We start from the raw sequence: 288,358 nt of genomic DNA, 5'->3' as shown, positions 1-288,358 counted from the left end.
AAAATAGTTTTAATGCAAGCTAACAATATTACCCCCAACAACTGTACAGGCGAGCTTTTTGGACGTTTTTCTTATCTATTTTGAGGTCAAAGGGTCAAAGTCTCTTTTTCTCTATATACTGTAGATTTGAGCTTGCCTCTAACTTTTATACATGTACATGCTGGTGCATGTTTATCAGACTTCAAATCCTGATGACATTCAAGATTCATGTTGCTTTTGAAATCCAAAGACCAAAGTTCAAGGTCATTATCACACTAAATACCTATTGCGGCTATTCAAAGCTTCATACTTATAAACTATATAAAATACGTGCATGTTTTTACTTCGTGAATGCAAGTGTGCATAATTTTCCAAACTGCAACTCGGCCATACGCATCTTTGATGCTTAATATTTTGAAATTATATAATTTACAGCTCTTTATGTTATATTCTTTAAAAAAAAAGATGCCTGGCTTGTGGATTTGTATATACAGTGGAGCCTCGGTAATCCGGACGCCATTAATCCGGACGCTTCACCTTCCGGACGATTTTTCTAGGGAACAGAATTTTTATACATTATTTTGCATCATTAATCCGGAAATTCGCGTTCCGGATCCGGACGGTCACTTTTTACTACAAACCGTTATAATGCAATGAAAATTGTATCGTTAATCCGGACGGTAATTATGTTTAGGGAAGGTCTGTGTCGGACAATTTTAGCAAGGCGTAAAATATAAAGAAAACAAGCCAAACTGTCTAATTGAAGCGATTACCTGTACCCTGTCAACACATCCTTCTAATTAGGTGGTGTGTGATGATAAGTCCGTTTGATAGCACGTGCCGATCGAGACATTGTATTGCCAATTTTCGCACATAAGATCTTTATTGCGTGTAGTGTTGAATTTTGTAAATAAATCTGTAGCATATTATTTTATAGTCTTGATCAATACCCTAATAGTATTAATAAATTAAACATCATGCCGTAATGATATTTTTTTAACTGCTACACATATCAGTTGTACTGATTCGTAAATTGATATCGGCTTATTCAAATCTAAAGAGTGTAGATTATACTTCTAGATTCTGGATTTTATACTGTTGATTGGCGTGAAATATACATGTATGTTCATGCACATGTATATGTAGTAAGTTTTTAATGTTTAGAATGTCACGCATGTAGAATGTACCTGTGTACGATTGATTCTTGTTACGATGTTGAAGAGCTTTATTGCTTTCGAATTTTTAAACTCTGGGTAGAAGTGAGAAAATTACCATTTTAAGGAAAATGACAATTAAATTCTGTATGTACCTGTAATGTTGGTTTCACCCGAGTTTTGTTCCGTTATTATCGCATCATGAAAATAATAGGTGCGCGTGACTAGATCAAAGCAGTAGTGGGTCTTGATATTACGAGCTTAAATGATTTTGTTCTCCCGATATTGTCTTCGATAATTATAGAATAAGAAATATAAACTCTGGCAGATTGAATTTTGGTTAAAGAATGTTGTCAACTGACATGATAATCACGAAATTCTTATATCAACTTTCGATGATGAAGATTGTTTTAACAGACCGCCGAACCCGTGAATCGTGACAGATGGAAATTACCGGCCACTTTAAAATGTTTGAAGTGTAAATGATTATGTTAGTTACTAATGATTTATTTACTTATAGTTACATAAAGTGCTTCATTATTTGTTTTAGTGCATACGGTACACAGTTTTGTATATTTACTTGTAGGGATCATATGTGTGTACAATGTAAGCACAGGCAAATACACTGAACACGTACATTAAATTTTAGTGCTTTGAAATACATGTAAATGTTACGATTATCATAATTTATTTACTAATGCAAATGGTGAAATCCAATGATAGAATGTGTTTAATTCACTATGCATCAATAAAGTAGGCACATATCGGTTACTTATGTAAAGCTAGAAAATATGCGATTCAATTATCCGGACGCTTCATTTATCCGGACGATTTTCTGGGAACCAAAATGTCCGGATTAACGAGGCTCCACTGTACATGTATATGATTGACTATCACATGTGTATATCTGGTATTTTTATGACAAGACCTTTCCATGGGTATCAACATTTTTTACCCTGTGACCTCCACTTTGGAGTTTGGCCTACTTTTTAAAATTTTTAACCTTGCCAATGACTTTTGAACAGTAAGAGCTAGAGCTTTGATATTTCACATGAGTATTTCTTGTGACAAGTCCGTTTTGTGGGTACCAAAATTTTTTACCCTGCGACCTTGACCTTGGGGTGTGACCTACTTTTTGAAAACTTTAACCTTGCTAATAACTTTTGAACAGTAAGTGATAGAGCTTTGAGTATTCCTTATGACAAGATCCTTCCGTTTGTACTAAACCTTTTGACCTTGACATTTGACCTACTTTTAAAAAGATTGACATTGTTCTTAACTTCTAAATGGTAAATATTAGAATTTTTATATTGCACTTGAGCATTTCTTGTGACGAGATCTTTCTACTGGTACCAGGATATTTGTCTTTGTGACTTTGGCCATCTTCGGAATTGACCATTATCGGTGGCATTTTGTGTTTCACAAACACATCTTGTTTTATTCAAGTTTGGAGTGTTTATGTGTCCATCTCATTATAACCTTTTCTGTGATACTGAAAATAGCGATGGAAACCCAGCATTGCAATTTATTTAACCCTGATCAGGCATCAGTCTGTATTATTAACTCAAAATCTTACATTGCAACAGTATCATATTCTTTACACAATCATAGTTCACTGTTCTATATCGATGTTATTACTATTCAACAGTAATGCTTTTACAATTGTTAATTGTCCAGATACTGGTATATGCATAATATTCTAAAATGCATGAATTTGCAGTGCTTCATGTCATATTGTTTCACGTGAGAAGACAGTTGTCTGGCTTGTGGACTTGTTTATTTATGTTGAATTGTAACAAGTATATATTTTTCATTGCATAGGAAACTTCTAGCCCAAAAGTGTGTCAAAAAATTTGAAATTACTATGTTACCAATTTTGTTACAATGTTTACAATTCACATGTTCGTGTTTACAGTTTTAGTAGTTTAGAAAAGTTTCTTTACTAAAGAAGGAATTGGAGTGTTTACATATCCACTTGATTTTAACCTTTCATTTGTTATTGACTGGTTGTATTGTGCAATTTCAAAGTATGCCATTATCAATTTTATCTTTAACATTTGGTTTCATGGTTTCATTATGTTGGTCCATAAAAAATAAGCTATTAAACATATACTGTCATATGTCAACCTATCCTATGTTATCTTTCTGTACTGTTGACATATTAAACTTTGTTCCATACCTTTATCTATATTTCTTTTCATTTATTTTACAATAGCATTCATGCTTTTTCACAAGAGTTCAGCACCTGATTTAGCTATGAATAGCTGAAGAGCTAAGTTAAAATGGTGACCCTCACTATAAGATACAAACCAAGAATATTGAGGTTTAATAAGGAAGAAACTATCTCGGCGAAATGATAACCAAGAATATCGAGTTCTGGATCATATTGATTAAACAAAACTGGCCACAAGACTAGGAGGTCACAATACAAGCATTTCTTTAGATAATCGTTTTGGCCTCAAAACCATAAAAAAAGGAACATACTTCAAGGAAATTTCGATTTTGAACACTTCTTTTCTTATATCAAAAACACGAATAGGAAGTTGTACGTAAATCTGCAATTCAAGACCTGTGTCTGATTAAAGTATTTGTCTGGAGAGTTTTCATATGAATTGTCATATTAACATAACTGCACCATTTCTGAAAATTATGTATTGAATAATTTGACCCCGTTTTTCAGGACTTTGATCAGGTTTTGATACGAGATGATGCGAGTTAATCCATTCTTATACGATTTGTTGCGCTTTGATTTCCAAAGTTTTCGGCCAACATTTGTCGAATTTCAGAATTTACTGAGGATAGGATGGCCAGTTTGATGTCATATGGAGACTAATATATTTCATTCCCTAACGTCCTTGTTGACAAAACGGTTGTATAAAAACCTTGCGAACTATCGGTAGATGTACTTGCATGTATCCGCGAGATCTTTTGGGGGGCGGTGACTTGTTTGTTGGTCATGGATCGTTGACTTAGTTTACCTTTTACCCGTTCATAAAAAATCTTGCCAAAATATGTTATCAATTGTATATGATTTATCGCCAGGGTAAGGCTTGTCTAAGTTCAAAGACAAAACATTTGTGGAATCACGCCTTTCTTTAGTGTATTGCACCTTCGGCGTTCATGTCATATATGCACAGACCACCGGGCTTGTCCGAAAACATATAAAAATCAATCCGTATTGAACATTTAGGCAGAAAAAATAAACTTTCCCTACTTTGAGCACTTTGTTCTCAACTGATCCTGATACCCAAGATGCACTGCTTTGTGATTGCTCTTATGGTTTTGATAGTTTCTATCGAGGGTGCGACTTACAAGAAAAGAGAGAGTCTTGATGCACACAAAACGGTAAGAACCCATTTTTCTATTGTTTCAACAGGTTAAATCATTTGATGATATACATGTAAATGACTTTTGGTATGCATTTGGGTCTTTTTTTCTTTTTTTATAAATCCGGCTGCTGAATACGTTTTTGTCTAATAAATCTATGTTAAAATCCATCTTCGAAGAAAAGTTAAACGGCTTTGCTATAAGAGCTTCCATTGACGAATACATGTGGTATTGGTGACGACCTGAATACATCGGTACTAGAACCAGAGCTGTTTAAATGACACATATGGGAATTATCTATGATTTTTTTTGTCCATCAGCTATTAAAATGTTCGTCAAAGCAACATGAGATCATCCATGCCAATATATATACTTGTGTATATATGTATACGGATACCAAATAAGTGTTTACAACGGGAATTATCGTGTCCGCTCTAACATATCATATGATTGGGGGGTGGGGTGGATTACTATATTCACAATAATAAAGTTAGATCGGCTACTTTGAACGTAAAAGAAATCACCTGTCAATTTCTGTAAATACAATTAAGAATGATAGAGGGTTTATCAATAAACGCGAAATGAATTTCAAAATGATGAAACTCCAACATATTTCTACAGAAAAAAATAGAGAAAATTAAATTTCGTTGCACTACATGTAGTAATTTTGTCACATTAGTTTTTTTTTTTTTTGTTTTTTTTTACGAGGTGATGTATTTATTTAATACACAATGTAAAATATTTAATACAGTTTTTACGAGCATTTATGACATAAATAAAACAAACTATTTACATAAATAGCCCCATCAGTAAACTAATGATATTGAGCAACGGTATGATTACATAGGTTTGTACATTACATATACCTGTAGTGTACTGCTGTGACGTAAAGGGGTTGTACAACAGTCAGGAAGGCGGAAAGTTCAGGGTGTCGAAGCTGACCCGTAGAAAACATACAGTTATAAGATACCTTTGTGTGTAGAAAAATCACATCCAGGTCATCATCGATGCGCGCTAATTTCACAAAAATATAAGCAATAATCATAGTTAAAACCGCATATAAGCATACATTTTCTCGTTATCACAGTGTGAATTAAAAATTAATCATTTACCGCACATATTTTAGTAGAGTAGAATTTTCCTCTTTTTTCCGAGGGTGGATAACTCTTCCAAAAAGTCTCGAGTGCCAAAAACTCTGCTTCTAATTATTTACCAGTCGTGTGAATTTGATCTACTTCACTGCAATCACTATACAACAATATAGACATTCATTTTAATTAAAATCATTTAAAATTGTTCAATCTCCTTTCTTTATACATTGAATACCTTATAGTGTGTACGGTACAATTTCCCCTGGGATTTTAGGGCACCGTACATGTCAGAGGCTACAGGCAACGGCTTTTACATTCATACCTGTATAACATACGGACATCGTGTCAATGCAGCCCGGAGGACCGGGGCTGTTCTATATATAGATTGTGGTGGGGAATTCGACAGGAGAAGTTATCATGAGTGTGATAATTCATGATTGAATAATCAACCTATTTCTAAAACTAAAAAGTCAATGTTTCGTGGTCAGGAAAGGAATGTATTCTATATGATAAATACATATCACCTTTACATCAAGGATAATAACTCGAGCTATTTGAGGAACTCATAACAAATTTGATAACAATGTATCTCTTTTTAAAGACTTTTAAACTTTGGTATCATTTTGTTTTTTAAATACAAAAGATGTATATGTTGCGATAATTTATCACTTTCACTTTACCATTTGTTGTGATTGAATTGATAAGCTGTTTTAATTAAAGTACTAATCCATTAAAATAAGTTGAACACGAGGTGTTGTAGTTACACTGTATATGCCGTATTTTGATGTTCGATTTTGATCAAATCATATCTAAATATTTGTTCTCGGAACTCCTTTGCACGTGCAATTTCCGATAACATTCGGCGGCAAAGTATATACATTGTATGATCCCAAAGAAAGATAAGAAAACTTATTGACGCTAGATCAAGATCCAGACTATTTTATAAGCATTAAAAGTGACTATTCAATTTAAAAATACCATGTAATGCACACCATTTAGAATTCTTCACGTTTTTAGAACCACGCAATTAATTTTCCCTATAGACAGTCCTTCATTGTAATTCATTCCGGAAGATTAAGGTCATTGTAACATTTTAAATGATATTCCATTGCTATTAAGTAGACTTTCATTTCCAAATAGCTCATCTGTAGAATATATTCTATTACATGTACATACATGATATAGCCATCTACATGTTTCCTATTTTCAAAAATGAAATTTAAAATGAGCACATAGTTATCAATATTTTATGTCTATACTATTGTTCTATCAATATTTTATGTATATACATGTACTATCCACTTATGTAATAGCTATATATATTGACACAGAACAGAATCTTTCAAAATGTACATTACTTGCTTGCAATGTGCTTTTTAAAAAAAAATATTATTCGTAAGCTATTATTTACAGGGATAGCATTCTATAAATCAAAATATACGTACGGTAGGTGTAATCAATTGTAACTCATAATTTACGAAGCGTAAACAAGGTTTCACTAATGAATCTATATTACATGTATAGTCCACGGTCAGTTCTATGTCTATGCTGTTGTATTTCTTAAGTTTCCCCATACGTTGGGCTGAGCGGCGCCATATTGAGTATTTATATGACCCGTAAACATACTCCGTTCTTGGAATTCTTGCTTAAAATGACGAATACATATTGTAGAACCGCATAGTGAGAGGCACAAAGGGTAGCACAGAATCTGATGTCCTTGACCTGATGTTCCAGTTCGGGGACAGCAATAAGGACAACAGGCTGGACGAGAGAGAGGTCCGGAAGTTGTTTTGTGGGAAAGAGTTCGCTGCCTCTATCAACGACATCATCATTGCCATAATGTCACGTGACTCTAACAAAAGCAATGGCATAGACCTGCAAGGTAAAAATTCTTCCTGTTTTACGCTAAATGTTGACATTTGAAAAACGTAATAATTGATTAGAACATTGTCTTCTGATTAATGAATTGACATTCAGAGTTACAGCGATATTACAGAGAATCTTTATTTCAGAATGGCGATCCATCCAGTTCTCCAAGACTGAATTAGAGACGTTTCAAGCTTCTCCTTACATCACCATCCTTGCCTAAGTCTTCTGATTTATATCGCAATAGTCTGAGTAGAAGTGTGTTATTTGTTCAAAGATTTTAACAGTTTAACAACACACTATTGAAGACTTGATTACGTGATATGTCAGGTTTTTCTTCTTTGTCAACATATGACTGAAAAACATGATTTAATAACTCTACTAAATGGATGTATATTTTATTGTTACTGAAATAAATAATTTTGGAATAATTCTACAGTATAATTATGACTCTGCAGGACTTCCTTGAGATTCGTTCTAAGATGTATCGTAACAAATACATGTATCACAGGGCAGATCTTAGGACTATCCTCAGATCTTCTTATGTGTGTTTACACTAAGGTAAATTTGCCGAATAATAAAAAAGATCTCCATCTAGCCTAGAAAACGCCACACTGTAACATTACGAATACGAATATTTTCTATTTCTGTCAACATATCTGATCTTAAGGCGTCCCTATATTTACATAACTAGTAAATATAGAATGCGATTAATAAGGTATTTTAAGGGACTCACTGGTGGACTACCCCGCACATGGCAGTATGAAATGATTCTTCGTGCTAGAACAAATTAACTTAATGACCATTATCAGGTATGTTTCAGAATCATTGTCGTTATAATAGCTCAAACATAATTATACCCACAATTTCTAAAGAAAGTTAAGGTATATTGTTGTTAGGCTGGTTCGTCTGTCACACTCTCTTCTTCCTCCAACTCCTCTTTTATTTTAAGAAGCAACCAATTAATCATTTGAAATATGATAGGTGATGTCTTGTAGATATGCAATAGTTTTGGAATTTTCAGTTTTGCCCTAGAAGCAAAGTGGGGGTCAAAAAACGACGTTTCTCTACAAAATCCTGATTCGAAGAGCCCCTCCTTCAATTAACGCAGTGACCAAAATCATATGTCAGAAGATGATTGATGGTGTCATGTAGATGTACGATAAGTTTTCGGAATTTTCATTTTTTTTTTTTCCATTTTCACCTGGGGGTTAAAAACGACTTATTTTCGGAATTTTCTTTTTCATCTTGAGCGTCAAACTGGGTGGAAAAATGACGAACAAAAACCGGTGCTCAGTGCATCGTGTCGTGCGCAACAAGAATATATTTACTTTAAGAGTTGGAATCTCAACCATTTTCAAGATATTTGAACAATAAAAAATGATGGTGGTTGGGATGACCCCGTAGCACTTGCCCATCGGAATACTCAATGCATCTTGATATGTACAGCAGGGATATAATTGGTTTAGGGATCATCTCAGTTGTTTTATTAAATATATCACCAATTAATATGTTTTACGGCGTGACCGTGCTTGAGGGCGAAGCAAAAAAGTTTTGACATTAGTATCTATATCCAAAACAGGACAAAAACAACCCGAAGTTAGCACGCGGACGGAGCTGTATCAAAGCATCCTAATTTTTGGACATTTGATCCACCTATATATTAAACGCGGGAAATATAACGCAATTGATGTAAACAGTATATTGTGACGTCATATGCAGCGTCGTTATTTAGCAAATTACAAACAAAGCGTTTGAACCACAACAAAAAACATGGCGTTAATGGTGGAGTGATTATATATGATTAAGAAAATAAGATTTACATGCTTTTACGGATTTTATGTATAACATCTCAGAACGACGTGAACTAGGGTAGACGAGATTCAAAATGGAGGAATACGTGTCCACGCGCTAATATTCGAATCGACGCCATTGGTACCAAACTTTTCAAGTTCCATAGGTATGGTTTAATTTTTCATTATTTTCCTATATTTTCCTTTTAAACATGTATATACGTGTTACCTATAGGGAGAGCTCCGCTCTCACGGCCCTTCGGGCCGTGAGAGGGCTTCGCCCTCTATGAACTAAGGTTTTGGATGGCTCCAAGGCACTTGCCTAACAGGCCTGGATTTCCCGAAAAAATCTCAAACTTTTTTTCTGTTATTTGAGCAGTCAAAATTTGAGCAAAATCTCAGACTTAACTTTTGACTTGAGTTTCTTTCGAGAAATTCAGACCAGAACACTTTATGTATCTTAATATATACAGCAAAGACAAACACTTGCGTGTGGGTCTTACTGTCTTGTGACAGCATCTTGTTTGATATACATGTATTACCCAAAGACAAGTTTTATAATAGGTATTAGATGATCACCCCTCGGGAATTTGGTCCCCACATTCTGCATACTGATCTCATACTGATCAATGTCAGCGCTATCCTCAATGTGTGTTTGTAAACCATTGTCATGTAAGTCAAATTGAATAGATCACATCACTTACAGTACTCATTTCACATACGTAGATGTTTAAGGGGTTTCAACAATCTCGTTTAAAGTCAGCAGTTTGCAAATTCTATGGTTGCTAACTTATGTAATAGTGATCTGATCAGCAAATGCAGCCTGTCATTAGGTCGGATGCTGCCTGACGTCCTTCTAATCAATTGCACGCCGTTCTTTGCATACTGAGTTTGACTAGTATGTTTACCTAATAAAGATATATGACTCGCGGCGGATATGACCAGTCAATAGAGGCTGCTTACACCTCCTAGGCACCTAATCCCATATCTCGTGTGTCCAGATATCACCTATTCAAACGCAGTCTCGCTCAACAAGACGCTCTTGAAACTTCCCGTAAATCCTAACGAGCGAGCTGGAATCAACGGAGTGTTTGGTTGAACGAGACTAATAGTATTTGTAACAAGCTTCTGAATGGTAGAGACTATTTTATAATTATTTTTAATATTCTTGTCTTAATTTGAAAATCAATCTGAATGATTTCCTCTGTTTTCCCGCATTAAAAGTAATTGTAAACTGTTTCCATAATATTTTATTTTCATTGACAGAAAACAACACTACGAAAATACAACTGTTCTTTGGATGCTTTTGAGATTTCAATTTTTGCTTCAACGGCAGCCATATTTCTTTTTAAGATACTTTTTCTTAAAGAAGGGGTCATTTTTTATTTCATGTAGCTAGAAATGTATATAAGTGAAATCACCCATACGAAAAGATAAATACGAAAATGAAAGGGATTGCCACCTTTAGCCACCCTAGTAAGCGAGAAGGACAACTTTCAGTAATATGCTGTTATTGTGTAGATCACATATACTTTCAAAACAATTGATATGGTGTTGATAGGATTTTTATTGACTGAGGAAGTGCCAGGCTGGAGAAAATATCAATTATCAAAAGTTCATGGATTGTGATCGAATGGTAAACGACCTTCAATGTATTCAGCACATGTACCAGGTGTACAGGTATCCTTGTTTATGAGTAGGTCGTTAAAATTGTAATTTTATACATTATATATATTTTGATATTATGAATGCCTCAACTGGTTGCGATAGCTCAATGGTTGCGCGTTCGCTTTGTAAGTTCGAGCCCTGCTTGTGCTATGGTCGCTTCAAACATCAGACGCAAATATAGGTAGTGATTACTTCTTTGTCAAACGTTCGGCATGTAGAAGTGTGAATCACGGGTCTTTCGGACTTGACCTTAAAAACAGAGGTCCCACTGTTGGCACGAACCCGCACTGCTACGGCACTGAGCGCTAAACATAGGTCTAATTTGTGGTATTTCACCTGGTGACGTCTCAATATGAGTGAAAAATGTTTGACGGAACGTAAAATAAATAAAGAACAAATGAATGTCTGAAGTTGTTCAACTTAGCAAGATTTAGTATGTGGGACAGTTCGGGTTGGGGGGCAGTAATCGGAGTTCGAAATGTCTCAGCATACTTTCAATTAATATATCCATTGCTTCAAAGGCTTGAAAAAGCCCACTTCAAATCGTATTAAAATTTTCTGATAACAAACTTGTGTCATTTCCGAAAGTGCATGCAGAATAAAGGAATGAATATTACTGCCAAGTAGGTGTGAGGTGGTCAAGCCGAATCCATATTGTTGAACATTCTTTGACTATAACTTGACGTAAAATAATAATGAATAGTTCAAACTGTCTCTCGGTTAGAATATGTATGGGAGTGATAAAACAGAAGGAGTACATATATCTCTCACCCTAACTTGCTCTTTTCTATCCAATTTTTCTGAGTGTCAATTTTAAAAATCTTGACAAATAATTCTAAAAGCTGTTACAATGTCAATCCTTTTTGCGAGACTCAAACATAAGTGATCTGCATTACACAAAATAACAGAGTAAACATGGATAGATTAAATACATGTCTCTGTGAGAGCTTCCATCGAAACTCAAGGTCGATAGTAGCAATAGTTACACTTCTGGGCTTTATCAGTTCGAAAACTCTCACGACCAGTTCTGCAAATTTTTTTTATTTAGACCTTTTATTTCGAGAGGGAGGGAGGGAGAATGAAAGACCAAACACTTAGATGATATAACGGATATAAATAAGCTAACAGAAGGACTTCGGAAGGGAATGTTGTAACCATCACACAAACTATCTGCAAATGTGGAAATGTCTGCAAGAATCTCGGGGTGTTGAAGATTCACGTGCACCAGAAAACCAAGTGTGGAACTAGCGAGAAGCAAGAGGAACACGCAGTGGCTGCTGGTCAGACGGAGAAGAAGGATAATGTAACCACCAATGGTCAGCAGGGAATGGGAAAAGTTTGATGAAGATATGAACAGACTCCTCACTGGACCGACAGGAAAACAATGGAGAGCATGACGAGAATTACAAAGTACAAAGGAGATGCATATGCAGATAACAAACATCCACAGGGACCTCTGAACTCTTGCAAATAAATACATGTGGCAAAAAATGGGCACAGCAAAGTCAGCGAAGAGTCGACCTCATCAGAAGATTAAATGAGCTGAGGAAGACAGAGAGGATGAGAAAGAACAAGCGCGAAAAAGAGGAAAGAGCGCGAATTTCACCAGGAACACTTACACATTTGCAGCAAGTTTTCTGGAGGTGAAAATATCTGTAAGACATAAAAGAGAGGTGGAATATTGATTAAATATACCAGAAGAAAATGTACCCTGATGCAATGATTAGAGATGGACAATTTGTAGAAACAAAAGTAACATTACCACGCCATAAACCTCGATATCAAGGAACCATCTCTGAAGAAAGTCAGAGAAGTGGTGACGAAAGCGAGGGCAGGATTAGTACCAGGACCAAATGGTATTTCAAGCAAGGTCTACAAAAATGCCCGAAACTTCTCAACAGATTTTGTAGACGTAGTAGAATCATTATGTAGACGTATTAGAGTCATCTGGATGAAAGTCTCCACCTTTAACTTTTCTGGCAAGTAGCAAATGGATGCTTTGTGTCAAAGGAGTAGAATTCAGAAATCATGAATTTTAGGAACATATAACTCCGCAGTATAGAAGGCAAGATCTTCGCAAGAAGGGGGACGTCCTTCACAGGGAAGAATGAATACATCGATTCAGAAAGAGAGAATTTTCGGATTCAGTGTACTTAGAGTGTCACATTAAATGTCTGTTATTTTCATTATGTATTATAGATACATATGTTCTTTTTTAACACACTCCGTTTCCTGTTTGTAGCTTCATTTCACTGAGGGGGTAAAGTAAGGTTTCATTTCACTGTGACCTAATTGGAACTTCAGTTCACTGAACTTTAAACCGCCAGTCTGTGCCGAATTCAGTCAAGGAGGAAGGACACTTTTTTTACCTCTCTGCATGATATTAGTTTATACATTGTATTACTCAGCAAAATTTATCCAGGTCTATACATGGCATAGCCGTAATGCTTCATATGATCCAGCTTTTCTGGGTTAAGGTGTTTTATTTACTACTCAGGAATATGTCTATTGTTTTATTCTATTTAACAATCCTAAAACACCCAGTTACAGAGTTCCTTATTGTTAACTTACATATATAATGTCATACATGTGATTTTCATTCTTATCAAAATGGAACTGACAGAGTGTTCAGTGTATGGTGCAGTATTATAGTCATAAAGTAGACTTTGTCCGTTGCGTGAAAATACATAGCAATGCAATGTAAAACTTCGATGTATCTGTGTAGTCTTTCTAGAAGCATTAAGTGAATTAATGTTTTATATGCGTCAGTCATCCAAACATCTACTTTCTTAAACACCACTCTGATTCCACGCACAAGTACTCTGAAGTTGAAATAAAAGATATGCTGGAGTTCCTCATTGACAATATCTTCATAGTCTTTGGTGATCAGGTCTTCCAACAGTCAGATGAAATTGTCATGGGCACGAATTGTGCTCCTTTGTTAGCTGACCTGCGTTTACAGTATGAAGCAGAGTTTATTCAAAACGTTCTACATGAGAAGAAAAAAATCTCTTGCTGTGGCCTTCAACTCGACATTTAGATATATCGACGACATTTCATCTACTAAAAATCATCATTTTCATTCATGAAAAGTGAAGATAACGAACAGTAATCAATCTCATAACTCTTATAAGCAATACAAAATAGATAGTTGGGCAAACACGGACCCCTGGACACACCAGAGATGGGATCAGGTGCCTAGGAGGAATAAGCATCACCTGTCGACCGGTATGTCGATTCGAATCGACATACCGGTCGACAGGGGATATCCCTGTGAACTTGAGATAAAAGACACCACGGAGTCCTCCACATCTGCGTCGTACTTGGGTAATTTATTGAGGATGGATGTTGATGGCAAATTAACAACTCAACTTTATAACAAACGGGATGATTTCAGCTTCTCCATCGTCAACTTCCCATATTTATGTAGCAATATTCCATTTTAACCTGAATATGGTGTTTATATCTCTCAATTGATTCGATACGCAAGATCTTAGTCTGTGTATGGTCAGTTTTTAAATCGATGCAGGCTACTGCCAAACAAGTTGATGTTACAGGGGTTTCAACAGTCTCGTTTAGAGTAGGCATTTCGCAAAGTCTATGGTCTTTATACAATGATCTAGTTTGCCAATACAACCTATCATTGGGTCAAATGCTGTCTAACGTGTTTCATATCTATTAGGCCTTTCATGGCACACTGATTTTGACTACGGGTTACTTCGTTTACCTGATCAAGAAATAGGGTTCGCGGCGGGTGTGACCGGTCGACTGAAGATTCTTGCTCCTCTTGGACACCTGGTCCCACCTCTGGTGTGTCCAGGGCTCCGTGTTTGCCCAACTGTTTTTTTTGGTATTCCTTGTGGGAGTTATGAGATTGATCGCTGTTCGTTGTCTTCACCTTTATGCAAATAAGATACCGTAATATTGTGTGTGTATTTATGTGTTGTGCTTACAAATAATATCATATTACATATTATGTATGTGTGTCAAAACAGGCCCCCTCCCTCTGGTTCTACAGTTATCCTGATCCAGTGTATGTATGTATGCAGAAGTGGAGAGAGAGAGAGAGAGAGAGAGAGAGTACGTGTAGCACAAGGCAATCAAGCACCATTAACGGGTACATCGGTCAAGGGAACCCACAGAGGTCTATACCAATAAGTCAAGACAACGGATAACAGTGGCACTTGGATCATATTAATCATTAGATATTGTATATAATAAACTCTTTGCTATCTACATTGTGACATTTTAATGAATTGGTCTACTGTCAGGTTGTTATGGTTGCAGTCAGCTCGTCCATCTGTGACATAGAGCACAGTCATTTCTTTACTAATGAAGGAGACGAAAGAGGGTCTCATTATTGTCTGCTAGAGCTAGAAAACGCAAATGGTAACAATTCCAAATAAGTTCATACAAACACGCACTTCAGCACTACCATATACCAGAGATGATCACAACATTCATAAAGGATTATCTCAAATATTTTTCTAAGATTCGGTTACCGCCACGTGGCCGAGAAGTTAGAGTCTTCGCCTCGCATGCGGAAGGTCAGGGTTCGATTCCCTGCCGCGACAGACCTAAGTCGTTAAAACAGATAGTGACAGTTCCATCGCCAAATGCTCGGCATCAGGTGGAATGTAACAACCGATGTCCCGTGTCACAATAGGTATGGCACTGCTCAATGGCCGCAAACGCCGAGCATAGGCCTAAATTTGAAGCCCTTCACCGGTCTTGTTGACGTCTCCATATGAGAGAAAAGGTCTCGAAAGAGACGTTCTACGATTCAGTTGATTGATTGTAGATCATTTAATGTTCTTCTTGAGAATATTTTAGTCATATAGAGACGTCACCATTGCCGGTGAAGGGCTGAAAAATTTAGGCCTATGCTCGGCGCTTACGGCCTTTGAACATGAAGGGATCTTTATTGTCCTACAGCTGCTGTGACATGGGAGCTCGTTTTTTTGGTTCTCATCTGAAGGACCGTCCCATTTAGTCTCCTCTTACGATAAGCAAGGGATACGAGTACCTATTCTAACCCGCATCCCCACGGGAGCTCTAAGATTCAGAGCTGAAGACTTCATAACAGCTAGAGAAAGGGATAGTGACGTGATGGTATTCTATTTGTCATGGCGATAAATCTACTAATAAAGGCGGGACAAAGAGAGGCCAAAGGCCCAAAACCCAGGCACTTTCAGACAAGCAGGAAGTAAGGACTACATGGAAAGTGAAGATAACGAACAGTGATCAATCTCATAAATCCCATAAAGAATACAGAATTCAGAGCCGGGAAAAGATGGACACTCCAGAGGTGATATCAGATGCCTAGAAGGAGTAAGCATTACATATTGACCGGTCATATCCACCATGAACCCGCTGTGCTTTTCAGTTAAACGGATCCGGAGTAAGTAGGCTACCTCGATTTAAAAACTGATTATACACAGATCATGCTCGTGGGTATCGAATCAGTTGGGAGATATACACACCGTATGCATGTATTAACGGCAAACTAGCAACTCAAGTTTATGACAAATTTAAATACTTCTTTTAGGCACCTTATCCCACCTCTAGTCCGTGTTCGCCCTATTCCTTTATGGGAATTATGAGATTGATCACTGTTCGTTATCTTCACGTTTACATAGGAGACAATAATACAGGAAGAAGACGCGATGTACATCTAGGCAGTGGATAAGAGGAGCCAAAGAAATTGGACCAGAGGGGAAACGGAACAGCTGAGTGAGATATTGAAAACACCAGTTCCTGCAAAGATCGGTGTATGATATGCTGTCAATACCAATGTACCTGGGAATCTGGGGACTTACAGAAGACCTGTGTGTCCACTTTACCACTAGTTAGTAAAACTCTTTAGTACATCTACAGGGCACTACCAATTATCTTCCAAAAGATGATTTGGCTACTGCATAAAATGTATGAGAAGTTCTGAGAACCAGGTGTTTTTTTTTAGAAAGAACATTTTTTGTACCTCCATTTGGCCACAAGGGCAATATTGAGAATTTCAAAACCTCATTGCACATATACAGGACACCACCTCCTAAAATTTTCAAATTTAAGGTAAATCGTGGTATCTTGTTTAGAAAAATGTACAAAACGATAAAAGAAGCAATAATGTCTTCCACTCCCGGAGAAATGAATAACAAAATCTTTTGATTTCTTGAAATATTTTATTGGGAGAACTTAATTCTTTTCCAAAAACCCTTAAACATTTTCGTCATTTTTATTAATTTCACCTTATAAAAAATTATAGAAAATAGTACAAATGACTAAATAGGAGACATATTTCAAGCTCTATAAAACCTGCAAAATCCAGGAGCGTCAGGGGCCCCCACCAGGGCTTCGCCCTGGACCCACTGGGGGCCTTAAGGCGGCCCCCAGACCCCCTGCCTCATAAAGTGGTGCCCCCGTAACCACAATTCCTGGATCCGCCCCTGTCCCTACCCAGTGGTCAAGCCATTTAATAACCACCGTCAACACATCAATAACAATAAAACATTCATGTGTAACGTCCCGGACACTCGGGAATTTTTCACTCACATGGAGACATCACCAGTGCCAATGAAGGGCTGCAAGATGTTGGCCTATATATGCTCGGCGCTTATGTACACGACCTTTGAGCAGGGAGGGATCTTTATCGTGCCCACCTACTATGACACGGGGCCACGGTTTCGCAGTCTCATCCGACAGGCAAAGGGTACTCACGGGACAAACATTCAAAATAATATATATATGAAATGTCAATCACATATGATTTGTGAAGTTTTAGCAAGCCAATGATCTGCATGTGTATATACAAATTCTCAATTCTGACTGAAGTACAGTCTATATTCTCAGTTTATAAATGATAATGGAACCAGTTCTGATTGCGAAAACGTAGCATTGTTAGGTGGGTTTGATCGGCGGTGACGGTATACCCGTAGCTCAGATGATATTAGGTAAAGCAATTGTCTGAAACCCGACCAGATACACGTGGCCTAGTTCAGTGCAAATTAACACCTGGTGGGGACCACAATTAAATTTAAGCGGTCCAATGTTTGAATTCCGGTCTGATCTATTGCATTTCCATATTTTTTTTATTTTATTTTTTTTTTTTTTTTGCAGAAAGAAAATGTTCAGTCAATTTTGTAATTCAAAATGGATGATTTGTAATTGTGAATTGGTAGTGTAATTAATGTACGAGGTATCAATTTTAAATTGCAGATTATTACATTATCAATTTGTTTACGTAGTATTTGACATTGAAGACTTTATCATTTTGAAATATCTTTGAAAACCAATATAGTGTGTATACTCATGACGGGTACGTTGAATATTGATAAAGTTGAAGAAAAGGACAACTCTCATGAGCTTTCTGCAGGTATGCTTTACACTCTTCGTCCCTAATTCTAAAGTTGTCTTTATTTGGTCAGAAACGTAAGGATTTGTTTAAATATGACTCATAGTGACATTTGTTTTATTTAATCATTTTGAAAAGTTTGGCAACAGGTTGCTTCACCATATATGGAAACAAGGAAGTCCCTTGGCTGACAGCGCATGTGTGAAGTTGGGTTATTTCCGGATTGATAGGCCGGTGTGTAGATCTCTATAAATTCTATTGAGTTGATATTATTTGCAAATTTTCTGAAAATGGGGAGCTATGAACAAAGTAAGTAACTTTCAAATAGTATAGAAATATTCAAGAGGAATAAGCGTTTGCATCTATAGGTCCAGATGCTGAGTAGGCGGTTAAAAAAAATCAGTTCGAATTTTCTCCGTGCGGAAGCTAAACTAGGCCTGTATAACTATGTACAGGACAATAATATACTAAGTAACACAACAACATATTTTCTCAGGCGTGACATAAGTGTTATTGTTGTATGCTAGCTAAGGAAAACATTTGAAGCTCCTTTGATATTTAAAAGTAGAGCATTTCGGTGTTTATTGAATCATTGGCCCCTCCCCTAAGAAAAAACAATTCTCCTAGCCCCAAGTTTCACATGTCAGCGCAAATATTGAATGTAGTTAGGAGATGTCATTGTTTATTATAGCAAGTTATGCTGTTTACTCATTATTTTCTGGTTCGTTTGTGGAGAGCTACCGTTAGAACGAGCGTAGATCGATCTGTACGATGTACATGAGCGGATCCAGAAATTTTTCTTAGGGAAGTGGGTTGCACACCATGCAATATCGGGGTAGGAGGTGTCTTATCTAAAACAATAGACTAAATTTTAGTGTTTTACAAGTGGAAGTGCATAAATATATTATAGGCCTTCGTATTTTCTCCTAAGCTCAATGGTGGTTGATTTGGTCCGTAATACCCAATAGTGTTATGAAAATTGCACTTTCTCTTTGTACATGTAATTAGGAAGTCTACTGTGATTATCCTGATAATTATCTCATCATCCCCATGAGGTAATGGTTTTATTTTTTAATTAACAAAGTGATTTAACAGTTCAACATTCCCATAAGAAGAACTAAACTGCTGCATGTTTGCCCCCTTTTGTTGTTGAGGTAAGGATACACTGTACCTTGAGATCCATTCACAAGTTCCAAATTAATTAAGTTGATCACGATCATTTGATGTAAAGCTTACAGTTACGTGTTTTCATAAGGAGGCCTACAATAATGAATTTCTCTGTCATGGTAAATGGCATGCTTGATTTTCATAGTCATGCACCTGCATCAAAAACTGAGGATGCCAAAGATTTGATATTGGTATATGAGCAGTTGCTATTTTCACATGTGGAAAAAACCGAGCTATGTGTTTTCTGTTCCACAATACAAACTCCTAATTTAAATTGGCCACTGCTACAGTTGTGTTAAGGTAGAGATTGATAGGTTGATGCTAAAAAAAATAACCATTGAATTTTTTTTATTTTGATATATGTTTATAATGAAGCTTCGATATAAAACATAATAAAAAATCAATGTAGGTAATCGACCTTGTTTTTGAGAAATATGGCGATTTTAACAACACCTTCTTTAGTCCTTGTAAAGCGTAAAAAGTGAAGAAAAATAAGTAGAGAGCAATATACAAATAGAGCTATAACATTTTTATTGTAAAAAGGATAATATATGGTTCCAAACAACCTTTCACATAATTGTATATTACACTTCAATTTCAAGTTCAGCAATCATTATTAACATGCAACAACATTACTTCAACAGAGCTACATTGGCCAATTACCTTAAAACAGTGCACAATATTTGCACACAGGGTCATACCTTTGCTTGCGCTGCAAAAAAATTACCCATCAAATTTCTTATTTTATTTCATTAAGTGGTCAGTCTATTAGTAAGTAAAATATATGAAAAAAAGTATACACCATAATGGGGCTCAATATGGAAGTAGCAAAAAATTCCTAACCCCACCCCCTTTTAACAAACTACACATTTTCGTAAGAAAAAGGGTTATTAAAAGATGTTGTAAACAATCCATCAAAAACAGCTTGCTGAAATTCGAAGATTCTTTGTAATACCTTTTTTAAATTAATAAATATAATACAGAAAGTATGTATTTCAAATTTTAGCTTATATTTTGTTGTAGTTCTCGTTGTTGACCTTTGTGCACTTACACTCAGAATATAGATTTATCATACGTCATCATATTTGATGATTAATATCAAGAGTTTTCCCAAATAAAAATCCCCACAAAAAATTGAAATACAATTTATATTTGTTAAAACAAATGTCTCCATTACATCCCAACCCCTTTAATATACTGCATGGTATGGAGGAGAAAGAATGAGCAGGAACATAGACGTCATGAATTGCACTCGGTGCATTGAGAAGAAAGATTCAGCCAGCAGAGATAAACTACTGACCTTTTTATAACTTAGAATGTTTAAGCATTCCCAAATTACCTCTTTGAAAATTGAACATGACAATAAGAAGGATTCTATAAGCTATTTCAGGGGCGGATCAGGAATTGAAGTTGGGAGGGGGGGTACAACTGTATGAGGCAGGGGTCTGGGGGCCGCCTTGAAGGGGGGGGGGGGGGGGGCGATTCCCCAGAAACTCCTGGATTTTACAGATTTTTTAGGGCTTAAAATATGTCTCCTATGTAGTAATTTTTATTATTTTCTGTCATTTTTAATAAGGTGAAATTAATAAAATAACGCAAATTTTAAGGGTTTTTGGAAAAAGTAGCAGTTCTCCCACTAAAAGTAATTCAATAAATCAAAAGATTTTGTCAGACATTTATTTCTCTGAGAGTGGAGGAAATTATGGCTTTTATCGTATATATTTCTCTAAACAAGAGACCATGATTTACTTTAAACTTGAAAATTTTAGGGGGGCTCGCGTCGGTTGCCCCCCCCCCCCCCCCCCCCCCCACATATCCGCCAATGCATTTATGTATGTGCTCTTGCGATTGACCTTTTTGCACTCACAATGATTGCATTAATATTTAGTTATTTTTCATACATTTTTTTATAATAACCAGACACGATTACCTATTATAAGAAATTGATATGATTATACAGCATAGTGCACCAAATATGTTTAAATAACAACTTTATATTTAATATCAATGGAAAGATTTCTACCCAATCGACCCATGGATTGATTGATTGTATCTTGTTTAACGTCTCTCTCGAGAATTTTCTCTGTAACCTGTAAAGTTGTGGGGTCCAGGGGATATGACATCATCAATGTAAATGAAGTACCTGTTATAAAAAATATATTCTGTATATTCAAATATTGAAAAAGAGATGAATATCTAATATACTAAGAATTGTCTTTATAAATGTCTGGTGTTAAAATGAAAAATTCTATCTTACTAAGATAGAAAATATTGTACCTTTCTTGCTGATTTTCATGGCAAATTGCTGTTGAAGTTGTTGGCTGGAAGCCCATTTCAACTTGCACTGGTCCTTAGGATGATGCTTAGAAAAAAATCATCATAATTAATATTTGCACAGTCAGTATTAATCATTAATTATACTGTGTCAGACAATGTCAATTTTAAAATTGTGTGTCTCAATGCATGTTTAGTGAACTTTAAAATGCTGATATATTGAAAATTACACACATAACATGTATTTTATTATGTTAATTTTTAAAATCTTGTCTGAAATCAGTATTACATATGTAACACTACATGTATGTTAAATGTGTGCAGTGCAGCAATGTGAACTCTTGCAGTAGTAGTACATCTGCATGATTGTTATTTATTTCATATTGTTATAGTTACCTTCTATTTAAACTGTACATACCCTCCCACCCCCGGGTCCTTAATGAGGTGAATAAACATCATAATTATCATATTACAATATGAGATGACAGATATGTTTTCATAAACTGCCAGTTCATTCTAATAATATCAAAGTGTGGGTCAAGAGAAGGACATACATATCTTATTTTCATACAATACATTTATTTGCCTATGAGGGGGGCTTGTGATTTTACAAATATTTTAAATAAAGTTTTGTAGACCTACATGCTTGCATGAAACATGAAACCCCAGATTTGAAATATCTCTTAGGTCAATGAAATTTCAAGATACTATAAGTACTATCATTTATACCAAATAGAATTTAAGTGCAACACTCTCCCCCCCCCCCCCCCCCCCCCCCCCCCCCCCCCCCCTCAAACTTGTGAGAGCCCTATTTTTTTTCCAAATCTGGCATATACATGACATCCATTTACAATTACATGCACATGTAGGAGTTATATTTTGGGCACATATGGAATACATAAATGCACAAAAAATGAAACAGCTCCAAATTGTGCGTTTATAGATGTTATTATAAAATCGCGTTGTGAAATAGCAGAGGAAAAGTGGGTTGAATACAAATTCAATTTGCCATTTTTTTCACTTACCAAACGAAATTATGATTTCGTTGTCCACGTTGAATGCATCCATCGAATTCCTCTTCTCAGAAGAAACTTTGTTTAAACTCTCAATGACTACATAAACAGTATTGAAACTCGCAGCACTCGGACATCACGATCACGCTACATCAACAACTTTGTTTACGTAGCGCAGCTATGCATGGTGGTGAATTTCGTGAGGTAAAAAGTGCCATTCTGCACGGACGAAACATTTAGTCCACTATTATTACATTGACGTATTCCTAATCTAAACTATGGCCAAATTTCTATATCTTTCGTCGAGACGACCCTCTCAATCATCGATTCAGTCACAGCAACAACTTGTACTTTCGGAACCCCTTCTTGTTTTTCAACTACTCTATGGCGATGTACGGAATTCCGAAAAATAATTTCACGTGAAAATACACGATTTTTACTGATCACGTGGTTGCTATCGGTCTCTACCTTAAGACATTAAAACATAGACCATGATATTCTTCATGAATCATCGTCTTGATTTGGTATTACATTAGACCTGATGTGTAGCGCTGCATTTTGTCAGTGACCATAAGTCAAGAATGAAATTGAGATAGTCTCTGTAGATTCGTAATTTGAGATAAGGAACGATGACTCTGTTTAGATCACCACCTTTTTTTCTTAAGGGTTTCTCGAATTGTGTCAAAGAATATTTGTTGATGAATGTACATCTTCAGCTCCGACTTTTTCATTTGGTCATTAGAGCTTGCAGTGTAAACCAGTGCTTCTTCCTGGCTCGCTATGATTTACTTTAATGTCGCATAGTTTAAAGTTATATAGAATTGCTTATGAAATTTGTACGACTGTGTCTAGAATGCGAAGTTTGCAATGATGATATGACTGTCAGGATGCCATACTTTTAATAATTTTAAATATGTTCTTCCTGCAGTTAAGTGCTTCGCAAGTTTACCCAGGACAACAAGAGGTAAAGCACTGGTCCTCAATGGAGACCCCAAGGGAAAAAACATGCTGTACACAAATGGGAACAGTGTAATAATTCGGGAGATAGAGGTAGGTGTTTTGTTTAACAGTGCTTGCTTGTCATCACTCACATGTGAATATTCTCCAGTCTGCTAACATTTCACGATGAACAATTTGTTTTCTTCACTTTCAGAATCCAGCCATGTCTGATATCTACACTGAGCATTCAACTCAGACAACATGTGCTGCCTACTCGCCCAGTGGATTCTACATAGCATCAGGAGGTATGATTCAAACTTTTTTTTATCCCTGTTGAGCATAAATGGAATAACTCTATAATTTTTCATCTGACAGGCTGGTACATAATAGGGCTGTCATGGTTCCAATTAAGGATTTCTTAATTCAGGTCTATATACAGACATGATTTTTCTCCGCTTTAAAGCGGAATTCCACTTTCAGGAAAAATCCATTCTCTATATAACAATCCCGCTTCCAGAAATTTCAAGATTCAATAAATTTCACCATTTACGAATTATATTTTACAGAATATCCGGTCAGTATTTCCTCATTGTATTCTTATTGATTGGTTGAATCATTATGATATCACCCAAACAGCAGAGTGTACACTGATTGTAAACACGCAGGCCTTACAAAAATGTCTGCAAAAGTAGTACAGAGATGACAGCAATGTTAAAGCCATTGATAATGTCCAGCTTTTAAAGAACGTTTTAGTCGAGTGTTGGTAGATTGTGAAGGACCTGTACCTAAGAGACTAAGTTAGGGAAACAATATTTACTTAGTTACTCTCATTTTCTGGGAAAGCTTCTTAAAGTCAAAATATCCATTTTCGGCCAGGGCAGACCTTCAAACCTTCCTTCTGCTTTTTCTACCTTTCTGCAGAATCATGTCAGTATGTAGTTGTTTTAAAAAAATATATACAAGTTTATAAAATCAAAAACCTTTATTTGTATTTTGCTACAATAATGACTTGCGGACGTGGACTCTGGTCTAGGCTTGACATCCATGGTGATAAAAACAACACTGTCACTTCTACTTGTTTCCATTCCATGCTTTCGGTATAAGTATTTGTCGTTGACGATGTTGATCATGTGGCCTATTTTAACTGTGTCTGAAATATCTAACATGCTGTCATTGTGATCTACAATGCCAGCATTGGACAATAAATCAAAATACAACCACATTTTAGACTTTGACAGCATGTTGTTTAAAGAGATTTCTAATCATGATTCTATCATAAGAAATGGACCTGAACCAAACAGAAAAATGAAATCAAATCCAATCCAAACAACACGACTCGCGATTTCGGTTATTTTGGGCACCTGTTGCATCCCTGGTACATAAATAATGAATGAGTTTTACAGAGGGTGCTTTCCATTAACTCAATAGAACTGATAAAGGAGCATCATTTTTGTTATATTTTCATCAGTAATCTGTTTTTCCTGTAGCAGAAAAATTACTCCCCTTTACCTGTTTCAGATATGGCGGGTAAAGTTCGAGTTTGGGATACTATTAATAAGGAGCACATTTTGAAAAATGAATACCAGCCATTTGCAGGAGAGATAAAGGATATAGCTTGGTCAGGTGATAGTCAAAGGCTTGCTGCAGGTGGACATGGAAACCAAAAGTAACCAATCAAATCAGTCATTACAATCAGTGTTCAATTTCAGATTTAAAGACCCAGGAAAGAAAGGCAGTATCAGTTAGATTGCTATCGTAGATATGATATATTATGCAATGTTGGTTCAAATTAATTGACAGTGCCAAAATGATCAAATATGGATATAGTGCTGACTTATTACTGGTAACATATACAAATTTTTCATTAATTTTTTATTGGATTTATGTACTCTCCATGTTACATGTAAAGAAATTACCATTTTGTCTTTTCAGGTATTCTCATGTCTTCACCGCTGACAGTGGGAATTCCTTAGGTGAATTGATTGGTCACAGTGCTGATGTCAATAACATTAGTTTCCGCCCAGAACGACCTTTCAGATTGGTCAGCGCTAGCGAAGACAACAGTTTGTGCTTTTATGAAGGTCCACCATTTAAATTCAAAGTCGCATTAAAGGTGAAGAATAGTGTATGCATAGCTCAGACAATCAGGCTGTGGAAATGGTCAAGATATAGATAGATATTAAAATCCTATACATATGTTACAAACCTAATGCTTTTAATATTTCACTGTGTTTACATTAGAAATCTCTGTTAGTATTATGAAAAACCATGAAAGTTTACAATAATATCGATTGCCATTATTATTAATGTTTTCATCTACAGGACCACACCAACTTTGTAAATGTTGTCCGTTATTCCCCAAAAGGAGAAGTATTCATCAGTGGTAGTGCTGACAAAAAGGTACGTAGAATTAAATCTGTAGTCCATAGCAACGATTCAGAAGTACATAAAAGTAAATCTGTAGTCCATAGCAATGATTCAGAAGTAGGCAACAGTAAATCTGTAGTCCATAACAACAATTCAGAAGTATGTAACAGTAAATCTGTAGTCCATAGCAACGATTCAGAAGTATGCAACAGTAAATCTGTAGTCCATAGCAACGATTCAGAAGTACATAATGTAATACTGTAGTCCTTAACAGCTATTCAGAAGGAAGTGATCTGTGTGACTGGCCACGCCCTTTCAAAAACTGATTCACCATATTCTGTCAAATCTATTTTCCTATCCAATAGTTTCAATTGACTATTTTAGAAATACTTTTTCAGTTATGTTCATGAATGAGGAAAATGTTCACTTGAGCAAAGAAATATTTTAGTATTTTTGATGATGGGCATTTTTATACAGTCCAGTAAAAAAACTTATTGTTACAGTAAAACTTATTTAAATGGGATATTGTGCAAACCAAAATGTTTATAAATCGTACACATATATTTCGGCATCAGACTTTGAATTTTATGTTTGATTATTTTCTGTATTATGGATGTTGTCTAATTGAGAGACTTTTTATAGTATCCAGGCCTGGAGGTTATAAAACTTTTACTGAACTCAGCCATTTTTCTTTAGTACAACTCTGAGCAAGCTCTAAAGCATACTTAAAAAATCTTGAGCATATACTCCATTTGAGTATGAGAATGATTTTATAAAAGTTTCATAGCCTTTACTTTTGAGTATGAGTGTGATGTAGAGCACAGAGTTCTAGTTTGAGTATGAAAACGTGCTCAAAAAAGTGTTATAACTTCCAGGCCAAATCAAATGAACCAATCAAAATTACAAAATTTAAAGCACAAAAAAGTATAATGTGCATATGCGAGGTTTGCTTGCATGCTTAATCACAACTTTTAATGTCAAAACTTCTTTTGCTTTCACATCAGTGTTACATATATGATGGAAAAACTGCTGAAAAAATCGGAGAATTGGGGTCACCTACAGCACACAATGGTGGAGTTTATGCTGTGAGTAACATGCTTTATATACATGTGTACACTAGGTACAAATTTTAATCAATATAATCTTTTTATACCCCAGTCTTAAATGAGCTGTAGTAAGACATTGACTCTCCTGTTTATTATAGGATTAAACATTCTTTTTTGAAGAATTTATCGATGTGTAAACTCTGGTCATTTTACTCACAAACTGAATAAAAGAAGCACTTTTTTTTGTGAGTAAAATGTCCGGAGTTTACACATCGATAAATTCTTGAAAAAGAATGTTTGATTTTTATAATCCCAATTCGTTCCCTGTATTATCAATTTCAATAATTTGAATAGTTTCCCCGCACTTTTATTTGTTTTCAGGAGCATATGTGTACATAGCGTTTTGGGATTTATTGATGTGTAAATTCCCATTTAGCTTATTTTTGTCCAATCAAAATGATTGTAATAAATAACATTGGAATTATCTGTCTGTGAGCTTATTTTATCTCTTGGTTATGTCTTTCACACTGTGAAGCCTAGGACTATCAAACCTGGCCAGCTGATGCATCTTGTGGGGGGGGGGGGGGGGGGGGTTGGGGGGGGGAGGTTGACATAACCTAAAAATAGGTCACCACTACTTACTATTCATTTAAAGCATGCCCATGTCTCTTTCTTTCTCTCCCTCCTCACTCTTTTCCATCTCCCATCTACACATAATGATACATACATATATCATATACCTAGTAGTGTATCAGCCCTGATACACCTATCTTGGCTAGGGTGAGACAACTGCAAGTAGGTAGGGCTGTCTCGCCCTAAGGGCCGAGATATCTCTGTCTCGGCCCGTTGTCAAGGGGCTGTCTCGCCCTCAAATTTCAAATGGCTATTTCTTCTTTAATCTTTTGAAACCTAACATAATTACATTAAAAACTGATGTTAATAGACACAATTTTTTTCAAATATAATACTTACTTCCACGACAAAATTTAAATTTAAGCAGAAAAATTAAATAAAAACGTTTTCAAAAACAGTGCTAAATTGTAGCGAGTATCTAAGCAAAGGGGGGTAACCCAAGTAACAATTGTTTATTTAGAACAATAACATGTTTAACTTCATTTCAAAACAATCAACATTCTATGCAACAGATAACAGTAGGAGGATTATGGAGGGTGATACTGAAGCATTTTCAGAAATCCCCGGTCCTAATGGAGATAAAATGTTAATTTACAGCAATTTTGATGTAGAAAACTGTTTTAAAACGATTTCTGAAATCTAAAATCCCGAGGAATTGGCAATAAAACGAGAAAAGCAGAACCAATATCTTCCGACGTTTTTCAACGACTTATAGATGCTAAACAGATGGGAAGCGGTAAAAAAAAAACTTACTTCAGTATAAGGTAACATTCCCTAAGCAAATAAATAGCAGCATCAGATCTGTAAACATTCCCGTTCATACGATGACGCCACGTAAACAAAGTTCTACAACTCTTACAAATTATATGAAATAATGAAAACGGGCGAGAAGGGTAAATCCGAAAAAAGAAATAAAAATAATTCACTTATTTCCAATTTTAGTATTCATTAGCAAGCCCCTAGGAGCTGCTTAATAGTATATACATGTACATGAACAGCACAGCGATAGATATGACGAGTTTCTCAGCCATGCAGTTCAGTTAATTGAAACGTCCAGATTTTAGACCACATGAGGGGATGTCCATGATTGATCATCCAATTATTGTGACCAGCAATGGAATAAAGCTACAAAACCCAGACTTTAGCATGTTTCACAATGCCAATGGTACTGGAAACATAACCATTAAAGTAAACTCACTGAAGGAATGAAATAGTCAAATATCGTTGTACAGTACACCATGTATTTATGTTTGGGTCAATACCCCCCCCCCCCCATTTAAAAAAAAATGTTTATCAACTTGTGTTTTAGGTATATGATATAAACAATATCACACTCTAATGTTGATCTCGGACCTGGGATTGCCCCTCGAGTGATCTCGGCCCTCGCCCTACGGGCTCGGGCCGAGATCAACTCTCGGGGCCAATCCCAGGTCCGAGATCAACATTAGAGTGTGATATTCTATATGTATAAGACTTGATTGTATTCATTTGCTTTATTGTGTGTACAAAACACCAATAAAGAAGAAACAAAAAATAGGTCACTGTGACGTTCCCGTGGAATTCTATGACTATTGATACTCAAGTCATGTCGGGATCATATCTTATTCTATGACTATTGATACTCAAGTCATGTCGGGATCATATCTTATTCTATGACTATTGATACTCAAGTCATGTCGGGATCATATCTTATTCTATGACTATTGATACTCAAGTCATGTCGGGATCATATCTTATTCTATGACTATTGATACTCAAGTCATGTCGGGATCATAATTAATTCTATGACTATTGATACTCAAGTCATGTCGGGATCATATCTTATTCTATGACTATTGATACTCAAGTCATGTCGGGATCATAATTAATTCTATGACTATTGATACTCAAGTCCTGTCGGGATCATATCTTGCACATTTAAGGGCTAGATAGAGAACTTCAGGTATATTATTTCTATATAGTTACAAAGATGTCATCACAGGTTGTGACTTCAAGTATGAAACACAGTTATGCATCATGTACATGTAATTATAGACAGGTTACAGGTGCATCATGTGCCTTAGCAGTGCTTTGTTTTGTACCTTACATTTTAGAATGTGTAATAGTTTTCAATACACAGAAGGAAGTTAAGATAGTGATAAAAAAGAATTCACTAAAGAATATTGTTTATATTGAAAATAACGTTATTTTGTTATTTTGAAATCTACATCAATGGATTGTTTCCCTTTTCCAGCTAAGTTTTAACAGTGATGGCTCGCAAGTTCTGACGGTGTCAGGAGACAAAACTGCCAGGATTTTCAAAGTTCCAAGTGGAGAATTAGTTCAGTATGTTACCCTGATTCCTATTAGTTATCAAATGTAGTAAAAAGTTCATAATGAATCTATAAGAAAAGCTATACATAGATATGTAAAAATTAAAAAAAAACCACATGTACAGACCATTCAGGAAATAATGAAAAGTCATATTTTAATGACAGGGGAATATGCTTGATTTATTTGAAATTAAAGCTAAAAATAAAGGAGTATGTCTTTGATTGTTCTTCCCCTCTGTAGGACATTTGAGATGGGTAAAGCAGTGGAAGACATGCAGGTGGGATGTCTGTGGCAGGGAGATAATATCCTCACTGTGTCCCTGTCAGGCTTCATTAACTACCTAGACCTCAACAATCCCTCAACTCCACGACGCATACTTAAGGTGAGAGATTATTACTGTACAAAACAGGCAACAATCCCTCAACTCCACAACACATACTTAAGGTGAGAGATTATTACTGTACAAAACAGGTGAGGACATGTTATTGTACATACAGCTGAGGGAGACTTCCTTATTTTTCATGGCTTGGAGGATTCTAAAATATTTATGCATGTTTTCTGTCTGGATGGAATCAAACATTTGGAATAAATCACCTACAGTTGAATTACTCTGTGTGGCGTCTGTTGGGAGGATGACAGTTTTAGACTGATCACCTACAGTTGAATTACTCTGTGTGGCGTCTGTCGGGAGGATGACAGTTTTAGACTGATCACCTACAGTTGAATTACTCTGTGTGGCATCTGTTGGGAGGATGACAGTTTTAGACTGATCGCCTACGGTTGAATTACTCTGTGTGGCGTCTGTCGGGAGGATGACAGTTTTAGACAGATCACCTACAGTTGAATTACTCTGTATGGCGTCTGTCGGGAGGATAACAGTTTTAGACTGATCACCAACAGTTGAATTACTCTGTGGCATCTGTCGGGAGGATGACAGTTTTAGACTGATCGCCTACAGTTGAATTACTCTGTGTGGCGTCTGTTGGGAGGATGACAGTTTTAGACTGATCGCCTACAGTTGAATTACTCTGTGTGGCGTCTGTTGGGAGGATGACAGTTTTAGACTGATCACCAACATTTGAATTACTCTGTGGTGTCTGTCGGGAGGATGACAGTTTTAGACTGATCACCAACAGTTGAATTACTCTGTGGCATCTGTCGGGAGGATGACAGTTTTAGACTGATCGCCTACAGTTGAATTACTCTGTGTGGCGTCTGTTGGGAGGATGACAGTTTTAGACTGATCGCCTACAGTTGAATTACTCTGTGTGGCGTCTGTTGGGAGGATGACAGTTTTAGACTGATCACCTACAGTTGAATTACTCTGTGGTGTCTGTCGGGAGGATGACAGTTTTAGACTGATCACCAACAGTTGAATTACTCTGTGGCGTCTGTCGGGAGGATGACAGTTTTAGACTGATCAGCTACGGTTGAATTACTCTGTGTGGCATCTGTTGGGAGGATGACAGTTTTAGACTGATCGCCTACGGTTGAATTACTCTGTGTGGCATCTGTCGGGAGGATGACAGTTTTAGACTGATCACCTACAGTTGAATTACTCTGTATGGCGTCTGTCGGGAGGATAACAGTTTTAGACTGATCACCTACAGTTGAATTACTCTGTATGGCGTCTGTCGGGAGGATAACAGTTTTAGACTGATCACCAACAGTTGAATTACTCTGTGGCATCTGTCGGGAGGATGACAGTTTTAGACTGATCGCCTACAGTTGAATTACTCTGTGTGGCGTCTGTTGGGAGGATGACAGTTTTAGACTGATCGCCTACAGTTGAATTACTCTGTGTGGCGTCTGTTGGGAGGATGACAGTTTTAGACTGATCACCAACAGTTGAATTACTCTGTGGTGTCTGTCGGGAGGATGACAGTTTTAGACTGATCACCAACAGTTGAATTACTCTGTGGCGTCTGTCGGGAGGATGACAGTTTTAGACTGATCAGCTACGGTTGAATTACTCTGTGTGGCGTCTGTTGGGAGGATGACAGTTTTAGACTGATCACCTACAGTTGAATTACTCTGTGTGGCGTCTGTTGGGAGGATGACAGTTTTAGACCGATCACTTACAGTTGAATTACTCTGTGTGGCGTCTGTTGGGAGGATGACAGTTTTAGACCGATCACTTACAGTTGAATTACTCTGTGTGGCGTCTGTCGGGAGGATGACAGTTTTAGGAAACATGGTGAAGGAGACCTTAGAACATTCTACTTATAGATTCATACACACATTATTTGTAGTCTGATAACAACTTATAAGCTTAAAACTTTAATTGAAAATGAATATTTGTAGATAAATGATAAGTAATTGATAAACTTATTCATATTCCATCTTTCCCAGGGTCACAACAAACCAATCACAGCCTTAGCTCTGTCTGACGGGACAATCTACTCAGCCGCAGGGGCCCAGGATTCTCATGTCAGTATCCTCCATACCGCCGAGTAAATAGTTGTTCAGCAACAACTCAACGTACAGCTAGCTAATTCTATATAATTAAATATTCAGTATCAACTGAACTTACAGCTAACTAATTCTATATAATTAATTATACAGCATCAACTGAACTTACAGCTAACTAATTCTATATAATTAATTATACAGCATCAACTGAACTTACAGCTAACTAATTCTATATAATTAATTATACAGCATCAACTGAACTTACAGCTAACTAATTCTATATAATTAATTATACAGCAACAACTGAATTTAACAGCTAGCTAATTCTATATAATTAATTATTCAGCATCAACTGAACTTACAGCTAACTAATTCTATATAATTAATTATACAGCAACAACTGAACTTAACAGCTAGCTAATTCTATATAATTAATTATACAGCAACATCTGAACTTACAGCTAACTAATTCTGTATAATTAATTATTCAGCAACAACTGAACTTACAGCTAACTAATTCTGTATAATTAATTATACAGCAACAACTGAACTTAACAGCTAACTAATTCTGTATAATTAATTATACAGCAACATCTGAACTTAACAACTAGCTAATTCTGTAGAATTAATTATTCAGCAACAACTGAACTTACAGCTAACTAATTCTATATAATTAAATATTCAGCAACAGCTTAACTTAACAGCTAGCTAATTCTATATAATTAATTATACAGCAACAACTGAACTTAACAGCTAACTAATTCTGTAGAATTAATTATTCAGCAACAACTGAACTTACAGCTAACTAATTCTGTATAATTAATTATTCAGCAACAACTGAACTTACAGCTAACTAATTCTGTATAATTAATTATTCAGCAACATCTGAACATACTGTTAACTAATTCTCTATAATTAAATATTCAGCATCAACTGAACATACAGCTTACTGAATAATTAATTATATACATGTAGAATGGGTTTAGAAATGAAGAGCACTTTTGAGCTGAACTTACAGCTAGCTAATTCTATATAATTAAATATTCAGCATCAACTGTACATACAGCTTACTGAATAATTAATTATATACATGTACATGTAGAATTGGTTAAGAAATGAAGAGCACTTTTGAGCTGAACTTACAGCTGGCTAATTCTATATAATTAAATATTCAGCATCAACTGAACATACAGCTTACTGAATAATTAATTATATACATGTAGAATGGATTAAGAAATGAAGAGCACTTTTGAGCTGAACTTACAGCTAGCGGTAGCTGATTCTATACAACTTGATTCACAGCTACTGTTGCTGTTTATCTGCAAATAATCTGTAGTTACCATGGTTACTAGAAATGCTGCAGAAAGAAGTTGGTGATACAACTTATATCAAAATACAAGAAAATTTCTTTATAGATGGGACACTGAAAGAAAAATTATATCGTACAGGATCGCTTTATTCAAACATAATATGTTGTATAATGAGTAGAATAATTTATCCACATATATATATATATATATATATATATGCAAGAACAAATTTGTTTGGATAACAATATGCCTGGATCATATTGAGAGAGTGATTTCAGTTACATAATATATATCAGAAATACTAGATAAGAGTGTAATTTCCTGAGCCTTGATAAGATCACTGGGATGCTGAAACGGGAGAGAATGATCGGTTCACGGGAACCAGCCACAAGAACCAGATTCAGGACATGGTTATCGCCAATGGAGAATTAGTAACAGTTGGTATGGATGATATCATAATGTTCTCTAATGTCGGCAGTAAGCAGTTTGGGTAAGTCTTTAAAATTTACCTATCCCTTTACACGTCTAGTGTTGCTGTTAATACTATAAACAGCCTTAGTTTCTCTGCAGTTTTAATTTCATTGTTGGCACAATCAAGCTGTTACAGTTGTATAGAATTGACATTAAAATTGTGAATTTGACACGGACCTTTAAATATAAACCGGGTGAATTTAAAGCCGTATATGCCACCAATATCATCATTGAAGTGAGGCTTACTTTTTCATTTCAGAGTTTCTCAAGGTTTGGAGTCTATGCCAAAGGCAGTGTCAGCAAGTTCTAAATTTGTGGTGGTGGCATGTATCAAACATGTGAGTATGTCACAACAAACTGATCACATTTCTTAAGATTTATACCAATAATAAATGTTGTACACACTCATATATATTTATGAGAGGGATTAATTGAATCCTTTTTCATTGTATGACATTCAAGGGAGATAAGTATATACGTTGTAAAGTATAAAAGAAAATAAAACAAAGGTTCGCAAACATGTTTTTGTACATTTATTTTTCATTACATGTCAATTCCTTCTTGAGTATTTAATTCTGATTTTAGGTTGCAGTTTTCCAGAATAAGACAAAATGTTTCTCTCAGGCGGTGCCATACGAGCCATGCAGCGTGGCTATCCATCCCAGTCAGCCATTGGTGGCAATCTGTGGTGCTGCGGTAAGATACATTAATGAATCTCTACATCAATCTAGAATCTGACAGAGTTACTGCCCATTAAATTGCACCAATAGTTTAAAGATTTTATGACTTTAATGTATGTATTGGTTGTTGTTTTATGTCCAATTCTAGAATTTTTCACTCATTTAGAGATGTCACCAATTTTAGGTGAAGTGCCACAAATTGCAAATTTTTACCTACACATGGTGCTAATGGCCATGGCGATGAGGGTTCTTTATTATGCTAATACCTTCCACAACATGGGACCTCCATTTTTAAGTTCATATTTGGAAAACCTGTCAATTTCAGTTTAATGTGGGGCACTTGGTGAAGAAATAATCAACAATGCTTACATATGTAGTAAACATCTTAGGTTTGACACAGTATCAGGATTGGGAATTAAACCAGGGTCTCCTCGTTGTAAAGCAACTACCCACCAACAAGGTTGCCTCTATATTCAGTTATGCTGATCCCGTGGGGGTCCGGATTAGAATAGGTCATCAGTACCCCTTGCTTGTCATAAGAGGACTTGATATTGATTTGTGATATATTTATGTCCAGGAATTTGGCTAAATGATGATGACAATGTAACCATGACTGCAGTAACTTGTAAGTACAAATTCTAATCTGTTTTGTTTATGGATGTAATGTTCTTTTGGTTAACAGGATAAAAAGATCCACTTGTACTCTATCAATGAAGGCAATGGATCCCTCCAGGAGACACAGGCCATTGACAACACAGGGATGGCTTGTGATGTAATGTTCTCCCCCAATGGGGAGTATTTAGCAACAGCCGGGGCTGATAGATATGTCAGATGCTTCAAACTCCCGGACTATCAGGTGAGTGCTTGCAAAAATGTCATTGCTTTATGCAAAATGTATGTGTACCTTTAACAGATTTTTCAAGAGTTTGGAGCACAAAGCCTTTGTCTTCTCCATATGTCTGTCTGTGTTAAAAATATATCATTGGTGAAATCTTTTGAACTATAGAAGAGATGTTTTTGGTATTGGAAGTTGTAATCCTTATAACAAAGTCTTTTGTGATAGTATATTCACATATACTATGAATTCAATTTACTATCTTGCGGGCTTTGTTACCACAAAGGCTAATTTTTTTCTTATATGATTATTTGAATGCCGTGTAAGGATTCTTCACAAAATCTTATATTTCTTTGTAAAGATTATCATGATCAGAAGCTTATGATTAGTGCAATAATCTTTTGTGTACAGTTGGTGTTTAGTGATCCGACCCATACTGCGAGAGTGAACTGTATTGACTGGTCCCCCGATTCATCATTGTTTGCAACTGGTTCCCTCGATCAAAGCATTGGAGTGTGGAAACCCACAGGTTCCCATAGTGACCGCAGTCTGGTGATTAAAGGTAGGTACCGTAATGTCACATGTCTATATTTTCTAACTGAAAACTAGTACGCTAGCATTCTGTAGATTCCTTATATTACACGAGTACTTAATATGGCGAAATTACTCGTATGTGTTAAATCGTGTGGTTATAAATTCATGTGCTGTCTGTTACATGAGAGTTCTTACATGTATTTTAGCAACAGGAAATTAAAAGCGAGTAATTTTATTTTGCCAGTGTTGCCGCTCATGAAGTTACGTGCGAATAAATTCCTCGCGTATATTTAGGAATCCACAGCAGTGTAGGCGATAACATGAATATGATTGGAAATAGATTACGTTAGAATTATAGATTGATATTGTGGTACATGTAACTCAGAAGTTGTTATTTTGTTTTATAGCTGCACACAAGCTGAGTCATCCGACAAGGGTTCGCTGGTTGAACAATAACACCATTGTATCAGCAGGACATGACAGTAATATTAAACAATGGCGGGTGCAGTTTTGATCAGACACGTATAAACCTATTGATTTATAAGGACTGTGGCAATTTTTGTGAAAGTGTTCATGCCATCAAAAAGCAACGACTTACAATTTATATTTTCAGATTAAATTTCATGAAGAATTTACGGCAATTTCGTAGTAAATGCTACACAGTTAAGCCATAGAAATATGTTTGCATTAATTGTAAATTTCAATTGCATCATTATACATGTATGTTAATTCTCTGTTATCTTTCTTATGGTGACTTTTGTATTTAATATGTATAATTTTTTTTTTGTATTACTGTATGTCTTGAATTAAAAGTGCTAAAACATTTGAGGAAAAGGTTTACTTAAAGCCAAAAAATGTTAATTCTGAATGGTTAGCTGCAATATACATGAACATGTGTTGGAGTGCCTATAAATGTGCAATTTATAAAGTCTCGTAAACGTGTCAACAATATTCAGATAATGAAAGTTTCAGACAACGCATTGTGCATGATTGGAGGTGTGATATTTTCTGTAAGTTGCGGGTTATTCTTACCAGCTTGTACTAACATTTTTGTTTCAATGTTGTGGATTGTGTCGGTTAGTTATAATTCTATAACATGTAAATATTTACCATGTATCATCCTTCTATTCATTGAGTGATGCCATAATATAAATCTACATCTAGTTTATAATCTTCATGGAATCCAGACATTTTATACCTACACAGATACAGAGGGTAAAGAAGTTGGGTTATTAATGTAGTTTATTATCTTCCTGTAAAGGAGAATTTGATATGTGAAAAATTATTATCATAAACCATGCACAGAAGGTTATTTAACACTTTCCATTTGGCTTGTATAAGGATCAAGAGTTTCGAGATCCACTGCACTGATCAAGATTAGAGTAGCTGTTTAGAACCCTTGGCTAGTGAAGATGAACTAAAAGAAATATGAATTAATGAGACTGCAGATGTTATTTTAAATATTCGTTTATGCATTGGTATTTACGTTTAGATGGGGAACAGGATGATGTGATAGATACGTGCCAGATTGTCTCGAGCTTTCTAATGCTGAACAATGTATTGTTTGATTTATAGATGTATGTTGATTTGTAGATACTGATCATTGTATTGAATGCATTGAATCTACATATCATCAAATTCATACCCTATATTAATTCTTCAAAAATAAAATAATTTATATTTGCTATAGTTTTATAATTGTGCGGTTGTATTTAACAGTTGGAATGGTTACTCTGTTTAGAGGAAATGGATATGAGGTCAGTGAGAATAATTATATAAAGTACATTCTTGTCAGACAAGATAAGAGAGAGAGATAGAGAGATGGTATGTAGTAGAGAGAGATAGAGAGATGGTATGTAGTAGAGAGAGATAGAGAGATGGTATGTAGTAGAGAGAGATAGAGAGATGGTATGTAGTAGAGAGAGATAGAGAGATGGTATGTAGTAGAGAGAGATAGAGAGATGGTATGTAGTAGAGAGAGATAGAGAGATGGTATGTAGTAGAGAGAGATAGAGAGATGGTATGTAGTAGAGAGAGATAGAGAGATGGTATGTAGTAGAGAGAGATAGAGAGATGGTATGTAGTAGAGAGAGATAGAGAGATGGTATGTAGTAGAGAGAGATAGAGAGATGGTATGTAGTAGAGAGAGATAGAGAGATGGTATGTAGTAGAGAGAGATAGAGAGATGGTATGTAGTACAAATGTACATGTAGAGAGAGATGGCATGTAGTAGAAGCAAAGAACGTCAGCAACCCTTGCAAGTTTCATTATCATTTATATACTGGTAGGATTTAAGCTTCAGATAAGTTTTGACTGAAAGTGCCCATTATGAGAACGTCTTCAGATGAGTGAAAAGTTCTCCAGTGGGACATTAAACAATCTACAACCAACCAACCTTTCTGAGAATTAAGTGAAATATAGATGGGTGGTTGTGTAGTGTTTGTAGAGATTTATTTTAAATTTCCCAAATTACATTTTTTTTTTTAAAAACTTCATTATAAGGATGCAGTTGTAATATGATATGATACACTAAAAATGTGAACTTGGCCTATCATAAATATTATAATCGGATCTATTTAAACCTACATTATTGATTCAAACGTAGCATGTATAATGTGAATCTGACCTTATTTAAATCATATGAACTTGACATAGCTATGAATCTGACCTAATTTAAATCATATGAACCTGGCATAACCGTGTTGAATCTGACCTAATTTAAATCATGAATCTGACGCGTAGCCTAATTAATTAATGTGAATCTGACCTAGGTTAGATAGATCTGTTTTGTCATAGATTCTTATAAACGGACGTACACTGTACATGTGTGCCTTGGATGCCAAAATAGATTTAGAAATATGTTCTTTGTTCGAGCCCTTCTCATGCCATGGCGGCGTCAAATCGAAGACGTTAACATGGGTAGTGATTGCTCCTCCAAACGCTCGGCATTTGGAAGTGAGAATCACGGGTCTTTCGGATATGACCTTAAAACGAAGGTCCGGTATCGCGACAGGCGTTGACTAAAGAATCCTCATTAGCCTTAAGTGCTATGCAGAAGTCTAAATTTGTGGTACTTCACTTATAGCTGGTGACGTCACAGTACATTGTATGAGTAAAAAATACTCGACGGGACGTAAAACAAACCATCGTTTCATGCCACACAGCAGGTGTAGCACGATGAAGACCTCTCCCTGCACCATGGCCATAAGCACCGAGCATAGGCCTAAACTTTGCCAGCCAATACTAGTAATATCTGCTGACAAGCAGCCTTAGATATTGTAAATACATTGCTAGTTTGATGTCCCCAGTCATAAAATCGAGAAATTGAAGTGTTGTAGTGCATTTTATGCATCCGATTTCGTTATTTTTATATATCGTCATATACTCTATCTTTGTGTGAATTCATAGAAGTGTGCAAGTATGATAATTCCCTGCGGCTTGTCCTGAAAATTATGTGCAAAGCGTTGTCCCTCATCAGATCAATGTCCTTCTTGTTACACAAACAGAAATACAAGCAATAGAAATATGCATGATCCAAATGATATTCTAAAACTTTCCCCAGCATAATTTTTATTTTCATTGTGCTGCAGAAAACACGTGGTTCCAAATGTAAATACAGTAAAATATCTCTATCTCGAAGTCCGAGGGACCTCGAAAAAACTTCGAGATATCCAGGGGTTCGAGATATCCAAAATCGATCTTGGATATATTTTTGAAGGAGGATATTTGATGCATAGTATGGGATTTGCTTTATAAACAACAACCCCGTTGCCGTTTCTTATAGTTTAATACAAGTTGATAAATTAATATAGTGGAATTTCAAGACAAACATTTCCGGGGTTTTTTTTAAATACATGTATATATAAACTTCCAATTGAATTGACATTGTGTTTCAAAATTAAGATGATCGTGCCTGTATGCTTACTTTAAGATGTCCAGGCTGGACTGAGATGCAGTTATTGCATTGTAATGAAAGAACCTATCACGTAAGAAACAAAAAAAGAAAAGACAGATTTTTAAAAAAAACGTTTAGATGTTTATTAAATAAATTTTCGTGTTTTCTCTGTACTAGTTATTAAATGGTGAAGCGTGTTATTAAATGCATAATCGTTATTAAGAGCATTACCTTCAAGCGTACTTTGCCGATTTTGTGCGTTTATCTAACCCACATGTTAATGATAGAGCGTGTGTCATTCACAACACCATCCCTAGAATCGGGTGTTAGTTCATAATTGGCGGTGAACGTTAGCCGTATTGTTGGAAGGCTTCACTAATCACCTAAGCTGTTGAACCATTCATCGCGACCTGGTTCTACTCGGAAAAGGCGAGCGTGGATTAGCGGTCATTGATTATAATTGACGTAGCTGCGGGTGTGAATGTGTGACTTAATGATGCCAGGTATGGTAAGCAGAGCAGACAATCGACTGCACTTCGAGATAAACCAGGTGAATTTAGAGTATTGGACCTTGAAAATACTTCGACATAAGCGGGGTGTTCGAGATTACCGTGTTCGAAACATCAGAAGTTTTTAAAATTATTTATATAGGGAAAACAGCCGGGACCGGCGGTCGACTTCGACTCAAGCGGGGTATTCAAGATAAACCATATTCGAAATACAGATATTTTACTGTAATAAAAAAGGCGACCGTAGAGAGTATGATGTAGGAGTAGAAAATAAATGAGTCATTTTTGTTACATTGAAGAAAAAAAGTGAAGATAATGAATTGTGATAAATTTCATAAATCCTTTAAACATACAAAATTAAGAGTTGGGGGAAACACCAGAGGTGGGATAAGGTGCATAGGAGGAGAAAATAGCCACCATGCGCACTATCTTATCGATTAAACGGAGTAATCCGTAGTCAAAATCAGTATGCAAAGAATGGCTTAACAATTGGTAAGAAATACGTCAGACCCACAGTGTAATGACGGGTTGAATTTGCAAATTAGACCATTTTAACGATCATAGAAGTTGTTCAATAAAATATATCCAAATATATATACGAAGCAGATATGGAACACTATGTGGTTCACTGAGATAACCATAATCGACATATGAATGAATACGAGTATTTGTGATAGATAAAATGTGGTCCATATCTCTAGAGGTCGAGGTGAAGGCCACAGCAAGAAATTTAGTCTTCTCATGTAGAAGCGTTTGAATAAACTCTGCCTCATAAGAATACAAAAATAGTGCAATATGTATGTCAAACACATTTAATTTGCACTGCAAAGTAGTTTGTTTTAAACTTTTAGTATCATATCTTAGTAGAGGGAGAACTGTAAGGGAAATTAACTTAGTTTCACGCGAGAGTTATCTCTCCTGCTGCTGTCTCTCCTGCTGTATCACTTTGTGGTCCTGAAAACATATACACAGACAGCAGTATTATACAGATACAATATAAAATAGTATATGATGGTATGTTGTATACATACATGTACGCTATCTACATATTTAAAACTGAAAATAAAACAAAATAAGTAAACAAATAAAAATAAAACTGAAAATAATCAAAAACAAACCTAGATGGTTTTAATTTCCCGAATGAAAACAATTTCTAAGATAAGCGGATTTAAAAGTTTCCAATGTTGGGTAATATTTTAAAAATTCTTGCATATTATTCCATAACTGCGAACCGTAAATTGTAAAAAGATCTTTTAAAATATTGTATCTTTGCTCTCTGGATATATAATGAATTACTTTGACTTAATCTGGTAGATCTACTGCTAATTTCATGAACATACTGAAAAACATCTAAATAATCGGGGGTTAGACCACGTAAAACTTTGAGGACAAGAATGATAGTTCTATATACAAAATAGTCTGACAGAGGCATCCATCTAAGTTGTTGCATCTGTAAATCATTAAATTATAAAGAGTTGCTAATTTCGTTACAACAGGGTCAGGGTTTAGCAACAAGACATACATAATTACTTTGAAGTAAGCATATGTATTCTCATCCGATTTTTACTCAAAAAACTATTGCGGAATCATATCAATCACATTTTCATAATTCTGATCTCTTCATTATAAAATTAAATAATTAGTTGAATTTGTCAAAACATGACAGAATGAACATGATTTGATGCAGAGCATCATAGACATCAAAACATCTACAGCTTTGTTCCAAAAACAAAGAATCAACACAGTTAAAGAGTTAAATTGATACACAGTAAACACCAATATTTTTAAAATACCCTAAATGTTGCAATCTTAATGTAAGATCAAACTTCCACCGCATTATTTTGCGAAAAAAGTATCAAACAATTTTATGAACATCAATCAGATATTACATTACACCTATAAAGTCGATGCCAAATCACTTTGCATCCGTTGTATTCATTGAAGCATGAAAAAGTTAAAGATAGCAAACAATGATAATTGTTTTAAAATCCTATAAAGAATATAAAAAAAAAACCAAAAAGGGTGAATACGGACCCTTGAAAATACCAGAAGTGGTTTCAGGTGCCTAGGAGAAGCAAACATCCCTTGTTGAGAGATCTATTGAAAGAACTTATGCAAATGAAAAACAGATTAAAGATGGCATAAACGGCAATAAAATGGTTGCAGAACGTGATGATGACGAACAAGTGATCAATCTTATAGTCCTATTGAGAATACAAAATTAAGTTAAGGGCAATGGACCCCAACTGGACATACTACAAGTGAGATCAGATGCCTAGGACGACTAAACATCCCTTGTTGACCGGTGACACCCGTCATGAGATTAATATCTCGAGTAGGCAAACGGAGCAATCCGCAGTCAAAATCAGTATTCAAAGAACAATATGTTATGATGAAAAAGAACGGTAAATGATGATGAAAGAAGACAAAACCATCAGAAAGGAAACAATTGATAAAAGCAGGCAACAGGAAATCACTGGAACAGAACAAGAGATAATGAAAGATGAAGATGAAGAACAAAGGGAAAAATAAGACTTGGTGAAGGGGGAGGGGGAGGTTAATATTAGATGACAAGGAGAGTTATAGTTGATGGATGATCGAAATGGGGAATTCAAACGAGGACAAGAAAATTACAAACACAACGGAATTTCCAGATGATTCAGAAACATACGTAGGGAAAGTAAGCTATAGTACAATATGATGGAAGACTACATTCAAATCTGGTGAAGGGCATTGGATATGAGGATATTTATGTTATTTGCAAGCGCAGGTTAGGGGGAAACCGACAGTCATTTCTGGTCAAAGAAAATCATAAATGAGTGTTCATCATTTGCTGTACGCTATCTGACCCAGGGTAATATGTTTGTGACATAAATCATTATATCTCTCTATGGAAAGATTTCTTTGAGTACATCAAATGATATTTTGACATTTTAAAAATATTTTATACGTGTTAATAAACACTCCAAAGGTTAGCGTTTGCAAAAGTTCTTATTCTAATATATTTAACATAAAAAACTTCATTTATTAAAGCTGACCATTCTGCAACAAAACAACAGAAAATCTTTGATTTCTTTAATTTTCTTCATTGTGAAAATGCAAATGGTGCAGCATTATCAAAAGTGTGGTAATAATAAATCTAAAGAGAAAATATTGTCCTTGCTTAGTACCAAATTCACTACCAGTTTACTGATATATTTATTTCATGAAAGAAAACGTTTGGCTTTTATCTTGCAATTTCAGTTCCAACATTTATGTGTTTTTAAAATTTTTAACTTCTTTGTTACTTTTGTAATAGTTATAGACAAGAGAATTGATTAATAATTATAAATGTATGAAAAGTCACTGCCTTTTATCTTATAAATATGTCTCTTCTGTTACACACAACACAATCAGCTATAAGTAGGTTAACTTTTCTAATTTAATGTTATTTTATACACCAAAGTCTTTAAAATATTTACAAGTTCTTCCTAACAATTGGAAATCTTTGTTTTCCAGCTCTTCTTACATTGGTAAATAAGTGAATCATTTTGGCATTGTACAAAACACCTTGCAAACTAAGAAGTTGTCACGATAAGTATTGTTCAAAGGCATGCATTGCTGTTTTGAAAAGTGTTTGTAATTCATTTCTACATTACACTTTTCCACCTTCATATTAGTATGTAGTTTGCAACATTTTTAACTATGAAATAAATACTAATGTTTATTTATAGTTTTTAATATTTGTAACAGGAAGGACATATTATGAATCATGATAAGCGGTCTCTCTATTATATCATCCAAAATTCCAAAATATGCTGTTTCTAGAAAGATTTGTATTTTCTATGTACAATATAATATATTTTAATTCATTTAACTTGAAAGGCACATAATAATAACACTAACTAGAGCCAAGCACGTTGCAAAGCAACGAGAGGTCTTCCGTCGGAGCTATGTGACATAAAAACCTTAAACTTGACCATATGTCCTTGGGTCAGGTCCTAATGCAGCCTAGTTAACGTGAAAATACAGGAACCGTACATGAGTATGTGTGTGTGGGATCTAACTTTCGCCTTCTTTCCCTCTTGATATGTTATACGTAACATCACCCCGGGAAAAATTATTTGAAATACTTATCCAGTGATTTTACAAAAGACGAATACAAGTTAAGTTTTTAGAAAGAAAATAATCAACTGCACTGTGACAGGAAGATAAGTACTGTAACGATATAAGTAGTTTGGCTACGCTGGCGATTCTGACTTCTCGTATGTACTTATGAAATAGTTTGAGAATTTAATATATATCATTGAAATGAAGCTATAAAGGTGTACTATAAATTTTTATCGTTAGGTGTTTAATAAATTTATACTACTTAAGTACATGCGTGTATGATCTCATTACACGAATCAGTCTTTTGAGGCGCGCGTGTACGTGGGATTAAATTCTTTCAGCATTTAACTTTTCAGTCCCAATAATGAACAAAAAATTACTATTTAAATTTATGAAATTTATGGCTCAGGACATACAATAAAGGTTTATAGCTGTTACCAATATTTTATCATACAACAAAATTATGATAGCATAATATTCAGACTGAAGAGAATAATTCATCGAGTTTGAATTATTTATACATACAAATCAAATAAATTGCTCTCAAATCTTGAATATTTTATTAAACTTTAATATCTATCTGCGTAAATACATGTAGGTATATTATGTACACAGTGCGCACAGAAGTCGCGTATGAATTTCACGCCAGGGGCACGTGCCGAAGTAAGTTATACACATATTTTTCCCCCTTCACCTACCTAATGATACGGTTACCTGTTTGCGGGTCAAGCATTTTACTCATATATAACACAATACTCGAGCAAAATATTATGTTTATGAGATCAATAAGATGTTAAGGAACAACTTTTCCAGCGAAAGCCATATCGAAATATTTACCGTTTTTGAGTTATAAAGCGAAAACTTTGAAGATCCCCAGATCCCTCATTTAAGGGGCCAGCCCCTTTTTAGGGATATCAAAAGAAAGCTCTTAACATTTTGCACAACTTTTGTTCTACACGTTCTAACAAAATATTTTTAGTTTAAAAGATACAAAGGAAAATATGTGTAATTTTTTGCTCCTTTAGGCGTCCTAATTTTTTAACCCTTACAACCACCATTTCGAACGCTGTAATCAAAAAACAAAAAACGATGTGCACAACTACAATGCTCCTACTTTTCATTTTCAATGCATTTTCTGCTCAAGCTTATACAGTCTCGGAGCCTTTGTCTGGAAACCAAAGCCCCTAAAATTTCATTCAAAGGGGAATAACTCGTGAACAGAAGGGAATTTCTGAAATGTAGTACATTATTTTCAAATCGTTCTGTAAAGTTTATAAACCCTGAAAATTTGAGCAAAATCCATGCAAAAATGAACGAGATATGAAGCTTCAAAGTTAGCGTCTGGGAAAAAGAAGAAAAAAAGAATAATAAGAACTAGATGCGATCTCGTTGCCAGCAACGAGTGGGTCTTCCGTCCAATTTTAGATGTGATGAGATAAGAATTTGACCGAGATTTTCGTTCATAAATAATGATACAAATATATTGTCTAGACGTACAATTTAGCTTCGGTAATGTTTTACAAATATTGATCATTTAAGTGCTATAAATTAAAGAATCTCTGCCGCTCTCGGCTACTAATTAAAGGGGTCAGCCTTTTTTTCGACAAAAAAGTTAATAATGTTATTTACTGCGATACAAATTCGAGACTGATCAGGCGAGTCATGTCGCCCGGAGGCCTATTTTGTTTAATATCATTCTAGATATATCTCGCAAAACTGAACAAATTTTGTTCTACATGTCCTATTAAAATGTTCTTGAGAAAAAAGTTATTGATTGCGACATTTATCAGACTGTTAAGGCGAGTCATAAGGCCCGTGGGCCTTTTTCTTGATATCGTTTGAAAAATCTTGCAAAACTGAACAACTTTTGTTCTACATGTCTTATCAAAAGTTTCTCGAAAAAAAAGTTATTGATTGTGACACTAATCAAACTGTTCAGGCAAGCCATGAGGCCCGTTCGCATTTTTCATGATGTTGTTCGAAAGATCTTGCAAAACTGAACAACTTTTGTTCTAGATGTCTTATTAAAAGTTTCTTGACAAAAATGTTATAGATTGCAACAATAACCCAACTGTTCAGGTGAACCATGAGACCTGCAGGCCTATTTATATACATCGTTAGTTAACGCTTGCGAAACTGAACAACTTTTGTTCTACATGTCTTGTAAAAAGTTTCTCGAGAAAAAAGTTATTAATGTTATTAATTGTGATACAAATTCGACTGTTCAGGCGAGCCATGACGCCCTGAGGCCTATTTTTTTTTTTTTATATATATCATTAGATAGATCTTTCAAAACTGAACAACTTTTATTCTACATGTCTTATCAAAAGTTTCGTGAGAAAAAAGTTAATCATTGTAACAGAAATTCAATGGTTCAGGCGAGCCATGAGGCCTATGGGCCCATTTCTTGATATGACACAAAAGATCTCAATAAACTGTACAACTTTTGTTATATATGTCTAAGCAAAATATTTACGAGTAAAAAGTTATGATTTAAAACGTGGAAAAAAATTGGACACTTTTTAAAACTCCATTTTCGACCCCTACCGAGCTTCCATACTAGGCACTTCCGGAAATTTTTAAAACCCATGTGCACAACTACAACATGTCGTCTAACATCACTGAAAATTTCAGCACTCTAGCTTTTATCGTTTTTGAGATTTTGGCCGGACAAAATGGTCATCTGAAAATCGATAAAAGGGGGATAACTTCCAACCGGAAGTAAAATTTTCAAAAATCCAAAAAGAGATATAAACTTCAGATAGCAATGCATCAACCCTAAAAATTTGAAGTAAATCGATCAAGCCATCTCTGAGAAATCCTCTGCACAAAATCGGTAAGGGAAAAAAAAGAATAAAAATCAACAATAGAATGAATAGAAGGTTCTTCCACTGAAGACGGAAGACCCTAATAATCTTAACCAGCACAATCAGACCTTAGTAATATTTTTGTTTCCAAACTAATATGGTCGATATTATATAAATATTGCATGTAGTTGAGGGTAACATTGAAAATGTTCACCACGAGAAAACCATTGTCAGCCGAGACGTAGCCGTAGGCGTAGCTACACCTCGGTTGACAATGGTTTTCTCGGGGTGAAAAATTTCAATGTTACCCTCAGCTACATGCAGTATTTATATAATGGCGATATCATATAACTTAGACAACGTAAACTATTCTATTTCATCCTAGGTGAAAGGAATAGGTGGATATCTTAAAGGGGCATTGGCACGATTTGGGCTGAAAATTTTCAAATTTTATTTTTCCATTTTTAATGTTTAGAATTTCTAATTTAGGTATTTCTAATGGTCAGCAAAAACTTGAATGTCAGTTGTCGAGGTACATGGGAGTTACAGCACTCACAATTCTTTGTTATGTAAACAAGACTCGTGCCATGTTTTTTTTTTATGTTTACATATGTTAGATATGCTAGTAAAAGTTCGTTTAAAGCAGATTTTTCAATTCACAAGTTAATTCTGAACACAATTAAACAGTTTTTAGAGTTTAAAACATATCATTTTGTTTTACATATGCTATTTTCTATTAAACAACAACATGTAAACAAAAACATGGCACGAACCTTGTGTACATAACAAAGAATTGTGAGTGCTGTATCTCACTTGTAACTCGAAAATTGATATAAAAAGTTTGGTTGACCATTAGAAATACTTTAGCATTGTAAATAATAAAAATGGAAAAATAAAATAAGATTTTCAGCCCAGTCGTGTCCATGCCCCTTAATTAAAGTTCCTCAATCACTAATTCAATCGAGCTCATCGACTGTATGAAAAAGAAATAAGGACCTATCAGACTACATTTATTATAATCGATCATGTGTAAAACAATAAAGAGTCGTTCGATATTCAAACATTCATGAATTACGGGGAAAAAGCACGTGGTATGCTAACAACAAGTCAGGTTGCCAGCACTCAGATTGTTTCGCAAAGAACGTGTGCAAAAATAAAAATGTACATAATGTATTTTGAAAGTAAGTCCATTTATATCGTTTTTTGTATGCATATTTTTTTATTTCATTCTTAGAATATCGTAGTATAGATGTCTAAATTAAATTCTAACATAAATCTTCATTTCATTTCCTGTTTGTGACTCACAGACAGGAAATGAAATGAAGATAGATCATAAGTCATTATTAAAATCGGTAATTTTTTAAACCTTTGAAAAACAATAATTTCCATATTTCCCCCGAGTCGATCGTGTAGCGTGTTTTCCGAATAAAGTATTTTAAAACCTAACTAACTGATTAGAACCGATCGCAGCACTTAGCTAAGTGGTTTGGGTTTTCACTTCGTAACTGACGTTTGAATCTCAATCCCGGTGCCGCGTCTTGATCGTCACAAGCCACGGCTGAAACGTGCGCTCCAGTGGCGTAGCTTCCATTGAGGCAACCGAGGCAGCTGCCTCGGTAAAAAAAAAACCAAAAAAAACACCACCTTTTACGTTGTTTTAAAAATGTCGATAGCTTCTGGGGGGGCTGCGCCCCCCAGACCCCCTGCCTCGGTAATATTCGAACCCAAGCTACGCCTATGCGCTCCTCTCTCCTTTCACCGCTGTGTCAAGCCCAAGATGTTTGTTTACCATAGGTACATGTAGCTATAGTGACTGTTCATGTTCCTTCGTCAATCACCCGGGATTAGATGTGAAAATCACAGGTCCTTAAAAACAGGTCACTTATCAAAGTAGGCGTTTCACGATAAAGAACTCTCGCTTCTATGACCGTAAGCGCCATGCATAGGTCAACATTTGAGACACTTCACCTAAAACTGATGACTTCTGTCCATGAGTGAAAAAATCTCGAATGGGACCCAATACAAAAAAACAAACAACTGATGTTGAGCTACGCGTAGTACAATACAAAAAAACAAACAACTGATGTTGAGCTACGCGTAATACAATACAAAAAACAAACAACTGATGTTGAGCTACGCGTAGTACAATACAAAAAACAAACAACTGATGTTGAACTACGCGTAATACAATACAAAAAACAAACAACTGATGTTGAGCTACGCGTAGTACAATACAAAAAACAAACAACTGATGTTGAACTACGCGTAATACAATACAAAAAACAAACAACTGATGTTGAGCTACGCGTAGTACAATACAAAAAAACAAACAACTGATGTTGAGCTACTCGTAGTACAATACAAAAAAACAAACAACTGATGTTGAGCTACGCGTAGTGACCAGTCGACCGGATAACATTTTGATCGTCTACTTTTCCAAAATGTGCTAAATTGTTTGCTATACCCTTTAACATATATTTTGAATTTAGGTAAGAAAACTTGTGTGTGCAATGGGAATTTGTGCACATGATATTACATGTCGAGAAAAATATATAGCCTGTATCAATCTTACAACTATCCTTTGAATAAGAAACACGCATAAATATATATGTAAAAGGGAAAAAAGTTTAAGAATACTTAACATTTCATTAGTAATTTCATATGATAATGTGTATCAAACGTTAATTAGTAGCACAAATATTGTAGATTGTATTGCAACATAGCACACTTGTGAAGCGCTATTTTTAGCTGATAAATTTTGAAGCTGTGTTTTTTTTTTTTTTTTTTTTTTTTTTTTTTTTTTTTTATCTTTTATTCAATTCAATATCAACAAATATATAAATCATTCATCAACATTATTTCAATGTTCTACATATTCAAATATATGTTATATATCAATGAATTTGTAGTGCAATATATAATACAATTTTATGCAATAAAGTTTACAATAGTAAGATTGAATTGTCAAGTCATACCCAAAAACAAAGCTATTGTTTACCACATGAAAGGCTACCTTCGTTTACCTGTAAGGCACACAACCACATACACCAAGAGTACAACTGCCTCCAGGTAAACAAAATGTGAAGGAGCCGTCTCCCTCCACAACGGGCCTATATACAAAATTGAAATCAAGAAGTATCAAAAGTTGTACAAACTTTCGTAAATATATTTTTAATCCATATATTTGAATACGATTTTTCTGCAATGTATTGATATGTATTTAAAGCCCGTTTCACTGAGATATATACATTTTCACTGTTACAAGAGGTTTCAGTTAGTCTACATTTCATTTTATATTTATAAATCTTCAGTGCAATGAAAGAAATAAAAATATTAAGAGCCTCTGATAGATTTGTTTCATTATAAAAGCCTATGACGATATGTTTCCAAGAAATATCAAGATTTAGTACATTATTAATCCTTTTCCATATTCTTTTAGACGTTCCACAGGCATATATAAGGTGTTCTATGTGTTTAATTTCACCGCAGTTTTCACAATATTTTTGTATATTTGGATTCCATTTGCTAACATTCAGATTATTATTCAAAAGTTTATGTAACAATTTATAGTTAACTTTTATTGTTTATCTGTTAATTGTTTATCTGAAATTTTTTGCGACTTTTAAGAGATAAATTGTTTTCCATAAAGCTTTCGGAATGTCAAACTTTTCCGTCCAAATGTTTTCTGTGATTGGCTTCATGAACATGTTATATCAACTAATATGTTATAGAAGAAATATGATTTGATATTCAATATATCAATAAAGTTATTTCCTTTAAATAATACGTGCATGTTGTCTTTGATATCAATATAGGGAGCTTTTTTGCAGTCACGTATACGAGTAAAGAGGTTGAACATTGGTTTTAAAATATAGTCTTCACAGATAATATTGTTTCTATGAGAGATTAAATCTTGAAAATATTTTAAATCTCTAAATACACCATTGTTATCATATAAATCTTTAGTGTATATCACTCCTGACTTGACCCAATTTGGAAAATAAATTGGATGGTTTTTGAACTGAAATAGGTTATTTTTCCAAATTGGTAAAGATAAGAATTCATCCTAAGTAGTCATAGAGATATCTTTAATCATTTTGGTTTTGTTAAAAGCGCAAATTACTTCATAGAACAACGGCAGAAATGTCATATCTTTATATTCTTTTACATCTCTTAAGTTTGTTTTAGTCATATACCTCAGCGATAGATTTTCTTTTTGAAATTTATGTTCAAGAAATGCTAAGAGACTGGATTTAGTACATAGCAGACGTGTAATCCAAGACGCTTTTAATGAGAAAAACTTGGATTCAACATCAATAATATTTATTCCACCTTTTAATTCCTTTCCAATAAGTGTATTTCTTTTGATTCTTTCCCTGCTATTACATACGAAATCAAATATCTTTCTGTTCAGTTGCTTAAATATTTCATCAGACGGACTGGGAATTATCGACGCATTGTATTGCAATTTGGAAATGATGCAGTCTGACTAAAGTACAGACCTATATTATTATAATAATATAGGTCTGTACTTTAGTCAGATTGGAAATAATGAGATTATTGATTATTTCTTTTTTACCAAAAATTGTTAAATATCTTTTCCCCCAGTTATCGAATATGCTAATAATTTGATTAATTTTTCCTATCCAATTTTTTTCTTGACACAACATTTTGTTATGTCCTATAAATATACCAAGTGTTTTAACTGGATTATTTGTTGTAATTACATTTTAAATCTTTTCACATTTTGTTATGTCCTATAAATATACCAAGTGTTTTAACTGGATTATTTGTTGTAATTACATTTTAAATCTTTTCACATGTGTTTTTTAAAAAACCTAGCAATATACATTCTGATTTCCTTAGATTAAGCTTTGGACCTGCGACTCCAGATAATTGTTTTACTGGTTTAATTACTTGTTTTACTGATTGCACGTCCTTTAGGGGACTTGTGGAATCATCTGCATGTTGTATAATTTTCATCTCTTTGTTAATTCCAATTTCAAAACCATGTATTGTGTCAGAAGATCTAATTCTTGTACCTAACATCTCTACTGTGATGATGAACAGTAATGATGATATTGGACATCCTTGATGAATACCTCTAGTCATTTACAAGTTTTAGATATGTAACCGTTATTTTTTACTCAAAATAAAGGTTTATTGTATAAGGTTCTAATCCAGTTGATAAAATTTGTTTGCTTTTTAAGCTCTGTGTTTTAGCTGATAAGATTTGAAGCGCTCCGATTTAGCTGATAAGATTTGAAGCGCTCTGTTTTAGCTGGTGAAATGCTGAGTTCACGTACTTCATTGCGTTTGTCCCATCGATGAATCTGTTCTTGAAGTAATTCAGGAATTGGTGGATTCAGCGGTGTCTGACTTCCCTATGGCGTTGATTGGTTTTTGTTGCTGTCTGCAATACCTCTACCGGTACTTTGTTGTTGGCTTTCGGACTCTGTAGTTTGGCAATGGGTCTGTAGATATTTGCCTGGGCAGAGTGTTATTGAGCTATTTGTTGATTTCGGAAATTCATCTCAATAAGATGGTGTTGGTCTTTGGGACATCAGTGTGGAAGTGGTCCCTGAACTTCCGCTCCATATCCTCAGTCCACTCTTCTGTCACGTCAGCCATTCTGACAACAGTGTCTGTGTTCTTTTCCTCCAAGGCGTTGAATGTTCTCTATGATCTTTCAAACTGTAACGTTAACATGAGTTGTGAAGTTAATGTTAGTGTTGTGTCGGACAGTCCGTTAGTACATAATTCCAGTTGATCTGTCAACAACATAAAATCTTTATCAATTGCATTCATTTACAGCCTTCAATATTTTATACAAAATATCAATGACCTTACCTTTATTTGATAATGTATTCAAAACTCGTTCGAGATAAAAAATACATTGAAAACAATTAATCAGTTATCTGTATGTAGGTTTTCTCTTCTATTTTTGTTTGTTTGTTTGAATCAATTCCCTGAATAAAACACAACGTGCAATACATTGAAACACGTTACACTCCAGACGAAAGCAATATATTCATTCATTGTCATTACACTATCGAAAGACCGGTCATGGGTTCAGTTGTAGAACGTTCGCGTCGTAACCAGGATGTAGTGATCATGAGTCCCAACCTGCTCGTGTGTCAATAATAAACCTACATGAAAAGTGAAGATAACGAACAGTGATCAATCTCATAACTCGTATAAGCAATACAAAACAGAGAGTTGGGCAAACACGGGCCCCTGGACACACCAGAGGTGGGAACAGGTGCCTAGGAGGAGTAAGCATCCCCTGTCGACCGGTTACACCCGCCGTGAGCCCTATATCTGGATCAGGTAAACGGGGTAATCTTGTGAGACGTAATATAGGTCGTGATTGCTCCTTAGTGAAACGCTCGGCATTTAGAAGTGAGAATCCTGGGACTTTCAGATGTGATCTTAAAACGGAGGTCCCGTGTCGCGGCAGGCGTTGGCGCTTTAAAAACAAAGGAAACTAGATTTAATTATTTCAATGCCTTCTAAAACAAATTCCATTTATCGATATGAATAAAAATGCGCCACTAATTTTTCTTTCTCGCGTTGGAACACGAACAGACATCTATTTTAGAAACCAAAATAAACAAAACACCTACACGGACATATTTACTACATGTCACTTTCTGTATGTATATATATATATATATATATATATATATATATATATATATATATATATATAAAGTCAAAAAATAAAATCCAGTACTCAAACTTTTATTTATAGCGCTTTCGCACTGCGGGCTCGTCAGTAGATTTTTAAAGAATTTATTGAATATATATATAAAGCACAGAAAATTTCACTTTATTTGGATACCCACTTCCGCCCCTACCCGGGGTTGAACTCACGACCTCCAGAACCAAATCTCATAGCAGCTATTTCTGTGCTTTATATATATATATATATATACTTGGTATATATTGTGTAGAACCCTGATGATATTCAGCATTCAGTGAAAATAAATACACGGTATCCCGATTTAAACTGACAATGATGAAAATATACATATAAGGAAATATCTTATGTTTTAATCCTAGTAAACAACTAAACATGTACGCAATCGGAAATGCATGGTTCTATAACGATAGAATGACGATTTTCACGGCTGTTGTTACATCATCAAATTCATCTGTACTTTGAAGCCAATTCTTGTAATTTCCCTCCGACCGTTTCCTCAATTGATTTCGATGTAAATAGTTTCCCTTTCAATTCCAGTAGTATTTAGTTTAGTCGGGGCAAAAATAGAATCGTATGTGATCATTGTGATGACCTTCAACCACGAACAAAAGGACAAGAACCCATAAGTGAAAATAATAAAATTTAATGTTTACTTGTCAAGCAGAATCCTGGTCACATCAATATCTATTTTGACATTCATCTCTTATCTTGGGCAAATCAAATATTGTACTGATCCCCAAAATAAATCTTACATTGATTTAGTAAATCAAGACTTCGGACCGCATTTTTAGGCATTCGGAATTCGTTTACTATCATCAATAAATGTATGTACGCTTCTCATTGTCATACACCGCGTACGTCGTAGAAATTCATAATTCTGCCATTGGTTGCTGTTGGTATATAGTGCTAGTTACCAATGGTAAACCATTGGTACCAACATTTATTGGTAACTAATTCTGCAGGTCAACCACATTTGCCAGTAGAATTACCAATGCGGGTTTTCCATTTAATAGTGTGGCCGACAAGATTCGGAATTTTGCCCTCGAGTGTTAACAAAATCTCATCAAAAATCATTCCTTTACAATAAAGGGGAAATCACTGAAATCATTTAAAGTGTAAGTGTGAGACAAGAATGCGCACGTGGTACTAATTGACGCTTCCTTGGCAAAAGAATATTACCGGATGACATGAATGAAAAGGTGAACATAACGAACACATCTCATAACCTATAAGGAATTTAAAATAGAGAGTTGGGCATACATAGACCCCTTGATACACCAAAGGTGAGATCAGGTGCCTAGGAGGAGTACTAGTAAGCATCCCCTGTCGACCAGTTACACCCGCCATGAGCCCTATATCTGGGTTAGATACTTGGAGTAATCCATAGTCAAAATCAGTGAGTAAAGAAGGGCCTAACATTTGGTATGAAACATGTCAGACAGCATTTGACACAATACAAGGTTGTATTGGCAAAGTAGGTCTTTATAACGACCACAGAATTTGCGAAATGCTGACTTTAAACGAGGCTGTTGAAACCCCTGTAACATCAACTTGTTTGTCAGTAGCCTTCTGCGATTTAAAAATATATATGCATCATGTCCAAGAAATTTGCCTGAATTTGCTTTAACAAAGCAACATCTAAAAGAGTTTTTGTTGAGTTTGTCATGTCATAAAATGACCAAAAGACACATTTACCGATTCTAATCATTGACGACCACTGGTAACCGTTCCTTACCAGAGGTACCAATGGTCGTCTGCAGCAATCGTTGGCAGAGATTTTGCCAACAGTTCATCATCTCATATAAATTTTAAGATAGCCAACATTACCATTGTGTAACATTGGCACCAATATCAAAACTCAAGATTTGTACCAAATTAAGGGAAAATTGTGAATGCGCCCACTGTCTTGCAAGAAAGAAATTATTTCATTTCTAAAACACTACGGTATGTTGCAAGGACTTTGGAATTCAATCCTCACTGTCAATCTACACTTGCAAAACTGCCTTCGACTACATATCGTATTCCTATAACATGGATTCAATTTCTAATGTAGACGGCTAATTGGCTTTCATTCCGGAATGAGGCAAATAAAACAAGATTGAATTATATAAAACATTTTATTATCAAATGTAAAAACATGGAAGACATCATAGCAATAAAAACAACAAAATGTAAATATTTATATACATTTGTATATTGCAATGTATATAATAAACAATAATTTGATATGTATGTAACTAACCAATCTTTGTTTTAAAAATATACGTATGTATATATTGTAAATATCATAAGGTAGATCACATCTGGCAAGTTTGTAATGGTACAGGACTGCTCGGATGAAGAGGGAGCTTCCCATAGCATTCCGGTAATTGTTTGCCTGCAGACACTTACTACTGAACCTAAATACAAACATTTTTTAAAAATCAAACAATGTGTAATTGTACAAATTTAAATATTCATAAAAACATTTAAAACTTCGGAAAGTCAAGAACTAAACTCACTTATAAATGTGTGTGCAACTGATACAATACATTGTATCATATAAATTGCAATTGTATAAATTGTGCATAAATTAAAATACAATGCCATAAAGTCGCAATCCAAAACTCCATATACTGCGAATGATACAGAATGGAGGTGTGAATGTTGAACTGACTAGATTATAATCGTGATATATAGGTTTTCATTATGCGCGGTCGACTTCATTGAATAATATACATGTGTACTAAAAAGACGATTTCAGAAAGTGGGAATTAAAACCCAACCCAAGTTGAGTATACGCACTTTGAATGTGCTTGAAAATCAAGTTTTTGTAAGGAAATGACTTATTTAAAATAAAACAATTGTACACAACACAGAACAACTGTTTAGTCTAAAATTAATTGCACAGAATATTGTGTAGTTGTACTGCAAATGATAAAATTGCATGGAATGATGCGGCTATTACATGAGCATTACACCACTCCCATCACATGACACATGGTGCCTGTATAACACACTTACACATTCTAGAACTCTCTCTTTCTAACAATAATCACTTACATATCATTTAATACATTTTTAATGCCAAGTTTTATGAGGTAAAATAGTTAACTTTACCATTTTTAGATTTACATAATTATAATAAGGTAATGCAGAATTTGTGAAAAGTTTAAGAGTTACTATTAACGATTTCGTCCTCAAGTGCAGTACTGTATTGTCGATTCTAATGATGCGATTTTGTGTATAATAGCACAGCTAGATAAAACTCTCACTCACTCTCTCTATTTCTCTCTCTCCACTTTCAATATATTAGTTACATATTAATGTACGATTTTAAAAAGCAAAACTAATACACCAAAAATCCCAAAGCTATATGTTATAATGAATTGTAAAAGCTGTGCATAGTTTAATGCATTGTTACAATGTGCCCATGTTAATCTAGTGAAAAAATCACCTTATAGATGTTGGCAAATGTTATCTGTGGATCAGAAATACAAATATATAATTTCACTGGAAAAGGATTCTAAGCACAACAAAGTAATGTTATACAGATTACGTGAAACACGGAAACATATACCGTCCCGGTAACAACAATTATCTATGACTTTTTTGATATGTTAAAAAACAGATTTGCTAATGTTTCGTGTAATTTTGCACCGTTCTGTATCGCCTCGACTTGGTCATTTTGTTTGATTTCCTTTTCTTTGTCTTTCTGTTTCGTTTTTGGCATTTGCCCTTCCGATTTCTTTTCATTTTCTTGGAACAGTTTCCCCTTAGTTTACTCCCCTTACATTTTTGCTTCCTCACAACTAACTTACCGTTTCTGGAGTTGTCTTTGACACAGGAATCCCAGAATCTTAAAGTATATTCTATGATTGTTTGTACATTTCCCAAAGCTTTTAAAGTCCAGAGTGGTCGATACCCACATGGGAAAACGTTTCTTCGTTCACATACTTTGGTCACGTCAAAGCTTTTCATTTGTTGGGATGGTTTCTGGCGATTCTTTCTGCAGTGAATTTTGCGATTGACACTAACCATTTTGCACATTACTTTTGTAAGTTTGCCTTTTAGTATCCAGCGCTCCCCTTCGAAATTGTAAGAGGCCTTTTCTAATACATCGTAAGCATATGACAAAGTGGCATATGTTTCGTGAATAAAGCGGTCCTGTAAAATAGTAAAAGTAGAATAGTAAAAGTAGAATTTTAAAATCGGCGGCACAAATATGTTTTTAATATTGAAATGAGATTTATGATAGACAGAACCATAAAACACTTAGTCTTTTTGAAGTTGGGATGTTTAAACATGCAAAAATAATTCACAGTTTGGGAGGACTGTCCAGTACCTTGTGAGTTTTTGGCAGGTGTTTCTTGATAGTATCGGTTAGAGGGTCCTCAACACATGTTGTGGAAAATGTGGAAATGTCAAAACCTTGTATGATGTTGTATTGCGTCTCCTTTGAAATTGACATATATGTGATTATTCAATGGACATCAAAATAATGATGAAATTGTAAAGAAATAGACATGTATAATGATTACGTATAAAATACTGCTAATCCCGTCTCACCATTTCTCTTTTGAATGACCTAAACGTTTCGTTAAGCGACTTCAGTGAATTGAGAACGCTTTCTTTTGTCACATGGTGGTTGCAGGTATTCAATTTGTCAGCATAACTCGATGACGAGCCATCACATGGGCGACATCTAGCAGCTTGTAAACCAGCCACAAGGGAGAGAACTAAGATAATGGTAATTCTGATATCTACCAACAAGAATAAACCAAATATTGTTACATGGAAGTAAACTTAATCATATATTGAATTATAAAACGCATAGCACATATTTTTATTTTTAAAAATTGTTAATCAGGAATTTTATTAAAATTGCAACCCTTAAAAACTTTACGTGAGATATGTTATATAAATTATATACCGTTTCCATGCTAAACAACTTGAAAATGTTTAATAACGTTGTGCCTTTAATATTGATTACTAGATATAACAATTTTTCTACAAACCTTCCATTCTTATCGAAGATTCTGATTGACAATTTGGTTCAAAGACTGTGCTTATATAGACCAATTTTGGAATTTTGGAATTGATCATTGTGAGGAAAAGTGAAACTTATCATTTTCCTCGTGGGGTAATCTAAATTTGAAAGTTTAGCTTACTTCTGATCTATATTATTATCCGCGAGAGAGAATTTCTAGGAATTGCACTATTGAATTATATTTACAGGTACCAGGAACCAAATGTCTATTATGTGCGGAGATAGTGGGAGATATACTGTGTTCCGGTGACGCGTCATACGCTGTCATTCAGAATCCGATTTAAATAATTATGTTAACTCGCAGCCCTTCCTGTTCCAACTATTGGCCAAATGTATATTTACATGGCGTTTTGTTAATTTTTAGCAGTATTGCAACATGTAAAAGAAGGCGTCGATTGTGTTCTATTAACAGACATTTTTCATGAAAGTTATGTAACAGATTCTAGCGGAAATATATAAATTTGCAAGACCTGCATATTTATGTTAGTTTTCATATTAAATCCTATACATTCGTTGTAAAATTGTTTGATGTTTCTTGATTAGGTTTGTGCAGATGAAGAATCTCCTGGGTTTTTTTTTCTCCTGGTCACTGACAGGTGCGTAAAGAAACACGAAAAAGTTGAAAACTTATTAAGAGCAGAGCTTAATGGGAGAAAACTACTATGAAGCCCAGTCTTTTCCCACCGATCACACCAATTATTCTAATTCACTAATGATACATACGTGCGGATGAAAGTCTAAACCACACGCCACAAAGAATATTGACGGAAATATTTTTTTATATAAGGTATTGAGATTGAAATTATAGTACCATGATAAATTATAACTCACTTAAATTTCAATACATTTTACACAGGTACAGATGCAAGCCATATTAATTTCTGTAAACATACTACTTTCCAAGTTAAGTCGTGTCTAACAAATTGCAAAGACTGGATATGTACTGGTTTTAATATATGAAACTAGTAAATGTGTCTGTTTATAAGTACATGTTTTGTTTAAGTTGATTTCAAAATGGAAATGTGATTGTTAAAACTAAAACATATTTGATTTTCCTTTGCCTGCAGCCAAGATTAATGAAATTAATTAATGGCCAACTACATGTGTAGCTAGTACTACACCTTTTAAGACACTCCTAAAAGAAAACAATTCACTGTACATGTAGCATATAATATACGTCCAATTGTCTTAAAAAATTCCTATCTAATATTAAATGGATATAGACGATTAATGGGATTTGAAATTCTATATTTATTCTAATATTGCGATACTTTCAGTCCCTTCGCTTCTGTTTGGTATCATTATTGGGTGGCCTTTTCCGGTAATATATTTTACAGACGCAGTATGTACTGTATAGCGAGTTAAATGAAGAAAAGTACAATTCATTTCCTGTACAAAAATGCAATTCTCTGATTGTTGAATGACGGAAAATTCAATTGAATATATTTGTAAATACCGTACTTCATGAATGAGTCTTTGATGAACGTTTTACACCTGATTGGAGCTTAGAAATTCCCTCTTATTGGACAGAGACATTTAACGTAATTTACACACTCCTTATATTTGTATATCAAAAGACTGGATATTAGTCACCTATCTACTCAATATATCAATGAAGAATAGGCGGAAGAAATAACAAAGATCAGCAATTTTCATGGATCTACCTCTTTCAAAGACGGGACAGCAAGTTGATTTGGTACAATGTGAAAGTGATAGAAACACATTTTAAATGCCAATCTAAGCTAAAGGTTATTTTAGGTCGGGGTTTTGCCACCAGTTCAGTTAAGAACATGGTCGCCATATGTTACGGGTGTGTATTCGGGCTAAATGGCATTATTTGATTGGTTGTTTGGAATTCAATGTCCGGAACTTAGTGCATGGGGATAAACATACCCTTTACAAGATTTTACACTTATATAAACTTCTATATTTATATAACTTTATGAAATGTCTTTTCATTTAGATTAAAGAATTCAATAAGGTTTTGTAACAAATTCTGTATAGAAAAAAGTAATTACAATCTCTTGTATATTGAATCCTTCTAAAATCTTACAATGGAATATTTTTTAGCACATTTGTATTGCTTCATATATGTTTCAGTTGGAATTTGGACTAAATTTGAAAATGGTTCAATTTTAAAGGTATCTATATACGGTAACGTACATGTACATGTAAATCAACATTAGGAACATCTTGTTAGAATTGAATAAAGCCTTAACTAAGACCTTAATCAATTGTTTTAAACTGAAAACAATAAATGTATAAATCATATTTTATGTTGTAGTTTGGCCACACTGGAATAGAGGACCCCCCCCCCCCCCCCCCCCCGTCTCTCATTAAAGAAAACCAAGTAACACATCAGTGAAAAGTCCAAGAGTACTATTTTCTACTAGTTATATGATTGATTGGTTGTATTTTGTTTAACGTTCCTCTCGAGAATGTTTAACTCATATGGATACGTCACCATTGCCGGTGAAGGACTGCAAAATTTAGACCTATGCTCGGCACTTACGGCCCTTGAGCAGGGAGGGATCTTTATCGTGCCACACCTGCTGTGACACGGGACCTCAGTTTTTGCGGTCTCATCAGGAGAACCGCCCCATTTAGTTGCCTCTTACGACAAGCAAGGGGTACTGAGGACCTATTCTAACACGGATCCCCACGACCGAATAGTAGGTATTCGAAAACGAATGTTATCATTTATTTGCAACCAACGTTCCGCCGAAGTATCATTCGTCTGGTTATAATTTCACCACATATACCTTACGCGTGATGCCTGATAGATCAATTGCAAATGCTGTTGTATGATAATAGTGTATACAATCTTTCCTTGACATAGTTAATACATCGGTTGTAAGAATTTGTATTTATCAAAATCACACGATGAAATATGTTCCTATCAATGTTGTTGATAACTTAGAAATTAATTTTATAAGAGATTTCTGTTCTAGCTTAGACCTAAATGATGTAAGTTTGTTTATACTAATCCACACAGATGACAAGATGAGTTTTTTGTTCTGAAACTCGGGAGTTTGTAACACATGCTGATTACAGTACTAGTATTCTGTTGAATTTAAAGGTTCATACATCTAAAACAAATATTACAGTGTTTAGAAATAAGAGGTGAAATACACGGAGAAGACGCGTGGCTGTAGAACAACAAGGTATTAGGTATTAATGATGAATTTAACTCTCTCGGTTTATTGATGAATTATAACGGTAAATTTTCAAAAACACAAAAACATGCTGCAGATCTAGACAGAAAGGCTTATATTCTGTAAGTGTATGTATCTAAGAAATCATGTTTTTAATGTACAATGTAGAAACACGATCGTCCTGTTTTAGATACCTGTGTCACTAGAGTACTTTTATATGCATAAGAAATTTGGGGTTGTCATAAAGCTTGCGATGAAAATAAAAAAAAAAAGTTCGAGTTGAATTTTTAAGGAAAGTTTTAGGTTTAGGACCCAAGGCTACAACAAATTACCGGTATGTATTGTAAAGGAAGACTATCTCTTTTTGTTAAAATGAAATTAAGAATTTTCAAATACTGGTTGAAGTTAAGTAGAATTGATAATTGTGTTTTGATCGCGTGTGATGAGGATATAATTTCACAAAATGCAAGATATATTTTAAATATTAAGGAAGAGTTGTCAAAGTCAGGATTCTATTACATAATGTGGTATTATTGAACAAAGTAATTCTCTATACACAATATTACACAACAAAGGATATGTAATGTCCAGGTGCAAAACACCCTTTCCATGTTATCACTTTCTTCTCAATGACAGCTTGTGCAATGTATTGTTTATGGTTTGCAGTCATGGTTGAGAAAAGCAATTGATTTCAAGCATAGGTTAAATGTCGAAATTTGTCATTACAGGGATATCATAAGGCCCTAGAGAGCCTGTACGCTATGTGCTCATGTAATGACGAAAGAGATGAGTGCCATTTTATTTTGAAAAGTTCATTTTACTCAGATACCAAACAAAAAAGTATACACAATTTGTTTATCACCATATTCCTGTGCATGTTTGAATTAGTCAATTTACTTAGTGCAAAAATAGTGAAAGAATTATGTAACCTAAGGGAAGTTTTAGCTAAAGCCACTTGCTACATTATATAGTGCTACGCATGATCGAATTGATTGAATATAACTGTTAACTTGCATTATTTGCATAATCTACACAATATGGTAATGTTGTACAAATGAACATTTATGACATCAATCTGATGAATCTTTTGGTTTAAAGAATAAATAGAATGAATCAATAAAATAATTATTCTTAAATGACTTCAGCTCATGTCTCTGTTCAGTCAGGGTTAACACCACGCTGATTGTGATGGATTCTGTGTTGATAAACATGTAGAAAAATCTCCCCTATTATATCCTTTAATTGCTTCTATCTTGTCAAACATTCAAACAAATTGGAAGAGTTTTAAATACTTAATGTAAGAAATATTTAAAAACCAAGCCCTGCTGTCCTTTCAAATCAGTTTTCAATATTCAGTCATAATCGTTTAGGTGTATAGGAGTAAATAGCTCTGTTACGCCACGGCACCTTACGCATATTTAGATACAGATCTATATTTCCCTGGGAAAATATTGTGACAAAAATTAGAGAACTGCAGATCCACCACTTATAAAAAAAACACCTTCCATTTATGGCGCAGAAAAGAATGAGCACGGTTGAGGACTTATATTGCCGTATTCTTGCATCGCCGTCTTAAAAGATTACTAGCATATTTCCCCACTATACTCGTGTCCAAACATACTTTCAACTATTCATTAGAGCTCCATATGACCGTAAACTCGCAGCTTTAAATGGTTTCCTTTGAGGTATGTTTGAACAAAAGTGTAGTGGTGAAATATGGTTGGAGTTTTAAAAAAATAATGTTTTAGATTGCGATGGAAGTATACAACTATATTAGACCTCAACTGTGCACATATTTTTTTTTCTGCGCCGTATATCGAAGGTATATTATTTTTTATAAGGGATGTATCTGTAGCTCTCCGGCCTGCCCCAATATTCCCAATTTCTTAAGGGTGCAGATGTGCAGTTAGCTCATAATACCAGTCCATAACATGCGGAATGCACTATTAATCTTATACTGTACTATATCTGGTATATCTCACAATGCTACCCTACCCTATATGTGGATTTTTTTTAGCGAGACACAAATTTAGCGATTTCGCCATAAAATGGTGTACATATTTAGCGAGAACTAATTCTATCCATTTTATATTTCCAGGAAAGATAACTATTACCTCCGGAATAAATTGTTAGCGACATAAAATTTTAGCAATCTCATTCACTCTCGCTAGTAATGCCAAAATGAAATCCTCGCTAAAATTCTGCTTATACGGTATTACCGTGTATTTCAATTTTGCAGTAAACTTTATTTTGGCACAATATTATGCACACATCATTTTACTTATGACAAACGGGATTATTTCAGCTTTTCCATCGTCCACTTCCCATATTTATGTAGCAATATTCCATTATCACCTGAATGGAATGTAAAGATAACGAACGGTGATCAATCTCATAACTCCTTTGAGCAAAATTGTGTTTATATCTCTCGACTGATTCGATACGCAAGTTAGTTTGTTCTGTGTATGATCTGTTTTTAAATCGAGGCAGGCTACTGACAAACAAGTTGATGTTACAGGTGTTTCAACATTCTCGTTTAAAGTCAGCATTTCTCAAACTCTATGGTCGTTATAACGATCTAGTTTGCCAATACAACCTACGTGTATGCTGTCTGACGTGTTCCATACCGATTGTTAAGCCTTTCATGGCATACTGATTTTGACTACAGATTACTCCGTTTACCTAATTAAGAGATAGGACTCATGGCAGGTGTGACCGGTCAACAGCGGGTGTTTACTCTTACATCTGCTATATCCAGAGGCCCGTGTTTGCCCAACTCTCTATTTGTATTTTGTTAACGGCAAACTCACAACTCAACTGTATGACAAACGGGATGATTTCAGCTTCTCCACAGTCAACTTCCCATATTTATGTAGCAATATTCCATTATCACCTGTATATGATGTTTATATCTCTTAACTGATTCGATACGAAAGAACTTATTCTGCGTATGGTCAGTTTTTAAATCGTGACAAGCTACCGACAAACAAGTTGATGGTACAGGGGTTTCAACAGTCTCGATTGAAGTCAGCATTTCGCAAATTCTATGATCGTTATAGCGATCTAGTTCGTCAATACAACATATCATTGGGTCAAATGTTGTCTGACGTGTTTCATACCGATTGTTAGGCAGTTCTTGGCACACTGATTTTGACTACGGATAACTTCGTTTACCTGATCAGGATATAGGGCTCACGTCAGGTGTGACCGGTCGACGCTTACTCCTCTTATGCACCTGATCCCACCTCTGGTGTGTCCAGGGGTCCGTGTTTGCCCAGCTATCTGTTTTGTATTGCTTGTGGGAAATGTGAGATTGATCACTGTTCGTAATCTTCACCTTTTACTATGCATGTATTGCGTATTTCGCTGCCCTTTGGAGATCGACTTTGAAGTCACTCATCTCCGACAGATTGAGAAAATACGGGAAATTGCATTGTTTAGGCCTAGCCAAAGTAAGACTTCAAATATCTGAAAATGCAATAATTTGCGGCTTTTAATTAACTCTATGAAAATTTCTACTACAGGAAAACTTACCGTTGCATGCAACATTGTCGCTAATAGTAAATCCAATACAAGAAAATACAATGTATGTGTATGGAAGTAACAAACCACGATCCACGTGTCAATGTGACTTACGTCATATGATAAAATGTGACGTGTGACCTTTTTGTTTGCTTTGTTGAAAGGCGGATCAAGTAAGGAAACAGCCTCCAACACCCCTTTTCCCCAGCGAGAAATGTATTTCAAAATAAATAGGGCAATGCTTACTTGGTAAATCAATAATTCGAATAATATCTTTGTTTTAATCTATTATTCGACCAACATACCGAGAAAGATGATTTACAACAGTGATTTGCGTACAACTAGATGCTACATGTAGGCTAATACACGTATCAACACTTCGCGCAAGTTACGTCCCTTGTCCGCCATCTCCCGGATAAAAATACGTTGGCCGTTGCAATTTTCCTATCTGTAGCTTTGACATTTGTTATTTTTCCATCATAGTCAACTACAACAATGCCCCAGATTTGGGCAACCCATTAACTTATATGAAAACTTGGTAATTGGCTAAAATTCACAGTAATAACATCTTACATTTGGTAAGGTAAAGAAGGAAAACTTGGTTTTTCACCGATTGACCTTTGGCTGACCCCACAAAGGGACGTAACTCGCGGCGAAGTGTTCATACGTGCAACAACGAGAAAACTGTATGTGCATCTTATTGTACATGACTTTCTATTCCATACAATACTGAAAACAGTGCTGTGATGTAAATTTAGAGAGAAAGAAAAAAACTCCCCGGTGTAGAGGCAAATTTTGACTCCCATAGATAATGACCGGGGGTCATTTTTCGACGTCGAAAAATGACCCCCTAGTTGGGAGTCAAAATTTGCCTCTTCACCGGCTTCTGGTTGTCAGGTTACACAAAAATAACCTACGGTCCTCAATTGGAATATGGCCAATCAGAGACAAGGATACAATAAGAATTAAATTATAAATGTATATTCCTATCCAGTATTTGTACATTTTTAGATTTTTGTCATTCGATAAGCTATTTATTATCTGTTCTAGTCTGGTTCTAATAATGAAGTAAAAAAGGCGAAGTCGAGATAATTTGGCCCATTGGGAATTTGAAGAATTTCTTATAATTTACAACAGACGAATATATTCGCGTGACAGTGTCGCAGTGGACAGCGAATTAACACCTATATGGGACTGCGAGTGACATCTAAGAGTGGTTATCATTCACATCATATGACAAGGCAATGGTTATTGCGCCCAGGAGTAAATGTTAGCCTTGTAAGGGCGCGGAGGGACGCCGGAAATGACTACCAGATTGATGGACTGGTTGGAACGCTGGCAAACGTTCATCAATTCTTCATTTCATAATAGATAATTGATAATGAAGTTCTGCTCTTTTTCAACAATAAGTATTCATAATGCGAACATTGTAGCTTGTGACCGAACATAACAAAATTCTATTTATTAGGCGAGGCTGTGATCCATAAACTAGACGCTTGGCGTCAAAGGTCAAACATACACATGTATACCAGCCAAGGCATGTACTAATTATCATAATTTGATAACAAGTAAGTATTATGTATGATTGTCAATATTTCGCTGCAGTTATACATGTACAAGGAATTATAGAAAATCATGTATTAATGATAATTTTAAAAAGTCGTACATAGGCCGCCCAAATCCATGCCCTCTTAAAGAATTGACATATGATTTGTTCAAAATTATTTTTGCTAGCTACTTTTTGCATTTGGACTGAAAACAAAATGTTCAAGATGGTAAAAGGATTGTTGAGTAATTTGAATACTTCTTCTGATTTATTTTGAAATTGAACCATTGCCATCGCGAGAAAGTGAAACTCTGAACTATGTTCGAAGTACACAATCTACAGCAACTACTAACATGTGGTCAGGAGAATTGTTTTCCCACGCCTTTGAATCTCAACCTCTTCTCCGAGTTGTCGTTCCTTGCTCCGGTTACACCACCTCTTTAGATTTCTTGAACACATTTTATTGGTTATAAAAGGGGAAAATAAATATCTTTGTAAAATGAAAAGGATAATAAATTTAGGTCGATCGAGTGCCCGTGCGTTTAGTGGCTATCAACATACCTAGTATGAAGCCTCCGTCGAACAAAATGTGGTCGACCGACAGACATGTATAAAGCAATATGCCCCTCCTTCGAAGGGGGTGGGGTGGGGGGTGGTCATCCAATACAGAGTGAATGGTTTTAAAGCCATGCGAGACTTGATATAGACGTCAATCAAGTATCGGGTAGATACTGTTCGATGGTTTTCTACACGCAGTAGGAGATATACAATGTACTACGTTAGGTTCGCAAATCCAGGATAGCGCAATCCATCTGGAGAGAGAGAAAAAAAAAAACAGCAACGCATTACAAAACACTGGCAACAACCACATTTTCGCCCATTGTTACTTGATGTCTAGATTCCGTGTAACTTACTTAGGGCTAGAGACACGTTTAACGTATTAAAAGGAAACACTACGTTGATCTCAGTAATTGAATGAGTAGGCATTTGGCTGGGCAACAAACGCGAATAGCACGCCATTTATTGTTCCTTAGTTGGATTAAGATTATCAGGATGAAAATATTATTAATTCCATTCCAAACCACATAGACGACAGTGCTCGTCCACTTCCTTGTAAAGGAATACCTGGAGAGTGATACTGTAGGAATATGGAGGGATTAAACCTAACCTTTTATAATATACTACAATATCATTATGCGATGTATTTCCATCCCTCCATCGTCCCTTCAGAACATTTGAAGCTCATGTTAATGGCAAAGGGAACCTCAGACGGGCATTGCACACAAGCTGAGAACAGACAATGCAGTTCTGCGTTTGATCAAGCCTTCTGAGAGTATATATGCTTTGTATCGCCATATTGAATTGCTTAATTATAAATGCGTGTCATCGGTCGCGGTAGCCCAGTGATAAAGCTTCTGGGCCTTTAGTGCGCATGTTTAACATTTTGTAATGTGCATTGACATCCCTTCCGTCTGGACCAAATGCAGTTCGATTGTACTTTGGTTCAACTCTAATTACTAAAATTGATGATAGAACAAGGCCATAGGTAGTGATTGCCCCTTCGCCAAATGCTCGGCAATTAGAAGTGAGAATCACGGGTCTTTCGGATATGACCTTTATAACGGCAGGCGTTGGCACGATAGATAACTCTCACTGGTACTTCACCTACAGCTATATATGTAATCTCGGCTGAGATTCGGCTTGGCTGAATAGTTAGAATGACGGCTTCGAATCTCGGAGCAGTCCTTCATAATTCATGTCTGGAAATTTACTTTCAGCTTCGATCGGTTCTAGCAATTAATGTGCACTTAGGTGACACTGCTGTTTGACGCTTCAAATAAGTTACTTGACTATTAAACCAAATCTGTATCACTATCAATGTTGCATTACTTACCGCCTAAGTATGTAAATTCCATAAAATAAACTATTACTAGATTTTCCATTCAAATGATTACTTTCATGGCGCAATATTTTATCTCCCGAAATTGAAAAGTTCCAATAGTTTTTTTTTTAAATTAGCGATATACAAAACGGTAAGTGGAGATACAATGTATCAGTAACTAGATAATACAGACTATAGGAACTGACTGGCAGACAAAGGGACGGGTGGACAGACAGAGTGACAGACTGACTGACAGAGCGACAGACAGAATGACGGGTGGACAGACTGACTGATAGACAGAGGGACGGGTGGACAGACGAACTAACAGACGAGGGGTGAGTTGACAGAGACGTGGGTGGACAGACGACGAAGTGGAAACCTATAATCCCCTTTGGTTTTACCGGTAGAGTAATAATAAAGTACTTACAAATGTGAAAAGAAATGGAATGTTCTAAGACTTACTTTGTTTAGAGAAAAGAGTTAAAGTGTTGCATGTATTTGTATGTTAAATCATTTCTAGGAGATATCGATATTGTTTTAATTAGGTATATTAATTTCATTCATTTAAAAGTTGACTGTTGTTATATTTTCATATTGAAATAAAATTGTTGCAGAGAGTCGGAAAACTGGGAGTCTGACATTAATGATCTTTAAAAAAAAAAAAGGAAAAAAAAAAAAAAAAAAAAAAACAACAACCAAAAAACAGTGACAAGAAATTATATGTTTAGAGGAATATTTAGAATTTAGATCCATGAATATTTTATAGGTGCAATTTTACCGCCCATCATTTGGTTCTTCAGCGACACTCTGAACGAAGTTTTAGTGTTTCTTTGCACATAGTATACGAACAAAATACAAATGAAAAATTGTCTGATGAAAACTTAACAATATATTGTCACATCAAGACTATCTAGAAAAACAATGGTTCGATATTTTAATAATTTCTGTGAAGCAGTATATTATTATGTATTGAAATATATGATGATACTGACATACAAAGAGAGATAACTTCTTTGATATGAAGCAGATCTGGAAGAATCTGCGGTAGGTTTTACATGTATTTCGAGTTCACTGGAATATATCGAATCAATATATGAATGAAAATGATTATTAATAGATAAAACGTCTTAGATATATCGATTGGTAGATTGATTGTTTTACGTCACGTCGAGAATTTTTCACTCATATTGAGACGTCACCACTGTGGATGAAGTACCACAAATTTAGACCTATGCTTTGCACTCAGAGCCGTAGCAGTGAGAGATCTTTATCAATCACAACCTATTTTAACACGGTCATGGCACAAGCGGGGCTCGAAGTCATGACCTCCTAGTTACGAAGCAGACGCTCTATCACTGACCTACCGCGGTCGATAGATCGAAATGACTTCAAGGTCACGGTAAGGGGTTCTTTATTCTTATGTAGAAGCTTTGGAATTAATTCTGCCTTATACGAAGATAAAATTAAATAGGTCAGCTAATAAAAGAACACAATTCATGCCAATAGGAATTTTAATAGACTGTTGGAAGACTTTATCTCCAAAGACGAGGAACCCCAGCATCTTTTCATATCTACTTTCAACAGAGTACATGTGCGCAGAATCAGAGTGGTGTTTAACAAAGTTGTTTTTTTAGGATGATTGATCACAAGATTTGAACATTTCCGTGTTTTATTTTTCATTGAAGAAGCAGTTGCCTATGATATCAACCCAAAAAGCATTGTCTCTGGTCTATCGTGAGGAATAGTCATGTAAAGCGTTTTAAAATCATACGTTTTGATGTTGTTGAAAAACGTTTTGTGATTGAAAATTTATTAAAAGATTTTTGAAATGTTTAAGAATCCACATTTGATATAGGGATGGCGTGGTGTAGATCGATATCGTGTTGCAGTGAAAAACAACGTACACACTGTTTCGGGATCGTGGCAGTTAAAAGAGCGACGCCGATTAATTTTAGATGAACATGACCTACTTCATATTAAGTAACGCATCTAACATTTGAAATACCAAGCATCGTTATCATTTAAAATAAGCAAACACAGTACAAGTGTTTTAACAGAATTATGTCTATGCATTATATCAATGTGATTAACAAAGTGGACATGTACAATATCGATAAACATGCCACATGTACAATAACGATAACCATGTTGACATGTACAATGTTGATAACCATGTTGACATGTACAATATTGATAACCATGTTGTCATGTACAATATTGATAGCCATGCAGGGCTCGAAATTAGCGAGAAATACTCGCAAATTGCGAGTACATTTAGAAAATAGCGAGTAAAAATAGTGGGCACTCGAAAATCTTAGCGAGTGGTGATTTACATACCATGATCGTATCGTATTCGTTTTATACGGTGATGCGCTATTCGCTTTTCTTTAACTTGCACTGAGAATCATACAAACACTTACGTAAACGACCGATCTCAATAAGCGTTTCTATCCGGATTTTTCTTTTATGATTCTTTTTTTTAGAAACTCGGCATCACACAAATGCTCTAGAGGTCGGACATCGCGTTACCTATGATGAAAAATATAGACATGTGTAGCATATAGGGGAAGTTAAATTGAATTCCAAATATGAGGTTTTTGTTATTCATTTATCTAAAAAGAAATCGGAGTCTAATAGTATGTTTTACAAAGTCTTCCGGTAGTCAGTTTTATCAGAATGTCCTATCTACATGAATTCATTCTCTGGTTGTAGTGATGACACGAGTGCACTGCTCACCGTGTAGACGATTATCAAAAAAGTTCATGAGACTCGTGATCGTGCATCTTATAAACCATGAGTCCGGAATTCGCTTTGAAAAATCACTAGTGACACCCCTGATGTGGCGTGAAATTGGAAGACTTTGGATTTAGACAGGTCTGCGTTAAAATGCAGGTTGTGGATTAGAGGAGCGATGGTCAAGAGACCTAAACATTGCACCATATGACTTACGTAATTTAGTGCCTTGTCCAAACGATGCCTGTTGACCCACTAAGCTCAGTAATGATAGGGAAAATGTTAATTACATGTATGAGGAAACTAAATGGAACATATTTATGTATACATAACTTGGTTTTATGAAAATTCATGTATATCACGAATATTCACTTTTGAGTACAGTACATCATCAGTTGATGTATTCGGCTGACTATTACTGAATCTTAATAAATATGGATAGGGATACTGCAATCCATTTAGACGGTTCACAGCCCGCGTAAATATGATACCTCACAGGTTCTTATGGTACATCTAAGTTCGTTAATTTGGCAGTTTTTATGTATAATGATGAATGACTTACTTCCTTTTTATATAAAAATAAAATGGAATGTCGACAATACAATGCAGTTGGTGAATTACAAAATAAGTTCCGTATTAGAACCGAGCGTCAAGGAGGAAGTGGACAGAATTAATGGACGCTTGGAGGTGATTACCAAAGCAGTTCTCCACGTGGAATGTGCTTAAGTACCTCGTTATGAAAGCGTGGTTCACAAATCATCATTAAATCTTGGGAGTTTTACCATGGAAAAAATCAGATGAAAGCGATTAGTGGGCGGTTTGTGGTGTTTTGTAAATAAAAATCTTCATCGTTAACACTTTGTTCACTCTCTTGCGCTAGATGTCGTATCGTTTTCTAATACCATCGAAAACTTCTATATAACATAACGCACTGATCGACTTGTTTCTAATCGGGGAAAATGCCATGTATCTGCATAAATTCATTTTATCGATAAATATGACCGTGTATTTTTATCATTATAGTGTGGTTTTATGACAGATAGGGTTATCATATTTATTTTCAAAATGTTTGACATTAATGGTGGCATATTTGTGCCATCACTTGTTATTTAAGCAGGTCGACTGGTCAGATACAGTGTATTATATGTCGATGATTTTATCCACTTGTCAAATCATAAAAAGTTGGGGGGGGGGGGTTGAAAGCGGGAAAATGTTTCACGCTTAAATTGTACCATCCACCTATCAACATAATGATTTGACAAGTTGACATGATGTTCTGACAAGGCGACATGATGAACTGACAAGCCTAATCCTAGCTAAAATGATTATGTCGACTTGTCAGATATTAAGACGATACATGTAGATGTTAGGAAATGACATTATTTCAGAATTCAAAGATGATACGAAACTATGAATAAGGATTTTTCTCTACAATTCGACATAATCATCTCACAAGAAGACATTATCATCTGACATGTCGACATAAATTAACTCGCAAGTCGACATGACTGTCTGATAAGTCAACACAATTAGGTGACATATTGATTGATTGTATATTGTTTAACGTCCCTCTCGCGAATATTTCACTCATATGGAGACACTGCCGGTGAAGGGCTGCACAATTTAGGCCTATGCTCGGCGCTTATGGCCATTGAGCAGGGAGGGATCTTTATCGTGCCACACCTGCTGTGACACGGGACCTCGGTTTTTGTGGTTTCATCCGAAGGACCGCCCCATTTAGTCGCCTCTTACGACAAGCAAGGGGTACCGAGGACCTATTCTTACCCAGGTCCCCACGGGAGTTGGTAGAAATATACATAAACCACCAAAGACATGCAAATGATTTTGTGCAAGGTTTAATACTGATCACTCAAAATGTTTTTAAAATAAGCAGCAAGCTATTTTTAACAGTATTAGTCAAATTGTGTACTTAAAATGTTGAAATCTTAAACAAAATTAAAAATAAACTGTAAATGTATTTCACTACACATCATTTTTGATGGTATCATATGAACAAGTCAAGATAACGAATAGTGATTAATGTCATAAATCCTATAAAGAATGAAAAATGAAGAGGACAAACACGAATCCCTGGATACACCAGAGGTGAGGTCAGGTGTCTAGAAGGAGTAAGCAGCCCTTGATGACCCGTCACATCCGTCGTGAACCCTCCTATATCTTAATCAGGTCAATGAAGTAATCTGTAGTCAAAATCAGTATGTAAAGAACGGGGTAACGATTGGTAGTGTTACGGAGGAATGTTCAGCGGAAAACTTCTTATTTGTCACGTCTTGTTTTCACCACCAATCAAACATAAACATTAACAATTGATATTACTCATTACGAGATCACTATTCGTTGTGTTTACCTTTTCCACCCAGTCAATCAGTAGAGTTAGTATTTTGTAAATGAGAAACTTACCAAGAGATCACGTATAATCTCCATAGAGATATAAAAATATTTCCATTCATTTTGTGAAATCACGTCACTTTCCTTGAATATTTGGAATTTTATCTATATGCTTCAACCACACTAATTAGAAAATCCTATAACAACTTTGGAAAGAAAACTCCAAGATATATTCAAGTGCAACATTTAATGTCGTTGGTTCACCATCTCCTTGTGCTTTGCTCATCAAACATGTTTATTAAGTCAGAAAATAATACTGATTATATTTTGGTTCTAATACAATTTACTGTTAACAATTTAATTGCATTGATAATTCCTGTACTAAATATAATCATATACAAGGATGTATACTATAGTAAATATTCATCTGCTGTCCTTTTTCACTTTCTTTGTTTCAAAATAACAACTCTCTTTGTACAATTTAAATTGATAATGACCTAAACAACATTTTAGTGATAAGATATTTATAAATCGGATGAGAGGAAAAACAATGAAAATATCAATTTCATATCATTCATTTTTATGTGCTTGAATTGTTCGTAATATTCCGAACTCATAATAAATGACACAACAGTCTTCCACATTTGCTTTATACCTAGATATTGTATTGATCATAGATGTTAACGACAATCTAACAGCTCAACCTTATCACAAACGGAGTTCACCTTCTTCATCGTCAACTTCTCATATTTTTGTAGAGATATACCATTATCAACTTGCACATTTTTCAACTGATTCGATACGTACGGGCATGTTCTGCGTATGATCAGTTTTTAAATCCATCGTAACATTTATGTAGAATATTCCATCACCTCGTAAGTGATTCAATACGCAAGAGCTTGTTAATTCCAGACAGGCTACTGACAAACAAGTTGATGGTACTGTGGTTTCAACAGTCTCGTTTAAAGTCAGCATTCCGCAAATTCTATGGTCGTCATAATGATCTAGTTTGCCAATACAACCTATCATTAGGTCAAATACTGTATGACGTGTTTCATACCGATTGTTAAGCCGTTCTTGGCACACTGATTTTAAATACAGATTACTTCGTTTAACTGTTCAAGACATGGGGGCTCCACGTTGGGTGTGACAGGTCGACAGGGCATGCTTACTCCTCCTAGGCACCTGATCCCACCTCTGCTATGTTCAGGGGTCCGTGTTTCCCCAACTTTCTATTTTATATTGCTTATAGGGGTTATGAGATTGATCACTGTTCGTTATCTTCACCTTCCATTGGTAACTCCCTTATCTTCACATTTTCATCAAAGCAAGCATACGAAAGTTGAAATTAGAATGATATTAAAATTGTTTTTGCAAAAATAATGAATTATTTTCCGTCAGTATCATGTATCATCAATAGAGATAGCTGGAGGTCCGGTTTTGATTCCTGTCTTTGACTGACACGAGTTGTTGAAATATGTGACCTCCGTTCCCTTACAATATGGAAAGTTTCGGTATTGGTTAAGACCCAAATTATCGACTCCCATAATTCGAACGAATTATTAATATAATGGTTCGTCAATATTAAACAGTACAGGACTCCAACGTCAAAAGAAGAAGAATCAATGTGGGATTCGGCTTGTTTGTGATAATTCGTCTAAACCATACATCGATTCTCAGGACAGTTCTCTCTCATAATTTTGGGAATTATCTGTTGGAATCCAGTCGGTGTTCCGTTCGGACGTTTTCCATTGTCTCATCCGCCTCAACTTTAAAGCTTTCTCATCCTTCAGCAGAGTTATTTATGATTAACAATTCACTTCTCACCTTTGAATAATATACATGTATTCCAGCTGACATGCTTTCTGCTAAACTGATTCTCTTTAAACCCCTCTATGATGATATTGGCCATGTAGTTAACTTTGGTTTATTATGCAAAATAAATCAAACCAACGAAGCATACATTATTCTACAATATTGCATATGCATGCAACAACATTAATTTGAATTTGAAATGGGCACCAGAAAAAACTTCACTTATCACAAAACTCTTTTGTATCCTTTACAGATAAATGTTTTAACAACCAACAATGCATATTTCTTATGAGTGAAATTAAAAACTATATGTCATATACCATAACATAATTTAACAATACCTGGCATGCTTTGATGTAAACGAACTAAATCAAATGAATAGTTACGTTTTAATCCCCACTCTACTTAAATGTATGGGACGAACCAAAGACGTTGTGACAACCAGAAGACATCAATCGAACAAAGAAAGGATTGGCAAAAGCAGCACTCCAACAGTTGTAGGTACATATACATCCGGGTAACCAGTGACTTCCGAGAAAAACTGGATGGCAACCAAGGAAGAATTATGGTACCAGAAAGACAGTTGACTACTAAGAAAATCTCGATCTCAGCACAGTGGGAAAGCAACCCAAAACATAGTATTCATGAGTAGTATTTCTTTATTTTCTACAACACAACATCCCCAGAGAACAGAGAGAACGAATCCAATAACCCAAAGCAAGTGACAAAGATGCACCTAGAAGTTTTGAAGATAGCTTTGGCATAATATTCGGGGTCAAGAGTCTTCCGCGAAAGTTGGCTACTAGGAAAATCTTGATCTGAACACAGTGGGAAAGCAACCCAAAACACAGTCTTCAAGAGAGGTGACAATTTATTTTCTACAAAACAACACCCATACAGCCTCCCGTATAAGAGTAGGATTAGGGAATACTGGGTTCACTTTAATGGACTCGCTAACAACAATGACTGGAGATATGTGGCGAAATCTGCTGAGGGCTTAAAATCCTTTTGTCAAGATCGAATTTCTGAGTGTGGGGATAATGGCACATCGCACAGCTACATCGGCTTGTGAGACCGAGGAGAAGCACAGTTAGGACTCAATCCACAGCATCTTAGACCACTCCATCTCCTCTACACCAAATGACAACCTCCAGCCAACACATATTGGTGAACAGAAAGAACGAATCCCAATAACCATAAGGATGTGGCAAAGACGCACAATTTTTTTAAGATAGCCTTGACATACGTTTGGGGGTCAAGAGCCACAGTCTTGGGGACTGAACGGATCGATGTAATGAAAAGAAGAGAAAATAAGAGCACTGAGACTTGAAAAGTCTTCCAAAGCATTTTAAAACAACAAGAGTTGAGGAAAGGGAACAATTTAGCAGTTCGATCGAGAGGATGGGTTCCAAACTTATCACATAAGAAGAGAAGAACAAATAAAGAATGCAAGAAAGAAAAGGACAAAAGCTAGATTTCAGTTCGTGGAGGAGTAATTAAAGTTCATAAAGACATTTCAGTAGAAGTACAGAGAAGACAAATTAGAAAAGCCAGCAGATTAAAGTGAAAAAGTTTAAACCACATATTCAGATCCAGAATGAAGTGAAAATATCAGCAGTAGAGGAACCGTTTTTCTCAGATTGACACCAGTGAAACTGGTGAGAAAAGTCAGAGACAGTGTTCAGAGGGCTGAAGCAGTATCAGCACCATAATTTAAAGAGATGTCTAACATTTTAAACCAGGACTATCCTAAGATATTAATAGTTTATGGAGGATCATACGATTGGCCTGGAAGAAATGCACTATACCAAATAGGTAAAAAAAAAAAGAAAAAAAAGCAAAGGGATGTTTTGCACCAAAAGAGAAAAAACAATAGAGATTATGTAAAACGTATACAGTACCAATTTTGATGCACCAGATGCGCATTTCGACAAATAATGTCTCTGCAGTGATGCTCAACCGAAATGTGTGAAATCCGAAATAACAATGAAGTTTTAGAGCTATTATAGGGAAAAACAGTGTGCCAAAAAAGTGGAATCAAATTCGTCTAAGGATAAGAGCTATGCGTGAGGGAGATAATCCTTAATTTTTAAATGAATTTTCTAAATTTTATCACGGCAATTAAATATACATCCGTATTTTCAAGCTAGTAAAGAAGTACTTAAGCTACTGGGTTGTAGAGACCCTCGGGGACTAACAGTCCACCAGCAGAGGCTTCGACCCAGGAGTCATAATGGAAAACTTATGAGGTATCCAGTTTCTTATAATTTTACTTTTGAGTGTAAAATAAAATAAAAGAAATTCTTTTCCATTTCTGATGCGTAACAGTTTCCTTTAGTCAACTATGTAGAAATGTCAACACAGAAAGAAAGTATCTGACTCAGATGACACAAGAAGCAAAGTATGGCACGGTTTGGTTTGATCTGGAAACTGCGGATGGATCCATCCCATATTAACTGATATAGAACAATACCAGTTCCTTATAACACTAGAAAGTTACATAACAAGATGGTAATATCTGGAAATGTGAATAATAATAAGCTCTACCATCATAGCAATACTGTCGGTAACAGAAATGAACTTAAGGATAAAAACTGAAACTGAGGTTCCGCGCCATGATGTGTAACACTTGTACTGTGAGACAAAGTCTTGGGATATTAAAAAAACCACTTAGACGTCATAGGCAAACAGCTGTATAGTCATCACGACAATCCAAGTTTGTGGAAATGGGTCAGCAGGGATCATGGACCAGGTGGGATATGGAACCATTCAAATTCTCCCTCTAGCTGTGTTCAGGATATGGCGTTCTACCACTTCAGATGGGTTTAAGGTCCTCTAGCTGTGTTCAGGATATGGCGTTCTACCACTTCAGATGGGGGTTAAGGCCCTCTAGCTGTGTTCAGGATATGGCGTTCTACCACTTCAGATGGGGGTTAAGGCCCTCTAGCTGTGTTCAGGATATGGCGTTCTACCACTTCAGATGGGGGTTAAAGCCCTCTAGCTGTGTTCAGGATATGACGTTCTACCACTTCAGGCCCTCTAGCTGTGTTCAGGATATGGCGTTCTACCACTCCAATTGGGGTTAAGTGCAGAAAAAATAAAGACAGAAGGGATGCGCTTCTATGTTATATCTGGATGTCGAGGGTTTCTAACAAAGTCATTGGGAAGACTACTGAAAGCCATTGGTGTAGTGAATAAACAAAGATATAAAACTGCGAGAGATAGGAGTGTCACTAATTTCAACCAGTGTATCGCTCCAAGGTCGTAACGCAGTGCGAGGTCTTTACCCTGCCAACGCCTACTGTGAAAGGTACCTCCGTTTAAAGGTAACATTCAAAAGACCCATGTGACCTTGAGAACTAATGATGGACGCAAAGGAACTGTTGCCAACAAATCAAATATTATATGTTCCAGGCGGAGCCAGGTTCAAAAAGTTCGTACCAGGGATTTTCAAGTTGCAAAGCGAGGGTCCAAAACACTAGACTACTGTGATTAGTAGAACATATTAGATACCATTGCAATAACACATTCATAATCAATAACCTAGTAAAAACCTGAACAATTATGAACTGCCTTTTTGTTTTCCGTTTAAGCTTCCCAATACAGGAAACTTGGTATTTCCGAATTTTATCCATCTTATGAACCATATGATAGCTGCTAACGAGTACGAAAAGCCCTGGAATATCCTAAACTGTGGGGGGACGCATGGTAGAATTCATGTGGATTTATAGAAACATGAACTCACATTGTTGGACAAAAGATTAAGAAATCATGGGGTTAAATACGAATACTATTAGATTGGATTAGTAACTAGATTTATGCCGCCATTTAAGCGGTATAAAATTTTAGTGTATGTTAGACTTTCTGTTACTACGTAAACGTGTTATTCATCACGATGCGATAGCGCCCACCAATGAACGCCTATGACCATTAACGACATTTTCAACCCTTTGTTTATCAGTAATATGAAGACCGGACATGACGTGAAAATATGTTACGGAAGTTTCAGATATTTCAATTTTGATTTTAAAAACGAAAAATATACCTTTGTTATTCAAAACTACACACGCATCGATTGAAATAGCATCAACCCCTTTCACTGTTTCACATTAATTGAAGATCTAGATCTTAATTAAAGTTCTACACACAATTCGGCGATGACCTTCTCCGTGAGATATTGGCACATTCCGGAGGGATGTTTTGCCATTCATTATATTTACACCACATCATTAAATTTTCATCACATTCTTTCTCTATTGATAAACACTAAATATCAATTACATTCAAAACTTTCCGGATTTGATTCTTTGGAGATTTGTTGTGTGCTCTTCTGTTAGGTGCATGTCCGTTATAATGATACATATCAGTATAAAAGATGATATTGATATTCCCTCAAGAATCTCGATGGTGAGGCGTTTTATTGGATTATAGTCCTCTATACACACGTAGTATCTGTATAATGCTGACAGAATAATCATGTTTGTGATGAGACTGTGTGGTTTATACATTATATTCCACTATACACACGTAGTATCTGTATAATGTTGACAGAATAATCATGTTTGTGATGAGACTGTGTGGTTTATACATTATATTTCACTATACACACGTAGTATCTGTATAATGCTGACAGGGTAATCATGTTTGTGATGAGACTGTGTGGTTTATACATTATATTCCACTATACACACGTAGTATCTGTATAATGCTGACAGAATAATCATGTTTGTGATGAGACTGTGTGGTTTATACATTATATTCCACTATACACACGTAGTATCTGTATAATGCTGACAGGGTAATCATGTTCGTGATGAGACTGTGTGGTTTATACATTATTGTGCAATAAATTGTACAGTTACTAAATTCAATATATTTACACAGTTGTCTAGGCGCTCCCTTCGCAATCCCAAGGTCCCGGGTTTGATTCTGGATCACAGCGCCGCGTGAGATCTTAGCGAGATTAGAAATGAAAGTTACGGGTCTTTCGGACATGATCTTAATAATGAAGGTTGTGTGCAACAGTAGGCGTTGACATAATAACGAACCCTTAATGCTAAGGCCTTTGGTATCATGGATTGTTCTCTTTGACCCATAGATGTTATATTCCGAAATTGGTTGAAATTAGTTCAGGCCTTGCAGAGAAGAATTTATATTATGATATTTCACATACATCTAGATAAGTGAGATATTCTTGAATGGGACGGAAAAAACGCGCGCGTGCGTGCGTATACATGTATGTGATTAACTATACTTTGCTTTTGTTTATACAACCTTGTTTTGTTATGCATATATATGTATTTGCTGTTTAATATATTTGTTGTTGTATTTGTGTTCTGTTTACATAGAAGGTCCTCAGAGGTGATGTTGTACTTTTGTATATAATGTTCACAAAATAAAGTGTATAGCTTATAACTTTATACATGTATGGTCTTCTGCTGGCGTTAAAATCCTTTATCAATGAAAGTGTAGGATGTGACAACATGACAAGAATTCATCATCGAAAGCATGTTAATCTTGGTTTTCTATTTGCCTATATGGTTGAGCAGTCTTTTTGGTCACGTGGTGCTCGGAGGTTTGGTTTCACTGGTCATGAGTGCAACACCAGGATGGGCTGAAGTAGGTATAATAATAATAATACATTAACGGCAAACTGACAACTCAACTGTATGACAAACGGGATGATTTCAGCTTCTCCATCGTCAACTTCCCACATTTATGTAGCAATATTCCATTTTCACCTGCATATGGTGTTTATATATCTCAACTGATTCGATATGCAAGAGCTTGTTCTGGGTATAGTCAGTTTTTAAATCGAGGTAAGCTACTGACAAACAAGTTGATGGTACAGGGATTTCAACAGTCTCGATTGAAGTCAGCATTTCGCAAATTCTATGGTCGTTATAACGATCTAGTTCGTCAATACAACCTCGCATTGGGTCAAATGCTGTCTGACGTGTTTCATACCGATTGTTAAGCCGTTCTTGGCAAACTGATTTGACTGCGGATAACTCCGTTTACCTGATCAGGATATGGGGCTCACGGCGGGTGTGACCGGTCAACAGGGGATGCTTACTCCTCCTAGGCACCTGATCCCACCTCTGGTGTGTCCAGGGGTCCGTGTTTGCCCAACTATCTATTTTGTATTGCTTGTAGGAGTTATGAGATTGATCACTGTTCGTTATCTTCACCTTGCATTAGGCATTTCAATGTTGTAACATGTTGATTTTTCAATATTGTTTCTAAAGTTTTCAGTTTGAAAAATACTATTTCAACGTGAAAAAAAATTGTGTTGCAAGTGTAACATTGTGTGAATACATTTATTTTTGAGGATTCAATTTTAGAATATGATGTGGCATCTTCAGCTTGGGACTACTTTTGATTTGTCAACATTGAAACCATTATTTCACTTTTTCTCAAAGTTGAAACACTTTGCATGACTTCTATCATAAAAATTCTCACGATCAGCTCAATTCAGCTGTAGCAATAAACACGCTAACGCTTCTACATATTTTAATAGTTTTATTTCAATATTTTGGCGCAACAAATATTTATTCATTAAATGCATTTGTTTTGTACAAAAGCACTCACATCTTATAGTTCAGCACAATGAACGACTGCGGGAGAATCAAGTGAATCAATTAATGTGGAAATCAATGAAATAATTTCATAAGACACAAAAAGACCAGTTTCAGTAGTTGCCTCATAGTAGACATGGTGACAAATCTAAGCAACAAGTAAAATGGACTGAATATTAGATATAAAGAGAATAGTATTTTCGATACCGAATTATTAAACATTAATTGAAGGTAATAACTTATTTGAACATCTGAAATCAAAGACAATTTAAATAAAGATTATTTATAAAACATAACGTGATAGTTTGGACCTTATAAAAGGAAGATTTTTAATGTCGCTAAACACATTTTTAAAATGCATGTGAGTATTTTGGGCATTGGATTCAGTCCTGGCACTGCCTAAATTTAAGGTACATATATTTCTAACACGTGTTACAACCAAAACATTCGATAACAATGCTTACTAAACATAGCAAGCACTGAAGTTGGAACGCACAACAAAAATGGAATACTTCATTTTATGAATACGGAACGACGGATTTCAGGATCATCTCCAATCGCAACAACATAAATATAAATACTATGTACAATATTTACAATAAAATATATTATGCTTGGGGGGAAAATGTTTTCTACAAATAGAATATAAATAATCAATAAATAATGAGCTTTCTCGAATTTGACAATGGAACAAGAAATATTGATGTGATTGACTATGAATATCTCAGCAGTTTAAAACTCATGTGATAGCAGTGGACCAAGATATACGTATCTGCTATACTATTGCTACCATCATCTTATTGTGTGTAGCAGCCATGATATTGCTATAATGCATTTAAAAAACATTAAAAACAAACACTTGAGCATTATGTTTAATAACCACTGACACCCCCCCCCCCCAGGATTTCTACAAATTCATCCCTACTTTAAAAAGCCATCGTTACTCATCCCATCCTTTACTGCGATGCAGTCTTAAAGTAATTAATCTTATATACTGTTGGCTCGACAGAATTGAACATGGTTAACCTTACACAAGAATTTTTCATCAATTGAAATCTGGTAGTCAGACGTTGTTAAAAGACTCGCTAAATTTGGAAGAAAATCCGCTTAAAAGAAATAGCAAGGGATTTTGGGATACCCCATTAAGATATCACCACCGCGTCCCCCTCTCTGCTAGCAGGATTCAATTTGGCCTAATTTTGGTTTAAATAATTCTTCTATTATTCAAGTCACATGAATGAAACTGGGTGACAAAAAAAACTGAGGTAAAATAAATTATTACTAAAATATTTGTAAATCATTATTTGTATTGTTGTTCATTGTAGACTAAATTAACTTTAAATAGCCAAATCCTGTCGGGATTGTAAAAGATAAAGTTGCCTTGAAAAGACTTTATTGCTACGAAATCTAATCCCTTAATCTACTGGCGTCGTTCTTTAACAACAGACTAGGACCAATTCTATGACTATATAGGAAGGTTATGGTCTTAATTTACTTGTTTTATTTAAGTAGTAAATACCTCGAGTGCAAATTGAAACAGTAGCACTCCTTAAGTGGCTTAAACAGATTTTTGAATATTACTTTTATGTGTTCGAGGTTATATTCTTGTTTTGAAGATGTGAAAACAAGAGAATTTTTTTTTGGTTAAATGGCTTTACACCACAGATGTATTTCAAAAGAGGTTTTAATGGAAGAACGCCAGCCCTATCCAGACAAATTACAGCTTTCTACTAATTAAGACTTAAAACTATTTAACATGTAATGGACTCTAAACCTTCAGTGAAGACACCGCATGCCAGAAAAATCACTTACTTTCATACCAACATATATATTTCCTCAATAAGAAATGATAAATATTGCAAAAATATCAATGTCTGTGTATTTCGAATGTAAAATGATTCGTAATATAAATGCACTCCAAGTTTCTAATGGCAAATCTCTTGTCATGGTTAATCTCAAATGTCGAGGAAACTTCTTACTCAACATTTAACAACTCGTACATATATCTGCAATTTGGCAAGTTCACGTAACAACTACTTATATCACAGATATCAAAGAGAGGTTACTCTGCAGGAGAATTCCAATCTTACACACTGTCAGTAAATAACAACAGCTCTCGCTACCCAACCACTGCTTCGGCAAATGCATTGTGGACGTAAATTGAACTCCAATATATAAACATGTCCTATTTATACGGTATAATGAACTGTTAACCATTATTAAACAACGCTCTCCCTGTCTTTATCGCAATTATCGGCACTGCCATTTCCGATATACACGTTCGTTACCCCTTGGCTATCATATCGCACAACAGTGTCTGTGACAGGTTTTAGACTGTCCCGAAATGTTGTGTCTCGTAACGTTGTAGGTTCACCGTACTGTTCGGCGTAACTTTCCGATCGGATCCGAATATTAATTTTACGACATCTGCAACAGAGGATTTCTATGAATGGAGTTCGGAACTCTCTGTTGAATCGGGCATAAATCAAAGGGTTCAAAAATGAATTAAAATAACCTAACCAGTTAAAAATGCTCATTAAACTTCCTGGAATGGAACAGTTCTCCTCATGAATACCACAAACTGGTCGGATGACGGCAAGAATAAAAAATGGCAACCAACAGGCGGTGAAACCACCCATAATGACCCCTAACGTTTTTATTGCCCGTCTCTCCTTATGAGAAGAGTGTTTGCTACTGCGACTTAACAATGACTTCACAGTGAATCTCCTACGGTTATTGTTCCTATGGTTGGCTATCATATCTAACATGCTTTCCTCTTCCTCCTTTGAACTTTTCTTACTAGAGTTATCACCACAACCACCATTTTTGAGAATACCGTTTGGATGTGTTCCATAGTCACTTTCCTTGCTATGCCGTGGGGTACGGTAAGACGGTAGATAGAGAATTTCAGCGCCTCTGTCAATACTACCAGGCTGAGATTTAATTTCCTTTTTTGCAAGACGCGAAGATACCCGCCAAATGCGAAAGTACACAAATATCATCGCCATCAACGGAATATAAAAGGACAGAAGAGTTGCATAGATTTGGTATCCTATTTCTTGACTTATTAAGCAAGCGTAAGGCGGCCTTTCTGACTTCCATCCCAATAAGGGTGGAATTGAAATCACAACGGATAAAATCCACACACTAGCAATCATAACAGCCATCCTTCGAGGTGTACGCTTCATTGCATACTTAAACGGCCGCGTTATCACGAGGTATCTGTCGACACTTATCATGCACAGATTCAAAATAGAAGCGGTACACAAAATCACATCCAGTGACGTAAAAATATCACACACAATATCTCCTAGAGGCCAGTGACCCGCTGCTTCACCCGTGGCGGCAAATGGCATGACTAAAACAGCTACCAACAGGTCAGATACGGCTAAGGATAAAATCAGAAGATTAGATGGAGTCTGAAGTCGTTTCACCAAAGCTACGGCCATGCATACCAAAGAATTTCCTATGATGGTACCAATCATCATTAATATGAGAAAGAATAACATAATCGCCTGTTCCCATGGTGTGTACGGGGATTCGGGTCTTCCTGCTGTTGTTTCCTGTGGTGGAGGAAATTCGGTAGTACTAAAATTTGCAACAGATAAATTTGAGACAGAATACACAATGGACGTGTTGGTATCGATAGAAGGAAAAGTATTCTCTTCCATTCTCTGCGTTCTTAATTCTTAAGATAACCTAAAATTGCACGGTATCAAATGCTTGTGATTGCATTTTCATTGACTGCCATTATATCACAGTATGTTTCGCTTCCATTTGACACTTCATACAGTTTGAGAAGTTACATGATTGACGGACAATTTCATCTGTAACCAGGCACTGTAATAGTGTCCAATGGGACTCGGTCGCTGATGATGACAACGTATGCAATCTCCTGTGAATGCGAATTTCCTCGAAAATCAATACAAAGAAGAAAATTTAATCCTTATATCTGCTCCTTTAGGTGATAAAATTTACGGTATATCCATGCAAATATCACTCATAATGGGCTGCAAATGCATCGGGGTGAACACTCCATCTTAACATAAACTATCCCTTTTCTCTAAAGGACATCTTTTTTGGAATTGTTTCCTCACATAAGGTCTCTTTCGGAATTATGTTTGAGAAGATTTACCTAAATCCATATACTGAGGACACGTTTTCGAAAACATTTTTGAGCATACAGTCCACATGCCCGGTGCAATCCACACCAAATGGTCTGCAATACAATACCGCTATCTTCATTCCTTGTCCAGTATATCTTCACTTTGTATCGGTATGTTATTTGCGAGTTGTATTTCACAGGAAAAAATCATGAGATCTAGCGAGTAATCTGGTCTATAACGGCTAATCTTTGTAGGAATTGAACTTTCCAACCTTGGCAATAGTTGCCATAATTCTTGTTTATTGTGAACCTTTCTTAAATTCCATTAATCCACTTGAACTTTCTCAGTTGACAGACCGCTGGGTTTTTATGAATTATAAGTCTTAAATATACCGTAAATCTTGTACTTAAAAGATATTTTTTCTCTTCTACTGAAGGCCGCTGGAAGACACTTTTGTATGATGAAAAATCCAATATATTTCTTTATATATCGCCACGGAGCACGGTGAATGTAATTTAATATCGCAAGAAATAAGTTCAGTTCAATAAAATCAAACGTGAAGACATATCCTCGCTATTTGATTGGTTGGTATGTTGATTTGATTAATTATCTGCGCCAATGACATCATCTTCTCATCATCTGAAAATACAAAATGGAAATGTCGTTACGATATAGAGTAATCAAATCTAATAGACACTGATGAATAAATAAAAGCATCGTTGGGAACCCAATGCAACAAATTATTGCTTATGTCATTAACATCTGCTTGACCCTTTGTTACGACTTTTGTTGCCCAAAGATACTTCTTCATTTTTTTTTTTACATGCCTGTGACAGATGTCCGCGAATATGTTATTTGCCACGTGATTAAGAAGCCTTTCTCTATGCAAGAACGGTCACTCTATTAGCGTGATATTATATAGTGCTGTCATTTCGAGGCCATTACACAAAGATTTTAAGGATTATACCTGTCTTTATTTCACACCTTTTAAAAGTATGTATAGTTGTTCAAACAGACATTGTCATTGTTGCACGTGTACAATATACACGGGTGTGCCAGTATTATTTCTGATTCAATGAATTAATGTACCCCTTCTATGTGATAAATATACTTCTAATTGTTTAATAAAAGAATTTACCCAAAATGTATTCTCTTTAGAGAAGTCGAAAGGCATAGCCATCATCGACTTCTCTTCGCAAGCATTCATGTTTTGATTCTGGAAAACGTGTAAATGCCGGAGTCGGTGACGGGTTATGCTTTGACCGACTTTTCGACTCAGATGTGCCTGGATTTACGCAATAGACAAGTTGTTTTCAAACATTTAACAGCAATGCATAAAACCGTCACAAGGAAATCAAAATTTATTTGCTATTAATCCATTTTCTACATGTCCCCTGTCCCGGGTTTACGTTAACTGGTCTTGGGAGCTGTCACAATAGGGGACCAGTTAAGAGAAAAGCAGGCTGACGTAATCATAGTTGTGATTTAAACCCAGGACAGGGACATGTTGAAAATGGATTAAAAGCAAGTAAATTTTGATTTCCTTGTGACGGTTTTGTGCATTGCTGTTAAATGTTTGAAAACAACTTGTCTATTGCGTAAATCCGGGCACATCTGAATCGAAAAGTCGGTCGAAGCATAAACTGTCACCGACTCCGGCATTTACACGTTTTCCAGAATGAAAACATGAATGCTTGCGAAGAGAAGTCGATGAAGGCTATGCCTCTCGACTTCTCTAAAGAGAATACCCAAAATGCAATATGTAACTACGAAATGTTACGACGTATGAAGGTTTGATTGATTGATTTTTGCTGTTTTTCGCCACACACAACAATTTTTCAGTTATATGGTGGCGCCCAGTTTTTATTGGTGGAAGAGAGAACCCAGATACAATGCACCTGGGAAGAGACCACCGACCGAGTTAACTGGGAAACTTTCTCACTTACCGGCGCGAGCGTGATTCGAACCCGCGCCAACCAGAGGTGAGAGGCCGTGTGAGTTTGAGCTCGATGCTCTAACCACTCCGCCACGGAGGCCCTCTGTATGAAGGTTTGAAAAAAAACAACCCCAAAAAAACCCCGATATTTCTTTTCCCATGTAAAAACCAATATTTCTTTTCCACATAACGCATTGTATGGTTTAAATATAGAATTTCATATTTTAAGTCAACTGAGTACAATCAAATAAATCACATTGTATCGTAATTGGGCATCGTCCGCCGTCTCGATAACACCAATTCTTTTCAAATTTGGTATGATGCATCTATGATGCATCTTTGGAACAATGAAGCGCATAAATTGTAAATTTCACGACCCCTGGGCCTTATGGGTGGGGGTACAAACTACTACAAATTGAGTAATTTTCAAAAATCGTCTTTACAACCGCACATATGTACAAAAAATTAAATGCATAGTGATATAGTGCTGGAAGGCCTTCTACCAAAATTGTAAATTTCATGATCCTCGTGGTAGAGGGCAGGGTCGAACTTGTGTATAGTATGTGTAAATGATTTAAAAGACATCTTTAATGCTATTGACACTAAATTGCAACTAAATGGGTATTTAGAATCGGCTGGTATTCCTTGACCAAAATCATAAGTTTCATGGTCCCAGGGGTAGGGGTTTTGGTAACACGATGGGGTATTTGTTAACAATTGAACAATTTTAACTTCTTTTCTCGATAACTACCCTTCCAATTCTTTTCAAATTTAGCATGAGGCATATTTATGATCAAGGTGAAATAAATTGTACATTTCAGGACTCCAGCACCCCAGCTTTAGGGACGGGGCAAAATCTGCCATATATTTCTTAATTTTTAAAAGTCATCTTCTGTAAAATCGCACATCTGTAAGAAAAACTAAATGCATAGTGATGTAGAGCAGGAAAACCTTTAAAAAGATTGTAAATTTCATGATCCACGGGGTAGAGATTCTGACAGCAGGGCGGAGCCAAACTTGGTGTATAATGTTTATGTGTAAAACATTTTAGAAAACATCCGCTTTAATGTTATTGATACTAAATTGCAACTAAATGTATATTTTGAATGAGCAGACAGTCCTTTACCAAACTTGCTTAAGTTTCATGATCCCAGGGGTAGGGGGTTTGGTATCAGTTTGGGGCTATAAATAATGGTCAGTGATTGAACATTTTGAACTTCTTGATAACTAACATTCCATTCTTGTTTTCAAATTTGGTATGAAGCATCGGTGGGACAAGGATGACATAAGATGTACATTTTAGGGCTTCTGCACCTCTGGGTCTGTAGGGGCGAGGTGAAAACTGACAAACATTGACCAATATTCAAAATTCTTTTCTACAAAAACTACATCCCAGTTGTAGGGGATTTGGTTCCGGGAGAGGGGCCAAAATACCATAGCGATTATTGTCTATATCTTTTGAAAGACTTGTTTTGCTGATACGGTATAAAAACTAAATGCAATAAAGTATGTTCCAAAATTGTGAATTTCGCAATCCCAGAAATTTGACTCTATCATGGGTCCAATTTAGTCATATCGTGTTAATGTTACATATATTAAGTTATGAAAAGCCTTTCATCAGTAAAAGCACTATCGAGGCATCGAAGTTTTAAGAACGCATCTTGTTTTATACTGTTGCTGAATATTAGAATTGGATTAGGTACGCAGAACAGGAATTTCCCTCCTAGATTTCTTAGTCCTTGGGTTTATTGGTACAGGTATCTGATAAGGCCTGTGGGCCCCTTGTTTGGTGCGTAGTGCTCATATTCATATATAATTTTACTTGTGTTTTTCCCCGTTGAAAATGAAGAATTATGTTAATATTCACATCTAATATTCACATCAAAATTGGTACCGTATAAGTTTTACATCTTGATACGATTTGCAGGGGTGACAATTTAACTTATGTTTAATAAATCATTTTCTCGATTCAATTGTTAATTTTTAATATAAAAAACTGACACCTTCAATATCACTGATATATATATATATATATATATATATATATATATATATATATATATATATATATATATATATATATAGAAGGCAATACATATATCAAAGTAATGGGAAGCTATAAGCATTCAGTTAATGTAAATAAATTCAAACAGCACGAATTAATATCAACATATAAATATCTCTACAACTAATTTGGTCAAATATTTATTTGTTCAAATTAAAAACCCCTGTAATGTATAAAGCTGGGATTTATATTTTAAATACCTCGTTACTCAAGACAAATCATACGGAAACTGGTTAAACCGAAGCAGCAATATCACGTCCGAGTGCGTCTTTATATAGGCATGTATTAAAAATAAATATCGGTGTTATTATACCCCCCGCAACTTGGGTATACTGGAATCAGGTTGTCCGTCTGTCTGTCCGTCCGTCCGTCCGTCCGTCTGTAGACGCAATGGTTTCCGGACTCTAAAGCATTATCCTTTCCACCTACCGTCACCATATCATATATATGGACTACCCATGGGATGAAGATGTTCCCTATCGATTTTGGGGTCAAAAGGTCAAAGGTCAAGCGCACTGGACATCGAAGTAGCAATATGGTTTCCGGGCTCTAAAGCGTTATCCTTTCCACCTACAGTCACCATATCATACATATGGACTACCCATGGGATGAAGATGTTCCCTATCGATTTTGGGGTCAAAAGGTCAAAGGTCAAGCGCACTGGATATCGAAGTAGCAATATGGTTTCCGGGCTCTAAAACGTTATCCTTTCCACCTACAGTCACCATATCATACATATGGACTACCCATGGGATGAAGATGTTCCCTATTGATTTTGGGGTCAAAAGATCAAAGGTCAAGCGCACTGGACATCGAAGTAGCAATATGGTTTCTGGGCTCTAAAGCGTTATCCTTTCCACCTACAGTCACCATATCATACATATGGACTACCCATGGGATGAAGATGTTCCCTATCGATTTTGGGGTCAAAAGGTCAAAGGTCACGCGCACTGGATATCGAAGTAGCAATATGGTTTCCGGGCTCTAAAGCGTTATCCTTTCCACCTACAGTCACCATATCTTACATATGGACTACCCATGGGATGAAGGTGTTCCCTATCGATTTTGGGGTCAAAAGGTCAAAGGTCACGCGCACTGGACATCGAAGTAGCAATATGGTTCGGTTTGTCATGCCATTTGTTTTTTACACTCAGAAAAGAGGTAGTTTATACCTATTACTAACACCCTTTGGGAGATTGGGGTAAGCGGGGGGTATTCTTAGTGAGCATTGCTCACAGTACCTCTTGTTATCATCTAGTGCAAAAGAGGTCAATGAAATTAGTACAAGAAACACTTAAATTTGCAGAATGCTGTTTGGTATTATATATACATCATTAATAGTCAATCTCCCATATAAAGCGCATTACTGTGTAATAGACAACATTGGTTTACTATAGCAAATCAACATGTTCACTATAGTTCACCAGAGTATCAAAAGTGTGAATAAAAGTTTTACTACAGTAACTTATACCAGATTTAGTCTAATTATCAGGTTTTCTATGATACACTGTACATTCCCGTGGGGATTCGGGTTAAAAGTCGTAAGAGACGACTAAATGGGGCGGTCCTTCGGATGAGACCGCAGAAACCGAAGTCCCGTGTCACAGCAGATGTGTCAAAATAAAGATCCCTCCCTGCTGAAAGGCCGTAAGCGTCGAGCATAGGTCTAAATTTTGCAGCTCTTTACCGGCATTGGTAACGTCTCCATGAGTGAAATATTGAAACAATATTCAATCAATCTATAATACATGTTGTTGTAGTTTACGTGAGTGGTTGTTGAGAGGCCAACTACAGCAGGTCTGTTCACAGTCTAGCTGTAATCAAATAAACAACTGATAACTGTACCAGATTAATTAAATATAGATATTGAACATTGTGATGCTTGACTGTAAAAATGTCAAGAATATGCCAAACTAGAAAACAAAATGTATATAAAAACAAATAATGTTCGCTTGAAACATATTGTTTATGGATAGGCTAGTCAATAACGCCTCACGAACAGCCGGAGAAACCGTCCATGTCGTTATCAAAACGTGTCACCAGACTTCACAAATCTCATTGTTTTCTTACAGAAATCATATACAATATGTTAGTTAATATGGTAATGTATTGAGATAAGAACTCTCACCAAAGAGAACTTGGAGTTTCACCTTGAACTACATACTATTGACAGCTATTGAACGTCTCAACAGATGGTACATGTACCATATATTACCTAATGAAATCATTAAATTAATGTCAGATAAGCAGCACTGAAAGACGTCTAGGGCATCGGGGAGAGTGATCACTTACATCTTCTCCGCATTAAGACATCATCTACTCTGTTTAAAATGCACATGGGGGGAAACTGTTCTTTTGATATATATACTCAGATATGATATCTTAGACTGTATATCGTCAAATTTTGTAAAGAGCAAAAACACTTCAAAGAGAAAAAAGACTTAAATATGCGTGTGTCTTGACGAAAAAGATGTAGATAATTTGATAAATTCTACATATTTTACACATCATACAGCACAATTTTATATGCTATTATTAGTATTACAATTGCTTTTCTTCATTTTATGGCGGTGTTTGTCTTGGACTAGTTTGCCTCAGATTAGAATGTTTTAGGTATTTTCCTCGGATTAAAATCTCTCAGGTTTTCGTTCCAGATTACACGGAGCATGTTCTTGTCGCGGTATTTGACTCGGATTAGAACGTTCGTCTCAGATCACAATCTATCTGCGGGAGGGGGGGGGGGGGTTGCCTCAGATTAGAATGTTTCATATTAGATTGTTTTTGTGGCGGTGCTTGCCTCAGATTAAATCTTTCAGGTTTTTGTCTTGGATTAGAGTTTCTTTTGGGGATGTTTTTCTCGGATAAGAATTTTTAGGTACATACATGTATTTGTGTCGCATAGCATAATGTGTGTAAGGTTTTCACCTCAGATTATACATGATCAGTGCTTCTGGGAGATGTTTTCCTCAGATTAGAATGTTTCTATTTTACCTAGGATTAGAATATTTCTGTGGCGGTGTGTACTTCGCGGGTGTGACCGGTCGACAGAGGATGCTTACTCCTCCTAGGCACCTGATCCCACCTCTGGTGTGTGTCCAGGGGTCCGTGTTTGCCCAACTGTCTACTTTGTATTGCTTGTAGGAGTTATGAGCTTGATTATTGTTCGTTATCTTCATCTTTCTGTACAATATTTTAGAACTTTGTCTCGGATTAGAATGATAGTGGATTTTCTCTCGGATTAGAATGTTTCAGGTTTCAGCTTCGGATTATAGAATATTTCTGAATTTTGTCTCGGATTAAAATGTTGGTGGATTTTGTCTCGGATTAGAATGTTTGTGGATTTTGCCTTGGATGAGAATGTTTTTGTGGCAATCCAAGCAAAACCCTAGACATACCCTCTAGACCTGATAAAATTTATAAAAGTGACTGTCATAAATATGTCGTAGTTAATAAATCATAGCACGGTTTCTTGTCAGCAGCCGACTTATCAATAAAGCGACGATTTATTAAATAGAATGCCTTGTGAGAAAAGAACGCACGTGTATCGTATTGATGAAGCTTCTACCGAAGACAAAAGGGATAATTTTATGCTTAATAACACATAAATATACATATTGTATATCTTATACTTCGAAGTTAATCTATCTTTAACGTACCCGCACTAGAGAAAATATAATCCAATGCATGATTTATATTACCTATGTTAAATGAAAGATTATCTTAGGTTGTGAATGTCGAATAATGGAAAGCGACGGAGATAGAATGAAGAATAATGCACTTTGCATACTAAGGTTCCTGCAAAACACTAGGAAACAATTACAAGAGTCCTCTTAAACACTGTATAACCCTCTATCTGCACACACCACTAAACTGTGTACAGACCATTGGTATTTACATGTATATCAATGATAACAAGCATATAGCAGCCACTGATCTACTTCAATTAGTGTGGCATTACAAGCAATGTCGTACTTAGATAATGATACAGTAGACCTGATGAAATCACACTGCCGATATATACGGAGATATGTAAAGATAAAAACCCCTACCTTATTCCTAGGACTTAATGCTGTCACTTTACTGAAACACAACACCATTTAAAAATAAAGATCTCTCCAAAATCCATACTAAAAACAGCGTGTTATTCCTATTTCGCCGGTGACCATGCAAGGCGTTATGAATGAGCATACCTGGTCGAGCGCCCTACACCTGACCCGAAGAGTAAAACCGTAGCGTACTTAAGAATTATAAGAAAGACACACATTTTATCATAATACACATCTATCATATTACACTCAAGAGGGCACTGACTTTTGTAGAAAGTAAACAAAACTATTTTGTTTGTTTTGAATAAAAATGTATTTTAATTGATATCTGATAATAAGTCATCCATACGGATGTTAAATACTAAACGATATGCACTACTCCCAACACAGCATATGTAATCACGTGTTCTTGAAAATATGTCTTCTGTTCAAAAATGGGAATGGATCGCACAATCGTAACCTTATCAGTCGAATAACGCTACAATGCGTTTGTAGTTGTCGGTACGTGACCATCCATGAATATCGATCATCCGGTCATTTAGCTTCGCGATTTTTTTTAAAACGGTAAAATAAAAATCCTAACTCCAGAAAAGGATCATCAGTATTGATATCGGGTAAGGTCTTAAATTCCTTCTGTAGAGTCAAGGATTTCTTGGGAAATTTCAATTGGAGCAGCTTTTCTGATAACCGCGACTCAAATGATCATAAAAAGAAAACCTTGCTGCTTTTAAATACTTATATAAACAAACGGACAATGACAACAAGATGACAAACACCAACACCTATATAAACTACTAAGACATTTCAATGTGAGCTATGGATCAGCAGGCGTGTTCACTTTCCTAAGATATGTCTTAAAAGATATGACTTAGGAAAAAAGTAACACCCTGAGATGATATTGGGACATAATTTGGTGTAATTTGATTGTATCTTACGGGCATAGTAAGTCAGGATATCTCAAGTACTTCGGAGCATTATCATTTATACATACATTTATAAAGTTTGTGACATATTTGCAGTAGAGGAATTAAAATCTACGTACATTCACACCTAGGAAAAATAAATACATATACAAACATATATTATATAGGGTTATTGGACTTATATTGGTGAATATTGGCATGAGTTGGCTGTGAAATTGCACGAGCTTGCGAGTGCATTTTGACAGCTAGCGACTGCCAATATTCACCAATATAAGTTCAATAACCCTTTTATTATATAGCTGAAGTATTTAGTTGTTAAATTATATCCCTTTTCACTCAAAATACTCCAAACTAGACGAAAATTCATTAATATTGGCATCTAAGGTGAAAGTGTGCAATATCAGCATGCATTTCTTAACTGCGTCATTTTGGCTTCTTTACGTCGTTACGGTAAGGTCAATATTGAACGCTCATACTCGGAATGTTTCGGGCGCACACAATTTACGCAATGCAAAGTTAGCGTTCAATAAATTCTCAGGTTATTGAAAGCTAACATTCTCTAGATTTTACGCAGATTTTATAATAGACTATATATTAGCTATATACTAATATGCATTTTTATTATTATTACATGTACTCTATCTTAAAACATGACATAAACTAAACGATTATCAGGTTATCTACTACTTCAATTGAAACGAGAAATGATAAAATTTAGATGGATATTGTGGACCACGCGAACCCATGCAATAATATGTTTACCCAAATTTGAAAACAATGTGCCAGTCACAAAATTGGCTACACTCAAAGGTTGCCAGCCCTGTTCAAAATTTGTCACTCCCGATTTTTAGTTTTGTGAGGTTTATTGTTTTTTAAAAAGATTAAGCGGGCTGTACTTTCCATCCCTGTAAAATGTACCCTAAACACAAAATATTTCACTCATATGGAGACGTCACCATTGTCGGTGAAGTGCTGCAAAATTTAGGCCTATGCTCGGCGTTTACGGCCTTTGAGCAGGGAGGAATCTTTATTGTGCTACACCTGCTGTGACACGGGAACTCGGTTTTTGCGGTCTCATCCGAAGGACTGCTCCATTTAGTCGGAGCCAGATAATTTCTAGTCCCCATAGTGACATGTTCATAACACAGTGGGTCTGTGCCGTAGCTGAACACCCAGCATATCCCAATGAAAGGTGAAGATAACGAACAGTGATCAATCTCATAACTCCTATAAGCAATACAAAATAGAGAGTTGGGCAAACACGAACCCCTGGATATAACAGAGGTGAGATCAGGTACCTAGGAGGAGTAAGCACCCCCTGTCGACCGGTCAAACCCGCCGTGAACCCTATTTCTTGATCACGTAACCGGGGTTATCCGTATAGTGAAAATCAGTAGCAATAGATGACCGAAAATGCAATACTTATTATGATACCTATTCCCTGCATCTTAACCATACATACATAACTTGCAAAGAGTTAAGACGTGGTCTATAAATGCATTTGATTACAACACAAGTGCTTGTACACTGCATATGATGGCCATAGTCTGTAACTGACGACAGACCTGACAGTTATGTGATTTTAGTTAATGAATCGGTATTTAATATTCTATCAATAACAAATGAGTGATTACTCCCGAAACATATAAATTAAATACGTTTTAGATGATTCAATGATTTCGAGTCCTTGACACTGAGCTTTTGGGGGTGGGGGTGAGGGGCCCTTCACACGCACTGCGAGCCTTCAGATCGTGCAGCGCCAGTGAAACGCCTCAAATGATTTACAGTACCAATTCTCTAAACAAGCAAAATACACATGTATTTCATAATTCAAAATAAAGGAAACAACTACTGCTGACATGATCGTAAATACGTACATACACTTTATATTTATCTTGGTAGCATATTCTTAGTATATACCGTACTACTGTTGAGGCGGTTTGTATCATATTGTTAATCCTGTCCAATGTTAGCGTAGACCTCAAATTCAAACCAATATTCTGCTTTATTTTACAATTCATTATTGCGTTCATTATTTTTAAAAATAATTATTAAAAACTTCTGTCCTAGGAGTTCACACCACGTGACAAAATCCGTATAGTATGTATGACAAATAGTGAATGAACCCAGAACCTGGGTGGTTAAGAAGCATTCATTTTTTCATTGTTATTGCTGAACGTTGGCATTGGCGGTGCAAATACACATAAAAATGTAGTGTGCATATCATGAACTTTGAACTTACCTAACTCGTTGCAATGCTTTCCATGTGCATGGGGGCTGTGATACGTTTGATTCCCATGAAATGATTTTTAATTCAGAAAAAATCCATTACTTTTATGGCTTCTGTTGGAAATAGACATTGCACTGACGGGTTGTACGTGTGGTAATTGGGGACAAAATCGGGCGTTCGTTTTAAACTAAAGCCGATTGGTGGTGGATTACGGGTTCACATTCAATGATCAGGCTTAAAAATATTATTCCTAAAAAGATCGGGGTATATTAAAGTCTGAGGGAAAGTTTGGAACAGTAAACCGACCGTGAATGATTACTTTTCAGTTTACGAAATAGGCAGTAATAAACGAGTTCGGTAGGCTGCATACTGATACATTATGGACTGCTCTTGAAGCAAATCATAATTTATTGTCAATTCCATAATCTGATTTTAGACAGGTTATTCCCAGATTACCTGTCCATCGCTTGTAGGTTAATGATAATCGTGGTGGGTCTGTACGTATAATACATACTTCCCTCATTCATGAATGTCATTGGTTTAGAAAGGTCAATGTTATAGTAGGAATCAGTCATAGGTTAAAGGTCAAAATCACTAGCATATTTCGGTAATAAAAGTTCTCAACTGTATGGCATGGAGTCCCTGGCGACACATAATGAACCTACTGTTATTCATGCACCACAGGGACGTTGTGCTAACTATGGGATGTGGGTAAGGGAACAGAGCAGACGTGAGAATACATACATGTATTTTTCGTAAAGCAAATGTTACCCCCTTTTTTTTCTTTTTTCTTTAACAAAACTTTAATTGTTTCAAAATGATAATTTAATTGGGGATTTTATTTGGGTACTTGGTTTACACGGTCGGAAGAAGATAATGTAATATTAAGACTTTCGTTTCTAGACAATAGAATTTATTAGTCAAATCGGATGGGCCGGATCGACATGGAGTAAAGTTTCATAATTTGTTATCTAAAATCCTTTAGTATAAAACGGACTGTCACTGATGTTCAACATGTGACCGGTCAACAGGGGATGCTTACTCCTCCTAGTCACCTGATCCCACCCCTGGTGTGTCCAGGGGTCCGTGTTTGCCCAACTATCTATTTTGTATTGCATATAGGAGTTATGAGATTGATCACTGTTCGTTATCTTCACCTTGCATCTAGAAGAAATGGTTGTTATTGAACCTATGAGGTTGAACGAAAGTTATCATTGATATCAATGATTCAGAAGGATTGTAATATATTGCAAGTTTTCAACATATTTATTCAAATTGCTATTAAGGTATTACAGTTGCAGTTATACAGTTAAACGTTCCGCTCAATAATTTTTTACTCATATGGAGACGCCACCATTGCCGCCGATGGGCTGCATTTAGGCCTATGCTCGGCGCGTATGGCCTTTGAGCAGGGAGGGATCTTTATCGTGCTACACCTGTTGTGACACGGGCCTCGGTTTTTTACGGTCTCATCCGAAGGACCGCTCCATTTAGTCACCTTTTACGACAAGGGGTACTGAGGACATATTCCAAGTTTCTAACCTGGATTCCCACGGGTGATATTACAGTTGCAAGCTCTTAAGTAAAGCGTTATGATAACTGATAGATCAAAATGTTAATATGACCCCAAAAAATGTCACCTTTTCGAATGCATAAATGCTAAAATTAAGATTGCTTGTTAATGCACCGTACATATTTTCATTCGGCAACCATCAATGAAATGTTTATTAAAGTTTCAAATGAAGGGCATGATATGAATTTGCTTTCACGATTTCCTGTGGTTTTATGCAATGAAAATATTATTTTAATCTAATAATATGCTCTTAAGATTTCAAGCGAATAATTCCTTTTCTAAACATTATATATTTACCCATTAGACAATAGAGCGACGGATCACCCAGGCATGCTCAACTGGTATAACAGGTAATGAACAAATCACCTGTATTTTAACACGAACATTATAACCCAAACCTTACCATGCTAAGAGTACACGTGCAGTAAATAGACCCAACAATGCATGTCCTGTAACATATATAATTACAACTTTTTAACATTTGCGTGCTGTTGGGTTTTTTTTCTTATCAGTAACATTTAACTATATCATCGAATTTTACCAAAATGAACTCTTATTGTGATATACATGTACATGTATACAGACTTACTAATCGAGACATCGCTTTTCTAAAACTGTTGATTTTTTTAGCGTTATTATTTGGGGGGGGGGGGGGCTTCTTAGAAAAATGCATATAAAGTAAAACAAAAAATTTCCCTTTCCACACGCTGTATTCGTGATCTTTTTTTAAAACATTTAAATCTATTGACTTCCAATACCAGACAGCTGACACGCCATACATACTTTGTGTTTTATTGGAGAATCGTAAATCGTACACACAAAATAAATCAAATGTTACATAAATTACATGCATACTATTTTCTCTATCAGCATTTCACTTATATACATTTTATTTTGAACGCATGCAAAATCTTACATATATTTTTTTACTTACACAAACAGGATTGTAGATCTAGGTTGTTAAATATTTTCATACAAAGCTTGTCTTATTTCGAAATCGTGATCTATGGTTTTGTTAGAAGCATTGATATGTCTCGGATAAACATCCTGAATGACGAAGTTTGCGATTATTCACATCCACATAAAACCTCAATTAATAGCAAAATACATTTATATACTGTGCAAAACAACAGGCATACATCCTGTATGTAAAATAATGAACTTACTTTTTGTAAAATGGCCTACATACACTCCATATATGTGTGGGGAGAAATCAATATCAGACACACCAAATGTAGATATTCAGTAAAAATTTATGCTACATTGACTCGGACCATGTACACGGTGAAATCCATGCTACAATGACCTAGCTGGATATCTATGAGTGTATACAATGGGACTAAGGCCCGTTTCCTGTACATCACGGCCATATGCTTTAGGGACAGGTCAATGGAATATCCTGATCTGCTTTAGAAACATAAATATACAATCTTGCGGTAGGATGATTAAAAAATATGTCTGTTTAAAAGAAACACAATTATGGCAATTCTTAAGATGACGGGGACACGTATTGTGAGAGAGTTGAATAATGAATGGATGACATCTAACAAGCGGCCAGTGGCGCAGCACATGTTTCTCTTTTTTCACAAGTCACGTATACCCTACCCATAGGCACATATCGAGGAGATGCTTTTCCTAACGTATATTCAAATAATCAGAAATGAAAATCGTCATGATATCTCCGTCCCATATCGTAGCCATTTGTATACAGGGGTGACCTGTCTATGGAACGGGGATTGAATTTATTTACAGTGATTGATAAATTGTCCCTTGATTTAATAAATGATAGTGAGTGCTCAATTAAGTGTAGGACAGAGACAATATTTTTATCTTAGTCGTGATCTTTTTTGTGAAAATGGCCAGTTCTTGTAGCCCTTACTTGTAGCGGTATTGAACATCAACATAATTTATTCACTTAGAATACCAATTTTTCGAATACAGTTATAACGATATATATATATATATATATATATATATATATATATATATATGTATATATATATATATGAGTGTATATTATGTGTATATGTATGCATTATTATATATACATGTAACACGAGTATATGTACATGTACTGTATCATATACTGTACTTATATACATATATATCTATATTCATATGCACTGTATTTTAAATACGTCGATACATGCTAAATTTTACAATACTGATTTTATTTTTGTATATTTGATGCAGGACTATAATGAAAACTGATTTGTGCTTTGATAAATAAAGATCATTATAAAAATCATAATTATCCCTGCGATGAATGCATATTATACATGTCGAAAGAATTTTCGTTTAGAATGTGTGTTGCGGTGATTCTGTCTCTGGCCAAGGCATGAAACAGAGTTTATATACGTTCGACATGTCGGATATCGAATCAGGTTCATGTTATGTAATATCGTACAATGTGTGTAGATGGAGATAGGGGTGGAATGACAAGATGTTAGAGGTTACAGGAAGTCTGCGCTCTTTGTTTGCTAAAAAGATTCAATTTTAGATTAATGTGTTCTTATAATTGGACGTTATTGTTTTGGTTTGTACAAGGCTGTCGCGAGAAGACAAGCCTGAAGTTACAGTACATACGCACTAACAGTCGTGTTAGGAGATGATGGTGCACTACAGTACGATAGTAATGCATTGTTTGACCTTGTTTACCGAAGATGAATGATTCTGACCCAAACACAATCTGGTCTTAGTCCAAATTATCCCACTTAACTAAACCAACAACAGGTGCTGTTTGCCAAAGAGTTGATGTACATGATTGTATCTAAGCCTATTGTTCCATGTCTACTGTCCTTGATTTCATCGTCATATAACAGGTGCCCAATAAAAACAATGCACATTCAAGTTTAGACGAAAGTAATATGTTGTAACGTAGAACGATGCGGAAATATTGAAGTGGTTTGTTTCAGATTTAAGAAGTTGACGGATCTTGTCGAACGTTAAAGAGTATTTACGCACTTTACCAGGTTTTTTTTTAATCAAGCAAAGACCATATTGAGCTATATTAAAAAAATTCAACACATATTAAGTGGTGATAATGAATGACAAAAGAAAAAGAAAAAAAATATTTAATTGATTTTATAATTGTAAAATTCATTTAACGATAATATATTTTTAAAGGAATAAAGAAATGCCCCATGTTTAAAGTAAAAAGTCATAGTATTAAAGGATACCAGTACTTTTGAAAGAAATTCAGTTGCTACAGACACAAAAATGGGATATTGAATTTATAAATTATATTTCTTATGGAAAGCATTAAATCCACACACTCATGTAATATCATTTGATAAATATTTGCAATCACAATACACTCATTGCGTTTATATTAAGAGTTTTTTTTTTTTTTTTTTTTTTTTTTTTTGTTGTTTTTTTTTTTTTTTTTTACATTATTTTCATTTTGTATTTTTGAATTGGGAAGTGTAAAATTTTAAGGAATGTATTCGTATTTGATTAAATTATATAGTATACAAATAGTTTATGTAAATCAAAGTATATTATATCCATCGCTATTATGGTGCAACGTGCATGATATATTTGAAATTAATGGTAATTTTTGATTGAACACAAATCTCTCTCTCTCTCTCTCTCTCTCCATAGACTGCTTGTCAAAATGTCTCCGATTAAACCCGGAAGTCCGCCGTTTTAAGAATGATGTAATAACGAAAATATTGAGTAGACAGCGTAAATAAATAATACTGAATTACACAAATACCCCGGACATCATGACCCCCAAATTATTTCTATGCAATATCACAGTAACTAATTGTACATGTAATTGTTTATATCCGACCAAATTCTGGTGTCATAAACTTTTTAAAAATATGACATACACCACCTCTAGCACTTCCGTAATTTTACACCCAGCAAATAACCCCGTGTCAAATAACCCCGTGTCAAATGCAAAGAAATAACAATTCGGTATAGTGAGTTATGGAACTTTAAATAATGTCAGAACGCAGACAAAGTCTCATCCATTTGTCTGAGCGTTGCCTTGGGTGGGTACATGCATTTTATACTCGTACATCGTTTTCTAGCATATCGGGTTAGAAAATTCATTAAGCATATGTAAAAATTAATCATTTTTAACATCCCCAATTTCAGTCTGTGGATACAGAGAGGTACATGTACACGGAAATCTACGTTCGTGAACCCAGTTGATGGCAGTTTAGTGCATTGCATGATTGGATTGGTAACCGAGGTCAAAATTAACAAGTACATGTACTAACAATTGATTCAAAGTAAAACTCCATTATTAAAACCAAAGTCCCGTTCTAGCATTAAAGCAGTTAGTCGGCAATACAAAGATGAAATTAATATTGACACGGCCTGCGTATTTATTTTGGTATCAATGTTTTTCCTCCGATTTGCTCTGTTTTTATTCCAGTGTGACCTCAACACCGATATTTAATAATAGAAACGTACATTTGTTGTTAAATCAAACTGATATATTGCGATAGAACTTTCCTGTTCCAAGTAGTTAAATATTTTTCATTTAAGTTAAACTGTTAGAATTCATTTAATTATTTGCATAAACAGAAAGAAAACGAATTGTTTTTTAAATCTAAAACAAACTTACAGACTTTCTTCCTAGCCATTACATGTGTAATATGACTGAAGAAAATGTTAGAAATATCTTTATAAATATCTCTATGATTAACATATTTACGTTGGCAAACATGTAAAAAGAAACAGTGAAGCACACGTAGCGTAGGACAAGGCCCCGGGCCGTCTGAGCCCCCCCCCCCCCCCCCCATTTCTACTATATTTTCATTACTGAAAGACATTTAAAATTTAATTCAAACTGTTATTCCGTATTTCATAAATTATAAGTTCATTCAAAGCAGAATATTTGTTAATAGAAATAGATTCATGCACATATAACACATTAATTATATACAATACCTCTATGCGGACCAAAATACCATCATGTCTGATTCAAATCGCTGAAAACTACTGCAATATAACCGAAGTCAGGTAAACTACAACAAGCAATTATACCTTCAAAGGGGTTTTGCCTCCTTAGCCCTACGATGAAATTTCCCTGCACCCTCCGGGACATCAAGGTAACCCCTAATATACCCACAACTTAATTATCCCCATTTGGAATCCCCCTGGCTACTTTCATTTTCCATTTGACGTCTAGGAATACAGAAACAGGACCGCATAGAATGTGGTGTACTGTCATCCTTTGACTGCGCGTCACTGTAATAATAGCTCAATAAATAAACCCCTAGGAAATTCACATCCTTTATTCTCAAAGTTCCAATATTGTTATTTTCTCTGTACCTGTTGATTTCTATATCTGTGTTAAGGTCAATAAAACAGGCAATGCACGGAGAACACGATCATAGATTCAAGCTTTAATTTGTATCTGTGAAGAAAGATTCCAATTTTATGACCAGGAATGATATATTTTCCAATTTATCGCTTTCAACAAAAAAGAAATGCAAATTAATTGCTTGCCAAATTAATTTATAAACAAATCAATTTCGATCCATCAAAAAGATTTTTGGCATGCCAAACGTACGGCCATTTCAGTGTGTCGGCGAGGCCGTGCTTTTTTTCCCCGGAGATAAGACAACGCTGTAAGGGGAAACAACGAGAGAAAATCGTTTTAATGGCGTCATTAGGTTTGAAATAGTATTTCGACAAAACAAGGAAAACAATAAAGATATCTTCTAACAATTTTGTAATCCACGACCTGAGACAGTAAGACAAGCGAACGTAGTAATGGTGTAACCTCAGAAAACCCAGTGTTATACACAGCAGACGACAGAGATTTCACTTGCATCCTACAAATTACCAGATTTGTTTTAGAGTTAGCACATTTACATAGTTCTGGTTGCTTTTGTAGCAAGTAAAATTGTATTACTACAGGTTGCCAATATGGAAATCACTACGCTATTGTAGCAAAGGGGATACTTTTTTTTGCCTTAATCAGAGATTGGATCCTTGCATTAATATTACATGTAGGTGATCTGACCCCTAAGTTGATCGGGAAGTATAGTAGTATTATTACAATATAAACTTTAAAACTATTTGAGAAATCATACAAGAATCATATAGAGATGACAAAGTAGTTTTAGAGAAACATTTCATAATCTTTCCATATGACCTTAAAGGGACTGGTGCACGTTTTTCGTAAGAAATATTTTTCATTTTTGATGTTAAAATTCAAAAATATAATTCATTTAATGTTGACAACCAAAATTTGGACTGTCTGAATGCAAGGATAAGAGCACTATTCTAGCCTTGATTCTGTGTTAAGTAAACAAAGACTCGAGTCTTTTTATGTAAACAAACAAACCAGTGAAACGTTAATTTTATAATTTAAAGCATTGTCATTTAGTGCAATCACAAATTTTAACTTTTAAATGACACATTTTATCTAAAGTATACTTGAGATGTGATATATATAATAAAGTTAGATCAATATCCATTTATTTTGAAAACTTCGTATACAATAACACACCTCAATCTTTGTTTTCAAAACAAATAATAAACTCTCTATTATGAGCTCCTGTCATGATGAATAACCTCATTTTTATATTATATTTGTTGTTCATTAATTTAAGGAAGAATATCACATCGTCATAAAGGCATATGTAAATCGCGAGTTTGAATCAAGCAAGGTGAGTCTCCAATACAACTCCAAATCAGGAAGAAAAAAAAGAGGTTTATCAAATCAGTATGCTATGTGTTTTCCGCTTCCATCGAAAACTTTTCTGTTTCTGTTTCATTCATTCTTGATTGATTTCTCGATACAAACTGTTTTTGTTAAATGTCGTATTGAATTAGGATATCAAATTGTATCCTTGGATTAAATTGAAACTTTTTAAATCGATTCAGAATTTTTTCCCCTTATTTAAATTTTAAACCCCGTCACAGACCATACCTAGTTAACGATATTCACTAGATCAGAGAACATTCTAAGACCCAGGGTTAAATCCTGAAGAAGTGTAACGCTCGAAATATAAATTAAATATAAACCAAATTATCTGAATTTTTGTTATTAACTGTTATTCAATACACAATATAAAGCAAGTCATAAAACGTCCACTATTCACTCTTTAATTGCATGATGTAACCCAACAATTATCTAAATATGTAAATTAATCTTCACGTCTAGACTACCTGCACTCAAATATCTTTAGAGTCATCCAATGACCGGTCGTTTTTTTCTTTTATCTTTAGGGAGGTGTATATCACATATTATCAAATGTGCCGCGATATTCATAATATCACATACAAATGCATGCGATATCCAACTACCCACTGTTCACAAAGAAGGTAGGAGGAGTCATGCAAATGAGACAAAGACAAGATTCAACATCTGATCAAGATAGAATTTGCAAAAAAATTTCATAAGACAAACAAATATAAATAAAATCACTAACTCAACGCTTTACGAATAGAACGACCATGTAGCGTGTAGCTCAAAGATAACAAAATAATACGACGGAGGAAACGAGGACTTAGACGACATTTTTCGAAAGCCACCAATAAAATCAGGCTACATGGATGACGATTTCAATCAAGTTTGTTAAAATCATTCTAACACTAGAGCGTCTCCTTGTCCGTGGTTGTACTTTGACTGACTCTATTAATGAATGACTTAATCAGTCGGAAATTGACTGCAAGTCTAGACGTTCGGTAGGAATTCTGTTAGGACTTAAAGTGGATATAACAGAGCGGTCTGGTCTACAATGGTCACCCTCAATTACCCAATTAGAAAATTACTAGCAAGTTATTATTCGTGATACTGGTAGAATGTTCTATCCGAAATAAGAGGTGAAATTAAAATAAGTAGGGGACAAGGAAAAGGCATGTCTACTTGGGAAAATATATATGAACAACCAAGTATCAATAAGTCCTGAAATTGATTTACAGAATTGCAAAACTTCACGTTTATTTACTCCATATAAACCTCTTGGGGAAAGTGTTGACTAGACAGAAAGTATAACCTGACGACGATACATGTAAGTACAATTCTTCCGGGACCACCATTAAACAGATGTTGATTTCTGCATGGTTTTCACGTTGCTTAGCAGCCGCTAGTCACAGACCCCAGGGTACCAGTCCATCGCAGGTTATTCAGTTTCCAACTGACCACTGGATGGACTGAGACAAACACACCAAGTAGCTTACCCACGGATACAACACGCACGATCAAGTAGCTTACCCACGGACACAACACGCACGATCAAGTAGCTTACCCACGGACACAGCACGCAAGATCAATTACCTTACCCACGGACACAACACGCACGATCAAGTAGCTTACCCACGGACACAACACGCACGATCAAGTAGCTTACCCACGGATACAGCACGCACGATCAAGTAGCTTACCCACGGACACAGCACGCACGATCAATTACCTTACCCACGGACACAACACGCACGATCAAGTAGCTTACCCACGGACACAACACTCACGATCAAGTAGCTTACCCACGGACACAACACGCACGATCAAGTAGCTTACCCACGGACACAACACGCACGATCAAGTACCCAGGCTGGGGTTCTAACCAGCAATAATTTGAATTGTATAGCGTGCTTCATAAGTCGTAAAATTGTCCTGAATATGGAAACATTTCAACTTAATCGGAAATTGGGTATGAAGGTTGGCCCGGTAGCTCAGTTGGTAAATCTTCCGCATGATTTGTGAAAATCATTAACTCGACTGTGCTGCACATAGGGACTAATACAAAATAAGAACAATTGATACTAGTAAACAGGACCTAATTTGAGCTAAATATGACAACAGAACACCATAACTGTTTGATTGATTGTATATTTCTAACGTCCCTCTCGAAAATATTTGACTCATATTGAGACCTCAACGTTGCTGGTGAAGGGCTGCAAAATTTAGGCCTATCTTCGGTGCGTACGGCCTTTGAGCAAGGAGGGATCTTTGATGTGCCACATCTGCGGGACCTCGGGTTTTGCTGTCTCATCCAAAGGACCACTCCATTTAGTCGCCTCTTACGATACGCAAGGGATACTGAGGACCTATTCCAACCCGAATCCCCACGGAATCAGCATAACTGAATATAGATTGATAAATCGCTGATTGGCTTATACACATGTACATGTAGATCCTTAGTCTGACTCTGCATAGATGAAGTCTTTGGTAAAGAAAAGTGAGAAGCGAAGTGCGGACACCTCTTTAAAAGAACATTGTATACCCGAAAACTATTGCTATGAAATTTTGTAAATTTATTTGTCTTTATATTGCTAGAAAACTCGTATTTACAACAAAATGTTCTTATGAAACCGTCTTCGTTTTTGCATTAGTCACAAATCATGAATGGGAAAAACATTACTCATAAAATTTAAATTCTTTAAACACATTTTTTTTATAGGTGCATTTCATGTGTTAAATTGTTGTTTAATCAACTGATAGAAAATCGCATGTAAACACAGTGAAATCCTATTTCATTTGCTGCGTCTGTGGGTACCCATGACCGTTAACCTGGGAGTAGTACTTATTGTTATACGCGTTATATATCATAAGGAGACTCCCGAGGGGATCCGGGTTAGAATAGGTCCTCAGTACCCCCTTGCTTGTCGTAAGAGACGACTAAATGGGGCGGTTCTTCGGATGAGACCGCAAAAACCTAGGTCCTGTGTCACAGCAGGTGTGGCACGATATAGATCCCTCACTGCTCAATGGCCATAAGCGCCGAGCATATAGGCCTAAATTTTGCAGCCCTTTGAACACCGGCAGTGGTGACGTCTGCATATGAGTGAAATATTCTCGAGAGGGACGTAAAACAATATTCAATCAATCATAAGGAGACATCCCTTGCTCTTTCCTTTCTAACAAAAATATGAAATAGACAAAAATTATTTCGACATCTTATTCGATTCGTTTTGCAATTTTCTCAAAGCCAAATTCAGAGCATCTCGAAATATGCCAGCCATTAAGATCGATTATCAATTACTGTCTGATTCTGATGACTAAAATGTCTGAAAAGTGTATACCTTGGGCATAGTATCTCTTAATTATAACAAAAATACGGGTGTGTTTCCTGCATTGGAACTATGATCACAAAGTTAAAGAGAATTTGTTTCACCATACTATTATTTTCACGAACTGTCGGTAAAATATCTTAGCATGGTGCAAAATGTTCCGATAGCGTTTCCCTGAATACACATGTAAAGACACATGCTATTGCGAGCTGCATGATTCTATCCTTACCTGCTCAATGGTATATCTATACTTAAAAAAAACCTTTATGACAAGAGAGTTAATTTGGTCTCGGGGTAACTGCTACAGTTCCTTAAATCGTAACAGTTTAAAAAAAAATCAAGCTACTGTGAATACTGATGAGAGACGGGGGCGTGAAGACTGTTGATGGCATTGGTCGTTCTGTCAATTCAAGGAAGCATTCTGAACATTGCATTTAGAGTACATTTCTCATATTTACACCCAATTGGAGAAATATCATACTCTCTACAGCATGGCAGTTGGTTCAAAATTAAATAAATCTGTGACTAGAATTCTGTCATATTCTTAATGCTATATCAGTGGTCTGAGTGTTAAATAATACCATAACAACAAAAAGTAACAAAATTTCCAGCGCTTGAACTTTAGTCGAGTTTTAATTACCTTCATTGAATTCAAACCAGCTCGATAACATTATTTGATTTTTATAGTGAATATGTACATGTTTTGTATTGTACAAGGTGATCTATATGAAAGGTAAAGATAACGAACAGTGATCAATCTCAGAACTTCTATAAGCAATACAAAATAGATAGTTGGGCAAACACGGACCCCTAGATATACCAGAGATGGGATCAGGTGCCTGGGAGGAGTAAGCATCCCCTGTCTAACGGTCACACCCGCAAACATTTGTTCATTGCAAACTTCGTTCAATATATTTCAGCTTCAATGAACTTCATATCATTTTAATAAAGTACGTTAAATATTTTGGAATGAGATTTAACATGTACATGTAACCTTGATTGATTGATTTTATATTGCTTAACATCCCTCTGGAAAAAATTTCACTCATATGGAGACGTCACCATTGCCGGTGAAGGGCTGAAAAATTTATGCCTATGCTCGGCGCTTATGACCTTTGAGCAGGGAGGGATCTTTATCTTGCCACACCTGCTGTGACACGGGGCCTCGGTTTTTGCGGTCTCATCCGAAGGTCCGCTCCATTTAGCAAGGGGTACTGAGGACCCATTCTAATCCCGAGTCACCCGGGATCTGGTGCGCTAATGTATAATCAAGAAACTGTGAACGAGAATTCATCATCCTTTACTTATTTCCTTAAGAGAGAGAGAGAGAGAGAGAGAGAGAGAGAGAGAGAGAGAGAGAGAGTACTAACAGATACAGGTAAATAGGCATACATACAGACTGACTTCAACACAGACAGACCAAGCGTATTTTAATACAAAGATATTTAGTATATCAACATCACCGATTATAACGATGGATTTTGTCTATCCTAATATACCCACAAACAAATCTTTTTTCATTTGAATCTTCATTTGATTGTATTTCTTTAAAAACTAAAATAGTCTTAAAATCAATTTAAATTCTACGTACCTCAACAATAAAAAATACAGCAAGGTTTTGTGTGGGGTAATATGGTAGTTGTTTACATACAGCTAATATTTAACTGGGAAATGTATAAAAACATGCACTAGGGAAACTAAATCTTCCTAAAAATAAAGTTTTATGTTCTGTAACATACATGTAGCCATGTACGGATTAATATTGAAACTCTTTACACCTTTTTATTTGACATTGTTGTCTCTTCATGTTGTAAAAGTTTAATTTTTCAGTGACGTTAGATAAATGAGAAACACCGCTTGTCAACGGAATTTTGGGACAACCCTCGTATATTGCTTTTCTATTGAAATCGATTAAATCAAATTGATTGAAACTGGGATAACTTAAGATTTTGTCTCAATATTTCATTTAAGCTTTAAAGGCTAAGAACGTTTTAATTACAATATGTACATACTATGAACAAAATTAATGTACGTTACAGGCACAGTTTTAAAAGATGCAAAATTTATAAATTGATTGATTGGATTGTGGTTTCCAATCTGTTAGATCTTTCCTCAGGAATCTTCTGCTGACAATATCGATCACATTGATTTAATTATTATTTTTTATTTTTTTTTTTAGAAATATTTCATAATTATAGGACTTCATTATATCCCTGATGTTTAGTAAATAATACGTTTTAATTACAATATGTACATACTCTGAACATCAGAAATACTGCGTTACAGGCACACTTTTAAAAGATGCAAATTTTTAAAATTTTGATTGATTGGTTTGTAGTTTCCAATCTGTTAGATCTTTCCGTCAGATCAAAATACCATCATATTGACTAACAATTATTATTAATCAAGGAATCAAAAGTATTCTTGTATACATTTTGCTCATATTTCATCAAATTCAATATGGAAAAAAAAATACGATCAATCGTAATGGACGGGAATTTGTTCCTGTTAAGTGATAAAAATTCAAAAAAGCAGAAACAATCGAATGCAGTGTCACTCATTTGTAACCCATGTATGTAAGTACAGCCTCCAGGGGAAAAAATACGAGAAAAGGATTATATCCTCACCCTTGGAACTTACATGTACTATCGATCAAATTTCAGAAAATATTCTCCCATGAATCCTCTGTTGCCGATATCGATCACATTGATTTAATAATTTGTTTAAATACTTCATAAATATACGACTTCATTATATTCTTGATATTCAGTATAAAATATGTACATGTACCTTCAATCATAAATATTACAAATCAATTACCAGTACACTGCATTAATTAAATCTGTGGACACTTATTCATATTGTCCGCTTAGAATGTCACCGGTTAGTGTAAATTAGGAAAATATGTTTATCAGTGTTCCAATAGAAGAACATAAACGTTGATAAGATTTTAGAGGTTATGTACATTATTATGAATGCTACTGTCACACAACCAATCCTGTTTTGTATCTATGTAAGTAATATGTATATCATGTTACGTTAGATATACGTAATCATTGTACGAGCATGAATATACTTCAGACCTATGTGCGTAATTAAATAATACAATTATGTAATATTGTTTAATACACAAACATGTCACTGTCAATGGAGATTAGTGACGCTTCAGCGACTCGCCGAGCCTAATACAGCGGTTTATTTAGTGCTGTTCGATATAATGTGTTCTTTTTCAAGACGGACGAAAAACATTAATCTGCATATGTATTTGAAATCCATGAGATTATATAGAAGAGTTCTACAATAAGACGTGTAAAGATTTCTAACAAGGTTCATAAGAGTTATTATTTGAGGTACTTTGAGGTTTGGGGATACTAGTTTAATGGATGCATGGGTTTTTTGTTGCTTATTTTGGGTGTCATAAGTACAAATATGAAGTTCGTTTTGAAAAGAAGGGGCGCAAATCTGTCGGATATATCTTTTGTTTCTACTTGGTTTTTTGTTGTTTTTTTGTTTGTTTTTTTCGTTTTATTTTTTTATTTTTTTTTTTTATATTAAATGAAAATTCATTTGGTAATATATTAATGCATAGAAATCACACCAGATGGCAGACCCAGCAACATTTTGCTTGTGACGTGGAGTTTCCATGGTTTGTAAAACAGCCCACTAGAGATCTGCCTCTAAGTAGATTCGTGATACCCGCCCCTATATAGATTTACGATTTGGAAGACTTCAGGAAAGCCGTATCAGTATATCGGTAGGCAATAGAACCTCCCTCTGTAAAGTATAATTTCCAGTATATAATAGATGTTAGATAGTAGAACATTGGTTTGCTTGCTGGTGTCTAAAAGTTGTGAGTGTTATAATTGCAAAAACGTCTTGAACACGTTTGAGGTAACTCAGCATTTTAAGCCGAAGGCTATCAATTTTATTCTACTAAAGCTATATGTTTCGACATTTTGTCAATTTGAAAATGTTGTTAACTTGTCACAATTATGATGGTATGCAACTTTCCTTACATCATTCCAACTTACCGGTCGCGGAAGTGTAGTGGTTCGCTTCGTAACCGGGACGTCGTGAGTCGATAAATACATGTATTTTATTACACGCATGTATTATTTACTAAATGTATATATAAAAAACTTCTTATTTTTATATCTCTGTATACCATTGCACAATGGTGATGAGATCCAATAAAATGATCATGAGTTCGAGCCCCACTCATGCCATGGTCGCGTCAAGCCGGAGACGTAAGCATAGGTAGTGATTAATCCTTTGCCAAACGCTCTGCATTTGGAAGTGAGAATCACGGTTCTTTCGGATAAGACCTTATAAACGGAAGTTCCGTGTTGTGGCACGCGTTGAACGATAAAGACGGCCCTGAGCACAAATTACCGGTACAGGTCTAAATTTGTGTTACTTCACCTACAGCTGGTGACATCTCAGTATGAATGGAAAATTCCCGACGGGACGTAAAACAAACACACACACACAACTATTACAACTGTTTTGATCATAATTGGTGTTTACAAACAGTACGTGGCACTCGGCTCTCAGTGACGCTCATTTCAAACGTCAACAAAAATGGATACTGAAATATTTACACGAGACTGCACACACTTGTAGAACATGCTATTTGGTGCTTTAATCCGTCAACTTGGATGGCTGCAACTTTCTTTTTCGTGACCCCATCCTTCATTATTTACATCGAAATGATACGCATGCGCGCGCAGTAGTTTCCAACATTTACGAGCATTTAATCTATAAATAATCTTTCCATCATCTTCTATCAAAAAGGTTCGATTATGAGTTTTATAGTATCGTATATATTTCTACATTGCAGAGGAATCATGAACAACATAAATCAATCATTATATTGAATTTAAAATACAAACTCGTGTCTTCTACAGTATAGATATGAAAACGGTTTCATGCCAGTAAATTGCCAGGAAATATATAATGACCTTCCTGCACTTGCAATGAATAATACGCAAATAATCACATGTAGAAATTGAAAATTTAAAACAATCAACTAGGAATTTTGTCAGTTTTCAAAATTGCATGTAAGTTACAATATCTTACTTCAAAAGTAAGGACGAAACTTAAAACGTGGGGGTTATGGATCAAAATTTGAATTAATGGCCAAGAAAATAACTCTTCACACCAAAGATTTAGACGTTTTTAAGAAATGGTGTGTTAGGAAAATATATCAATCAAATCAATAAATTTACAACAGTTGAATTAATTCCAAGTCTCACTACTTGTATTATAAATTACGAAATTGAAATACACGTCTAGACGAACAAAGAAGTAAATATTCATGCAGATTTATAGCATTCATTCCGCCAGAAAATATATTACTTCCTTTCCAAACCCATTTCAAAATTTAAATTGATACATTTCATTTTTTTTTTTTTTTTAGCTGGATAGGTGATGAAAACGAAAAGTGATCAATCTCAGATTCTTTAAAAGAATGTGAAATTAGAGTTGAACTAACACGGATCCCTGGACAGAGGCGGGATCAGGTGCCTTGGCGAAGTAAACATCCCCACCCCCACCCCCACTGACCGGTCACACCCGCCGTGAGCCCTATATCTTGATCAAGTAAAATCAAAAAATGAGTAATCGGAGTAATCCGTAGTCAATATCAGTATGAGAAGCTAGGACGGTCCGGTCTAACAAAAGATATGAAACATGTCAGGAAAAAACAACTAAACTAATGGCAGGTTACTGTATAATATATTTAGGCCAATAAGATGTGTATTGCATCATACCTAAATAGTTATAGCATCGTACACTGTTGCGCTCAAAATTTAAGGTGCTAACGTCCTTAAATACAAATGTTTTCTGGCATAGAATTCAGGGATTTTAAACCAATTCAGCTGCAATGAAATAGATCTTTATGCTATGGAGGGAAAATAACAGGCCATACAACTTTACCAAGTAAAATGTTAGAGATGTGTGACAAAGTCTACTGCTCTCTGTTTAACAACAAATGACATTCATAGTAGGATAACATCTTTAATGTAGGAGTGAAAAGGATGCTATATTTCTTTGATCCTTATCACTTGTACTTCCGGGCAAAGTTTTAAACTGCATTTATAAATCTACTTTGATGCACGACATCTTCTAAAGACCACGTTGGCGTGTTGAAGAAAGGCTTGAATCTGCACCGGTTCGACGGATATTAGATTCTGCATCGCCTTGTTTACAATCGTATTGTTAAGTGATAAATGTATCTATTTTCCTTGTCATTGGACAAAATTTCATTATGTTATCTGTGATTAATGGTGTCCCTATCGGTGGGGTAACCCTTGGACGATATCTTTTTTATTGTTTCCTTGAAATTCAAAACAAACATCAGCGGAAGCATTTTTAGTGTTTTTTACAATACAGTCCACTTTTTGCTCACTCGCGATCTGTAACATGTCAGGCTATAATAGACAGAGTTGCAAACTACCGCAATTTACAGACATAACAATTATGTAATGAAGATTTACTACAAATTGTTATGTCAATCAAACTATGTATCACATCTAATGATATTGGAAAAGTCGGTTACATAAGGCTGTATGTCAGATTCATGATTAATAATTATTTTACAATTAATGGATCTGATCAATTGCTTCACTTGGAAATCTGAAGACTACAAATGCGAGATGACAAGAGCTACACTATCATTTCAATTTACTTCTTTGCTTTACTAAAGATAAATGATCTTATAGCTGTAGTGGTTAGGACCATAAGTTACATTCTATAGTGGCTTTTGACATGAAAATCAGATTTTTCATTTACAATCCTTCTTGACAAAGGTTGCTTCTAAACAACATTCTCTGAAATTCAATTTCATAAAATTCTATCAATTTTATACCGGCATCTGTCAAAGTGACACCACTATAAAGTCTTCCTCCGTCTCCTCCAATTCATTGTTTTCAATGTGAATAAGTTTATTTATGATCGAATACATTCTTATATGTATAAACCGGAAATGAATTTTTAACTATGATTTAGTGGTCACAACCAACAAAATGCGAAGTTCTGTGAATTTTACTCTTAAACGAAATTTTTATATTTATGGATACCATAAATATAAAAATTTCGTTTAAGAGTAAAATTCAATATCTTCACAGTCGTTTATGTAATTATAATTTGTTTGAGAAGAAATGCATATGATTTCTTGCAAATGTATGAATTATTTTTAAAGGCAGCTTATTTGCATGTTGTAGCCCCCATGATTATATGATGTAGTAAGGAAATGTGTAAAGCATAACAATGGGTAAATAAGATTTTGGAAGTCATTGAATGAAATTGGTAGGTGAAGGGATGACGGGAAACGTGTTTATTGAATCGGGTTCGGAAATCATTAAAGCAGTGTAATTGTTTCCAGGTTATCGACATATTGCTGACCCTTTATTATATTGTAGAACTATTCTCTCAATTAGTTCAGTGATTAGTGTTCTATAATGATAAATTTCCCTTTATTTGGCACAATAGTATGCTGATGAGCACCTAAGGGTGATTATTACAGGTAATGGAGTCTCTCTAGCAAATATTATACAGGGTGGGCTTTTGTTCAACAGACGTACATACACTTTCATACTAAAAATATTTCCGTTTAAATGCAGGGTAATAGTTAATATTTCGTGTCAATAGTTTTGCTGATATCATCTTAACATAATTAGCCAGAGTGTAAATTAAAAAGAATGGGGGGCAAAAATAGAAAAAAGAAGATGCATATCTGTAGATGTGCATTTCATATACAAAATTTTGCAAAAATTCATATGCATGGGCGGCATAGGTTGTTCTTTCACTTAAACATTGTGCAAACAAAGGGGGACCTTGTTTAAACAATGGTGAAATGTACACTAAAAGTTTGAAAGATTTTTTTTTAAATTCTACCCCGCCCCCTTATATCGTATACAAATGAAAGAGCCATTTTCTAAGTAGACAGTTATTACATGTATGTTTATAGGATACGAAATATTATAATATAAAAAATCATCAAAAGAAATGATGCATTACCTTGTATCCGTAAGTCTGCGATGTCCCCAGTCAGTTCCAAAGTAATTCCGTAATAAATCTCAAGATTAAGGTAAAAGAAATGCATCGAAATCAATACGTGGGATATTCTACAAAAGAGAAAGAAAAAAATTAAAGCTATTTGTCCAGGATCGTCAGAGTCACGTTATATGGTTGATGGGTTCCGACTTTACTCTATTCATCCAGCCCTGCATGCGACACTTTACCAATGCTGATTGATCAATTGACAAAATATCAGATAACTAGTCCCCAATTCTTTTATATGAAAAACGCACATGCTGAGATGGTGAAAGGCATCCATTCTCATATTTTAAATTTAACTTGCTATTTCTCTCGAAACACTGTTGGAATGTCGCATTTACTTTTGCGTTTTGCCAATATGACTTTCATTTTAAGTATATTAGTTGTGTTGATATTCATATTTATAGTTTGTTAACCAACTAGAAACATAATTTTGCATTCGGTCATACACGTCAATGCGGGATCTTGATTTTCAGATTCATGCCCATTGAACGCTTTACAAAAAGCGTTAATGAATGTTAAAATGCCATTACGTTCTCATAATAGCAAATTAAAAATGAATGCATACCGCACAAGCTGAAACAAATAATACAACATATATTTTCCCCTGCATTACATGTATGCTATAGCTAGCAGTAGCATCATTCTTGTTCAAGTTATTGGTTCCCCCCCCCCCCCACATTTATTATTTCTTCTATCCCAAAATAACATGGGAAAACTCATCTCAATTTTAATTCCAGAAAAAAGTAATGATTTTAAAGCTATCATTATCCACTTCCAAGGCATGGTTTACATTGATTCAAAGGACATAATTCTTCATAAATTGATAGTTAATTCTACCAGGAATTGTTGCGGTCAATTGTGATGCATTGTTTCTATTACTACAAATCATGCAACAGTGTGTCTATCTAGATGGTTATTACGATAAAGATTGTAGGCTTTCATCATATTTAATTCTAATCTTTACTACACAAAATGTCAAAATAAAAAGGTGGAAAAATTTATAGTTTGAGGCTTTTTGATAAAGATGGAATGTAAAAACATACAGCTTGCTTGAAACTCTGAGATTTGATATCACTTTAGGTGTTTGAAGTCAACAGTCGGTTTTTATGAAAACTTCCACCTACTTTATAGCACAGGTTTTGCAACTGAAGATGCGAGATCAGACACAATTCTCTGACCGCTTGACTGCGTCAATTGGCTGGCTAGCCAACTATGATAATGTTATTGAACATACATTCTTTTCTATTACACTCAACTGATATATACACGTAAGTATACATTTCCTGAAACTAACATATTTAGAACCAACCAATTACCGGCTCATAACAAGCAAAATCTCAGTACCCCTTGCGTGTCGTAAGAGGCGACTATAAAATAGGGCGGTCTTTGGGATGAGACCGCAAAAACCGAGGTGTGACACGATAAAGATTCCCCCTGTTCAAAAGGTCGTACCCGCCGAACATGGGCCTGAATTTTGCGGCCCTTCACCGGAAATGGTGACATTTCCATATGAGGGGGAACAGTAGGCGTTGGCACGATGAAGAATCCATACTGCTATGGTCTTAACCCCCATACTTAACGTGCGACACTTCACTGAGACTGGTGACGTCTCAGCATGAGGACAAATTCTCAAATGGGACGTAAAATAACATAAACAAACAATTATTTTTAAGCATTACCGAAAATCAATAAAGATACTGAAAAATCGATAAAATGATGACGTTAATATACCAGCGCACTTTAGTTCGTTTATCATTTGTGTACGGTTCAGTGCTATTCAGGAAGATTTATAAATTCGTTTGAATGTCAAAATAAACTAAATACTGACGAATTCCCTTTTTTAAATTGAAAAACACATACCATGTTGATCCATTTTCCCGGTGCATAGCGTTAATTTAATTCACTGAATGTATGCGAAGGTTTAATTCTTCAAAAATGTAATGATCCCAAGATGCATCAAGATAATATATATATCTTCTTTAAAAATATGTTTTCAATCTTCATAATTGGGTAATAGTATTTCAGCATTGGACAACATACATTGTACTTGCTTTCAGCATGAACAAGTCTGCACAACAGTACCGTATACCCAGGGTTATCTTTTCCTTAATTAACTCCCCTGTGAACAAAACACATGCCACATTGCAATTAACAAATGTATTATACGGTGTTTCACAGTAAACGTTGATACAGATGTTCGCACTGAAAAGTTTTGATCGCTCCAACATAATTCAACATTTATACATGTATATAAATTTGTCAGTCGATATCATTTTCTGATGGGCCATTGCAAGGAATTCGATACGTAGGTCAAAAGATCAGCTAGTTCCCCTTAAGCACTAATGAGAAAAATACATTTTGTAGCAACGTGTTAATATGATCCAAAACAGACACCAAAAGGCGGCGGTACAAATATTTCGTTAATCCTTATTTCCTTCTATTCGTTACATTCCACATAGCTAGAGCAAAGTATACTTCATTAACTCATTGGAGCGTCGTCCTTTTCACTCCATACATCCATTTAAAGTAAATTTCATTCAAGGCACACATAGTGTAAGATTGTGTGTAGGGGTACATATATGTGAAAGAGAGATGTATCATTTAGCACTGAGAAAGGTTAGTGGGAGCGGTGCAGGTTCTAGTGGGAGCAGTGCAGGTTCTAGTGGGAGCAGTGCAGGTTCTAGTGGGAGCAGTGCAGGTTCTAGTGGGAGCAGTGCAGGTTCTAGTGGGAGCAGTGCAGCTTCTAGTGGAAGCGGTGCAGGTTCTAGTGGGAGCAGTGCAGCTTCTAGTGGGAGCGGTGCAGGTTCTAGTGGGAGCAGTGCAGGTTCTAGTGGGAGCAGTGCAGCTTCTAGTGGGAGCGGTGCAGGTTCTAGTGGGAGCAGTGCAGCTTCTAGTGGGAGCAGTGCAGGTTCTAGTGGGAGCAGTGCAGGTTCTAGTGGGAGCAGTGCAGCTTCTAGTGGGAGCGGTGCAGGTTCTAGTGGGAGCAGTGCAGGTTCTAGTGGGAGCGGTGCAGGTTCTAGTGGGAGCAGTGCAGCTTCTAGTGACTGCAGGTTCTAGTGGGAGTAGTGCAGCTTCTAGTGGGAGCGGTGCAGGTTCTAGTGGGAGCAGTGCAGGTTCTAGTGGGAGCAGTGCAGGTTCTAGTGGGAGCAATGCAGCTTCTAGTGGGAGCAGTGCAGGTTCTAGTGGGAGCAGTGCAGCTTCTAGTGGGAGCAGTGCAGGTTCTAGTGGGAGCAGTGCAAAGCAATAGACGAAAGGAAAACTAACACACTCTTTTGGGACAGAAATGTTTCAGTAAAGCAAGAAAAATGAAATGCGAGTTCTGGTCAATGCTGACCGATGAATGAAGAAGAAAACTGGGACCAGGGGGAAAATGCGCTAAGAGATTCTAGTTACAAAGAGAAAAAAGGGCTGACATTGAATCAACTTATTGTAGCCAATTTGACATTTATATACAGTGTATGACTTTGATAGTCAATAGTAACGTAGTGTTGACTATTCGTTATACTAAGTGTGGACACATTATACTAAGTGTAGACACATGTATGTTGAATTATGATCTTTATAGACGCAATATTGTTGATTCTCCATTATGTTCCTGTGGCAAGCTTGAAGACGCATATCACTTTTTCTTTATTTGTAAGAAATATTCAATTTCTAGATACAAATTAATGGATAGATTGCTAAGGTTAAATGATTTGGTTATTATTGATACACATCTACTACTTTGGGATGATAATGTCTTATCTACTGAATTGAATGATTGTATTTGCTCTTATGTTCAGACGTATATTCAGGAAACCAAAAGATTTAGCTGATGATCATATCATATTCCATTGTTTATCTATAGAACACTTACCATTTATGTATTCTCTGTATATTATTTTTAAAGACAATTGTGTGTTGTAACATGTATTAAATTATAAGGAGAAGAAATCATAAGTTGTACGAACTTGCTTCTGATCCTTTTGTATATATTGCATACAATAAAATATGTTCAAATCAAGTGTGAAGTCTCTATCTATTGTAGTTCTAAGAACTGACCAAAACAAATTATTCTGCGATCTCGGGGAGCGGGTGGGGGAGGTGGACATACATGGTTAACGATGGACGGGGATTCATTTCACATGGGGATGTTGGTAAAGTTTTCTAAAACTTATTAGATAATTGTCAGCAAAATCTAAAGAATGTCATCTCACCTACAGAGAAAGGTAGATATCGTCACAAGATAACTAAAAATAGAAACAAACACACCCCTCTGATGGACGTAACATGAATAAAGATGTAAACAGACAGATGAAATGTCTTAAGCGATGTCATACCGTGAGGACCTCAAAGCAGGCACAGTATATCTCATCTCAGTGAGTGACAGTAAACCAGCAATTGGCGGACTGCACCGACTGATGGAGTAAAAAACGAAAAGGACTTGTCACAAAAGACAAGGCAAGTAACCAACAAAGCTTAAGCGTGTCAGGAAATATTTTCTGCATGATGGTGCAAGCGAAGTTCTGCAATGTATCCGTAACAGCTATAGGTACTAACAGGCACACAGGACTTGTATCAGTAACAGCTATAGGTACTAACAAACACACAGGAAATGGTTGTATTGACCATGTATTCATTATTCATACTGTAACGTCCCTACGGCAGTAGTGTATACTGTACCAGGAAGTATAATTTTGATACTTATTACAATGCATGAGGCATAAACGATGTCGGCTAACAGATGATTTAATTATGCCGATGGTATAGGTGCAATGTCTAGCACTAGGCTTTCTTGTTCTTACATGTATGGCAAAGAATTATGTTAAAATATGCAGCGGGCAAAGAAAGGCAGTTTCGATCTCCTTTTGTCTGGCAGTGATATATATTCTATTGATTAGTGACCGAAATACCAAAGAGTCCGCCCCAGCTGATGATACACTGTACTTTGACGTGGTTGTCTAGATGATACTGTAACATGGATTAGACAGATAATTTGAGAGCCATTTTGAAGCATTTCTAATTAATGACCATCTTTGGTATAAAACACTTTCTGTTATAGACTTGGGAAAAATTTACCGATAGGTTATTATTACCCCCTTCTGTGACCACCACTTCTGAAACACCCCTACCCTTTACTGAATATTACTGGAACTACCTCTGTATATCACAATGTTTTAAAGGATGATGTAACAATATAAAATGCAAGTACATGTACATATTTGCTGCCAACAGCAGGATCTTGTCAGAGTAGTTGGACTGTAAATGGCATGCACAGATGGCGAGACCAAGAATCAGTAACATGGTGCTACATAAGATGAAGATCATCAATGACCCAGACTATAAATCTCTACAGTATAGTATGTGTTATTTTTATTTCTGTACTTGATTATCTTACTGCATAATATGAATTACAATTGGACATGGCACTCAAACCAAACTTTGATAAAACTACACATTCCTTCAAGCAGCATACAATTTCTAATCGTACTTTACATTTGTGTCATTAATTTCGAATTCACTTTATTACTTATCTACGAACAACCAAATTAGGATATCATCTAATATCTTTATGTGAAGCGGCGCTACGATTTCCCCATAGCATTACCATAATCCTGCTCGCGACTGTACCATTTGAAATTATACTTTGGACATAAAAAAAATCCTGTACTTTGTCCCGTAAATGATAGTGATTGAGGTCTATTTGTAGAGCAGCGGTAAGGCTGGTAAATTGGTTTATGATACATTCTGCATTTAGATACGACTAGTAATTGAGAGATAACGAGAATGAATGATACTAGTGCTATGTGTCTTTGTGCTTTTTACCAACCTTTGTTGTTTCCATATCTAGACTGTAAGTCACTCTCAATATCTGGTAAACAAATATTAACTATGTAAACGGTATACCTATAATATTGTATTGATTGTATATTGTTTAACGTCCCGCTCGAGAATTTTTCACTCATACGGAGACGTCACCATTGCCGGTAAAGGGCTGCAAAATTGAGGTCTCTGCTCGTCGCCTACAGGCCTTTGAGCAGGGAGGGATCTTTATCGTGCCACACCTGATGTGACACGGGGCCTCGGTTTTTGCAGTCTCTTCCGAAGGACCGCCCCATTTAGTCGCCTCTTACGACATGCAAGGGGTACAGAGGACCTATATATTCTAACGCCGTTAGAAGGCATGTATAGTCAAAATTAGGTTTCAGTATATTTATTTAAAATAAAATTAGCATGAAGTATCATAACCCTGCAATTATACTAATGATGAAATTATAAGCCATAAATTCACTTACATGTTTTGTATCATTTGCATTGCCAGTTGCCTTATCCAATATTAATTATCCGAAATTACGCAGTTAATAAACTGCATTTCCGCGTGCAGAAAAATCTCGCCAATTAAAATTAAAATAACGTCAACCGGTTTGGATTATACACGTGCTGTTTGTTTATATATAAAGCTGTGACCAACTTGGCATCACAAACCTGTTTTGTTAGATATTTTACAAGTATATACCACAGAGAAGCTTTGGGAAATTAGCTGCATTATACACAGTTAATGTCTCTCTTTTTACTCTCAGTAGTGAAACAGTGTAAATCCATTTAATGAATTTTATATATTAAATGTCATATAAATTTTGCGTCCATTTTTGTTATTCTTTTCCTGGAATTAAATAAATCACACAAAACTGCATTAATACTACGACAATTACTCAAATAGGGAAAATCTGATAAAGAGCAAAATCACCGTTATGTTGCTGGAAATAGAATAAATTACTATAAAAATATAACTAGAGAACGTTGAATATCCTTTATTTATTTTTGCCTTCAACCCAAAGACAAATGTAAACAAACAAGGCAAACACTCCTCATACATCTAGTAGTAACCAGCGTAGAATACAAGTACACCACAAAACACTCCTCATACATCTAGTAGTGACCAGCGTAGAATACAAGTACACCACAAAACACTCCTCATACATCTAGTAGTAACCAGCGTAGAATAAAAGTACACCACAAAACACTCCTCGTACTTCTAGTAGTAACCAGCGTAGAATAAAAGTACACCACAAAACACTCCTCATACTTCTAGTAGTAACCAGCGTAGAATAAAAGTACACCACAAAACACTCCTCATACTTCTAGTAGTAACCAGCGTAGAATACAAGTACACCACAAAACACTCCTCATCCTTCTAGTAGTAACCAGCGTAGAATAAAAGTACACCACAAAACACTCCTCATACATCTAGTAGTAACCAGCGTAGAAGACATCAAGTACACCACAAAACACTCCTCATACATCTAGTAGTAACCAGCGTAGAATAAAAGTACACCACGAATTCGAGGAGATTCTACTACATCCACATTTCACAAATATAATTTTCTTTTTTTAATTTTTGCAATATTTTGTTTTATATCAGGGGAGATCACCACGCATATTTATTAAGTACCGATGTATGAGATATGGAGATTTCCCCTTTTTACATTTCCATCTCAATAAATGACAATACAAACAACCGATGGTGTCTGTGATAATTTGTGTTAGGAGTAAATGAGTTTCGGGTCCTGTTAATCAGCACCCACTGAACTTGTATTACATAAATACATATTGTGTATTTCAGTTTAATTAAATAACCCATTATTTGTCAGTTTAAAACAATAAATACGAAAGAGGCAAGGTGTACAATATTTAACAATGAAGAATTAAATCAAAATTTAAAAATTTGTAGTGGTTCACTCCCCTTAGCTGTTGAAACTGGGAGTCACATGTACGTCTCGTCGCCAAGTATAATGTGCATTTTTTTTATTTGGATTAGATCAACGATGAGTGTCACTCTTGTTTATAATGTGAAATATATAATGATCTTAAATATAAACTTTTTGATTATATTTTGTCTTTTAATACACAGTTCACTGTTTATAGCGACCATGAAAATGCATACAGACTGGGTTCAAAGAAAGTTAGCCAATGTTTTATACATGCATGACATGTGCACGCGTTGGAAAAGGTTTATATAGACCAGTCAATATGATTTTATAAAGAAGTAATTTCATATCTTATATGTGTATTTTTAAGGTAGGATGTTATAAACAATACTGAGGTTTTCGTTTAAGTATATGCCTTTTTACCGTGATGAGCATTTAGCACGTGACACATTAATAGATAGATTACGTACTCGCTTTACCATTAGTCAGTGTAATTATCAACTCTTAATATCACGAGAATCACCTATAAATCTTAATTCTGAATATAGCAATGAATATGGGAAAAAATATGCTGTAAATTCATGACCAAATAAGAAGCAAGTCTGTCTTTTTTACATGGTATTACAACTTGGTAATTCTCCATTCTTGTTATGAATCGATCGCACAAACTAATCCTCATTTACTGCCTTAATGTCACATTTTTTCCTAATATGCAGCAATGCTACGTGTAAGTGTTGTAGTTCCACTCAATATAAATGTGACGAAAGATTTATCTTCGGCTCAAATAATGATACACGAGAATGAAAATTAAGATGGAAATCACACATGGTTGACTGCCAGAAAATCATATCAACTTGTAGTCTTTATTATATTACTTCGTTTTTCGAGCAAATTACGAATCACCAGCGGTCGTCGTTGGAAGAGGTTCTGTATTGATGTTATCAAAACAGAAAATTTCTTTCCATTCATGATATATAATTAGATAAAATCCCTAAGAATTAAAGATGGGTAACAGATTGATGGAATTATATTGATGGAAGTTTAATATTGGTATCGTAGGTTGCATTCAAACTATACTGGGTATCAAGGATGCTTAACATGTTCAACTTTCACAATATTTCAACACGTGTTTGGTAAGTGGTTGCCTTGTTGAATGCACAGGTTTTCTGGGTGTAAATGGCCATGATCCCAGATCAAAACAAATTCTTTGTGCTTACTGCTTAAAGTATACTGCAACATTTCAGATTGTGTTAGACACAGCCTGTTCATCCAGGTTGCAGCAAACAGTACAAGACAACACAAAGTCTGATGAAGACTCCCCTGGCAGATCGAGATGTGATAAGGCGAAAAAAGTCATCGAATAATCTCACAAGCAATCGGAGTTGAGATGTTCCAGCTGGATTCCTTAATACCGATGTTAAAGATCAGTGAACACAGGCAGGGTCTATCAAACACTCCTGTTCATCCTCCCTATTTGGATGATGTAACATCGTGAATGTTCCTCTCTTTGTATGGGTAATTCAATGCATGCTGGCATAATGTCGGGCCGCTGGAGCAAACTGAATGCTACGTACGGTTCGTGTTTACTTGCTGTGCAGTAGAACACGCTCTGGTTGTATCGTGTTCATGTGGTGGTGGAAGCCTCGTTCCGGTGCCTACTCAAGAACGTAGTTCGGAACCGTCGTCGTTAAGGGTTTGAATTGCAGTCGCTCTGAGGCAGTGTGTGGTGTAATTTTGAGAACAACTGAATTTCTGCAAATGTCAGAGATAAATTTCGAAAACTGGTACGCTTTGACTGGCTTTGCTGTGAACCACACGTTTTCTGACTGGGGACGCCAGAACAGCTTTCGAGAAGAGACTAAATAGCGATGTGGCATTAAGTATTGTGAATTTTAAAAAAATATTTTGTATAATGAATTGTTTATTTATCATTTGTTTTTTATATTTATATATTTTTATTGAATAAATTAATTTCGATCGATAGCATTGTTAAGGATTCTCAATCTATAAATAGGTTTGTAAATACATCATTCAGGGGAATCCCCATCATTCCAATAGAAAGTTGTTTCGGCTATTTTTTTTTTTTTTTTTTGATACGATATACCACCATTTATTCAACAAATGAAAATGCGTGGTACATTTAGAATTAAATCATTTGGTAATGATTATGCCGATTCTGCATTACGCGATACGGGTGACGTCACAACAGCCGATATCAATCGCTGGTCCGAAATCTCGTATCATACATCTGACCGGTGTGCAAAAATGCTTATCAATCCGGAAATTATGTATTCGCTCGTAACAATCAATGTATCAAAGTTTTCACAATGGTACATTTGTATTAATGCATGAGGGTTTCTACTGTAGTAAATCATTGTATCAAAGTGTTTTTCTACCATAGTTAATCAATGAATCAAATTTAAAAGTGTTTACTGTTGTTATTCAATTTATCAAAGTTTTAACATTAAAATAAATCAATGTGTCAAAGTTTTCTCCATAGTAAATTAATGCATCAAGGTTTTTACCTTAGGCAATGCATCAAATACTCCTTGATCTACCTTAAAAATGCAATAAATTAACCCGCATGTGATAAAAAGAATATCATTCTCTAAAATCAGCCCTCAGACCTAAAATCAGATTTTTAAGAATCTGTATGTATTCAATATTTATCAAAAGTGATAAAAAGAATATTACATGCTAAAATCCATAGCATATGTCATATCTGCCCTCGGGACCCATATCGAATGCATGGGTTGATATTATATTTTTGACTTAGTTTAGTTAGTAACTAGATCTATACATAAAACTTGCAAATTTGCTATGGTGTTCAAAAGTTGAAATATATTCCCCCCTCCCCAATATAAATTTTCTTCACTGTACTGAATTGAGAAATCATGGGAATAAATTACATTCCATACCGTAAATTGTATTCATTTTTCTTATAGAAACATAAATTTAGCTTTCATCTCAGCACTATTTTAAAGGATGTTTATAGCAAGTGTCGTTAAGCACGCAATATTCTCTATAATTATACCCACTTAGTGGGTTCATAACTTGATATGTTGATATATCCATTCCATGGGTTCATATATCTACTACACTGGGTTGATATGTTAGTATGTCCATTTCATTCAGTTGATGTTTGTATATCCATTCAGTGGGTTGATACATGTATGCTGATATATCCACCCAGTGGGTTGATACAGTGTTTGTATATCCACTCAATGGGTTGATACAGTGTTTTTATATCCACTCAGTGGGTTGATACAGTGTTTGTATATCCACTCAGTGGGTTGATACAGTGTTTGTATATCCACTCAGTGGGTTGATACAGTGTTTGTATATCCACTCAGTGGGTTGATACAGTGTTTGTACATGTATATCCACTCAGTGGGTTGATACAGTGTTTGTATATCTACTCAGTGGGTTGATACAGTGTTTGTATATCCACTCAGTGGGTTGATACAGTGTTTGTATATCCACTCAGTGGGTTGATACAGTGTACATGTATATCCACTCAGTGGGTTGATACAGTGTTTGTATATCCACTCAGTGGGTTGATACAGTGTTTGTACATGTATATCCACTCAGTGGGTTGATACAGTGTTTGTATATCCACTCAGTGGGTTGATATAATGTTTGTATATCCACTCAGTGGTATCCACTCAGTGGGTTGATACAGTGTTTGTATAATCACTCCGTGGGTTGATATAATGTATGTATATCCACTCAGTGGGTTGATATAATGTTTGTATATCCACTCAGTGGTATCCACTCAGTGGGTTGATACAGTGTTTGCACATGTATATCCACTCAGTGGGTTGATACAGTGTTTGTATATCCACTCAATGGGTTGATACAGTGTTTGTATATTCACTCCGTGGGTTGATATAATGTCTGTATATCCACTCAGTGGGTTGATACAGTGTTTGTATATCCACTCAGTGGGTTGATACAGTGTTTGTACATGTATATCCACTCAGTGGGTTGATACAGTGTTTGTATATCCACTCAGTGGGTTGATACAGTGTTTGTATATCCACTCAGTGGATTGATATGTTGATAAATCCATTCATTGGATTGTTATATTTCTATATCCACCCACTGGGTTACACTGTTTCGTGAGCTTCATTTGATACTTTTTCTACTCAAGCTGAAGTTCATAAATAAAAGCATTGATATCTGTCGAAATGATATTAAATACAGTTTACGATGATGTACCGCAACTATTTATAACGAAAGAAGCAATTCCTTCGTCTTGGGGTTGCCTACTGCAATCAAAAAAAGGTTTGCTACTTAAAGCGGTCCCGAAGGAGCACTTAGACTGTCGCAAATTTAAAAGATAACGAAAACATAAATGCATGTAACGGTCCATTTTGACAAGTAATAGGACCATGTGGATACATATAATACAATATACGTTGTATCAACAATTTACGAAGTTGGGTTTGTAGTAACTTCGTCGTTTTCGTTTGCTATACTATGACGAGATACATGTATGTTATAGATATAATACAATGTATGTTATAGATATAAAACAATGTATGTTATAGATATAAAACAATGTATGTTATAGATATAAAACAATGTATGTTATAGATATAAAACAATGTATGTTATAGATATAATACAATGTATGTTATAGATATAAAACAATGTATGTTATAGATATAAAACAATGTATGTTATAGATATAAAACAAAAGGTACTGTGAGCAATGCTCACTAAGAATACCCCCCGCTTACCCCAATCTCCCAAAGGGTGTTGGTAATAGGTATAAACTACCCCTTTTCTGAGAGTAAAAAACAAATGGCATGACAAACCGAACCATATTGCTACTTCGATGTCCAGTGTGTGTGACCTTTGACCTTTTGACCCCAAAATCGATAGGGAACATCTTCATCCCATGGGTAGTCCATATGTATGATATGGTGACTGTAGGTGGAAAGGATAACGCTTTAGAGCCCGGAAACCATATTGCTACTTCGATGTCCAGTGCGCGTGACCTTTGACCTTTTGACCCCAAAATCGATAGGGAACATCTTCATCCCATGGGTAGTCCATATGTATGATATGGTGACTGTAGGTGGAAAGGATAACGCTTTAGAGCCCGGAAACCATATTGCTACTTCGATGTCCAGTGCGCGTGACCTTTGACCTTTTGACCCCAAAATCGATAGGGAACATCTTCATCCCATGGGTAGTCCATATGTATGATATGGTGACTGTAGGTGGAAAGGATAACGCTTTAGAGCCCGGAAACCATATTGCTACTTCAATGTCCAGTGTGCTTGACCTTTGACCTTTTGACCCCAAAATCGATAGGGAACATCTTCATCCCATGGGTAGTCCATATATATGATATGGTGACGGTAGGTGGAAAGGATAACGCTTTAGAGCCCGGAAACCATTGCGTCTACAGACGGACGGACGGACAGACAGACGGACAACCCGATTCCAGTATACCCCACACAACTTGTTGCGGGGGGTATAACAATGTATGTTATAGATATAAAACAATGTGTCACATGTTTTCCGTCAGACCTAAAAAATTAAAACTTCTCAGAAAAACGATCTGTATCATTTAAATGTATTGTTAACTTCCAAACTTCTCAGAAAACAAACTCTGTATCATTTAAAGGTATTGTTGACTTCCAAAGTTCTCAGAAAACAAACTCTGTATCATTTAAATGTATTGTTAACTTCCAAAGTTCTCAGAAAACAAAATCTGTATCATTTAAATGTATTGTTAACTTCCAAAGTTCTCAGAAAACAAACTCTGTATCATTTAAATGTATTGTTAACTTCCAAAGTTCTCAGAAACAATAGTACACTCATTCACTTTATGTGCGGACTTCACTGTCGTGATAATCTTGTAGATGAAACAGAAAAAAATATGTTCCTCATATCATTTAGATCTAGAGCAAAACTGTTTCAGCAGAGATAAAATATACAGATCCCGCATACAAGTTCAATACCACCACTTACATTATCGAATAATCATATGCAAGATCCATGACTGTACGCACCAGACCCGTAGTATGCCCACAGGGTGACCAATAATGGGGACAGCTAGCTTTTAATTGTATTACTTCGACCACTAGCTGGATTGACAATTATTTGTGTTTTAATATGGACTTTTTGTGCTCTTAATTCTTGCCAGCAGCCAAAGAGCATGTCTATTGGAGATTGACGTGTGATTTATCCGAATGCCATACACGGTTTGCACGCTTTCGCTCTGTTGTATATATGTGACGGGTTGTGTATGGTTGGGAAGCAAATATTGTATGGCATCTATTGAGCACTGAAATGAATAGCTTTTATGCAGACGCTTTTATTGGAAACTATCTCACTGATAAATTGTTTTCGAATGATGCTTCTGAATTGAAAGATGTTTTAGAAGTTTCATACATTGAAGCCAAACAATTGCCTGCCTAAAATAAACCACACAGCCACTTCCGTATGATCTTTTTCTTCTTTTGGAGCTGCGTATCATTTCCCCAGCCATATTTTGTACGCTATGTCCAGTTTTGTTCCCGAGATGTTTTTCGCAGTTGCTATAACTGAATCTAAATATGTAGATATATATAAAGGCCTACAGTCAATTCTACAGCGGCCGTCTTTAGTGTGATTTTAACTAGCTATCAGTTCTGATGCCTATAGTTGTTTGCTTGGAGTTTAACATCCCTTGGGGAAAATGTCAATCATAAAGTCACCAGCTTTAAGTTTCAGTATTTCCGTGAGCCATATGGTGAAGTGAAGTGCCACAAAATTTTGACCTACACTAGATATCCTATGCTATCTAGTAAATAGGGATCTTTACCATGAGGAGAATGAACTTGGTCTGTTACAGCATTAAATCGAACCTGCTATTCTCGTTCACGAAGCGAGCGATCTACCAACTGATGTACGGTGGCGGTTTTACAAGATAGATGAATTCAATACTCGTTGTTAAATCCTTGTATATGTAAAAATTAAAACCTTACGCCCGTAAATTAGCATATTATTGTTTTTGATGTTGTGTATATAATCGATTAACTGTGATACAAGATATTCGAATTCTTGATTTCAGTCAGCAATTGATTTTAGACACGATTAATGAGGAAAGGTATAGCCTTGAAATAACATAGACTATGGGTCTAAGATCATGCCTTTGCATCCCCCATCAAATAACACTCGGAGTCTAATCAGCACTCGGTTTGCTAAGCGGTTAATTTGCTTGGATATTCAACACAATATTTTTTCTAAAGATCTCTAATATATTTTTTTTCTTCAGAGTACATGTAAAAGCAAATCCTTTCATTGTTTACCTATCTCACTAGAACCTGACTTTTGTTGTGAATAGCAATTATCCGATACGAAACTGATGACCAATTAAGTCCGGAAACTTTCAAGTCACCTCCATTGACATTATCATTGGGTGTGCATTGATAATTTAGTAGAAGATAAATATTTACCACTTGGTGTATATTTCCCCCACAACTGGTTAAGGACATGCGTAATACAAATTGATATTGAGGGGAGCGACATAATAAAATTATGAACTTCTCCCACTGAATAAAGGAATGTGACGAAACCAGGGGGTCAGTTTCATTGTAGGTTTCAGCAAGTAATAAACATTTCCGCGAACTAATATCATGGGGAGGAAATGAAATCGATTCCTTCCATTCAGATGCCAATCAGGGGAGACTTACAGATTAGCCAAGAGACGTGGACCTTGATGCTGAAAAGAAATCTACGGAGACTTCTGCCCAGGACCTGGGATAATGGACTTTTTCTGTACAAATACGGGTACCAAGCGAATTGATGTATATAAAGAGCGATCCAAACAGTTCAACATATCTTAATAACTCAATTTATTGATTCCTGATGTACGTTCGCGAGTTTCAGGTTTTTTGTTATATTATATTGACTTGAAAGGATAAAAAAATATGGAAAGACGTTTACAAAAACAGAAATATCTATATACTTCCATTGGGAATAAATGAATGGTATCAATATCTTCTTTTTTTATTACCGAAGTATGTGTTTTGCAAAAAAAAAAATATGATTAAAAAAATCTCTGGTTGACAGGGCATTTACAAAGACTTTCATCAGCCTACATACAGATAATCCCAGTGAAAGCGTGTCCCTGCCTAATTATTGGAGAAAGAATCAATGTTTCATCCTGTCTAAAGCGCAAGCTGTGAAGGACAACGAATTTTACTTCTGATAAAAAATGCAGCAAAAAATCAAATAAATTAGCATGAATTTCAAAGGTTTTTTTCTCGCACTTGCATTGTTTTTCTATATCTCATATCAAGACATTGGGTTCTGGGCACGGTCAACTACTGCATCAAAAATACGTTATACCATTTCAATTTCAACTGAAGGAAATAGACAAGCTTCTATATAGAGAATAATACACTCTTAGTTTTATCTGTAAATCTCGGTAATTTTATTTCTGATAATGGTGGTGGGCTGATACTGGGTGTAATATGGAAAAGGGTATGTACCACCATATATATAACATACTTAGTAATAAAATACAGAAGACATTTTTATTGAATCTAAAGAAAAAAATAACTTCCATCAAACACCAAAACTTTGATATAAAGGTCACAGAAATACAGTAACAATTTAACATTATATAACGACAATGGATTTAACATTCTTACATGTACATTTATCAAAGTTATTGTTTTGCATTGATCACAAATAAAATTCAACAATAATATATGCAATTAACATTGTAGTCTTTGACAAATAAATGAATTTGGGTATCGGTGCATTCTTTGCGGGGTTGATACAGGCCCTGCAAAATCTGTATCAGCCCTTGACTGATAATGCTGTTACAAAACTAGTTTTATTGCATATGCAAAAAAAATGTATTTATTACTAAGTATGTACTAAATGTATTTGAATATTAGATATTAAATATCTTGAACAATTCTTGTGAATGAACTGCTCCAGTCGTTTGTTTGCCGGTATTCCTATGATTTTTGCCTTATTTAGTAAATATATAACCATGTTTTTATCAAACACTTTCAAGATATTGGCTTGAATTTACATATTCATTAATTCCATCCATAGAAAAGCACCACCGGGTTCTCTTGCGTCCAGTAATGTGTTTCTATGAAATATAGCATCTTATCTGGGATAAAAGCATCATATATATGGATAAGAAAATCTAGACTAAATTACAAAAATGCATAACTCTTTAAGGTTTTTTGTCTCCAACTCAACTTTAAGGGATTACCCACAATCTGCATGGTAATATGGAAAATCTGGCAGATAATTACCTACGAGTCTCTACTTGTTTTGTTGCGCGACACACATTACAACCGAACAGACTCGGAACCAGAATTGGAACAATTGTATTCGCCTGACTGAAACATTAAGCAAATATTACTTCACTGGTTCTTGCTTAATATCCATTATGTAAACAGCATATCTAGGTTATCTACCGTGTATTAGCCTTTTATCATGCGACAATTCCTCGAAAATTAAAATGAAACAGCGGGTTGTGATGGCGTAAAACCCCTTTAGAACTTGGCATTGTTAACCTTCCAATATATTAGGAAAGACAAAATGAATGAATTATACATAGTGTATATTGCATTTTCTCTTCTGTCAGTTCAAATTGCCTCTCAACACAGGCGTTGAGTCTGAACAGCCATCAGAACGCGGTTAGATATTGTCGACAAGTTCAATATTCCAAAGGCATGCAAAGTGGAGTGAAATGAACAGCAGATGACACGTAGAAAGCGAAAAAAGATGACTTTATTTATCAACAGTGAAATCAGGACAGCAGGGATGTATAATAACGTGTCATCAGCACGTAATGAGGTTCAGGCGGAGGGGCTGAAGAAATCCCTCGGCCCTAAAGTGTTTTCGTTGCTGAACATATATCAAACGGCCCAACTTTCTTAGATGATTATCGACAAGACTTCAGAACATTCCTATATTGCCATGAATTCAGACAGTCCAAGAGCAAATTTTGAGGGAGATCAATGCAATATGCTTAGTATCGAAAGGTTGTGTTCAACTCCAGATTGACATCACCCTATCCCTCGCGCTGGAGTTCCTTCTGAATGGTGAAACTGAAGCAGTGTTTGCTTATAACGGCGTTTCTGTAAACAGTAGTGGAAAAACAAACTCACAATAACAGAAAAAGAAAGTTGTTGGCTGATGCAATGCAGCAAAGATTGAGCGTTTATAAGGCTACATTTGTAGAGCGCTTATAATAATGTAAATATAGGTGTGCATGTAATCCACGGGCTAAGCCCGTTTTGGGCTCGAACCCTTTTATGGTATCACAGAGTTCGGACCCAAAAGGGGATTAGCCACTGTTCTTGTAATTAAATGTACATTTAGCAGTTGCAATGCATGTAATGGTGCTTGTTTTCATTTAGGCGCTACGACTTTTCGATCATAATGACTGTGTACATGTAAAGTTTATGATTGATATCAGTAAAAGTTAAAATTGTAAACCATTCTTACACCCGTTGATAACACGTAGAACCAGTGGGACCGTCGTCTGAATCACGATCTAGGGCTCCGATTTGAAAAGCTTAAATACGTTTGCAAAAATTGTTGGAACCAAGTGAGCTCCCTTCCGGAATCCAGAAAGACATGAATGATATACTAGCACAGGGGCACGGTATTTGTTATTAATATCTTTAGAAGTGCTTACCTCATTTCCTTTATAAAATGTACTGGTTGAGCAGCGCTTTCTATTTACGTAATGCATGTAATCCAAATAGACCCAGAAAAGGAAGAAAAACAACTCGAGAGTTGGCGCATTGATAAAATTAGAACACGTAGTATTAATACGTCGCTTTACCCAGCACAGATGATTTCTAGTATTTTAGGAATGTTATGTTATTATTTAAGGAGTGAGAGTGATAATTTATGAAGAGCAACATATATTCGGAGATATTTTCAATTATCACTTATCGTTGCGGAAATTTAAAATCTATTTATAGTTGTTAAATAGGAAATAATATAGTTAAACCTCTATATTTGTAAATATAACGTTTCAATGAAGTAATAATCATTATTTCCGTTAAATGGAAACAAGAGAGACTTGACCTACAATGTGTCTAATATTAATCTTACGGACGAACCTATCATAGTTAGATTTTTTAAAAGTCCAATTCCAGCACATAAATTGTGGTAAACGCATGCTCTTAAGGCAATCATCTGGTATCACGCATCAAACAGCTAAATAAAAGGTTACACGCTGACTCAGACTTGTGTGAAAATCAAATGGTGTGATAATGTAACTTTAGGATATTTACTTACACACAAGAAAGAACTCCATTTATAAGATTTTCAATAAAGAAACTTAAAATTGTTGCGAGGATGACATAGATTCAGAAAAATATATGTACTAATTTGCTGTTGTTATTGAAAGTACGGTGAAACACAAATTTCATTTGCTGAAAATATATATTATATATTGCAAACTAACGTGTGAATTTCATGCATATGAATGCTAGATATGCATGAACCGAATGTAAAATTAAATTTCCGCAAATTTCTTAGGTAGTCCATTTCTGATGTACGAATGGGTCCACTCCAGATATTTGTGTACAGACGGCATGTATATATAAAGGCCTTTACGCCAATATTTCACTAATAAGTACTAGAAATGTTGGCCCATGCATGTCATTCGTGGCTGTAGCAGTGAGGGTTCTTTATCGTACCATAACACGGTACCTCCATTTTTGGGTCATATCTGGAAGATCCGTTACTTTCACTGGTAATACAGGATACTTGGCGAGGAAGCAGTCACTATCAATACTATTAAACAATGGAGGTGTGATACAGCGCCAAGTTCGAGAATCGAACCCGGCTCCTCCCAGTTGTGACACCCCCTAACCACTAGATTACCATGATAGATCCATGTACATATACCCACGCCGTCTTTACAAAGAGTCATATATAAGTAATAGTTATTTAACATATATATGACCCAAAAAAATCCACAAGCAAGGGTACTAAATATTTCATAAACAGAATTTTGGAAAACAAATGCTGTTCGGAAACATGTACAATGAATCATTTCAAACCATCTATATAATGTGATATATAAATCGATTTGGGGAGTGTTGTACAATGTATCATTTCCATCGCACAACAGGTCCATCCCATACATGTAGTTTTAGCAAAAACATGCTTTATACTGTAAACTCTATCAATATTTGTGAAATTAAACTTCCCTTTTCACAAAATTGAAATGAAATGTTAATCACACGTGGTTCCACTGAATATTGAGTTTGATAACTTTATCATAACCCTTAGAAAATATAAATATACCACTCGATTATATAGCTTACGTCATACAATCCATGGAGTTGTCGGCCTTACTGCTGTACCTTTTTTGCAGACCGATCAATAAATATATACATTTATACTAGTATATGATATAATACTTTCCCAGTTAAAACTGCCCCGTTTTATACTCGTGATTTGTCTTTTTTCCAATTGGAAAGGATGTACAGTTTACTTCCTATGTACATACATCGACATCTTGATACGGTTTTTTGTTTTGTATTAAACGTGTCTGCAAACAAGGATGGAATAGATACTGTTCTTAATTTCATTTCGTCTTTCATGTCGAGCACGTATTTTATCACACACATATCTACTATAGTGTCATCATTCCCTGACTGCAGTACATGTCACAGAAGACAAGGGAACCCGTGGAAGTGTGTTAAAAGCCGGGTACAACTTCGAAAGAACATCATTTTCTATTTTTACCCCGTTTTACTTCCACACACTCCGGTGATATATAATTATTTTAAGCTTCGCTGATCTAAGTTCATTTCTAAATAGAAATAACCTCATCTTATCATGATGACGTAACGAACATTGTATTATGTAAAATAAGAACTTGAAAAACTTGGTTTGAGGGCTACCATTGGCTGATATTCAGGTTAGAAGCTGACGTGCTAGCCTCTGTTGTCCGTAGACATATCTTAAGATAAAAGGCATGTCAGCTCATCTGATGAAGCGAGCGCACGATAATCATCTTAGAATGTTGTCTTGTCGCTTTGATATCTTCGGTAGTATTGGTTTAATCGGTTGGAAACCTTTCTAGTGCTTGTTTAATGTTACTGAGAGAGAGAGAGAGAGAGAGAGAGAGAGAGGGAGGACAACTGACTAATCTCACTCGTATTAAATTCATACGTATCATACTGCAATTACTTCAATACGAATAAAAATGTAGTATAGAATATATACATGTACTTTTCTAACGTAAAACAAAAAACAATGTTTACTCAGGCTCACATAGTTACACATCTTAATGAAAGAAAACTTTAATAGCTGATGACCTGATTTCATTATAAACTAAGGGCAGTTTTAAATAGTACTATAGAATATATTGTTTAAAGTTTGTCTATCAAAATTTATTTGCTATTTCAATGTGTTTTTATGCAATAGTAAATAGTTTTCACCTTTCCTCCCATGAGTTACTGGTTTATAAAACTTTATACTCTTTTTAGGTTTAATAATGGTGTGTTATAGTAATCTCATATTGCGAGAACAGGGGGATAAAAATATCATGGATTACTATGGTTGTCCTAAAAGAATTTCTCATTAATGTAAAGAGGGATCTTACTGGAGACAAAAAGACCAAGCTTTGATAAAATATTCTATATTGCAAATAATGCCTTGAGTGCGAGTATAAATACTAAATTATGGATAGAAATGTTGCATAATGTGTCTCTTCAGATCTCACACAAGACAGTTCGACAGAACTATTGCATTTTATGCACATTTCACTCCTATTAGGTCGCCAAATTACTGCAATGTGAAATTGCATTATATTCCATTTGTTGAAATACACTAATTGTCGTAAATCAATTCTAAACATGAATTAAGAATGATATAATCTTATCAAAAATGTATTTTTTTAAAAATCTGTAATCTAGAATAGATCAAATCTGTTAAGCTTCAACTATCTAACAAAATTAAGGCTAATGCATTTATATTAAAAAATCGAGAATATTTAAAAACCATTGCATTTTATTGAAATCATTGATATATTAAATTTATTTTAATGCTTTCTGATTGAAAGGCTTTGAATTAACTTTTCTGTTCCATAATTTTATCTATTCATTCAAATTTAGACACTGAAAATTACATATTTAACAATTGTATGCAAAGGGAGTACTCGTAAACATGCTTTGAAAAAAAAAAAAGACAGTAAAGTGTTACAAGGCTTGTTAATTTTGTATGAAAAATGAAAACTACTCACCGGTCCACGAAGTAGTTTTAATCCTTTAGTAGCTCAAATTGCAACTGTAAAAAAAGGATAATATCAATTACTTTGCCACACAAGCACAAAATGCATTGAATACTCTCTCAAATCACACACAAATCAAGCCTTTGTTTCGCAAAAAATAAAAGGAAAATTTCACGGAAAACTAAGAGCCAGGGGGCAGAACTGAACAGGATACATATAAAATCAAACTAAAACCCACTTCTTCTGAAGAGCTGTGATTTCGTTAATATTCAAAACCGGTGATGCTATAGTGTTTGGTTAGAATCGATAGCGAAAAGAAATTGATCATCGGGGCAAATGACATTGAATGAAACTTACACTCCAGCATGAACCAACCATCCAGACAATGCAAAGAAAACGTATTCGTTTGCTTTTTTGGATTTTATATATAAAAAATAAAGGGTGTATATAATAAAATTTCATTGTAATTATCCACGGCGGATGGGAGCCTACAACTATCGCTTCATGGCGTCAATTAGATCCGTCATTTTATAAATCGCATGGAAGTAGCTTCACATGAAGAAGACTATTTCCTCTGCTGGCAGTGAGAGTATTTGGTCAGAGATCGATTTCGAATTTCCGGAAGACTTCATCTTTAGGATATTGACTTTAGTATGCAATGATAATAGGAATTAGGAATCAAGAACAAGAAAAAAACTAGCAAACTCAATTAAAAGATAATAATTTGATTGGTAATTGTTAAATATCTACATAAATATGCATACAATTGCCGTGAATTTTGTATTGTCAGGTGTACGAATAGATTTATGATATGTCGAACGTTTTTGTTTCAAGATGAGGTTCCAGTGCTTCCCTTTTTCTACCTGATATTTTATAAATCTGGTTTATGATGTTAAAGCCTTGGTCGGAATAATCAATCCCGGTCTGCTATTTAGTTTAACTATTTATGGAACATTATTGTTTCATTTATATTCAAGACCCAAACACCCTTTAATAACGCTTCTACAGCACAGTCATCGTATATCTGATACAGTATCTTGGGAAATCTATTTTCTCTTTAAAACTGAAATTTCACTTTGCCATTTGATAAGGGTTTTTGCATACATGAAAAATAAATGGTTTCTTGAAAATTTGTCTCCTGGTGTACTGTATATGTAAAATCAATAATTGACGAATTACAGGTTTTTCGTGGTGCATGTGATGACGTATTCTTAAATAGTTCCCTTGGTCATAGCGGTGCAAAAGATGTTCCTCTTCAACCTTATGATCCATAAAACATACGAGATTGATCACTGTTATCTTCCCCTTTCATTTGGAAAATGAGCATCGATTACAATTTCAATATATAAGCATACCAGTTTAGACGGCATTTGCTATGTTTTCCTCTTCCATTTTTTTGACTTAGGTCTAAGTTGATTTCACTAATACATTTACGTTCTTACCATGGTCAGTATGATTTATCAATTAATGCGATATCAAATTTTAATAAAAGTCGAACACCAATAGAATATACTTTGAACTGTTCTACATCCAAGCTTTATAACACACAGCTAGAACGTTGCCATGTTTGCATTGCATGTCTATGTTGAATGAGAAATCACTTCATCCGGCCCATATCAAGCAAAAATGTTCAATAATACTACATAAAGTAATTCTACATATGAAGCAAAACTGTACTTATAGAAATGCAAATTAAACCTTAGGCTGATAGAATCGAATAGAAATAGTTCGGATTATACCACCACATGAACTGTAAAAACTCCGACATGTTAATCAATGAATTGTCATATGACAGGAAACCAGCCGTCGTTATCTTTTAACATAACAGGACAGGTACATTAAAAACACATCTATTGCCTCGTATGCTGAAGGGTTCTAAAGCTTTTAACATCAGAGAGGGGAGTTGTGAAAGTGTGTGGGTGAGGTGAAACTCACCCCTGTCACCCCCATCTACTCCTTTGTATGGAAATTATATATACCATTCAATTACGTAACGAAGGTAAAGAAATTCTAGTCATTACAAATATTGAATCAAATCAAAACCATTTAATCCAGAAAAGAAATTGCACAGCAATCTAAGAACACGTTAAACAACCGACTAAGAAGAAGACGTATTGAAATAAATATAGTATTGAATAAAAACATCTTCAGGGTTGGACGATGTTAAATGTGTTCTGTAATTTGGATCGTGTTAATGTTTTCTGAACTCTTCACGTTCTTGCGTCAACTGATTAAGATGCGATAACTTGTAAAAATTCAAGCACAGATTAATCAGAGGAAATCTTTCTCCAAGACTACTTGGATAGATCCTACAGGAATAGCGGAACAACCAGGAATGGGTAAATGATAAATTGGGTAATTCTAATTCCATATGTCAGGAAAAACAGACTTTATGTTCCTTTTAAATACAAGCTTGATTTCACTTGAAATTTATTGCCACATTAGATATTTTTAATCTCCACAGCACGGGAAGTCTTATGGAAAATTGAACGCTGTGCGGAAGGTTAAAGGAAGTGAGAATATTTTCCAGCTAAAAGCAAAAATTATCATTAAATAACTGTAAATTCATTCATTATTGGGATGAAAAATATCATAGAAATGTAAGTATCTACCCTAAAGTGCCCCACTTCGAATGTAAACGAGTAATACATGTACATCGTCGTGGACCAATGATGAAAACGAACATTAATTTTTATTTGAAAATAATAATAGCTGTATGATTTCGTGAAAAGCTGACTTTCCAGTCTAACCTTTCTTACGTACGAACAATATATGCTCTATAGGTTATACACGTATAACCAGGTAACACAGTCATTACCCCGCCCAAATCACATAATAACGACTGGGTGACATTAAGAAAGCCCCAATCAATCAAGGTAATAGAAAAGAAGCTGGAAGTATCCAAGTTCACCTGGGGTCAACTAGATGTCACGAAAAAATATTCCTGTACTCAGGAGATGGGTGTTTTGCATATACAGAACTTCCTACATGTGCATGTAGTTGCATGTTCAAAACGAACCTCGAAGTTTTGTTAAAACACTCGATCGGAAAGAGAAATATTTCTATATATCGAAGAAAACAGCATGTCGAAAGACAGGTGTTCCTCAACAATTCATATAGTCTTGTAAGAATTGAAATGTCATATTATTTATATCATTACATATTATTACACCTATTTCATGTTTACTTACCTTCTACAGCTTAATCGGATGTCTTTAAAATATTTTCAAAATGAAATATTTGTCGGCACCTGATTATATGTATCAAACACGCAGTAAGCAAGACAAATTGCTTTTTTAGCTCCTTGAACTTTAAAGCGATGCTCTCCATTCAACGTGATGTCGTCTTTGAATAAGCTGTGAATGATTATGTCTTTTGAAAGCAAATAAAATATGAATCGGCAAAGTGGTTTAAGGTTTTACTTTTTTTGATTGACAACTCTATTAACCGTCTATTATGGTCGACAAGACACTTGAAATTGAACAGCTAGATCAATTTCAACATAAGATTTTTTTTTAGCCTTTAATTCAACATCAGCATTTACTTATTAACAAAACTCTATCAATTTCTTAAAATACAGCAAAAACTTTATTTTTTCCTAATATTTGAGGGGGGTTTTCTGATTGACAAATTTTTGACTACATTTTAAAGAAATAAAATGACCGATGAATCATTGGTATAGATAGTTTTCACACTTGCTCTTAGTAGTCCAAGAGTGGTTGTGGTTCTTAATGCACTGAACAACACCAAAAGCTTCCATTTCATATGGTTAATAATATCGCTGATCTATTTTTATCCACCATAGTGAAATACAATGCTGTGTGCATTTAAATACACACAGTCAGTGACATGCATTGAAAAGTTGTAAAAAAAAATTAATGAAAATGTACTAAGTGGTATATTGGAATCACGACGGGGTGTATTAGCACAATTTACACCACTGTTTGATCCAAATTGAATTCCGTGAACATACATCACAGTACTTTACCCCTGCATGCTAAAACGAGTTTATAAAGATCCAACTGATATCATTGTCTGATGATGTATTTCAGGACAATTTTTTCCCCTATCTGCCCCCTCGTAGATTCGGTGTCCTGCTAAGAAAAGACATAACTACTTGAATACAATAAGATAGAATTTCACAAAATTATCGCTGTCGCAAGGACTCTACATAATGTCTGTAATGCATCATCTATATTTAGAGTCGACCTTGGCTTTTAGCAATGACTCCCATGTTTGTACTAATTAGGGGTCTGGATCTCCCAATGATATCCTTTAAATGTTTCAAATAGGCCAGTAACCGACAAATTATCACGCGAGAACTCCCGTGAGACAATCACCAAAATCTATACTACAACAACTTCTAACTTTGTCATACACGTTTAGGACCCACACATGTTTATTTTTTCATCTGAAGTAAGTGAAAAGAATTGAGTGTTGCATTTGAAAGTAAGAGTAGCCATATAATCCCCCAAATAAGATAGTTTCGCTTTTTAATATACATGCATTCTGTACTTTCGATTTTGTCGTTTTGCTATACAGAAATCCTAGGGTGGACAATGTCCAAACAGAATCTCAAGTGATACCCATTGTTAATAAACACAACAAAAGGGTCATTTCAAATGCGAAAAAAACAACAACCAAATCTTTTGTTACGACTCAGTCCTACCTTTTCCTGTCAAATTCAATTATCGGCAACTACACTGTATATCCAGAAAAAATAAAAACCAACATGTCCTTAGAATTAGATAATAACAGACTAACATTATCATGCTTAAAGTACGACATGCGCAGAGCCGTTCCGGACCACCGGTAACCTGTTACATCGGACCGTGTCTAAATTTGCGCCCATTGTCTTTAGACCTAAATTAACGCTATACCCGACCATCTGATCCCACTGATACGGTACTGTTTCAATAATAAAAAAAAACACATCGCAGGCTCGTCTGCTTTAGACACTACATATATGAGCTCTTATTTTAATGAGAAAATACCTCTTCATTTTTACACTTTTGAAGCTAAAAATATCTAGCTCTAATCTTCAATTGGACATGATGCAGTTTAAGTTCTGTTTTTATACCACAATTATTATTGTAGTGCTAATATGCATGCTCAAGTATTAGTTGCATATGTAAGGTTTAATTCGATCATAGCTAAGTGGAGGACTTCATGTACTTTGCAACCGTATTTGAGGTACTTTATAATACATATCTAGGAACCCAATAACCTGTTTCATGAACTAACTTACGTCTTTGATATAAAATAATTTCTTAACTTAGTCTTTCGAAGGAGCATAGAAGTATATCTGCTGTACACAAAGTATCATCGGGGAATTTAAGGAGGGATGGAAATTTAGTCTTAGTTGTAAATACAAGTAACGGCAACAACAAATTTGGAAAATTTTGTTTAAACAATTTAAATGTTACAAATGAGAAATGTTTTCCTTGATAAAAAAAAAAGAAGCAAATTTAATTTTCAACAGAAGCAAGAAAGAACTCTGCAATATCAACAACAAGTGCTGACAAATTATTTCTTCTACGAGGAATAAAAAAACCATCAACCCAGAATGTTCTATTTTTATAAAGCATATTGGAGAGAAGACAGAGTCACCCGTCGGCAGATGCCTTCCAAACACCCCTAGGATGTGGTGGCCAAAAAAAGATAAGACAATCTTTGCAAATGAGCAGAACAATTATTATCACCAGCACAAGATATAGAAATAGAGAAGTAAATGGGCCTGGAAAGGAAACACGCTTCTAAAAGACGAAACCACCCTCACCTGCCTAAAGGGACATTACCCTGAAAGAGGAACAGGGTATCTAGGTTTACCAGAAGGCTAGGACGATTGTGGCAAATAAATGGAAGGATAAAAACGTAACCTATATTATTTCAATAGTGATGCATGTGTATTGATGATCTATATAGTACATTCTTAAATTTAAATACTACTTTTCGTAGAATTCTTAAGTTTATCATCGCTGTTTGAGTAGTATAGACATATCCACGAATTTAAATTCCTTCATGGGAGAGCGAAATATCACAGACAAGTCCTCATCACAAAATGAAGACTCAGTTGTCATTTGGACCAAGAAATCAAGACTCGTCATTACCAGGACCAAGAAATCAAGACTCAGTCGTCACCAGGATCAAGGAATCAAGACTCGTCATCACCAGGATCAAGGAATCAAGACTCAGTCGTCACCAGGACCAAGGAATCAAGACTCGGTCATCACCAGAACCAAGAAATCAAGACTCAGTCGTCACCAGAACCAAGAAATCAAGACTCAGTCGTCACCAGGATCAAGGAATCAAGACTCGTCATCACCAGGATCAAGGAATCAAGACTCGTCATCACCAGGATCAAGGAATCAAGACTCAGTCGTCACCAGGACCAAGGAATCAAGACTCGGTCATCACCAGAACCAAGAAATCAAGACTCAGTCGTCACCAGAACCAAGAAATCAAGACTCAGTCGTCACCAGGATCAAGGAATCAAGACTCAGTCGTCACCAGGACCATGAAATCAAGACTCGTCATCACCAGGACCAAGAAATCAAGACTCGTCATCACCAGGACCAAGAAATCAAGACTCGTCATCACCAGGACCAAAAAATCAAAACTCGTACCTCGATAACGAAATAAAACGCCGGCTCACATACCATTTAGCACAAAAATACATGTATGTGAAATACATGTAATCATAACTGTATGTGTTGGTTAATTAGACTTATAAATGTTGTATCATAGTAATCGCCCCAACAAGGGACACAATACATCGGATAGACAACAATTACATCACAACAGCAGTCGCATTTTTAAAACTCAGTAGCTGCAGACAATGCGTGAGAATGTGTTTTAAGTAAATATACATGTACAAGGAAAATGCTTTGCTGCCCAAATTAACTACTTTTGGCAATTGTGGCGCATTTTGATAGGTGTGAAATTCCGTGATTCATTAGCATTGAACCAATGGCAGTGATTCTAAATTGATTCTAATTTATGCTATCAGTATTCATAGGTTAAACCATGAAATACGTGTAACACCTGAGAATCGTGTAGATTCATTATAAAAATGCGATGTCAGAAAAATTCAGACTGTCTCTTAACTACAAAGGCTTGCCCGATTCTACATCGTATCACCACCTACGGAAATAATCCCTTTTTCCAAAACTAGATGTAGGGATAATCTATTGACGGCATTGATTTAATACTGACCAATTACTGTGTTTGAAACAAGCTAGTTACGCATTCAATATTTGAGGGGTATTAAGTTTAATTGTCCATAAAAGGATTCCCGCCATCAAACGATTTCAGACATTACAGATAATTTCTGTCATCAATAAAATATGTTCAAGCAAGCATATATGACACAATAGATGAAAAAGATTAAATGACAGTCGTCTAATAAACGATACACCTACAGTGGAATATTCCTCTTTTCACTCAAAGTCATATAAACACACACACACACACACACACACACACACACACACATATATATATATATTTAACATCCATCCTCAGGTGAATACAAATATTTGTATTCACCTGAGGATGTTAAAATCCAGAAAGCGCTAGTGTTTTAATTTATTTTGGAACTGTATATTTTCCTGCTTTTTTATTGAATTTATTTGACTGTGTGATATCAGCTCTTTCTATTTGGATTATATATATATATATATAGGGCGCGATTCGAATCGATGTTGCGTCTATCATAGGTAGTAAACATAGGGTAGATTTGAAGGTCAATTTACAGCCGGGACCGAGCTGTAGCTCTCTCGGTTAGAAAGCGAGCACTGGCTCTAAAAACGGAGAAAATCTGCGATAAATAAAAACATGTATGTTTAATATTAATCTCATATATGTTTTAGTGATTAAATATGCTTTGATTTTTATGCATGTACAACTCGCCAGGTCTTCAGTATAAAAACTTCGTAATTCTTGAGATAGAAAGATCTTAAACACATACATTTTCAAAACGAAACAGTATACGCTTATACATGTAGTACACGTCACCCGTATAACTCAATCAATCATACTTGTACATTCTTTCTGCTTTCATTTTCGAGACGGATTGATATTCCGGCGCTTTAAAATACCTGCAAAACCCTGTACGATTAAAGTACCACAGTCACCCGAAGTGGGATAGCTTGTATAGATCTTATTTACATACCCACTTCTAGAATGAAATTGTTTTTATACAGAACCAACAATCTAACCAACATATGTTAATTCCCCACCGATCACCCCCATAAGTCGTTCTGAATAGTCAGCTTCTACCTTCTATAGGCTTTTGAGATGACCACTGGGGAGATACTATTACATTTAGCATCTCCCCAGTGACCATAAATTTTACCGATTCATCGACAACACCTAAAAAGCTATATATACCAAAAACAACGAAAGATGTCATAATGGCGGAAAGGAAAGTGTACATTGTGCAACGTAACCCAGTGTACATAAAATCATATGCTAATTTTTAAAGATTTTCTTGATAGAGAGAGCAGTTATTTGAAAGTATTAGTACAATCATATAATATCCATTCTACCATGCTCACTCAGGGCCCTTCAGATGAGACCGTTAAAAAACCGATGTACCGTGTCACAGTAAGTGGTGTGACACGATAAAGATCCCTCCCTGCTCAATGGACACTAGCGCCGAGCATAGACCTAAATTTTGCAGCCCTTCACCGGCAGTGGTGACGTCTCAGTGTGAGTGAACGATTCTTGAGCTGGACATTAAGCAATTTTCAATCAATCAATCATTCATATTTGATGTAATAACGAAGAATCCCAGGACTGTTTCATGTTACATTTGTACGACTCCATCTTTACAAGTCAAGGGTTATTGATTCGTTAACTCGCACTAACCCTTGACATCAGTCGCTATATAAAAGTTGGGCTCATTAGACCATTACGCAATCCACTATAAATAAAACATCCAATAAAATCAAAGATCTTGTTATGGTGTACATGTATATGGACACAAATGACGCGATCTCATACTGCTGTACTGATAAACACGCACAATTGTAATATTTACATCACTAATTACGTTTATTGATAGTAGATCAAGTTTGGAAACCTTTTTGCTTAAGACAATATTGCTTATACGATTGAAATAACCATAACTGTAGGTATTAATACACGTGTTTTTATTTGAATCTCTCGCTTCGCGCTGTTATAAATAGAACCGCATCCTCATTGGTTCCCACTCTTTTGTGGAAAGAATCAGAACGAGCCCAACTTTTTGATAGTCACTGATGTCAAGGGTTAGTGAGAAGTTATGAATCAATAACCCTTGACCTGTGAAGATGGTACGACTCCCGAAAAACAAAACCATACAAGAATACACATACATCTCACACTAAGATTCGAAATAGGTTATCGATCAAATATACGACGGATCGACTGATCATCGTGTGTGTCTTTAGTTAGGTTTCATGGGTATCTACTTGTCATTTACAACCATGTTTAGCCACCTTAATTTGGCAAATCATTCTTAGATTTAAATGAAGAACACGTTAATAAGTTATGTGACATATAAACTGTGCCTATCCACAAAAGAAATCTATTTAATTCTCAATCGTAATTGGCATATAGCATCAATTAAATTATAGCGTCCGATTAACTTACATTCACTCAATAGACAATCGGTGTTACCTAAATGTTCTACAGAATGAGATAAAATCTTGATTGGCTAAGGATTTACAGAATGGGTTAAAACTTAGAACGTTTTTTATAGACGTAATTAGTTTAATTACAGACAAAAGCTCTCCTAGCTAAGCATGTGATACCAACGTGAAAACAGGTATCAAGCAACACTGTGACTCCACCGTCTATCTTCTATTGATATTAAATGAATCAAGCCCTAGACGCATACTTCAAGGCCCTTCATCAATGATTCAGAAGGTATTTCACTAATTAGATGATAGATTACATGAACCTCTAATGGTTTGGAAAATCTTCTTGAAAATTCAAAGTTATCATAAAACAACACTGGTATGTAATGCTTACAATTCATTGCAATGTGTTTGCTATATATAAAGCCATACAAAAAAAAATGTATACATGTACGAAATCAGACAACGCGGATAAAGGAAGGTACGTTAATAAAATCACTTTGATGAGTTTTAATTACATGTAACTAATTAATATACAAAGCTATCAACGGAAATCTAAAACTACAGAACGTTACACTGTATACCTAGCTGCAATAATGTAGCCCTCTCTGATTTTTTTTTTTTTTTTTTTTTTTTTTAGGGAGAGGGCTACAACTCCTTCGGATCTCCGTAATGGTGCAAATGCGGGAGTGATTCACTCCCGCAACATTTGCGCTCATTCTAAACATTTCCTGACTTTCTTTACGTAAATAAAATGATATTCTATGTTTCTTAGTCAATATATAAATTTACAACCTGCAACTTTAGATTTGTGAGGCTCTATTCTACCGTTTTCAACAATTTCGATAAATTCCAATTTCTCGATTCATATTTGTGCGCCATGTTTGATGTACTGAAGTTTCAACTTCCGGTTGTCAAGTCATTTGCATATGCCATATAAGGTAGTATTTACATCAATGGACAAGTATGGAGGCGAAAGCTATTTCGTCGGTATTGAAAAGGTTTGAATTTAATATCAAGTTAAAAACCGAACAGCAGAGTGTAAATTCTTTCTGCAACAATACGATTTTCCTTTCTTTGTCGAAGTGGCTCGAGTAACTACATTTTCGCGCTGATTGTCAATGTTTAGGCCTTTCATACTTATCATTTCCATTAGTGGAACTCTTCAAATTAAAGGCGCGTAAAGTCGTGCTACCGGGACAACATAATGTAAACACATTACTTAGGCATACGTAATATACATTATGGTATCGAATACATATTATAACCGACTGCAAACCACAACACTGATTAAAATTCTAAAGTCAAATTTAGGAATTGAATATTCTTACAAGAAAACTGACGGACTTATTTAACTATGTGAGGGAGAGAAGCTACTAAATTTGCCAAATCTGACCGATATAAAGCATCAATCGCAAGAAGAACTGTGAAGGGAAAAACCTATATATGCACATCCAACACAAGAACTTTTCTTGTAATTAATGGGATTAATATGTTTTTAAAGTTATTCTGTCAGACTATGAAGACATTCTATTTTATCATACAATTAGGACAGGTTCATATGGCATGGACTTTGTAATCATACACGTACACCCCCCCCCCCCCTTCAATTCCCATATTTTAGAACAAGTTATATATATTCCAAACTGCATTTTTTGTTAGACGTTTATAACACTAATTAACACAACTAATGCGTTTCCAAACTGCATCGAAGCTATTTTGAAAATTACAAAATATTGATGGACTTAGGACAGAAAACATTGTTGTTTGGATTTTTTAAAATAGGTGTGGTGGAGTTTAAAAAACATGTAACATCTTTAATAAAATAGTGTTAGAATATTTAAAAAATGCAGTTTGACCAATGGTTATTTTATTTAAAAGTACAACATATATTTTAACTCTTAAAAAAAGGGGGGGGGGGTGCTATGAACGTTTTGTTTATGTCCCAGTAATCTCGCACTTTCTCGCGAGACTTGTGCATTTTCTTACCAATGACGCACAAGAGTCATCAAAGCGCGATAACTCTAACGAGCTGGTAATGAGAAGTATTAGATCCACCTACGAGATCTCGCGATAACAAGCATGGCGGAGCAGACGAAGAATTTTGCATGCTGTACATTATATTTAATGAAAAACACCTTTATTAGACATGCCCGAGCACAAAGTTGGTACTCCTTTTGGTGTAAACAACATTTGGGACTAATACACAGAGTTTATTATCGATTATTCATAAAATTATTTTGCACCATTACGGAGATCCTATGGAATTGTAGCCCTATCCCGAAAACGTCAGAATAAAAAAAAATTGGATAGGGCTACATTATTGCAGCTATGTATACCCGATTTTCGTAACTTCAAAACGATCATATTTTATGTTTAACTGCTGTCAAATGGCTGAAATGGCAATAATAAGCCCAAATACAATCAATCATTAAGATTAATTGTTCACAGCTTGATGAAAGGTGAAGATAACGAACAGCGATCAATCTCATAACTCCTATAAGCAATACAAAATAGAGAGTTGGGCAAACACGGACCCCTGGATATACCAGAGGTGGGATCAGGTACCTAGGAGGAGTAAGCATCCCCTGTTGATATGAAAAATAATGGTTCACTCAGCATAAAACAGAAGACATATATTCTGGATAACCTCTAGTGCCCAAATTGGTAGGAGAGAGTAATGAAAAGGGTTCAGCAAAATCTGTGCTCGAAAAGATATCACGGACCTTGCCTCGAGAATTTTTTTTTCAAAAGTGACGCTATTGTGGTCAGACCATTAGCCAAATACCCCACCCCCAATGAAATGATTGTCTACGACCAGTTGTTATTTTTTCTATCGTATCCGTAACGATGTGTTTCCGCGTTCAGTATTTACATTTTCATGTAAATCAACGTGAAAATCAATATTAGAAATTTGATATACATATTTTTCTTAACTGCTTCATACATGCAGAAACTATATACAGTTTATCAAAGAAACCATGGCTGTTGTAAGAGCCTTACCTATTGCGGTTAGCACATTACTATAATCCCATGTAAGTACTGCGCCAGCATTTCAACATGACACCAGGTTCATTATCTACAGCTCATTGGAGTTACGTCTATACATATAATAGGTACAGTAAATGGGGGGAGCATAAACATAATTATATCATTGTATTACATTGCAACAATTTCTATAAAATGTAGTACATGTCTGAACGCGAACAGAACCATTGTACAGTATCTAATTGTGTGCATGCGCTTTTACGTTACGGAGAGTGGACCGATATTCTTTTGCAAATTAACTTACAAATGCAATGAAATCATTTCACTTGAACTTGCATGTACATCTCAAAGAATTTGTTATGCATTGTGCTGGGATTCATTATAAGCTGTGTGGTGTGTTTCTTTTCTTTTGGGTGGGAGTTTTTAAATAGTCAATACTCACCATGAGAACATCTTCCCGTGGGGATCCGGGTTAGAATAGGTTCTCAGAGCCCCCCCCCCCCCCCGGAGATCCGGGTTAGAATATGTCCTCAGTACCACACATCCGGGGATCCGGGTTAGAATAGGTCCTCAGTACCCCACCCCCGGGAATCCGAGTTAGAATAGGTCCTCAGTACCCCATCCCCGGAAATCCAAGTTAGAATAGGTCCTCAGTACCCCACCCCCGGGGATCAGGGTTAGAATAGGTCCTCAGTACCCCTTGCTTGTCGTAAGAGGCGACTAAATGGGGCGGTCCTTCGGATGAGACCGCAAAAACCGAGGCCCCATGTCACAGCAGGTGTGGCACGATAAAGATCCCTCCGTGCTCAATGGCCATAAGCGACGATCATACATGTAGGCCTAAATTTTGCAGCCCTTCACCGGCAATGGTGACGTCTTCATATGAGTGAAATATTAACGAGAGGGACGTTAAACAATATACAATCAACCAATAGAATGATAGAGAACACTTTGGAAAAGGGGACATAACCCACCAGTAGTTGTCATTTTTCAGTAAACCGGCTACTCCGCTATAGTGACCCTATTCTTCTGTTGGACAGATGGTCGATATTGAGAAGTTTCACGGTGTACCAAAAACTTTTAAAATGCATCACCCCATACACATTCCATATCCTAGTAAAAACACAATTTCATTCATCAAATGAATACTCCAAGTACCTAAACATAACTTTAGTTTTATCAACTCACTTGAGCTGAAGTAACTTTTCTGATCACTTTCTGTCTGGCGTCCATGTTCATAAACTCGACTTCTTCAGAACCTTTAACCAAACTTACCAAATAAATAGGTAAACGGGATTTTAAATTCTTCAAAGATATGATCACGCCCTTTTCAAAAGGCCAGATAATTCAGAAAGGGTGAAAATATTATGTTACTTTAAAAAAAAAAACTCTTCTTCAGAATCAATACACCAGAAAAGAAACTTTTGTAAAAACATCCTTAATGAGTGAGAATTCAAATTTGATCAAAGTATAGCCCCGAGGGTAGGATGGGGCTACAACAGGGATCAACTATAGCCCCGGGGGTAGGATGGGGCTACAACAGGGGATCAAAGTTTCACATAAGGATATATTGGAAACATCTTTGAGGGGGCATCAGCTGTCATTTTGTCACCAATTATTGAATTCAATGAATATTGCTCTATATGATATATTTTAGTAATAACACCAGTATTGAATTATTTCAAACATTTTTTAACCTCAAAGCAGGCACATGAATGTGTATTTTTGGTGATTAAATGATTATTGTATGCAAGACAATGTTTTTCCTTATATATTACTTCACACTTTCTTTTTTTTCCCATGGAGACTGGGGTTAAGTTGGGACTAAAATCGAGGATCAAATTTTACATAAAACATGAATATCGTGCATTTTTGTAAATCCTCTTCTCCAAAACAGCAAGGCCATGTTAGTCATGTTGATATTGAAGCATACCGCGATGTGTGGTTAAAGTTTCGTAAAATCATAACCTTAAAGGCCTATGTTGGGGTCATAATAAGGGGTCAAAAGTAATTGAATTAAAGAGGGTAAAATGAAGAACAGGACAGAGGTGACTCATGTGAGCTTTGTGGCCCATAAGCCTTTTGTTAGTATTCTCCAGTAGTGTACATTAACGAAACCCTGTTCAGACCGTATCTATGTAGACATTTTGCGTAGAATTGTGTTTACAAAAATCTATAGACTTTATGATTTTTAAGGTACATGGATAAATATATACTTGTTAATCATAATGGAGAATTAGGTACTATTTAATTACCATTAGCCGGATGGAGAAGCTAATTAAGTGAAGCTTATGTACAAAAATTAATAAACAATGACATGACCATAACATTCCTACATACAAATAGGTGAGTGGTCACGTGATCCAGTGATCACGAGCACTGACATTTACATACTGATGACAACACTATAGCAATTATTAATTAGAATTGTAACAGTATCCATTGTTCCGACTCTAGCAATTTTGATGGCATCCCAACAATCAGTTCTATAGTCTCGCTGTAGAGATGTATATTCTCTATACAAGGAACGTTTACTAAGTCTCGTAGCCTAAGGATCCAGAGCTGATAAAATGCTATGTATTCCAGACACTACGTGGCAGTACAGTGAAATTAAATACAAAAAGAATGTCCCCACATCAGAAAACAAAATTTTCTGTGTTGATTTATTGTAGGAATCAACACAGCTCAGGGATGAGGGAACCTAAAGTCATCGATGTGTAGTTGGTTGCAAAGGAAAGTTTGGAATAAAGTTAGTCTTTTTGAGGGAAGAATGGGAGTTAATGTGTTTGAAGGTCTGGGTGTGTAAAAATTTATTGAAATAACATTTACTGATGATTAATTTGTTAGATGAAGGTTTGATTAAAGACTCTGCAGAATCTTCCACATCTGCTTCTTATTTAAATTTTTTTTTTTTACTAACATAGATGCTAACGGTAAACTAACAACTCAACTTTATGACAAATTGGATAATTTCAGTTTCTCAATCGTCGACTTTCCATATTCATGTAGCAAACTAGCAACATTCCATTATCACCTGAATATGGTGTTTATGTCTCTCAACTAATTCGATACGCAAGAGCTTGTTCTGCGTATGATCTGGCCTGAAGGCTATAAAACCTTTTAAGCACGTTTGTATACTCGAACTTCGTGCTCTAAATCACACCGATTCTCAAAAGTGAAGGCTACAAAAGTTTTATAAAATCATTCGCATACTCAAATGGAGTATATACTCAAGATTTTTCGAGTATGCTTTGGAACCTCCAGGCTAGGTTTTAAATAGAGACATGCTATTGACAAACAAGTTGATGTTACATGTACAAGCGTGTCAACAGTCTCGTTTAAAGTCAGCATTTTGCAAATTCTACGGTCGTTATAACGATTTAGTTTGATAAAACAACCTATCATTAGGTTAAATGCTGTCTCACGTGTTTCCTATTATTAGGTCATTCTTTATACAATGAAATTGACTACGGATTACTCCGTTTACCCGATCAAGATATAGGGTTCACGGCGGATGTGACCGGTCAACAGGAAATGTTTACTCCTCTTATGCACCTGATCCCACCTCTGTTTCAAGTTATTCTGATACTTATGCATTTGTTTTAATGAAATTGTTTTACAAAACATTGCATATATAGATGCCTTTGGTTTAATTATTTACAGATATATTTTTCTTCTCTAACCATTATACTGCAGCATTGCATTTGAGGTCATGGTCTTGACCCCAGTCTCATGAATAATTCAACAAATACTCGACCAATAATATTAGCTTGACAAAGAATCGAGGACCAGTCAGGAATCGTTTTACTGAAGCGTATTCGGATTGTAAGTTCACAGATAATGGCGTTTAAACGAATTACAAATATCAACGTCAAAGGAGGAGCAAAGGAACATCTTAGATAATATACATCCAATATCCATTATCGTTAAAATATATTTTCTGTGTCGTTGTTACATCGCTCTTGGCCGCCGGCGCCATCTTCTTCGATTATTCTCCCGTGCTTCTCGGTAATCATTGACATGTACATAATAAATACCAAGTATGTTCCGGCTTTTATGCTAGCGAAAGCCGTCATTTGATTGGTCAAGTGTGAAAGGTGAAATAGCATGACCTTAAAACGCAGTGCTGTCAGATCCCTCCCCAGTGTAACGGTTAGATAAGATCTTATATTAATTAGACTGAGGATATACTACCACTAAATTACTGCTGCTTATTACTTTAAATAACAGTCTATATATGACAATAAATGATTAAAAACAAGAGGCTCATGGGCCACATCACTGACCTTAGTCATCTTGGTCCATATTTAAAGATTTTCCCTATATATTCACACATATAACTTTGAACCCTATTGTGGCTCCAACCTACCCCCGAAGACCATGATTTTTACAAACTTGAATCTGCACAATGTCAGGAAGCTTTCTTGTAAATGTAAATTTCTTTGGCCCAATGGTTCTTGAGAAGAGAAGAATTTTTTTTAAGATTCTCCCTATATATTAGTATTTCTTAAAAATTTGATCCCCTTTTGTGGCCCCATCCTACCGCCGGGGGGCATAATTTTAACAAACGTGAATCTGCACTATGTCAGGAAGAATTCATGAAAATGTAAACTTTTCTGGACCAGTGATACTTCATAAGATTTTTAATGATTTTCCCTATTTATTTGTATGCAAATCTTTGATACCCTCTTGTGTCCTACCCTACTCCCGAGGGCTATGATTTTAACAAACTTGAATCTGCACTATATCAGGAAGATTTCATGTAAATTTGTACTTTCCTAGCCCAGTGGTTCTTGAGAAGAAGATTTTTAAAGAGTTTCCCTACATATTTATATGTAAAACTTTGATCCACTATTGTGGCCCCATCCTATCCCCGGGGCCATGCTTTTTACAAACTTGAATCTGCACTAAGTCAGAAAGCTTACATGTAAATCTGTACTTTCCAAGCCCCATTGGTTTTTGAGAAGAACTTTAAAGATTTTCCCTATACATTTGTATGTAAAACTTTTGATCCCCTGTTGTGGTCCCATACTACCTCCGGGACCCATGCTTTTAACAAATTGAATCTGCTATATGTTAGGAAGCTTTCGTGTAAATCTCAACTTTTCTGGCTCAGTGGTTCTTGAGAAGAAGATTTATAAAAAATTTCCATATATATTTGTATATAAAACTTTGATCCCCTATTGTGGTCTCATCCTACCACCAGGGGTCATGATTTTAACAAGCTTGAATCTGTTCTATCTCAGGAAGCTTTCAAGTAAATTTCAGCTCTTCTGGCCCAGTGACTCTTGCGAAGAATATTTTTAAATGACCCAACTTTATTTCGCATTTTGTGATTTTCTCCTCTTTGAAAGAGGCATGGACCTTCATTTTTAATTAACAAACTTGAGAGCCCTGCACCCAAGGATGCTTTTTGCCAAGTTTGGTTGAAATTGGCAAAGTGGTTCTGGGGAAGAAGTCGAAAATGTAAAAAGTTCACAGACACACGAACAACAGGCGATCAGGAAAGCTCACTTGAGCTGTCAGCTTAAGTGAGCTAAAACTCATTGGAGTCCTTTACCACAATACCTCCATTATTACAGTCATATAACAGTGCGACATTTAACTCTGGACACGACAAAAGTCCGGAGTTTCGCCAACCCTTTTATTAAGGATACAAATAAACCCTTTACAAAAAAAGATGGGATTTTATGTTCACAAGACATGCACCAACATTTACACTTGTAACTATTGTAGTTTTTAAGATATTTCACCTGAAATCAAAAAATCCCATGGGATTTTGGAGGGATTTTTAATCCCACTTGGGGGATTTTCACTCCCACCAAAAATCCTGTGGGAGAAAAAATATAATTTCTCCCATAGGATTTTAACTCCCATATTTAAACTTATTATGGGATACAATGTCCCATAGGAGGAAATGTCCCATAATGAACATGAAATGGCAGTAAATATCCTATTTGAGCATGAATGGGAATAGATATCCCAAATAAAGCACAGGATGGGATTTTTATTCCATGAATATAACAATAAAACAGAAAATTGTATCTTAAAAAGTGTTGTTTGTCATGATTCTTAAAATATACTTAAAAGCCAAGGCATGACATTAATTTTTAAATATATATAGTAATTATAAACTCTTATGTGTCGGCCTATGTGTTTGTGAATAAATGTCTAAAAAACATGAGAGATAATAAAGGATATTAGAGCTCTGCATTACTAAACTTTTCCCCATGCAATTTTAATTGTATACATATAACCTTGCACAAAAATCTCCATATAAAATTGGACGGGACTATATTATTGCAACAAGCAGACAAGAACACTATGAAATACTCATTCACACACGGGCACTGTAAGTTAATGTAAATATATAGTATGTGCATGTATAAATATATATACATGCACATACTACATGTATCTATTTACATCAACTTCCATTGCCCGTGCATTCACATGCAGTTGCTCACATTCACTATTCACAACCCTTCATATGTCGTCAGGTGTTAAAATATGTTCACAGGAACCGGTAATTTGTCAGTGTATTAATAATAGTGTGGGTATACCATATACCGTACCATCCCCTAATCAGCTGCTATTGGGGGGGGGGGGGGGGGGGGGGGGGGGGGGGGGGGGGGGGGGGGGGGGGGGGGGCTACAAGGGCTGATACTTCGTTTCAAAATAGTTCTTAAAATTATCGTCACCCACCATCCTTGTGGTTTTATAAAGGTTAGCAGTATTATTACTACATATTAAATTACCAGTTCCTGTGATATGTTGTTGAATTACGGAATAGGCCTAACTTACAACTTGTTTAGTGTTTACATATTCTAAAATTAGTGTTAAGTGCTTACGGTGAAAGATGAACTCTGCTAGGTGATGCTAAGTTGTTTAGTGAACCGAATCAGACATCTCAAATAAGATTCTCGATTATTTAACAACACAAGAATCGTTTTACAAAATGCATGCTTCGGTCCATCTTTCCCTCCCTTCTACAATCGTATTCATTCTCAAGTCAAAGTACTTTCTCCGATTGCTACCATTACCTTAAGCGTCGAAAAGACTTTGACAGGCGTGTCAGAATAAACGGTTAACAGACGTCTCGACTCTAGGGAAGTTCGGCTCTAAATGTTCTAAACATCTCGAGCGATTTTATAGTGATAAACTTCTATGATTTTCGACATTTGTGTATCAATGTTTTATGAATATTGTAGACTTTTTTACTTATAAAGCAAAGCAATGTTATCGCAAATTTTTAGGTCTACTTACAAATGTATTAACCCCGAGATCCGCCACTAATTAGTTACACAAGTTGTGTGGTTACAACAGTCTTCACTTATCATTTTAATTTCATTGGATGATAAAATAGATGACGTTAATATTTTGAATACCTTGTATACGCAAAAGAATTTAACTATACGATGTTTATTTTTCAAATTATAACTTCAGTGGCGAATGGGCGGATCCCCCGTCCCATTCCCATCCCTCACGCATAATACTAATTATTTCCCCAGCCACTTAATGACCAGATATACACGACTATTGAATGTAAAGCACTTTTCAGTCATTGTGTACTCCCAATTAATTAACAATCTACCCTCGTAAATCATAATCGTTACGCTTCGTTGGACATGAAACCTTAAATCAATCCATTGACACTACTTAGTCAACGATTTTGTATTGTGATACATTTCTATGATTTCGGACATTTATATATCAGGATTATCTGATTTATTTATCAGTGTTCAAAAAGCAAAGTACATGTACCATTACAACGATTTTATACCTACTTCTTATAATACCCCCCTGGATCCTCCACTAGCTAAATTAATTCTGGTGATGCCTATAACAGCGGTACGTACATGTACTCACCTATCATTCTAACTTATTGAAAGTTAAAATAAATGTAGATATAATGTAAACATTTTGAATACTATATATATATATATATCATATGATGAAGGCATGCCTTCATCATATGATGTTATGATGTTTATTAACTTTAGTGGTGGATAACCGAGAACGACACCCCACCCCTACTTCGCACAATTCAATTTCTAATATTGACAAGCGGCCCATTTTGACCAGATAGACATTACCCTTGAACGTAAAACACTGGTCAGTCATTGTGTATTTCTAATAAACAAACTTCATCATTGAATACAGACCGTTATGTTGCCATTGACACTACTTAGTCGTGAGTTGATTTTGTAGGTGATAGATTCCTATGATCTTTACTCGTATGTTTCATTGCTTATTTGGAGTTTTTATTTGTTTTGTTTTTCCCCCTTCTTCTTCTTCTTCTTCAAGAGCAAAGTATTGATATTGCAGTTTAACCCCCTGGAACCGCCAGTTATTAGGTAGACGTATTGTGTTGATCTACTAATTAGGTAAATGAAGTCAATGGATATCTGCGGTAATATTTAGCGTTATTCACTTTTAATATTAGCTTCCTAACTATATTGAAAGTTGAAATAAACAACGTTAACATTTCGAATACTTTAAATATCTAGGATACATAATCATACGAGGATTATTTTTTAATATTTTGAAATTAGAAAAACAACTTTAGAGGCGGAGGAGCGGAAGCCATCCCTCTTCCTGCAGGATTTATGGTCCAAAATTGACAAAAGGCTCGTTTTGACCAGATAGAAATGGCACTTTCAAACGGAAAATATTGGTCAGTCATTGTGTACTTCCAATTAAAAAAACTACTCCCATTGTAACTCTACTTAGTCCCTGGTATTCTACAATGTACAATTTGAATATTTCATATCTGTATGGTATAAACAGTCACACGATGTTTAGTTCGGAAATAAAAAAAAAATGTAGTGGGGACACTGGTCAGTCATTGTGTATTCCCAATTAACAAACTACCCTTTTAAATCCTACTCGTTACGGTTCGTCAGACATGACAACATATCCGAACTAGTCTTGTATGTATGGATGTACTTGTTTATTGTAATTAAGGTCTGCTTCGCAATGAAAACCTGTTATCATTGACAATTAATTGTTATTCCACTTAGTCATCGATTTTTTATGTGATACATTTCTATGATCACGGACATTTATATATATATCAGGGTTGTCTTGTCAGGGTTTATTTATCATTATTCCAAAAGCAAAGTACTGTTATCACGATTTTATGCCTACTTCTTACCCCTCTGGATCCGCCACTAGCTAGATAATTTTGGTGATGCCTATAACAGCGGTACTCATCTATCATTGTAACATTATTGGAAGTTAAAATACAAGTAGATATAATGTTAACATTTTGAATACTTTACATATATACATGTTAAGGAATTCATCATATGATGTTTATTAACTTTAGTGGTGGATGACTGAGAGCGAACATCCCCCTCTCCCTCGCACAATTCAATTTCTAGAATTGACAAGTGGCCCATTTTTACCCTTGAACGTAAAGCACTGGTCAGTCATTGTGTAATTCCAATTAACGAACTTCACCATTGAGTCCTAACCGTTACGCTTCGTCAGACACTAACCCACTAATACTACCTAGATACTGATTTTGTACGTGATAAATTCCTGTGATCTTTACTAGTATGTTTCATTGTTTATTTGGAGTTTCTATTTGTTTGGGTTTTCTATTTTCTTCTTCTTCAAAAGTAAAGTATTCATATTGCAATTTAACCCCCTGGATCCGCCACTTTTTTAAGTAAATGTATAAATATAATTGTGTTGATCTATAATAATTAGGTAAATGAAGTCAATGGATATCTGCGGTAATATTCAGCGTTATTCACTTAGCTTCCTAACTATATTGGAAGATGAAATAGACAACGTTAACATTTTGAATAATTTAAATATTTAGAATAGATAATCGTGTTTATTTTTGAATATTTTGAAATTTAAAAAAAAAAAACTTTAGCGGCGGAGGAGCAGAAGCCACCCCTCCTCCTGCAGGATTTATTGTCCAAAATTGACAAAAGGCTCGTTTTGACCAGATAGAAATGGCACTTGAACGGAAAATACTGATCAATCACTCTACTTAGTCCCTGATATTCTATACAATGTACAATTTCAATACTATATGTACAGGAAATAATCACACGGATATAAAAAAAAAAATAGAGTGGCCCAACTGGTCAGTCATTGTGTATTCTCAATTAACAAACTATCCTTTTAAATCCTAGTCGTTACGCTTCGTCAGACACGACAACATAACAGATTGACCCTAACCGAACAAGTCTTGTAATTAAGGTCTTCTGCTTCCAAATGGAAACCTGAATAAGATATCATTAAGGTCTTCCGTTTCCAACGGAAGATTCCGTTGTTCTTGACACTACTTAAATAATAATAATAAAATTAAAAAAAATAGTGGTCCCACTAGTCAGTCATTTTGTATTCCCAATTAACAAACTACCCTATTAAATTCTACACGTTACGCTTCGTCAGATACGAGATCATAAGTCATTGACCCTAACCTATCTAGTCTAGTATATATGGGTTTTTTGATTACTGTAATTCAGGTCCTCCGCTTCCAACTGAAGACCTCATTGTTATCTCTGTTATCATTATGGTCTTCCGCTTCCAAAGAAAGATTTCGTTGTTATTTTTGACACTACCTAGAGACATAATCTCGAACATTTATGTATTGATGATTTGTTGTTTGTTGTAATTTTTGGTGGAAGCTTTACTGGAGTTGAAATAGTTACGGTTGATATTGGAAATAGATTTTACAATGAAGAACTAATACTGTCTTCATTACTAGGAAAACTTTAGTAGCGGACTGATCAAAGCACCCACCCTTTCCCCAACCCCTCGACCAGCCATCACGTATAGTTCATTTTCCAAAATATATAGATGCAACACTTGATCGTAAAATAGTGATCAATCAATGCATATTCCTAATCAACAAAATACCTTTAAAAGTGCGACATTTAACTCTGGACACGATAAAAGTGCGGAGTTTTTTGTCTATGACAACCACATATTTTCTTCAATAAAAACACTGAAATTTCACTCTGTCATTAAATGTACGTATACGACGCGATCTAATCAAGCCGGCATAGAGGCGCCCCATGCGAAAATTACCCTTATCAAATGTTACATACTTCGGATTTTTATTGAGCTTAATCCTAAATAATGCACATCTAGATAATTTTCTAAAAATATATGAAACTTTTTACTTGTATCAAAATTCTTTCTGTTTTATATCTTCTAAATTTTACCATAGAGTTAACTAACAGTCTCACTTGCGGAATTAAGGGGTGTGGAGATCGCACGATCGCACGATTTGAGCAATTTCCTTTTTATAAAAAATCATAAGATGGTGATTGTTCACGATACACACACACAAAAATAATCAGAAGAATTACTGGGTCTAAATAAGCAAGAGAATTCTAGTAATAGAAATGGAAACAGATACATAGCTAAAATGTAAGAATGGGGGTGTACTGTCATTTAGGGGGAATTTCTATATTGGGACGGTTTTTCCAAGGGGGGTTGGGTTGGACCCGGGTTAATTCTTCGTAAGGGGAAATTCTATTCCAGGCCCATCTTTCCGGGGGGAATGTCTATCCCGGGCCCGTTTTTCCGGAGGGAAAGTCTATGCGGGGGAGAATCTTATGCTTTACAAATGGAAATCTTCAATTCAAAATACCCAGTCTAAGCTTCGATGATTCTGGCTGTATGAACTTCGTAATATTAGGGGTGGGTCCAGGAAATGCGGTTACAGGGAGGGGGCGCCACATTATGAGGCAGGGGGTCTGGGGGCCGCCTTGAGGCCCACAGTGGATCCAGAGCAAAGCGCTGGTGGAGTTCAGCGGGGCGAAGCCCCTGGAAGCTCCGGGATTTTACAGGGCTTGAAATATGTCTTCTATTTAGTCATTTGTGAAATTAATAAAATGACTCAAATTTTATGGGTTTTAGAACAAAATTAAGTTCTCCCAATAAAGTAATGCAAGAAATCAAAAGATTTTGTCATTTATTTCTCCGGGAGTGGAAGAAATTATTGCTTCTTTTATCGTTTAGTACATTTTTCTAAACAAGATACCGCGATTTACCTTAAATTTGAAAATTTTAGGGGGGGGGGGGGGGTTGCACTGAATATAGGTGTATGGAAATGTATAGATCTATGTACGTGCATTTTAATAACCAATTGGGACTTCACTTCAGAGTAACACAAACTGGGACTAAAGCATGCAATTCCTAACACTAAAAACTGGTCTGAATCCCCCCCCCCCCCCACTCGCTTATATACCCTACAAAATTTACCTGCAATATTACATAGTATTTACTAATGTCAATTATTATAAGTTCTTTTCATTAAAAACATGGAATTTACAAATGGATGAAAAATACAAATTTCACTACATAGACTTAGGTGTACAAGTGGTTTTCGTCAAGTTTCCGCACTCATTTTTCATCTTGATAGCTTTCTCCCTGCAAAAACTTGGTGTGTCCTGCTGAAACTTGATATATCTACGTTGTTTTCAAGTAGTTTCCGCAACGACAATTTGCTGAAAGCTGATCAAGTTTGCGCAAATTTCGGTTTGCAGAAACTGTTCTGTTTTAGTATGCACATTGCTATACTGATAGTCTACCGCAAAGTTTTGATAAGTTTCCGCAATATTTTAGTTCTGTATCAGTTTGTACAATATGGTGTATACCAATTTTCAGCTTTGTGGAAACTTACTGAGACTTTATCATCGCCATGTAATTATAATAGGATGTTTGTGTTGCAATCAATATATAGAATTTTTAAAAAGATAACTGAAAACACTCGGACTAAATGCAAAGACAGCCTGTTACATGTATATTATAATTTACGGAATGTGTTTTACCCCTTTCGTTGTTAGTCTCACCCCCTCCCTTTGGAGGGATGGTGGTGGTGGTGGTGTCCATTTGTACTAATGAAGTATCACCTATAAGGTGTCAGTATATTCTGGTAGATTATTGCAATATACATCAGTGGCGGATTTAGAGGGGGCGTAGGCGGAGAAATAAATGACAAAATCTTTTAATTTTTTTTAATTACTTTATTGGGAGAACTTAATATTTCCCCCCAAAAAAACCTTAAAATTTGGGTCATTTTATTAATTTCACCTTATTAAATTGATAGAAAATACATGTAGTACAAATGACTAAATAGGAGAAATATTTCAAGCCCCATAAAATTTGTAAAACCCAGGAGTTTCCGGGGGCTTCGCCCCCTGGGCCCCAACCAGGGCTTCGCCATGGACCCACTGCCTCATAAAGTGGCGCCCCGTAACCACAATTCCTGGATCCGCCCCTGTACATGTAGATATGAGGAGATACTGTCTGTATAAGTTGATAGCTCATCAAACGCACCTCCTGCGATGTGAAAGTGAAAATAGCTGCAATCCTCGCCGGCGGAATTATGGTAAGGTTCAATTTCAGCAACTATTTGCGATAATGTGCTCCACGAAGATTTCCTTAAAGATTACAATTATTCTAAATGAACCCTGTGCTTCCTAATCCCCGTAATGTAGTTCTTGTTCATCAGTGGCGGATCGAGAGGGTTGTAGTCACTCCACTTTACTTCCATAGTTTTAAACAAAACTGGTCATTTTACCAGTTTGCGATATTCACCCATCTTTGGGGCCGGGGCGGAATAGGCACAAACTTGGGTCGCAATCCGCTCATCCTTTAAACAATTCCTGGATGCGCCCTTGCCCACAGGCACCTTAAATATGGATATTACTACCCCCCCCCTCAACTTTTTTTCATATTTTTTTTTATGGGAATAATTTCTCTGAAGTGTATGAATTCGTAGTCTATTTCATCCCTCTTCGATTCATGTAATCGTTTCACGTTTTTTTTTTGTAAGCTTTAGAGATTGTCCTTCTACCGGTATAGAGATTGGCCTTCTACCGGTATAATAAAATTCATTTTATTATATACCAGTAGAAGGCCAATCTCTAAATACATGTATCCATACTTCCGGTGCCTGTGCCCTTGCCCGTGGAGAACAATACGTAAAGTGCACTTGTAAATATATTACCATTTTGTCTGTAATGATATTTCAGGGCCGTAAATTAACCTTCAATTTGGAGGAGGCAGGAAATTAGGCGGGGGTCTGGGGGCCGACGAGGCCCCCAGACGCTGAGCACATTTTGTGCACACTGAACACGTTTCGTGCAAAATCCTTGATTCTAGGGCCTTCTAAGATGTTACTTGACTAACTCATTCTAAAAGAAAGATTTGGAATGCTTTTTAAGGGAGGTATCATGTTCTTAGTTATTGGAAACAACATAAATTCTAATGAACTTTAAATTTTAATTTTTTTTGGCTCAAAAGTTGGAGGAGGCAGCTGCCTCCTCCGCCTCCATGTAATTTACGGCCCTGTATTTACGGGTGTATTCAATACCACCTCCTAATAAAAACACGGGGGTGGGGGGGGGGTGGTATCGTATAGACTCTCATTATTATCATTACAAACAAAATTACCGGTTCCTGTGATTAGACAAATATTGATTTATATTCACAAAATAAAAATTAAATCAAAATCGGAACCAGGAAAGCTTAATTGATTCCCAACTACATGGAAATGGACATAAGATTTTAATAGTGATATTGTTTAGCTACAGTTCATAATGCATAAGATATGATTGCAAAAGTCTATCTGTTAGTTGGATAATATCTTGTATACAATATAAGAATTTCATAAGTTAACATCAGGGACCTATATACTAACTAGTATATAGGTCCCTGTTAACATCAACACTGTTCCAAGTATCTGATTTAAATCATTACTTCTTTTTACTGGCTAACAATTTATATTTCTATTAATTTGTCTTGAAAATGAAAAATCCATCGTACCACTGGACTTGTTTATAAAATGAAATTGATCCAACTTTGCCCCAAAATCACAGATTAAACAGTGGCGGATCTAGACCTCACTGTGTGTGTGTGGAGGGGGGGGGGGGCTTTTTTGGTCAAGCAAAGGAGATATGGTTTTGGTATTAAATGTTAATGAGAATTGAAACATCCATACTTCTTCATTATACTAGCCCGAATATTTAGAAATAATTGTCAAAGTGCACAAATGATCTTCCAAAGATTTGGCCTAAAAGCAAAATATGCTTGACCTGGACCATTTAAATTGGCTTTAAAAGTGTTTCAGGTGTTTTCCCCCAAAAAGTCACTAAAATGATTTTAAAAGATTTGAGATGACCTTATAGAAATTAACAAATTTTGCACTAATCAAAATTTATAATCCATAGTTTTGAAATGTTTGAGTGGAGTATGAATGGTTGGTATGAGTGATTATATATCAATTGTACATCTTACCTTTAAAAGTATATATTATGATGCACTTAATTTCTATTTGTACAAATAAATTAAAAAAAATTAAGCCTAAAAAAAATAATTTAAAAAAATTATTATAATCCGAGGATTAATGTGCATTAAATTATACTTTGTTGTACAATATGAAAAAGGTACAAATTAAACAAATAATAGAAAGAGATTACATATCTTAATGGTAGTATAAGTTAACCACATTCACTAACTGCAAAATTGTAGCTCTCTGAGAAAATATTGGGACAGATCTGTACCAATTAATATTTTCTCAGAGAGCTACAGTTCTGCAGCTATTGCATTCACATGATTATGAATTTCACAATATTTCATATGAATTTAAACGTAAAAATTAAAATGTATCCTTTGTCTTTGTATTGGGTGATGTATATTGCAACATAATTTTCAATGTTCATGCTGAGAATTGCTTTGCCATTATTTTCCAAATATCACCATATAAGCCTACAATATTACATATTATGTATCAAATGAATTATTTATAATATTGACTGAAATAGCATGATATGTTGATCATGATATGAAATGCTTATAAAAGTATTAGATGGCAAATTACAACCTCACAAAGTCATTCACCCAGTAATTGTAGATAAGGAACAATGAGAAACAAAGTCAGGGGCTTGCTGAGCTGTAAAGAACATCCCATGTGTATTATACACAAAGGGATTAGTTGGGGTAAAATTCACCAGACAAAACCTGGGTACAGATATAAAAAAAAAATGGACAAAATGACCATGCAAGGACAAAGTCAATATTAGAAGTTTATTAAAGCATAATAACAAAATGTCACAGGACATAATACTGATTTTTATATAAATTCAGGGGGGAAATCTGTTCCTTTTGTAAAGTTTACAAAAATGCATGTGTAAAATATATGTTATATTTTTATGAGATTGTTTTTCAATTTTATACTATAGATTTTGATAATTATTATTAAATGCTTATTCCTTTTATCATATCTATTGCAAAATATGAATTAAAATAGGATTTTCTTTTACTGATATAGAATACTAATAGGCTTTGTAATCATTGGGTTTACAAATTGCTACACAAGATCTGACATTTTTCACATAGCTTCTGCGTGCATGCATGTCATTTGATTCCATATCAACATATCAATTAATAAGCAAGATTCAAAATGTGAAATTACTTTGAAAAAAAAAAAACACAACAAAAAACTTGATGACTGATAATCTATAATATGCATGATAGTTCAAATTTTCTTATGAATATATATGTATATCAAATGATATGTCAGAACAATCAATTTGCTATTATTGTACGTACATGTATATGCTTTCATAATTTTGCTGTTGTGTGATAATGAAATATTGTCAAATTAAAAAAAAATGTGAAATTACAATTTATTGTCCTTAGGTTTGTAATCAAGAATGAAGGAGTAAATGATAACCTAGTGGTGGATCCAGAGGGGGTGCTGGTTCAGGAAATTTTGCTAAAATAAAGTAAAAATAACACATTTTGAGGGTGGACCCCCCTCCCTTGATAACCAAAATTAATGGTAAAATTCCCCTCTCTCAAAAATTCCTGGATCCATCCCTGTAAGCATTAGACAATCATTAATTTGTCATTCCATTATTCATAATTTCTTCATTGGACACATGGAGGCCAACTCTCACATGTGTGTATATAGACATAATTCCAATTATTTTGAAAATAAAGAGGTCAAAGTACCAATTGAATTCAATATAAAATATATAAAGAATATCTTATCATGGATATAAAGATTAAAACATTTCAATCATGTTAATTAATAGATTTTTAGGTCAATTGATTCTCTCATGTGACCTATTGCTAGTGGTCAGCTTCTGTTGTGACAGTAAACAAAACATCAAGCTTGAAAATATCATGATTCCTAGGGTAGAAATTCTGACTCCAGGAGGAACCAAACTTGATATATAGTGTTTATGTGTAAAACATTTAAATTTAGATAACATCTTCCTTAATGCTATTGATACTTTTAGGTAAAGAAGGAACAGGTAATTGTAAATTTCATGACCTCTATCAGTGATAATAATAATAAAATTTATATACATGCAGCCTTATATAAAACAGTTTATTACTCTAAGGTGCTTTACACAATCTGATTAAAATAAGATCTTTGATCCGCTCCGTTATTGTTATGTCGTTTCAATAAGATCTTTGATCCGCTCCGTTATTGTTATGGAGAGGATCAAAGATCTTATTTATAACAATAACGGAGCGGATCAAAGATCTTATTTTAATGAGATTGTGCTTTACAAGGGCAAGAAGAGGAATGCAACAATAAAATAGAATTAAATGACATTATGACAACTTATACATGTATCTGTAAATTAAATTATCAAAATAAAACACTAATGGCTAAAAGTTGGTTGGTTTTTTGGGTGGTTTTTTTTTGGTATTTGATAATTAAAAACACAGTTTATATATACATGTTAGAATCTAAAGGTTTTGATACTAGCTTTAAAATAGATGGAACCAAAAATGGTCATAGTAATTACATGTCTTTATGATTTAAAAGAATCCTTCTTTAATTTTGTTGACACTAGAATATTATAAATGATGGATGCATTGTCAAGAAAAACAGAAAGATGTACAAAAATTGTGACACTTGCAACTCCAGGGTTCTGATTCAAGGTCAGATCCAAATAGTGTTAAAAGTGTATATCAAGTTTATAATTGTAAAATGTTTCATCAGTATAGACGCTTTTGGGGGAATGAATTACACCTTATACATGTATTATACTTCTACTGAATATTAGAATTTAGCATATAAATGCATGCCTAGAGCAAGAAAAGTTACTGTATTATATAGATTTCATTCATATTGAGGTTAGTAATACTTTTAACTAAATAACTCAGGTATTTAGTTAAGGTCAGTGTCTTGTTGATATTTTTGATGTGTGTATGCATGTACGTGTATGTGTGCGTGTGTGTGTGAAATACAAAAAAATCCATAAAGATTTGTTTCAGAGTTTTGAGTAGTGATCAGTTTTAGCAATCATCAACAGCTAGGGTATGAATCTGTACACTCATCTTTGTTAATTTCTAAAAAGACTTAAATTGCATTTCAAAAGTAGTCAAGTGTTATGTGAAGGAGATTTGAGGAACATATGTTCCTGCTAAATGTGTGTGATCATACATTTGGGGTGTCAATGGATGGAAAATCATCTGAAGATCGAAGTTTTGAAGAAATTGAAATACTTTATTGAATATTAATCAATCTTATTTTCATTCTAAAATCATGTACTCAAAGGAATTTTCTTTCAATTACATATGTAAGTGCATTAAATTGAATTATTTTTCTATTTCTTACTTACATTTAAAACAGTTATGTTTGTCATTTTGTTTCTCAAAGTAGAAAATATTTTCATGTAGATTTTTCTTCCAAGATTATTATTCCTTAGATTTCAATTTAGAACATTCAAGTAAAAGAAAATAAGACTCTAAAAAAGGAGGTCTCCATGTGAATTGAGAGAAAGAAACGGAAATTATAAATTCTGTGGTGACATTAAATTTCATTTCATAATTTTGCCAGCTATAATAAGGTATGATATGAGATTCAGGGTGGTACATTTATGTGCATACATGTACCTTGTATCTCCAATTGAAAATTGATTGCTTTAAATCAATTTCAACATTATGAATATCCTACAAAAGTAAAACATAATGATTTTAAAGTTTAAAAAACACATTGTTTCACTCCTGAAACCTTGACCTCACATGGATATATATTGGTATTTAGTGTTGGTAGGTTTTGGTTCTTTTTGGGTGGATTTTGGATAATGTAGTGAATTTCAGTTAGTTGTAGCACAGTAACATGGAGTGAGCTTGCTTGCTTCCTGATATCTAGTCAATCACTTTTTAAGACATACATATTTTTCAAACTTGCATTGCACATATTTGTTTACATTTTTGGTAGGAGTGTTTTATATGCTCACTATATATGTCATCTTCATATATAGATGTGTAATTGTTTGCAAAAAGAGGAGACATCTAAATTCCTAATAAAAATGATAATTACATTTAAATCATAATTGTGCACTTCATGTACTTTTTACATGCAAAATCATTTCATATAATTATATGGTTTTTGTATTTTCTGTCCATATCTGTAAGTCTGTCTGTCACAAAGTCTTAAATTGTGCATTAAAATGCTTCTCCTCCTGTATGGATTATCTGATAAACTTGAAACTTTGTACAATGCTTCATTGCCATTTGCAGATGTGAACATTGTTGGGAGAGGATTTATTGTTATCCTAAAAGTTATAGTGGTTCGATCCAAGAGGGATGCGGGTGTAAATAGCTTGTGACCATTTCTCCTAGTTGCAAACATATTGCAGAGTCTTGAATTTTTATTTTTTTTAAATTTTTTTTTTTATACAATACTTCATTATCATTTAATGATGTCTAGATTTCTCTGACCCAGGAATCTAATATTTTCCTAATATCTACAGTGGATCAAAAACAAGTATTTTAAGTGTTTTTTTTTTTTTTTTACCCTTTATTGAATAATCTTTGTAAAATTGCATGTGCAAAAGTAAAGATGCTTTGAAAATTCAATTACAAAATTAAACATTTCACTGGTTTGTTAAGGTACTCACTACACTAAAGCTTTATGACACTATGTTACAAGATGGCGATTTAAATGTTTTGGGAAAGTATTTGTATTGATCGATTTATTCGTCTATAACACCATAGCTAAGTGGTTAATTAATAAAGCATTGGGCAAGAGAGAGAGAGAGAGAGAGAGAGAGAGAGAGAGAGCATTGGGCTGGTGAACTACAGATCTTGAGCTCAAATCCACCAGTCTTTTGTTCATGTGTTGAAATAATATTTTTGAAAATCATGTTTTTATCCAAATTTGCATTTTTTGCTGTTTTTGGCATACACACTTATTGTATATCATCAGATCTTTTTTAAAATATTAAATCTATTTGTACTGATTTGAGAAACTATTTCCCGGTGTAGTGAGCCACCTTAAATGTAAACATAAAAAGACTCCAGTCTTTGTTTACATAACACAGAATGAAGGCTAAAATATTGTTTTTATTCCTGCATCCAGAAGGTTAAAATTTTGGCTGTGAACACAGATTCAGTTATACTTTTCATGTTTAACATTTAAAAAAATGAAAACAAAATTAAAAAAAAAAAAACAAAAAAAACGTAAACGTCCTGTTTGAGAATTTTTCACTTGTATGGAGACGTCACCATTGCCAGTGAAGGGCTGCAACATTTAGGTCTATGCTCGGTGCTTATGCCCTTTGTGTACCTTTGAGCAGGGGTGGATTAATATTGTGTCACACATTTAGGTAATGTCATATAACTGTAAACAATGTCTCTAGAGGATTTGGGTGTTGCTCAACCGGAAATGTAATAAATGAATGCATAAGATTGGATCATACTTCTTTTTGGACTAGAACATCCAGGACTGAACTTTCTTAGGGTCGAGATGTCTGTTAACCGTTTATTCGTATTTACCTGTCAAAGTCTTTTTGACGCTTCAGGTATAGGAGAAAGTACTTTGACTTCAGAATGAATGTGATTGTCAGAGGGAGAATGATGGACCGAAGCATGCATTTTGTAAAATGATTCTTGTGTTGTTAAATCTTCGAGAATCTTGTTGGAGATGTCTGATTCGGTTCACGAAACAACTTAGCATCATCTAGCAGTAGCAGATTTCCCCGTAAGCACTTAATTAACACTAATTTTAATATATTGTAAACAAATTGTAACTGTAAGCCAGGCTATTCCAAAATTCCACAACATATCAGAGGAACCGGTAATTTAGCCTGTACATAATGATAAGAGTAGGGGTATATACCACACACCCCTAATAAAAGCACTGGGATTACTGAATCAGAATGACAATTGGGGTGGGGACGATAAAAGCAGAATTTTCGAATTATTTTGAAGCGAAGTTTTGAGTAAGAAATGGTGCCATTCCTTTTGGGTTATTTTTTTCATTGGGGATGGTACCATAGGGCCTACTATTATTATTACAGACAAAAATACCGGTTCCTGTGAATATTCACACCTGACGACCTGTAAAGGGTTGTAAATAGAGAATGTGAACAGCTGCATGTAAATAAGTTAGTGTTCTAACTGCATAATTTAATACCGTTCAATTTTATTCTAATATTTTTGTGATAGGGTTATATGTATACAATTGAAATTGCATGGGAAAGAGTTTAGTAATGCAGAGCTCTAATATAATTTAATTTCTCATGTTGTTTAGACATTTATCCATTAACACATGTATAGGGCTACATAATTTAGGAATGTAATTACTAGATATAAAGTTAATGTCATTCCTTAGCTTGCAAGTAAATTCTTAAGAATCATGACAAACAACACTCTTTAAGATACAATTTTCTGCTTTATTACTATATTCATGGGATAAAAGTCCCCATCCTGTGTTTTATTTGGGATATTTATTCCCATTCATGCTCAAATAGGATATTCACTGCCATTTCATGTTCATTATGGGACATTTCCTCCTATGGGACATTGTATCCCATTTTGAATTTAAATATGGGAGTTAAAATCCTATGGGAGAAATTATATTTTTTCTCCCATGGGATTTTTGGTAGGAGTGAAAATCCCCCAAGTGGGATTAAAAATCCCTCCAAAATCCCATGGGATTTTTTGATTTCAGGTGAAATATCTTAAAAACTACAATAGTTACAAGTGTAAATGTTGGTGCATGTCTTGTGGACATAAAATCCCATCTTTTTTTGTAAAGGGTTTATTTGTATCCTTAATAAAAGGGTTGGCGAAACTCCGGACTTTTGTCGTGTCCAGAGTTAAATGTCGCACTGTTATATAGTGCACGTTCACCGAGAAGTGAATAAAAGAGACCACTGCAAAATAAAAAGCGAGGAAATTTGGTCAATTCAGTCTTAGATTTGTACACTGCACATAGAAGTGTTTCTGTAAGTGTGCTTTCCCCCTGTAAGTTAAATATATGCTGAATTTTTTTTTTTAAGTTTGATCTGAAAAATGAAAAAGTGAAGATAACGAAGTGTGGCAAACACGGACCCCCCCCCCCCCCCCCCCCCCCGATACACCAGAGGTAGGTCAAGGCATCCAAGAGGTACATGCATCCTCTGCCGACCGACCACACCCGCCGTGAACCCTGTATCTTGATAGGGCAAACAGAACAGTCAGCAGTTCAAATCAATGTGCAAAGAAAAGCCCAACAATCGGCATGACACACGCCAGACAGCTCTCATCCCAATGATAGGCCGCACCCGCAAAATAGATCACTACAGCGACCACAGAATTTGCGAAATGCTGGTTCCAAACGAGACTGCTGAAACCCCTGTAACATCAACCCATTTGTTGACAATATAAAGGATTACTGAAACTGAATATGCATTATATATGGTTTGTGGTTCATTTTGAGCTTAGAGTGATCTGCCCTTGGTTAGTACTATAAAAGGATTTTCAAAATAGCTATCGATTATTCGCTGTATCGTTTGTGTCCTTTAATGTAATACAGCAATATCTGCAATTCCCTGGCTTATAAAAACATCACAGACTTTATCAAATGGAGATATTTTCTGTAAAAGAAGACTGGTACACTATCGTGAAAATATTATGGATGACTTCCTTCTACAATATAGATATATATAACTTTAAAGGATATTATGCTATTTTTATTTTCCATTAAGTACCTAATGTGATTAGTTAAATTAGGATCCAAAATATAATTTTAAAAAGCGAGATAAGCCGCATTTACACAGGGGATTACATACTAGACAGTTCAATGCTAATGACGCAGGTAAACCTAGCTATGGAGGAGGTGGTGGTTAATTGAGAACGCCTTAAAAGCCAAAGAAAATGGAAGTGACACTGTCGGTCGTTAATAGATGGCGCGTGTCGAATGCCAGAATGCTGATTATAGTATTAATTGAGGTGTATAACTTGATCTATTGTTTACGCCTGAGAATATATGCTTCTGCGTAAAATCTACCTTCTAATCGGAAATGTGAATTTGTCTCCTGACACAAAATGTTGTAGGAAATAAGTCTGCTGATGACACCAATGCGGAAGGATTAGATCAGCTTTACAGATACTGACGGTGTTATGATTATGGTTTCTTTACAGTATCCATATCCTATTAAAAGATTTGCATTTTACAACCTTATTGATAGAGCAGTGACAATGTATAATTGCACAACGAGCTTAATGCTCGAGAAATCGAACACTACCGCATAATCGTAAAATAAATTTGCTGGACATACAGTGAAAGCAGTTAAATGAAACGCCTGTATTTTCGTTTAAAGTTGTACCTCACAACGCTATACTGCAAACAAGCTAACCCAAAGCTTTGATACGAAAGTACAGAAAGAGTGCAAGACAAATAAAGTACACGTGAACCTTCTTTGATCAGTTAAAACGAATCGTGAAATTCAAGGAGTTTATAAAACATAAAAAATTCCTTTCCCTGCATGAGATTTAGTAATTACCGTAAGTCAGCCAGAGCTACGGACTGTGAAAATTTCTGATCAAATTTTCATCGTCGAAGTTTCGAAATGAAATTAACGTGCATAATATATCGATCAAAACTATTGTAAATATTGTTTGCTGTCATCAAAGCTATTTTACAAGATGCAGTGCAGTTTTCTTTTGCATCTTTTTCCATCATCCACGAAGCAATGAAGTTTGTAAACGATCTCGGTGCTTTATTAGAGGTATCCTGCATAAAACAGCACCCGTCTTGTCCGTACCAAGCACTGAATTCTCAGGTCGTACTTATGGAGCCACGCTTCATGCGTGATAATGATTCTGTTCAAAACGAAATCTAAATTCTTCGGTTCGGAGGAATTGGAAAAGGGAAACTATTTAACAGGATCCTCATTCTTTTTATCTTTTCTGAATTCCGAAGAGTGCAACATTTCTCGTAGCCATGTTGTCCACTTTCACGAGTGTCGTTCAACATCTTTTTTTCATAATTTTCGTACATCTATCTTTAAGAGTGACGTCCAAACTTTTTTCATGTTATGGTCTGGCCGACTCGCAGATGACGCTCTGCATTCGTCCCAATGATGTTGTGGATGATGATCATGGAAGACGTACCGCACTTTCTTTTCCAATGATTTTTAATTGGACCCGATTCCATTCTCATGGTTCAGTGGGGATCCAGGTTAGAATAGGTCATCAGTACCCCTTGCTTGCCATAAAAGGCGACTAAATTGGAGGGGGGGGGGGGGGTCCTTCGAATGAGACCGCAAAAACCGAGGTCCCGACGATGGGGCACGATAAAAATCCCTCCCTGTTCGAAGGCCGTAAGCGCTGAGTATAGACCTAAATTTTGCACCCCTTCACCGGCAATGGTGAGATCTCTGTGTGAGTGAAACATTCTCGAGAAGGACTGTAAACAATATTATATGCAATCAATCAACTACGTTCAGCACCTGAATTTCCATTCGGCATTGACTACATATAATGCATTTTCTTGTATCTATCTTTTTTCTATATCTTCATGCACTTTGCTTGATTCCTCCCTAGTTCCAGCTTTCATACTAAACACAGATGTCCAGAAAATATGACTTCTAGTACGTTTTGTTTGGTGTGTCTTTCAGTGTTAATACTTTCCTATGCGCTACTTGCATCAATGATGTTGACATTTTTTCATTACGATTTTGAAAATGAGAAGAAATATCATGGAGTTAAAATTTAATTTTGCTAGAGACGTCAGATGTGAAGCAGAGCCATTCACTATTTAAAACTTGGACAGGTTAACTTCTATACAACTTCCGTCTGGACTTTTTTCAAAGCTTTACATATGTATATATCAATTTGCAAAAGCTTTTTTTGCACTTCATTCCTAATGACTACAGAAATAGAAACACAGACTTGTTAAAGAAATTGAAACATCTGTTTTGATTTTGGTAAATCTATTCAATATTTGAAATAGAAAGATTTGTTCAAAGCATGAACTAATTCAATTTAATTAATTTTCAACATCAGGGTCATGCATTAACATATGTACCTACTCTATACGGTATCCTAGTTTAACCTCGTGTGATTTTAAAGTTTTCAATTCACTCCCCACCCAGTATTTTTGTTTTTAAAATGGCACTTGTATAAAAAGATATTAGATTGTATCAGATAGAAAGAAAACGTGTAAATTGCGACTGTAGTTACCCTGTCCTGAAACCCACCACCACTAGCAAAGTAAAAGTAGAATAGCAGTCTTTTGAATACATGTAGCTGGACTTACGCCGAGTCTTCAGCGTTCAAAGAGAATATAATATTCTTTCCAAATGAGGCAGACGTGCAAATTCAAAGCAGCTTTTAAGCCTGCAAAATGTCGAATCCTGCTTTAATTAAGTGCCCATTCCTCGGTGTTCCTTCCGTACTAAATTGCCAAGCAAGCAGAGTGACAAAATGGCTCGTCTTGAACAAATTGAAACGTAACTTAAAGCTACAGTAACATTTAATCAATGTTCTAGAAAAAAATCATGTTTCCTTGCAAGTAATGAAAAGATGCTTTATTAGGACAATTAAGTTGTGATACACTTTCAAATAAAACAATAAGACAATTCTAAACTTGTTACACTTCCAAATGAAAGGTGAAGATAACGAACAATGATCAATCCCATAACTCCTATAAGCAATACAAAATAGAGAGTTGGGCAAACACGGACCCCTGAACATACCAGAGGTATAAAAGTATATTTCCTTTTATATACTGTATGTACCTGAAAACAGTTAATTGTTATATCCCGGATGATAATGAGAGCAGCAAAACGTCTTCCCTCAAGTTCAAATAATCGTACTTTAAAAATTACTGGAATGTATGAACATTTGGTATTTTACAGATATACGTATTTCATCATTGCCGAGATAATGTAGGAGGAGAAAGCGTCGATAAGCTATAGTTATCAAGTTTGTTATTCATCAATATTTCAATTGTTTAATATTACTCAAAATGTAAAAAGAGTGGGGAAAGTGTAAAGCTAACCCCTTCTTATAAGACATTTCAAACATATTGATCATTAGTTTCAAAAGTACAAAATTTATTTTTGAGCAATCTTCATAGAATGTTTTTTTCATTGATATAAAATCTAAAGCACTGAAAATTAAGCTGAAAAAAATATTTCCACTTGAATGCTCTAACTAACTTTTCTGTTGATGTTTGCGATATATGGGCAGGATGTAAGATTATAGGAATGATAAAATCATATGCATCGTTAAAGTTTTATGCATAAAAAGGTATATCATACAATTGTAATAATACACGAACCTTCCTTAAAATTTCAATCTTCATTAAGTATACATGTAACTGTTGGCACACGTAGCGTACTAAGAAACACCAATGCATGTACATAAGAAACAATTTCATTGGAGCATTTCTGAAAAATGTATGATCATAAAAAAGCTGTTTTAAAACCGATTTTGTTTCCTTCAATATATTGTATTTTTTAAAAATCTATTTACATTTACTATGTACTATATAGAAATACTATTGTGATATTATTCTCTTCGACGTTTTCGTGTAGTGTTTGTAAAAAATAATTCTTTGAAATTCGTGAATATAACTATAATGCATGATTTAAAAGAAACATGCTTCCCTTTGGAGACATGTAATAAACATTTGTAGACGGGGAATTCCAATACGAACAGATTTATTGGAATCCCCACGTGCATCTACGTTGCATTACACGAAACGCTGTGCACATTCTATTGCTCTTTGACTGTGACATAATGAATATCATTTATTTAAAACACGAGATCTGGAAAAGGAACAATGTCGAAGAAAAGTGTAATGGGCTCCTAATAGCTCTTCCATCAGACCATGATTGACACATATTATGGAAAACAATAGATACCCTGCCCGTGAATCTACTGGTAGACGCGAGTGCTAATGGAAACGAATGATTAAGCAAGTTTACTTACGCATGGTCAATGTTGTTTCAAATAGCAACACGAAAGGAAACCACGCTGTTGTCCTATAGAAAATTGTCCTCTCTAGCAAAACAAAAAGTAAGTTCTAATGAACACAGCACATATATATTGAAAGTGTCCTGTCTCGATCACTGCTTATAACATCGATCTAATTCTATTCCCACGTGTGTGTGTGTATATATCTCAGTCCGGGTGCTAGTAATGTTACCCGTGAATCATCACAACGTTCTATGGCAAACGGTGGGGGACCCTCTGGATTAATTGAATTAGTTTCGATTCCCAAAAGAAGCTGATGCATGGGTTAAAATAGGCACACTAGCCTTGTGTTGATAGTTTAAAAGTGCAACGAAGCAAAGACGAGACACAATGAGATGCCCCTGGTGTATTGAGCTGTAATGAAACAGTTATCTTACGTTAAAGATCTAACAAACGGTTTTGAAACATACATTTTTCAAAGCTGATACAAATTAAAGGGCTCTACTCAACTTATTACATACAAAACAAACACCGCGACAATTAACATTAGAGGGAGATTTAAATATTTGGTTACGATTTAATTCTTGAACTCCTTAAACTATTACAACATCTGGTCGCCGCGTGTTAAGTTTTAATTACAAAATAGTTCTAAATATAAAGTTTGAAATAATGATACATTTAAAGCAATGGGGGATTTTTTTCCCCCGGTCAGGATCGATGTCTTCCACAATGCTAGACCGAGTCTCGTGTATCGGGCAGTGAACGAGGCGACGGTGATTCGGAGACGGCCACTTTCTTCCTATCAATCTGATTTAATCAAACAGAAACACGTTTTACAATAAGCTATGGGTCGGCCACCTTTTTACGTTCCTATACATTTCTGAAGGTATTTGTAAAGGATTTGTATTCAAACGCCTAATCGATAAAATACAGGGGGATTTGGGAGTAGAGCGCACAAATCAAATTGATAAAATCAATTACTAACGCATCTAATATAGTTTTCGTTAGAAATGCTCATCAGTGGTAAATTAATAGGTAGGTCCCATATGGGCAACATTTGAGTTGTAGAAATGGAGATAGGGAAACGCTACGATGCCACTGGTAATCTCCTCTCAAGATATGGTATTATTATTTTTTTTTAAATACTAGAATGTAAATTCTATGCCAACCACAGGCAAAAAAGAAAGTTATCTTTAGCAGGATGGATTAGTGTCTAAAATGTTAATTAAGCATTGATTTGAATATCGATATACGGCACGCTATCTCTAATATAAATATGCCTAAGCAAAAGCCTCATTCTTACAGTGATGAGACGTCTAAATATAATTTTAATTATACACGTACGTTGATAATGAACACAAAACAGATACGTTCTACAATATAAGTGACATGTTTCCGTAACAAAGCACTAATCTTGGCAGTGACAGTATTTCAATATTTAGCACGTCCTCACCTCTTATACATTGGTCAGACTTTACGGTATTTAGTTCCATTGACATGTTATATTTCCGTAACAAAGGTGTAATATTGGCAGTGACAGTATTTCAATATATTCTCTATACATTTAGGGTATCCTTATTTCTTATGCACTGGTCAAATTTTGCGGTATTTAGTTCCATTGAAATGTTATGAAAACAACAAAAACGACGTTATCGACACGTTTTTACATTGTCTCTTTTGATCACGCAACTTCTCATATACAGATGTAGGATCAATTTTAGAAGACAAATAGCGTATAGTGATTTTAGAATTAAATGTCTTGCCTGTCATCTGAATGATATCAAAATGTACGCGTTATACATGTAGTTGTTGTCATGTTTCTAATCATCTGTCCACGCTATTTCTGTACCGTTCACACACCTTTGAAAATTCCCATGGTTACGTCATGTTAGTAGCTATTCATGAAACCATCTGACATTCCACGTCACACCGATATTCTATGCTAAACATTATGTCAGTGTGGATATACCGTACATGTATAGTGTTTTGATAATCCAGAATCCTCTTATGTCGGTATGATTATGTAGTGTTCTGATAATCCAGAATCCTCTTATGTCGGTATGATTATATAGTGTTTTGATAATTCAGATGCTCACTATGTTGGTACGACCATATGGTGTTGTAATAATTCAGGCTTACTCTATGTCGGTATGATTATATTACGTATTCAGTCTCATAATGTGTTGTTACGATTATATCATATCGTTCTAATAATGCAGGCTCATACTATGTTGTTACGATTATATCCTAGAGTTCTAATAATTCAGGCCCATACTATGTCGATACGATTATATAGCGTTCTAATAATTCAGGCTCATACTATGTCGATAAGATTATATAGCGTTCTAATAAATTAGATTCGTACTATGTCGATAAGATTATGTAGTGTTCTAATAAACCAGGCTCGTACTATGTCGATAAGATTATATAGCGTTCTAATAATTCAGGGCCGTACTATGTCGATACGATTATATAGCGTTCTAATAATTCAGGGTCGTACTATGTCGATAAGATGTTATAGTGTTCTAATAATTCCCTAGCACATAATGTTGGCATAGTTATATTGTGCTCTAATAATTCCAGCTCACACTATGTCGGTATGATTATATCATAATGATCCAATAACTCAGGCTCTTAATAGCTTGTTACGATTATATAGGGATCTAATAATTCACGCCCACACTATGTTGAGGTCATTAAGGTCATGTTCTGATATTCTCTATCTAATTTACGTCGGTACTGTAAATACAACGAACTTTACTGACCGCTCGGGTTAGGACGCTCGTTTCGCAACCGAGTTTCTATTCTCGATCGTGTCAAACCTAAGATGTTTGGCATAATAGTGACTTTCCTTCGCCAATCGCCCATATTAAAAGTGAAAGTCACGAGCCGTTTGGATATGACCTTCAAAACGGATGTCCCGTTCCACGGTATGCGTTCGTATGATAAAGAACCCTCACTGCTACGAACCTAGGCGCCCTATGTGTGGTACTTTCCTTTAAGATGGTGGCGTCTTTTCGTGGGTGACAAATTCTCAATTAGGACGTAAAACAATGCACAAGCATGAACACAACGGTAAGATGTTCCACATACTGATTACAACAAGTCAGTATCTCTTATTTTGATGACGTGTTGTTTTACATCGACTTGGTGATATTTCAGCGAACTAGCATCGACTATTTCTCTGCCTGATTATACAGAATCCAGCAATGAAAACCAAAGTCGTACGTCGTAATAAATCCATATGTACATGTATACAAATTGCGTCATGTCCGCATGAGGAGGTATTCTGAAGTAGTAGAAAATTATATTCTTAAAAAAATCCAAAAACCTTGGACGATGCTGTACATCAATTCAAAGGGTTGTGTAAATCTACACTACAAACTGTTAGCAATAGAGGTAAGTGATATGGATAAATACATATGTTATGTTCTTCGTATGCACTACTATGACTCGTGATATAGGACTTTGTCATACAAATGACCTTGTGATGCGGCCGGTGCTTTCACATTTAAGACGAAGCACATGACAAAGGAGACATTACTTCAAAAGCTGAATCTCCGCTACGCTTTCTACGACCTCCACGTCTATGGTGCCGTGCCAGGATCGTGAAGTTGTTTTTTTTTTAAATCGTCTTCAATTAGAATGTGACCACGAGTACGCTGTGATACTACATATAGTTCTTGTAAAACAATTTTGTTCACCCTTTTCCACTTTTCTACGCGTACACCATACTCTATACGTACAGTAACTACAATGTAGATCACTATGGTAGCATGAGAGCTCCTACTACTGAGTCACGTGGAAGAAGATGACATCACGCTAGCACTACGTAAATACCACAGTATTATGTCCTCGTGATCCTAGCGAGAGCGGCGACATCTTCGCTAGCCAAGTGTTTTCGGTCCACTCCGCTCCCCAGATGGAACGGCGACAGAACAAATGCGCGCACAATATAGTATGGTCGAATAACGCACGTCTAACTGGAGCGTGGCATTATATGCAAGCGTGACAGGTTAACGCAGTCAGTCCTACTCAGGTAGCAGGGGACAGTTTCGCACTATAGGCCCGGTCAACTTTTTCAAAAAATGGAATTACCCCGTATTTGAAGTGATATTACATGTGTAAAAATGTATACAATAATTTTAGGATGCATGTCAAATGTAGCTGAGTGCTTAGTAAAAATGTTGATATACAACATGTAGGTGTCACCATGATTCCTAGCATATAGATGGGTGCAAATACGAAACTAAGACACGTGGTCAGTTGCTGAAGAAATTCCGGTGAAAACATGCAGGGTCTAGCAAAAGGTCTGTAGCTGTGAGGGAAGGTGGATGGCCCCATATGAGAGGTAGATTTTTGAGAAGGGCAGATAGGGTTCTTGATTGTGCACAGTGTCTAAATCCCCATGTTTGGTACTGTGATGGTGTGGGGGTGGTGCGGATTAGCCCAAATGAGGGAAAATCAAAGCAAAAAAGGGGAACCTGCTCAGAGCATGTTTTGTGCACCAGCACCAGTATTTATAGATTACATGTAAGTTAGGGTCATAATTTATTAACTACACTAATATGAAATACAAGTATTGACATAAAAGGGAAACATGATTTTTCATTAGTCTGTCATAATCTGACTTTGGTGTATACCCCCTATCCACATGTTTCAAAACCAAAGAAACTGTCCCCTGCCACCTTAGAGCTATTAACACGGGCCCTAATCTTCGCTACAAAGCAACAGCTCCCGCTATGCTTTACAATCTCGATACGATGTCCACACCATGACCTTACTTAATACGACATTGTCGTAGTTCTACTGCATTTAGGAGATCCCCATCGCATTTAATTTGCTCCCAAAGAATAAAGCACAACCCTACAAAGACCTATATGTTCTAACTAAACCTTTTGGCCATCGCGCGTGGTCCTTGTCGGGTGTGATATGATAGTTTAAGTGGATTATCCGCGCGCTGGGCACACCATGATGCTAAACAGTGTAACTGTAATTAACAAATTTATACATAATGTACAATGTTGACAAAGTTATAACCCGACGGTCGTCCCTAGTGGTACGGTGATTTTAGATCATAATGTGAGATGGATGGCTAGTCATTTGTTATGATAGTCCCCTTGCTATATTGCATATTTAATGAAATGTTAAAATTTGTGATGGAACTTATATAGTTTTCTTTGACTTGCGTGGATAAACGCCTGGGGAAATTTACGCATAATCGAAATTATCACATGCTTCCTTATACTAAACTTTACAACTATACACAATATATAGACTCAATATTTGGTCAATAACCACGCTAAATTAGAGATAATAACATATGGATTTTTCGTTTATATCTTAAATACGTCGAACTAATGACTTCTCTATCTATTACAGGTTCTAAAAAGTCATTTTGCGCTCTGTTTAATTAATTATTAACGATAATTAACTTTTCCGGATATTTCCTCGGTATGTGTTAAAGCTCATAATTTTATTTCATTCAAGGATAAAATACATGTATCACGGAATGTCAGGATTATAAAAATAAACAAGAGGCCCAGGGGCCTTATAGGTCACCTGAGTATCATGTAACAACCTTCCAATGTTTGAATTAGGTTTGTGTTTAAATATAAGAATTTTACTTTTGGATGGAAGAAACATTGAATAGCTATTTGGTCATGAAGTACATGTGTCATTTTTATGTTCAATCAATAATCCTTTTTAAAAAACCTAGGTCTGAGACATCATAAAGAAAAGGGTTATTTACTCCTTAGATAAAACCAATATAAGAAGATTTTCAAAGAATTTCTACATTTTCACTATATGACCAATAGAGCCCCACCCTAACACAAGAACCCCTGCCCCAGGGGCCATGAATTTCACAATTTTGGTAGAGGGCTCAACACTCATTATAATTATGCCCACAGTTTGGCTTCTTGATGTCCAGGAGTAAAGAAGAAGATTTTTTAAAATTACACTCATTTTGATGGTTTTTGTCCCACCCCTCAGGCCCCAGGGGGGCAGGGACCACGAATTCCACAATTTTTGTTCCCCTCCACCCACATATGCTATATGCCAAAATTGGTTGAAATTGGTTCAGGGGTTTCAGAGAAGAAGCTGAAAATGTTCAAATGTTAAAGCACGACGCACGACGAACGACAACGGACAAAAACAGAAGATTTTCAATTTTCAAAGAAATATTGCATTTTCACTATATAATCAATCAGCCCCGCCTTTGCACCAGAACCCCTGACCCAGGGGCCATAAATTTCAGTTTTGAAAGAAGCATCCTTGATCATCAATATCATACTATTAGTTTGTCTACTTAATACCCAGCAGCAGAGGAGAAGATTTTCAAAGAAATAAAATGCATTTTCACTATATGATCAATAGGGCCCCACCCTAATACCAGAACCCCTGACCCAGGGGCCATGAATTTCACAATTTTGAAAGAGGCATCCTTGCTCATCATAACCATGCTATTGGTTTGTCTACTTAATACCCAAGGACAGAGAAGAAGATTTTCAAAGAAATAATGCATTTTCACTATATGACTTATAGAGCCCCACCCTAGCACCAGAACCCTTGATCCAGGGGCCATGAATTTCACAATTTTTAAAGAGGCATCCTTGCTCATCATTACCATGCTATTAGTTTGTCTACTTAATACCCAGAGACAGAGAAGAAGATTTTCAAAGAATTTCTACATTTTCACTATATGACCAATAGAGCCCCACCCTAACACACCAGAACCCCTGATCCAGGGGCCATGAATTTCACAATTTTTAAAGAGGCATCCTTGCTCATCATTACCATGCTATTAGTTTGTCTACTTAATACCCAGAGACAGAGAAGAAGATTTTCAAAGAATTTCTACATTTTCACTATATGACCAATAGAGCCCCACCCTAACACAAGAACCCCTGCCCCAGGGGCCATGAATTTCACAATTTTGGTAGAGGACTCAACGCTCATTATAATTATGCCCACAGTTTGGCTTCTTGATGTCCAGGAGTAAAGAAGAAGATTTTTTAAAATTACACTCATTTTGATGGTTTTTGCCCCACCCCTCAGGCCCCAGGAGGGTAGGGACCACGAATTTCACAATTTTTGTTCCCCTCCACCCACAGATGCTATATGCCAAAATTGGTTGAAATTGGTTCAGGGGTTTCAGAGAAGAAGCTGAAAATGTTCAAATGTTAAAGCACGACGACGGACAAAAACAGATAGCAATAGGTCACCTGAATGATTCAGGTGACCTAAAAATTGAAAACTTTCGCATAATCTCAACCCTAAAAATTATATGAGCGGCATACGTATGCTACTTACGACTTAAAGATGGTCCATAAAACCTATTACAAGGTTACCTTATGATATAACTATTAGGTTCATAACAAAAATACAAGCAAATATTTATATATTGAAATTAGGCAGGGTTAACTACGATTGATATCGCTTTACGCATACAAAAATGGCCTCATTCAGATGAAGTTCTGCATAATATACAAGGAAAACCAGACTGGTGTACTTATGGGGGGGGGATGGACAGCCATATAGCATTTCTTGCATTGGTTGCTAAATTAATTTCTCAGCTTTTTGAATCTTTCTTTTATGACTACCTCTTTGATCTCTAATGGAAATGCATTCCAGTTTTTTATAGCATTGTATAAAGGTGTATATAACGAACAGTGATCAATCTCATAACTCCTATAAGGAATACAAAAGAAAGAGTTGGGCAAACACGGACGCCTTGGAAGAGAAAACATCCCCTGTTGACCGGTCACACTCGCCGTGAGCCCTTTGTCTTGATCAGGTAAACGGGGTAATCCGTAGTCAAATAGATAGTAGAAGTCTCTTTACCTTATATCTTAGGTATATAAAAGTTCCTATTGGTACCACTTCTAGTAATGTCATTATTTATAGTACAAAATGATTACCAAGGAGAGCTGGTGTGTTTTCATGATAACTAGTAAAACATGATTTAATCTTATAAAAAATGTTACATTTTTACCTCTGTCATCAACTGTTAACACACATGTATTTAGAGTTTAAAATATAGATTACACCAGCCTGTCTCTTCAGACAAATCATATAGTAGAAAAGGTTATGGATGTGCCTTAATCAGTACCCAGTGGAACTAGGTTATCGCTAGAGAAGGTTAACTCCATGCTTACCTCTACATGTTTCTAGATGTAGACAATTGAAAGTTATAATCAAACTTTATTTATCTATCTATTTTTGGATCCTATACTACCGATCGCAGTGACTCATTCGTTAGAACGTTCGCTTTGTGGGTTCGAGCCCTGTTCGTGCTTAGGACATAAATATAGGCAGTGACAGTTCCTTCGCCAAAAAGCTCGGCATTTAGAGGCAAGAGTCGCGGGTCTTTCGGACGAGACTATAAAAACCTAAGGCATAGTGTCGGCAGACGTTGCCACAATAAAGCCCTTGAGTGTTTGAATAAATTCATGGCACTTCGCCTACAGCTAGTTAGTGACGTTTCGGGACCCGGGTTAGAATAGGTCCTCAGTACCTCCTTGCTTGTCGTAAGGAGCGACTAAATGGGGCGGTCCTTCGGATGAGACCGCAAAACCCGAGGTCCCGTGTTGCAGCAGGTGTGGCACGATAAAGATCCCTTCCTGCTCATTGGCCATGAGCGCCTAGCATAGGCCTAAATTTTGCAGCCCTACACTGGCAGCGGTGAAGTCTCCATATGAGTGAAATATTCTCGAAAGGGACGTAATACAATATACAATCAATCAATCCATATATGTGATACGGTTTTGAATGAAACGTAAAAAATTCTACAAATAAAAGTAAAGGAGGATGGAAGGGAAGATAACCATGGTTCCACATGATGTGCATCACCGAATGTTTGTTTGCGGGAACCATACTATAGCTGTCACTGCTCTGGTAGAGGCCATCATGTTAAATAGATTCATTCAGTCTCTGTCATAAATGCTTAGGAGTAAATATGTTTAAACAGCTGTCAGTTAGCCAAGGTTACTAGGAACTATTTGCCTGAACCAAAATGTTTTATGCGGAAACACTACAAGTTCATACTTGCCACAAGGATTCTTTATGATGAAACAATGTAAGATGATCCTAAACCAAGATTGTGACAGCGATTGCCTTTCGATCAGGGCAAGTGTGATTTATTAATATAGTGAAAATGTTTTAAAATTAAGCAGTTGATGCCACACATTTCAGTAACTGATGTTGAATATACCTTAAAATTCATATCTTCAATGGAATCTCACTTACCCTGAACCACGACATCAACACTCCATGGTCATGAGTATTTGTCTTTTCTGAATTCAAGAAATGGATTTATCTCGCTGACATAATATAGAGAATGAAGTAATATGAGTCAGAACCTCTACTCCGGGGATCATGAAATTTATATTTGTGGCGAAGGCCTCCCTGCTCTACATCACTGCAATTAGTTGGGTTTTGTTGTTGTTGTTGTTTTTTAAAGAGATATGCGGTTGTAGAGAAGAATACTTTTATAAATTGGTCAATTTTTGTTCATATGGAGACGTCACCACTGCCGGTGAAGGACTGCAAAATATCGACCTATGCTATGTTGTAACTTACAAATTGATTATCAAGGTCCAGTGACCTTGACCTCTTATCTTAAACGTAAAAACTTATATATTTACAGAACCAGGTCTGAAAGGGGCCTGGTATCTTCCGAATTGATGCGAGGAAGATGACCCTACAAACTAGTACTTCACTTGGAAGACTTAATAATCGGCAGATTATAATCATATCCTGTTCATCATATGATTTACGGAAGCAATATGGAAGATTGATTGAGTATTTTTAACGTCCCTCTCGAGAATATTTCACTCGTATGGAGACGTCACCATTGCCGGTGAAAGGCTGCAAAATTTAGGCCTAATCTCGGTGCTTACGGCCTTTGAGCAGGGAAGGATCTTTATCGTTCCACACCTGCTGTGACACAGGACCTCGGTTTTTACGTTCTCATCCGAAGGACCGCCCCATTTAGAAGAAAAAATAACCCACTCGACTTAAATTTATAATAATAAATCTCCAATTTACCTACTTTTATATACTTTATTTCTGATCATGAATATTTAGTTCTTGTATGCTTACATTCCATTGATTTGAAATGAAAGAAACAAAGAAAGGAAAATAGACTGGTGCCGTGCTTTTCGACCATTGAACGATTTTCAGAACGGGACACACTTCAATCGAACGTGTACGCCCACAAAGAGAGTCGTACCTATTTCCGTCCTTAAATAATCTTCATTCTGATGTTCGGAAAAGCTCCCATTAAAAATTTATTTTGATAATACCAGTCCGTGTCGACCTCATTCTCTATAAAAGTAAGGCGGGTTTTTGTTGTCCTCTAGTAGTACATCTAGTAACAATAAACATCAGTGTCTTGTATTGCGCGCGGTTTTGGAGTAATTTTCGATTTTCAACATAAGGCGGTGACTATATTTGTTAAATATTGCTTTGATTTATGTTAAAAATAATAAACCACGTCATAGTTTAGCATTAAAAGTATGGCATCATCTATCAATGGGTTGGGGTAATTTTTAAGGTGCTTGTGCTCTAATTCTCTTTGTCTTTAACAATTATTCAGAAGGTATCTAGCATGTCCATGTGATAAATTTTTATCGATAAACCATTTAATATCTTAAACCACGTATAATATTGCATGGAACGAGTGGCATGTATCGAGATGAACGGTCCTTCCACTATGCATCTGGGGAGTATGAAATAAAACTTCGATTTACATTTTAACCGTGATACATTCTTTGTTTTCTTAATGAATTGTTGAAGCTCATTAAACACCATCAGAGGTTCACTTATTGGAATATACACATCCAACATACTTCACATCCAAAATCTATTTTGTATGAAATATACACTGATAAAATTAAATTAGCTGATGCACCAGGTACTCTATGGTGAGATAAAGTTCTCCAGAGCCCCATTGTTTTTTCTTAATTATACAGCTTCACTTCCCTTGTTCAATATTAATGTGGTATAAGCATTGTCGTTTAGGAGGTTAATACGATAATTATGCTATTATGGGTACCAGGGTACAATGTTCGCCGAGACCTTTCAAAGGCTACACAATTATAGTACATGTAACATAATTTCTTGGTCCTCGTTTAACTAAAACTTTAAATGGTAAATCTTATTCTATTTTATAAGTTAGATTTGATTTTAACAACATATGTGATCAGGCCTCAAGATTATAACTTTCAAATCCAGCTAACTTTTGAAATAATTTTCACAATAAACAAAATTTTCAGTGTATTTGTTATAATTCGGTAATTTGACAAATCTCTGTGTTAGATAAATCTTTGAGGTATAAGGAATCAACATTTTGACTTCAGTCTCTTCTCGGTTTTTGGTCTTGAGGCTAGGCTGCGTCCCTACCAGTCTTCCCCAGTAAGGTACGTGTATAGGGTTATCGTCACAAAATATTATAAGAAAGAAATTATACAATGAATAATGCTATTATCTTAATGTATACGAAGTGAAAAGATTATCAAAACAAAGTCTGATGATATACGCAGTTGGCGTAATTACAGAAAATCACTTACATGTAACATACAAAATAAATTCAACAAAACAGAAAGGAAAAGTTGGAGGTGGGGTTAAATGGAACTAAAAATAGAGGAGGGTACCGAAAAAAGTGAGGTACAATGTATGTATACATTTACAAAATGTGATTATACATTTGTAACTTACGCAGTCTTGCACTCTTACAGAAATGTCTTTGAAACTATGATATTTATAACCATACTTTCAATGATATACATGTACATGTGATATGGCTAGAAACTCGCAGTTGCATTACACTTATAAACTCTAACAGATTACTTTGTTCGTCAAACATCTGTACATTCGAAGAAAAAAATGAAATGCATTTTCAGTATGATAACCACGTAAACTAATATCACAAATAGCAGTCTCTCTTAAAATACCCACGCAGGTCTGTTCTCAAATTAGTAGTAGTATTTTTATAATTGACAGAACGGGATATTTCCCTTGCGTCTACCTATGAACACCTAACTCGAGGGAAAATAAAGTTGTAGTTTCCTATTGGATATTAATTCCGATGAGGAAGTAAATCATATAAGTTTAGCTTTATATAATCTGTCTCTGATATTTCAATCAATTGGCGGACATGCTACCGATAGTAACACAGTATTTCTACTGAAATATAGTGAAAAATTAATCCAATGTGAACGTTTCCCTGTCAGAAGCTTTAGACATTTTCTATTAATTCAAATTCTGGAGAGGGACGCTAAACAATATACAATCAATCAATCCATTATTATTTTTACTGTTTACAATGCATAATTAAGGTATTTCTAATGACGAAGCAAACATTTGAATGTCAGTTACAAGAGAGATACAGAGCTCACAATTCTTTGTTATGCAAACAAGGCTCGTGTCATGTTTTTGTTTAAATAGGTTCACATTTCGTTTATAGGAGATTTTTTTTTTTTCAATTTACCATTTCATAACGCTATGCGAGTTATTTCCCCCTGATTACAGAGCAAATATGCAAGTTCCGAGTTATCCAAAAGTTATTTCCCTTTGTCGAACTCTTTCGCATTTTATGACGTATGGTGGGTACACAATGTATACATTATATCGTAGACTGGCACTGTTCATAACGATTACGTACGATTAATGTAATGAAAGTGTAACTTTTGTTTATATCAATCACTGGTATGCATATTCTGGCCATATCAAGCATAATTTGTTTGAATAAGATCATTAAATTGGCTATTAAATCATTATTCGTTTCCTCTTCTACATGAGTGACTCTTTTATCAAAGAAAGATGGCAATTAACAATATTTGTTTGAGCCAATTTGAATGTCAGTAACTCACTAAAGTTGCCTTTCCCCTGAGATAGGATGGTCTCAGAAACTCTGGATATCATCTTTTAAGAAATAATACAACGATAGTAATTAGCAAATGTACCCACTGTCATAATATTTTACGTCATTAACGGAAGAGTTCAATATAGGGAAGCAACTGTTGGGGAACTCGGAACTTCCGTATTGCGTTCCTCATGTTGACGGTGTCATATAAGGAATAAATAGCAGATTTACAATTTTTGATTGCAATCAATTACCAGTTAAGGGATTTTTGTAAGAATTAAGTGTAATGACTTAAAAATGGTATAATTGAACCAATTATTTTACTAATAAATAATTACATTTATATGTGTCCCTTGTGAGGATTTCTAACAAGCAATGTATGGTCATGATGTAATAAAGTATGTAAATATTACCTAGTCCTCGATTTCTTTAGATCAGAATCATGACGTCCTTAGTATATCAGCAATTCTTCATTATTAATTTTTATCAATATTTTCGACAACCAATACACACACTCACAATCCATCCCCCCCAAACGCATACATGTACATTATCAATTTATCGTTTCACACTGAACAAAACTACTTGTTGCTAAATGTACACTAAGTGCCAATAAATATCTTGAATTGGTATCTCTAGTGTAATATTTTAGTTAAAAAAAATTTTTTGCGTGTGTTTCAATGTTTTGAAAGTTAAATTTTGTGTACATCAACTTACAGCTCTTCTTGCACTTAAATTACTCAAATGAGCACAAAAACAATCATCAGGCTTGTAGCAACAATGGGTCTGCCTCCTCTTATTATTACATTATTTTTACTTGCAGATATAGATCTACAGTCCGATACTCCGATAGTCCACCCCCCCCCCCCCTCATTAAAAAAACAGCATTGTCGTGAATGGTAGTGGAAATGTAAAATTTAACCAATGAATGGAACTGAAAGATCAACCCTTGTGAGCCTTCCTTCTTGAGCTTTGGATTATCATTATTATTATTATTTTATTTTATTTTGAAATTTACTTGTCAAGAAATTTTAGGTTTTATTGATGAAGTCAACTTCTCTCTCCCCCCTTAAACAATGCCACGTGCCTGATTATATCACATGCTTTCATCGTGCTTTTTATTCTAGGTGTCTGTTGTTTTTAAAACAGATTACTATTGCAATCCTCGGTATTAATTACATAATTTGAACATAAATAAACGTCAAGTACATCTATAACACCCCCTCCCCCTTCCCCAACTCTACAATTGGACGAAGTGCATACTTTAAAAAGTTTTCTCCATGAAATCGAAGAAATTAAACTTTGTTTTTGTCATAGATATATTACAACCTGTTAAGACTTGGTATACTATAGAATTTGGTAACGTAAGCTTTACTATACACTATTTGTTAATACTATTTTTGTGAAGCTTAGGACCGCAATCGTAAGCGCGCCCCCAACTTCCGGTGTAAGGGGAGTAACTGCAAAAATGTAGGCCATTAAACAGTTTCTAGTGTTTGTCACATCTCATTATTTAAAAATATGATCCAATCTATATGTAAACATTTTAAACATGGTGCGAGTCTTGTTTACATAACAACGAATTATACAGAAAGAGCTGTATCTCTGATGTAACTCAACAACTGATATTCAAACTTTGTTGGCCATTAGAAATATCTTAGTTAACCATTATAAACTTTTTTAAAACAATGTTTATTTGTTTAACTGACGAGACCGTAGGGCGAAAGCGCTATACATGTAGATAAAAGTTTGAGTACTGGATTTTATTTTTTGACTTTATTCTACCCAGATACTAAGAAAAAAGAATGTATTGAATATAATATAATAGAGAGAGAGAGGGGGGGGGGACAACTTCATTAAAATATCGAATGATGACTGGCATTTTATTAAAATGACCTTTATTTCAACTCTTTGATTACAAACCTTATCGTTACCGATATATTTGATCTCAACTTCGCAGGCCTTACAGGTAAGCTCGGCAAAACCCCACTTAAAATGTATCACGATCCCCGGATGTAAGAAAGCTGTACATAATGGATGGTATTACCTACCGTGTGGTAAAATCATAACATATCATTACATTTCAATTCTATCAAGAAATGGAAGTTATCATATTGAGGCTGTTTTCCCGCTTGCTGGGAAGGCAAGAGAAATAGCAACTGTGCTTTCATTGTGGTTGAATGCATTTGGACAAACCAGCTTTAAATAATGCAACATTTTTATAGTCTAGTCATTTTTTATGGTGGTGTAACGGTATTGTGTTGGCCGTATTAGTTTGATAACTTGTTTATGATGTCATTGATCAATTGTGTGAAGGCTGCATATCTGTTGCTATTTGACAGTGTGAAGAAAGTTCTCAGTTTGCTCTGGGAAGCATCATTAACATCGCATTGAAGTAACCATACGTGACAAAGTGTAAGTTAGACAACTTTGATTATAAAACATGAAAATGGTGGAAATAATTAAGAGTGACAAACATAAATTACATGTGGTTGAAGGTTTTAAATTCGACAAGGTCCGACTTTCGACAGTAACTGTTTCGTTCTTTTATTTACATTGGGTTTGTTCTCACACGATCTACATGTAACCGCTGCGGTGGTCTAGAGAAGTAGAGCGTTCGCCCCGCATGCGGAGGGTCAGGGTTCGAACCCCGGCCGCGATATACATGTATCTAAGTTGTTAAAGCAGATTTGATTGATTTTGATTCTTTATTTCCGTGAGTCACAGGTAGTGACAGTTCCATCGCCAAACGCTCGGCATCAGGTGTGGATTTCACAGGTCCTCGGAGATTACCTTAAAAACGGATGTCACAGTAGGTGTGGTACGCGAAAGAACCCTCACTGCTCAATTGCCGTAAGCGCCGAGTATAGGCTGAAATTTGAAGCCCTTCACCGGTCTTGGTGACGTCTCCAAATGAGTGAAAAATTCTCTATTAATACAATCAATCAATCTCACGAGAGCTGACGTAAGTTTGTAAGCAAATCCAAGTACAGTAGACTTAATTTCAATAAAAAATAAACTTTAAACAGATACACTGTACGTGTAAATGATTTATTTCATATCGTTTTTACTCGGAAATGGCTTAATTACATGTATGTTAACTCACTTTCTAATACATAGCTGACGTCATATTATGGATTTAACCATGTCCCATATAACGTGCACGTGATAACATCGTCTGCTTAGACTGAAAGTTTTGGGAAAGTTCCTTTCATATCGATAGACAACGTAACCTTTGAAATGACGACCCGGTAATTGCGGCACTCATTGTTTACATTGCCATTTTCAATGCATCGCTAATGGAAGAAGATTAATTCCTATCTTGACAGAATTAAGCTTTGAATGAAGGTTTTATGGTACAGCTATATTTTGTGGATAATTGCCCAATTGGTGTATAAAACTGATACATGTTGATAGATTGTCGAAGTATGGGCACACGAGGATAAAGAATACAAAATCGAGATCAGGGTACACCGGACTCCTGGTGGGGTGAGGTACCTAGGAGGCGTAAGTATCCCCTGATTACCGGTTACGCCCGGCGTGAGCCTTATCTAGATCAGTAATCCATAGTATGAAGAGAACGACCTAACAATTTAAACGAGGTTGTTGAAACTTGTAATGATTTTTTTTATGAATCTACATTTGGGCTTGGATAAGTATAAAAACTGGGAATAACCCGTGGTCAAAATACAAGTACATGTAGCCATTTGCCTGTATGTCAATATGGCAGGAAATGTCCTTATGTTGTAATAATTCCAAATCTGTAGTCACGCCGACCAAATTGAAAATAAAAAAAACAAACTTAATTCCATCGGGATTCGTGCATAAAACCTTTTTTTAATTTTTTTTTGGCCAGATAGTCTTTATCATGCCAGGGCATACTGGTATAGTCATTTTCCAACATTTGTATAATGGATTGATTGGTTAATATTTTCTCACATTATATTTTTACGTCCTACAAAAACCCAGGTCAGTTAAGTGTTAGATTAAGCAAAACAAGAAGCCCAAAATGTTACTGATACATGCATCAAAACAAAATGAGACGTTTATTATGCATCGTTACTTAGGAATTTAATACCCATTTATAAAAAAAAAATTGCTGAGATATGAAGTGGGGAAACCATGTAATCAAATTCTGTGACGTACGAATGACGTCAGAGTGTGAAGTACGAATGACGTCTCAGTATGAAGTACGAATGACGTCTCAGTATGACGTACGAATGACGTCAGAGTGTGAACTACAAATGATGTCTGAGTGTGAAGTGCGAATGACGTCTGAGTGTGAAGTACGAATGACGCCTCAGTATGAAGTAGGAATGACGTCTCAGTGTGAAGTACGAGTGACGTCTCAGTATGAAGTACGAATGACGTCAGAGTCTGAAGTACGAATGACGTCTGAGTGTGAAGTATGAATGATGCATGAGCGTGAAGTACGAATGACGTCTCAGTGTGAAATACGAATAACGTCTCAGTATGAAGTACGAATGACGTCAGAGTGTGAAGTACGAATGACGTCGGAGTGTGAAGTAAGAATGACGTCTGATTGTGGAGTACGGATGACGTCTAAGTGTGAAGTACGAGTGACGTCTGAGTGTGAAATACGAATGACGTCAGAGTGTGAAGCATGAATGACGTCTGCGTGTGAAGTACGAATGACGTCTGCGTGTGAAGTACGAATGACGTCTCAGTGTGAAGTACGAATGACGTCTCAGTGTGAAGTACGAATGACGTCTGCGTGTGAAGTACAAATGACGTCTGAGTGTGAAGTACAAATGACGTCAGAGTGTGAAGTACGAATGACGTCTGAGTGTGAAGTACGAATGACGTCTGCGTGTGAAGTACGAATGACGTCTCAGTGTAAAGTACGAGTGACGTCTCAGTGTGAAGTACGAGTGACGTCAGAGTGTGAAGTACGAATGACGTCTCAGTATGAAGTACGAATGACGTCTCAGTGTGAAGCACAAATGACGTCTGAGTGTGAAGTACGAATGGCGTCTAAATGTGAAGTACGAATGACGTCTCAGTGTGAAGTACGAATGACGTCTCAGTGTGAAGTACGAATGACGTCTGCGTGTGAAGTACGAATGACGTCTCAGTGTGAAGTACGAATGACGTCTCAGTGTGAAGTACGAATGACGTCTCAGTGTGAAGTAGGAATGACGTATCAGTGTGAAGTACGAATGACGTATCAGTGTGAAGTACGAATGACGTCTGCGTGTGAAGTACGAATGACGTCTCAGTGTGAAGTGCGAATGACGTCTCAGTGTGAAGTACGAATGACGTCTCAGTGTGAAGTACGAATGACGTCTCAGTGTGAAGTACGAATGACGTCTCAGTGTGAAGTACGAATGACGTCTCAGTGTGAAGTACGAATGACGTATCAGTGTGAAGTACGAATGACGTCTCAGTATGAAGTACGAATGACGTCTCAGTGTGAAGTACGAATGACGTCTCAGTGTGAAGTACGAATGACGTCAGAGTGTGAATTACGAATGACGTCTCAGTAGATTTGAACACATACATGTACTGTCCCATTTCACAGCCAAGTGAACTTTCTAAAATAGATATTTATTAATTATATATATGATATGACACTAACCACCTGTCTTGACGACACGTAGATCCAGCAACGAAGTTAATCCGAACTACTTGTATGTTATGCTGAATACATTTAACTGCGAATTTCTTTCGTCATCATCCTGAAGGCACATGCGTGTATACAAAGTTTATATGAGGTGGTTGTTTGGAACGAAGTAAACGGGGATTCGATCGAAGTTTTGAACGTTGAGATATCTCGAACGCAGATTCGTGTTTCACAACAATATCTAGGTAAACGTGTTGCTATGGATTTATTATTGCAAAAATAATTAGCAAACCTCTTTTCTAAGCTACTGATATATAATTGTTACAACCTGCTCGTATGTTTTTATCTGATCGATGTTCCTGCTTCAACCCGGCGTCCAACGATTTGACATTGGCTTCCCTAAAACATGTCCGTCTCAATGGGGGGCAAGAGTTATATTCAGATTCTATAAAAGAATCATATGCTTTCAATAGAAGCATTTTGTATAAATGATACACAGAATCAATATACTCATATCAACGAAACAATGAATTTTTTTTACGGGATCAAAAGTCGCTAAAAGATGAAAAATTGACAACATCCGGAAGTGATGCAAGATATAGCCGTAATGAGAGAAGTTATGAACAACGTCTGATATTCTCCAATTATGTTTTATCCTATCTCAATGGAAGCTTCTAGTTACACTCCGATCATTTCGATACATTCGTTCTAAGTACTTCACTGTGGGCAAAATTAACACTCTGATAAACGATTAATCCAGATTTTATCAACTCCAAAGTGTGTCAATAGTGCCGTGGTAATCACTCTGAAAACCTCGCACTCAAACGACCTCCAGTCTAACAAAAAGTTATAATAAATTATAAGTTTAATTAAGGGCACTTACTACAAACATAAAATTGGATGCATGGGTTGATATATAGTTTTTCGCTTATTCTGATCGTAACTAGAGCAACATTTATATTCCTAAAATACTAGGAACTTTGTATATTTTCTATGATGTTCAAAAGTTGTGATAAATTGTCCCTCCCTATTTAACTCTGTACAAAGTTGTCCCACTGTATTGGACGTAATTGAGATATCGTAATCAAAAATTAAATTTCATACGGTGAAATTTATTCATTTAACTTAAATATATACATAAATTTAAAAAAAAAAATCGTTTGTTTGTGGCAAGTGGCTGTATGAGAGAGAGAGAGAGAGAGAGAGAGAGAGAGAGAGAGAGAGAGAGAGAGAGAGAGAGAGAGAGAGAGAGAGAGACGTATTTGTATCCATTTACAGTTAACGAAATACAAATGTTGCGTAAGACAACGGGAAACTTACCAGTAACTCTGTCATTCACAATTTCAAACGTTACAACGTCACGACAACATGAGAACGTTCCCCTCATATGGTTTTATGACAGTATACGAGGACAGCTGAACATTGAACCTGATTGATACATGTCCCCCTGATTTGGGTATCACGGACACATTCTTTGATCTTCCATTAACGTTTTGCAACGGTCATTTCATCGGATCTGTCCGATTGTATCCAATCAACGCTTGTCACTTAGATCTTAAACCATTCGTATACCAAGTGGGATTGCATTCTTCAAAAGATTGTCAAAAAGCGATATCTGACGGAAACCTGCTGTCAAGATAGTAAGCCCAATTTTACATTTTGAGAGTCAAGGCTCGTTCTTCTGACATTGTCGATTTGCACGCTTGCTATAAGCAAGGAAAGAAGGTCCCTAGACCAGTCGACTGCAATCCATCAAACCTAAGTGAGTAAAAGAAAATTGAATTCCAACCCAAGAACAGCAAAATAAGATAGAATTCATCTAACAAATCCCGGAGACGTCATTACCGACAAAACTGTGGATAAATAAGCCATGTCAACGCGGATCTGAAGATTTCACCGATGGCAAAACACGACTATGGGGTGAATTGTATTAGATACGCTTTGTTTAGTCCCGTACATGTTATAATAAGTAGTCGAAACTCTGTAACGATACTCGGTCATAAAACGCGGGGGAAAGATTTTCAGTTTTGTAGAATTGTAGATGTTTGTGAACAAAGGGGATATACAATAAAATGTGTATGTAATTAAAACATAGTTAATAGACAATTCATATTGAGAATGGTGCAATCTCAGTGTCACAGATTTCTGTTCATAAAAAGGCATATCAGTTGTGAATCATTCAGATAGTTCACGGGGGGGGGGGGGGGGTTCAATTTTTTTTAATCCATAAGCAATATTGTATTTGCACAGTTACAGTATGAAAAGTTGAGGAACCCCTTACCTCCACCACTGCACAACCGGAAACCCTTGCCTTTGCAATGTTGAGGGAGGGGGGAGGGAGCAAATAAACTACACATAAAAAGATGCAATATTCACATCATTAATTGCCAAAGCCACCTATTGTACAAGACACTACATCTAATTCGAAAATATATCTCGTGCTTCCTAGTAGTCAAATAGTAATTTTTTGGCTTTAAAATGTCACTATGCCTGAAATAATTTATAATATTCACCGTTACATCACGGATGTGGAAGATAAGTCAGTGGGGCGGGTTCTGTAAGTCGTGTGCACATGCTATGACACAAAACATGTCTCCATAAGAGTGAACAATTCTCGAGAGGGACATTAAACAACAATCAATCAATATAGAAATTCATCTTCGTCACTTATTGCTTTTGTTCTTTACTTTAATTCTCTTTTTTTTTTTTCAATGTGTAGAATTTAGTGAGTGTTCGAATAGATAGGGTAAGATACCTTATCTATTCGACCACTCACTTGAAGCAAACTCATACACTTAAAGCAAATTATTGCAAACCCTACTTTCAATGCCACTGAAAAAGATGTTCAGTTTGTTTTGAACATATAGATATTCATTGACATTGAAAGTAGGGTTTTTATACATCACAATCCACCTATTGTAGTATATTATACATTTATATTTTACTCACGTTTTATGTAAATCTGCTAAAGCATCTTACAAGTACAAAATGTACATGCATCTCTCACCTTAATTTTGTCACATACGTTTTCCTAATTAAAAATTCCCGAAACGTTTGTCACAGACAGACACTAAACCAGAGCCATGATTGCACGTATAATTGGTACATTTGTAAATTATATGAATAGGAAGACCTGCTCAGATTGGAGCACTTGACCGTGCTGAGACTATGTTCAGATTACTTTATTATTTATGAACAAAGGTCCCACTTTTCCCTCTGATGGCTTCATGTATGGCAGTCCCCGTTTAGCAATCAAGGTGGAAGCATTTTTGTATCGATTGGAGACAGCATCGCTCAATTAGGCCGTATTTACCATATTATAAGACGGCAGACCTTTTCAGTGCGGGCATTATACAGGAACTATTCACTTTAAGTACGCAGTATTTTCTCGTCTGTATGTAAGACAATGCCTCATCCTCCCGTTACAAGACAATACTTTAATTACAGGTGCTTGGTGAAAGGACTGTGTAGAGTAGCCACTAACACTTCAGAATATGAAAGAGAAATATCGATAGATGAAGGCTGTCGATCATTCAAACGAAATTGTAGTTTCGGGATGGTAGAGTAAAGTTTTAATTGATATGCGATTTGAAGTAAAATTGATATTGGATTAATCCGTAATAAATCAGAAACTGAATTCATTTGATATGAAACATGCCTTCTTTCGTGTATTGTAGGTCACCTAGTGGACCTAAATGTACTGTTTTCTGTCGTCGCCCGTCGTGAACTTTAGAACAAATTCGAGATCTTGTTTTACCTCTTGGGGGCGCGTAACAAAACGTGCCCAACTATCTAAATTGAATTGCTTATAGGAGTAAAGAGATTGATCACTGTTCGTTATCTTAGCCTTTCGTTATCCCTAGCTGGCCTTTAAGGGCCCATGGGCAGGGGTAAAGTAGCAGAATCATTAAAAACATGTTCAGGACAACTATATGTACAATATATATGTACATACTATCTGGGGTTTAGTTATGATATTAATGAGCGTGAAAGCCTCTACCAAATTGTCAACCACATGGTCCCCGGTTCGTATTTCAGGATTTGGATTCGTGAATCACGCTGTGAACATTCACTAAATCTTTTGAAATCTCTTTTTTCCTGAACATCAAATACAAACACGGATACCATAGTTATGATGAACATGGAACGTCTACCACAATACTTGAAACCTACATCCCGTGGACCTTGGACTCGGGCATCAGGGAGGGCTATCACATCATGAAAATTCAATGATTGTTTTTAAATATCTGAGCATTTATCACAGAAACTGGGTGTATAAGTATAAACATGGAGAATAATAAAGGAGAAACTCTTGACCCCTGGGTTATGAGTTCCGGTACCAGGATGGAGTAATATGAGCCATAAACTGGAAATGCATTACATTTCAAATTACCGAGTCTCGTTACTCCTGCACACGTCACAATAGTAGCTCAAACAAGGTAGCATATCTCTGAACAAAGGTCGTTTGGCAAAGGACAAGGGCGGGTCATTCTTAAAAAAAGAACTATGCGGGGGAACAGTTTATATTTCGCATCTGATATTTATCACATATAGACGTGTAGGATGCTAATGATCACAGTACATGTTGTGATCTTGACCCAAAGTCAATAGACTCAATAGTAAAATAGATATCAAATATTTGTCCATTCGACAACTTTGTATTAGATAGGAAGCTTTTGTTGCTTATGAGTGAGCGGACAATTTTCTTTGCACCCCCCCCCCTTTCGACAAGAACCTACTTTTTCTGTTGTTTTTTTTTTATGTTAAGTTGTAGGGTGATGCTTACCACAACGGACTGTCATCAGTGTTCTAATACTATGTACACCATTATTACATTGTAGACATTACTAAAAGTAGTGACCGAATTCCCAGATTATGTCAAAACAAAATGACTATTGATCAGAAGTGTTCACAAAATGGTCAATTTTGTCATTTGTATGAAAATGAAATATATATAGACTAACTCCTGTATACAGGAACAACTTCCAAGAGGTTTTATTTCCATGCATGAATCAGGGAAAAAGACTCCAGGAAAATCCCCTCCAAATTGGATCCGGGAGTCACGTCGATAAACGTCCTGTCGTGTTGACTGAGGGAGACCCAGTATTTGGCTGTGGTCTGACGAGTATTTACATAAAATTACAACAATCAAGCTAAGGAAAATGGCAGCGGATTACACTGACGGAAATGAAAACAGAGCACCGAAGGCCGGGGTAAACAGCAGAGAGATGCACAATTAATGAGTTCCTCGAGATTTGTTTTATCAATATGTTAGAATTAAAGGAATTTTGCGTTTAGGGAGGAAGGAAAGCCTTAATTTGATATGTTGTATATCAAATATGTTGAAGATTTGAACTGAAGTTTGATACAGTTTTTTGGGTTTTTTGGGAGTTTTTTTTTTTTTTGGTTTTTTTTTAAGGTCATGTTGAAAAGAGATGTATTTGTGAAACATTGAACCCCCCCCCCCTTTGGCAGCAACGTAATTATGGTACCGGTACCCTCAGAAAGGTCTTGTCATAAGGAATACACATGTGAAATATGAAACCCCTATCACTAACCATTCAAAGGTTATGGCATACATGTAGGTTAAAGTTTTTCAAAAGTAGGTCAAACTAAAAAAAAAGTGAAGGTACTAAGATACCAAAATTGTCTTTACACGACTCGCAAGGTATACACATGTAAAATCTGGAATCCTTATCACCATCAATGTTAAAGGTATGAGCAAGGTTAAAGTTTTTGCGGACAAACAGACAGACGGACAGATCAAAATATTTATGCTCTTGGTTATCCAATTGGGGGGTATAAAAACAGGAATCACTTAATTAATGCATACGCTACATGCAAATTGCTTATTTGTATATAAATAGATTTGAATGTAAAAGATATGAAAATACTCGAAGACTTTAAAATGAAAGAAATAAAGATAGACTTGAAAATGAAAGGTGTGAAAATAGACTTGAAAGTGAAAGATATATAAGTGTGGCAGTACTACTTATATCTCTAGACACAGAGTTATGTACTCCTGGGGACATATACAGACAACCTTCATAGATGACGCATTCATCTCAGCTGAGCTAAATACCAGTAAGATTACCAATCACAACACGAGAAGATGTTTGCCTTCGAACTTTTAAATTATATAACCAATTTCGCTAAAAGACACTAGAATATTGATCTTGCAATATTCTGTACAATGTACATACATCGATTTAATGTTTGGATCAAATTCCCATAAGTACGCGATGATTAAATAAAAATCTGAATTGTGTATAAATAATTTTCTGAGCCCGCGTCTCTCACCCCCGTCCAGTGAGATTAGACAAAAATGCTTATGTTGACCTATTTTAAAGAGACATGGACATGATTTGAGCTGCAAATTTTCAAATTCTATTTTTCCATCTTTAATGTTTAGAATGCTTAGATAAGCTTTTTCTAATGGTCAGTAAAGATTTGAATGTTAGTTGTCAAGGTACATGTGAGATACAGAACTTACATTCTTTGCTATATAAGCAAGACTCGTGTCATGTTTTTGTTTACATAGGTTAAATATACTAGTAAAAGTTTCGTTTAAAGCATTTTTTCCCCAGTTTACAAGTTAATTTGGAGCACAATTAATTAATTTCTAGTGTTTGACACACCTTTTGATTTAAACGTGCTATTTTCTATTAAGCAATCTAGCTATATGTAAACAAAAATAATGCACGGTTCTTGTTTACATAACAAAGAATTATGAGTACTTCTTCTCACTTGTAACTCAACAACTGATATTCAAATTTTGGTTGACCATTAGAATACTTTAGTTAAACATTGTGAAACAATAAAAATGGAAATATGAAATTAGAAAATTTTCAGCTCAGATCGTGTCCATGTAATTTTAGATGTAAAATATTAATAGAAAAAAAAATCAAAGCATAGGTTACTTCCATTGAAGAAAAAAAAAGATTGTCAAGAGGTAAGCCTCAAATTAGAAAAATATTCTAGATCCGCGCGTGGCGTTACGTACAGCGTAATTACGAGGGCTGTCCAGAATGTTCGTGGGCACATGGCATTTTTCTCTTTATAACAATGATTATCGCAATTGTCTGAAATAATACTTTAAAAGAAGCCATTATAAAGTAGATTTTATTTTAAATCAGAGCAATGCACAATACTACGAGTGCGTACTTTGTACATGTATGTACACGATGCACGGCCTGTCGTTTCTATAACGTTGCGTTCATGAATATCCTTTATTTTTCAACGTAATTACCCGTACAGACTTCTCACGTCTCCTTAGCCAGGAGTCAAAAATGCTAAAACGCCATTCATTGTCATCGATTAGGGTATTGATACTGTCGAAGGTTTACTTCTCTCCCTGTAAAACTTCTGTTTATCAATTATATTGGTACACAGTGTGTATGTGTGTGTGTGCGCGCGCGTGTGTGTCAATGTCGATTTACTTTACAATTTTCATAATTCAGCTACAGAAATCTTGAATACTTTAATAAAATACAAACAATATATTTCAAGATGCATTTTCAATACACATCTATTTGTATCCAGTTACTGATAAATGAGGTCAATGCCTTGTCAGATATCAATTCGTTTTCTGCAGATCTTTTTAACATTCTGATTTTTTTCTCTAGATTTCATTTTCTCCACCATAAAAAATAATTTGCTGTCAAATCGTATATGTCCGTTGGATCTAATTTTCGAGCTGGGTTGTGAAAAACTTGTTTTTGTGTATTATACTACAAGAATGTTCATTATCAACTGTAGAACATTGCTGTGTATTGTTTGTAGAGAATTTGAGAAGGGAGGCAATGACATGAGGAATAGAGGCAAGAACACTCGCAGAACTTTGTAAAACAATATTTCATCAGGATATGTAAATTTAACACTCGCAGTGTATACCAGTATAGTATATATTGAGTATTTTGTTTATTTCTTGGCCAGTACCCTTCATGCATCATACCACTATCTTTGTGAGTAAATCAAACTGCAAAAAACTAAAGCAGCTGGATCACATCCTTGTATTATCTGAGTTAAAATGTTTGTTTATATTCATATCATACCTCGGTATAAAACCACGGCTCACGAGCCATGTATAATGGTATACGGGTTGTATGGTCCCCCCCCCCCCCCCCCAGCAACATGATGCAAAGAGGCTATAGATTTGCAATGAGTCTAAATGATTTTAAAAGCAACATGATGCAAAGAGGCTATAGATTTGCAATGAGTCTAAATGATTTTAAAACAATTCAAAAAAAAAAGAAAAAAGAAAAAAAAGAACGACAACTGCTGCCACGTTTCTTAGTAAGATACTGCTTTTTGTTATGTTTCATGTGTCACATCCAAGGAACGGGGGTGGGTAAAACGTCTTCACCTAATTACACAGCAGTGACATTACTGAAGTGTCTGTTGATAAAAGTTTGTCAAGCCTCATTTAATAGAGTAATAAAACATTTGTTATTAGTAATATGGCTTTTTGTCTCGAGAAATAGAGACTAATTAACTATTCGATCCAATATCTACAGAACTCTTCACGCTAGAGCCCGGGATCCGCCTGGTAACAGACAGTGTTTTGGGATGGAAATGGCTAACGAAAACGTACATCTATCACTTGGAATTAACAAAAGAAAAATATGAATTGCTTTGAAACTTATGATGGTATATACATGCATATCAAAATCAAATTTTGATCAATATCATTGCCAACCATAATCATTACGTAATCATCTACAATTACATCATATAATGCCGGAAATTAACAACTTTTCATTTCATTCATAATCACATTCATGCTGGTGACAGAGTGCAACATACATATTGACTTGTTATTTCCATAACAACAACAATCAATCAGCTGGGTCGGCCTCATTTGATTATATAACTAAATACATGTATCTTGAAATATGGAGTTTCCAGGTTTAAACTTTGAAAACCGTCTTGTACATGTAGACTCAGCCTGGTTGTTCAGGTCATGTTGTGGTGATTTCTCTACATTGCCTTGGCTCCACTAAACTACAGTGAAGAAGGGATGGACTTTAAATAATTCTTTATTACGTCTCTTTCAATAAAAAATATTTTTTCAAGATTTACAAATACATTGAATACCTTTGACCAAGGATCACTAACGATGACAAACTCATTTGCGACAATCAAAATAGCCAAATTTACGGCTTCACCTTACTTCACCCTTGCTTTATTATTTTACGACACTTAAAGACTACTTTATTGCTACTCTGAGATTATTATGTCTTCTTTATGTATTTTAAATCGATAAAATGTTCGTCATATTCCCTGATTAACGAATTTCTAAGATAAAATTTGGTATTAAGTGCGCTGTTAATGTTATCATCACCCAAAGTGCCAAGCTACACAGCCGGGGAAAAAAGCGAGAGTTGAGAATAGTTCGCAGTCCCTTGATCTTTTGGAAGTCGGAATCGTGTTTTTGCTATTCCAGTGAACATTCGCCTGCTGTCTGAGCGGGTTATTTGCCTCTGTCGGGTTTGAATGTATTGTAGCAGATCCTCCATTTATTTCTGCTTTCCATCATTTATTTCTAAATTGAAGCTGACAGCGAATTGTAAGTTTATAAGCTTGTCCTATACGAGTTGTACATTTACTATACGAGTGCATTTTGTTGTTGTTGTTTTTTTCTTATTCAAACATTCCTTGCATGATACTTAATTTAACGAAACTTCAAAGTATCACCTAGGCCTTAACTTTAACTAAGCCATAACTGTTGAATGGTTAGTGATAGGGCTTTCATATTTTATATGTGTATTCCTTGTGACTAGACCATTCTTTTGGGTACCAGAATTATTTTGCTGACATACGGGGCATCAGTGTTTCACAAACACGTCTTTGTTTACGTTTATATTTTAATCTGATATTTGCCTCAACTGAATATAGAGAATCTTTAGATAAGATCGATGGATAAAAGATTTTACACGATGAATTCAAAGAGAGTGGAGAAATATAATGCGACACCACTGAGAGATGGGTTGTAGTCGAGTTTAATCGTAAACAATCATACATTTGAAGAACAAGATATTTTCGCAAAAAAACACAATGTAGTATTTTGGTGAATTTTCTTTACAGGGCAGACATTCCAATACTGTACCTTGTTCTTCTATACTGGCCATTTTAAAAACCGGGACCGACTCTAAAATCTTGGATCAACTCTTCCAAATAAATCAACCAAATATGTTGACCGAACTCCTAATTTGATGTGGGAAGTAAAAGTGCGTTCACATGCATGTGCTTTTACATCACTGGTCTATCATGATCGTCAGTTTCACATGATCTTTAGAATTAATCATAGTTTATTTGGTTTGATTTCACTAGACAACACAGTGAAATAACAATTTCCGAAGTTAGAGGTATGTATTCAAAAACAAACTCTTTATGCATTCTTTTGAATGAAACTTATCTAAATATATGATGTATGTTTCGATTCATAATAAATATCTACATACATTGTAGTTTCTAATTATGAAAGGAAAAGGTGCACTCTTTTGCAATATTGTATTGAATCTAACACTGCGAAATTAGCCCGACCTTCAACTCTTATTATAGATATGTCATTCATCACTTTTATTTATAGAAAAAACCTGCATTTTTTCTCAAGTACATGAATCGATAAAATTTTCATCGCTAGTATATCTTTCAATATCATTTTCTCTAGAACGAGATAGAAAACACCCTTGAATTCTGTCTGTCCTTCTACAGAATATTTTATCGTGATGTAGTTTTCTGTGGTGATCTTTTTAAGATAACTGGAATGCTCATTTATTATCCGTGTGCAATAAATGCATTTGGAATTTTGATTTGATTTATCTTTCGAGATTTTGATACCTGTATCATTTCAATAATATCGCAGGGGAAAAGATAAATGTAGGATATGAACGATGTGTCAAAATTCCATTGGATTGTATATTTTTATACCCCTGTAATCGGCGATTCGTGGGTATATAAGATTTGGTCCGTCCGTCTGTCTGCATAAACTTGAACCTTGGCCATAACTTTTGAATGGATGGTAACAGGGCTTTCATATTTCACACGTGCATTCTATGTGACAAGACCTTTCTTCTGGTCTCTGGCCTTCAGTTTAGAGTTTGACCTACTTTTAAAGAATTTTAACCTATGCCAAAACTTTTTTAATGGTTAGTGATAGAAAATTCGTATTTCACATGTGCATTCTTCAAGTGACACGATATTTATTAAGTACCAAAATTACTTTGCTGTTATACGATGGTATCAGTGTTTCACAAACACATCTTGTTTTATTTTTTTTTCAATTTTCAAAATCTTTTGGAAGTGATTCTACGATCAAAGTTTTCATGTAATAGTATGTTATAGCGTAACAATGACGTATCAAGGGTTTCGTTAGAGCAACCACTACAAACACGATTAAAATCCAGTCGCTGGTGTACAAGTAGATGTGGTTACACATATTATTCAACTTCCGAGGGGATTCGGGTTATAATAAGTTCTCAGTACCCTTGCTTGTCGTAAGAGGCGACTAAATGGGGCGGTCCTTCAGATGAGACCGCAAAAACCGAGGTCCCGTATCTCAGCAGGTGTGGCACGATAAAGATCCCTCCCTGCTCAATGGCCATAAGCGCCGAGCACAGGTCTAAATTTTGCAGCCCTTCACCGGCAGTGGTGACGTCTCCATATGAGTGAAATATTCTCGAGAGGGATGTTAAACAATATTCAATCAATCAATTATTCAATGGATTTTTTTTCTTATGGAGTTTACTGTAGAGGTGTGAGTTTATTATGACAATGGTGTGTAGACAAGTTTGCAGTACCTGACATGAGATGCCAAATCAAGATACGGGTGGGTAATGTGTCGAAACATCGCTAAAAGACCTGTATATATATATTTTTTAATTTCCACTGATATGATATGTTTTTGTCGTTTAAAAAAAACCTCTAAACAAAAATGAAATCTAATTGTGAATTTTAAAATAATTCAGTTAATTATCTCACAACCTAAACAGAAAACGGCCTTCAAACATTATGCCGAGGTCCAACTTGGAAAAAAAATGTTTACCTTTACGCGCCTTCGAGGTGAATATAACATTTGATTTCGTCAACATCAGGCCAAAATGAATTGGGAATTTCTAAATTGATATGATTGGTTAATATTTCGTCGGTCACTCATTGAAAACGCGCGTCTTTACTTACACGTACATGTACTTTCGACTACTTTGTACTAAATAGTTGTAAGCAAGCATTCTGTAAGTATTGCATTGCAATGCATTCCCCTACCGACCCGAAGTCAAGTCGTCTGCGTGAATAATCATACGTCAACAGTTTATGCACAGGAATAACCAGGTTAACGTCATAGTGGCATATTTAAATCCCATGTTTTCTAAGTCCAAGAGCGATGTCTCAGTAAAAATTCAATGGACCGGAACGAAATTCGAACTTGATCTGTAACTTGTTATGGTAAAGTAATATATCAAACGAAAATCTACAAGCATGGCAGAAATCAGTGTAGAAAATGGAGTATTCTCATTAATTTTCTAAGCCCAAGGGTCATAACTCAACAAAGAATCACACCGGAAGAACGTTAAAATTTAATCTGCAACAAGATTTCAAATAAATATCTACAAGAATGGCGTGTCATAACCCCTGTACAAGGTGAGGGAAAACTATATTCATACATGTATCTACCAAAATGGAAACCAGGCTTTTTAATACAACTTTTAAAACAATCAAACAGTAAAAATACAAGAATTGTTCACTTTCTTCTCTATTTTTGAACATCTACAAAGCAACCTGGTTTTGCAGATATATTGAGGACGGAGGCCTGTACCAAAATTATGAAATATGACTCGTGGGCTAGGGGTTTAGACTGCAGGGTTAAGCTATAAGGATACGGTCATGTAAAACAAATTTTCTATACTCCTGAATACTTAATGTGTGATGATAATGAAGACAGAAACTACACAAAAACCCTGACTATCAGAGATATATTTCGGGATCCAGTAAAATTTAATGTTCTAGCAAGCCCCTATCTTTATTCCACACAAACATATTAACTGCTGTGAAAGAGAAACTCCAGATGAATTGTGCCACAACATATGCAAAAAATGGTGTACAATGTAAATCAAATGTGGATTCTCAACCAAAGGCCCAAAGGCCTTATCAGTCACCTGAGTATTAAAAGTATCACTAGTCCCAAGGGCTACGAAATCTAGAAAATATTTCCTGTTTTGAATTATAATATTTAGCAACAATATAAAACAAGATGTGTTCGTAATACTTAAATGCCCTCGAAAGTGCCTAGATTTATATAATATGATACATGTATATCATTATGTAACATCGAATAAACAAAAAAAAAAAACCTACAATTTTGGTAAAGGACTCCTACCCCTTTTAAATATCTATTTAATTTCAATTCAGTATTAATAGCATTAAAGAAGATATTATTTAAATGTTTTACCTATACACTGTTTATAACAAGTTTGGCCCCGCCCTGGAGTCAGAACCTCTACCCTAGGGATCATGAAGTTTACAATTTGGAAGAGGCCTTCATGCGCTACATGACTATTTGACCCTGAACATCTATATGTAGTTCATACTTAGAGTACGACCGGATAGTGTGTCATGATCCAGAACCAAGGTCAAGGGTATTGTATAAAAGGTTTTAACTTGTTTCCAAATCCTTTAAAAAAAATATATTAGTTGATTTTGCAATGTCTGTAAATAAATAAGTATTTAAAACCATAATGTAAAACTTATATGGTAGCAATTTTGATGCACCAGATGCACATTTCGACAAATAATGTCTCTTCAGTGATGCTCAAGCCGAGATATTGGAAATCCGAAATAACAATAAACTTGTAAGAGCTAAAAAGAAAAACAGGGTGCCAAAGACTTGAGTCAAATTCATCTAAGGATCTGAGCCATGCATGAGGGAGATCATCCTTAATTTGAAATGAATTTCTAAATTTTCAAACATGTAGCAGCTCATATATGGCACAAAGAATCAAATCAGAATAAGACGAATTAGACATTGTTGTCCATGAGTACATTAAGTTCTCAGACAGAATCTAAAAGTTGCACACGTGCGCCATCTCACAATACTTCTACTCAAAGATCTACTTTGTGTGGTATTTAGATGACGTCAGGGATCGTGGGCCTCTTGGTGTTTTTTTTAAAAATTTACTCGGTTGGGATAAATAAAATATTTGAAAGGCGAAGACAACGAACAGCGAGCAATCTCACAACACCCACAAGCAATACAAAATAGATAGCCGGGCAAACACGGACCCCCGGACACACCAGAGGTGGGATCAGGTACCTAGGAGGAGTAAGCATCCCCTGTCGACCGGTCACACCCGCCGTGAGCCCTATATCCTGATCAGGTAAACGGAGTTATCCGCAGTCAAAATCAGTGTGCCAAGAACGGCTTAACAATCGGTATGATTGATTGATTGATTGTATCTTGCTTAACGTTTCACTCGAGAATTTTTCACTCATATGGAGACGTCTACAATCGGTATGAAACACGTCAGACAGCATTTGACCCAATGCGAGGTTGTATTGACGAACTAGATTGTTATAACGACCATAGAATTTGCGAAATGCTGACTTCAATCGAGACTGTTGAAACCCCTGTACCATCAACTTGTTTGTCAGTAGCTTACCTCGATTTAAAAAGTAACTATACGCAGAACAAGCTCTTGCATATCGAATCAGTTGAGATATATAAACACGATATGCAGGTGATAATGGAATATTGCTACATAGATATGGGAAGTTGACGATGGAGAAGCTGAAATCATCCCGTTTGTCATACAGTTGAGTTGTCAGTTTGTCGTTAATGTCTACTTTCAATAAAATATCTAAGTATGAAGCAGAAGTGGACGACTCTATAGTGTCTTTATTTCGAACTCTCAGAGATATATCAAACCGACATATGAATGAAAGTTATTATTGTTAATAGACAAAACGTCATCGATATACCGAAATGTCGAATTGAATTAATACTCTGATTTGTTTAAATGATTCCCATCCTGCATCTACTTTCGCTCAGTCTTCGTCTCCAAGTTTAATTATGTGAATACAAGCTACTTTGGTTATTTCAAGACAAAATATAATAAGGTACTCATTACACCAAATTTTTATTTAATGGCTTGTTAAAACACCGCTTGTGAAGTTTTGTTTTATCATTCCGGGATAAATCACAAAAAATCATATCAAATGAGTGAGAGCTTATATTACTCTTTCTATGGTCAAATCATACTCCATAAGATGTGTCTTAACGAGCCATTTAATAGAATTTTGGTGTAATCAGCTACCTTAAAGATTAAATCGTTTTAGAGGTTGAATTTAATGAAATCTGGTACAGTAGACGATTGGGTATTTCAGAACCCCTCAACCACGAAAACGTGCATTAGAATATATGGAAAGGTGAAATAAAGAATAGTGGTCAACCCTATAACTCATATAAGGAATACAAAATAAAGTTGGATAGTTTGTCCAACTATCTATTTTTTGTATTGCTTATAGGAATTATGAGATTGATCACTGTTCGTTATCTTCACCTTTCATAAACATGGACCCCTGGGAATACCAGAGGTGGGATCAGGTGCCTAGGAAGAGTAAGCATCCCCTGTTGACCAGTCACGCCCGCCATGGGCCCTATATCTTGATCAGGTAAACGACGTAATCCGTAGTCATAATCAGTGTGTCAAAAGGGGTTTGACAATTGATATGAAACACGATCAGTTGAGAGATATAAACACCATATGCAGGTGATAATGGAATATTGCTACATAAATATCAATCTAATTAAATATGAGATGAGATGAGATGTTGACAATAGAGAACCTGTTATCATTCTGTTTGTCATAAACTTGAGTTGTTTGTTTATCGTTAATATCTATTTTCAATAAAATATCTAAGTATGAAGCAGATGTGGAGGACTCTGTATCGAATCGTCATATGAATGAAATTGATTACTGCTCATAGTTAAACCGTCGCCGATATATTTAAATGTCGAGTTAAAGGCCACAGTAAGATCTTTTTCTTCTGATGTAGAAGCTTTTGAATAAACTTTTGCCTCATAAGAATATAAAAAGGTTGGCTAACAAAGGAGCACAATTCATGCCCATGGAAGTTTCAACATACTGTTGCAAGACCTGATCATTAAAGACTACGAAAATATTGCCAATGAGGAACGTTAACATATTTTTAATCTCAACTTCAGAGTACTTGTGCGTGGAATCAGAGTGGTGTTAAACAAAGTAATGTTTGGAGGGCAGATCGCTAGATATGAATATTTCCTTTTCCCATTTTTGTTGAAAAAGCAACTGTCAATAATGTCAACAATCTAGTCCTTAATTTATCATGAGGAATGGTCGTATAAAGTGTTGAAAAGGCATGCGATATGTTGTTGATATGAAGAAGGTTTTGCGATTTCAAATTTACTGATTCTTTAGAACTTTTTAGAATCTACATTTGATTTACACCATTTCTGTCATGTTGTGGCACAGTACACTTGGAGTTTCTCCTTCGGTGAGGAGCTAATATAGGGACTTGTTTGAACATTTGCTGGATCCAGCAATGTATCTTTGTAAGGGTTTTTTGTAAAGTTTATAAAATGCAATACCAGACAAGTATTCATACAAGTTCTACGAGTATTAAAATACATATGATGGTGACCATCGCAAATAAACGTTCGTAAAATTATTTATGGTGAATTGAAATTTAATAGCTCCATTTGATGTAATCAATACAGTGTTGATCACAATTTATATAATGGACAGAGTGTAGAAAATTACAATTTATATAATCAACAGAGTGTAGAAAATTACAATTTATATAATGGACAGAGTGTAGAAAATTGCATTTCACATAATCAACAGTGTAGAAAATTACAATTTATATAATGGACAAAGTGTAGAAAATTACAATTTATATAATGGACAGAGTGTAGAAAATTGCATTTCACATAATCAACAGAGTGTAGAAAATTACAATTTATATAATGGACAGAGTGTAGAAAATTACAATTTATATAATGGACAGAGTGTAGAAAATTACAATTTATATAATGGACAGAGTGCAGAACATTAATCTAGTTAAAATTAGGTGATCTAGGTTTTGTATGTGTTCATCTTCAAAAGATTTCATTTGATATACAAGTTATTTTGAATATGTGATATTCATCAGACCATGGGACATATGATTTGACCTCTACGTATTGCATAGGGTAAAACTGGTCTGCTTAAAGTTAGTGTTTAAGTATAGGATAGTGACAGGCAAATCAGTTGTAAGTTGGTATATTTACATTAATATTTCTACGTGGTTTTGCGCTGAAAAATTGAAATAATTGATGTGTATTATATGTCCAGTGAACATTGCAATGACGCGCTGAACCATAACATTGACATCACAATACCAATTCGACCAATTATGTTGAAGAAAACAGCCACTACTACATTATTACACGGCTGTTACAGCTTGTTAACTGACAGGCGAGTAGAGTATTAATAAATGGGGTGTCACGGTGCTATTTCTACAGTATCACCTCTAAATATGATATAAACATTATAAGCGCTAGAGTGTCATATTTTGACATCAACATGTAAACCGCAGAGGTACGAAAACACCCATTATATGTCCACACACGCTTAGGTTCATGTATTATCAGCTCATGAACTACAATGATAATGTCTAAAAACAATAACTATACAATGCTTAAATAAATAGGTCCAGTCAAAATTAAGTGAGAGGTGTTCATTTGCGTTTCCTTGGCAACAAAGTGATGCCCGTTGCTAAGCAGCGCAAGCCAGTGATCTTTGCTGTATAGCTCGCGGCACAATGTGGTTAATTTAGATTATCTTGGCTGTGGTTGTACATCAATTTCATTTAATTGCTTGAGAGATCATAATCATGTCAGCTTTCAGATATTGAGTGCGTGAGACCTGGACATATATTTCATGTACATTCTTGAAATATCGGCAGATAAGTGTGACTTAGTAAATATGCCATTGTGTACAAACTGTAAAATCACATATAGGAAAGAGATGCAAAGTCCCACATACGAGTGCTAAAACTGGAGGAGTGCTGCTGGCGGTACGGGGTCTTAGTATTAGAAGGTGTACTCGTAATGCACATGTAAGCATGTTTAAGAATTCCTTGAAAACTATCAATTCATAGTTTTTGAGTATTTTTCATATATTAATTGATTATTCAAATATTGTAGAAATTTTCACGTTTGTGATCATTATGAATCTGTATATTGGTGTATACCAATTGGCTTATTGTGTAATGACTCAGTGTGTGCATGTATATTGGGAAAATCACAATCAGTGATCAATCTCTTAAATCCCATGAAGATTACAAAATTAAGAATAGGGCAGACACGGAGCCTTGGACACACTAAAGGTGAGGACAGGTGCGTAGGTGGAGTAACCGGTCACACCCGCCATGAATACTCTATCTTGATGAGATAAACGGAGTAATCGGTAGACAAAGTGTTCAGTATCTAAAAAGAACGGTCTAGCAATTGGTATGAAACACGTTAGACAGCATTTGTACAAGTACTCTGAAGTTGAAATAAAAAATATGCTGGAGTTCCTCATCGACAATACGTTCGTGGTCTTTGGTGATCAGGTCTTCCAACAGTCTGTTGGAATCTCCATGGGCACGAATTGTGTTCCTTTGATAGCTGACTTGTTTTTATATTCCTATGAAGCAGAATTTATTCAAAAACTTCTACGTGAGAAGAAAAAAATATCTTGCTGTGGCCTTCAATTCGACATTTAGATATATCGACGACGTTTTATCTATTAACAATAATGTATTTCATTCATATGTTGATTCGATATATCCCTGCGCGCTGGAAATAAAAGACACCACAGAGTCGTCCTCTTCTGCTTCATATTTAGATATTTTATTGAAAGTAGATATTAACAGCAAACTAACAACTCAACTTTTTGACAAACGGGATGATTTCAGCTTCTCCATCGTCAACTTCCCATATTTATGTAGCAATATTCCATTATCACCTGCATATTGTATTTATATCTGATTCGATACGCAAGAGCTTGTTCTGCGTATGGTCAGTTTTTAAAGCTACCGACAAACATGTTGATGGTACAGAGGTTTTAACAGTCTCGTTTAAAGTCAGCATTTCGCAAATTCCATGGTCGTTATAACGATCTAGTTTGCCAATACAACCTATCGTTGGGTCAAATGCTGTCTGACGTGTTTCATACCGATTGTTAGGCCGTTCGTGGCACATTGATTTTGTCTACGGATAACTGCGTTTACCTGATCAGGATATAGGGCTCACGGCGGGTGTGACCGGTCGACAGGGGATGCTTACTCTTCCTAGGCACCTGATCCCACCTCTGATGTGTCCAAGGATCCGTGTTTGCCCAACTATCTATTTTGTATTGTATATGGGATTTATGAGATTGATCACTGTTCGTTATCTTCATCTTTCATACATTTTGACTCAGTGTATGTTGGGATATACATATTGACTTTATGTATATTAGGATAATTGTACACGTGAACACGTATAGCATTATGTTACTATATAGAATAACAAGAGTACCGCAAACGGTACATAATACGCCCGTGAAATGCTTACATATGGTGTTTTTCTTGTGCTATAATTTGTATAACTTTGCTTCAGGTATTATCAGCCATCATGAGGCTGTGACAAACTTTCATATGAACAAAGAGTCTTAACTTAAAATTCTAGATTGCCTCAAAATGGACCAAGTTCAACAAGCTGTAATTTTTTCAAAAATGGAAGAAAATCAAAATCCTTCCCCAGATGCACATCTTCAATACCCATACAAACACTCCACAAAATAAGATGGTCCTCACTTGAAAACTGTGTGAGGAGTTGGGTGGACAAATTATGTACCCTCCATAGAATATTAATTTCCAGATAGACCAAGTTCAACAACCTGTAATCTTCTCAAAAATTGTAGAAAATCAAAATCCATCCCACATACACATTTTCAATACCCATACAAACACTCCACAAAATAAGAAGGCTCTCACTTGAAAACTGTGGGAGGAGTAGGGTGGACAAATTATGTACCCTCCATATAATAATTATTTCCAAATAAAGGGGTCAAACTTCTGGGAAAAAGGTCGAAATGGATCAAAATTGCAGTATGATCTAGAGTGACCCACAAAGAAGCTACAAAGCAAGTTTCAGCATGATATGTGAAAGGGAAATGAAATTATAAAGAGAAAACCCCCGAACGGACGGACGTACAGACATCGCTGTACCATAATACGTCCCGTCTAAAGACGGGCGTATAAAAACACACAACTTAGTGTATTTAATTGGTGTAGAGTATATTTCATATTGATTAATGTATCCGTGGTTTCGTATACAAATCATTAAATACAGACATGCAAACTGACTTAGTATACAATGTACAAGACGAATGGAAATATATTGGATAATATTAAATAAGACAGAAAATGTCAGTTATAACAAAGGCAACGCTCGCGCTGAAAATACGTCCGTTTAATATAATATTCAGCAATGCTGTAGTAATCAGAGAAAAGATTAACATCCAAATAAAACATAATTTCGTCCAAAAATGGCTCTGGCAGTGTTCTTTCGACACTTTCTCTTATATCGAAAATATTAATAAAATGTCAGTTCTTACTAAAGATAGTTTTGTTAAATATCAAATTGAAGAGTGATATTACTGTAATAAAGCATAAATTGAGAGACCAAATTATTACTTTCCAAGCTTTACTTAGCACCAATACCACAGGTAACATGCACTCCAAATTATAAACCGTTCATGATGGCTTAGTGAATAGATATGTTAAAACCTTGCACGCTGGCTTTGGATAAACCGTACACGCTGGCTTAGAATATAAGTCTTGCATGTTGGCTTAGTCAAAGTATCATATAAACTTTGCAAGCTTGCTTACTGCATGTATCGGATAAACCGTGCACGCTTGATTAGTCAGTGTATCAGATAAACCGTGTATGCTTGCTTACTGCATGTATCGGAGAAACCGTGCACGTTTGTTTACTGTATGTATCGTATAAACCGTGCACGCTTGTTTAGTCAATGTATTCGGATAAACCGTGCACGATTGTTTACTGTATGTATCAGATAAACCGTGCACGCTTGTTTACTGTATGTATCAGATAAACCGTGCACGATTGTTTACTGTATGTATCGGATAAACCGTGCACGCTTGTTTACTGTATGTATCGGATAAACCGTGCACGATTGTTTACTGTATGCATCAGATAAACCGTGCACGCTTGTTTACTGTATGTATCGGATAAACCGTGCACGCTTGTTTACTGTATGTATCGGATAAACCGTTCACGCTTGTTTACTGTATGTATCAGATAAACCGTGCACGCTTTGTTTACTGTATGTATCAGATAAACCGTGCACGCTTGTTTACTGTATGTATCGTATAAACCGTTCACGCTTGTTTACTGTATGTATCAGATAAACCGTGTACGCTTGTTTACTGTATGTATCAGATAAACCGTGTACGCTTGTTTACTGTATGTATCAGATAAACCGTGCACGCTTGTTTACTGTATGTATCGTATAAACCGTTCACGCTTGTTTACTGTATGTATCAGATAAACCGTGTACGCTTTGTTTACTGTATGTATCAGATAAACCGTGCACGCTTGTTTACTGTATGTATCGTATAAACCGTTCACGCTTGTTTACTGTATGTATCGTATAAACCGTTCACGCTTGTTTACTGTATGTATCAGATAAACCGTGTACGCTTGTTTACTGTATGTATCAGATAAACCGTGTACGCTTGTTTACTGTATGTATCAGATAAACCGTGCACGCTTGTTTACTGTATGTATCGTATAAACCGTTCACGCTTGTTTACTGTATGTATCAGATAAACCGTGCACGCTTTGTTTACTGTATGTATCGTATAAACCGTTCACGCTTGTTTACTGTATGTATCAGATAAACCGTGCACGCTTTGTTTACTGTATGTATCAGATAAACCGTGCACGTTTGTTTACTGTATGTATCGTATAAACCGTTCACGCTTGTTTACTGTATGTATCGTATAAACCGTTCACGCTTGTTTACTGTATGTATCGTATAAACCGTGCACGCTTGTTTACTGTATGTATCGTATAAACCGTTCACGCTTGTTTACTGTATGTATCAGATAAACCGTGCACGCTTGTTTACTGTATGTATCAGATAAACCGTGTACGCTTGTTTACTGTATGTATCAGATAAACCGTGTACGCTTGTTTACTGTATGTATCAGATAAACCGTGCACGCTTGTTTACTGTATGTATCGGATAAACCGTGTACGCTTGTTTACTGTATGTATCAGATAAACCGTGTACGCTTGTTTACTGTATGTATCAGATAAACCGTGCATGCTTGTTTACTGTATGTATCAGATAAACCGTGCACGCTTGTTTACTGTATGTATCAGATATACCGTATACGTAAATATACTGTGGAATCATTAGATTTCGTGGGTACATGTATCCCAAGATTTTCAAACCACAATAAAAAATACACAATTTATATGGCATTGCAATGTACAGAAACCATATCTACGAAACTGTATCCCGACGAAGGTGTAAAATCTGGACAATCCACGAGAATTGATAAATCGTGCATGCTGGCTTAGTCAATGGATGAAAGGTGAACAGAGATCAATCTCATAACTCCTATAAGCAATACAAAATAAAGAGTTGGGCAAACACGGACCCCTAGATATACTAGAGGTGGGATCAGGTGCCTAGGAGTAGTAAGCATCCCCTGTCGACCGATCACACCCGCCATAAACGGAGTTATCCGAAGTCAAATATTATATTATAAATCGTGCACACTGGCTTTGTCGATGTGTATCTGATAAATCGTGAATGCTGACTTAGTCATTGTATCTGATAAATCTTGCTCACTGGCTCAGTCAATGTATCTGATAGATCGTGCACACTGGTTTAGTCAATGTATCTGATACATTGTTCACGCTGGCTTCGTCAATGTATTTAATAGACCGTGCACGCTGATTTATTCAATATGTCTGAGGAAAGGTGAAGATAATGGACAATTATAATTCCTATAAGGAATATAAAATGAAGAGTTGGGCAAACACGGACCCCTGGACACACCAGAGGTGGGATCAGGTACCTAGGAGGAGTAGGCATCCCCTGTCGACCGATCCCACCCGCCGTGAGCCCTATGTCTTCATCAGGTAAACGGAGTAATCCGTAGTCAAAATCAGTGTGCCAAGAATGGCCTAACAATCGGTATGAACACGTGATACAGTATTTGACCCAATGATAAGTTGTAGTGACGAACTAGATCGTTATAACGACCATAGAATTTGCGAAATGCTGACTTTAAATGAGAATGTTGAAACCCCTGTAAATCCCTGATAAATCATACACGCTGGCATAGTCAATGTTGGTTTAATGAATGTATCGGTTAAACGATTAGATTGATAGACATTGGCTTAGTGAATGTATCGCATAAACCGTGCACGCTTGCTTACAGCATGCTTGGATAAACCGTGCACGCTTACATGAACTTACTGCATATGTTAGATAAGCCATGCACGCTTACATGTACTTACTGCATGTATTGGATAAACTGTGCACGCTTGCATGTACTTACTGCATGTTTTGAATAAGTCATGCACGCTTACATGTACTTATTGCATGTATTGAATAAGTCATGCACGCTTACATGTACTTATTGCATGTATTGAATAAGCCGTGCACGCTTACATGTACTTACTGCACGTATTGGATAAGTCATGCACCCTTATATATACTTACTGCATGTATTAGATAAGCTATGCACGCTTACATGTACTTACTGCATGTATTGAATAAGCTGTGCACGCTATATGTACTTACTGCATGTATTGGATAAGCTGTGCACGCTATATGTACTTACTCAAGTTACTGCAAGTATTGGATAAGCCGTGTACACTTACATGTACTTACTGCGTGTATTGGGTAAGCTGTGTACGCTTTATGTACTTACTGCATGTATTGAATAAGCTGTGCACGCTTTATGTACTTACTGCATGTATTGGATAAACCATACATAGTGGCTGAGCGTACGATATCAGTTTAAATTGCGGTATACACATTACCTCAGTATAAGGCGACATTTTAATTGGCTTAGTGTTTAAAATATGTCATGAATTAATAAAACTGTTGTTAGAAGATAGATATCTTGTAGTAGAACGACTGGACAGAAAAGCGTTTAAAGACTTTCAGACGATATCAATCTTCCATCTAAGAGTGCCAGTCAGCTCTTTTGAAGCAGGCAAATTAGATTTGATTAGAAGGGAGAAGAGTTGTTTTTTTAAATAGTTATCAACCGAGAACGATAAAATTGCGACATTCGAGTATAGAAATTTTATTCATAATATGCTAAAGAAAAATATATCATGTTTTCTCCGGAACAGTACCACTAACGATGCCATAAAAAATGAGCCCTATCAGCAAACATTACATACACGACATGCATGCAAGCTAAGGTCTTAATTCATGTCTTTATTTACTTCTTTTCGCGTACAGTTTTAAATACAATCCTTCATGCTTACTACTGTGGATAATTCGGAGAACAGCGGCACCGCTGAGGGGCCTCTCACCTCACGGTTCTACAGTACATGTATGATGAAGTCGTGTATATTTTTTTCTCCATACCGTAAATCAGATAATTTCTCAGCATGTTGATAGAGGGATGTGATTTATTAGTATTTCCTCATGTGCGCATTCCCAAACTTGAGTGTTAAGCATGTTTTGATTTACCGGTGCTTGAGGTGCATATGTAATAAATTTAATGTGTTCGACACTAATTATCAACATCCTCCTCACATCTATCTAAGTTTTTATTTTACCTGTATAAATGCAAGTTTAATTTTTTTAAAGATATTTTGATCACGTTTCATTGAGGAATTACTTTCCGTCTTGTCTTTTTCAAATCCTCGTCTAGAGCCCAGATTTGATGTAGAATGAAATTTCATTATAAAAATCAAGTTGTAAAGATCGATAGGGTCCTCGGTATTGAAACCGGGTGTTTATGATACAAATGCAAAAATCACAGTATAATTCGATAACCCACATGGGGTCTGCAGTTCACATTAGCCGTGTGTCGTGTAGATCGTTTTTTGTTTGGTTTTTTTGTTGTTGTTAAAATTTTACTTGATGTTAAGAATAATCATACAATAACTTAGTTACCGTGTTTTTATTTTACCAGTACATTCAAATAATTTATAAACTTTAGTTATTTCGTTATGGTTATTACAGTTACGGAGGGGATCTCTAAAAGTGCTAGTGATATATTTTTTATTTATTTACGTGTATGTCTGAGTTCAAGAACAATGTGAAATAAAACCACAACTAATGGATTATATTTGATTGATGAACAAAAACACACATATGTAATCAAATTAAATTATATTGTTCAACCTATTTCTGTTGAACTACTTTCCTTCGTCCCAGGTCTGTCTAGTAAAAAAGCACACCCCGTGGAGATATAATAAGCACACCTCACTACGGCTGTTTGACTTTATGAACAGGTGCGTGATTATTTTAATATCTTTGACATATACTTTCTGCTACATCAGGGATCATCTGTAGTTTTTATAAGTAAATGACATGTGTAGATATTTCTTACTATCTATTGTAGGGAATACAGTGCCAATGATAAATCTTGTGAGGGCTTTTTTTCCCCTCACCGTAACATTGCAATGGTTGGAAAATAAATGTAATTAGATTTCCATATGTACAAATTGTGCGAAGAAACTCTAATCGTTGATTTACGAAATCTCACAGTCTTATTCAAATGTAATTTCTTTCATTGAGATGTATTTCTCCCCGGGTACATATATCAATTAAACATAGAATCGGTCAAAACATTGATGGGTTTTACATAAAATCAAAATTGAAAATAAAAACCTATATACATGTATTGCATACTAGTGTGTCTATCAGAGAAAAGCCTATCAAAGGACAAACGCCATTGATTCATGATATTACACGTGAAACAGCAATATTTATAATGCGACTGAATACGATAACATGCAATATCTTACCTCCCTATGGAGCTAGTTCCAACAATAAGTCTGTGCTGGATTTCCCTGTTGAAACCAATTGTGGAGAGATGGTCGCGCCAATCATTTATTAGTTACATAGACTGAGAATTGTTTTCATCAGAAACAAGTAAAGTAAGCTCTCCCGCGCGCTTCTTAAGAATCCCATATAGAAACACAGGGTCTCATTTGTAAAACACTACCAAACGCTGATTTCGTTTCGTTGACATTGACTCTTTTACAATATGGTACCGTAGGCGCTCTGCCAAAGTATTTCCTAACGCTGGAGTCTTAGTAATAAGATAATACTTTAACTAGCACGACACACAAAGTGCCGGACATCTCTGTGGAAAAGCAGAATCTATCTTAGAAGATTTCCTTCCCTGATAGCTCAAAATAGAAAACGATAATACGAGGATACACTCTTTAGATTAGAAGCAGTGGATATTATAGAGAGAGGGGCTAATTTTGGCGGTTTCTTTACTGCTAGACATATCATCAATATTAAGCGTTTGATTGACCGATTTCTTGGATGCATCATGCTCAGTCTGACTAAAGTCAGCCCCTATGATTTTACTGCGATTTTAGGGACCCTAAAAACGCAGCAAAATAGCGGGGGTATGTTTTGTCAGACTGCACCATACTATTCATATGAGGGAGAAAAAAGGAGAGATCGAATATCATATTGATTCACTACTAAATACAAATTATATATTAATTCTATGTAACGCCAAACCTCTGTTTCAAGAGTTAGGAAAGTGAATACATGTATATCATTACATAATTTCTTTTTGTAATTTTCCCGAAATCTCAAATCTGGCACTTGTCTAGTTCCTTGCAAATGCCTTTAAAACAGTGTGAAATACTGTAGTTTTTCTTTATAATAAAAACCAACTGCCGCATATTAATTGCAGAAACTGTAAAATCATGCATTGGATTTTATGGAAGAGTACATAAAAAAGTTGGATTCTCTCTATTTTAAGACCTGTGAGAGTGTAAAGATTGATGTATACCTTCTTGACAGGAAGTGTGGTGGTTGACGCGCATGACATCCGACAGAGAGTGCGTAATATTATCCCTATACATGTATGTTGTTCATTCTCCGTTCTCTTACTATGTGCGAGTGCTGTTGTTTGCAGGAGCCGTGCAATGTTTACATCATTCATTACACTATCTGATGACAGATACTTTGTCGTGTAATCTATTTCGTGCAGGTGCACCTAGGGAAACTCTTGTGCTGCGTAATCCACAAAATATATAAAATATCACAAAACTGATTGAGTATACTCGACTAGTTTCTTTACAGTGTAATGCTTCGGGTTTAATCTATCAGGTGTAATGGTGGCAGGGGACAGTTTCTTTGGTTTTGAAACATGTGGATAGGGGGTATACACCAAAGTCAGATTATGACAGACTAATGGAAAATCATATTTCCCTTTTATATCAATACTTGTATTTCATATTAGTGTAGTTAATAAATTATGACCCTGAATTACATGTAATCTTTAATGACTGGTGCTGGTGCACAAAACATGCCTGAGCAGGTTCCCCTATTTTGCTTTGATTTTCCCTCATTTGGGCTAATCCGCACCACCCCCACACCATCACAGTACCAAACATGGGGATTTAGAAACTGTGCACAATCAAGAACCCTTCTCAAAAATCTACTTCTCATATGGAGCCATCCACCTTCCCTCACAGCTACAGAGACCTTTTGCTAGACCCTGCATGTTTTCACCGGAATTTCTTCAGCAACTGACCACGTGTCTTAGTTTCGTATTTGTACCCATATGTATGCTAGGAATCATGGTGACACCTACATGTTGTATATCAACATTTTTATTAAGCACTCCGCTAGATTTGACATGCATCCTAAAATCATTGTATACATTTTAACACGTGTAATATCACTTCAAATATGGGGTATTTCCATTTTTTGAAAAAGTTGACAGGCCTATGGTGTGAACCTGTCCCCTGCTACCAATGATTATTACAGAAACTAGTTGAGTATACTCAGTCGGCTCTGTGATACTTTTATTATACACATTGTATGTACTATTACTTGTGTAGATTTTTCTATATTTCATTCACCTGCATTGTTGTTGCTTTCTTCATCAGGAATACAATTTCAGAATGTTATACCCCTGATGAAGTTGAGTATATTCAATTGGCTTTGTGGAATTTTTATTATACAACTACTTGTGCAGATCTTTCTTTATATTCTATGTGTGTCATTTGTATATGGAATATATACATATAAATGTGTGTACTTGGGGTGTGTGTGTGTATGTGTGTGTGTGTGTGTGTGTGTGTGTGTGTGTGTGTGTGCTTAACCACTACATTGTATTGGTTTTTATTATATACTTTCAATTTCATCTCTTCTTTTTTCTTTAAAAGTTTGCGGGCATATATCACTCGATATATGCCCGGAAACATTCCGGCCCGCAAACATTACGTCACAATCAAATTTCTACGCCGTTAATTTTCAAATTTTTCGTGTTTTTCATCTTTTACTCAGTTAAACCGATAAAGTTATTGTTAAAAATAAAATTATTGTTAGTTTCTAAATGAAATTGAAAGTATATAATAAAAAGGTTATAGACTTTGTATGGGAAATATGACGACCTCGTTTTTTGTCGCGAACGGACCTCGCAAGCTCGGTCCGTCTACGCGCCAAAAAACTCGGTCGTCATATTTTCCCATACAAAGTCTATAACCTATAAGTATTGCATATGGGGAGAAATGTCTTGAAAATTTAATTGAGAAGAACACAATTGATTCACCAACTTACATGTACAATTTATTTTAAAGTTTATTGAATATTTCAGTAGTGAGCATGCCTTGACAAATCTACTAGTATTAAAATGCTACAGTGTACATTATATGTACGTTGCAAAACAATCACAATACACAAAAATCGACAGTCCATTTTATTTCTGTGTTCTTCATTGAGACATGTTGATGTGAGTTACCTCCATATATTTTTCTTCTAGATGCGTGTATCTTGAAATTAGGTTATTAAAACACACACACACATACACACAAAACAACCCCACACACATGTACAGCCAGAATGAAAAAAGAGAGGGGAAACCGAAGCCCACAATACTCCATATGTACATCTTTGTTCCACACAATCGCGAGTCCAGCTATTAGAGTATCATAACTAAGTAAGAAGGTCAGATTTTTCAAGTGTATAAGAAATAAATTTTATTTTTGATACATAAGGGCATGGACACCGACGCTGTAGGACGGCATAGTTCAATAAGCTTGTCGGCATGAAGTGTTGCAGTTCATGTCACCATGTATTTTCCAAAAATGAAATTCATTTTTCTACTTTCAATTCTGTCGGAATTCCCAGCCAAGATTCATACGCGCATGCTCACAACTGCAGTGCGTTTATGTATAAATTCCTAATCATTACAATTTGTAAAGATATCAAAGGCAAAGATATTGGAATCGTATGTATTCCCCCTAAAAAGGGACATGGACACGATTTGAGCTGAAAATTTTCAAATTTTATTTTTCCATTTTTAATGTTTACAATGCTTATTAACTAAGGTATTTCTAATGGTCAGCAAAACTTTTAATGTCAATAATCGAGTTACAGATCATTATGTAAGCAATGCTTATGTCATATTTTTATTTACACATAGGTTAAATATATTAGTAAAAGTTTCGTTTAAATCAGATTTTTAAAATTACAAGTTAAATCTGAACACAATTGAATAGTTTCTAGTGTTTGTTACATCATATTTTGTTTTAAACATGATATTTTCTATTAGACAATTGATATGTAAACAAACATTGTTTACATAATAGAGAATTGCGAGTGTTTTATCTCACTTGTAACTCAACAACTGATACTCGATGTTTCGCTAACCATTAGAAATGCATGTACTTTAGCTAAGTAAGCATTATAAACATTAAAAATTGGAAAATAAAATTTGAAAATTTTCAGTTCAAATCGTGTCCATGCCCTTTTACACTTATTTTTCTCGATAAGAGGTGTTTCAGTCTGTATTAGATCTTCATCGAATTCATAGAATTGGGAAAAAAACTTGGTTTTTTAAATTTTTTTTTATTCTATATTAAGTTGGATTTCAATAAATAACAGCAAATGAGTGCAACAAGAAAAAGTCATAAAATATTTACATTTACGGCTGTCACAGCATAACATATCAATATGGTTGGAACTTGTGGTTCACCATTCGATCACAAGCGCATTTAGGCACTATTCGAGTCTATCACATATTTTATGGGTCGAACGTCTGGCAAATCATTCGTTCACAGCGGTACTGTTGTTGACTGGTATACCGGCGCATGCGTATGGGTGTAGTATCCACCTGTAGCAACGTAGTCCACCGTCATGTCCTTCACCGGATGGGGAGCACCGTGCTGCCATCTATAACAAATAAAGAAACAATATATTTCTCGTAGATATTTCAATACATAATGCATGTGTGTTTATCAGTTTAAAAACAGTATAGATGTGTAGGCCATAACAAAAACGTTCATACAGTGTTTATCATTTGTTTCAAAACAGTATACCGGTAGGCCATAACAAGATGTTTAATACATTGTGTGAATTTCTTTTCAAGATGAAAGAGACCGTGAATTTGAGCGGTATTGGCATTTTGATACTTATTGTAAAATGAACAACAGTTTACAGGAAAATTTCCCAGAACATTCATATTACATTATAAAGGACGGAATTATTGAAATATTCTACAAATACCAAGGATGAAATTCAGGTATATATAAATAACCGAGAAGATGTATTTAGCAGGTGTTGACTGTATAATTGGTTCGCACATTTTCCATTGTTATGAAGGATGTAGCCGGCGATCCGTAAAATACGAGTTCCTTGCAACTACGATACACAATAACAATGTATCAATGGTACGGAGCGTGGGGACAACGACCGGACGAAAAGTTCGACAGACTAACACCGACGTTCTATTTTTAGCCTACCGAAAGTTTATGTGTGGTCGCTGCAAACATTATGTACATGTATCAAAGGTGCACTGAACGTAAATAGCGGAAACGATATGCGATGAAGATTACCTACACATAATGAAGTCGGTGGTATGAGAATGTTCGTAGAAATGTTATTGATAAAACTTACTGGTAGGCAAGATCCGGGGGCATGTATCCACTCATGAACGTAGGACAGCCAATCGGAGCTACCCTAGTGACGTCATCCATGTGCCCCGCAGGCTTCTCGGTGATGCTGTCGATCTCTGTGTAAATATGATGTGATGATGCTCGGTGTGCGGGGACCGACTCATAACTGAAATTACAAAAAAAAAAAAAAAAGATAAAAATTTTAACACTATATAATTCATTAAATCTAACAAAGTCTTTGACATTTGTTTACCGTTATTGTACGAATGATATTAAAATCATTTATTTTAATTAGATATCAATAAAATCGAGGAGAATAAATTATTATCAAAGACACGTGCCTGCCGTGGTGTACACTGTGATCAGAGCCCAGACCTGTCAAGGTGGAGTGAGTATCTGGAAAAAAAGAGAGAAAGAATTATTGTACAAAACTTAAACGTGTACAGTATTGTATTTCTTTGTAGTGATTTGCCACAATACTTATAACTTGTCGACGATCTGACTCTGAGTGACCTTGACGTTACCTGTTACGTTAACATGGCACTGTTGCGGTAAGGTGGATTCTGGCGGTGGAGCCGTGGACGTCTTTTTCTTGACTAAGTGGCTCTCATGACAATCAGTACTGGCTCCAATGATCCTCCTGTCATAAAATCAGATATTAATCAATTATCAAGGACGGACGTCACGGAATTGTTTCTTTACGATGAAATCAATTTCAATTATACTAAGGTTGTGTATATAATATATATATATATATATATATATATATATTGCGAAAGATGGTTTTAATTTACATATTTAGTGCGCAGGCACTTTTACATAAGCATTTGCGATCAAATGACGAAATGTAGGGAACTGGTTTACATGATGTCTCATCTGACCTCATGACCATAAACTGAGAAAAGAATTTTTTAAGTATGTGTTTACAGTCGATTTTGTTTAGCAGTTTTTCAAACATCTTTGCTAGGTAAATGTTACGATATAGGCCTAAGTGATCACAATTTATGGTCTTTAGGCCAGGTCACGTGATGTTTACGACAGATTTCAATGTTTGTGTAATGTAGAGGACATGTTTACGTCACATAGAGGATTGATTTACATGTAAGTAAAAGATGAGGCAGTTTAATTAAAGCAGGGGACTGATTTTGTACTAGTTTACGTGATGTAGAAAACTAGTTCACGTGATGTAGAAGACTGGTTCACGTGATGTAGAAGACTGGTTCACGTGATGTAGAAGACTGGTTTACGTGACGTAGAAGACTAGTTCACGTGATGTAGAAGACTGGTTCACCTGATTTAGAAGACTGGTTCACGTGACGTAGAAGACTAGTTCACGTGATGTAGAAGACTGGTTCACGTGATGTAGAAGACTGGTTTACGTGATGTAGAAGACTGGTTCACGTGATGTAGAATTGTTTACGTGACGTAGAGGGTGTAAAAAACTGATGTAAGTAATGTAGAGTACCGACCTTTTGAATATGACGAAGAAGATCATGACGAGAATCGACATCACCGCAACTCCCAGGACGATCCCGGCTACCAAGGCAACCTGCGATGATTCCCGTACGTCTGTGAACACTGGGTGACCAGATGTTTGTGATGGAACGGGTGTCGGTGGGACATCTGAAGATAGGGAACATTGTTTAAAGGTTTCAGTACGTTAGTTGTGATGGAATAGGTGTCCGAGGGACATCTAAAGATAAGGAACATTGTTTAAAGGTTTCAGTACGTTAGCTGTACATTTGATAATCATTTTCTTTAAAACAAAGTACTAATTGATAACATTCCCAATGCCTTTGTCTTTGATAACGTGACATGTACTAGTTGTAATGAAAACCATTCCTCATGAATGAAATGCAGTTTTGAACTTCTCGCGTATGAATCTTAATAAATATAGTACGTCAATTTTAACGACCGGGAATTCCGATAGAAACGAAAGTAGAATGTAAATATAAGAGATAAAATGCATGATGGTATGAAGTGCAACGTTCCATGAAGTATGCCGGCGTGAAGCGTCGTAGTATATACCGGGCACCCTCGTGTATTCTATTTCTTAAATGACACAAAATTCGTTGAATCGGATATTTTGAAAACTAAATACCCTGTGTAACATCCAATAGATTAAACGCTGATTAAAAAGCTGTGGCTTGAACCACGTGTATGATAATATTCTTTTAATTATTAAAAAATCTTTTTAAATACCAGGATATGGGCATCCTCTTACGTCTACGTCAAAATCCGTGAAGATCTCCGTCTTGAACCATGATGCAATATCGTATAAATCATGCGCAGTGCACATGTCACCATTATCTCTTTGGAGTTTCTTTTCAAAACACTGGAAGCCATCTTCAAATAACCTGAAATCAGATTTTACATATAAGTAACGTTACGGATAAGAAGGAGATTAGAAACGGTGAGCGAAACCCACGACCAAATTAGAGTCGTAGTTAATCCTAATCCTTTGTCTGATTACAACTAACTAGTATTTAACAGCAGGGGTCCGCAATAGCGCAGGATTTTTTGTTAATTAAACACCTTAATTAGTAGTACAAAAATGATTTTTTTTTTTTAAAAAAGAAGTTAAAATCAAGCTAATGTTTATAAGCAGTTCATATTCAAACGTATGAACCTTGATAAATGCAGTACTTATATTTTTGAGGATGGGAATTCTGATAGAAATTAAAGTAGAAGGTAAATACATGTATAAAGAATAAAGTTTATTTTTTTAAAAATACATGAGGGTATGAACTGCAAGACGTCACGCCGGCGGACTATTCATTAAGTACTACCGCGCTTCAGGAAGTGTGCGTGAAGCGGCGTAGGTCATACTCTTTAATAGCTAGTAAAATCGAACCCAAGCGATACAATTGCTTGTGGTTCATACATGTACCTTAAACAATGAATTTTTTGTCTTAAATGTCACTTTTCTGTTAAAACAATACCTACAAATGTACAATGGACCCATATGACTATTTGTGATTTCTTGGTGAACAACAGGTGCTTGATATAAGTACTACTCTTTGTATTGTCTCCGCATGTTAAGCGCTACCACGGTTTCATGGAAATGCCCATATACATGTATAGAAATTATCACAAAATATTAAATTTAATACTATTCAAAGTCAGGAGAGTATAATATAGCAAATGTGGATTGAATAAGTTTAACAGCACGTATGGTATCCAAGGGCATCGGCAAAGGGGCGGCAGGGGCGACGGTCGCCGCCCCAATAATTTTGCAAAAAACAAATAAATAAATCAAAATAAAAGATTCGAAACAAAATACAAAATTAGAAAGTTTGTAACGGCGATATCTGCTAATTGAAGCGGCGAATATACATATGTAACGGCGATCTGTGGTGAATGAAGTGGCAGCGTGTGAAAGCTATTGTTTATACATGCACATTTACACACCTATACCTGGTCCACAGGTGAACAATACCGGGAGGCTACAGATACACTGAACATTTCGGCTGTCACCAATGACTTTGTGTCAGCATGGGATAAACAGATATTCATTTTGGACGCTTTTGATGTGCATTAAAACAATAGATCTGATTTATTTAGACGGAGTTTAATTTGGTAAAATTGTATAACTTGCTTAATAGTAGCTTATTCAATGTTTGAATGAAAGATAAGTATAAGAACTTTATTTTTATCAGGTGATGTCCTTCAGACATTGATATAATGGGGGTGGGGGGGGGGATATCGAGTAACTGTTAGAAATCTGAATTTAAGTCAAAACACATTAGTTAGACACCCCACCCCCGTAGATCCAGTTTGCTTCTCCAATATCAAATTCTTGTCGACGCCCCTGGTATCGGTACAACTACACGGTATTAGTACAATAGGAGTGAATGGACTCTGACTTACATGCACATCTTCTTCGGCTGTATCTGTCGCTGTTCTATTTTGGCGACATACGCCTCCTTCATGAAGTCCCCTAGACATCGATACAGCGTCTGACCAACGAATGTACGGTCCACACACGGGTTATCTGCTCCTGAAACAAAAAAATAGAGAATTTGTGTACTGAAGAAAGAGAGATAACTCAGATTGTTTCCTGGTTGTGGTTCCGGAAAAATTGTATATTGCTTCGTGTAATTGTATAAATTCCTTGTGTATGATTAAGGATGAAACCTTGTATAAAAAAAGAAAGAAAATCAGTAGCTTACTGAAAGATCTAAGAAAAACGTACATTAAGTTATTCAAAAGAAGCTAGACTTGTACATATAATAGGCAAAATAACAAGTCCAGAAAGATTTTTTAAAAACTATTTTTTATAAAACAGTTGCCGTACGGAAACTAACTTCTGACAATTGATAAATTGTTTCATATCTTTTGTAACTTTATATTTAAGTATATGAAAATCGTGAACATTCGTAAACTATTTGCTCCCTTCTCTCTACCCCTCTCTTTCGTACACACATAAAATCTAACATTTCCAGACAACACACCAGTGAAGTGACACTATTTCGATGATTACCGTAATTTTCTCTGACTTGACCTTGCAAAATTGAATTTAAGAAATAACCGGTACATAGAATCACCGAAATTACCGCTAATCACCAAAATTACCAAAGAAATGACCGAAATTACCCATAAAGGGATCGAAATTACCTCAGTATATGTTCAACTATATGTCATCTAGTCACACATTAAATTTCTGGAAATAATTGAAAATAAAGAATTGACTTTGATATATATCGTGATATATACAAACCCTACCTGAACTAGACATCATTCCAGATCCTTCAAATTCAGATAAGTTTCCAAGTTCAATTTCAGTGTCTACATCCAGTTCCCGGAAAGAGATTAAAGATTTCCTCTGGATGGCTGAGATTTTATCCGACATGTGTTGACACGGGGTGTAGCCTGATTTTGACACGAGGAGTACAAGTCCCTCTTCTACGGTGTAATGGGAAGCAATTAACGAGCTGAGGTACCATGACCTCGAGTGCCTATTTATATACCATTTTACCCGTGGTAATTAACTCGCTCTGTACACGTGACAGTTCGTGAGGAAATACTTTCAATTAAAATTTGAATTATAATTTTACCAACAAAATTTAATCTGCAGTTTAGGGATGATTGGTTTGATTGTAATCTCTTAAAGATGATTTATCTCCAAAACCACGAGTCTTTGTGGACACAGTGACAGGTGTCATGATTAACCTACCCAAGGGTGCATGTCCTACAACCGTTTGGCATTAATTGAAAAAGAAACAAATAGGATGAACATATATGATTGTCTTAGCCGATATTATCGTAACACCATCATACATTTACATCAAAGATATCACAGAAACTTTTTAGCTCAGAGAGAGAGAGAGAGAGAGAGAGAGAGAGAGAGAGAGAGAGAGAGAGAGAGAGAGAGAGAGAGATACTTACACATATACATGTATGTATGCAGTTCCAAACTATATTGAACATTTTCACAATCCCCTTCTTCAGAAATGTTCTCAAATTATTTTTAATTTTCATTAAACGCCTTATTTAGTAGTACAAATTAAAAAAAAAAAAGAAGTTTAGATCAAGTTAAATTTTTTAACTAGTTCATATTCAGACGTATGAATCTTGATAAATATAGTACATTTATTTTAACGGATGGGAATTCTGATAGAAATTAAAGTAGAAGGTAAATACATGCATAAACAATAAATTTCATTTTTTAAAAATACATGAGGGTATGAACTGCAAGACGTCACGCCGGCGGACTTTTCATTAAGCACCAACGTGCTCCGTGAAGCGTGTCGGCGTGCAGCGTCAGAGTTCATATAATCACCTATAGGTGTACATAAGGTAAATCAAGTAAAACTTATTTATTCTGGAAGTATTTGTGAATGTGTTCAATGTATTTTAAACTGCACACCTATTTCCCCTAAAATATAATGTCTTTAAAAATACACATGTTTACGAATAAAGATGGAATGTCTTTCTATTTTTTTTTTAAATTGGTTGGTTTATTTTAATCATTTGTCTTTTCATTGATTGATTGATTCATGCATTTGAAGGGGGGGATGATTTACCATCCCTTGATGGTTATCTTTCTTTCCCCGTAAGTAAAACAGTCTTTGCATATTGAATATGCGTAATTAGTTGTAATTAGTTCTATTTTCCAGATGACAATGTTCTCATAAACACATATAGTACATGTAGGTACGGTGTAGAAATGGGTTACAAAATACAAATAAAGTTGTAATATAACACAATACTGAGAATTGCGAAGTACTCTTCTACGGTGGTATGTTCATTATCGTAAGGGTACCGTTAGTAAAGGAAGCCGCAAGTTGCACAACAATTAGGGACCGATTTTAACAATTATCGCTCAAACATCCCCATTAACGTGGAAATTCTAGGCCGTAACAAAAGTGTTTGCCACAAATTACTCCCGCTCAGCGTGAGGTAATATTCTTAACCAATTTATTAACCTTTCTAATTAGTATCATGCAGAGTGAACACAATTTCGATCATTAATTACAATTTTATTTTATTTTTTGTACTTTAGTAATCTATCCTAGTTTAAAATGAGCTACGTATTGTTTGATCGCAATGAAAGGCTTCAAGGAAAAGTGGTCTTAAATTACACACTTTTAACAATATTTATGGACTGAACGGTTTTTATCGATCCATTGCTTTGAAAAATTAATGATATTGAAAAATGCTGTGCACGATTCATTTGTACTGAATGACGGATGAGAACGAATTTTTCGTCAAAAGTTTTAATAGAAATATCACATATGCATGTAGGTATACATATGCGTTAGATCTATCACACATACACGTGCGTATACAGTAATTCACCGAAAGTCATCGACAAGTGTGCGAAATTTCACCACCAATATATTTCGGTGTTCCAAAGATTCAATACTTTGATTTATAAAATAGCATCATCGATGACCCCCACCCCAATTATTCATCATAAATTCGCCAGAAGATTCTTCAGTGGTATATATAACTGGTTGATTGTATATTGTTTAACATCACATTCGAGAATGTTTCACTCTTATGGAGACGTCACCATTGCCGATGAAGGGCCTGCAAAATTCAAGCATATGTTCGGCACTTACGGCCTTTCAGCAGGAGGGGGTCTTTATTGTGCTACACCTGCTGTGACACGGGGCCTCGGTTTTTGCGGTCTCATCCGAAGGACCGCCCCATTTAGTCGCCTCTTACGACAAGCAAGGGGTACTGAGGACCTATTCTATATTCTAACCCGGATCCCCACAGGATCAATAGTGTGCGTATTTATATATATTTATATACAAAGCACTAAAATCACCAACGACACGAACAACCAGATTGTCAAATTTTCGGGACGACCCGTCCCTTCCTCAGGACAAACGAAAAGAATTACATAATGTGGCCAATATTAACTGAGAATAATAACAAAAAACTACATATGAATACATCTAGCACTACAACTAGACTAATCTACAAACGTATTTACAACGCAGACTACATGTTTTTTGGTTTGTAGGCTTGCCAGTCAATGTTAAAAGCGGAGCGAATTAGGACATGCCAAATTCGTCCAAAGAGCTGATCCAAAATCGTGTAATATACTCTTATCTCATGTCCTTTGAGTTTTGATTAATTGACTGTATTCTAATAGCATGCTATAATGTACTTAGCTCTATTTACTCTCCTAAAAATAAAGATTATTTCCATTCACATTTGAGCTTTTTTCATTGTATATCATTATTTAAAAAAAAAAAAACCCACAAAAACACATACACGCCGAATTGTGGAAACCATGAAGAAACACACCGAGCTACAGTTTCCAGAGATTGAAACTGGACGGAAACTGTATAATCGTTTACACACTGCGGAAACCATCCAGGAAAACTCAATTTCAGTAAGATTTTTTGCAAAAACCAGCGATTTCATTCAATGAAGGTTTATCATCAATCGGAACTTTTATTTCAATGCTGTAATTTTCCCTCCATCCTTCGCGTTTTTCCTCCACGCTACAAATAACACCCCTCAATTCTAATTTCATTTTATCTCCGTGCAATGTAATTTACAGTCATATAGAAATAACCAAAGCTAAATCTGTGATGGGTGGTAGGTGTGTTGTTTAACTCCCTTTTCCATCCTCAAGGCCAATGTTAATGTCTCTACGAACCATCGTAAATACTGCAACTAACACATCAAACAGTTTATTTCTAGTATTAATATTTAAGGTCCCCATATATATCTTCATACAAAGTCATAAAGTTTGAGGGAGAAAGAAAAAGAGAATTTACAGAATTTTCAACTATAATCGAAATATCGAAGCAGAGCATACTAAGATATTTCCGCAAATCATTTTCCCTTTTCTGCATGTTCTTCCCTTTCAGTAAATTATTTTCCCCAATTGCACATGCTATTCTTTTCCCCGCATTTTAAGAAAACAAATCTTTCTTGGCAAAATGTTAACAACGTAACATATCTGATAGAGGTCAAATTCTAATTTAACTACTTCATTTCTAACAGTTTATCTTCAATCATTGACATTTACTGAAACTAATATCAGCATTTCGGTTCCTCAAAGAATTTGTCTTTGGTTATACATGTACATGTGAAGACAAAATCAATTCATCAATTTGATATTGACTAAATTAATTGATCCCTTTGGTTACACTTGCATATATATATATATATATATATATATATATATATATATATATATATATATATATAAAAGCACTAAAGTTCCAACAACACACGATACCACAGAGTGTCGGATCCACAACATGGATACAAGGTCAAATACAAAAAATTATACAAACGTAGGTTAGTGTAGTTGTAGTGCTAGATGTATTTATATGTAGATTTTGTTATTATGCTCTGTTGATATTGACCACATTATGTAATTCTTTTCGTTTGTCCTGAAGAAGGGACGGGTCGTTCCGAAAATTTGACAATCTCGTTGTTCGTGTCGTTGGTCATTTATATATATATATATATATATCCCTGCAAACGTCAGGTTAGGGGTGGGGGTTACTCAGGGTATACTTGAATCACTTTGACCGTCCGGGCGTTCGTCCGTCTCTCCAGATTACATCCTCGACACTGATGAACAGATCTGATTAAAACTTTGTGCATATCTTATGTGAATAAAGAAGTTGTGATGGGAAATTTTGATTGAGATTTTTGAACATTGAAGGGAAGTTGTTTTGAGGGGGTGGGTAGGTGTCACGTTGTCATTGCCCAGGGTGTATCATTTAAACACCTTTTAATCTTCAATGGGCACAAATTCACTATTTCCTTACCCTGCGGGCAGTATTAGTTCCATAAAAGATTGTGATTATGTAAAGCTCTTATCTTAAACGGTTACAGCTGAAGATACTTTGATCAAGTGCATAAAGAAATTGTTATACATGTACTTTACTGACGAAGCACATTAAGTACATGTTGGTTCACCAATAGCAATCACAAGATAGGCATTATGAATGTGTCAGTGATACGGTACAGTGTTGATCATTAAAATACAGATTCAAACATTAATTTGAATAGGTATTACCTGACAGATCACGTGATTCAATTAAATAATGTCCGCTATTCAATTCATTTATCGGCATGTTTCAAACATAATATATTGTCTAAATGAAATATCAGGTTTCGTTGAATTTACTGCATATTACCGATACATATTAAAAAAATTTATTCACTTTTAATTTACTGGAGGCATTGGAACTTGTTGTTTTGTTGAGACGCAGCATATCTTTGTAAGCCAAGAGTCCCGATCACCCCCTCTCCTCCTACCCTTGGCTTGTCCATATTGAAATTTGAGTTTCAATTTTCCTAGACCTTTTTTTTCTCTCCATCTTTCAACCTCATACATATAGGTTGTACAGGGCACTTTCTCATTCATGAAAATCCCTGGTTAAATATAGAAATCAATAAAAATATCATAAATGTTCTTAATTAATTATTTTTTGTGCAGATCATTTTCAGAATTATATAATGCGACATCGCAGGGCAATTAGATTTTGGAACGCAGTTCGCAGTTCACTATTCGCAGTTCAATAGTGAACTGTATTCTAGAACGCAGTTCGCAAATCGCAGCGGGAAATATTTTCAAATAATCCCTGATACTGCTGCCGGGTGCGAGCGAATGAAAACATTGTTTCTTCGTGCTAGCTAATCGCGAATTTCACTTTAATTTCCAATACAAAACAATTTATCATTCCATATTTATTTTTAAAACCTGTCAAATCTCGCTCTATTAAACGAGGTAAAATATCTAGATTAGACTTAAAACAGAACGGTGTATCAGTCATACTGGTAATAATTACCTAAAATTGGATAGTACCATTTATCATGTTCCCTACAGCGACATCTTGAAAACCCCATGTGCCAAGGACTTGACACCAACACAACCGGCAAGGATTAGCGAGATCAGGGTCATCATTCAAGTGAAATTTTTATACAGAAGAAAATATAAGGTAATTGAAATCCGTCATTTTCATAAACCTTCTTAATAAATCAGGCTCAAAGAAAACTTAATGTATTGCACTTTCGTTGCGCAATCATGTACACAAGCAAAAGTGTAATCAGACATTCGCGCTAGCGTACCCCTGAATTTAATCAGATATACACACCATAGTGTACTACTGAATGTAATCAGACATACACACTAGTGTACTACTGAATGTAATCAGACATACACACTAGTGTACTACTGAATGTAATCAGACATACACACTAGTGTACTACTAATGTAATCAGACATACACACTAGTGTACTACTAATGTAATCAGACATACACACTAGTGTACTACTGAATGTAATCAGACATACACACTAGTGTACTACTGAATGTAATCAGACATACACACTAGTGTACTACTGAATGTAATCAGACATACACACTAGTGTACTACTGAATGTAATCAGACATACACACGGGTGTACTACTAATGTAATCAATCTGTGACCAGTTTGCACAAAAATGGTATAGCAATGCATTTAATTCATGAAAAGGATTTTTCTATTGTATAATAAAAGAAAATTTTGTTTGTTTGAAAAATACCTTGATATACTTGATCCTTCTGACAGATTAGCTTTGTGTAGATTTCGTTCATTTAATAATCGATTATCTCTTGAAGTTGGCAGATGGTACGGCATAGAAGGATCCCAAAGAAAATGTACCTTGTGTAATGACAATGAAATTGGTGATGAATACCATTATTTGTTTAAACATAGTAGATTTGATACAATTAGAAATCAGGGTATTGAATGTAGAAAAATGCCGCCACCAAATATATTAACAACAAAATCTATTTTTATTTCTGAAAATGTTGTCACGTTAAGAAAATTAAGCAAATTCTTAAAAGCTATCCAGCATACTCTGTCCCCTCTATAATGACTTTGTTTATAGTACTGCAGTTTGTACATAATTATGTATATATTGTGAACACATCATAACGTCATCAATACCATTGTACTATTGGCAAGGAGAATAAAGAATTGAAAAATATTTTGGCAGATATGGGTAGAGGAAAACGGAGAATCTGAAAGGAAAATGACGGAATTCCTTCGGTGTGTCCCCGTTTTGCACGCGTTTGATAATTGCATTGTAAATATTGGACATTACGTGTAAATTATGTTTTGATAGCAATTATAGTCTGCTTTTCACCTGTGATTTATCTGTATTTCAGCGAAATTCAGTCAATATGATTCAAACAAACAAATTGTCTGGGGAAACATGAACATAATATCAAATCATTAAATACGAAGAACAAAAACTGAGCAAGTGTACGAGTATTTGAATAAGCTGTAGAAAATACTTCATAGATGGTTATTGTGTGGTGATATAAAATAAATCAAGAAATAAACGGCTAAACTAATTAATAGCAATTATGTCAGTGTCCTACAAGGACAAATTCTCGTTTCGCTAAAATGCCCAATATTCAAATGTGTGCAGAACGGGAACATCCCTAGCTTTCTTACTGCTATGTTAGCAGAGCTTTAATCAAATCTTACTTCGCAACATGAACCAATTTTTATTACTACTGTATTTTGAATGGTATGAACACGGGTCCCAACAGATTTTTCCTTTATGCTTGATGTGTCTTTAACATGACCGGAGTCTAGCATATGTTACATCATACATTTGTACATGTATAAACACACCGTGACTAGAATATACTGTTGCATTCATTTCTGGAGTAAAAAATCTAATAGAATATTTTCATCTCAAATGTTTCATACCGATTGCTAGACCGTTCTTGGCACACACACCGATTTTAACTACGAATTATACTCCGTTTACCTGATCAAGACATAGGGCTCACGGGGAAGGGGGGGGGGGGGTAACCGGTCGACAGTGGATGCTTATTCCTCCTGGGCACCTGATCCCACCTCTGGTGTGTCCGTGTTTGCCCATCTCTTTATTTTGTATTCCTTATAGGATTTATGAGATTGAATCATTGTTCGCTATTATCATCTTTCATTCGACTCACTATTTTTTTTTTTACTAACGTTTCAATCAATCATGATATTTTCACCTCTTGCAATTTTTTTTGTTCATTTTGTTCCCAAGTATACTGTACCTAATTTAATCCATACAAAGTTAAAATCAAGCCAATATTCAGACCTTAACGCTACATATTTACTATATATACTTTTACCTTATTGTTTGATTTCTATACAAATCACAATGATAGGCATTTCTTCATGAACGCGCTGCGTTACATTCGTGTATCTAGTCTACTTTTACAACGCTCGTGTATCCCATCTAGTTATATATACACTATGATTGTGAGCTTACACTCGTGTATATATAACCTATAGCTATTCACAATGTGAGCTTACACTCGTGTATATATAACCTATAGCTATTCACAATGTGAGCTTACACTCGTGTATATATAATCTATAGCTATTCACAATGTGTGCTTACACTCGTGTATATATAACCTATAGCTATCCACAATGTGAGCTTACACTCGTGTATATATAACCTATAGCTATTCACAATGTGAGCTTACACTCGTGTATATATAAACTATAGGTATTCACGATGTGTGCTTACACTCGTGTATATATAACCTATAGCTATTCACAATGTGAGCTTACACTCGTGTATATATAATCTATAGCTATTCACAATGTGAGCTTACACTCGTGTATATATAACCTATAGCTATTCACAATGTGAGCTTACACTCGTGTATATATAACCTATAGCTATTCACGATGTGTACTTACACTCGTGTATATATAACCTATAGCTATTCACAATGTGAGCTTACACTCGTGTATATATAACCTATAGCTATTCACAATGTGAGCTTACACTCGTGTATATATAACCTATAGCTATTCACAATGTGAGCTTACACTCGTGTATATATAACCTATAGCTATTCACAATGTGAGCTTACACTCGTGTATATATAACCTATAGCTATTCACAATGTGAGCTTACACTCGTGTATATATAACCTATAGCTATTCACGATGTGTACTTACACTCGTGTATATATAATCTATAGCTATTCACGATGTGAGCTTACACTCGTGTATATATAACCTATAGCTATTCACAATGTGAGCTTACACTCGTGTATATATAACCTATAGCTATTCACAATGTGTGCTTACACTCAGATATACAATCTAGCACAATGATTATGTGCTTACATTCGTGTATTTAGTTTATCTATGCACTAAGGCTGTGTATGTGTCCTCATACTCATGTAACTACTGTATAATAAGATTACATGCTTACACTCGTGTAACTACTGTACAATAAGATTACATGCTTACACTCGTGTAACTACTGTATAATAAGATTACATGCTTACACTCATGTAACTACTGTACAATACAATTTCATGCTTACACTCAATAAACTACTGTACAATAAGAGTACATGCTTACACTCGTGTAACTACTGTACAATAAGATTACATGCTTACACTCGTGTAACTACTGTACAATACAATTTCATGCTTACACTCAATAAACTACTGTACAATAAGAGTACATGCTTACACTCGTGTAACTACTGTACAATAAGATTACATGCTTACACTCGTGTAACTACTGTACAATACAATTTCATGCTTACACTCAATAAACTACTGTACAATAAGAGTACATGCTTACACTCGTGTAACTACTGTACAATAAGATTACATGCTTACACTCGTGTAACTACTGAACAATAAGATTACATGCTTACACTCGTGTAACTACTGTACAATACGATTTCATGCTTACACTCGTGTAACTATTGTACAATAAGATTACATGCTTACACTCGTGTAACTACTGTACAATAAGATTACATGCTTACACTCGTGTAAATACTGTGCAATAAGATTACATGCTTACACTCAATGAACTACTGTACAATAAGATTACATGCTTACACTCAATGAACTACTGTACAATAAGATTACATGCTTACACTCAATAAACTACTGTACAATAAGATTACATGCTTACACTCAATGAACTACTGTACAATAAGATTACATGCTTACACTCGTGTAACTACTGTACAATAAGATTACATGCTTACACTCATGTAACTACTGTACAACAAGATTACATGCTTACACTCGTGTAACTACTGTACAATAAGATTACATGCTTATACTCAATGAACTATTGTACAATAAGATTACATGCTTACACTCGTGTAACTACTGTACAATAAGATTACATGCTTACACTCGTGTAACTACTGTACAATAAGATTACATGCTTACACTCGTGTAACTACTGCATAATAAGATTGTATGCTTACACTCATGTAACTACTGCACAATACAATTACACTCATGTTTCTTGTGTACCTGATTGTACACTATAATTGTGTGCTTACACTCGTGTATATCTAGGTATACACTTTGACGGTGAGCTCATACTCGTGTATATAGTCCCGCTGTACACTATGATTGTGAGCTCACACTTGTGTATATAGTCCCGCTGTACTCTATGATTGTGAGCTCACACTCATGTATATAGTCCCGCTGTACTCTATGATTGTGAGCTCACACTCGTGTATATAGTCCAGCTGTCCACTATGATTGTGAGCTCACACTCGTGTATATAGTCCCGCTGTACTCTATGATTGTGAGCTCACACTCATGTATATAGTCCCGCTGTACTCTATGATTGTGAGCTCACACTCGTGTATATAGTCCCGCTGTACTCTATGATTGTGAGCTCACACTCATGTATATAGTCCCGCTGTACTCTATGATTGTGAGCTCACACTCGTGTATATAGTCCAGCTGTCCACTATGATTGTGAGCTCACACTCGTGTATATAGTCCAGCTGTACACTAAGGTTGTGAGCTCACACTCATGTATATAGTCCAGTTATACTCTATGCTTGTGTTCTTACATTCGTGTATATAGTCCAGCTGTACTCTATGGTTGTGTGCTTACACTCGTGTATATAGTCCAGCTGTACTATAATATGGTTGTGAGCTCACATTCGTGTGTATAATCCAGCTGTACATTAAGGTTGTACGGTTACACTCGTGTATATAGTCCAGCTGTATACTAAGGTTGTACGGTTACACTCGTGTATATAGTCCAGCTGTACACGAAGGTTGTACGGTTACACTCGTGTATATAGTCCAGCTGTACACTATAACCTTATGCTAACACTTTTGTATTTGGTCTGGTAGTTCCCTAGAATTGTGACCGGTCCCTGTTGCTAAATGGGTAGAACGATTGCTTCGTGACTGGGAGGTTGTACGTTCGAGTCCTACTTTTGTCTTGGCCGCATCAAATCTCAAATTGGTAGTTACTGCTCTTTCGCCAAAATTCTTTGGATAATTTGAGAACGCCACACCTATGTTTATTTGTGGCACCTCACATACAGCTGTGATCGAGGAATGACCACTACCTATATCATCAGTTAAACGTTAAACTATTTGTTTAATCTAAATTGTACATCGTTTTAACATTCTTGTCTACTCACTCTCCACCATACCATTTTTGGGTGAGTGGTTGTTTTTTTGGTGTTTTTTTGTTGTTGTATAATTGTATTTATGAATATTCAATGAGCCTGTGGCTCACGGAAATAAAGAATCAGGATCAGAAGTTAAATGTCCTAGGTTTGATACGGCGTTTAAATCAACATTAATCTAATCGAACCAGGTACCTCCCGCGAGGTTATTAGCACCGTTAGGACAGCATCGACGAGGTTTCAGTGGAACATGATAATATATTTACTGGTGTGTTACGGATTGCAGTTTCAAATTCCTGTTAAAACCTTTGGATTTTAATTTCCTAATTCGCGGATTGTGCAGGCTTTTGTTTCCTACAGGAGGTAAGCAACGACCTCGACTCGCGTATCATTGGAGTCGAATTACGGCTAGAACCGCGTGGTAAGGATCCAGATTTCAAGTTGAAATTCGATAGCTGCTTCAAAACAAGAGGACCGTGGGCAACAGTACTCAAATTACTCACACACAAATGTTATTCGTAAATAGTTTTTCAACAATAAGCTAAAACCTTAATCTCCCAGGATTCTTGTAGATGCTTAAATATGAGTATGCCAAACACTGTATATCTTATTTGTTGATACAGGAGATCGTTTCATCATAGGGCATATATACCTGATGTACGCCAAAACTTTTCATTGCAAGGTTGACGTCTAGTCGTAAATATTAGTGAACTTAAGGCAATGCTTATACCCTTGACAACGAGTCTGTGCTCATGCGCAGACATACGAGAGAGAGAGAGAGAGAGAGAGAGAGAGAGAGAGAGAGAGAGAGAGAGCTATCAGCTGAAATATATGATAGGAATATTTAAGTATATTACATAGAAGAACAACATCCATGTCTTTCTAAGACATTGGTATAATATAAATGTGGAATCCCTAACGAATTGTGGTTGGGTATTGTTTAGGCACCGAACAGTATGTTTTCAAATTCTGAGATTTATATCGTGTTTTAATATTGTGTTTGGCTAAATAACAATTTAAATTGCGAATGATATTTGTCATGCACCCAATCGGTAATATACAAAGTGAATCAAACATTTTTTATTGCCTGTGAGAGCAATATAAATTTTGTTGTCCCCGAGACAGTAACTACATGTACATGCATTTCCCAAGAGCGCAACTGTTTTATATAAGTTATATCGTTTTCTAGTAAATACTACAATATATACACGATTTCTATACATTACATACCCGTAATTTCATGAATTACATGTGTCCAAGACACGATGTAGATGCGATATCGACAAACCAAACATGATATCGTACCGGAAAAAAATACCACTCCATTAATCACATACCTTTACTGACGATATTTTGTCAATATCGAATCATGATAGTTTATGTAATGGCTGTATGAAGACTAATATAGGATTGATTTCTCTTCCTGTCGATATCGAATCACGATCATTTTGGTTAACGCAGTTTTTACATTATGCTGTGTAGACTAACAAGATTAATTCAAACACATTTGAAATAGAAATTGTCGATATCGATACAATATCGTTGTGAGAATATCGATATTATGCTGTGTATACTGCATTTGTAAGACTATTAATTCAAATATATTTAGAATACAAATTGTCGATATCGATACGATATCGTTGTTAATGTCGATATCGATACGAGATATCGTTGTGTTAATGTCAATATCGACATGGTAATCAAGTCCGCCGATATCGACTCGATATCAATTTGATATTGTCGATATCGAAATCGGATTAGATCTTGGACATGTACGAATTTCATATACTTCATTTCCATATTCTATATACATGAAGAACTTCTCGGGGACACATCTACTTTTATTTTATTTCCTTATAGTCATTTGTTTTCTGAGTCGCAGTATTATGGGAAACAAACCTTCTAATTGATCAGCAATTAAGGTTTCCATCTGATCGAATGTGCATGTATCATCCTTCGTAAATGATAGAAGAGCGCAGTTACTGTGTATTCTAATTGGGGGCCGGAAAATATGTCTACTATCATACATGTAATACCAGAATTCCAAAACCTTCTGGCATTACAGATAATGACTCTGATCTCAACAAGACACAAACTCAAATTATATATACGTATGTAAAGTATCCCAAATTTCTACATGTCCAATGCTTATGACAAATAATCATCATTAAGTCTGGTTTATGAGATATTTCCACAGCATTATCTCTTTTTTGTTGTTGTATTTATTAAACCAAGATCAACAGAAATATACCAGCACCAATCTTTCAAAGTAACAAAATAATTCTAGCACTCCCCTACCCACCGCTATTTTCTTTTCGATCAAGATGCTACTCTAACACAATTATTTACATGTGGATTTTAGAAATAGTTTTAGAAGTGGCATTCCAAAAGTATTCGCAAATACAGCATATTAACATCATATTTTTTTATTCATTGTATTGTGATCAGCATGAGTGGGTGTATTTTCCACTGTTTAACAGTATGTTTGTTTTGTTCACTTTCCAAAACAATTCATTAAGAAACTTGTTGTTTTGAAATTTCGACCTTAAGATCAACATCTCTCAGCACAGAATGTCGAACTTAATGGTCTGCTAATAAGAGTGCACACTTCATAAACAGGACAAGTAAACATTTTACACCGAAGACATGCTATTAACAACCAGATGTGTTCACTGTTCAATCTTTTAAAAAAGTCTAGTTCAGGTGTAATATTATGCCTACATTCTTACATTAATTGTAGCAATCCTCCTAAAATTCTTCATCAGTGTTACACTTTACATTCTACGAATTCTCTATGCTTGATACTATGTGTGATAGTATGCGTGATATAGTACTGATATGTTCTTTACTGAATTCAGCCGCCACCCTTAACTTGTTCATCCCCAGTAGCATTCTTCGAATTGTCTATACATGTTGTTCTAATGTGAAATAATTGATATTCTGTGTTTGACTAGCCCGTCTTCCTTAATTTGTTTATCACTGGTATACTGGTTACAATGTACATTCTACGAAATGTATACAATAAATCCAACTTGTAATATCTAACAAGTTAAGTTGGATCTATTCTATAACAATTTAAGGAGGGTGCACGTGGTCTACGCCCTCCTTAAATGATTATAGAATAGATCCAACTTGTAATCATTGATATGTCTTATCTAAATAGACCATATCCTCCTTAAATTGTTATAGAATAGATCCAACTTGTAATCATTGATATGTCTTATCTAAATAGACTATCCTCCTTAAATTGTTATAGAATAGATCCAACTTGTAATCATTGATATGTCTTATCTAAATAGACCATCCTCCTTAAATTGTTATAGAATAGATCCAACTTGTAATCATTGATATGTCTTATCTAAATAGACCATATCCTCCTTAAATTGTTATAGAATAGATCCAACTTGTAATCATTGATATGTCTTATCTAAATAGACTATCCTCCTTAAATTGTTCATTAGAAGAATACTACATGTATTTACATACATACTGTTTCCCCTTTTGAACTGATAGGTATTGTAATGCGATAGGTAATATTTATCATTATATCACTGGGTTGAGTGGGGAAATCTCACGTGAATTGTGGAAACAAAAACTGCTGTACTAAAATGAAATCAGAATTATGTATAAGTACGTAATGTATAATAAAAGTTGCGAAATATTTTCCCATCGATGTCGTGTTGATAGTTTTCCGGCAAAACTCCCAGCATCTAATACAATAATGATACATCGGTTTTACGTGGGAGTAAAACAGTAATTTGATTCTATGCGGTCGATTTACCAAAAAGTCCAAAAAGTATGATATAACTTCATACTGAGAATATTTTCTGTATACAAGTACATAACGCCAGTAATAATATGTTTCAACCATTTTCATTTAACATTAAAGTACATAAACTCAGCCAACAGCTGCTGAATTACTTACAGAACTGAAAGCAGACAGATATTATAAACAGCAAGACTACATGTAACATACAAAAAAATGTACACGTGATATGTACGAACTGTACACAAAATTTCACGCTTTCTCAACCCCATTCACGCTGCCACGCCTCTGCATTAAATTTCACACAAAAAGATCAATGTGCAGATTTTCTAGTCTAGTCCTCCACGTATAAATTCAGTATATTAAGTTTGTAATTCACTCTAATTAAAGCCCATTGATTTGATTGCATTTATCAACATGTCAATTTCCTATTGCCGTACTTCGATATGCTTGGCTGATCTCAGACAAAAGTGCTTTGCACTGTGGTCAAAAATAAGCCAAACAAGTGTTTTGTTTAGGAAGAAACTAAACCATGATTGACATTGCTAATTGACATCTATTTTTGATTTGATTTAAAATGAATTAAAGGTAAACAAAATAATAGCATTCTGTAAGAGATCTTGTCATTGTATGTTGTATAGACATCGTAATTATGAGGATAAAAAGGTCAATTTCTTAGAAAGCAACTGTTATGACTTTGAAAGCGTTTTATATCATATATCTAATAGTTGTTATATTGGAATGATGATCACTAAACACAGGACCTGCAAGACTGTAAGCACACGAACAGTGTGTAGATATATGTAGATTATATACACGAGTGTAACACAGTGTCTGAGTATACCTAGAATACATACATGTAGATTATATACACGACTGTAACACAGTTTCTGAGTATACCTAGAATAGATACATGTAGATTATATACACGAGTGTAACACAGTGTCTGAGTATACTTAGAATAGATACATGTAGATTATATACACGAGTGTAACACACAGTCTCTGAGTATACCTAGAATAGATACATGTAGATTATATACACGACTGTAACACAGTTTCTGAGTATACTTAGAATAGATACATGTAGATTATATACACGAGTGTAACACACAGTCTCTGAGTATACCTAGAATAGATACATGTAGATTATATACACGACTGTAACACAGTTTCTGAGTATACCTAGAATAGATACATGTAGATTATATACACGACTGTAACACAGTTTCTGAGTATATCTAGAATAGATACATGTAGATTATATACACGACTGTAACACAGTGTCTGAGTATACTTAGAATAGATACAAGTAGATTATATACACTAGTGTAACACAGTGTCTGAGTATACCTAGAATAGATACATGTAGATTATATACACGAGTGTAACACAATCTCTGAGTACACCTAGAATAGATACATGTAGATTATATACACGACTGTAACACAGTTTCTGAGTATATCTAGAATAGATACATGTAGATTATATACACGAGTGTAACACACAGTCTCTGAGTATACCTAGAATAGATACATGTAGATTATATACACGAGTGTAACACACAGTCTCTGAGTATACCTAGAATAGATACATGTAGATTATATACACGACTGTAACACAGTTTCTGAGTATATCTAGAATAGATACATGTAGATTATATACACGACTGTAACACAGTTTCTGAGTATATCTAGAATAGATACATGTAGATTATATACACGACTGTAACACAGTGTCTGAGTATACTTAGAATAGATACAAGTAGATTATATACACTAGTGTAACACAGTGTCTGAGTATACCTAGAATAGATACATGTAGATTATATACACGAGTGTAACACAATCTCTGAGTACACCTAGAATAGATACATGTAGATTATATACACGACTGTAACACAGTGTCTGAGTATACTTAGAATAGATACAAGTAGATTATATACACTAGTGTAACACAGTGTCTGAGTATACCTAGAATAGATACATGTAGATTATATACACGAGTGTAACACAGTGTCTGAGTATACCTAGAATAGATACATGTAGATTATATACACTAGTGTAACACACAGTCTCTGAGTATACCTAGAATAGATACATGTAGATTATATACACGAGTGTAACACAGTGTCTGAGTATACTTAGAATAGATACAAGTAGATTATATACACTAGTGTAACACAGTGTCTGAGTATACCTAGAATAGATACATGTAGATTATATACACGAGTGTAACACAGTGTCTGAGTATACCTAGAATAGATACATGTAGATTATATACACTAGTGTAACACACAGTGTCTGAGTATACCTAGAATAGATACATGTAGATTATATACACTAGTGTAACACACAGTCTCTGAGTATACCTAGAATAGATACATGTAGATTATATACACTAGTGTAACACACAGTCTCTGAGTATACCTAGAATAGATACATGTAGATTATATACACGAGTGTAACACACAGTCTCTGAGTATACCTAGAATAGATACATGTAGATTATATACACGACTGTAACACAATCTCTAAGTATATCTAGAATAGATACATGTAGATTATATACACGAGTGTAACACAATCTCTGAGTACACCTAGAATAGATACATGTAGATTATATTTTGTATCATTCTTTCGATATTGAAATCATGCTTCATACGTGGTGCTTAAACGAGTCATTGAATAACATTTTCGTGTAATGAACTACCTTAAGATAATAATACATGAAGATTCGTAAATAACGCTGGTTGATTTTGATCTTACAAAAGAAATAGATTTTGAAGAATTTAGATATGCCTGTTCTTTTCTTCAATCCGTGAATTTAGTCTTGAATCAGCCAAATGGAAATTTCCAGAAATGCCGCACCCTTGTTCCAGAGTTACTGCTTGCATCTTTAATGTTGTTTCATATCTGCGCCGGACGAAGCAAGACCCAATTACAAAGACCATACAGAGCAGGAAATGGAGTTGGTTGGACACACCCTGCGCAGAGGACCAAACATCCCATGCCACGCTTTGGATTGGAACCCATAGGGAAAGCGAGGGAGGGGACGACCAGTCACCACCTGGAGAAGAACTCAACAGGAAGAGCTCAGGAAAATCAACATGACCTGGGATGAAGCCAAGAGAACAGCCCAAGACAGAAGAAGATGGAGATCAGCAGTACGGGTCCTATGTTCCGAACGGAACGAAGATGGAGAACAACAATGCAGGTCCTATGTTCCGAACGGAACGAAGAGGACTAAGTAAGTAAGTAATATATGAGGTGAAATTATCTTGATATTCATTAAAACTCTACTTTCCTTTTCGATAATTTACCTGAAATATAGCAAAACGAGAGTAAATTGGTGAACTCGTTTTGGCGGACCTAAGTCAGTGCGATGGAACGTTAATTTTGAAAGAAGAAATATGATGGTTTTGGTGGTGAGGTATTGCAGCTACATTATATTTCAATAATATATGTAGGCATGCACATGTATATTTTGATTTCCTGCGCTTGTTCATCGGGTGCTCATCTAGTACATGAAAAAGAACTGCAGTTACTATGGTGGCATATTTCTGTCCCCTACATGCAAGATAATTTATATCAACATACGTTGACATGCGAGTTAGTTATGTCATGTTGACATGCAAGTTACTAGGCTTTTTAGAGAATCAGATTTTAATATTGGTAAATTTTAAATATCTGTCATGGTACATGCAAGATGCAACATAATTCTGATGACACGCGATTTTCTTTATGTGAACATGCCATATATGTCAACATGCGAGATATTTGTGTAGATATACAATTTATTTATGTTAACATGAGAGAAAAATATATTGATATCCGCGATAATGAAACAGTGATCAATCTCATAATTCCTATAGAGAATATAAAATTAAGAACAAGACAAACACGGACCCGTGTACACACCAAAGATGGGATCAAGTGCTTGAGGGGGAGTAAGCATCCCTCATATAATTTACATGTTGATTTTCGTAAGTGACTGATAATAAGATTTGCGAGTTATTTGTAAATGACGGACAGTATAATTTACATGCTGAGTGTTTTTGTGTAGGTATCGGGAGAGGTATTGACCGTTCCCATTCACCATTTTCTCAAAGGACTGAGTGACTTTCTCTTATGATAGCCTCATTTTCAGTCACTGACTATCCTTTGGGAAACACGTGTGGTGGTATCGCTCCTTCATTCCTGAAGCTCGACTCTGGTCATTTCACGTCCCTCGGTGGTACCAGCTTTCACGGACCTATCACAATCGCTTCATGCATAATACTTATTGATGTCTCCGAAAGAGAATAAAAAACGTTCAAAATAAAAGATAATTTGAATTAATTGATTACTGCCTTCAACTGTTTGTCCATTCTACCTATCCCGTGGGGATCCGGGTTAGAATAGGTCCTCAGTACCTCCATGCTTGTCGTAAGAGGCGACTACATGGGGCGGTCCTTCGGATGAGACATGTCGGATCCACAGAGGAGATACAATGTCAAATACAAAAACATACACATAACACTAAATGAGTTATAACTACTTAATTATTATCACGGACAAACTTACTAGTTCCTGTGCTTGGCCGCACGTGTGCAGAATGAAAACAAAGTTTTGTTGTCTAGGTTATTTTGTCAGATTCAGATTCTTTATTTCCAAAAGACTACAAAGAACTTTGAGTAAATTCTAAATCATAAATTTTTCCCCACATCCACGGCATTGAAACGTATGAATTTTCTACACTTTACACGACCATTCTACCCGATAAATTAATGATTGGACAAGATATTCATATCTTGTGATCACTCATAAAAATACTTCGTTAAACACCACCTTGAAATCAACGCACAAGTACCCTGAAGAAAGATATAAAAAAAAATATGCTGTACTTCCTTATTGACATTATCTACGTAGTCTTCAGTGATCAGGTCTTCTAACATTCTATTGGAATTTCCATGGACACAAATTCTGCTCCTTTATTATCTGACCTGATTTTATATTCGCACGAGACAATTTATTCAAAAGCTTCTAAATGAGAAATAAATCCCTTGCTGTGGCCTTACTCAACATTTAGATACATCGACAACTTTCTATCTACATGTATAACAATACTCATTTCATTCATTTGTCGATTTGATATATTCCAATGAACTCGAAATACTAGTAAAACACACCCCAGATGTTTTTCACATCTGCTTCGTACTTTGACATTTGACTTAACTCTATGACAAACGGAATGACTTCAGCTTCTACGGGTTCAACTTTCCATATCGATGTAGCAATATTCCATTATCAACTGCATATGATGTTTATGTCTCTCAACTGATTCGATTCGCAAGAACATGTTCTGCGTATGATAAGGTTTTAAACCAAGACAAACTACTGACAAATAAGTTGATATTACAGAGGTTTCAACAGTCTCGTTTAAAGTCAGCATTTCGCAAATTCTATGGTCGTTATAACGACCTAATTTACAGACACAACCCTTCATATTAGGTCGAATGCTGTCTTGCGTGTTTCATACTAATTCTTATTCGTTACATACTGATTTGACTACGAATTACTCCGTTTACCTGATCAAGATAAAGATTCATGGCGGATGTGACCGTTGAACAGGGAATGCTTATTCCTCGTAGGCAGGGCCCATATTTACTAAAGTTCGTAGACGTAAACGTAGCGTAAATCTAGACGTAGCGTACGTTTACGTGTGGGACGGTATTCACTAACAGTCGTAGACGTAGATTTACGTCAGAAATAAGCGTAACTCTACGTGTGCTATACTAGTACACGTAAGCTGATCGTAACTTTAAGAATAAACAAAGCAAATGGCGACTTGTCATTTTTATCGATAATTTCTTGCGTAAAGACCTTACAAACCCTCTAGATGCATATAAGCTGGTTAGTAATACACAAATTAATTGTATTTATTCAGATTATCGTTTTCTTAGAGATCATCTGTAATTGTGTTACAATTCTCAAAATTTTGAGCCCGATCTAATTTACCTTGTGGCGGATCTCAGTCCGATTTAAAAGTAAACCTCTCACTTCGCTCGATATACGGACAGTCGCTGTCCGTATATCGAGCAAAGTGCGAAATTTGATTTTAATCAGACTGGGTGGATCTAACCTTGCCTTTAGAAATAATTGGGAAGCTTTTTATTTTAGTCATGCAGGTTATTTAAAAAAAAGAATATTTGCCATTTATCTTATTATATAGGGTAGGTCTAGCATCTTTCAGGGAAATACATTTTTTTAATTTTCCAAACATGGTGGAATTAATGTGTATATATATGCAATCAAACATGCAATGTTTTAGATTTGAAAAGAAAAGAGTCACTGTGTGTACAAGAATACATGGTGATCGACAGCTATAGAAAAACTATTTCTACTTATATATATGTGATCTTTACTTTGTGGTCATAAGCAAATATTGGTAGTCCAAATAACTATTTGTTACATTGTAACTTACACAACAGGGAAATGAGCCTCTAAATAAATATTTCTTTAAAAAAAAAAGATATGCATTTCATTCCAAGAAGACAATTTTGTGTAATTTGTTTCAGAGAGCAATTGTGATGCCTACTAGTGTAGTCATGTGTAGACTTTCAATCTTTCAGAGTGCCATTTCCTTTAACTATAATCCTACAGGAGTCAAACCTTCATTGATAATGCATATATATGAATCTTTCTACCATTCATGATTTGTATGAAATTCACCTTTATATGTGATCAGCTAGGTAAAAGTCTTTGCAGTGTATATTACCAAACTCCAAGGATGATGCCTTCAACATACATATTATTTTGTTGAAGCCCACCCCCCCCCCCCCAATTTATAAAAATCTCACTAATAAAAGTTCATCCTGAAGGCTTCTCACATTAAACCGACATATGTACTAATGCTCCTCTTTACAAATTTTAACCCACCAGACAACTTTGTTGACAAATATTTAAGATTTATTTATTATGTCATCTTTTTAAAATCAAGATGTTAAAATCATTCTAGAAATGGAAGTAATACATGTACATGTCAATATCAATAACAACATGAAAATTCATCTAAAAATTTATCTATTAACAAATATAATTATATGTACATAATTGTATGCATAACAATGCATGTACATGTACTTAATTTCTTAAACATGTATTGTAACAAATTCTATTTTGCTGAATATCAAACTTTTTTTCATTTTACTGTCAATTTTTAAATGTCCATGATATCAATGAATAAATAAATATATAAGATGACATCAATGTAGCAGATGGACCATCAGCATGGATTGATCAGTGGGTAGAGTACCAGACTACGGGTCATGGGTTAGATTCTCAATCCTGCCATATATTTTTGAATCATTCCTCTGCTCATCCTTTTACACAATCATGGCAATGGAAGATGAACATTTCTTGGTTTCGCAAAAGATTTTTCAGGCCATTACTGCAATGTACCCATAGACCTACAAAAATAATAGTATTACATTGATTTAAATAAACAACTGTCATTACACTGCAATCAAATTTCATAAGGCTTGAAAAATACATGCAACATAATTGTTAGTTAAACAAACTGTAAAATTGTGATAATACTGATTTTATTTGTATATCTATATATACCGTACACCATATCTGGGAAGATATCATTAAGTATCACCTACAATTTCTAATTTTAATGATTTATAACCCAAGAGCCCATATTAAGAAAAAGATTTCAAATGACCCCAAGGTCAACTTTAGTATTTTTTCATTAACCATTCCCCTTGTAATGAAATTGGCTTCTTTCCAAACTAGAAAAAAAATACTTTTTAACCAAGAATGATAAGTTTCAGTTAAGGTCATTCACGTTTATAAATAAAAAATAATTTTTTGTGACATTTCAGGTACAATTCACTTGCATTCTATTTTCTTTCTACAAAATTCTCAGGTTTAATTAGTCTAGAGTTAACATATTTTGATAGTTCCTGGTTGTGGCAAGTAAAAATGTAAAATCAGCTGATATGTACTGCAGTAAGGTATATGAATGGGATTTTACTGTAGCAAAGGTGAGAAAAATCTTTAGCACAATTGAGTATTGAACCTGGTACCTTTGCACTGAGCTACTCAGGCTGACATATAATACATGGTAGTACAACATTATAAATATAAAGGGGCATATTTGCTGTGAAAGTGATTTTTATCTCTCAAAATCGCCCAATGGCAAAGGAATATGTATTACTGACTAATAAAAATATTTCTTTAGTAAAATAAAAAAAAATAACAAACAAAAAAACTCAACAGAAACCTAACAAGAGGCCCACAGGCCTCATCGGTCACCTGAATACTAGTGGAAAAGTATCATTACTTCCATGGACAATGAAATCTAGAAAAAATTTCCTGTTCTAAATATTTAAGCTAATTATATTCTAATGTTCAGCAACAGTATAAAACACAAGATGTGTTCTTAAAACTTCACATCCCTCAAAGTGCATACACTGATGAAAGGCTTTAAATAGGTGTATTCACATGAAAACATCAAAAGATATGACTAATTTGGACTCATCTTAAAGTCATAACCCTGGGTTGTGAAATTCACCATTTTTTGTACATCCTTTTCTGCATTTATATTTTATACAGTATCAGCAAACTTACACATAAATACTATATACTAGGTTTAGCACCACCCTGGGGTCAAAACCCTTACTCTGGGGGAAATCAAATTTACAATTTTGGTAAAAGACTACCTGATCTATCCATTTAGTTTCAATTTAGTATCAATAGCATTAAAGAAGATGTAATTTAAGTGTTTTATACACATAAACACTATATAACAAGATTTGCCCCGCCCTGGGGTCAGAACCCCTACCCCGGGGATCATGAAATTTACAATTTTGGTAGAGGCCTGCCTGCTCTACATCACTATGCATTTAGTTTTTCTTATATATGTGTGTTTCTTGATAAGATTTTTGAAAATTGGTACCACTTGTCCCAATGATGCTTCATACCAAATTTGAAAAGAATTGGACTGGTAGTTATTAAGAAGTTAAAAATGTTCAATTGTTAACACACAACAAATGAAAACTAATTGCAATAGGTTACTGAGTAAACTCAGGTGACCTAATAAAAGTACATTTGATAACCGCTTTTAGTGTAAAGAAATATATAAAGAAAAATTATTGGCTTGCAAGATAATAATTATTTAATCACCAAAATTACATATATTCATTTCCTTGCTTTGAGATTAAAAGGTGTTTCAAATAACTGAATACATGTGTTATTACTGATCAGAAATATATAATATAGAGCAATTTTTATTGAGTGTTGATTTCAAATTTTGGTGACAAAATTACAGCTATTATTTTGGAAATCATGCAAGAATTTTTAATATCGAGGAGATAAAAAATAATTTCAAACAAACATAGTGTATGTCCTTAGATTGGTTAAATTTCTATTTGCCAAAAAGGTGAAGATATGCTTAGACAGACAGGTACTAAACATGCAAAATGGACAAAATTTGATCATAAAAACTCATAAATTTATGTTCTTAAATCTTTGCCTAAGGATTTAATCATCAATGCATTACAAAAATCATTACATCGTGTACCATAATTTGTTTTGGATTTTTTAAAACTTTGTAAGTGCAGAAATGATTAAATGTGTACAAACAGTGGATATACTTACATCATATATATGTACTGTACATCTTGCATCCCAATCCTAACCCTGAGGCATCATGGAAAATCTTTCAGGAGAGGACATGAAGAGAAATGCATCTAAATCAAGGAATGCTGCTGTCTGTTGGCAATTTATTTCTTGACCACCTTTATGACCCTTTGAAAAATAACAGAGGTCAGCTAACTTGGATATCTAGTGCATGTTACATTTTATCACACCTAATGTCTCCAATTAATATATAGTCAATGTTATTCTACATTAGATAAATTAACACTGACTTCACACAGTTATACAACTGTATTTGAATGCGATTTTGTTTCACAATATTTTCTGAAAGTTTTGTACATGGATGTGCACAAGCAATAATTGAAATGATGCTAAAAGAGACTGTAACTGTTCTCATCTGGCACCGAGTCCATTCACCCTATCTACCTGTTCGCCCGGAGTATATATTGTTAAAGCAATAATAATTTTCATATTTTATAACCATGCAATAGAGGGGCACGTACAAATCACACATTTTAGAATTAGTGCCTGTATATATAATGTATATTTTAGATTCATTTTTCACCAATATTCTTGTTTTTCTTTTTGCGAAATGATGTGAAAGCATGTGCGTACTTGTGTACAGGTAGCTATGATACTGCTTTGATGTTGTTCCAGTCATGAAATTAAAAAAATGGGATAAATAATTTTGAATTTCAATTGTGGTATTGTCAAAAGTTTGAAGTTACCATGTACACAAATGAGCTTGTGTCTTAATGTGTTAATAGTGGGCACATATCAAATTGTAAATAACTAACACATATGTATATGTGCTCACTATTTAGAAATTAAGATCCAGGCATTATAGCAGCTACATAGGTTGAGAACAAAATGAATAAGGGACTGTGATTTTACCATGTGTGCATGTGTCATGTACTGAATCCCCTTGAAGACAATTTAACATTATTTAGGGGCCTAGTGACGAGTAGTCATTGGTAAAACATTTAAGGTTATTACTACACAAACAACTTAACTTACTTGTCAGTCCATGCCGACTTCTTTTTGAACACCTACAGCATCGCAGATCCATGCACAAGTCAAATGCGTTAAATTTGATGAACCTTCCATTTGGATTTGTAAACAACACTGAATAACGGTACAGTTGATCGACATGCCGTTGGCAGGCATACGTATACGTTGAAATTCGTTGCTTTCTCACAAAATTCTGTGTTCTTTTTCGTCATAATGCGGCGGTAGCGCAGGGAATTCAAAGTAAATGAGCAAATTCACACTTTTTACGCTTCGAAGTGAAAATAGCCACTGCGCACGCGTACGTGCAATCGTACATCGTAAGTTACGTTTGCGGCTACGAACGGTTTTGTAAATACCAATTCACGAGTACGTAACTCTAATCTTAAGTCAGACGTAAATCCTACGTTTACGTCTACGTCTAGGAACTTTAGTAAATATGGGTCCTGATCCCACCTCTGGTTTGTCCAGAGGTCCGTGTTTGTCCTACTTTTAATTCAGTATTCTTTATTATTAGTGTGAATTTTGAGATTGATTACTGTTCGTTATTTTGATCCCTTTCTTCTATTCAATGGTTACTCGGGAGCAAATTAAAACATGTCCTATTTGTATAATTATACTACACAGACATCTTCATATATTTCTCTGTGTCTCTCTCTATCCATCTATTTGAATTATACATTGATTCGGAAATAAATCTTTTCTTTGACCGATCAGTCTAATTGGTAACGTATAAACTATATAATTATAAACCCAGTTAAGGTTCCTGATTAGTAGAATACATCTCGGGATAATTAGGAACATCTACAAATGTTTGTATTATGTTGATTTGTAGATTTGATTGTTGCTTTCTTCGATTGAATTAGACCCCACTCTAATTGTAGTAATTCATACTCTAATTCAATGGAAGATATCTTTAAACAAGTTGGCGAACTCTTCAATTTAATTTGACCACATTCAAGGTTAATAAAAAAAACATCGACAATTTAGTTGCATTACACTGAAGTGAAAATCAATTACGGAAATGTTAAACGGAATTAAATCCCTCTCCAAATGAATTGTCCTGCCCTTTGATTAAATTATTGAATGTATATACCATCTAATAGAGGTAGTATGAACATTCACTGTGCAAGTCCTTGATTTAGTTCGTGAAATAAAAAAGAAACACAATAATATATTTCTACCATATAGATATTGTTTATAATTTTTAACGGAAGCAAGCGCCTGTGTGTTAGGAAATCTTAAGCCCCTTCAATCTTCAGAAATGTAAAGCTTCTGAAGATTGGAAACGAAAGCACCAACGTTTTACAAAACGTTTTCGTATTTCTTTTCTTTTTTATCTATACTTGTACGGATCATCGTGAAAAGTAATTATTTTGTACAATAATGACACTATGTGGAGAAGTTGAACATCTTCATTTGGAAAAGTAATGTAATGTATGCTACATATTGTAGATTTGTATATAATGCTTTGTTAGATGAGTTAGTAAAACAGTGCGTCAACTGAAAATATCTCCCTCCAAATACAAAGACCCAACAGGAAAATGGAAGAATAAGGATGCCAGTTTTTATTATCAAAATCCCACCATGAGAGAAAAAAATATTAAAAGTAGAAATAACCCTCTATTTTCATTATGTTAATTACATGTAATTGTAAAACAATTTAGGATTTAGAATCTCAAATTGAACATGTTACTAGAGGTTTGGATTGTGACCACCCCTTATAAAACCTTTAATGGACGGCGCAGAAAGTCTGCGCGCAGTTCATGCATTACATCACTGTATTCGTGCATCGTCGTCTCAGATATTTTCCTACTATACTTGTATCCAAACATAATAATACCTTCAAACGTTCATTAAAATCCAATGCGAACCGAAACTCATTTCAGTTATCTTACATAGCCAGTCAAATTGAATCCCGTTTACATTTTAATTACTCTATTCATAATATCCCATATGAGGTATTTATTCAGTCTTCATTTATCATAAGCCACACTGTATTGAGTGTTGAAACGTAATCATGGTATGATACGAAAGCCTAGTCCAGCCCAGCCCCACCTCTTAATATACAATAACAAATGAAGTGTAAAATCAGAGTGAAAAGGGTGGGGACCAGGCTAATGAAAGTCGTGAATGTAGTTCACTATTCAAAGAATTATTTCTTAACCGAACCGGGATGATCTCATTCAAGTTATTTAATTAAAAACAGTTATAGAGATATAGTTTACCTAGACATTATCGTTTCAAAAAGGGGTATGCGTGTGGAAATGAACCGGGTTCGATTTGACAGGTTACCTATATTGGCTACGTCAACAAACAAAATCATTTGAAACTGTGAACAGATTTGTCTGCTATCGAAGGGTTTTATAATGGCTTAATCTGGAGCTCTTCGATCGTTGAAAAATCCACACAAGGTCGAAGCCTTATATCGCTGCATTCTTGGATTGCCGGGCGAGTTGGCCAGAATTCCTCAAGCTAGAGCTGTATCTGATCAGAATTTGTTCGGGGTCTATTCGGTAAATAATGTTTATAATTCTACCAGCGTGCGTGAGTTCATCCATCAGCAGCAAGGTCCCACCATATGTCACTAGCCTCAATATCACTTTTATAAAGGATAGTGGAAGGTCTGGATTTTTCTCGTCCAGAGGCAAACACAAAAGAATTTTTGATAATATAGTATTTTTCAGTCAAGAAGTTTCATTTTTGGTTTACACTTGCTTCATGAATGTTCACTCAAAGATGAAAATACAGGTGGTTCTTAAAAACGGGAAAGCGGATTGGCAATTTGATGTAGATGTGAGGTTCTGTAGTTATGTTTAATAACAATCTTCAATAAAAGAAATATCTGACAAGACAAATTGAATTCAAAAATTAGAAAAGAGACATATTCTATTCGGTAAACCAAACTTAATTAGAAAATGGAACCGGTGTTATTCAGTAAATGAAATATGGAATATAAAATATTCTGAAAACTTGAAATTACACGGTATAACATGTAGAAATGGAAATGTGATTATAACCAAGTGTATATTTATGCATGACTTGTATAATGTGAGTTTTACTATACGGGTCTGACAAAGTGCGAGTTCAGCCATTACTCGTGGTCAAGTATAAACCTAGATCATACTAGTATCAGTATCTTAGTCTAGTTAAGGTTCTGTTTACTTTTATTCGAGTCTACATCGATTGTAAAACGTAAATTCCGACTCACTGAACTCATGCATATAAGTAACAGAGCTTCATGAAATCAATCCGGATTGGCTTCTGTTGTATTTGTCCTATCTATAAACATGATTTTTCTCATTATTCTCGATAACCCATAAATGAACTCAAAGCTATCCAGAGTTTATATCGTATTCAAAGATTCAAGCAAAAGACGATACATTAAAGGGACGTGTAACAGCTAGGCCTAAGCCCTTATTTTTAAATTCCCATAATCCGCGCTTCTTCCGCCGAATTATGCGATATCCTGTCGTTCTTTAGAAACTCCGCGAGGGTAAAATATCCCCACAAGGAAAATTACATCAACGACTTCCCCACTATAAATAAAAAGAGGTAGGGATTAATATGCATTTCTTATTGTACATTTTGAATCAAAAGAATAAAGAACATCTTCTTTAGGGGTGTTAGTATTTGAAGATATGAATTACTATAAGATATATTTTATTGTACAACTACAATTGAATTCTTACAATATGTACACTTCCGGTGTTTTTGCCCTTGATATTTTTACAAATGGAAGTGATAACCCATTTCCTCATGAATGCGCTACAGTTACTGTTGTGAACAATGCGTGTATCAATCTTCTATTTTAACGACTGGGAGAGAGGGATTCTGTAACCACCTTGGTTAAAAAGATCATTAAAAATTGTATTATATTGTATTAAAAATTGTATGTGATTTGGTCTTAACATTCTTTCCCTATTAGAGCGGAAAAGTACTATTTCAGCGCCCCTTGTAAAAGTGTCTGCATCCGCAACTGGGAAGAGGAATGAATTTAAAATACATGTCTGGACCAGGACTTTAACCAGCGACTTCTGCATTACTGTACGTGTATGTAGCCAGGTGCTTTACCCATTCAGGATGATGTCTAATGCCCATCTGTCAACTCTTCACTACTATGGAAATTCATATCAGATTTATTATCACTTCAAATACATCTTCAGGGGCGGATCCAGGAATTGATCTTTACATCAAACTGCAATTCTTAAAGATACATATGCTCATTGTTTTGTTAGATTTCAAAATAAAGAGATCAATACTAAGGTATTCTAGGAATAAAATGAAACAATACAAAACAAAAAATAATGACCAAATTAAATATGCTTACAAAAAACTACTGTTGTAATGATATACATATACATGAAAATGGCTTCAAAATACAGGGGTATACTTACTTCGCCTAGGCACCTGACACCACCTCTGGTATACCCAGGGGTCCGTGTTTGTCCAACTCTCTGTTTTGAGTTATGAGATTGATCACTATTCGTTATCTTCACCTATCGTACATTAACCACGATAGTTTGGAAACAAAAGTAATTAAAGGTATATGTACCGTGTTAATCAGTATTTTGTTCGATGTTAAATACTAGATCAACATTTTGTCAGTACGATAAAACTGAAAAATAGTACGATTTGACAATTTTGACAAATTATATACGGGTATTAAAAGAGTACTGGTCTACTCGATGTAAGAAGAAAACGATGATTTATTTATGAAGGAATGATGTTTATGGTGGATGTGCGCAAGCACGCGAGAAAAATATCATTAGAAACTCCATTTGAGATGATAATTTCGTTTACAATAAGTAGTCGTACTAAATGGTAATTTCATGATAAACATGAAATTTAACACCCCCTCTATTTCTCTCTGCCCTGTTTCTGTCTGACTGACTTTTATCGCTGAATGTATCTCGTTAACAGTCTGCAGGCTCTTCACGCTTTTACGTCGCCATGTAATTGTTGTCTTTCGAGATTCCACGTGCAATGTAGTCTCGTTCAACCAGACTCTGCTTGTCCGAGATTTACAGAGATAGCCGAGTGGTTGAACGAGACTACGTGCAATGTCACGTGATCATGAATATTTCAAAATAGGGCGTTCTCAACTTCACTATCCGACTCGGAGAATACATAATTAGATAGGAAATTAGCTTGACTGAGTTAAATCGCATAATTTGCATAATGTGTATAAGTTATACAGCCTGATTAAAAGAAAGTTGAAGATAACGAACAGTGATCAATATCATAACTCCTATAAGTAATACAAAGTAGTTAGTTGGTCAAACACAGACCCCTGGACACACCAGAGGTGGGATCAGGTGTCTAGGAGGAGTAAGCATCCCCTGTCGACCGGAAATCTTTTTTATTTCAACGATAATATCCAAAGATTAAAGTATATATAGGTTGAATCTTCAGAACGCGTGAACCTTTAATTCCACCAATCAAACACTGAAAAATGAAGCAGCTAATTAACGTAGTTCCACCCTCCTGTGACATCATAAGATTTCGCAAAGACAATGATTTAACAAGATTTATGCATGATAGGAACATACAATGTACATTTTGTTGAAGTCTTTTTCAATAGTTATTGTAAAAAATCTTGTTAACCATAAAATATTTCAAAGGTCTAAGTTATATATGAATAATGATTAATATGTTTTAGAATATTGAATCCAAGGACAATAACTCTATTTCGTTAAATTATTTATCAAGGCCATTATGAAAGGTGAAGATAACGAACAGTGATCAATCTCATGACTCCTATAAGCATTACAAAATTATTATGCGATAGATTTCCTTCATTTTTCACAAACATTTTGTATATTTTTAAAGAAACAGTTTCATGAAAATTTTATGAATACTATTACAGTGTATATCACTTTAACCAGTTTTTGTGAAATTTCAATAATGCTGTGTGAAGAAAATGCAATTTTCTGACGTTGATACAGGTATGTATCTGCTAATTGATAAAATATTTATCCAAGTGGCATGGACACGATTGGAGCTGAAAATTTTCAAATCTTATTTTACCATTTTTATTGTTTACAATGCTTAACTAAAGTATTTCTAATGGTCAACCAAAATTTAAATATCAGTTGTTGAGTTATAAGTGAGATATAGCACTCGCAATTCTTTGCTATGTAAACAAGGCTCGAGTCGTTAAATGTTTGATTTTTACAACTAATATATAGAATATACACATTTATTCTATATTGGATAATACAGTGAATTTACAGTTAGTCGTGATCGCTTTGGCAACAAAATTTCATGGATGAAGAGGTTGATAACCATTGACATCTTTCTACTTTAGTAATAAATATGCCCCCCATTTGCACTTTTTGCTGTTTGAATTCTGCGATCCATAGAGTTTTTTTTCCCCACGGTTTATTTGTGCCATAGGGATGGATGTTCGTCCACTCTTGGATGGAACATTCGACTATGGTATATTCGTAAATATTTTAAATGAAGACCAAATGGAGTGTATATACATGTATGTGAATGGTGTGCTCATGCAGTATTCCCCATACACTGTATGTCTGTGTGTTATTCTTGATATTCATAATCGGGATATATATTGATGTCTGTCGGACATAAGAACGCTTGGTGTGATCGAATTCAATCAACCGTGACTTTCTTGGGAATGTGTATTTGATATCACAGAATTCAAATTTGCTAAAAAAAAAAAATAAACATAAATTATTGACGTTTAATTACGGCTTTGTTTCGTTTGCGTGCAGTACATACAGAGCTCGGAGAGGGTAAATGAAGATCTCTCGTTGCAAAAGAACGAATTGTGACCACATCACATGTACATGTATTATATTCTATTTAAAGTATTTCCACCACACTGATACTTTGTGTTATTGTACATTCATGTATAAAGCATTGGAATTTGATTGGCCGAGAAATGTTTGAAATAACACTGTGGTAATAACAACTACATGTGCACCCTTCAGAATGAGGATATCTAGCAACCGGAAATGGGTTATATTATGAAAAATACAATGTACCTGTATTACACGTATACGCGTCAAACTGTTGTGCGGAGAGTTCGCCGTAGGTTTTGGAAGAGAAACATGCGATCTGCAGAGCGTTGCAGCGGCATATTGAATGAAAAACCTTTGATTAAAAGACACAGTCTGACTGGTATATAGATATATGTACAGTGAAACTATCGCACAAAGGGGCGCTGTGAACATGGTAACTTATTGTTATTAATGGCACCATGTTGAAAGTTTCTTGTAACATATTTTACGACAATCTAGATGTTAAAAACCAGTTGAATTTTTGTGCTTTGCTATGTAGTGTGTTTAATGAATTCAGTACAATATAACAAGCAGCGCATGTAGTTTATGGTGACATTGGAAATTTCACCCCTTGAAAACCATTTTAACATCGGCTGCGCCTCGATTGACAATCATGGTTATGGTTTTTACGGGGTGAAATTTTTTTTAATGTTACCAACAACTAGATACACTATTTTTATTACGGTTCCGCATAAAAACCGTTTGTGAATACCACGTACAATTTTCTTTGGAAACATACTTATGACCAAGTACTGTATGTGCATGTATTAAAAACCATCAAGGACTATACAATTTGTTTTCTTTAAAAACAAATTTTATTTACAATACAAACCCCCACTTTTTGGTAACTTAAGCTGAGATTTGCAGAAATTAGTTATTTATAAGACATAGAATCGATTTTATTACAGCCTACCCATCAAACTGTCTGTTTTGATGACGAGACCGGAAGTTAAAGCGCGCGGCTTTTGTGATTCAAGGTGTCAGAAAAGACGTTTTCTCGTTGATTAAGCAGTTTACAAAGGTTTCTCTTTGCTGGATGCCACTCTTGTCTCTGAAAATCTTTTCAAAGTCAAACATTCACTGAAGAAGATAACATACATCCTCTACAGGTATCGATTTTTATGCAGCAGTAGAAATAACAACTCCATCTTTGTTTGTAGAAAAAGAAAATAATGAAGAGGAAAAGAAAGGAACTTTTAATTTAGAGCTGGGAAAATATATTGGAGACACATAAAAACGGGCCTACGCACGAGATTAAAGTTGGTTCGAAGATATTATACTTACGTTAAAGGTTAGGGTTATTTTTATTCGCAGTTTGATGCATTTTGTAGCATCTCTAGTCGTTAGATAAGGTCTTAATAATTTTCACTGTCATTGCGAACGTCCCATGGGCAAATGTGACGGCTAATTATAACATCTACAATCAGACCGTATATTATCACCTGCTTACAGTACACGCATACAGTAATTATTCAAATGAGCATCGTGTGCAGATGAATGCCTCGGATAAATCATCCTAATATTAATAATGAATATCTCTAAAGGTTTTCCATATCGATGTCGGAAGTTAAGGAGTAGGAATTGTCTCATAATCTGATCTCCCTAGAGGGATATTGCACTCTATATCCATATTTACAAGACCTTAGAGATTTTCTTTCTATGAGAGAATCTAGCCCTTTCTTTCTCTGAGATGTCGCTTATGGAAATTATTAACTTAAAGGTGCACTTTATTTCGCCCGCCCATCTTTCCACTTGGATACACGTCTTGCATGAAGATAGTTAAAACTAAAGAAAAGAAAAAAACGTGTTGCTGAGAAAAGACTATGCACATGTACATATGTATAATAGCAGCTAATAATATTCCCTAATATTCAAAAGAAAAGAGCTGTGTGAAAAATAGTCATTTTACGATAAAATACTGAAAATGGCGCTAAAACGTCTTGTTTTCTATTCGACGTCATTTTAATCAAATTGAGTTAACCAAGTTGCACAGGATTCTTACACAAAATACTCCTAACGTTGATACAAAAGCACGAATGTCGATATTAGTGGACAAATAGAACCTTATCCTATATACTAGTAGTCCTTTACTAAGTCTGGGCATACTCAGATTCATGTATATAATGCAGGGGTTCTGGGAGAAATTATACAGGAAGTTAGGCCAGCCATTAGCCTCGGCAAGTGAAGATAACCATGCCATCTTACAAAACAAAAAGACTTCCATAGATCTAGTAAAATCTAACATAGATCTAGTAAAATCTAACATAGATCTAGTAAAATCTAACATAATTGGAAATAAAATCCACTTCCTAGGTTACTCCATCTTCATCACCATTACAAGCACTACGGAGACGGTCGACCCTGATGCATCTAAGTGATATGTAAATAGTTGTACTTGGCACTCTTCATAATAAATAAATTAAAAAAAATTGCGTTACTACTTTGTTTTGCGCTAATATAATTTAAGATCTATTTTCAATCTGGTGCACGTTTCCGAATATTAAGTAATGATCACCTATGACACATCTTATCAAAACAACGAATCTATTACAAGAATGTAGCTACTGACTGACCTAAAGAGTGAGTGTATAAAAAGTCATTAATGGAGAGAGAGAGAGAGAGAGAGAGAGAGAGAGAGAGAGAGAGAGAGAGAGAGAGAGAGAGAGAGGAGGAGGACAAAACCTGACGTGCTTTTTAAACGGAGCCAGTATTATTTACTCTTAAAATGCACTAACAACAACCCCCCTCATTATGAGAAAATATGAGAGGATTCCGATAACTCAGATTGCTGTGTACACGTGACTTAAAAATTCAAAAGAACATTATATATAGAAATTAAATTACTTTTATACCACATTTTAAGCTGTATAACCTGCTATTTTTCTTCCAAAGAATAAATTATGACATCACTTGTTTGTATTTTCCTACTGTTGTTGCTAGTTTAACGATAGCAAACTGAGATTGACTAGCAACACGTTACGAAATGTTGACGTTATGTTATTGCGCCATTGCATTATAATGAAACTGTCAAATGCCAATCGGAACTCCTCGAATGTCTCGCGCACTCGTGACATTCGAGGAATACCGATTGAGTCCAATGCTTTGCGTTTCAGTGCATTAGCCAATCAAATTACAGATTACAAAACAATTGCATTAGTGATTACTGTCATGCAACTGAATCCTAAATTATATGCTTGGTAACATTTGCATTTAAATAAAATGGTGGAAAAGTTATTTACAAAACAACAAGAGGCCCATGGGCCTAGAATCACTCTTCTGATACATTGTAGAACAGGCAAAATTCTCACTAACCAAGATTCATCAATTCACAAAGTTTGATGATGTTAAGTCAAATTGTACCTGAAAATTTAAATGTAACTGTCCAAAAGTAGGTCACGGTGACCTACTTTTGGTCGACACACTGAAGACTCAAGATGCATCAACTTACAAGTGAAATAGTATTCAAATATAGCCGTCAAATTCCAAAAAGAAGGCCACAGTGACCTACCTTTTGATCGACACACTCCAAAGACTCAAGATGCATCAACTGACAGGACATAAAGAATACTCGCTACCTGACAACTCCTGAACAGCACATAAAGAATACCCGCTACCTGACAACTCCTGCACAACACATAAAGAATACTCGCTACCCGACAACTCCTGTACACGACATAAAGGGTACTCGCTACATGACAACTCCTGCACAGTAAATAAAGGATACATGTACTTCCATCCAAGAACTAGATGGATACACACACGTCATGTATAGGTTATTGCCAGCTAACACTCTGAAATCACTATAGTGACTCCCCTAACTGAAACTGTTGACTCCACAACCATCGGTCCAGACTCATCTCTAAACCCTTAAATGCAACCCCTAGTAGACCTTACGCCGGCGAGCACCTGCCTATCATCCCTCAAGACCACTACAGCCAATGAACTACAAGTATATCTTACATAACTAACGAATGTCCAACACCATGCCAACAAGCAGGAACTAGTGTCCTCTGGTCCATCACAAAACTTTTCAATTCTGTTTGACAAATTTCCCTTCTACGCCGACTCCGTGTTCTGACCATATCCCCGAAACTGGTACTCTGAACACTTACATTTGTAATCTACAAGAGACACAACCTCAATACAATGTTTCTTAAACGTCGAAGCACTTTAATGCAGTTCCCTGAAAAAATCCAAGGCTCGAGACCTTGAATATAGTATACCGGGTGGCGGTGGTTCAGTGGACACACCAGTTCGTGACCGAAAGATCATGAGATCAAACTCCGCTCGTCAAAATTAGGTGGTAACTGCTCCTTAGCCATCCCTTCGACCTTTAAAAGTAATAGTCACAGGTATTTCAGAGGAGCCCTTAAAAACCAAATCTCATGTTACGACGGGCGTTGGCAAGAAAAACGACCCTCAAAGCTACGCAGCTGAGCGCAATGCATAGGTCTTCACTTACAGCTGGTTGGTCACGTCTCGATACGGATAAAAAAAAGTTCAAGGGACTTAAAACAAATTTATTTTGTTAGATAAAGTTTTAGTCACATATACATGTACTGACGTCTGAGATAAATGTTATAATTATATATAAAAAAATGTACCATTGTGTTTGTCATTGTACATGTACATACTGTACAATACAGAGACTACAAAAAGAACAAGAAACGACTCCAAAATCCTGAGCAACTGAATACAAATTGCCTACAATACTGGTTTTATTGGATGATATACGGATAAACCTGACACTTTTCTGATATTATGAAACGAATATCATATACATTAATGTATGTACCTATAAATTATGCAGGAGAAAATTGTTTTCCCCATCCCGTACCCACGTGAAGCTTTCTTGAAAATCTGCAAGGTTTCCAGGTTGATGACCAATTTTTAATAGTAGAAATTGATGATATACAACAGTCAGGTATATTACAACAATTTACTCCCCCTTCTCCACCCAGATCACCCTCAGCAGCAGTTACCTCCCTTACTGTTCCTCCAGATGATGCAATCCTCATGCCTTGCTCACTCTCGATTCTATATGCTCTACTTTCTTACTAACTACATGTAAAATGATATATATATTACCTCATGCAGTTTCAATTAAATATGAGGCAGGGACTAATTTTATTCTCATACGTAACTTTGCTGAACAGGGAGGGGAGAAGTTTTATTGGGTTGTTGGGCCTACACGATACGGTGTCATTTTGGATTAAATTCGATCTCTTCTATCCATCTCTTATACGTCAAATTCAATTTGATCTTATAATTACATTTATTAGAAAGTTCAAAAGTTCAATGGCGGCAGGCACGTTTTAGAGCGTATATAAAATGTTTGCTCATGTACAATGCAGTAAATTTCTCGTTCAAAAATTGTATTACGTCATTAGGGGATACACATATAGGAGTAGGCTGTATCATTTCATCTTTGTTAACTCTCAATTTCAAAAGAAAAAAAGATAAACATTTTCAATAGTTGGCAAAAATATTTGCAATTATAAAATGCGTGACACTTTTGAAAGATGTGTTGCTGAATTAATTGTAGGCAAATGAAACAAATATGTATATTATTAGTGTGAAATTGTTAAACTATTGGATCTAGTAATTTGATAACAGATGCTAATAGTTTGTGTAACACATTAAACATCATTGATAAACATGTATTGTAAATTCCGAAATATACACGAGGAATTTATTATCGAGTAATTTCGCGAGAGACGTCACTCGCGAATTGAAATTACTCGCTTTTATTTTCATATTGCTAAAATACATGTAAAGACTCTTGATCAATACAGCACTCGCGAATTTATGTTCTCGCGATTTGACATATACGGGTCATCAAGTAATCGCATAAGATATGGACTCTACAGTAATTTTGATTGTATAGAAATGATATATTTACAAGAGAACACGAACTTACCTGGCTAAGGTAACAATATAATTTTTTAAAAATATCATATAACCATGAAATGAAAACAAGAACCATAACATCCAATTATTAAAATATATGAATACGATTATAGAGAATATGCCATTGAGTTGCAACAAATATAATTATCACAACATGTCAGAGGCAAATTATTCAGAAGTCTCTTGTATTTTACTCAGATAACTATTGATTGTTATTTTCTTCTGTGGGGAAACGAAGCACAAGATGTTGATATCAGCCAATTTAGTTTTTGTTCTGTGCAAAAATCCATTCGAGATTCTCGTATCTTTAGTGACATTGCCACCTAATACCAAGCTTTATTTAATATAATTCGTTTTTATATATGTATAAAAAGGTGAAGATAGCGAACAGTGGTCAATCTCATAACTCCTTCAAGAAATATGAAATAGAGAGTTGGGCAAACACGGACTGCTAGATATACCAGGGGTGGGAGCAGGTGCCTAGGGGAAGTAAGCATCCCCTATCGACCACTCACACCTGACGTGAGCCCTATATACTGATCAGGTAAACGAAGTAATCCGTAGTCAGAATCAGCGTGCCAAGATTGGCCTTAACAATTGGTATAAAATACGTCAGACAGCATTTGACCCAGGGTTTGACAGGTTGTATTGGCAAACTATATCTTTATAGTTGATAGAATTTGCGAAACGCTGACTTTAAATGAGACTGTTGAAACCCCGTAAGATCAACGTGTTTGATCATATGCTGAACAAGCTCTTGCCTATCGAATCAGTTGAGAGATATACAATGTACAATGTCAACACCAAATGTAGGTGATAATGGAATATTACTACCTGAACATGGGATGTTGACTATGGAGAAGGTGAAATAATCCCGTTTGTCATAAAGTTGAAAACATACAGGTGATAATGGATTAGTACTACCTGAACATGGGATGTTGACTATGGAGAAGCTGAAATAATCCCGTTTGTCATAAAGTTGAAAGGAACAGTAAGGATCATTTTGTTCACATTTTTGGAAGGAATCAAAATGTGTCCAAATGACTCATACAAGTCATTTTCTGTCAAAAATAACAATGTATGCATTTATCTTCACTTCTTTCCAAATTTAAAACGATTATAATCTTCAAATTATGTCCCTTGAATTTTTGCTTCCTGAACAAAAATTCAATCTGCTATACAAGTTGGCTCCTAGCGTAACTTTTGATAAACATGCAGACATTTCAAAGTTGAAAAATATCATTCATATATCTTTTTAATCTATATTAGAAAGGAATAAGATGATTTGGGGTGAAAAATTTCCACCAAAATGAGCTTTACTATCTCTTGAATATAATGTAATAAGGAAACAGTATTGGTTTATTTGTCATTGTAATTAACTATTTAAGGTGATGATCTCCTAAGTTGACTGACCTTATGTTCAAACCTATTTATAGAAAGTGTTCAAAAGAAATTATAGGAAATATATTTCGAACTATTTACAAGTACAGTACCTCTAGAGAGACCATATTAGATGTCCTATCTCATTTGTTTTAATGAATTATATGTGAACATAATTTTCTTCCTCCTAAATTTCTTCTTCCTCATCTTTGTCTGAAAGGCATTCCCTTATTACTTATTTATGTGATTTATATTCAATACCTGTTAAAAAAAACTTATGGAAAAAGGAACTTTTTCCTCATATAAGGTATCTGTTCTGAGTGACCTTAACCTTTCCAAAATGACCTTAAGAGAACAATAACTGTTGAATAATTGATGAAATTAATGATTTTCATATATCATATAATTCATTATGAATTTCATTTTCAACATTTCCCATTTGCAATATGAACACTATAGGTAGTTATAATGTATAACTATATCAAGATACGAAGGTCTATAATAAAAGGTAACTCATCACACTAAAAATTTACTTATGGCTCGTTAAAACACCTCTTATGAAGTATGATTTCACCATCGAAAGAGTGATACAAGCTCTCCAGTATTTTATATGATATTTTGTGATTTATCCGGGAATGATAAAAAAAGAGAAAGTGCTTTGCAAATAAGATACTCTAGAGTACTTTGGCTGAGATTTGATGTATAACATGAATATCTAAGAAAACATGCCTGAACGACTCAGATAGACGTTCTATGTTTTAAATAAAACAATATTTATGAAAATTGAAAACGTTATTTGCTAATATTTTTGAAATCTACGGATAAAATCTTCAGAAATATTACATTTAGAAAATAGATATATCGGAGAAACATATTTTAAAAAGAAATTGAAATGAAGTGGTAACTTGATGTAAAATGGTTTACAAATTAAAAGAATCTATAAAGGAAACCAATTTCTGGATTAAAAGTGCATACAATTAGCAACAATATTATTATTTTAGTAATTTCTATCAATATTGATCGGGATCGGTACTTTTTTCTCTCGTATGAATATAGTGATTGTATCTGAAATTTGGTCATTTCGTTTCAATTTCTTTTTATAATATATTTCTTCCATATATCTTTTTTCTAACTGACATGTTTTTTGAAGATGTTATCCGTAGATATAAAAAATATCAACAAATAACGTTTTCAATTTTCAAAAATATTTTTTTTCTAAAAACAAAATTAGAACGTTGATGTTTGAATCTTTTAGGCATGCTTTATTAAATATTCCTATCATACACCAAATCACGGCAAACTTCTGACTCAAGAATCTCTCATTTGCAAACAAAACGCCCTTTTTTATCATTCCGTGAAAAATCATATAAAATAATTGAGAGCTTGTATCACTTTTTCGATGGTGAAATCATGCTTCATAAGAGGTGTTTTAATAAGCCATTAAATAAAATTACATTAAAATAGTGTAATGATCTACCTTTGAGGGGAGTGGGGGTGGGGGCTGGTAGCAATGAAGCCGTCGAACTCTATATACAGTCAACTCTCGATAAACCGCCACCTTTTGTTCTTATGAAATTATGGCATTATAACGAATTTGGCGATGAATTGAATTACCGCCATCTTGAAGAAATAGAGTTACCGTTCTTTTATATGTAAGAGTTATCTTTTGTCATTACTTGCATAAACCACATAAACAATGATTTGCAATATCCTGATGGGTACATTTTGGATGATGTTCTTGGTACGTAATGATTTGCTTTTTTTCATCGGAATTTAACAGGACCCTCTTTCGTGGCGAAACCATAGCTAAATTGAAATGTGTTTCTATGATGTATAAACACCTTGACTACAGTTCATCTCCAGTAATTTTCTTGTTTATTCAATACAGCAATTACTGGGATTTTTCTGTCCAGGTGTACTCCGGAGATCGATAATGACCAATTTACTGCTTCACTGACCACGTGCACCTATGGCGGTTTATCGAAATAATTAACACGGTGAAATAGACTGTTGTAATGAAAACACTGTGGCAAATGGCGATAGCGAATTTGGCGTTTTAACGAGAGTTTTAAGTAACAGGAAAAATGTTCCTAGAAAAATGCGGCGTTATAACGAAAATGGCGATGAATTGAGTGGCGATAATTCGAGAGTTACCTGTAATTGTTAAAATCATTTCTCACTGGAAATTACTAGTTGAAAATGAGCTTTATTTGGCAAATGCTCCCATAGAGCTTTCTTTTCAGAAAGTCTTGCTACGTAATGCTGGTTTTCTGAAGACGTTTTGGAGATGAAATTCATCTCAGGGTCTTAAGATCGATGATAGTATTGTCCTTACCACGAATTAGTTAAATCATCGTTATTTATATACTGTTCGAGAAACACACATGTCGCCTGCTGTTTTGTGCATGTCTTATGACTCGCTTCATAGTCAAGTGTTTGATCCGAGCAGTCACCAGGTCAGTAGGTCATTCCAAGGTTAGACTGCTACAGGTAACACAACAGTAACTTCATATCCACCTGGATGCCTGAAAATAAGAGTCTTTTTTTTTCAAACAAGAGGCCCACAGGCCTTAACGGTCATCTGAGTATCATAGCCCATATAGAGACCTGTCAGCGAGTCTCATATTAGAAGATTTTTCTAAGAGGTGATGAATTTTTACTAGAGAGCCATATTGGCCCCACCCTAGGCCTAACCAAGGGTCATGATTTTCATAATTTAGGTAGAGAGCTTGACGGACATCATAACCATGCATGTACTTTTTCATCACACATGTCTGAGAGTCAAGAAGATTTTCTAGACAAAACAAATTTTGGATCGATACTCTGCAAAGCTGGATTGATATAAGTAATGCAGACAAATATAATCGTCAAAATATTGCATGTGATCATCTGTGGTATAACCCAGATCTAAAAAATTGATAAATTACAAATACCCTGTAAAGAGTTCTCGAAGGATAATATAATACACATTGGTGACCTATGTAATATGGACAATTCATTTATGTCATTTACAGAATTTAAAGAGATGTCTACAGGAAAAGTAAACTTCCTCCAGTTTTCAGGTCTTGTTACAGCAATAAAGAAATATATACAACAGAACAACAAGATTATTTTAAAAGATTACAATATCAGATATCCCTCTACTATTGAACTAATATTCACATCTAAGAAAGGTTGCAAAGCTATGTATAATGTCCTTATCTCAAAGGGGAAAAAATATATCCAACTTCTGAAAATAAATGGATTGAAAATGGTATCAACTTTAGCAGAAAAGAATGGGATACTATTTATATGCTTCCTTTTAAAACAACTGCATAAACAAAATTGCAGTGGTTTCAATTCCAAATGCTTCAGAGACTATCTGCTACAAACTACTACCTGAATATATGTGGTATCAAAGACTCTACACTATGCTCTTACTGCAATCAATTGCCAGAGACATTAGATCATTTGTTTTCAGAATGTTATTTAATAAAAGATCTTTGGTTTGAGGTAGAACATTGGTTAAAGTCTACATTAGATATTGATATAAAAACAAGCAGAAATTCAATTTTGTTTGGTAAATTGAATAATGTTTTACACCGTCTGGAAAATCTTATAATTCTAATAATTAAATACTATATTTATACAAACAAGTTCACCCCTTCAAAGAGGTTGGGCTTTGAGACCCTAAAAATGAATGTAATTAGTCGATTATATGTTGAAAAATTTATTTTACTGAAAAATTTATTTTACTGAGAAATTGTAAGTACAACGAATTTAACAAATGTTTGAAAAATGCCTTACAAAAATTGAGCATTCATCATAAGCTATGAAAAGCCCTGTTTCTCTCTATGTGTTGCATCTCTTTAAATGACTTTCTTCTTTCCTTTCAAACTCTTATCTCTAACCTGTCTTTTCTTCTATAAAAAACGCCCAAAACTTTCATATAAATATATATACTTTAATGCAAGGTAAAGATAACGCACAGTGATCAATCTCATAACTCCTATAAGCAATACAAAATAGATTGTTGGGCAAACACGGACCCCTGGACACACCAGAGGTGGGATCGAGTGCCTTGGAGGAGTAAGCATCCCCTGTTGACCGGTAACACCCGCCGTGAGCCCTATATCCTGATCAGGTAAACGGAGTTATCCGCAGTCAAAATCAGTGTGCCAAGAACGGCTTAATAATCGGTATGAAACACGTCAGACAGCATTAAATTGACCCAATGCGAGGTTGTATTGACGAACTAGATCGTTATACCGACCATAGAATATCATTTACTTAACTGAAAATAATCTATTATGTGTATATGTCTACATGTATATGTATTTATGTCTGTATGTACATGTGTGTGTGTGTGTGTATGTATGCGTATATATGTACATGTATGTATTTGTTATTGTTTGCTTTTGTAAAAATATTGTGAATATGAAGGTTAATAAAAAAAAACATTAAAAAAAAAAAAAGAAAGAAGATTTTCTAAGATTTAAATTAATAAATTTTCACTAAAGCCATATTGGCCCAATCCTAAGGCTACAACCACAAACCCAGGGACCTTTATTTTTAATTTTCAAGATTTTTAATACTTTTTCACTATATATATACTTAGTATATACATGTATGTATCTTTACTAAATGGACATGTTGGCTCCATCCTAGAGACTGAGCCCCTAACCAAGTGCTCATGAATTTCATGATTTTAGTAAAGGACTTCATGGACATCATAACCTTGCATTTGGGTTTTCTCCTGTGTGTGGGAGTAGAGAAGATTTTTGGAAATTTACAATTTTGACCCCACCCATGTGGCCCTGTGGGAGCATAGATCATAATTTTCACAATATTCTAAAGAAGTTTCACACCAAAATGGTAATAATTGGCCTTGTGGGCTTCAAGAAGAATTTTTAAAAAAAAAATGTAAAATTGCTAACGGGCGAAGACCAACGACAATAGGTCACCTGAGTGACTCAGGTGACCTAATAATATAAAAACATTCAAACATTAAGGAATCGCATGTAGATTAATGCTATTTCAATTTGGATGACATTTAAATAACTTCGAACATGAGAATGCTGTTTTCTTTGTATCGCTGTGATTTTGAGAAGATTACCATCTCATACCTCAAAGTTGACCTTGCAATTATAAAATGACCCCATTATATTTAACAACAACATTCATCCTACATGTATATGAAATATGCATGGATAAAATACCCCCGTTACTGAAACAGTATCCAATAGAATTTCCCAGTCTTGTTTGTCTGTACCTTTCATTGCAGGAGTAATGATTTTATATAAAATTACAAAGGAGAATTTCTCATATAAAAGAAAGTAAGCTAAATTTAGTTAGTTATACGAGCCATGTTTTTCTCCAATGAGATATTAATTATTAAATTTGAGTTGGACTGAGAATAATCTTATCATCCTTCTATAAGATGTTTTTATTGAGGGTAGATATGTATAACGGTACAGCATGTATGAGATACAGATTGGTTTTTGGTTTGTTTGTTGTTGTTTTTTTAAAAGTCCACAACACATGCGCAGTATCGCTGTTATAAAGAGTAGCAAAAAGGAGAACAATGAGATAATGATTAAATTTGGGTTGGACTGAGAATAATCTTGTCATCCTTCTATAAGATGTTTTTATTGAGGGTAGATATTTATAACGGTACAGCATGTATGAAATACAGATTGTTTTTGGGTTTTAAAAAAAAAAGGTCCACAACACATGCGCCACAACACATGTGCAGTATATCACTGTTATAAAGTGTAGGAAAAAGGAGAACAATTTTTAAGGGTAGCAAATGGTCTGGACTTCATGTACATATAAAACATGGTAGCCGATACGGCTCACCACACAAACGTTATTAGCAAAGTTTTAGTTAAAGGTTTGAAATTTGGATCAGATTCCAAGGTAAAAAATGAAAGGCATTGTCAAACAAAATTAATTCACAAAATTTGAAAGCCTTACCTTAAATGATTTTGATGATATTGCCTATATTAACTTTTCTTAAAAGTAGGTCAAACTCCAGTCAAAAACTTTGTTACCAATAGAAATGTCTTGTCACAAGAAATACACATATGAAATATAAGAGCCCGGTTATCATTCACAATTCAAAAGTTATGAGCAAAGTTAAACTTTTGGACAGACAGACAGACAGGACAAAACAATATGCTTCAATACACAACTGTGCATACATAAAAATTAAATATCGTATCTTCTTAGCTAAGTGCCTAACAAAATCAGTTTGGTTCTGAATGTATATTTTCTCGCAATGGTGTCAAAAACTTGAATTCAAAATGCACTTCATGAGAGGAAGAGAGAGAGATTGATATGATTTTTTTCCTCGTGTTTTTTCATAAAAAAATTTCTACTGTGAAAGCTTTAAACATGTCATTTCTTAAGAAGATAATGGTTAGAGACTTTGGAGAAAAATTTCCAATAAAGCAAGGAAAGGCTTCTGTTTTCAGCACCAGGAGATTGATTGTGTCTCTCTGGATCAACAATTGCAAATATTCGCACACTGTAATGTCTAGCTGAGAACTTAAGTTTTTTGAATGGTGACGCTAGCTTGAAAAAGCCAACTACAAAAACCAACAAAATGAAGGATGTTACATAATACTGCAACCCAAAGCGGATCTGGGAAGCTCCCTGAATTCTCATTTTACACAAAGCAGTATACGGAATCTTCAACATTTTTCAATCTCTGACAAGTGATAATTCTCACATAGAATAATTTTATCCTGTCTCCGGAAATGAAAGTGAGCGACATTACGGCAAATTACGTAAAACTTGTCTCTGTGTAGATTGTCAACATATAGAGTATTACATTTGATGTATACATGCACGTGTATTACAACATGGGTTGTAATTTTGGGTTCAGACGTGGGCCCCAGACAACGATTGATTAATTTACAATGTATATTTCAGACAGGTAGAATGAGACAGAAAACCCTATTTAGCATGAGAAAACGTAATGGAAAGGAGAACCTTGCCTTCCATTTATCCTATTCCCTAACTGAAAGGGTCCGTTGTAAAACTATTGCATATTTTTCCACGGCCGGATGTTTTAAAGAATGTTCCACTGAAAGGGGTGGACTGGAAAAAAAATCCTTTAAAATATGAACCAGTGTATCAATACATACTCTCTAAATCAAGGAAGTGTATGTTTAATGTCTTACAGAATAATATGTTGTACAGTGTGACCGTTGAGACGAGCGAAGCCCATTAACATCTTGCAACACGACTTATAGACATTTTATTCGCCTCTTCATTTAACATGGGAAATATAACGCAGTAGATGTAAACAGTTATATTGTGACGTCATATTAGTTGCAATGTTTTTTCTTCTTCTCTCAAACCAAGCAAAAACAAAACGTTTGAAGCTACAAAAATGCTTGTCTGGAATTTAAAAACGTTTATGGTACTTTCTAAACAATCTAATTATTTTGATTACGGGTTTGTCCATAAAGTACACCGCAGTGACGGCGACATTTTTCCAGAAGCATTATGGGTAATACTCATCTTTTTTCAGCTGATGAAGAGCAAATCACGTGACTCATATGTGTAATCATTGGAGCGAGCTCGTCGCGTTCGCGACGCGAGCTTCGCTCGCTAATATGTATACGGTGTGACCGTTGAGACGAGCGAAGACCCATGACATCTTACAACATGACTTTAGGCATTTTATTTAACGCGGGAAATATAACGCGGTTGATGTAAACAGTGCATTGTGACGTCATCATTAGCTGCGATATTTTTTCTTTCAAACCAATCAATTATCCACAACAAAACGTACGAAGGTATGGGAAAGCTTTTTGGAATTTAAAATCATTTGTCGTACTTTCCAAACTATTTATTTGTTTTATCTACGGGGTTGTCAATGAAGTATACCGCAGTGACGGCGACATTTTTCCGGAGGCATTATGGGTAGTCCCCATCATTTTTCAGCTGATGAAGAGCAAACCACGTGACTCCATTGCGTAATCATTGGAGCGAGCTCGTCGCGTCGCTTCCCGACGCGAGCTTCGCTCGCTATTAAGCATCGGAATCGGTCCTCTGGTGCCCAAAGGCCACCACGCAGGGGTCACTACCACACAAGAAGTGTGCGCGAAAGACTTTTTTTTTTTGCTTTTAGAATGGGTTTTTTTTTTTGTTAACCTATCGCCCTCCTCTTTCTTTTGTCATCTCCTATTGACTTTCCTCTTTCCCTGGATTGTATGTGCCTATTAAGCGGAACCTATACCGGTCCAATTTTGAAGGGTATGTAAATCCGGTACATGAAAGTCCTCTGCTTGTCGCGTATTCAAATATCTATAGAATTGGACAGAATGAAAGCAGGCCTTTGTAATTTGCACAACCAATAGAATAAAACTTCCCCTTCCGAACTATGCCAAATAAGTTATATCTTCCCCACGGGCCCAGCGCAGGGGGTCACAATCTGTTTTTTGGCCATTACGAGGGGACCTGATATAGAGAGCAATAACAATTGACCAAATAAGTCCGTCGTGGGTCAAAAATGTGTTAATTTGAGTGTTTTAGTTGAATACACACAAATCAGGACAATTACCAAAAGTATATGAAAATTTACATAAAGCGAGCAATAAAATCTAAGCAAATAAGCCGGTCTGGTCAAAAATGTGTTCATTTGAATGTTTTTAGCTGAATACATACAAATAAAGAAAATTGTCAAAAGTTTATGAAAATTTACATATAAAAAGTACAGGTAAATTCGTGATTGACTGATGATTGATTGGACATGTATATTGTTTAACGTCCTGCTCGAGAATATTTCACTCATATGGAGACGTCACCATTGCCGGTGAAGGGCTGCAAAATTTAGGCCTATGCTCGGCGCTTACGACCTTTGAGCAGGGATGGATCTTTATCGTGCCACACCTACTGCAACACGGGACCTTGGATTTTGCGGTCTCATCCGAAGGACCGCCCCATTTAGTTGCCTCTTACGACAAGCAAGGGGTACTAATGGCCTATCTACCGGTAAGCCTGGATCCCCACGGGACTCCCCTTTCGTAACGTACAGGCTACATATAAACATAAATGTGGGGCTTGTAAACATAATATGGAAATACACCAAAACATTGTTGTTCATGGTAATATATGAAACTTAATTTTAAGATTGTTTGTGGAAATATGATCGATTTCTGTTTAGTTCCAATTCAGTCCTTTACCCGATTTATCCCAGCCTTGCCAGGACCGCAATCGAATGAACTGTCATTCGACACACTAAACATTGGGACTATTCACCCACCTAGTTACTTATCGAGAGGACCTTTTACATGCTATTGATATGAATATGATTTTTGTTCATGATTTAACATGACTGTAGTTCATATAACAAGTGATAATTTTACAGTCTACTACATGCCTTTCACTATCGTTCTAGATAAAAACACCGAATGAAATTGAAAAATCTTAATTACAATGATCACATGAATTATTAAAAATGTGACTCTACTTCTTTATATCATATTTGCACTACACAAAAGGTATTACTCAACTTCATTCATGATTTGTCGCGCAGATATGTAATTTTAGTATCAAATGTATTTGATGCGGAAATTGTCTCGGAAATATCAGATTTTATAATTTGACTATGTGCAAAGGGAAGGCGATTGATGAAAGACCTTTTTTCTTTTAACACACGCAAATATCACTCATCCCCTTGTATATGCAAATATCAAAATATTGACAAATGTAAGTAAAATGTTGAAGTTTTGGTTTAAAAATAGCAATCCGGGTAAAATTGAGAGTTCATTATTCTACTATGTGACGTTTTGGCGCTATTTTCGTTTGTATATTTAAAGAGAAGGCGTTGCCCCCAAATAACTTCGATAGGTAAAAGTGTGTAATTTTCTACTTTATTCTTCTTGATTTTACTAGGCCAACTTTATATCCTAAGCGTACTTTCTCATGATGAAGTATACCGGTTATCGTGCAATATTCTTGTTTAATGAAAAATGCACAGACATCAGTATATTTTTTTCTTTCATTTGGCATTATTTTGAAAATAAATGACATTCTGGATCTGCAGATCTGGGAGCATGAGAAGATTATGAATAAATGTATGTTAATAAATATTAATTATTTTTCCTCATGGTTAGTTGAATAAATCTTGCAATCATACGAACTCTGATAAACATTACTTTTTTGAAATTAAAACATCTCGCTTTTATCAATAATATAATATAATTGATCATGAGGATATGAAAATGCTGATAAAACTACAGTGTTTATGTTCTTTGTCATTACAGCGCAATTAACAATATTACACACACACACACAAAACCCATCGCTGAGCGATGTCCTATTTTCGTTATGAAAGCAGTAAATGATTCTGAGTTTCGCCTATGTGTACATAGTAAAACAATTTTTCTTTAATCAACTGAAATTGCCATATGTTACATATCAAAACTGATAATAAAAACACCCCCAAATACCTGACTGATTTTCATGCATTTTTTTTTAAAAATTCACGATGTGTTTGAATAAATCCAAAGTAAGAATGATGTTTATTCAATATTTAGTTGACACTGTCCCTTGAAAACAGAATAACGCATGGGCGTCAGGTGCAGTATATGAGGTTATATCTCTATTTAAAAGTGACGGACACGCTTGTTTTTTTTTTTTTTGCTATGGGGATAGAAAATCAATCGCTTACAAAAGCAACAATTCAATAAAGTTTGATACAAAATGTTCTACATTATTATTCCACCCCAAGCTTACGTTCCATGGGGATTGTGGTATTTGATTGGGGATTTTGGTCCTTTACATATTTCGGTTAAATTTTATGTTTGCACCAAATACTAAATGATATTTTATTAAAAACAAAAATAATAATAATAAACTGAGCATAACTGATTGTGTGCATAACTACTTTTTGTAAAAATAAATGCTTAAATTTCATTACACATGTACATGATAAAAATTGAATGTTGGCGGCAAATTTCATATACTCCATAGCTTTAAATTATCGTTGAAATATTGTTGATCAATAAATACTTCTAATACATATACTTTATACTGCCCATAGATAATTTTTCACATCTTTTTGTCTACAAATAAAAAGTTTCGTACATATATGAAAAAAATTCTATAAACAAAATGTTCTACCTTCTTTTGAAGCGTTCCAATTTTTACAGTGTTTGACAAAATTCTAGCATGTTTGAAAGTTTGCGTACTGTAAAATTTCTATTGATACTTATTTACCAATATGATGTATATATATATACTGTACGTAAGGTAATTCTTACTCATGCAGATTGTTTCTGTACGGAAAGGCCCTGAAAACAAAAACCCAGTAAACATTAATAATTTGAACAACTTGACTGAATTCAATTTGCAATGTTTCTAGTTTTACACGTTTTTCATTTTTATTAACATTTTATATAGAAATATTTGGAAGTTGGATTTGTTTGTACTCTAGCAAGTGTCCTTGAGCCTCAAGGTCATTATGGTCCGGGGATTGATTGGTTGATTGAATATTGTTTAACGTCCCTCTCGAGAATATTTCACTTATATGAAGACGTCACCACTGCCGGTGAAGGCCTATGCTCGACAGTTATGGCCATTGAGCAGGGAAGGATCTTTATCGTGCCACACCTGCTGTGACACGAGACCTCGGTTTTTGTGGTCTCATCCGAAGGACCGCCCCATTTAGTCGCCTCTTACGACAAGCAAGGGGGTACTGGGGATCTCTTCTAATCCGGATCCCCACGGGATTATGGTCAGGGGAAAGACAGGTGTAGTCAGGGCTGATTAAGGATTTTTTTTTTTAAATATTGGCAGAAAACTTAAAGTTGATCTAGTAGTCCCCCTTTCTTTTCTTATTTTATTGCAAAGTAACATTTGAACCTACCTCTAATTTGCAACCGGATATCAGAAATTTAACCTCGCATACCAATTGTTTTAATTAAATGAATGCAATACACGTCACACGAAACAAGCACACAACACACATACACCGGATCCCACCTCGGATGTTTTCGGGGTTCCGTGTTTACCCTACTCTTGATATTGCATTCTTCATAGGATTCATGAGATTGTCTATGTTTACCTTTACCGAGATACATGAACTGTTGTATTTGATTAAACTTGATTCTACGGTAACAAACAATTATATAGACATGATAATGGAAAAAGATGTGTGACCGGTCGACAGGGGATGCTTATCCTCCTAGGCACCTGATCCCATCTTTGGTGTGTCCAGGGGTCCGTGTTTGCCCAGCTCTCTATTTTGCATTGCTTATAGGAGTTATGAGATTGATCACTGTTCGTTATCTTCACCTTTCATTTTCAAACTAGGAATATCAAGATTTAAGATTAAAAGTTCAAGCCACAAGACAGATTTGTTTTATTTAATTACAGGGGGAATAACTGAATTTAGAAAGTTTAAGGTTACACGAATGAATGTCATGTCACCATAATTATATGAATACCACATTGACAAATCCTGAAAGAAAGAAAAACATTTTTGTGTGGTATTGTCTTATTTCAGTACGTATTTTGAAAACTTTGCATGGACTTTGAATTTATCATGGGTCAAATAAAACGGTGATTAACAGACAATGAAATCAAAATATGGTATCCTTCTTATATTGAAAATAAAAAAATATGTACCACTACAGCCCACCCTACACCTCTGCTGGATCCGCCCATCTCATCCTGCGTTGTATTAGAATGCGATTACGATATGTATGCTCCTCTCATGGAGCTTACTTGTATCTGACACCTGTGACATACTGTATTTACAAATACTTACTTGGCAGGATTATAATTCTTTTAGTTATATTGCATTAACATTTGTAATAAATACTCTTTACAACATTCTTTGGACTCTTGTTATAATCTTTAGGCAAAGAATAAAAATACTAACAGGACAGAATAGGCTCATATAAAAAAGCACGTCATGTATGCTTGTTATTTGCGGGATGATAGTATGACTGTTATATATTGGTAATATATCCGCGTCGGTCTGCTTTGTACGTACGTGTAATAATAATTATACGTGTAGAAGATAATGGTGCATGATTCGAAAAATGGTTAAGATTACACAATCTCTGCTTTTATTTAATGAATAGTCAGTGCACGACATTTCCTTTTCATTAAAGTCGAAGGAAAGATGAAGTAGTTAACTTCATGTCGGCCATTAACGATATGGAGACGTCTCCATTTGCACAGATTGAGTAACTTGACGCCCAAGTCATTTACTGCATCAGGATGGTACCTCCGCCGTGATCCTGGTCATGTTCTATCTTCTCACATTAGCATGGATCTTTAAATCAGCGACAAGGAAACCACTGCCCAAACCATTATACGTGTACTTTGTCACTTGCTGTTCAAGATTAACAGATAAGTAACAGTACCTGTCATCTAACTGATCAGATGAATTTGATAGGGCTACGTAAAACCAGGAAACTACTAATCAAAAATTGTGTTGCATACCGCGAAGCATGCTTTGTATTGGGAGCAGTTTTCATCATTAATGCATAGGACAGAGTGGAGAATAGCATTTTAACAGAAACAATCAAAATTATATTAAAATATTAATGGGTGTTTTGTGACAAAAATTTTGTAAAGATCATTAAACACGTTTCTGTTATACTATATGGTGTCGATACAATTCTAATGTTGGCCTCAAAAACTATCTGTTGTTTCGGTAAAAGGATTTTCAGATAGGCTAATACCTAAGAGCAAGTCTAAATGCACATAAAATGAATGCATATCGTGCTGTTCATTAAAGATGAGCTCTGTCGTTTCATCAATATTTGTGAAATGTATATGAAGATATTAATAAAACTTTTTATGATTGAAAGTCAGACAGCCTTCAGCCATCATTAGTTGGTATTTATGAATTAATCAGAGTTTCCGTCCTTCCTGACGGCTTCCAATATTGGTATCAGTCTCCTTTTCGTGTCTCCTGCTCCCCCGGGGTGCTGTTCCGTTGTATCATATTGACTGTTTCTCAGCACTGCGATTTTCTTACCAGTGGATGTTCAATGACCTGTTTGTTTATACATGTATATGTACATGACAATAACTTCTAACGTACTTGCAGTGGAAAGTACAGCGAACACCTCTACGTTAACAATAATAACAATCTGAGTAAACAGGATTTCCCCCGCATTTTTCATTGTACGTGATAGGGATAATATAACATGGAATATACTAGTAGTATTCAGCGGTTCACCTCAATGGAAATACCTATATACTGTTGTTTACACAAAGAGCATGTATGTGCTTAATAAACAGAAGAAAAAGAAAATAATTTCACAAAGGCGCAAACAAGCAATGAATGAAAGGCGAAGATAACGAACAGTGATCAATTTCATTACTCCTGTAAAGAATACAAAATAGAGAGTTTGGGTGTTATCTTAGCTACAGTAATCATTCCAATTCTTAAATTCCGTTCCGCATTTTAGTGGCACCCCTCTGACTGAAATGTCTTAACATTGGTAAAAACTGATTTTACATGTATTCGGTCACATCTTTCAAAATATTCTTTTAACATGTTCATGTGACAAACTCGTTCACAGCACTAAACTTGCTTTTTATTTCATAAAGATCGTAACATCTGACCTGTAAAGGATAAGCGATCGCTCTGAACCACCATTAAAATACATCACAACCGTCCAAACGTCAAGTAAGGTGGTCAGCAATACCTTTCTTAATAATTCATACCAATTGGACTACAGATTACTCTCCCTTTACCTGAGTATGATAAAGGGCTCACGGTGGGTGGCACCTGATCCCACCTCTGGTGC

General features: G+C 35.4%; 6 protein-coding genes and 3 long non-coding RNA genes across 24 annotated transcripts; 4 read left to right on the top strand and 5 right to left on the bottom strand.

Moving 5' to 3' along the window:
* The first annotated feature begins 4,385 nt into the window (after positions 1-4,385).
* Positions 4,386-7,804, top strand: LOC125660222 (uncharacterized). Its single transcript, XM_048892055.2, has 3 exons — positions 4,386-4,478; positions 7,223-7,433; positions 7,564-7,804. Exons 1-3 carry the CDS (start codon positions 4,386-4,388, stop codon positions 7,638-7,640), a joined length of 381 nt encoding a protein of 126 aa, XP_048748012.2. The 3' UTR covers positions 7,641-7,804.
* Positions 7,805-18,400: 10,596 nt separating this feature from the next.
* LOC125658904 (actin-interacting protein 1-like) lies at positions 18,401-37,905 on the top strand. The gene is made up of 16 exons (XM_048890349.2): positions 18,401-18,535; positions 23,609-23,730; positions 23,834-23,924; positions 25,138-25,285; positions 25,552-25,732; positions 25,942-26,019; positions 26,991-27,071; positions 29,899-29,990; positions 30,219-30,360; positions 32,331-32,412; positions 34,037-34,190; positions 34,431-34,509; positions 34,757-34,867; positions 35,534-35,707; positions 36,098-36,248; positions 36,628-37,905. Exons 1-16 carry the CDS (start codon positions 18,517-18,519, stop codon positions 36,732-36,734), a joined length of 1,812 nt encoding a protein of 603 aa, XP_048746306.1. The 5' UTR covers positions 18,401-18,516; the 3' UTR covers positions 36,735-37,905.
* LOC130050062 (uncharacterized) lies at positions 21,468-23,074 on the bottom strand. Its single transcript, XR_008798449.1, has 3 exons — positions 22,693-23,074; positions 21,671-21,755; positions 21,468-21,536 (listed from the first exon to the last, which is right to left on the bottom strand). It is a non-coding gene; the product is annotated as an uncharacterized LOC130050062 (long non-coding RNA).
* An 18,422-nt stretch (positions 37,906-56,327) lies between the features above and the next one.
* On the bottom strand, positions 56,328-59,323 carry LOC125658985 (uncharacterized). Of its 2 annotated transcripts, XM_048890462.2 has the most exons (6): positions 59,224-59,323; positions 58,775-58,968; positions 58,551-58,661; positions 58,027-58,372; positions 57,663-57,686; positions 56,495-56,625 (listed from the first exon to the last, which is right to left on the bottom strand). In XM_048890462.2, exons 1-5 carry the CDS (start codon positions 59,309-59,311, stop codon positions 57,664-57,666), a joined length of 762 nt encoding a protein of 253 aa, XP_048746419.2. In that variant the 5' UTR covers positions 59,312-59,323; the 3' UTR covers positions 56,495-56,625; position 57,663. The 2 variants fall into 2 exon arrangements, with proteins under 2 accessions (XP_048746418.2, XP_048746419.2); XM_048890461.2 differs by lacking the exon at positions 57,663-57,686 and having other exon boundaries at positions 56,328-56,625.
* Positions 59,324-82,764: 23,441 nt separating this feature from the next.
* On the bottom strand, positions 82,765-224,434 carry LOC125658411 (5-hydroxytryptamine receptor 1-like). Of its 15 annotated transcripts, none has more exons than XM_056148627.1 (6): positions 224,031-224,434; positions 179,511-179,582; positions 139,699-139,742; positions 117,721-117,827; positions 94,992-95,022; positions 82,765-87,580 (listed from the first exon to the last, which is right to left on the bottom strand). In XM_056148627.1, exon 6 carries the CDS (start codon positions 86,504-86,506, stop codon positions 85,055-85,057), a length of 1,452 nt encoding a protein of 483 aa, XP_056004602.1. In that variant the 5' UTR covers positions 86,507-87,580; positions 94,992-95,022; positions 117,721-117,827; positions 139,699-139,742; positions 179,511-179,582; positions 224,031-224,434; the 3' UTR covers positions 82,765-85,054. The 15 variants fall into 15 exon arrangements, with proteins under 15 accessions (XP_056004602.1, XP_048745617.2, XP_048745615.2 ...); XM_048889660.2 differs by lacking the exon at positions 94,992-95,022 and adding an exon at positions 198,276-198,392 and having other exon boundaries at positions 224,031-224,404; XM_048889658.2 differs by lacking the exon at positions 94,992-95,022.
* LOC130050466 (sericin-1-like) lies at positions 120,355-121,009 on the top strand. The gene is made up of 2 exons (XM_056150645.1): positions 120,355-120,769; positions 120,813-121,009. Exons 1-2 carry the CDS (start codon positions 120,355-120,357, stop codon positions 121,007-121,009), a joined length of 612 nt encoding a protein of 203 aa, XP_056006620.1.
* LOC130050061 (uncharacterized) lies at positions 122,402-127,431 on the top strand. Its single transcript, XR_008798448.1, has 2 exons — positions 122,402-123,101; positions 126,695-127,431. It is a non-coding gene; the product is annotated as an uncharacterized LOC130050061 (long non-coding RNA).
* A 3,657-nt stretch (positions 224,435-228,091) lies between the features above and the next one.
* LOC125658420 (uncharacterized) lies at positions 228,092-234,006 on the bottom strand. Its single transcript, XM_056148218.1, has 8 exons — positions 233,880-234,006; positions 233,025-233,274; positions 231,357-231,511; positions 230,624-230,777; positions 229,679-229,794; positions 229,496-229,550; positions 229,156-229,320; positions 228,092-228,432 (listed from the first exon to the last, which is right to left on the bottom strand). Exons 1-8 carry the CDS (start codon positions 234,004-234,006, stop codon positions 228,315-228,317), a joined length of 1,140 nt encoding a protein of 379 aa, XP_056004193.1. The 3' UTR covers positions 228,092-228,314.
* Positions 234,007-255,882: 21,876 nt separating this feature from the next.
* On the bottom strand, positions 255,883-259,906 carry LOC125677121 (uncharacterized). Its single transcript, XR_008798447.1, has 3 exons — positions 259,504-259,906; positions 258,487-258,636; positions 255,883-256,289 (listed from the first exon to the last, which is right to left on the bottom strand). It is a non-coding gene; the product is annotated as an uncharacterized LOC125677121 (long non-coding RNA).
* Between the last annotated feature and the right edge of the window lie 28,452 nt (positions 259,907-288,358).

The sequence above is a fragment of the Ostrea edulis genome, chromosome 9 (genome assembly GCF_947568905.1).
Source record: "Ostrea edulis chromosome 9, xbOstEdul1.1, whole genome shotgun sequence".
NCBI classification, from domain to species: Eukaryota; Metazoa; Mollusca; class Bivalvia; order Ostreida; family Ostreidae; genus Ostrea; species Ostrea edulis.
This window is presented reverse-complemented; position numbering and strand designations above follow the sequence as displayed.

Excerpts from the sequence above, each read along its gene's own strand:
- LOC125660222 (XM_048892055.2), top strand. The coding sequence starts at position 4,386 with ATGCACTGCTTTGTGATTGCTCTTATGGTTTTGATAGTTTCTATCGAG. Across the intron at positions 4,479-7,222 it reads GTCTTGATGCACACAAAACG|AACCGCATAGTGAGAGGCAC; the intron begins GTAAGAACCCAT and ends TACATATTGTAG. Across the intron at positions 7,434-7,563 it reads CAATGGCATAGACCTGCAAG|AATGGCGATCCATCCAGTTC; the intron begins GTAAAAATTCTT and ends TCTTTATTTCAG.
- LOC125658904 (XM_048890349.2), top strand. Across the intron at positions 25,733-25,941 it reads AATTCAAAGTCGCATTAAAG|GACCACACCAACTTTGTAAA; the intron begins GTGAAGAATAGT and ends TTTCATCTACAG. Across the intron at positions 36,249-36,627 it reads CCGCAGTCTGGTGATTAAAG|CTGCACACAAGCTGAGTCAT; the intron begins GTAGGTACCGTA and ends TTTGTTTTATAG.
- LOC125658985 (XM_048890461.2), bottom strand. The coding sequence starts at position 59,311 with ATGATCAATTCCAAAATTCCAAAATTGGTCTATATAAGCACAGTCTTT. Across the intron at positions 58,969-59,223 it reads ATCTTCGATAAGAATGGAAG|ATATCAGAATTACCATTATC; the intron begins GTTTGTAGAAAA and ends TCTTGTTGGTAG. Across the intron at positions 58,373-58,550 it reads ACCTGCCAAAAACTCACAAG|GACCGCTTTATTCACGAAAC; the intron begins GTACTGGACAGT and ends ACTATTTTACAG.
- LOC125658411 (XM_056148627.1), bottom strand. The coding sequence starts at position 86,506 with ATGGAAGAGAATACTTTTCCTTCTATCGATACCAACACGTCCATTGTG.
- LOC130050466 (XM_056150645.1), top strand. The coding sequence starts at position 120,355 with ATGTATCATTTAGCACTGAGAAAGGTTAGTGGGAGCGGTGCAGGTTCT. Across the intron at positions 120,770-120,812 it reads TGCAGGTTCTAGTGGGAGCG|GTTCTAGTGGGAGTAGTGCA; the intron begins GTGCAGGTTCTA and ends TAGTGACTGCAG.
- LOC125658420 (XM_056148218.1), bottom strand. The coding sequence starts at position 234,006 with ATGTCGGATAAAATCTCAGCCATCCAGAGGAAATCTTTAATCTCTTTC. Across the intron at positions 230,778-231,356 it reads AAGAGGATGCCCATATCCTG|ATGTCCCACCGACACCCGTT; the intron begins GTATTTAAAAAG and ends CCCTATCTTCAG. Across the intron at positions 229,795-230,623 it reads TTCTTCGTCATATTCAAAAG|GAGGATCATTGGAGCCAGTA; the intron begins GTCGGTACTCTA and ends ATTTTATGACAG.